A 285,628-nucleotide genomic window follows, 5' to 3' on the forward strand; every position below is an offset into this window, starting at 1 on the left:
ACCGAGGCACCATCTATATACTCGTGGTAAGCTGAAATGGCTGCCAATGTAAACATTAGAGTGGCTGGTGTCACTCCATCCGAAAAATGGTCCTGAAGGAACTCCAGTACTGAAGCCACTGGACAGTAAACTGGATCCATATTACGAATTTCACACCAGGTCGTAAACAGTCCCCACTTGAAAGCATATAAGCATCTCGTAGAAGCTGCTCTAGAATTCAGTATAGTCTCGGTAGTTTCAACAGAAAGACCGGGACATACTAACTCACTCCGCTCAGAGGCCACGCCCACAGTTTCCATAGATCTGGCCTCGGGTGCCAAATCAGTCCCTGTGCTTGTGATAATAAATCCTGTCTGAGGGGAATCTCCCATGGAGAGCCCGCTAACAGACTGATCAGGTCCGCAAACCACGGCTGTGTGTACCACCGCGGAGCCACCAGCAGCAGCTGTTCCATTCTGTCCAGCCGTATTCTGGGTAACACCGCTGGGATCAAACGAATTGGGGGAAAAGCATACAAACTGGTCCTGGGCCAACTGTGAGCTAACGCATCCAAGCCCAAGGCGATGGGGGGCATAGGGAGAACCATAGCGGGCAATGCGTAGTCATATTCGACGCGAATAAATCCACTCTCGCCTCTCCGAAAATCTGCCATAAGAGATTCACCGTTTGGGGGTGTAATCTCCATTCCCCTACTGGAGTGCCAGAAAAACCGCCAGTAATTCCAACCTGTTTATGTGCCAACTGCGTTGCGCCGCTGTCCACACTCCGTGGGCTGGGCGCCCTAGACAAACAGCTCCCCAACCGGTCAAAGACGCATCCGTCGTGACGGTCTCTCGGAAAGCACAAATCCCCAGCCGAACCCCGGTTAGGAGAAATTCGGTTGACATCCATAGTTTTAACGACATCACACACCTCCATGTCACCGAAATCGTCCGATGCTGAAGACAACGGGGTGAAATATTTCGTCTTTTCGTCCACCACTGAAAAGGGCGCATGTGAAGTAATCCCAGACGAATTACGGGGAATGCCGTTGCCATTAGACCTAAAAGTCTGAGGCACAATCTCACTTTCACTGTGTGATCCGCTTTGAAGCGCCGCACGCATGACGCAATCGACTGTGCGCGCAGGAGAGAAAGCTTTGCTGTCATTGCGCGAGAGTCCAAGTCTATTCCCAGAAGGTTATCCGTTGAGAGGGGATTAAAACACTTTTCTGGAAATTCGTGCGTAAGCCCAGGCTGTTTAAATGATTCAGCACAAGATCCCGATGAGAGTGTGCTTGAGTCTGCGATTGCGCTAAAACCAGCCAATCGTCTAAGTAGTTCAAAACACGAACGCCCTGGAGCCGCAACTGGGCCAGAGCTGCGTCCATGCATTTTGAGAAAGTACGGAGAGCCAGAGCTAAGCCAAAGGGAAGAACGCGGTATTGATACGCTTTGCCCTCTAAAGTGAATCTGAGGAACTTCCTGTGTCTCTTGATGATCTGAATATGAAAGTATGCATCCTTCAGATCGATCGTGACAAACCAGTCATTTGGTTGAATCTGAGACAAAATAGACTTTACCGTCAACATCTTGAATTTGCTCGGCCTGAGTGCAAGATTCAGACGGCGTAAATCCAGAATGGGTCGCAATCCGCTGCTTTTTTTTTTTTTTTTTTTTGGTACCACAAAATAACGGCTGTAAAACCCTGACTCCATCTGAGAGGGGTGTACTTCTTCTATAGCCCCTTTGCTCAGCAGAGCTGACATCTCCTGTCGCAGCACCGCTATTTCCATCCATTTCACCACCGTGGAAAGAATTCTGCGGAAAGGAGGCGGGCCTCTTCGAAACTGAATGGTGTATCCGTGACAAATTGCGCGTAACACCCATTGAGAAATATCGGGCAAGCGTTCCCACGCGGTCCGAAACAATACTAGCAGTCTCATATTTTCCGCTTCCTGCAACGCTATCATACACGTTAAAATGTCCGGGCACGAAAAGCTCGTGGCGAATTAGGCCAACAGATTGAACATCGGGCTCTGCCGCTAGCGAAAAAGCGGCGACTGTGCGAGCCGTCATAAACGGGTCGTCTGTGCAAGACCCTTGAATCGCCCCTCGAATTCTGAAAGCTGGATTGCGCAGAGTGTCTGAAAGAACGTTTGGCATTACAGCTCGATCCAATGCTGCTCAAAGCACTGTTTGCTGCGAGACAGTCAATGTTAGAGCGTGGGGACTGCAGTGAGAGGGTTGGATGTGCATTAGCAGTCCAACAGCACTCTCTAGTGGAGGGCACAGTCCCTGACGAACAGGAAGGAAGCGCATGCGTCAAAGTCGCTGCGTTTCGTTGTGTATAATCCTGAAGCCTATCCACGGCAGGATTTAATCCAACAAGATAAACATTGGGCCACGCCGCTAGCGAGAACGCGGCTGTGTGAGCCGTATAAACTGGCCGTCTTTGTCAGCCTCTTGTGCCGTCCCTCAAACTCTGAAGGCTGGATTGTGCAGAGTGTCTGAGGGGTCGCTCAAATGATAGCTCAATCTAATGATGCTCGAGGTGCCTTTGCTGCGAGACAGTCAATGTTAGAGTGTGGGGACTGCAGTGAGAGGGTTGGATGTGCATTAGCAGTCCAACAGCACTCTCTAGTGGAGGGCACAGTCCCTGGTTCAAACAGGAAGGGAAGCGCATGCGTCAAACTCGCTGCGTTTTGTTGTGTATAATCCTGAAGCGTATCCACGGCAGGATTTAATCCAACAAGATAAATATCGGACCACGCCGCTAGCGAGAACGCGGCAGCTGTGTGAGCCATCATAAACTGGCCGTCTTTGCCAGCCTCTTGTGCCGTCCCTCAAACTCTGAAGGCTGGATTGTGCAGAGTGTCTGAGGGGGCGCTCAAATAATAGCTCAATCCAATGATGCTCGAGGTGCCTTTGCTGCGAGACAGTCAATGTTAGAGCGTGGGGGTTGAGGACGAGAGGCTCCAGTGCATCACTGTATTCATAGTCAAGCCGCACATATCGCCCCTAACCAACACCTCGTGCGGGCCTCGGCGACCGCAGAAGCAAAACGGTGGGGGTTAGATGCGAGGCGACTTATAGAAATACACTCCAGAGCGCGGATTCCTTTTTTTTTTTTTTACTGTAGCCGTAGGCTATCACGGAGAGAACATGTGGAGAGGCTTCAAACAAACCTCTCATGAGTGCCTCCCAGTGATAAACCCATATACGGCTCTTACCTTTCGTTGACTCATCGCGTCCGTGAAGAGGAGTTAACACTGCTCGTAGAAACCGCTGGAGAACGCGAGATGAATCCTAGGGCACAGATGATTCGCTTTCCTGAAGGAATGAAATCTGAGCGAAATGGCGCGCGGCACCCAGGTATACGATGCGTACGCATGCGTAGGGCGGTGACAAGCGCTATTTGGCCAATAGGATTGGCGGGATGGTATAGGGCTTCAGACATTCGTCACACCGAGGGGTGTTCCCATAGCAGGTGACGTCACCGCAGCATCGAAGTGACCTATGAAAGGGAACTGCTTGAACAGCCCCTGAACAACGTTGGCTCAATCAGTGGTGAGTGTATTTTTCTGCAAGCGACTTTTATTACCCAGACTTCTGTGTTAAAGTAAAATATTATATTTGCTGCCAAAAAAAAAAAATATTTCTGTACCTTTAAAACCAAAAGCTAGTTGTTTATTCTAGCCTTGTTTCATTATGAAATTGAGACTTGAATTAATCACTTGGATTTGTGCGTGTGGAACCAGTATTGAGGTTTGATTCATGAAAAAAAAAGAAAAAAAAGACTTGTTTGAACCTTTTAAATTAATCTTGATGGTATATCTTTCAAATGAAGAAGAGCATTTGAAGTACAATTTTTGGCGGGAACATAATTAAACCCAATTTAAATTATAAGTATAAGCTATTACAATACATAAAGCAGTAGCGTATTTAAAAAAAAAATATTTTACTACAAAAAACTAACATTTATATAAGAACTATTTTGAGTGATGACTCGTTTGATTGATGAATCATTCTGTCAACCGCTGCATTAAAATTAACTGTTCGAACGAACTGATTCGCTTCCATGACTCGAACGTCTATTTGTGATTTGAAATACTCTTTCTGAACCACTAGATGGCAGCATTCAAAGCTTTTATCTTTTACACATTTCAGCAGTTTTCTGCTTTGTCTAAACAAGCCAACCTTTTAGCCAATATGGCTCTGTCATTTACACAGAAATACCCTTCTCTCACACTCCAGGCTGTTACTTGCTCGTGTCCAGCTCTCCCTTTCCTCTGCTCTGACCATCACTAGACAGTATTAGCAGAACAAACAGCCCACATCCAGCTCAAACTGCAGATCACAGACCAAACCCTCAATCAATCTGTGTCAGGCCTGTGGTTTCTCTTTGGAAGTAAATAAATAAGATGTAATATCTTAGGATATAGCCACTGTCTGCAGAGACGCATCTTGTTAGAAGCCTACAGAGAAAGAGAAGACCGTCAGAGAGTTCGGCTGAAAATGACCAGACCGTGAAAAAGAAAATCCAATTACACAGAGACAGCCGAGCCCACCCGAGAGCAAATTTGAAAAACACTCCACCGTGATTGCTATGCAGTTGCTATGCAGTTACTTCGGGAAGTCGTGGCCTAATGGTTAGAGAGTTGGACTCCCAATCGAAAAGTTGTGAGTTCGAGTCCCAGGCCGGCAGGAATTGTGGGTGGGGGGAGTGCATGTACAGTTCTCTCTCCACCTTCAATACCACGACTTAGGTGCCCTTGAGCAAGGCATCGAACCCCCAACTGCTCCCCGGGCGCTGCAGCATAAATGGCTGCCCACTGCTCCGGGTGTGTGCTCACAGTGTGTGTGTGTGTTCACTGCTCTGTGTGTGTGCATTTCGGATGGGTTAAATGCAGAGCACAAATTCTGAGTATGGGTCACCATACTTGGCTGAATGTCACTTCACTTCACTTCACTTCACTTCACTGCAAAGGTGTTCTGGATTTAACCCTGTATGGTATTATGTTCAGTTTCTTTGGTACAATCTTTATGTTCTGAGTCTAATTGAGTCTATTTGGATTCAACACAATTCACCAAAAGTCTTCAAAGAATAAATAAATAAAATAAACTTTTAACATTAATACCTCTCACACATTAGAAAAGAGCAGAATAAGGACATATAAAAAAATATTGTAAATAGTATTTTAAAATATATGTTCATATATATTTTTGTTTTTGATTGTTGTTGTTTTTTTTCAAAAACCCACACACACACATATATATATAAACTGTGAAAATGTTAAATATATTTTTCACCTTCATGTACCAAAATATACTATAAAATATATTTATATATAGGCAAGAAAATACATTTACAATCTTATGGATTTATAATGACTTCATAATGTTCAACTTTTTTAATAAATTGTAATATTGTTATATTTGGGAATGTTCTGAAGTTTTTTTTTACATAAAAACAATCATAACTATTATTATTATTATTCAGATTTTACATGATATTAATTACTATCATACTATTTTCCTACTACTAATAGTAAGTATTTCTAATTTCATTATTTGTAATAATTTTGTACTTATATAATTTATGTAATTTTGTAATATATGTGTACATTAGAATTTCAGATGACTCATAAAACTCTGAATGGGTGCTTAGCTGTTCAGATTGATTTTTGAGGAACTGATTTAAAGCTGACGCACACAGAAAGGTCAGCGCTGACGCTCCCGTCAGGCTTTTGTCAAGGCTTCAGCACCTGTCACTCAAACCTCAGGTGTGTAATTAAAGCTTTCATCTAATTAAATCCAAGCAACAAAATACAGCAATGACATGCAGCGTGAAATCCCTGAACTCCACAGCTGTCTTCTGGTGATTTCATGATGACGCAGGAGATGAAGAAGACAACAAACACGCTGGAGGCATGTCTCTTCAGAAAGGCAGGAAGAGATCCGCGACCCTCTGAATGCAGTGAAGGGCTCGGGATCAGGGATGTTCAGCGATTACAGGACTGGGATGATCCTCAAAGACCTGCTGAGCACAGCTGAGAGTGGGAGCTCTTCAGTTCTTAATGAATTCATAAAAGCACATCTACACATCTACACATCTACACACCAAATCTTCAGATTAGTTTTTTGAGAAGGACTGACAGACAGTACAGCCACAGAGAGCGAGACAAAACGGTTTTATGTTAAGATTATTACATATAATAATACTATATAATAATTACTACATAATAATAATTATGTTCAACTTTTATAATAACAATAATTTATATAAAGATTTCAGATTGAATATAATAAAAATATCAATAAACATAATAACTACTATTATTATTATTATGGCACAAAACAAAAACAACAACTTTAAAAATGTATTATCTGCCACTTTTATAATAATTGTAATACAATAGAAATATAAATTTGTGATATAATTATCATTGTTATTCTTATTATTATGTGCATTATAATATTAATTAATAATGATTGTTATTCTATTTTTAATAATGATAATGATAATAATAAAATGTTGACAATAATTTTGATGATTTGTAATAATTAGAATTTACTTTATTTATTATTATTTTTATGGCACATAAAAACAAAAACAACAACCATGATAATAACTTTTATTATTATTATTATTTAAATTTGTAAAATAATAGCAACAATAATAGTAACAATAACGATAGTACTTTGTAATTATATATATATATATATATATTTTTTTTTTTTTTTTTTTTTTTCTTTTTTTTTTTGCCACTTTTATAACAATAAAAATTATTTTTATTACGTGCCACTTTTAGAATAATTGTAATATAAATTTCTATAATACTTATAATAATTCTAATATTACACTAATGTATATTTTCATTACATCTGAATTTGATTATAATATAATGTTTATAAACATTTTTTCATTATAATTTGTATTTTTTATAATCATTGTTAGCATGTGCCACCTTTATAACAATAAATATATTAACTGTTATTATTATTTCTGGATGATGAAGTTTACAATTGTACAAGATTAATACTAAAGTTGTTGCATCTTACCTCATAATGCTATTTCTAATTAATATAAAATAATTATTGGGCAGTAGATGTGGGCTTGCTGGGCAGACATTAGTAGCATTTTTTTTACATTCAAGCCCATATTTTATAAGACACAGTGTTTCTAGGAAAGAAATAAAAACACGTCGACCTGGATAAAGTGAGGAGACAGCAACTTAAACTAGGACAAATAGTGTGAAGCAGAAGATGAGAGAAGCGTAATGAAAGGAGAAACAGAGGCGTAACACAAGCAGAGGTGAGATTATTCTGTATCTGGGCTTTCAGACGCTTGGCAAATGCATAAATGTAAATTTACATATTTACCCTGACTGTTGCGCTCTCATACACAATAAAGAAAAATCACTATTTAGTATGCAAAGAAATGTTAAACAGAAGACCAATCAAAACTTAAGTATGTAAATATCACAGTGATGTCATCATTGTCAATTAGGTTTTAGATAACGAACATTTAAACCAATGAATGTCAATGGGGTATTTTGATACACCGTCATAGTATCTGCCTTGTGCTCCTTTTAGTAATAAACATGAACTTCATGACTATATTACATTGAGATTCATGAGAATGAGAGAAAAAGTAAACAAAAATAAAACATGCAGACACATTCTAGGTTATTATTAAAAACTGGAACCATAAAAAGCTTTTATAACTTGAAATAAAATAAACTTTAGCTAAAAAAAATAAAAATAAAAAAATCTTAAAAACCTGAAACTTAAGCTAATTGTGTAGGCAACATGTCTCTTCCGTTTAGTTTAATTTGATGTTTAATGATTAAGACATAATAAATTAAGAAAATATATATATATAAAATAATAGAAAACTAAAACATGACTAATCTGATAAAAATGACAAAAACATAAAATAACCAAAACTTTAACAACAATTAACAAAAAAAGAAAATATAAAAAATTAAATAATTACTTAAATGTTAAAAACAATTAATAAGAAAATAGAAAATCTAAAAAAAATTAAAAGTTTTAATTTCGTGTAACAACATATAGGCTATTTCCATAAACATATATTTTATATTTTGTAATGCCACCTATGGAAAATCTATTATTATTATTATTATTATTAAATCTGCACTAATTAACAATATTTCTTTATGCTTCTGAAATAAAATATAAAAATAAGTATAAAAAAGTTGTCAAGGCAGTATTTCTCATTTTCATTCAGCTTAACTACCAAAATAAACAAAATTAGCAAAACTATAGACAAAAAACAAAACAAAACGAAAATCTAATAAAAATGACAAAAACACAACAAAATTACTAAAACATTAACAAAAATGTATATAAAAAAGTAAATATAAAAATTTAAATAATTACTTTAGTTAACAAAAATTAACAAGAAAACAGAAAATAAAAAATCTAGTTTACATTTTGTGTAACAACAACTATTTCCATCAACATTTATTAATATTTTTTAATGCCACTTATAGAAAACATTAAATCTGCAATAATTTACAATATTTCTTCATGTAAAAAAAACAACCTATAAAAAAAAAAATTGTCAAAAAAAAATGTGCTCCAGTGTCACAATGCAAATCAGATCTAAAAATAAGTTTGATGTTGTGTATTAAATCGGGGGTGACAATAAAGCCTGAATGACGGGACACTGCTGGCTCGAGGGGCTCTGTGATCATGTGGCCACTGGATGAGCGCATCTGACATCCCTAAAGGGACCCTGGATACAGCGAGACACAGACAGCATCTGAGAGCGGAAACGCAATGAAGTAGGTCATTCACGCATAGATACACACGCTTGCACCCCCTCCCCTCCATCTCACACACACACACACACACACACACCAGCTCCTCGTGCTCCAGCGGCTTCCTTCAGGAGCACACAAAGAGAGCTGAACACACTCAGCTGGATGGATGCCAGGAACGGACTGTGCTTTTTTTCACACGAGTGCAGAATGTAGAGCTGGAGTGCTGAGGAAACTCATTTTTTGGTAAAAGAGCATCATGGTTTTTTGGCTGAATTTCTAGCCGGGGTGAGATCAGGACGCGGTGTTTGGATGCAGGAACATGAGGGAGAGAGACAGCAGGGCACGGGCAGGTGAGTTCAGCTCATCACTGATGGGTCGGTTGATTTCTTTTGTTTGGAGACGCTTGGCTCGGACCTGCTGCACATCGTGTGTTCATGCGTTTCTGTTGTTGTTGTTGTTGATGTGTTCAGGGTCAGATGCTGTAGGTGTGATTGTTATAATAACACCAAAACATCTGAAGTAAAAAAACACACAGTAAATAAGGTGAAGAAGAGAAAGGAAGGCAAAAGAGAGTAATACAAAAAGGTAAAATATTGAAATGAATTAAAATAAAATAAATAATAAAAATGGAATGAGAATTAATTTAAAAATGTAATTTTTTCAAAATTTATTTTTATTGTGCAATGCTGATGCACTTAGCATTTAGATATTTGCTGTTTGATTGTAAACATGAGTTTGCATGATTGTACATTGTGTCTGAAATTAATGTGATTTGTTAGTGAGGTCAGGTCAAAGGTCACCTTCAGGTGTTGACCTTAGGGTCGGTGAGAAACAGTGTCAGTGTTTCATTTATTAAGGGAGACAATTACGTTTAGTATAGTAGATTGCTTTCAAGATGCATCAATATAGAGAAAGCGAATTATAGATTTTACACTCGGTCTGAGATTTAAATTCAGTCTGACTAAATGTATATTTTACATTTGTATTTATTCATGTAGCAAATTATTTTATGGCTCATTCCCTGGGGACTGACTTTGGTGTTGCTAGTGTCAGTGAACGGAATATGCAATTGCAATTTAATTTATACATTTAAATTTGATTTTTAAATATACATTTTCATATAACTGGTGTCACGATCATTAGATGGAGTGCCCATGAGCTTCAGTAGAGGGCACTCCAGTCAGGACCATTCCACCCATTCACCACCAGTTGTCACTTGGACACTAGCACCTCTCAAACTGTTGCACCACACCCGAACTACATTACCCATGAGTCACTGCATCACAATCACCCTGCCACACCTGCACCTCATTCATCAGCCAATTTCCTTGCCACACCTGCACCTCATTTACACACACACATAAAAGCAGCACACTCACTCTCACTCACTGCGAAGTCTTGTTTAGCCAGTCTGACATTTCCGAGCGTTTTCCCAGTGTTTGTTATTCCTGTGTTTTGACCTTTGGACTGTTTATTCCGACTCTGATTCTCCGCTGCCTGTCCCGATCTCTGCTTGTTTCTGGTTACGATTCTGGTTATCCCTGACACACCTGACGCCACTTCTGATCTCTGCCTGTATTACCTTTCTGTTGAATAAATGCTGCATATGGATCCGAACGCCCCCGACTCCTTGTTACAACTGGCATCAAATTCACAGAAATGCCAAGAAACTGTTTTATGTGTAGTTTTAAATAATAAATTATATTTTTTAAAGTTTGAATTATCCATTAGCATATTATCATACAGACAACATTAGACAATTTCCATAACATGCCACCTATAGAAAAATATTTTTAATATTAAATTTTTTAAATTAAATGTTTTCACTAAAATTGTGGAAAATATATATAGAAAATATATAGAAAATATTAATATATGTATATATTTATATATATATATATATATATATATATATATATTACAGACATTTATTAAACATATTAATGACCTTCATTTTTATTGTTTATAAAGAAACAAATTAATCTTTATAATGGAGCTAATTAACATAAAGACATTTTATAAGTTTACATTGTTGTTTTGCTGGATTCATGTGAGTTTCTTTGAATTGCAATTAAATTTCCAGAATGCTGCAGCCTAATCAATTCAAATTTCAAATGAATTGAAACTGAGACCATTTCTTTGCTCTAGCGGTTGAGCTGAACGAAGGGCCAGAGAGACCGGCTGGCTGGTGGTTTAATGCAGTAGAAATCAAAGGCTGGCAATGACCTCTAGAGAAAATGAGAATGTTCCTGAATCAATTTCTCATTTGTTTCTCAGTCAGGGGTTAAAGTGGGCAGGATAGCAGGGGTTGGGCTCATCAGAACTTCTGGCAGGTCATCTTAAGGTCGTCTGGGATCGTCATCTGTTGTTGTTGTGGTTGTGCAGCGCTGATGCTCAGCCGAGGGTCTGTCACTATGCATGATGCTGATATCGTGAAGCCTCATTCGAGGTCACTGCTTTATTCCTGTGAGGACAGTGATTCAGCTAGTGCCCTTTGCTGTTGCTGAAATATTCACTAAATTTGACAGAGCATCAAGCCAGGTACACGGCTTGGGAAATAGAGTATAGGTAGAGTGCTGACAAGCGAAAAGAAAAGAGGACACAGGCGCTAGAGAGAGAGAGAGAGAAGAATAAACAAAGAAAGACAAATGATGCCAACAAGGAGCTCAATAATACAAGGAGAGAATTCCTCATACAGGATGCAATTCCTCTTGAAATAAGTTTGTGTTCAAACGTTAGTGTGTGTGTGTGTGTGTGTGTGTTTCTCAGTGCCCAGGTGGGGGTTCTCCCAGCGGGACGGGGCAGTGGGACAGGTGGCGCTCCGGTCGAGGACATGCAGGCGCTGTCAATCTCGTCTCTCTCCACCTCGGAGCTGGAACAGCAGTATGAGCTGATCGCTCCTTTAGGGAAGGGCACCTACGGCAAAGTCGACTTGGTGGTGCATCGGACACAGGGTGAGTCTGTGTAAAAAAGGTAGTGGCTTTTCAATTTTCTTTTTTTATGAATGTCCTGCATAGGTGCTCCTCTCCATGCAACAGAAGTGAATGTTAAAAGATGTCAAGCACTAAAAATTACACCATGAAACCAGCATGCATATGTCAATTTAATATTATAGTATATAATCATGTGACAAGCCAAAATTAAGATTACTATTCACTGAAATCTAAGATGTAGCAATTTAATCTCGTTTACCTTTGTGCAGATTTATTATCATTAATTTAATTCAAAACTACATGCATTAAAAATATTTTTGTTATTTAAAATAAACCTTCATCTATTTAATTTAACTTAACTTGCTAGCTATAAAAAAGACAAAAAATAAAAAATACTAAAACTTTAAAAAGTAAACAGAAAAATATAAAAAAATGAAAAACAAATTCAAAATATCAATAAATATTTTGAGCTTTACTTGATAAACAAATAAAATACAATAAAATATAAAAATAAACATTTAATTTCAGCTAAAATAATTAAAACTGATAAAAAAATATAAAAATCACATAGACATTTAAAAAACTAATAAAAATAATAAAACAAAAATAGAACTTAAAATGTAAATAAAAATATATTAAAAAAAATTTTAATTATTAATTAACCAGTAAATCAACGATACTAAAAACAATACTGCCCTTCACTCTAAAAACTAAAGGTTATTGGCATCAGTGATTCCATGAAGAACACTTAACACCCACTTCCACAAAATGTTCTTTATTGTCTATTTAGACTATTAAAATGTTCTTAAAAACAGTGTATGAATTTTTTTTGGGGAACCTAAAGTGTTTCTTCTGTAGCATTACTGCAAAAAACACTTTTGGAACCTTTATTTTTAAGATGCTTCACATTTCATTCACCATTATTTTGCAGGTACTAAACTGGCTCTGAAGTATGTGAGTAAGAACAAGACGAAGTTGCGCAGTTTTCTGCGTGAGTACAGCCTGACGGCCGCGCTGGGCTGCAGCCCGTTTATCATCAAAGTTCTGAACGTGCTGTTTGAGACGGAGGACAGCTATGTGTTCGGACAGGAGTACGCGCCTGCGGGGGATCTGTTCGACATCATCCCACCTCAGGTACCAGAGCACCTCGTTATGAACACCACCATCTCTACAACACAAATCACACATTTAATCATGCATTTATAGGTTTAACAGCTGTAGCACTATCAAGAATTCATCTGCGTCATTTTTTTAAAACTACAAAATCAACAGACAAATAAAAAATGCTTAGTACTAGGTACTAAGTATTTTGGGAGTGAGAGTGAACTTATATGTAAAATATAATTAATCTATAAATAAAATAGAATCATCTTAAGTTTAGTTCTATTTTAGTTTTGTTTGTTTTTTATTCTGGGGTAAAATATGACCTGGACATATTCTTTGTTAAATTCAACTGAACATTTTGCATAATATAGAAAACCAGCTGTCTAAATGTACATTTTAACCAGACTCACAAAGAATCTGTGGATATTTTCTCCCACATTTTTGAGGATTTTTTCAGAATTAAAAAAAAAAAAACAAGTGATAAAAACCCCAGGGAATTTGCATAGCTATGAATGCTGGGTATGTGAGTTATGAAGACATCTGTGGAGTTCAACAGGCACATGCATATGATCCAGTTTTAGATTATGGAAAACTAGTTGGATCAAGGTCAACTGCTTGCCTTACAGATTAAGAGTCTGTGCTGTATTTCTCTCTGTATCTCTTCTGCTCTAAACTGTGCCTTTGTGTTTCTGTCTCTGTCCAGGCCGGTTTGCCGGAGGAGATGGTCAAGCGCTGCGTTCAGCAGCTGGGTTTGGCTCTGGACTTCATGCACAGCAAGAGTCTCGTCCATCGAGACGTGAAGCCAGAAAACGTTCTGCTTTTTGACCGCGAGTGTCGACGCGTGAAATTGGCAGATTTAGGAATGACACGCCGGGCAGGCAGCCGTATCAAGAGGATCAGCGGCACCATCCCATACACCGCAGCCGAGGTGTGCCAGGCCTCAGTATCGGAGGGAATCATCGTGGCGACGACCCAGGACGTGTGGGCTTTTGGAGTTCTGCTGTTCTGCATGCTGACGGGAAACTTTCCATGGGAAGCAGCATTGCCTAGTGATGCATTCTTTTCGGAATTTCAGCGATGGCAGCTGGGGGCGTTTCCTCCCGGCGTTGTTCCTTCCCAATGGCGGCGGTTTTCAGACGAAGCGTTGCGCATGTTCGGTCGGCTGTTAGCGCTGGAACCGGAGCGGCGCTGTGGGGTTAAAGAGGTCTTCTACTTCCTCAAATACGACCTGCTCAAAACATGTCATCACCGCCGCAGAGCTTCCTGTAGGGCGTCTAGGGGCGGTTCCACACATTGCTCCGCCCACAGACACGCAGAGCCCTCTCCACCTTCAGGAACTTCCTGTCTACGTCCCACCCCCCTCAAACGTAGCATCCTGTCCGAACCACATTCTTCTAGGGAGGAGTCCTCCAAAAGCCAGTCGCCCAACCCTCAAGACAAGAGCAAAGTGATGATGACCACTCCTATTGAGATTTGCGTATGAAGCCCAAAACTAGATATAGCCACAAAAAAAGGTAGCAATAGTACTTCAGAACTACTATTGGAAAAATGTTTGCACAGGAATGACTACGTATTTTTTGATGGAAGTTCATAGAATGGCCATGATTGTCGAAATAGCAAACTATTACAAGGTGACTTTTAAACCTCGCTAATCTAAACTAAAAGACGTAGCTTTGGTAGGTCACTTTAGCACTGGAAATGAATCAGTTTCACTAGGAAACCATGGTGAATTCATTCAAACTGCTTTCATTATAAAGGAATAGTTCACTCCAAAAAGAAATGGAAATTCTGTCATCATTTACCTCATGTCGCTCTAAATCCATATGATTTGTATCTCAATGTGTTGTATTTGAATTGAATGACCTCTGAGAGACACTGCATGAGGGACACATTTTCAAACATTTCATGTTTCTCACTCGAAGCGGATCATTGTGTGGGTTTGCAAGACTTATTTATATATTATATATTTTATAGTTGTATAGAATAGTTTTATTGAGCTTTCTGTTTTTCAGATTTTCTGAATTTGATTTTAATTTCTGTTAATGCATACATATTTCGTGTTAAAGTGTTTAAGTTTTAGTTTATTTAATTTGAGTTATTTTTAAACTTCAACCTAAAGTAAAGGAAAATGAGAACTTGATTGGCAACTTTTTTATATTCAGTCAATGGATTCTTTTATAGTTTTAGACTTAAATGACATGACATGAAGTAAATGATGTTGGGTGAACTAATCCTTTAATTATATATAGTGGCTTCTAGGGCTGCTGTGGTTTAAATAAAATCAAATAGAATGAAAAAAAATACTAATTTTTAAATAAACTTTCATTTTACAGTAAAATAACATTAATATTAGTACATTTTCTTATTTATTTATTTTTTATTATAAATAACACAATGTTGGGACAAATTTTGCAGCCCAATCACAATTTAATCCAAATCGCACAGCCCTAGTGGCTACCATATTTTCATAAGCACTTAACTTTCTTATAGTGCACCGAGTAGCTCACTTAAGATATGAAGATACTAAACGCAATCTTTTCTTGGTGGATCATCATGTGAATTTCAAACCAGCCTTTGACAGAATCATACATGTGCAACAATAGAAGAAGATATATTTTATACTTGATTTTTTAAGTTTTACGAGACAACCGGATGCCACGATCGCCTGGAGACTCCCTGGAGGAACTTCCCACGAGACTGAGGACATTTTAATCAGTCTTCAGAGCCTCCTCTCCTGAGTTTTATAAGAGTAACAGTCTCCATAGATCAAGTCTCTTTGTATTTGATGTGTGCATTCAAACAACTTTCTATGAGATCTTTGAAGAAATGCACCAGGAGCTGCTCGTTTTCCTGGGAGCTTTTACATAAACAGTCGTGATCTTAACAGCTCAGCTGAGACCAGTCTTCTGTGTTCTCATATAATGGGTCAATTAGGTAAGCGAAGCCTCAAGGGATCGTTCGAGAACACGAGAGCATCTGCTCCCTAGAACATTGTGAATGTGTTTCGCCAGGTAGTGCTCATTTGTAGCTTTTTTTTCTATCAGAGAACAAACAATCAATTAACTCACTTCTACAGAGACTCTTTTTAGTCTTAAATTAAAGTGTATGTTTACATAGGATGCATTAGATATTGATTCAGGTGGTATAGAGCAGTTTAAGTCTTAACGTTTGAGCTATACTTGTGTTGCAAATGAGCACAAGCAATTAAAAGACAAACTCAAGGACAGATGAAAAGAAAAATAAAGCATAATCTGAAGGAGATATTTTATGTAAGTACAAATGAGACAATAACAATCATACAACAGTTTAATGATGGTGATTTTTGCTCCTTTTTTTATAGGACTGTTTCATGGTAATTTATGGTTGTTCAGCCAACCCTGGAATATCTACCTACAATAGTTGGTGTTTTCTATTCAAAATAGAAAAAGAGTAAATATATATAAAACTAGATGTTATTTAGCTGCTGTAAGAATTGTCATACAGTGTAGATTGTTCTGAATGATTAACAGCTACTTAAACAGATTAAATGCATTTCATCTTTCATCTGTTTCTTATTTGTCATGTGACCATTTGCAATTTAAAACTACAATTCAGGGGACCTATTGCCACAATTTAAATAAATCCATGGCTGCAAGCTAAATATTTTGTGATTTAATTAATCCTTTTAGGTTGCAAACAATATTTTGATGAGTTCTGTTGACATAATAATGTTGATCATCACATCAAGATTGTGTGTAATTTAAATTCAATTTCTGCATTCATTGATTTTTGTAACTTGCTGAAATCATCTTGACAGCTTTGAAAATTAGGCAGTGGATTTCTAATTCCCAGCATGCTTTGCAAGGGCTGAATAAGGAGAGTAAAAGTTGAAATTAAGAGCTATACGGGCATAGACACAGTAAATTTCTAAATGAATTACAAAGAAACAGTAAGTAACAAACTGAATTAAAGAGAAATTGTGAAGTAGAAAGAAAATCTAAAACAATTCAATTATCTTATTGACAACTTTTTACATTATAGGGGAAAACCCTGTTAGTGTTTAATGCTGTTTGGAACAATTAGATTTTTTTAGAATACTCAATTTGCAATTTTGTGTTTTCATGCTACAAAACATGGGGTTTGTTGGTTCATTAGAGTTTGTCATAAGTCAAAATGATTGATGCAAACTCTTAATTTTCCAATGCATTTTAGAGTATGTCCATCTCTAAACAACATGCATGCACTGAAACTATTATGGCTTTGCAAATGAAAACAGTTCTAGCTCATCAGTTCTAGCTCATCATCTGCAGTAGGCCGAGCTCCCATGGTCCGGTTTAACAGCCATGTGCATTACACCTCCAACCATTTATCCACTTCAGATAGCATGCCAACACAATGTTAACTGTTTAAATATAACTGCTTCATTGGGTTTTGTACATGACTGGTTTCATAGTGGAAATTCTTTATGGTATGTGATTTCCCCCCTTCATTGTCCATTATCTTTAATCTGTATCCTTTATTCTGAATGACTTGATAAGAAGTAAACACAGAGGATTACATACGTGTAGCAAATGGTCACAATTAGCTATATTTTGAGGCTTTCCATTATGCATTATTACAGAGAACGTAGTATATTTATAGTGTATAGCACTCATGAGATTACGGAAATATTCACAACATTACAGTTTAGAATGTGAATTTAGATACTGTTAAAATGTACCACTTTACAGAGAGGTAATGTAAAATGTAAAGCTTAACAGTCTTACAGTGCAAAGTAATGCAAACATTTACAGTGTTACAGTGAGGTAATATAAATCTGTACAGTTAAAATAAGATAATGTACATCTTTACATTGTAATAGTGAGGTAATGCAAATATTTACAGTGTAACAATGAAGTAATGTAAATTTATAAAGTGTTTAAAGTGAGATAATGTAAATATTTACAGTGTTACATTGAGGTAATGTAAATATTTAAAGTGTTATAGTGAGATAATGTAAATATTTATAGTACTTCAGTACTTCATGGCTTTGTTCCATTCCTGTCTGTGAGCCAATGGCAGGGCTCAAAGCCAAAACTAATGAAGACTGGTTCACTGGATACTGTAGACACAAATAGAGAGTTTAAACTGGATCAATGACATCATTCACCCATCCCTTATCAACATTCCCTGACATTTCACTCAGTCTGTCACTTTATTGCATATGTCTTGATATCTGTGTGTGTCTTTATCACTACAGAAATGCAGTCTTTCATGCATAGGGATCTTTTAAAGTTGGTTTGTGTGTAGTTTTAATCATCTGACAAGAGTCATGCATCATTAAAGACGTGAGATCTGCGGATAACTGACTCTTTTGCTCTCTCGCTGGCCTTTTCTCCCCGTTACTTAATTCATCTCTTTATCCTACTTTGCTTCGCATCATCTTTTGCAGCTTATCTAAAGGTCATTAAAATTAGGTCTCTCTCTCTCTCCCTCTCTCTCTCTGATATAAAACACTAATGAGTTGTTTCAGAGAGTAAAAGAATAAATGCACAATTAGACTGCGGGGATCTAGAAAACTAAGTAGAAATGTTAGTAGCCTGAAAAAGTGAGTGTGTGTGTGTGATGGTGGTAATGCTTGGGAGCTCATTAAGTTGTGGTGATAAGGGCTGTTCAGATTCAGTCACAAGGGAGTTCAAGAGAAAAAGAGTGAAGCGAATAAAAAGAGGACAAAATGCAGATAAGAGCAGAGGACCTCGTTTCCAATCCTTCAGAAATCCCTCAGTAATGAAACGCATGCAAATGTGGAATAAAACAGCATGGAGTTTTTCATCTCTCTGGGGAGGCGGGAGGCCGGTGGGAACAATTTACAATGTGTGTTTTATCAGTTCAAACTATTTTGTCCTAAAGATGTCCGTTGTAATCTGAAATGTCTTTCTTTGCCCTCTCATTTTGCCTTTATCTACAAAGTACATGATAGCACAAACTGCAAACTCAAACATCACCATAAAATCAAATATAAGCAAATATAATTGCATAAAGACTAGCCTATACAGTTTTCTGAATTAAGAATATTTTCTCCGACACATTCTCAAAGTAAAAATATACAATGACAACAATGATTCTTCAGCATAAATGAATGGAAATTGCAAATGGCTTATGTAAATGGTGTTCAATTAAAATAATAATAATAATAAATATTTAAAAAGTCCTGAAACAGGTTTCAAGTACTGCATAAAAAATAATGAAGAATAAAATGTTTTTCTAAATAAGTATAAATAAAAAATGTATATATAGGAGATGCATTGTTTTAAAAATCTATTATTCTTAGTATTAAATACTAGATTTTAATATATATATTTTTGTTAAAACGTACTGTATGAAAATAAATTATTGTATGATTTCAGTGTAAATTAATGTAAGCAAATTGGATTACAGTAATTTAAATTAAATAAATTTGAGTTCATAATGAGAATAATGAGTTCAAATAAAAAAAATACAATTAATAAATTATTTCAAAAGTCCTAAATGGGTTTTATTTTTAAACAGGTTTAACAAGTACTGCATAAAATATAGAATAAAAATATAGAGATGTGTTTTCAAATAAAATAAATAAGAGATACACTGTGATATAATGCTTAGTATTAAATACATACATTTAAAAAAAATAATAATAAAAATATATATATATATATATTTATAAATATATATATATACATACACACACACACACACACACACACACACTCACCCGGTTCACTTGAGAAAACATTATTGACTGGTTGCAAATGATCTTTTAGTTCTTACACATAAACATAAACAGACGGACAACCTTTCTGTGACCTTTCAAAAGTTTTTCTTTGACTTCTTTTGGTCTTCATCACTCAAAGCTATCTGTGTGGATAATTAACTTTTCAACTCAAAACAGACATACACAAAGATTCATTATGCAGCTTAATCAAAGTAATTAACTCTGCTGATGATTTCTGCTCAAGTTGGATCCGCTAGAGACCTAAGCCAAAACACCAATGTATGCAAACGCAATCATCATGAGTCTGATAATGGAAAAGTTGTTTGTTTATCTCACTTTCATGTCTTTAACAAGAAAGTAATATGTAATGTGACATTCCACCTTACCACGAGGCTATTAAACGACACGTCTGAATCAAACTCAAAGCAAAATACACACAGCTCAGATCCTGCAGCGTTAATGCTCTCAAGTTTCTATTTCACACACAAATGAGTCACACACATTACAGTAGTCATATAGAAATAATGTTCATGAGAGATTTTTTTAATGGTTTTGAAATATCGTGTGTTCATGAAGACTGTATTTATTTGATCAAAAATACAGTAAAAACATGATGATATTGTGAAATATTACTATGATTTAGCTATTTTCCAAAGAAATAGATTTTAAAATGTACTTTATTCCTGTGATCAAAGCTGAATGTCCGGCATCATTACACCAGTCTTAAGTTTCACATGATCTTCAGAAATCAGATTAATATGCTGATTTGCTGTGCAAGAAACATGCTATAAATGTATTTACTATGTATATATACATATATCAAAGTACCATCTGATACCATAGTACATTGTACAGCAGTACCACAATAAGCATTTGTAAATATGCTTGACTGTAAACTGTTAGTTTAATGCAATAAAGTCGCATTTAATATTTCCTAGTTTATTATGTGCGCACAGACAGGTGACCACACACACACACACACACACACAAAGCAGGGAGTGAGTCTAAGACATTTCCATGGCAACCACTGCAGACAACTTCCAGTTTTGGTTCACAGATGTATTTAATAATACATTTAATAATAATTTAATAATACACACTTTCCCATCTCCATTCCTTCTCATTCTCTTGCAGATTTTCTCTCGTGGCGCTCTGAGCAATCCTGTTACTGTCACATTGAACCATAATGAACCTTTACACAACGTCACGGATCAAAACACCCGGACACATTTAACTGAGAAATATTTCAGTTTTGTAGGTATTTTGAAAGCATAGCTATTTTATTTCATTATCAAATTTATAATTGTAATCTGACAAGAAATAAAAACAAAATACAAATGACATAGACCTTTTGAGCAATTGAAGCTTGTGTAAGCGTTTGTGATAAAGTCAGCCAGAGCTCCTCCGTCACAGAGAGCTGAGCGATTCTGCTTCTCTTTTCCCATTTCCTCTTATCTCTCCTTCACTTAGCTGCAGCTTTGTTATTTTGCATCCTTTAAGAAACCGAGGCATGGCTATAGAGTTAGTGAGACCTCAGGGGATGAGAGAGAGAGAGAGAGAGAGAGAGAGAGAGAGAGAGAGAGACGGTGAGCACATTTGCCTCCTCACACATTCCAAGTCGTCTTTCAAAATTCCATTTTGCGTAGAGTCATCAAAGACCGTTTACTTTATCAGGAAAAGAACGTTTCAGAGATTTTAAATGGCTCCGTATCTGTGTTTCCTAATAACCAGGTGGGGGAAAAGAGAGGAAATAACTGTGTTTCTCAAGGCAGAAGCTTACCACGGTATTTCAATTTGGGGGTTGAAAAATTTAAAACAAATAAATGTTAAGTGTCTAAAATTATATGACATTTCAGATAATATTTGTTTATTCTGAATATAAGAAATTAATAATTTTGTTCAGCAAGGATACATTGAATTGATTAAAAGTGACGCAAAACAAAATAAATAGAAACATTTCAAATAAATACTGTTCTTTTGGACATTCTGTTTATCAAAGAATCCTAAAAAACAAGTATAATGGTTTCCACAACAATATGAAGCAGCACAACTGTTTTCAACATTGATAATAATCGGAAATGTTTCTTGAGCAGCAATTTATCATATTAGAATGATTTCTGAAGGATCATGTGACACTGAAGATTGGAGTAATGATGCTGAAAATTCAGTTTTGATCACAGAAATAAGTTACGCTTTACAATGTACTCATATAGAAAACAGCTACATTTCACAATTTTACTGTTTTTACTGTATTTTAGCCAGAAAAAAAAAAAAAAAACAGCCTGGGTGAGCAGGAGAATCTTCAACAAAATAAAACATTTCAAAAACAGTTTAAAAGTGTTTGCTCTTGCTTGCATTAAGCTCAAATGATGGAGAACATGTTCATCAGGTTTGGTTCATGCAGCTCCAGAGCAGTACATATCACAACAAACACTCTAAATACTAAAACAGTAATGTTAATGTTTAACTCGACTCAAGGTGTTAGGCTTATAACCAAAACCCACTTATATATATATATATACACAAGCTCATTTTGCACACATTTTTCCCCAAAGTGGGTTACCCCAGATATTCAGGCTGTTTTTAGATTCCCCAACCCAACAGATGTTCTTCTTCTGAGCATATGCTGAAGGTGTGGACGTCACTTTATAGTCAGCACTGACGTTAATGTGCAATCTCTACCTTTTATTGGCAAAAATATGTTCCTGTGCTCCCAGGAAATATTCATTTTCTATAAATAAAATGCAACCATGTATAGCACATCAACCTAATATCACCCTGCAGGTCTATACTTAGCATTTAATACTTGTTTTCAAGCATGTTTGCTGTTCAGTCACTAGAGTTTTTGTAAGAAATACTGTATGTGTAGTGCAATCGATATTTTTGCTCTCAAGAAGTGACAAATCATTGGCTACGATGGTTTCCACTTTATTTTCCACCTCAAAAGAGTGCATCGGTTCAAAATTGATTCTTTTCATAGACTGATACTCTAGAAAATGTTTACTTCAAAGAATAGTTCACACAAAAGTAGCAATTCTGTCATTATTTAGTCATCACCATGTCCTTCCAGACCTGTGTAACTTTCTTTCTTCAGTGGCACATTCACGCTGGTGCACAGGAGTCTGACAGCAACCGTGGGAATCCAGTGACATAAATCCAGTATGTTTATGGAGATTTTTTTGGAGCAGAAGAAGATGAACAACTCTTTGTGTATTCCTTAAATTAATAAAAAGGATTTAATATTACAACATTTTAAGTTAGCATTTTCTATTAATAATATAATATTTTTAATATAGAGAACACATATATTTTAAAATAATATATTAAACATTATTATTTAATTTTATGCTAGGTTTAGCTTTTTATGATCTATAAGTTAGACTTTGTATTTAATGTTATGTATATATTCTAGGTTAGGTTTTTTTATGATGATATATTTTAGCCTTTTCCTAACAATTAAAATAATTTTAAATACTGAAATTATATCTTCAAAATGTATTATTTATGATTAATATAATAATGATAGTGTTTTTTAACCTATAAGTTAGTGTTATATTTTAATATTTATAATTTTTGAAGCTTTAAGTTTAAGTTAGCTTTTTCCATTTAATATACATTTTTTACAGTAAAATTACATATTACTATGAAATAATATATTGCAAATGTATTATTTAAATGTTTTATTTGTGTGTGTATTTTATATTTAGCTTTTTATGATCTGTAAGTTCTGTTAGAGTTGGATAGATTTCCAAGGAGCATCTTAGATTTCAACATACTGTAAAACATATTTTTCCAAACAGAACAGATATACAGAGGATGTAAATCTCCCTTTCAGAGACTGTGAATTACCAATTTGCATTTGTCTAAACAGAACTTTTGTGCAGGTCTGCAAATTTCATCAACACTGTTGAGTTAGAATTGCTTCTGAAATGATAAAGTTGAAAACCAGTAATAGACCCACACCTGACATAGCCTTATTTCCTCTGCTCTACTTTTTTATGTCTCTCCCTCTGAAATAAAATAGAAAGAGAAAAGTCTTCCCATGAGCCTGCTGGGCCAGACAGGAGATTTATTACCCGAGCTGGTATCTGAATGATGGATAGAGCAGTAAAGCCTGGTTATTTTAGATGCCCAGAAGAGGAAGAGGAGTGCAGGTAAAGAGGAGAAGAGGTGTTTCAGCGCTCCAGCTGTGTCCTGATAAATCTGCACTAGCTGCAGAAGATAAAAATCAACTCATACAGATTTATTAATAGTCATAACAAAAAGTCCCCTATGTGTTTATGATCCCGAAGCATCATAGTGCCGAGACTGCAGTCATGTTTGACTCCTGGTTTCCACGGTAACGAGAGCCCATGATGCACCTGACCTACATATGTTGTGTATGAACGCAAACACCCAAAAACCATCAGCTCAAATCACACCCCATAAACACAATGTCACACACGCACACACACACATATGTACATATGTATACAATACAGTCTCATACTCTCACTTCTGACTAAAAATAGACACGACAAACAGATTAAATGTAGCTGTCTACTCAGACGTGCCAATACTTCATGTGTTTTACACAAAAAGTACAACTGTTCGGGTTTATTACCTTCCAAACACAATGAAAAACATCTCGGTTACGTATGTAACCTTGGTTCCCTGAATAGGGAACGAGATGCTGCGGTGACGTCACCACGTATGGGAACACCTTCGGTGTGACGAATGTCTGAAGCCCTATACCATCCCGCCAATCCTATTGGCCAAATAGCGCGTGGCACCGCCCAGCATGCGTAGGCATATATATACCTGGTGCCGCGCGCCATTTACCTCAGATTTCATGACGAGAAGAGAAGAAAGCTATCAAGGTACGGCACGGCCAGAACCGCAGCATCTCGTTCCCTATTCAGGGAACCAAGGTTACATACGTAACCGAGATGTTCCCTTTCATAGGTCACTTCGATGCTGCGGTGACGTCACCACGTATGGGAACGCTATACCATCACGCCTGACGTACCTGATAGCTTGGATCCAAGGAAGCATCTGCTCAAGCGGAGAGAACCCGGGAGCCAGGAGCCATCCTCACATCCAGACTGTAAGACCTGATAAAAGTGCTCGGTGAGGACCAGCCTGCCGCAGCACAGATATCATCCATAGAAGATCCACTGAGAAAGGCTTGAGAAGAAGCCACTGCTCTCGTGGAATGACCTTTTACTCCTAAGGGCGAAGCGAGCCCGCGCGCCTCATAGGCCAAGGAAATAGCCTCCACCAGCCAATGGGACATGCGCTGTTTCGTAACTGCATGGCCCTTATTCTTATGTCCAAAACAGACAAACAGCTGGTCAGACTCACGCCATGGGGCAGTGCGATCCACATAAGTCTTCAACGCCCTCACAGGGCAAAGACTTAGATCTCCAGACTCTGTCGCAGCAGGAGAAAAGGCCTCCAGGACCACCTGCTGAAAATGAAAAGGATTAGACGCGACCTTAGGAACATAATTAGGCCTAGGTCGCAACAACACTTTCACAGAGCCTGGTGCAAACTCCATGCATGAGGGTGAGACAGAGAGAGCCTGTAAATCCCCAACTCTTTTAAGGGAGGATAAAGCCATGAGAAGAAGTGTCTTCAGAGACAGGAGCTTATCCGATACAGTTTCCAGGGGCTCAAACGGATGCCCTGACAAACCCAGTAACACAATGGATAAATCCCATGAAGGAACTCGCACAGGGCGGAAAGGCCTCAACCGTCGCGCACCCTGTATAAAGCGAGAAACCAGTGGATGACGACCCACTGAAACACCACCTATATGCTCATGGTGAGCTGAGATAGCTGCCACATAAACCTTCAGGGTGGCTGGTGTCAATCCCTCCGAAAAACGGTCTTGAAGAAACTCCAGTACTGAAGCCACAGGGCAGTAAACTGGATCCACATCATGAGTTTCACACCATGTCATAAACAGTTTCCACTTGAAAGCATATAAGCGTCTCGTAGAAACTGCTCTAGAGTTCAGTATAGTCTCGGTAGTTTCAGCAGAAAGACCGGGACATATCAACTCACTCCGCTCAGAGGCCACGCCCACAGGTTCCACAGATCTGGCCTGGGATGCCAGATCCGTCCCTGTGCTTGCGATAATAAATCCCGTCTGAGGGGAATCTCCACCGGAGAGCCCGCTAACAGATTGATGAGATCCGCAAACCACGGCTGTGTGTGCCATCGCGGAGCCACCAGCAACAGCTGTCCCACTCTGTCCCGCCGTATTCTGCATAATACCGCTGGGACCAGCCGAATCGGAGGAAACGCATACAAGCTGGTCCTGGGCCAGCTGTGAGCTAGCGCATCCAGACCCAGGGGTGATGGAGGGCTTAGGGAGAACCATAGCGGGCAATGCGTAGTCGTGCTCGACGCGAATAAATCCACTTCCGCTTCCCCGAAAATATGCCATAGGTGATTCACCGTTTGGGGGTGTAATCTCCATTCCCCTTGTTCCAGAGTCTGCCTGGATAATAAATCCGCTCCGAAGTTCAGTCGTCCGGGGATGTGAACAGCCCGGATCGACAGAAATTTGTCGTGAGACCAAAGAAGAATCCGCCTCGCCAGTCTGCACAGAGGGCGAGAACGTAATCCTCCCTGATGGTTCAGATAAGCCACGACCGCAGTGTTGTCCGTTCTGAGAAGCACATGACGGCCGGTCAGTAGACTCGAAAAATACTGGAGAGCCAGAAAAACCGCCAGTAATTCCAATTTGTTTATGTGCCAGCTGCGTTGTGCCGCTGTCCACACTCCGTGGGCTGGGCGCCCCTGACAAACAGCTCCCCACCCGGTCAAAGACGCGTCTGTCGTGACAGTCTCTCGGGAAGCACAAATTCCCAGCCGAACCCCGGTGAGGAGAAATTCGGCTGATGTCCATTGTTTTAACGACATCACACACCTCCGCGTCACCGAGATCGTTCGATGCGGAGAACAACGGGGTGAAATATTCTGTCGTTTCGTCCACCACTGAAACGGGCGCATGTAAAGCAAACCCAGATGAATCACGGGAAGCGCCGCCGCCATTAGACCTAGTAGTCTGAGGCACAGTCTCACTGTCACTGTGTGACCCGCCCTGAAGTGCTGAACGCATGACGTAATCGACTGAGCGCGCGGGACAGAAAGCTTTGCTGTCATCGCGCGAGAGTCCAAATCTACTCCCAGAAAGGTAATCCGTTGAGAGGGGATTAATACACTTTTCTGGAAGTTTGTGCGTAAACCCAGGCTGTGTAAATGATTTAGCACAATATCTCGATGAGAGTGTGCTTGAGTCTGAGATTGCGCTAACACCAGCCAGTCGTCCAGATAGTTTAACACACGGACGCCCCGGAGCCGCAACGGGGCCAGAGCTGCGTCCATGCATTTTGAGAATGTACGGGGAGCTAGCGCTAAGCCAAAGGGAAGAACGCGGTACTGATACGCTTTGCCCTCCAAAGCGAATCTGAGGAACTTCCGGTGTCTCTCGATGATCTGAATATGAAAATAAGCATCCTTCAGATCGATCGTGACAAACCAGTCGTTTGGTTGAATCTGAGACAAAATAGATTTTACCGTCAACATCTTGAATTTGCTCGACCTGAGTGCAAGATTTAGACGGCGTAAATCCAGAATGGGTCGTAATCCGCCGTCCTTTTTTGGTACCACAAAATAACGGCTGTAAAACCCTGACTCCATCTGAGAGGGGTGTACTTCTTCTATAGCCCCTTTGCTCAGTAGAGCTAACATTTCCTGTCTCAGCACCGCCATGTCCATCGGTTTCATCACCGTGGAGAGAATTCCGCGGAAAGGGGGCGGGCCTTTCCGAAACTGAATGGTGTATCCGTGACAAATTGTGCGTAACACCCATTGAGAAATGCCGGGCAAGCGTTCCCACGCGGCCCGAAACAATATTAGCGGTTTCAACATGTTCGTTTCCTGCAACGCTGTTGCACACATAGAAATGTCCGGGCACGAAAGACTCACGGTGTTCGTGCACAGGGGAAGTATATGCAGAGCAGGCGTTGTATCTCGTTGTACGTAATCCTGAAACGTGTCCACGGCAGGAATTAGGCCAACAGATTGAGCATCGGGCTCTGCCGCTAGCGAAACAGCGGCGGCTGAGCGAGCCGTCATGACGGGCCGTTCGATGAAGACCCTTTGAAGCGCTCCTCGAGCTCTGAAAACTGGATCGTGCATAGTGTCTGAGGAAGCGATTGGTGTTACAGTTCGCTCCAATGCTGTTCGAGGCGCTGTTTGCGGCGAAACAGTCAGGGTTTGAGCGTGGGGACTGCAATGAGAGTGTTGGATGCGCGAAAGCGGTCCAACAGCGCTCTCTAGCGGAGGGCACAGTCCCTGGCAGGCAGCAAAAAAATCAGGAGCTGCTGTTATGTGCCCGAGAACGAGAGGCCTTGGCCGTCGAACTCAGGTTCAACCTTTTTCGCTGGCGTTGTTGAGCCGGTGGAACAACCCTAGGGCCCCAGTCCTTGCGAGGGGGCGCCATAGCTGAAGGCTCTTCCCGAGAGGGCACTCGCTGGCGGTGAGAGGAGGTTGAGCGAGAACGCGCGGGCGCCTGACGGCGTTCAACCTCTCTGGGTCTGCGGGGAATCAGCTGGCGGAAAGCGGCTGATTGTTGTTTCGCTGCTGTGAACTTCTCCACCACTGAAGTGACCGCCTCTCCAAATAAACCGTCCTTAGACACAGGGGCATCCATGAGGAAAGATTTATCCTTTTCCTTTATATCGGTGAGATTAAGCCAGAGGTGGCGCTCAACCGTAATTAATCCAGCCATGGAACGGCCCACTGCTCGAGCAGTATGTTTGGTAGCACGAAGCGCCAAATCAGTTGCTCGCCGTAGTTCCTTGACCGCCTCAGGTGTAATGCCGTCCCCCTCGTCCAATCCTTTTAACAGCTCCGCTTGGTAGGCCTGAAGGACTGCCATGGAATGAAGCGAAGCAGCCGCTTGACCAGCGGCCATATAGGATTTTCCCACTAAACTAGACGTGACTCGACACGCCTTCGAGGGGAGGAGGGGGCGGGACTTCCACGCCGCGGCCGAATTAGGCGCAAGATGTTCGGCGAGAGTCTCCTCCATCGGCAGTATCGCTGTATAGCCGTGACTCGCCATGCCCGAAATGGTGGCGAAATCCGCGGCCGCAGCGTTCGTGATGCGCGCCGCAAACGGCTGTTTCCAGGACCTCGAAACCTCCTGGTGGAGGTCCGGGAAAAAGGGTAAAGGCCTCCGGGGCTGCGCAGGTGTCCGACTAGTTAGAAAACGGTCGTCCAGCTTCGAAGAAGGTTGGGCCTCGGCCTTCTCAACCTCCCATTCCAGCCCCAATGTACCCACTGCACGGGAAACCACATCCAACAGCTCACTGTAGGAGGGGGAAACACGCCTCTCCTGTCCACTAGGAGGGAGAGGGCTCGTGTCGGCCGCGAAGTCCTCGGACCCCGAGGCCGCAGTGGAAAGAACGTCGTCATCATGGCGGTCACAACCGAAGGAGATGGCACTACATGCCCCCGGTGTGGGCCGTAAATCCTCACAGGAAAAGACGACAGGTTCAAAAGTTTTCCTGTGTATTAGGGTAGGGGAGAGCGAGCGATGTGGAGAGTAATTTTCCATCGCTGAACTGTCCTCGAGCTCCATGTCACACGTGTCACCCCAAGCTATCACCTCGTGCGGTGCCTCGGCAGTCGCAGAAGTGGTGTGGCGGGGGTTAGACACGGCGACATCGGAGAACACATCTACCCTCGAGCGAAGGACCCTGAGTCGCAGGCCATCGCAATGGGGGCATGAAGAAAGGCCGCTAAGCGCCTCCTGTGCGTAGTGTAAGCCTAGGCAGACTACGCACCTGTCATGAGTGTCCCCCTGAACGATGTACCTGGTACACGGGTCCTTGCACTTCTTGAAACTCATCGCGTCCGCGGAGAGGAGTATACTGCTCGTGACGATCGCTGAGAACGCGAGACAATAGGGCACAGAAGATTCGCTTCGTACTGAAGGAATGAAATCTGAGGTAAATGGCGCGCGGCACCAGGTATATATATGCCTACGCATGCTGGGCGGTGCCACGCGCTATTTGGCCAATAGGATTGGCGGGATGGTATAGGGCTTCAGACATTCGTCACACCGAAGGTGTTCCCATACGTGGTGACGTCACCGCAGCATCGAAGTGACCTATGAAAGGGAACTATCTACATTTTTTTTAACAAAATCTTTTAGTCTTTTATACATGTTGGCTTTTGTAAATATATTTAATAAAGTCCTATCAATATAAAGCAAGCATATTCAAGTTTTTATTTAATATGAATATATTCTAGGTTAGTTTTTTATAATAATGTATTTTGGGTTAGTGTTTTCTATTTAATATTAAAATGTTTTGAATATTGAAATAAGATTTAGATTTAGATCTATAATTTAGTATTTATGTAATATTTATATATATATATTTTTAAGTTGGCTTATTAATATATTCTACATTACCTTTAATATTTAGTTTAAATAAATATTACTGTAATAAATATACTATGGAATATATTATTGTTTACTTTAATATTAATATATTTTTGTTTAGTATATATATATATATATATATATATGTGTGTGTGTGTGTGTGTGTGTGTGTGTGTTTACGCTACATTTTATTCATTTTATAAAAGTATTTATTATAAGTTAAATAAGTTTCTTAATAACTGTACATTTTCCTAAAGTTTTTTATTTATTTGTTAAGTTTTTACATTTTAATTTAATAATAGAAATACTATGGAATTCTATATATTACAAATATATTATATGATCTATATATAATTTTTTAGTTTAATATTAAAATATTTTTGTTTAGCATATATATATGTGTGTGTGTGTGTGTGTGTGTGTGTGTGTGTGTGTGTGTGTGTGTGTGTGTGTGTGTGTGTGTGTGTGTGTGCTATAGCTTTTAAGTTATATAAGTTTTTAAATATTTTTTACATTTTTATATTTTAAATATTCTTAAATTTTAAGTTCTCACATTCTTCTTTTCTTATAGAATTAATTGTATGTTTGAATGTATTTCACTTTTTTTTATTCTGCGAAGCTGCATTTTATGCACAAAAGGTCCTACACATATTATATAACAAGATCATGCAGCAGTCAATGACAGATTGGTTAATAACTCTATTTAGCTGTAAAATATCAACTATAGTTTGAAGTTTAATACTTATTTTGAAGTGACATGTATAATCACCGGCCAAAATACTTTCAAAATAAGGTTTTTCTATTTTGTTTTTCTTTACTCTTTTCCATGATTGAACATTTTTATTTTTAAAAAAGCAGATATCAATCATTTCACATGCATGTTGTGCTTGCATGTATCACTTCAGCAGTCTGTTATGTGTTACAAGTCGATGATTCAAACATCTCATTCACAAATAAATGAACAGATGCTTGCATACGCACGCTGAGGATTGAGCCAAACATATCCTGAAATACCCTCCGCTGATGCCTCAAAGCCTCTCCATTTAACATGACAACATGACAACACTTTCTTATAATCAGCCTGTCAAACACTCCCCAGGTGATCCGAGTTTACCTGCAGACACCATATGGAGAAACAGTTCTGAGGATTGAGGGAGAGAGCCCATAAGAGTTCAGATGCCCCGCCATCAGCTCTCAAACTGCCATCAAAACCTGTGTTAGAGAATCAAGAAAAGTTAAATGGAGCTCAAACCCATTCTGATACGATCTGTAATCCGACAAGGATGACTGGACAACAAGATGATTTAACACCGCCAGATGAATGAAGCAGAAAAACTGGGCCATCTTTATTCTCTTTAAACCACCTTATACTTTCTCTACATGACTTCTCAAAGCATCTCATTACCGTGAGCCATGATGCATTCTCTTGTCCTTATCATGCAGATGTTTTATTATATTTTTACATGGCATTTTATATTACTTTAGCTTTTTATATTACTATATTTTAAGTTTAAAGATTTTTCTGTTAAATTTAAGAATATTTTTAAGAATGAACTTACATATTATGAAATAGTATATGTATTAAAATATATTATTTAATATTAATACTTGATGTAATTTTAGATTTCATATTTTATCAAATTAAATAGAAACGCTAACCTATTCAATATTAATATAGTAGTATGCCAGGGTTGGTTGTTAATAATCTATATGTTAGCTTGATATTTAATATCAGTAATCAAATATAGTTGGCGTTATCATCACTTATAACAATGTTATAGTTCTTTACATTTTAAAAGTGTAAAATGCAAATGCAACAGAAATGCAACTGTGAAGAACAACACATTAAAACACAAATTTAGCTGACACTAATATGCATCTAAAGCAAATAAAGACTAAATTTAATGATGGATTTGTTTCTTATAAACAAGCAACTTTTCACTTCACGAGACATTAATTGATGGGCCGGAGTGGTGTGGATTAATTATGGATTAATCTTTTGTTTTTATCATTCTGACGGCACCCATTCACTGCAGAGCATCCATTGATGAGCCAGTGATTAAATGCTACATTTCTTCAAATCTGATGAAGAAACAAACTCATCTACGTCTTGGACATTCTGATGGCAAATTTTCCTTTTGTTGTGAAGTATTCCTTTAATTTGGTCAACAAGATAAAAACAGATTCAACAGCTCTACTCCACTTTACAATAACAGTTCCAGAAAAGGTGATAATTACAGCTCACACGTCATGCAAGACCTTAAAAAACCTCAGCGTAATTCACTGTACCACCAAAAACATGTGCTGTGTATTTACTTGTGGCTGTGTGTAGGCTGGTTTGGGTGTGATGTGTCTGCCAAAAACAGCTTTTGGCAGATTCTGTAGAACATGAGGAACCGGCAGAGTGCAGGAATTATACACAGAACAAGGAAATGATGCAGATCAAATACTGTCCAGAGAGATCCAGACAAAACGGAAGCAGATTTAGGAGGTGTCTCTTATCTAGCACACCTGATTCATCTCATCAGCTCATTAGCAGACACTTACATTTTCTGAAACGTGTAAAAAGGGTTTCTGCAATGTTTTGTCAAAAACCCTCCTGTTTTAAATCTCCATTGTGATGAATGAACATGAAGTAATATCCAGATATGATTTTTATACACAATTATACATACAAAATAACACAACTGAGTTATTTGACAACAATTGATCATATACTGTTTGCATGTTTGGTGTACTGCATACTGTTACATATTCTATTTTATAAATAGTAGGCAGCATAGCATATGTACTGGTATAGTATTCACTTCGCAGTATAACATACATAGCATGGAATGTTAAAAATCACACTAGAAATAGAAAGTCATGCACATTGCATTGTGTTGTACAGTATTCTACTTAGTGTACAACACATCATGTCAAATTTAGTAGATCATCTGGGTATTCCATGCATAGAAAATTCCCAAACTGTGAACAATATACATACTACATACTTCTGAGATAATAAGTGTAGTATAGTAGTATGCTACTATAGTAGTATCTCAACATAATCCAATACAACACCTAATAGTGTGAAGACAGTGACCCCTATCGTTGCAAGTGAGAATTAATGGGTGCAGATTTGACTGTTTGAATCGGGTTAACCCTTTTTTTTTTTTTTAATTATTTATTATTATTTTAATATTCTACTTTGAACTGCAGAATGAATGTTGGTACAGTTGTGTAAGGTGAACGGGGATTTAAAGCCTGCTATTCTGTGTTAATACAGCGGAATGAAGAATCATAATTCCAAACAGCACACACAAGTTCCCTTTCATAGGTCACTTCGATGCTGCGGTGACGTCACCACGTATGGGAACACCTTCGGTGTGACGAATGTCTGAAGCCCTATACCATCCCGCCAATCTTATTGGCCAAATAGCGCGTGGCACCGCCCAGCATGCGTAAGCATATATATACCTGGTGCCACGCGCCATTTACCTCAGATTTCATTCCTTCAGTACGAAGCGAATCTTCTGTGCCCTATTATCTCGCGTTCTCAGCGATCATCTACGAGCAGTATACTCCTCTCCGCGGACGTGATGAGTCAACAAAGGTAGGAGCCGTATGATGGGTTATCATGAGGAGGCACTTATTAGAGGTTCGTTGCAGCCTCTCTACAGGTTCTCTCCTTGATAGCCTATGGCTACAGTAAAATATGCATACACTTCCCCTGTGCACTACGCCATTAGGAAGTATCCGCGCTCTGGGGTGTATTTCTTAAGTCGCCTCGCGTCTAACCCCCACCGTTTCGCTTCTGCGGTCGCCGAGGCCCCGCACGAGGTGTTGGTTAGGGGCGATATGTGCGGCTTGAATATGAATACAGTGATGCACTGGAGTTCCATGTGCTCGCTCTCCCCCACTCGAGCGCGTTAATCAACAGTTTTGCTCTTCAAATGGTGGATTACGGCTCACACAGCCGCCGCGTTTTCGCTAGCGGCGTGGCCCGATGTTTATCTTGTTGGATTAAATCCTGCCGTGGATACGCTTCAGGATTATACACAACGAAACGCAGCGAATGTGACGCATGCGTTTTTCCTTCATGTTTGCTTAGGACTGTGCCCGCCTCCAGAGAGCGCTGTTGGACTGCTAATGCACATCTAAGCCTCTCACTGCAGTTTCCACACTCTAACATTTGACTGTCTCGCAGCAAAGGCTCCTCGAGCGTCATTTAACTGAGCTATCATTCGCGCGCCCCCTCAGACACTCTGCACAATCCAGTCTTCAGAGTTTGAGGGACGGCGCGGAGGCTGGCAAAGATGGCCAGCGTATGACGGTTCACACAGCCGCCGCGTTCTCGCTAGCGGCGTGGCCCGATGTTTATCTTGTTGGATTAAATCCTGCCGTGGATACGCTTCAGGATTATACACAACGAAACGCAGCGAATGTGACCCATGCGTTTTTCCTTCATGTTTGCTTAGGACTGTGCCCGCCTCCAGAGAGCGCTGTTGGACTGCTAATGCACATCTAAGCCTCTCACTGCAGTTTCCACACTCTAACATTTGACTGTCTCGCAGCAAAGGCTCCTCGAGCGTCATTTAACTGAGCTATCATTCGCGCGCCCCCTCAGACACTCTGCACAATCCAGTCTTCAGAGTTTGAGGGACGGCGCGGAGGCTGGCAAAGATGGCCAGCGTATGACGGTTCACACAGCCGCCGCGTTCTCGCTAGCGGCGTGGCCCGATGTTCATCTTGTTGGATTAAATCCTGCCGTGGATACGCTTCAGGATTATACACAACGAAACGCAGCGAGTTTGATGCATGCGTTTCCTTCATGTTCTCTAACATTGACTGTCTCGCAGCAAAGGCACCTCGAGCGTCATTGAACGGAGCTATCATTCGCGCGCCCCCTCAGACACTCTGCACAATCCAGCCTTCAGAGTTTGAGGGACGGCGCGGAGGCTGGCAAAGATGGCCAGTGTATGATGGCTCGCACAGCTGCCGCGTTCTCGCTAGCAGCGTGGCCCAATGTTTATCTTGTTGGATTAAATCCTGCCGTGGATACGCTTCAGGATTATACACAACGAAACGCAGCGAGTTTGATGCATGCGTTTTCCTTCATGTTCTCTAACATTGACTGTCTCGCAGCAAAGGCACCTCGAGCGTCATTGAACTGAGCTCTCATTCGCGCGCCCCCTCAGACACTGCACAATCCAGCCTTCAGAGTTTGAGGGACGGCGCGGAGGCTGGCAAAGATGGCCAGTGTATGACGGCTCACACAGCTGCCGCGTTCTCGCTAGCAGCGTGGCCCAATGTTTATCTTGTTGGATTAAATCCTGCCGTGGATATGCTTCAGGATTATACACAACGAAACGCAGCGAGTTTGACGCATGCGTTTTCCTTAATGCTTGCCAGGGACTGTGCCCTCCACCAGAGAGTGCTGTTGGATTGCTATGCACATCTAACCCTCTCACTGCAGTCCCCACATTCTACATTGTTTGCCTCGCAGCAAACGGTGCTTCGAGCAGCATTGGATTGAGCTGTAATGCCAAACGTTCCCTCAGACACTCTGCGAAATCCAGCTTTCAGAATTCGAGGGGCGATTCAAGGGTCCTGCACAGACGACCCATTTATGACGGCTCGCACAGCCGCCGTTTTTCGCTAGCGGCAAAGCCCGATGTTCAATCTGTTGGCCTAATTCCTGCCGTGGACACGTTTCAGGATTATACACAACGAGACGCAACGGCTCTTATACATACACTTCCCCTGTGCACGAACGCCACGAGCTTTTCGTGCCCGGATATTTTAACATGTATGACAGCGTTGCAGGAAGCGGAAATCTTGAGACCGCTAGTATGGTCTCGGCCGTGTGTGAACGCTTGCCCGACATTTCTCTATGGGTGTTACGCACGATTTGTCATGGATACACCATTCAGTTTCAATAAGGCCCGCCTCCTTTCCGCAGAATTCTTTCCACGGTGGCGAAGCCGATGGAAATAGCGGTGCTGCGACAGGAGATGTCAACTCTGCTGAGCAAAGGGGCTATAGAGGAAGTACACCCCTCTCAGATGGAGGCGGGGTTTTATACAGCCGTCATTTTGTGGTAAAAAAAAAAAAAAAAAAAAAAAAACCACTGACGGATTACGCCCATTCTGGGTTTACACCATCTGAATCTTGCACTCAGGAAGTTCCTCAGATTCGCTTTAGAGAGCAAAGCGTATCAGTATTTCTCAAAATGCATGGATGGATCTCTGGCCCCGTTGCGACACCAGGGCGTTCGTGTTTGAACTATTTTAGGCGATTAGCTGGTGTTTAGCGCAATCGCAGACTCAAGCACACTCTCATGGGGATCTTGTGCTGAATCATTTAACAGCCTGGGCTTACGTATGGAATGTTTCACCCCGTTGTCTCCGCATCGGACGATTCCGGTGACACGGCGATGTGTGATGTCGCTTAAAAATATGTATGTCAACCGAATTCTCCTGACTGAATTCTCCTGACCGGAGTCCGGCTGGGGATTTGCGCTTCCCGAGAGACTGTCACGACGGATGCGTCTTTGTGTTACTCGGTTACGTATGTAACCTTGGTTCCCTGAATAGGGAACGAGATGCTGAGGTTCTGGCCGTGCCGTACCTTGATAGCTTTCTTCTTCGTCATGAAATCTGAGGTAAATGGCGCGCGGCACCAGGTATATATATGCTTACGCATGCTGGGCGGTGCCACGCGCTATTTGGCCAATAAGATTGGCGGGATGGTATAGGGCTTCAGACATTCGTCACCGCATTCGTTCCCATACGTGGTGACGTCACCGCAGCATCTCGTTCCCTATTCAGGGAACCAAGGTTACGTACGTAACCGAGATGTTATAGTTTGAAGTGATACACTTATTAATGGGTCAGAAAATGTCAACACTTACCATGTAACGTTACTTTATGCACAGATAATGGACCTCCTTTTCATGTGACGGGTAAAAAATGCCACAAAGGAATTCTGGAGAGAAAAAATTAATGATTTAATCAGGTATTTGCAGTGTTCGAATTGAGGGGGGGGGGGGGGGGGGGGCTGGGGGGGAGCTTTAATTATAATCTTGGTCTGTCAATAGTTGTTTTTTTATCTTATGATGCTAGCTCACTATCGTATTGTTAGTTGTAAATTAGTCACCTAACGTAATTCTGAGGGGGAAAAGCTAGCATTGCACCCATTCTGAATTAAACAAATATTTTTAAATCTAGTAACTTTAAGGCCGCGTCTCCACCAAAGCGTTTTTCCCCGCAGCTTCTCAGTTGTTGTCAATGGGAGCGCCGCGTTTTTTTAAAACGCAATGAGCGTGCCAAGCACTGAGCGTCTTATTCGCGCTGAGCAATGGACTTTTTTTTCTCGCGCCAAGAGTTGAAGAATGTTCAGCTTTAGATAAAACGCTGCGCTCATCACTGTCACTTTCTAGTCAGCCGACCAATCAGAGTGCAGGAGGGGCGGGCCAAATTACACACCAATCTATCAATCAACTGTTATTTGTTACAATGACGTGTCAACAAGCGCAACAACGAGAAAAATGGAATATAAATTAATATTGCTGGTTTCTGAGCATCCAAAGTGTGATGTATTTTGGTTAATTCAATATTACCGGTTGCCACTGGAGGGCGCTCCAGGTTTGTTGTTGTTGAGCTGATGCTGACAAGCAATAAATGAAGAACAAGTTGTTTTCCTCTACTCTCCGTATGTCACGTTTGTTCCCGAAAGAAGTAAATATACTTAGTGTTATACTAGCATATTGATGCAGACATAACATAAATTGGCGACGAGCACAAAGTTCCCACTGCCATTATCAAGCTGGCGATCAAGTGTACAGCATGGCTGCAATCATCGGACATGTTGAAGCATTCGATGAAGCGAGGGAACAATGGTCCACGTATGTAGAAAGATTTGGGCATTTTGTGGAGGCGAATGACATCAGTAATGAGAAAAAAGTATCAGTGTTTCTCAGTGTCATGGGGGCACCAACATACGGACTGTTATGCAGTCTCATCGCACCAGCTAAACCTGGGGCTATGGATTACAATGACATTGTGAGCACATTGCAAGCACATTTTACCCCCAAGCCCATTGTAATTGCGGAGAGATTTCGATTTCACAAACGAAATCAAGCAGAGGGTGAGAGTATCGCTCAATACGTGGCTGTGTTGAAGAGATTAGCGGAGAACTGTGAGTTTGGCGATAATCTGAATGACGCGCTGCGGGACAGACTGGTGTGCGGGTTGAGTAGCGAGTCAATACAAAGGAAGTTGTTGACAGAAATGACTCTCACGTACCAAAAGGCTGTGGACATAGCGATGTCAATGGAAGCTGTGTCTAGGGAATCACAGCACTTGAGTAACGCATTGAAAGTTAATGCAATGTCCCTATCATCAGCGTCGTCCAGAGAGAAATGTTACCGGTGTGGGAAGTCCAATCACATGGAAAGTGAATGTTTCTATAAGGAACAACAGTGTCACAATTGTGCCAGGAGAGGTCACATTTCACGGATGTGTAAAAGTAAGAAAATGGGTGACAAAGGACCTAAAACTGCAGTCAAGGGGAAATTCATGAAAAATAAGGATCAGATGAAGAAAAGACGAATTCATAAGATGGATGTTAATGTGGAAAGTGACGATGACACAACCTCAGATACTGATGCTGAGTTGACACTGCACAAAGTGACAGCAGTACTTGATGATACTTCACGAGTGAATAAAATGCAAAACTCAATGAGTTTAATGTCATCAGTGATGAAAGTGAAACCTAAAATTGAAGGGCTGCCGATAGACATGGAAGTGGATACGGGAGCAGCGGTTTCTCTCATTTCAAGTGAACTGTACAGAGCTAAGCTGAGCCATATTCGATTGCGCCACACAAGTATTGTACTTAAGACTTACACGGGTGAAGTAATTTCGCCAGAGGGTGTCATCAAGGTGCGCGTGAAGTTGAACAAACAAAGTGCTCGACTACCCCTGTATGTAGTAAAAGGTGATACGGCGCCACTTTTTGGGCGAGAATGGCTCCGTAGAATTCGTCTTAACTGGCGTGAAATTAAAACGGTGAGAGCAGTACACCAGACAAATGAAAAGACTCTGGATTCTCTCCTAAAAAAATATGCAAAAGTGTTCAGTGATGACTTGGGAACATTCAATGGATTTGAAGCGACCTTAAATCTGAAACCAGGACATCAGCCAAAATTCTTCCAAGCACGTGTGGTGCCATATGCAATCAGACCTAAGGTGGAAGCAGAGTTAGACCGCCTAGTGAAGCAAGGAATTATTTCACCTGTTCGGTTCAGTGAATGGGCAACCCCCATCGTGCCAGTAGTCAAGAAGGGTGGCAACGTGAGAATTTGCGGAGACTTCAAAATAACCGTAAACCCAGCACTTTGTGTGGAACATTATCCGTTACCACGGATTGAGGATTTATTCGCATCATTGGCCGGAGGGCAGCGATTTAGCAAGCTAGATCTATCGCACGCTTACCTGCAAGTGCCAGTTAATGTGAACTCCCGCAAATACCTCACGATAACTACTCACAAGGGCATGTTTTCGTATAATAGATTACCTTTTGGAATAACATCGGCACCTTCCATATTCCAAAGGGGGATGGAGCAAGTACTTCAGGGGCTACCATACGTGCATTGTTTCCTGGACGATATCCTGGTCACAGGAAAAGATGATGTTCATCACCTGGCAAACCTTGAAGCAGTACTGAGTCGGCTGGAGAAGTTTGGCCTTCGTGTGAAACCAGAGAAAAGCGAGTTTTTCAAGAGTTCGCTGGAGTATCTGGGACATGTGATTGACGCAGCAGGACTCCACAAGTCTCCAGACAAGCTGCGTGCTATTGCAGAGGCACCAGTTCCAGTTAATGTTAGCCAGCTTCGATCTTTTCTGGGACTGATAAATTATTATGCAAGATTTGTTCCGAATCTAGCCACAATTCTTCATCCATTAAATGCAATGCTGCATAAGGACATTAAATGGAACTGGGCTCCGGAGTGTGAGAAATCTTTCCAGGGGGCCAAAGCTAAATTGTTGACTCCGAGTGTGCTCACCCACTATGATCAAAGACTCCCAGTTCGTTTGGCTTGTGATGCTTCACCCTACGGGGTAGGAGCTGTGCTCTCCCATGTGATGCCTGACGGTCAGGAGAGACCGATAGCGTTTGCGTCTCGAACTTTGAGCAAGTCGGAGCAGAACTATGCACAGCTAGAACGTGAAGCACTAGGAATCATTTTTGGAGTCAGAAAATTCCATACTTACCTTTACGGACGCCATTTTACCTTATTGACTGACCACCGTCCACTTACTACCATCCTCAGCCCTAGTAAAGCCACTCCATCCATGGCTGCTGCGAGACTCCAGAGGTGGGCTCTTTTACTTGCAGCCCACAATTACACAATCCAGTATAAAAGTGCCAGCGACCATGGAAACGCTGATGGATTATCCCGTTTGCCATTGCCTGTGTTGCACAAGGACAAAAAGGATTCAGTGGATACTTACCTCATTAACCACGTGGAAGCTCTACCGGTGTGTAGTGCAGACATTCGCAAAGGAACCAGAGCAGACCCTGTTCTTTCTCGTGTGGTGGAGATGGTGTCCTCGGGGCAGTTTCCATCCACCAAGGACTCTGATAATGCATTGACACCATTCATCATCAGAAAAGGGGAGCTATCTTTAATGCAGGACTGTTTAATGTGGGGACAGAGAGTTATTGTTCCACCCAACCTTAGACAAAGAGTCTTGGAGGATTTGCATGTGGGACACCCAGGTGTAGTGAAAATGAAAGCGCTAGCACGAAGCTACATCTGGTGGCCCAGTATTGACTCACAAATTGAAGAGAAATCCAAAACCTGCTTGTCATGCCAGAAAAACCAGAAATCTCCCTGCCTCTCACCTTTACATCCTTGGCCATGGCCAGGAGCTCCTTGGCAGCGTATTCACATCGACTTTGCTGGTCCATTTGAGGGGCGGATGTTCCTGGTGGTTGTCGATGCTCACTCAAAATGGCCAGAAGTTCACGTGATGGATTCCACAACATCATCTAAGACCATTCAAGTATTGAGAGGCTTATTCAGTCGTTATGGCATACCTGAAACTCTGGTAAGCGACAATGGCCCACAACTGACATCAGATGAGTTTGGCTCTTTTCTAAAAGCGAATGGCGTGAAACATGTGCGCTCTGCCCCATTCCACCCCGCCACAAATGGGCTAGCGGAGCGTTTTGTGCAGACATTTAAACGTTCTCTGAAAGCTTACAAAGAGCCAATATCATTGCAGCAGAGACTGGATGCCTTCTTGCTACAGTACAGAAATACCCCACACAGCACAACCAGAGAAACTCCTGCTATGTTGTTCTTACATCGCAGATTGCGAACACGCCTGGATTTACTGAAACCTAGTGTGGCTAATGTCGTTGATCAGGCACAGAAGACCCAGTGTTCTTACCGGTCTGTTCACTCCAAACACAGAGAGTTTGATGTCGGTGACTCAGTGCTGGTTCGGGATTATCGGCGCGGAGAGGAAAAGTGGAAAACTGGTACTGTTTCCTCTCAGACAGGACCAGTGTCCTATACTGTGGAGGTGGGAAATTCGCAAATCTGGAAAAGACATACTGATCAGATGTTAGACTGTCATCCGGAAATTTCCGAGGCCACAGAATTACCTCAATCAGTGGACATTCCGCCGCAGATACCAGACAATGCTGGACAGCAATTGTCTTCGCCGGTCAGTGAAACAAATATGGGTGCTTCAGACCAAGGTGAAACAAAGCTCTCGGAATTATCCAATATTTCTTCTCAAGGTGTTAGGAGGTTTCCTGTTCGGGTCCGCAAACCACCTAACAGACTCAATTTGTAAAGTGTTCTTGAGTAGAGACATTTAAGGTTTGGGCAATTCAAAAGGAAAATATATATATATAAGACTATGTTAGATCTGTGTTGTATACCTCATAACTGAGTTTGCATTCATCTGAAGTGACACCAACTAACAGTGTTCAGTTACATAAGTGTTAACGTTACTGTCATACGTTATGTTGAATTCCTGTGTTTTGATAATTTGGGAGATATGGGAATTTGATTAAGAGGGGAGAAATTGTGATGTATTTTGGTTAATTCAATATTACCGGTTGCCACTGGAGGGCGCTCCAGGTTTGTTGTTGTTGAGCTGATGCTGACAAGCAATAAATGAAGAACAAGTTGTTTTCCTCTACTCTCCGTATGTCACGTTTGTTCCCGAAAGAAGTAAATATACTTAGTGTTATACTAGCATATTGATGCAGACATAACACAAAGTATGTAAGTCAGGGAAAAAAATGATTTACCAAATCAGATACAAGTAACAGTTTAGCGTTTTTTCTGTATCATAGCAACCAAAGCGTATCAACCACTGATTTAAATAAATACAAATATATATTATTAGTTTTTTGTTGTTGTTGTTGTTTTTTGTTTTTTTTTGGGTGGGGGGGGGGCACACCCCAAGAGCTTTGACACAATTCGAACACTGGGTATTTGTATGATAAGGACAACAGCAATGCTGATAAGCTATTATGTCCAGACCATAAAAAATTTAATTAACGTTAAGTTACCCAAGAACCATGAAGCCGGGTTGCATGTAGTGTTCCCATAAAAGACCTCACCTTTGGTTGAACCGCTTTAGCGAGAATACACCGCTGACACTCCCGACACCACTGTTCCACATCTCTCACCATCCCTGGCCAATAACAACGACGCTTCACTAATTCTACCGTTCGGTCCTTTCCTTGATGCCCATGACTGCCATGCAAACTACAAAACACCTCTCTTTGAAGTTTCCGAGGTAACAATAACTGATATATCTCTCGATGACCATCATGTGTGTATGCTAAGCGATAGAGGCACCCATCCTTCTCACACGAACGGTCCCACTGCCTAGCCAGCTCCTTTACAGCTCGGTCTCTACCGGTCAACTCTGAAGAACGCAACACACTACCTGCCTCCCAGGCCTTGGCAATAGGTCCAATGACTGGGTCGGTCTTCTGCAAATGAGAAGGATCTACCTGTGAACATCCAGGCAATGCAGCAACTTCACTGGCACTCACCACTACCCGATCTGTAGATCTTCCCTTCACCTGCTGCTGTAACACTTGGGGAAGTTCTGTTCCTGGAAACACATTATTCATGGCCTGCCGAGACAGTGCATCAGCATTTCGATTCACCCTTCCTGGGCGGTACTTAATCACGAAATTGAAAGAAGCCAACTGTGATAACCATCGCTGTTCCAGAGCACCTAACTTTGAGGTCTGCAGGTGACAGAGAGGATTATTGTCAGTATAAATAACAAAGTCATTCCCCAACAAATACTCTCTAAATTTATCACATACAGCCCATTTTAGGGCCAGACACTCCAGTTTCATGGAGCTATAGTTCTCCATATTCCGCTCGGTCCTCCGCAGACCTCTACTGGCATAAGCAATGGGACGAAGTTTACCACCCTGCTCCTGGGATAAAACTGCCCCCAAACCTTGATGGCTTGCATCTATCTCCAGAACAAATGGCTTCAGGAAGTCTGCATAAGCGAGCACAGGTGCCGTAACCAGCTTTGTCTTTAATGTTTGGAAACGGCTCTCACACTCTGCATCCCACACAGAAGCTAACGGCAGCCTTGGGGTCTTACCCTTTCTTGCAGAACCACTCAATCTTGTTACCATGAAGAGGCCTGGCCAGCTTAGCAAATCCATCAATAAACCGGCGATAATAGCTGGCAAAACCTAAAAATGAACGAAGCTCTGCCAAGTGTGTTGGACGACTCCATACTTTAACTGCTGCCACTTTGTCAGGGTCTGTAGAAACCCCCTGCTCAGACTCTAGGTGCCCCAAATACTTCACCTGCTTTTGAAAAAAAACTGTACTTGCTCAATTTAATCTTTAGACCTTCCTGCTGCAATCGCTTAAACACCTCCTCCAGCCGTGACAAATGCTCCTTGCATTTATTTCACTCGTTGTTTAGCCTTTAAAACGTAATTTTTAATAATTCATAAAAAAATAGTATAATATACAAATATTCATATTCCCAGATCAAGAGTCTGGGACAATTAAAACATTAAAGTCATCTGATATATATAGCAAAAATAATGTTTTAAACAGTTGTTTTAGTGTGAACTTTATATAATAAATGGAAACACTTTCACACTGTTGTACTTTTTTTTTTTTTGCAAAGATTTTTGATATTTTCTATCTTAATAATATTTACTTTTTAAGTGTGACTTAAATGTCTGATTTCCACAGACACGCAGAATGTGCAGTATTCATATATTGTCTTTTAATATTCACAGACACTAGTCTATATCATCCTTTGATTATTGTATGGTATAGTATTAAATAATGTTTATTCATGCAAATTGATCAACTGATTTGATTGTTAGTATACTGTAGATGTCATTCAGTTTATTTGAAAAATTTAAAATTATTTTTCTGCCAAATAATAAATTGAATTTATATAAATATAGTTTTATTTATCCAAATTAATTAATTGAATTTAAATTGGTACACAGTTTTATTTACACCAGTTAATATCAGTATACGGTTTAAAAGTAATTCAACTTAATTTATTTTTTAAATATTCATTATTTTTTTATTTATGCAAATTAATAAATATATTTAATATCAAAATAGTTTGAAAAAAGAAAATTGCGATCTTTTGTTACTTTTAAGACATAGTATAGTTATAGTCTTTTAGATGATAAAGCAGTATAGCCTCACTTTTCTTTAAGTACGATGGAGTACCATGGTAAATATTATGGTACCATGAATATTATCATCATTCTGTACAGTGGTATATATCAAAGTACCATCTCCTATGGTGTGGTATTGTCTTATTTCTAAGACTTCAGTTGTCTTTGTTGTGGGATCTGACTATTTGTAGGATGAATGTGTCCTTGTGTGCATTTTTAGCTGAGCCAACAGGCCAAGACACACTGCTCGATCTCGAGTGTGTTTGCATGAGCGTGCGTGTGAGTGTGGATGAATTATCCACTATTTGTGGATGATTTGTGGATGAGTGTGGATGAATTTATGCAGGATCATAAGTGTTTGAGCAAATTTTTTTTTTTTTTTTTAAGATGAATGTGTTTATACTATAGATGAATGCAGGCTCACAGTTTTATCAGAACCACTTTGATCATGCAATGTTGATATTCCAGAGATTCTATGAAGACATCAGGATGTTTGATTTCTTTGGTGTTTTATCAAATGTTCCAAAAGGGCATTCTTTTATTGTATTTTTGTTTCATAATGTGACTTTGAATTGAATTGTCATTAGTCAGTACAGTAAAGACTGTAAAAAAACACAATAATAGTTATTACAAAGTAGAAATCAGCAAAAAAATCGTAATTTTCAAAATCAAAACAAGATCATTCCACCATAAAAATCATGTTAGCAGTTTTAAATCTTAGCATATTGATGCATAGCTTTATTAGCATTTGACATGGTGCTTCTTCAGAATTGATCTTCTGATTGCCATATTTGCTGTACAGAATCTTTCTGCAGGTGTTGTTTGTTTTATGGGTTTACAGATTTTCTTTTATGCATCTGCACAGCATTATCAGTTGTTCTCTGGGTCATCAGAGCAGTGTTTGTGACCACAGAAGCATCTCTGTGTGTAGAACTAATGTGCCATTATGGTAAGACAGAGCAAACAACATTACTTGAAGTACACTGTTCGCTCAATTCATTTCCATTCTCGGTTGTTAACTGATCTTGAGATATTAGAGTGTTCTGTCACTTAATTGTAATTCTAGGACTGACAGCGCTCATGACACTGAATCAGACAGTCAGCTCGGCTTTCTTAAGACATAGAGCAGAAAAACCCCACACAGGAAATAAAAGGTCGAGAAGGCAATGTATAATGCTGATCACTCTTTTTGTCAGAGAGTTGTAGAATTGAAATGTGTTCTATTATGTCCATTTTGAAAGGCAAAACTTAAATACAATTTGCAAATGTTGCATTCTCACTGGTTCCTTTTAGGATTATTATTGTTATTGATTATTGATTGTCTTCATCTTTGATTTTGATTACCAGTCTTATGTACAATTATTGGAAGAGGAAATTTTCTAAACTAATACAACCACTATAAATCTTTTTAATTAATTTAATTGTATATTATTTATTTATAATATATAGATATATAAACATTTGGGGTTGAGATGTTTTTTTGTTTTTGTTTGTAAAAGTCTCTTTTGCTCACCAAGGATGCATTTATTATATAAAAATTCAGTAAAAACTGCAATAATATTAAATATTATTACAATTTAAAATACGTTTTCAATTAGACTCTATTTTAATAAAATGTAATTTATTTCTGTGATGCAAAGTTACATTTTCAGTATCATTACGCCAGTCTTCAGAATCACACGGTCCTTTAGAAATCATTCTAATATGCTTGTTCTTATTATTATCAGTGTTAAAAACACTTGTGCTGCTTCATATTTTTGTGGAAACAATGAAACGAATCCAGGATTATTCTAGTAACATTATAAATGTCTTTAATGTCACTTTTGTTCAATTTAATGCATCCCTGACCCCAAACTGACCCCCATATACTTATCAATTATTTTTAGTGGTCTAAAACTTTGTCTTATTTCTCAATCTGATCTTAGTCTGTCTTTTCTCTTCCTGTTCTTTAATCAGCATTTCCTGTCCTGTCAGTGTCAAATGCATCTTCTTAAGACATTCACACATTTATTGACCTGCATTATTTTTTTCTGTATTGCATATGCATTTTTGGCACACATGCATGACCTTAGGCTGTCTGTGTTATTAATTTCACACGGCTGTAGTCATATGTCAAAATATGTGTTTTTGTGTTGAGTATTTTTACAGTCTGGTGCTTATATAAAACGAGCGCGTGGAAGCATGTGCATGTATGCATGTATGTGGTTTTGTGCTCATAATGACAGCATGTCAGACGATGCTCTGCGTCAAAAGTGCATCTGTGGCCTGCTGCACAGGAAGAGAAGGAGGTGCGACAGGAAGGATAGAAGAAAAGGAAAGAAAAACACAGATGTGCGTGACAGAGACATTCAAACAGAGTAAGTGTCGAATGGAGGATGAAGATGAGGTCCTTGAGAATTAGGGTAGAGACGAGCGGAGGTTAGCAGATGTCAGCGAGACTTCTTGTGCTCAGAAACACGCCTGATGCTCCTGCGCTTGAGTTTGTGTGTTTGGAGCCTCCAGATCAACTCCACTCAATCAACAGTGAGTGTAAGCTTTCTTCATCAAGCGGATTAGCTATATTTTATATCATGTATTTGTGTATATATGGTGTTTGTCCTTAAAAATTAGCCGTTTGCAGTGAATTGCTGGAGAATTTTTATTTTTGAACACACAATCTTCAAAACACTGTACATTTTTAAATGCAGTTACAGTAATATTGCTGTTGTAAAATCATTATTTCATTTTTGCTTTGTTTTTGTTTTCTGGTGGTTACTAGAGTATTTAGGATGGTTGCTATGGGTATTCTGAGTGGTTACTAGGAGAATTATGGTGGTTTTTATGGTATTCTGGTTGTCAATTATGTTTTCGAAGACGCTCTGGATATTTGTAAGGATTCAGTCAGTCACTATTTTATATAGAGATCTAGTGTATGGTAACTGCTTTAAACCCAACCATGGGGGAAAAAAAAACATTTTTGTTGTATTTGTTATTAAAATACCACAAAGGAAGTGACCTAAGATTGTTTGAACATGTTTAGTCTGATTTAAACATGAAACACTGACACTGCTGTTACTGAACATATAGTATGTGAACATTTACATCTTCTTAAATTGATTTTGAATGTTCAAAAGTTTTAGGTCAGTAGAATTTATTTAAAAAACCAGACACAACTGTTTTCAACAGGGATAATTATCAGACATGTTTCTTAATTAAACAGCAAATCATCATATTAGAATGATTTCTGAAGGATCATGTGAACTGAAGACATTATATATATGTGTGTGTGTGTGTGTGTGTCTGTGTGTGTATATATATATATATATATACATATACATATATACATATATATATATATATATATATATATATATATATATATATATATATATATATATATGTATATATATAAACCTGTAGTCTCATTTTTCAATTTAACTGAGGCTATATTTGATCAGTGATTGCTTATAAATATATCAATTTAATTACGCTGCTAACTCTTTTATGTCTATAGGCTACTTTGGTTCAAGCAGGAGGTTTTCAGGGCTCTCTGCATAACCTCAACATCTGCAGAATCAAATGCTTAAAAACTTTCTGCTGATTGTGCTGTTTCTTGTTTCTGGATTACACATATTCCAAAAATATAGTACTTGTAATTAGAATATATTACATTTTAAAATGCTTGTTATCAGATTATAGTTACTTCTTTTATGGATTACATGATTATATATTATTCACATAGTGGCAGTAAATTATTCATAATAATAATTCATATTGATTCAATATTGATAACAATTCATATTGATCCTGAAAGTCTGAATAAAAATATTTTGTACCTGGGCGACTTGCGTGCCGCTGTTTTTGTGTTTATTACTGTGTGTTTAATGCATGGATTCCCAAACATTTTTTTTCACCCTTAAAATACAATATTTGTTTAAATATTTCAGAAGTAGTTAATATTTCCATAATTTACAAAACATTTGAATGTTCACAGTTCTCTGATGTTAGTTAATGGTCACACTGACATGCAGGTAAACAAATACAATATTTTTATTTTTAGTGTTCAAGTGTTTAAATTGCTTTTATTTGACATTTTTATGATTTAATTCATTATTAGGTTATCAACTTACTATTCACTATTCGCTCTCTATTAATTCACTATTGTAATTTATGATATTGACATCAAAACATGGAATATTATTCCTTTATTTTACATTTTTATGATTTAATTCATTGTTAGGATATCAACTTACTATTCACTATACGCTCTCTATCAATTCACTAATGTAATTTATGATATTGACATCAAAACGTGGAATATATTTTCTTTCTCTTTGCTTTTTTTATATGGATATGGTACGTTTAAAGCAAGTTTGATAAAAAAAAGTAATTAAAATTAATCTAAAAAAGTAGTCAGATTACATTACTAAAAAACGTGCAACCTAGATTGCATTACTAACTACAGTTTTCATCACTTAATCTGTAATCCGTAATTGATTATAATTTGTAAGTAATCTACCCAGCTCTGTCTGTCATATTGGACTCATAATGTGTTTGAGGGGAAGGCCAATGCTGCAGTTTCTACTTCCCCTGAGCTTTTAATATCTTAGCTGGTATGCAGGTTGTTTTGTTAGAAACAAGGCTTATTGTGGCATAATTGTTGTCTTGCTGCTACAGGCTTGTAAACTGTACCTTGCATCTGTTTGGGACAGCTGTCATGCTGTTACCATGGTTGCACAGTGTTTGGTGAAGCATGTGGGTAATGAGGTTCAGTCTTGGTTTCCAGAAAACTGACATGTCCTCGTCAGGACCTTTCTCTGCATGTTTTATTCAAGAAGTTTTTTTTAAAACTCTGAACACAGTTAGATAGCGTGTCAATGCAATTCCACATTTCATAAATTACTAAATATACATCTGGAGGAAAGTGAGCAGTTTTTATCTGTGCAAAACTCTGACTCTGTCCATTTGATTGATGTGTGCGCCTGAAGATGCATTGTCGATCTGTGTTACAGGAAAATGGATGCTAGTGAATGACACTGAGGGTCTGACACACACACAGAGCTGGACACTGTTTCCTAGCTCTCTGGGATGGATAGAAATTCCCATATCCCATGGCAGGAGTACTGCTACCTGGATCTGAAGTCCAATGCTCAGAAACAAGACACTAGCAAAAGGATGGAAGGTATATACCTCACAAACCCATCACATTTTATGTATTTTTAATTGTTTACATCTTTCTTTCTTTTTTTACTATTTAGATTACCATCATTTAGCACTAGTTTTACTAGGATAGTAATAGATTAAAGTAATTTTATGTTTAAGTTTTTTATTTAATTTTATATATTTTTGTTTGTGTGTGTGTGTGTTTGTATGTTTTTAGTGTTGTAATATTTTCATATATTTGTATTTAAAATGATTTAATATTTATTAATTTATTAAATTAGTATTATAGATTTATAACACAATATTAAATATTGAAATGTGTAAATATAAAAAATATATATTTATCATTTTAAATTACAGTATTATACAATATTAAAGATAAATATAAAAAAATATATATCAGTGCTGGCCAAATATTTTGTATTTGTGCATCCACATTTTTTACATTTTATGCATTTATTACACTAAATTATATGTTTGTGTACCTATGTGTGTGTTTCTCAGATCCTGGGTGGTTACACAGACACCAGACATTGTTGCAACGGTTCTTTTCCAGCTCCATTTTAGTAAAAGTGGTCCATCACATGAGAAAGGCAGACCTACTTAGTGCACAGGAGGCGGGGCTTATACAGGAAATGGGGTCGTTGAAGGATAAAGTGCATTTATTGGTTGAGTTCCTGTCTGTCACTGATCCACATGGCGCCGCCCTTCAGGCTTATCTTCAAAGTTCACACCTGACCGAGTACAACCTTATAACTGTACATGGTTAGTATATGTAATAAACATATCTGTTGTTCTTTAAAAAAAAATGTTTTCTAATGTATGTCTCTTTCTCTCTGTAGAATCTATGGTTCGACGGTATAAAGATGCTCTCATTCAGCGACTCAAAGAAGATGAAAATTCATTGGCGCAAGTCCCCGGCAACTCAAATTCCACATTACTCCTCATAGAGTGCGTATCTGACCTTCAGCAGCGAGAACACGACCTTGTACAGGTGTCAGTCAACAGAGGGGCGGGGCCTCTTCACGGTCGAGCGCTGGGATTGGACAAGTTGATCGCACCTTTAACGAGAGGTAGCACCGCCCCTCGTGTGACATTGACGATTGGTGTAGCTGGCAGCGGGAAGAGCCTAATGGTCCGCCGTTTCATTCAACTATGGAGCACCAGTCAGATCTATCCAGAGCTCAGTCTCGCAATCCCCATTGCATGCTGGGAATTGAGCAGTTTCGATCGGCTATCGGTCGAGCGCTTGCTGCGACTGTTCGTTCCGTATGATAACATGGACGTAATTTTATTTAACGAATCCTGCAAAGTGTTGCTCATTTTGGATGGATTGGAAGAATTTCGCCAGTCACTGGATTTCGCAGATGCCCCGCCCACTAGCGACCCTCGACGTGAAATTCCCGTGTCGGATCTCATTGCGAATATTGTACGAGGTAACCTGTTGCCAGGGACAACACTCTGGCTTTTGTCAAGGCCTGGCACTGGTGCGAAAGTTCCAGCAGGATTGGTCGACCGTGTGACAGAAGCCCCACCTCTTTCCCGAACCCAAATAAAGGATTATATTAATCACTGTATTACGAACACGCTAGATGCATATTCGATATCACAAGACAGCTCACCGTCTCAAACAAGCACACCTGTGGATGTTTCCTCCAAAGTGTGGACTTACCTGAATACCCAGAAACCATTGCTCATTTTGTCTTCCGTGCCTGCAATTTGCCACATTATCGTAACTACGCTATCGCGCCTTCTAAAGTTGGACTCAGATGCCACACCCCTTCCTCGAACGTTAACAGAAGTCTACGCCCACTACTGTTGGCCACACCTCTCAGGATCAGAAGCACCCAGTGGTGGCATCAGAAAGCCACTTGGCACTCTGGGTCGCCTTGCTTTTTATAGCCTCTTACGACGACGGTATACGTTCAGCGAGACAGAATTGCGAACTTACAGTGTCGATGTACCAACTCAGGGCAGCATGCGTGGCTGCCGCATCCTCCAGCGCAGGCAAAGCTGGTTGTCCGATAGCGTGGCGTGGCAGTTCACACACACGTCTGTGCAGGAGTTTCTGGGGGCACTCTTTTACTACATTTCATCAAGGCGCGGGATGTTCGATCTGTTTTCCGAAAGCAGCGTTTCCTGGCCCCGCATCGGCTTCCACAGCCACTACCGTGCTGCGCTGCAGAAAACGAACCAATCAGACGCCGCGCCGCAAGGCAACCTCGATCTCTTCATGCGCTTCCTGTCAGGGCTGATGTCTCCGGCAGCTGGCAGTTTGCTAGGCGGTTCGCTGGGCGTTGGGCACGAAGAGCAGGTGACCCAGCGCACAACAGCATCAACTTTGCTTCAAAACGCAGTGACCGGGACAGGAGGTGACGCCGTTAGCATGCGCAACGTCACGATGGTAACGTGTCTAGCGGAGCTGCAGCAGGTGGAGTTGCTACGATCCGTAGAGGACGATCTCATTAATTGCAGCCTGCGGGGAAAGCTAAAGGGCGGAGTTTGTGCTGTTCTCGCCTACTTGTTGCAAGTATCAGACGCATGCACTGAAGAGACACAACTGTCCAACTGTCTAGACTCCTCCTCCTTGAAGAGGCTCCTCCCACAGCTGCTCTACTGCAGTAAGCTGAGGTAAAACATGCATGTTTATGCTAAAAACACAAAACTCTATGGCAAAAAGTTAGTCTATACAGTTACTATAGTCCAGCCACGTTACAGATTTGTGTGAGAAACGCACCTAAGTTTTAATTCTTCTTCTTGTTGAATCTCTTATGTACTCTGTTAACTCTGAATTTGTGTGCTGTGCAGAATGGAAAACAATGAATTTAAGGAAGGCACCATGGAGCTGTTGGGAAGTCTGCTGAGTGCCAAAGAGTGCCATATTCTGATGCTCAGGTATGGACACAGATATAAACTACTGGTCAAAATTTTGGGGACAGTAAGTTTTATTATTTTACAAAAAATTAAGACTTTTATTCAGCAAGGATGCATTACAGAAAAATGATAAAAAATTACATTTACATTGTTACAAACATTTCTGCCAAATAAACATTGTTTTTCTGAATTTTCTATTCATTAAATAATTATGTAAAACAATTATAACGTTTAAAAAAAATATGAGGAAGCACAACATTGATAAACATAAATGTTTCTCAAGAAGCAAATATTAGAATGATTTCTGAAGGATCATGTGACACTGAATACTGGAGTAATGATGCTGAAAATGCAGCTTTGCATCACAGAAATAAATTATATTTTACAATATATTCAAAAAGAAAATGGTTATTTTAAATTGTAATAATATTTTCTGTAATTTGTGAAATAATTGCAGGCTTGATGAGCAGAAGAGTCTTTTGAATGGTAGTATGTTTTATTAAAGCTTATAACTTGTTTAACACTCTTTCTGTCTATTTTACACTCTATTCTGTCTAGTCTGGCTGATGACTCCATAAGCAGCAAAGGCATTAAACCGCTCAGTCGGGCTCTACTTGTCAACCGAACCCTCACAACCCTGGAGTCAGTGACTTTTTTTTTTATATAATAAAAATTTAGCATTTTCACCAGCAGTGAATAATATCAAGGAAACTAATGCGATGCGTCTTTTCCTGTGTCCTTAATACTTATAATCCGAATCAACAAGACAAAAAACTAAATTGATTGTTATATAAAACTGATTCATTTTGTTTTAGTCTTCATGGCAATAATATTGGTGCCAAGGGAGCAAAAACATTGTGCGACGCCCTAAAAATGAACCAGGTCCTCGTCTCAGTCAAGTAAGTTCTGATTAATCATTTATGGAATTGTTACTGCTGTATTTTTTCATGTTGTAATATGTATCCTAAATAAAATACATTTATTTATTAATATTATTTAAATAATATATTTTTATATTTTATGTTATTATTCAGTTCTGTCAAACATAGAATTGTTACAGCTTTTTATTTTTTTTATGTTATAATATTTATAAAAAATATTTTGTTTAATAATATTTGTTTTCTAATTACGATAATTATCTAATAATCTAATTAAAATTGTATTTGTAATTTAATAAATTTAATAAAAGAACTAATGAGGTCCTTAGGTCCTTAAGTTAAGTGAATTCTACATATATAAAAAATATAAATAAAGTATAACAAATACTTATAATAAATAAATTTAATGTATTTATTTATAAAATAAAATACATTATTTCTGAAAAAATATATTTCAAATTTAATACATTATTAAATAAATCTTTAATCAATTATTTGATTTCTTTTGTAAATGCTTGTGAGCACATATGAGCAGACTGTGTGTGTTTTTGTTTGACTGGATGTGTGTGCGTGTTGATTCATGCAGTCTGCAGAATAACCACATAGAGGATGAAGGAGCGCGTGCGCTGGCGGAGGTTCTTCAATCGAACCGAAAGCTCACCACACTCAAGTGAGTCTGTGTTTTAGTGTGCATGTGTGTGTGTGTATGCACTTCAGCAGAGCACCATAAATACACATCTTCATGTATTGCAGTGTTCAGAAGAACAGCATCGGGCCGGAAGGAGTGAAAAAAATCGGAGAAGCCCTTAAAAAGAATCAAACTCTACAAGATCTCAAGTAAGAGGCTGAAGTGTCAGCTCAAAATCTGATCAGATTAAACTCTCTGCTAAGTATAATTCTGTCTGTATGAATGTCATTGCAGCATCTCGAGCAATCATTTGGGTGATTTGGGAACTGTAGCTCTGGCTCAGGCTCTCATGGTCAATCATGTACTCCACACACTCAGGTAAAATACATTATATGGGCCAGTTCCTTACAAATGATCCAATCACTTCTGATGTGTCTCTCTCACGTTTTCAGTCTTCAGAGTAACTCAGTGAGTGACAGAGGCATTAAAGCTCTCTCACACGCTCTTCAGTCGAACCGAGGACTCAGCTGTCTCAAGTATGTCAATGTCAAACGCCACAGTATTCATCTATTTAAACATGTATGTTTTAGTTGAGAAATAATGCTGATTTTTGGTGTCTATTTGATGGCAGTCTAAGGGAGAATTCAATAGGAGTTGCTGGAGCCAAAGACATTGCCAAGGCGTTAAAAGTCAACACTTGTCTTAGAGAACTCGAGTAAGTACACACAAGAAACATGTTTAATGTCAAAATGAACACATGCCTTTGTCTTTTACCAATTTATATAAAGCTAATTAAGATTTTAAAAAATGTTTATGTATTATTTCATATATCTATATTAAAAATACTAATAAAATGTTTTCAAATTGTAAATGAGTAAATAAAATGTTTAATCTTTAGTAATTATTAGCTATATATATATATATATATAAACATTAAATAGTATGTAATAAATAATTAAATTAATCGTATTTATTTAAAATTAATACATTTAATAATATATAAAAAGCTAATTGTAATAGATTAGAAATATTAAATTGTTCATGCAATATTTGTTTTACATTTCAGAATGTAGTTTAAATAAATATTAAATTGTATTTAATACATAAATATTATATATATTTATTAATTAATTAAATGTTTTAGCCTTTAGTAATTATTATTAGCTTATATATAATTCTGTATATATTCGTTGAAGTGATATAAGCATTTTTATTAATCTATCAAATAATCACATTAACTTTCTTGGCACAAAACTCAAGCATTTTGTTTCTCAAAGTCATTAAAAAATGAAATACTCTTTGTGTCACCATGTATTGAGCTTGTGTTATACTCACGACCTGAATGGATTACAAACGATTCATCAGTGTGTGTGTGTGTGTGTGTGTGTGTTTCAGTTTGACTGCTAATCTTCTTCACGATGAGGGAGTGACAGCCATCGCTGAAGCCATGAGGGTCAACAGAGCCATCACCTCCTTACAGTGAGATATATTCATACACTTAGAAATTAACCTACAAATGCATTAAGACAAAAGAGATGAGCTAATAAAGATGACTCTTGGTCATGTAAAGAAATAATCAAGGTCAGGATGTGATATCATGCTATCTATCACACTGACTTAATGTGAAGGTGTTGCTTTTAGAGACCAGTTTCATGTGTAAATTACTAATATATTCCTATGTGTGTGTGTGTGTGTTTCAGTCTCCAGTGGAACTTCATAAAGGCTGGCGCTGCTAAAGCTTTAGCGCAGTCTCTCATGAGCAACACCTGCATTCAGCTGCTGGAGTAAGAACGTCTACATCTCTATCAGTCCTTTCCTGTGCAAAATCATTGATATTTTGTTGTTTTCTCATTGACACTACATTTTTCAAAATAAAAGGTTCTTCAATGTTGCTTTGAAGCATTTTAGGATCGTAAGAGCTTACACTCTTAAAAATAAAGCTTTCAAAAGGGGTTTTTACAGTGATGCCATAGGAGAACTATTTTGGGTTCCTTTTTTTAAATAAAGTTTTAAAAGTCTATAAAAAAGGAAAGTTTCTATAGATGTTAAAAGTTCTTCATGGAACCAATTATTCCAACAAAGAACCTTTATTTTTAAGAGTGTTCTTTATTTGGCATTTAACATCTAGGAAAACTGTTCTTTTAAATGTTTTTAACACAAAACATGTAATTGCTCCAATAAGAATTGTTCACTAAAAATGGTTAATTACTGTGAAACCACCCTTTTGGATCCTTTATTTTCGGTTTACTAAGGAACTACGGAATGAAACACTCTCTAATGCATTAGTCTGAAAACTATTTTTATTAGAAATGAATGTTTATTTCTTAAAAAGTGCATGTCTCATTGTTAACTTTATATATTGTCATGTAGTGATATCTAGCTGATGAATGATGAGCTGTTGTGTGTTTCTGTCAGTCTGCAGGAGAACGCCCTGGGTGATAACGGGGTCATTGCTCTGGCCTTTGCTCTGAGGTCTAACTCTTCTCTCATTGTGCTCTAGTGAGTCTCACTTCCATTTTCTTCATTATTTCATGACTGTTTGCTAAAGCTGAATGTGTCTGACCTTGCATGTGTGTGTTGTGAAGTCTTCAGGGTGTATCGGCGGGGAAATCAGGGGCCGTTGCTCTAGCGGATGCTCTGGTGGTCAATGAAAGCCTTCATACACTAGAGTAAGTCTCTTCTGCTTACCTAGCCTGCATTTATTTAGACAAAAAAAAAAAGTAATTTATTCCTGTGATGCGCAGCTGAATTTTCAGCATCATTACTCCAGTCTTCAGTGTCACATGATCCTTCAGAAATCATTTTAATATGCTGATTTGCTGTTCAAGAAATATTTATTATTATTGTCAATATTAAAAACGGTTGTGGTGTTTCATATGTTCATGGAAACCATGATGCATCCATTTTCCATCATTTTGTTATTTGATGAATATTTCATTTATTTGAAATAGAAATCTCTTGTAACATTATAGATATCACTTTGGATCAATTTAATGCATCGTCTCTAAATAAAATCATCGATTGCTTAAAAAAAGAAACAAATAATTGGCACAGTGTATGCTAAACTCTCTTTAAAAACTCATATATAACTCAATATTTATAATTATTGTTTAGTCTGCGTGGAAACTCCATTGGGATGGAAGGAGCGAAGGCATTTTCCAGCGCTCTGAAGAAAAACAGGAGCTTGAGAAGTCTGAAGTATGTCTACAGAACACATTATTCTCCTATAGAATCATATACATCAAAACATAATTGAGAAATATTATTACAACTTTTTCATCACAAAATGGATGTAAGCTTTACAGAAATGTGGCTGGAATTTGAACATTTGCAAAATATATTTATGAACAATAAAAAAATACAAAAACTTTTTTCTTTGTGAATATGTTTTAAATTGTAATTTATTCCTGTGATCAAAGCTGAATTTTCAGCATCATACCTTCCGTCTTCAGTGTCACATGATCATCACAAATCATTCTAATATGATGATTCGCTGCTCAAACAACAATTTTGATTATTATCAGTGTTGAAAACAGCTGTGCTGTTATCGTTTATTTTTTTTCTGGATTCAGTTACTAAAATAATTTTCATGCTCAAAACAGACCATGAATGTTAAAACTATGTATTTGTGTGTGTTTGTAGTCTACAGGAGAACTCTCTGGGGATGGATGGAGCGATCTTCATCGCTACTGCGCTAAGAGGAAACCATCAGCTCAACTACATCAAGTCAGTGTGTGTGTGTGTGTGTGTGTGCGCGCGTGTGTGGGTCTATGTGTGAACCGCCGTCTGTGTGTGAGAGGTTCAACCACAGCGTGTCTGGAGTGCATGGCACACTGGCTGTGGGTGTGATTCTGAACACTGATCATCTGAATTTTGCTGTGAATGGCACATTTCACCTCAGCTTGATTGATCCGGAGTAAGATTCTGTGATGTGTATCGTGATTTTTTATTTCCGCTTCAGTCTCCAGGGTAACGGCATCGGGGAGTCAGGGGCAAAGGTCGTCTCAGACGCCATCAAAGCTGGTGCACCAGATTGTGTGGTGGATATCTAGCACACGCACAAACTCTCCACAACACCTTTATTTACAGCCTTATTCATGTAAATATTCCCAAAGTTTATGTATTAAAGTTGTGTAATAGTAAATGTTTATTTTATAAAACAGAACTGACAAAGATGTTGCCTTAATAAAACACATCATACAACAATTTTGCTGAACTTTCATTCAGATGAATTCAAATAACTACTTGAATACAACACTTGAATACAGATGAGAAGGTATATTCATACATACTGGAAATTACATTTTGTTATTTACAGATATTCATCTTGTTTCCGTGTCATGAAAAAACTTTAATGTGAATTGTTACATTCAGGTCGATTCAGCCCTTTACATAAGCATTGAAGTCTATTAAAACATTTTTTGGAAGCAAATGCATGATTATTTAAAGGAATAGTTCACCCAAAATTGAAACTTTTTGAAAATTTACTCGCTCTTAGGCCATCCAAGATATTGAAGAGTTTGTTCGGAACAGATTTGGAGAGATTTCATTTGCTCACCAATGGATCCTCTGCAGTGAATGGGTGCCATCAGAGTACAACGAGTGTTGTGGATTATTGTGATGTTTTTATATCAGCTGTCTGGACTCTTATTCTGACGGCACCCATTCACTGCAGAGAATCAATTGGTGAGCAAGTGACGGAAGCTAAATTTCTCCACATCTCTTCCCATGAAGAAACAAACTCAACAACATCTTGAATGCCCTGAGGGTGAATAAATGATCAGCAACTTTTCATTTTTGGGTGAACTATTCCTTTAATGCATGCTGGTTGCACATTAAAAGTCATTATCGCTCTCCTCAAGGATTTGTGTGTGCAGCAATCGGTTTGAGCGTCCAGGTTTGGTGGAGGAGCCCTCCAGACTGTCATTGTCTTCATCCAGATCCTCGTTTTCCTCTTCCTCCTCATCTTCGTCTTCCTCACCATCTTCATCATCATTGTCTACGTCGATCTCACTGTCCTCTGACTGCAAAGCAAAGCAGATTGTGAATCATAGCAGAAGACACACACAGCACTCAGTGGAGCGGAACGGAAACAGGGCTCAATAAAAATTTCCCTAATTACGAATATCATTAAATTAATTTTTGCAGAACCACCAGGTGTTCACATTTAGACGCACACACGTCAGTGTTATTGTTAATTAAAGCTAAACTATTCTAATTGTTTTTCACACTTGGAGAAAAAAACTAAACATTGGAATTAGAAAAGGGGCCTTGGCAACTAATTGAAATAAAATAAGTTGAAATACTAAAATGAATGAAACTAAAATAAAAATAAAGCTAAACAGAAATATTTCAACAACAACAACAAAAAAACACTACAATAACACTGACACACAGAACACCTTTCTTCTCTTTTTCTTCCGGCCGCTGCCGGATAGATGGACTCGTTCCTTTACTCTGGGCTTGAAGAACGAGTGCAGAGAAAGAGAAAGAGAGATGGAGTGAAAACGGAGTGAATGAAATGAGAGCTGGTGGCATATATATAGTGAGGAAAGAAAATGAAAGCACAGTGACTGTAGACAAGTTATATAAGATCATGGAGGAAACGCATGAAAACGTGAAGAAAGCGAGCCTAGGAAATCATGACTGGCTGAATAATCGGAACACTGAAGAATATAACGGAAGAAATTGTGTTGATATGTTGGTTCAGTCTTGTTATTGTTAACTAAAACTATTAAAAATATTTGGGGAAAAAAAGAGAAAGCTGCCTTGGCAAATAACTGAAATAAGTTAACTGAAGTACTAAAATTACTAAAAACAAGAGTGAAAAATAAATTAAAACTATCTATCCATATATATATACACACACACAGTGGTGGCCAAAATTATTGGAACACTAGTATTTTTACCTGCTAAAAAAACGATCATTAAAAAATCTTTTAATGTAGTGTGTCAGTAGGAAATATCAGTTTACATTTCCAAACATTTTTCTTGCCATTAATTGAGATTTTTGTCTGACAGCAGCCAGTGCCCTAAAATAATGTTTGGAAATGTAAACTGATATTTCCTTCTGACGCACTACAGCAAAAGATGTAACTGACTTTAAAACCTTTTTTAGCAGGTGAAAATACTAGTGTTCTATAATTTAGGCCACCACTGCATGTATATATGCATGTATCATAGCAACAAAAACAACATTTCTAAAAAAATGATTTAAAAAATAAATTAAAATATATAAAAATAAAAGCTATTTCAAAATATTATAGTGCATTGTTTTAGTTGGTAATCTAGAGAGTGGAAATGTGTTTTCACCTCTTCACTGTCTCCTCCCCTCATACTGCCAATGAATCGAGCGCCACCTCGACCTGCAGACGAGACAAATCAAGGACAATCAGACGCTCGCATGTGTCACGCGTGTGAGCGAGGCTGCAGATCGTGAGAGGCTACATGCTGATCACCTGATATCTGTCGTGGTCGGGGCTGCTGTCTGTCCTCTATGTCACTGTCAGAGCCTTCATCCTCTGGTATGTCCACATCGGAGTCTTCATCTCTTGCTACAGAGGAGCAGAACTCATGAGATCTTTGATAAACGTGTTCAGATGTGTGTGTTTGAGTGTGTGTGACCAACCTCCACTCCTCATGAGCCTCTTCTCCTCCTCTTTTAATTTGTTTTGTCTCATTTTCATTGCCATCTCTGCTTCCTGGAAGAAAAGGGCAAAGGGAAGCATCAGGATAGGCTTTATAAAGTTAATCTGGGTGAAACTGATAGGTTGCCTTTTTTATTTTAGCTGGATAAATGAATGATGTGGTTTATATACATGAGCGGCAGAGAGAAGCTGAGATGCATCTGCACTGAATGTACCTCGAAGCGTTCTTGTTCAGCTCTGTGATAGTCATCTAGCTGCCGCTCCAGGAAGCTCAAGTTACGAAATTTCTCCACGTAGGTCTGGTACTGCTTCTGCAGGTCCTCCTCGATCTTCTCATATTCATCCATAAAGGCTGGACTACATAATGAAACCTAAATATTAAATTCAATATTTGAACTAAATCTATAATAATGTTTCAATAATATGAGCTCACCGCACGCTCTGTAGAGTTTGTAAGCGTTTCTGGTTTCTCTCCAGATCCTGTTTCTTCTTCTCGATTTTAGCCTCCAGACTGGCCTCATCTGACGATACGTTATTGAGCAGATCTTTTGTCTTTTGGATGCTCTCCTGAACACAGACGAGCAAACACATTCAGATGCCATTCAGAGCCCGAAATAACATCACAATTCCCTAAAGACATTCCTCCATCTCCCGTTCTTTTGCTTGGTAAATATTTCAAGCACATTGCTCGCTGAATGCTCGCTTTTCAAGAACTGACCTGAAACAGAATGCTACTTTAAGTTCTTGTAGCCCTCTAGAGACTTTCATAACAAACCTTCAAGAACATTCAGGGATGAATTTCCTCTCAGTACAGGCAGTTCTTTCAGTTTTATTATTCTGAAGCAGTGGTTCTCAACCAGAGAGCCTCAAGGTGAATTATGATTAAGACAAAACAAGCATTAAAATCAGCTTAAAGATAAAAATCAAGAAATATACTTAATGAATTAATTTGTTACTTAATGAATTCAAAATTGTTCAAGTTATGTACTAAAATAGTTTATAGGGTATACATTTTTATATGTAAGTATACATATACACATATTATTTTTCTAATAAAAAAAAAGAAGAATATTCTATCCAACTACAAGCAACAGCACAAATAAATATAATAGAGTAAAGATACAAACAATAAACAGTGATTTTCTTTTTTTTTTCCTTTTTTTAGGCAGGTCTAGCATAAGTTTTTAGGTACAGAAATTGAATAAAGTAATCAAATGTAAAAAAGCATTGCATATTGGACTGTATAAATTAAATATTATTCTTTATTAAAGTTATAAAAGTGAAGTGAAGTGACATTCAGCCAAGTATGGTGAACCATACTCAGAATTCGTGCTCTGCATTTAACCCATCCAAAGTGCACATACACAGAGCAGTGAACACACACACACACTGTGAACACACACCCGGAGCAGTGGGCAGCCATTTATGCTGCAGCGCCCGGGGAGCAGTTGGGGGTTCAATGTCTTGCTCAAGGGCACCTAAGTCGTGGTATTGAGGGTGGAGAGAGAACTGTACATGCACTCCCCCCACCCACAATTCCTGCCGGCCCGGGACTCGAACTCACAACCTTTCGATTGAGAGCTCGATAAAAACATTGCCAACCAATCAGAATCAATCCTCCTGTAACGAGCTCGAGAATTTAAAGTAGCAGACGCTCATTCGCTTAGAATACACAAACAATATTGTTTGCTGGTGTGGACGCTAATATCGTTATCTTTATAGATATCTTTATATTTATCGTTCTTGGTGTGAACAGGCTAGTGGTGGAAATTATGATTCTTTCTAGAGATTTGGTTCATTTTCAGTTCGTTCACCAAAATGATTCGTTCAGTGATCATTTCTTCGTATTACACAAAATATGCCAGCAGGTGGCAAAAAAAAGAGTGTATTATGTGTTATGTCTGTAGTCAACGAACGTATTCACTTGTTACAAAAACTGATCTGACTTTAATAAAATGTGTGTATAATCGCATTCAATATATAAAGTCTAATTAAGTCGTTTAGATGAACAAAGCACAAGGTTTTCTTTCCTAATTAGCATTTTAATTGTTTGGTCAGACAGTTTGTATATTATATATTCACATTCATAAATCAGGAATTAAACGTGGAGTTGCTAAATATCAAAACAAGCGTATGTGCACAGTACCTATAACTGCACTTTGCATTTTCCGAGATTGACATGCTAAATGGCAGACTAACCCGGTTTACTCTGATTAATTTCGTTCACGAACAAGATAAGCGATGTACCAGTTCATTTCATTCACAAACGACATGTATCCGTTCATTCAGCTCGTTCACGAATGACATGTGTATCAGTTCAGTCATTTCATTCACGAACGAGATGTACTAAATCATTCAACTTGTGCACGAACAACATGGGTACCAGTTCAGTCATTTCGTTCATGAACGATAAGATCTCTAGATCTAGTTCAGACTCATATGAAACTCGTTCATTGAAGGGCATATTCGTTCACTACATTCAACAAATCACATACTCTGTCACATCTCATACTCGAAGACTATTGGCTCGAGGTTGAGTAATTCTTTGACAGGATGAAATGGTTGTTACCCGGTTCATTGAGCTGTGCATGCGCTGCTTATAGTGCCGCGCTGCTGTGAAGGGAGGAACTTCAGTGAACGAGAAATATGAATCAGTGGATTACGTGAACGAGAACGATTCGTTCACCTAAAAGATTCGTTCAAAAAGAACGATTCATTCACGAACGACACATCACTAGAACGGGCCTTTAGTATGATGTTATATTAGATTAACTATATTAAATGAAATAAACCGACCAGTGGCAGCTCGTGGATTTTAAAATAGAGGAGGCAAACTAATTGTATTGGACTGGGGATCCCTGCCGATTGTTATTATTATTATTTGCTTAAAGTGACGTGACATTCAGCGACGTAACATTCAGCCAAGTATGGTGAACCATACTCAGAATTCGTGCTCTGCATTTAACCCATCCGAAGTGCACACACACAGAGCAGTGAACACACACACACACTGTGAGCACACACCCGGAGCAGTGGGCAGCCATTTATGCTGCAGCGCCCGGGGAGCAGTTGGGGGTTCAATGTCTTGCTCAAGGGCACCTAAGTCGTGGTATTGAGGGTGGAGAGAAAACTGTACATGCACTCCCCCCACCCACAATTCCTGCAGACCCGAGACTCGAACTCACAACCCTTCGATTGAGAGTCCGACTCTCTAACCATTAGGCCACGACTTCCCCCACGACTTAACCACTTTAAATGGCTTTTTGGGGCTTGTAGTCAGAAACCGTAAAGAAAATATATTCATTATCGCTACTCATTATAAATACTTGGTAAATTATCAGCCCAGCCGCTCCGGGAGACGTTCAAACCATGGACTGTATAAAAACAGTTTCCAACTAGCACCTAATTTATGTCTCTATGATGGTTGGTTGATATTCCAAAAGGGAGGCTAGCCTCCTCTATGATGTTACTTTTCACAGCACTTCTCTGTGCTGAAAGTGAACACTCGATGCTGATTGGTTCCCCTGGCCTCCTCCTCCCCTTCTCTTTCACTTAGCGGTTGTAATTACATCAGCAGATTCGGCACATTCGCGATAGAAAAGCGGAACTTTCATGTAATGGTATTAGTATTACAACTGTGAAATTACAAACTAAAATATATACATTCTGAGACATGAACTGAAATGAACAGTGAATTTTATTAACATTAAATCTTCCTCATTTCCACCTCAAAATTTGGGGGAAACTGTGCCTCCCCTGCCTCACTGACGAGCCGCCACTGAGACCGACTTAATCATAGTGAACGCTGGAAAATCTAATGTACAAGACTGGTATATTAAACAAGCTAGGTAAACGCCTGTTATAATCGCTAACAGCGCAGACTACATCGGTGACAAAAGTAAATTGATACACAATAATATTTTTTGGACACGATTTATTAATTACTCAACATTCAATCATCAGATTTGGAAGTCTCGTTCGCGGTTGTGGCTTCAGTCGAATTCAGTGAGGCGCGGTGGTTTATGGGATGAGTAGTTCCTGCGCTCGGAATGAAAATATGTACACAGTCTTGTACCTTTGACTTTTTTTGGATTTTCTCTTAATTTTTTCACTCGAAATGATATGTAATATGCTTATAGTTCAGCCATAGCTGGTTATCCTCACACATGCTCTAAAACTCTTTAGATACGGATTCTTCCGAAAGTCAATGGGAGAAATTAATGGGAAATTTACTTCCGGCACCAAAGCTCTCTCGGGCTGTGGGCGGGACTGTGATGCTCTATGCGAGGCAAATCAGGGGGAACTCGAGATGTTTAAAACTTTTTTTGTTGTTGCTCCGTTTGCATTTGTATTGTTTTACTACTTACACAATTAGTTTAACTATATATCATTATATTATTTACAATACATATATTTCAATTATATTTTAGGGGGGGACAACCCTCAGATAGGGGGGGGTCCGGATTTCCGCCTATGCGTGTTAACCATATTACAGATGCTTTATCAGATTTAAGTTGAACCGCGGTCCCAGCACGTGCCGAACCGTGTGGGGTGAACCGAACGGTTTGGATTATTTTCAGCAAACCGTGCCACCCCTAATATGTATATGTATGTGTATATATATATATATATATATTAAAATCACTGTAATCACAAATGACCCTGAAAACATAAAAAAAAGTTACTGAAATAAACATTAACTGAAATAAAACATGAAAAACCCTGACATTAATATTTAATTTCAGAAAGGTGCTGATTTTTTTATTTATTTAAAATTTAAGACTTAAAAGAAATAAACCTAAACTAATAAATTAAAATGAATAAAACTCTGTTCTTTTAACAAAATAATAAAAATGACAAAACACAACATAATTATTAACGCTTTAACTACAATTTAAATGAAATAAATCTATTTTAATAAAATTAATTTAAAATACCAAAATAACATGATCCTGAAGAATGTTCAGTTACTGATACGTCTTGAACTTAATTCTTTGAATTATTAATAATTATTTTACTGAATAATTTTAATACATTGCTACTCCGACATTGTTTCTGACAATGGAAAGGTTAAAAAACATCATTTCAATCCGGAGCTTCTGAACCTGTGCTTGCTGGTTGTTTTACCGTGACATCTTTGACAGCCGCTCTCAGAGCTCTCTCTGTCTCGGTGATCTCCAGCGGTCGGGCTATCGCAGCCGTCCTGCTCTCTCTCAGGTCCTCTTCGAGCCCCAGCAGGTCAAACAGAGCTGCTCCCTTTGCAGTAATTTCAGATCCCAGCTGACGTGCCACCTTTAAATCAGCTATCTGCCACAAAACATCCAAACATGATTCATTATGATGATAATAACTCATAAAAAGTCTGCTCACGATAAAAGTGTAACACTAACCTTTGACCCCAGATCAAACTTGAACTTGCTGTTTTCGTCATTGTTCTGTTCCTCATCGGTGTTCTCTTTGGTTTTCATGGCATTGTAGAGGATGCTGGTGATTTTCAGCATCTCTTTCACAGCGTAACCATCTGCCTGATACAAACGCTTGAGATTCAGCTTCACATGAGCTTTAGTTGCCTAGAGAAACACAGAGAACATGCAGCGATCTTGATATATACTTTGTTCACGTTGACATTAATAATAATATAGCTTACCATGAATTGAGCCACGGCTTTGATGAAGAACACTCTGTCTGACTCAGTGTCAACATCACTGGGAATTTCCATCTGAGGTTCATATCTAGGGTGAAGAGTCATATAATATTGCATAATAGATAATATATACATATATACACATACACATATGCATATGCATACATACATATGTATATATATATATATATATATATATATATAAATATATGAATTCAAACATAATTTAAAGTGCTAAGCATCCATATCAGATATAGAAACATGGTATTTCTCTGCCAACCTTGCTCTGTTTTAAAACACACATAATATAATATATTAGTATATCTTACCTCTTAACAAGCCAGATGAGGATTTCGGCTACTAACGGAAAATTTGGAGATCTGAAGTTCTCCATGGAGATGAGACGAGGGTAGCCTAGTGCTCGCATCATCTCCGTAAAATCTACATATCCAAATCAGAACATACTGTAAGTGTTCTACTAACCTTCACTCACTCATATGCATGCATAAGCTTACTTTTCTACTGAAATAGTATCTGGATACACAACAGCTGCTCATTTATATGATGCTTTATGACCACATACTGAAACGTTTTATATATATATATATATGTGTGTGTGTGTGTGTGTGTGTGTGTGTGTGTGTATGTATATATGTATGTATGTATGTATATATCAATTTTTAGTTCACTTACTTCTCAGATCTCTAAAAGACATGATTGCTCTTTTATTCAGTAAACAACTTTCACCTGTTAGACGAAGAAAAAGGACACATTCCACTAAAAGCAATACAATACAATTGTTAACGCGCTTAATAAGACCTCAAATCTAATCTAAAGCGAATATCTTTTTAAAAATGTGTCATTAATATATGAATAACTTCAAGTTTAATGAAAAACAAACTGATTACAACAACAAGCCACATCAGATAATAGCAGTTAAGCTCGTTTGATGAATAATGATCATCGTTCGCTCTAAAATTAATATAAAACGATGTTAATCGAGAATTATAACAAACTGGTACTGTTTTATTCGTAAATCTGGTCACATATGAGCGAGAATTAGCATAAAATAGCGGAAATCTTGCCTTTCGTAAGCGTCTGTTGCTGCGTTCGTCACTATGGCAGCCATATGGAGCTACGGGAGCACAAGAAGAACAAACAACATTGCAATGTGGAAACGCGTTTTCAGAGGACGTTCATTTGAAGATTATTTCTTGCGAAATTACAGTACAACCATTTTTACAGTACAGACATTTTTACGCGTTGTACCCACGATATAATAAAAGAGGCATATATTTTTTTTTCAAAAAGGTGATTAGTGTTGATTTTTTTTAGATATGATATATAAAATACAAACAACGTCTAGAATGTTCAATAAAAAGTTAAAACACAAAAAATACATATGAAACAACAACGAAATTCTCTTTGCATTATTATTTCCTGGATTTTCTCAAAAGCTGTCGTACATTTTGCGAGAATGAATGAATTGTACACAGACAATTTCAAACATCACCTCTCCATTTCTGCATATGTACAGGACATTTCCACACAATGAGTAAAACATGCATATAAATAAAATAAAATTATATTTCTCTGCATTGTCTGTTTTGGGCGTGATGACGTACGGCTTACGTCATGCCGTTCGAACGCGTTGCGGCGGTCTCTGCAGCGCGAGCAGAAGAACGATTCATCAACAGGCAACGGCACAACAAACTCACAGACCTTCAAAACCCCTATAACTGCGACCAAAACCGAAAATTAAAGTCTGTACCACGATGAAATGAGGTGCTGTGATTGATAATATCTTTCTGGACTCGTAGGAGACCGAAGTCAGTTAATTCCTGGTAGTTTGTGAGCTAACGTACAGTCCGTTAGCTGTCAACAGGTGAATCAGACCCGTGAAGTAAACAATTATGTCATCCAGAGGTAAGATTACATTACCTATTAAACACTTCACTATATGAGTAATAAGCATCTGAAATGGACCTGGACTGAATTAATTTCTTCGTTGAAAGATGGAATATACACTACAGACCAATATGTACAATATACATCGCAGCAGAACACACTGTCCAAATCAGTATAACGTTAATTTGAAATATTAAGGGCAGTACAGTACAGATTTTATACCCTGCAAAAGAGGTTTTTAACCTTGCAGATGTCAAAGACCCCATAAAATTAAGTGCAATTTTCGTGTATTAAGATTTAATTTAGTTTGTGAAAAATGAACATTATAAATATGTGTAAAATATTATTTCGAGAATGTTTCTTTTCTATTATCTTACGTTTGTAGCTACTATTATTTTATTTTATTTCATTTGTATTTTAATTTATTATTCATATAATTTTGTTCCTACTCACCCCTGAAATGTTCTGGGTTGGTACTATTCATTTATTTAAATATCTATTTATTTTATTTCAATCAATTCATTTATATTAATCTATTTTATAGTTTAATCTTATTTGTATTATTTAGTTATTATACTTTTATATTTTACTTTTATATTTTTATATTATATTTTTTTTTACAGATTTATCTAAACCTTCTCTCACAGTGCTGTTAAAGGGTTAGTTCACCCAAAAATTATGTCATTAATGACTCACCCGCATGTCGTTTCAAACCCGTAAGACCTCCGTTCATCTTCAGAAAAAACAGTTTAAGATTTATATTTTAGATTTGTCCGAGAGCTTTCTGACCCTCCATTGAAAAATGTATGTATGGTATACTGCTCACAACAGACCCGGAAGAGAAGACAATGCTGAATAAATTTGTAATTTCTTTTATTTTTGGACCAAAATATATTTTCGATGCTTCAACAAATTCTAACTGACCCTCTGATGTCACATGGACTACTTTGAAGATGTTTTTCTTACCTTTCTGGACATGGACACTATACCGTACATACACTTTCAATAGAGGGACAGAAAGCTCTCGGACTAAATCTAAAATATCTTAAACTGTGTTCCGAAGATGAACGGAGGTCTCACTGGTTTGGAACGACATGAGGGTGAGTCATTAATGACATAATTTTCATTTTTGGGTAAACTAACCCTTTTACTATGCACAGCACACATGCAGAGGGGGGTGTATCTAAAATAAACATACAGCAGTGATTGATGTGCCTCTGTCTCTCTATCAGCTCTGTGGCAGCAGCCGTATGTGAATATCTTCAAACACATGAAGATAGAAGAATGGAAGAAAGTCAGCAAAGAGGGAGACATCACCACATACATGGTAGGAGGTTGTTCCTTTCTTATGAGACTATAATATGATGTTGTTGCTGCAGAGGATTCTCATTAGCATTCAGTTTTTGTATTCACATATTTATCATATTGTACTGTATTGTTTATCGGTAGGATAAGAGCCTGAAGTGTTCTGTGTTCCGGATCCGTGGCTCCATACCGGCCAGTAACTACATCCTTCTGCCCAAAACCAGCAGCCAGTCTCTGTGTCTCACCGGACGATACCTTTACCTGCTTATCAAACCCAGTCCAAACAAACACTTCATAGTGCACCTAGACATTGCTGTTGAGGTGAAAAGTGTAGTTTTATGTGAATAATTATGCAATGATGCTATGTTTACAAATAAGGCCTTTGATAGTATTTCTATTATAATGATTAAATGCATATATTTGGAGAATTTTTCTTTTGATTCATCACTCTTTGTTGCTTTGTTTATCATTCCGAAATAATATTTAATATTTTCAGGTTTAATTTTTTTTGTAATTTGACTTTTTTTTTAATATATTTTATATATTTCTACGTAATTTTAATTAATTTATTATTAAGGTTTTAGTTTTAGTCATTTTAGTAATCAGTCGCCAAAGCAAAATCTCTCATTTTTAAATTGTTCATCTAATATTTTTTTTTCAATGACCGAAAATGATTTTTAGTTTCTTTAGTTTTAACTAACAATATAAACATTGTTCCATGTACTTGGTTGATGTAATTATACTGATCCACACGTGTGTATGATGATTTTTCTTTTGATTTATCGCTCTTTGTTGTCTTGTTCATCATTCAGGAGGGTCAGGTCATCCGTGTTTCGTTTTCTAACATGTTCAAAGAGTTCAAGTCCACGGCGACATGGCTACAGTTCCCTTTTCTGTGTGGAGCTGCACATGGTTCAGTGTATGAGAATACGGCCTGTACTGCTAAACAGGGTATCTCACACTTTTAGTTTTTTATTATGATGTTTTCTACATGCAGCAACCATTTTTTGAAGTCACTGATTGATAACTTGTGCATTTCAGGTTTAGTGGGCCGTGCGCCGACGAGCACGAGGTGGACGTGCTTGACAATGGATCTACATGTTGTGCTCTCGGTTTACCTCAACAGAACCCACAGTCACCTAAAGAGCATCAAACTCTGTGCCAATATGTCTGTTAAAAATATCATCACCAGCGACCTGCTGTTTGACCCCGGTACATTTTTATCTTGATTGTGCATGTGTGGATGTGTCTGTTATAGAGCTGGCTTAATTTATATAATCTTACGCGGGCTCGGGCCGGGTTCGGGCTTGCGCTCCGGTTTGTGAGGTAAACGAGCGGTCATGTGATGTGTTTCGATTAGCGCGAGAAAGATGCGAAAATGAATGATGAGTAGGTGTAACGGAGACTTGCCTCTGGCGATTACGTTTTGGTTGCACCAGCAACTAAAGCAAAGTCTGGGGTGTGGAAAAGTTTTGACCATGTTTCTAAAGAGAATAATGAGTGAATAATGACGCACCATCAGTGAGCGCAGGAACACACTGAAGACATCTACTGTGGATTCAATCATTTTCCTCTACAAAAACATGTAGACCTAGCCTAATCTCTGTGAGTAAAGGTTTTTCGAATGATAACTAAATATTCATTGAGTCTTAAATGCATAATGTGGACAGAGTATATACGCTAATGTTGGCATTATTCTTTTATTAAATGTCATCTGCTAGTGTCGAAGCAAATCCGGCGGAGCCTTTATCTTAATTTCGTTATTGCCAAATACCCATCTTAATTTAAAAGTTATCTTAATTTAATTTGTTAAAAATGACTCGTTTTTATTGGTGCGTTGGTCTATTTATAGGTTAAATGAGCCTATGTCTAGAATGCTGAGATGTTACGATGTAACAGAGGACTTATTTTATTTCTTTATTCCAACTTCCAAGTGGTCTAGTCTACAATAGTTATGAATAAATTATGTTAAAACATGTATAAGTGACTCATTATTGACAAAAGACAAAAGAGTTGTGTGTGTGTGTGCACATTTAAATAATGTCGGGCTGTAAACGGGTTCGGGCTTTTAAAAAAGCTGTCAATCAAAATGTACTTGTCGGGCTCGGGCCCTATTGGGCCTAACTTTTAAGGCCCGATTGGAGCTCTAGTCTGTTATGGTTGCTTATTGTATACTGTCTTCGCACTCTGGAAAGGTGCTATATAAATTACATGTATTATTATTATTATGCAATAATCTTCTTTTTTGTAGGTCTGTCATTCTTTGAGTTCAGGCAATCTGGTGTGATGTTGCCAGATTGCACTGCACCGATGCCCAGAGAAATGTGTTTCCCTGTACCAAAAGGCCAGAGATGGCACGACTTGTATGATTACATTAGGTGAGTGTAACCTGTTGTGGAGAATTAGGAATACACATTTCTGTTAAACAAACACCTTGCTTAAAGGAATAGTTTCCGATGTTTTTTTTTGGTGAGCTGTTTATATAATAAACCAATTTGGAGTTAATAGGTTGTCCGTATATGTTTAAGCTGCTCATGTTGGCTTGATATTCAACAATAGCCACATTTCCACTGTCGGGCCAGTGCGAGCCAGGGCTTAATTAATTAATATTTTTAACGCTTATGAAAATAGCCTGCTTATTCAGTCGAGTCTGTTTCTGTTTATTTGTAGCCACAGTAGCCATCACATTTAGAATGAATGATAATATCTCTATTTTTATAAAAGCTCCCGAACAAAAACATTATTATATTTTTTTATGATAGGCAACGTGAGCTAATCTCTCGAGACGAGGCTTGTGACAGACAATATAAGTTACTAAATAAATACACGGTTGTGATAGAGAATAAGAACCTGACGTCTGATTTCTTCAAGTGGTCATATTTACCATGTTTACTATGGTAATGTTAATGCCCAGCGTGCATAGTCTTTTTCATCGCTTATAAATATTTCTGCCTTGTATGGTGTTTATAATCCACAATCGGATCAAGTTATTTCAAACACTTGCTGCTAACTAAGAGTGAGTTTTGAGCTCAACTTATTTTAAAAAGTCTTTAATACCGGTGTAAAAGGGGTTATCTCTCTGAAATGATCCGCAGTGCAGAGCTCTCCAGACGCGGAGAAACTCCGCCTTTGTTCATAACCCCTCCTCTAGCCCCAGCTGGCCCGCTTTGGCCCAAGGTTTTCGTCGGGCCAAAAAACCCTGGCCATTGGCCCCAAGGAAGCCCCAGCGAGGCACGATCAAGCCCCGGAAGTGACAGTGGAAACGCGACTAGCCCTGGCACGCACTAGCACACCCGGTTTAAGCTCGATAGTGGAAACGCGGCTAATAACTATGTTTAAATGCATATCTCATTCCATTTAAGGTCTATTGACTATTAACTTTCTTGAGAGAATCAAGATGCTGTCGTTACACAGTATACTCAGTTATAATTTTTTTTTTTTACTGCCATTGCACAATTTAATTAGCACTTTTTACAAATGCTTTTCAATTAAAAAAAAAATCCTGACAACACTACACAGGACTGAGGTCCTTTTTTGTGGATTTTGTGCATAAGGTAATTACATGCAACAAATTTTAGATTAAAAGAAGCATATTCTAGAATTTGTGGAATACTGAAAACTAAATAGAATATCTGAATACTAAATAGAATATTGTTAAATTATTGATGTGCATTTAAATAAATACCAGTGTTATTTCATTGTTTCAGAATGTTTATTGCAAACATAGAACCTCTTGTGTGTAACTGACAGGTTTCCCTCAGATGGAACAAAGTTACCATTTGATTCCATACAAAAAGGATCCAACAGTGAAACTAAAAGTGAGTCTTCTTGAGCTTGCAAATGCACACAATCGCAGACAACACTGTGCATTCTATCTGATGAAACCATATGCTCACTCCACAGTCTCAGCCGAAAAAAGTCCTCAAAGAGAAGAGCATCATGCTGTAAAGATCAGTAAACCTGTACAAGACAGAGTCTCCCTCATCCAACAGATCACCACCCCCAAACCTGCGAGAGTGAGTGTTTGTGTGAACTTCCTTTCACCTTCACTCCAGTGCAACGAATGTTGACATTTACAACCCCCTAATGCTTTTCTCTCTCTTTCTCTTCTTTCTCTCTGTGTAGCACACTAAGCAGCGTTCAACAAACCAGACAAAGCTTGTGCCTGAGCTGAATTATGCACACTCTGGAGGCTCAGGGAGCCCGGGGTCACCGGGTCAAAGGTCACAGGCGGACGAACAGGTCACAGTCGTGCATTCTGATGATGCTGGAGTACATGTCTACGCTCATTGCGAGGATGACGTCTATACTCAAACGACAGACAGTGAGGAGGAAATCACAGTAAGTAAAGTAGATACAACATTAGTTTCCTCAGTTGAAATCCTAGCAAGACAAGAATTTGGAAGAAACAATCTAAATCTTTCTTCTTAGGTGATCAATGCAGCATCTCCTCGGCCTGTCTCTCTGTCTTCTGACCAACCAGTGACGAAACCTCAGGTTAACCACACATAAACACAGACTAACAGAGCATAAATGCACATCAAAGCAAGGCTTACATGATAAAGCTGTGTGTATATCTACAACTAGGCTCTTTTTGTGTTATGTGGTAATTTGGAGGGTCTCTGTTTATATTTCAGAAGTTGTATCCTGACCCCATTCTGAAGCTGAACAGAATTATTGGCTTCGGGGGAGCTACAGTGAGATGTGTGAGTGACACACACACACAAACACAAAACAAAAGGGGCACAAAAATGCACCATCTGCAAATCAATATTTAATGCATTGATTATAGCATGTAATAAATGATTTTAATTGCTTTACCTGATGTTGTGTTGTGTCTCAGGCTGTGTGGACGTCTGATGGAGAGGAAGTGGTGTATCCTTGTCACGCCGTTATCGTCAGCATAACAGTTTCTTCCGGACAACAGAGATTCTTCATTGGACACACAGATAAGGTCTTTTAAAAAAAAACATTTTATAAACAAACACGCACTTAAATAATAGTTTTACAAAATTACAGTACCGTAATTTTATCAAGTTTTAGTGGTGGTTTGCATGATGTAAAGTGGAATAAACCATAGTACAGTCACTGTAACCGGCAGCTTTTAGAGTGGCTTGCATTGTTTTTAAAAAACTGTTACAATAGTAACATGATTAAATACATTGTTTGATTTATATTATTATATATATATATAAAATTACACAAATATGTATTTGTGATATTAATTGTAGTATTTAGTACATATTTATTGACTATTCTTTAAATAATTTATTGTTATTTTAAATATTATGTCAAACAATATAGCAGCTTGTCACATTAGTATAGAGTTTAATTAGTGTGGGGTTTGTATCCAGGCTAGTGGATAACATAGTTCATCCAATAAATATGGTTTATAAATATGGTGGTTACCTTATCATACACACCATTTTAAGTTACAGTTAGTCTAGCTGACACTGATTTCATGCTGATGTGTTCTTATTGTTTGTTAGGTCTCAGCTCTGGCGTTAAATAGCAGCTCTGCATTGTTGGCATCCGCTCAGATGGGCGCAAACAGTCTGATTCGTCTCTGGAGCTACAGCAGAGGAGTGTGTCAGACCATCATTCCCACACACACACCTGCTCTGAATCTGCTCAGGTACAACAAACACACATATACAGCAGATCTGTCATGGTATGCAATGCCAGCTGGATTTCTCAAGCTCAGGTGATGTTTTTGTTGTTTCAGTTTCTCTCAGAGTGGAGGAGTGCTGTGTGGCATAGGGAAAGACAGCCACAACAAAACTGTAGGTGTTTTGCATATAAGGAACTGTACTTAAAAAAAAAAAATATTGTATATTTTTGTGTTTTTTTTTTTTATTTGCTGGTTTAGACGGTGGTCCTTTGGAACACTCGGCATGTGGCAGAAGGAAGTGTGGTTCCTGTCTTGGCTAAAGCACACACAGATGTGGACATCCAGACAATGAGAATAGCATTCTTTGATGAAACACGGTGTGCATATATATTTATATTGTTACAGCCATTCAGAACATATTTGAGATTTAATGTGGAGTGGGATTTTGTTGAGATGCAAATGCATGTACAGTATGATCGATATCATTAACAGGGTTGTGAATATGTGTTTGTGTGTGCAGTATGGTGTCATGTGGTTTAGGTAACATACGTCTGTGGCGTGTGCGTGGCGGTTCTTTACGCTCGTGTCCGGTGAATCTGGGACAGTATCACAATTTAGAGTTTACTGACCTCGCCTTCGAGCAAGGACACACTCAGGATCGTCCAGTGGATGAGCGCACACTGTGAGTACATTTAACTCTACACTGTCCTCATATATGACTATAGTTTACAGACCTGCTCACATCAATGATGTGATTTAATCTTAATCTCATCCTGAGGTGATTTGTGATTGGAGCAGGTTTGTCAGCAGTAGGAGTGGTCACATCCTAGAGATCGATTATGTCGCTGTGGCAATAAAAAACATCAGGAGGCTCCTCCCAGCTCAGGAGACCCACGCCCACCAAAGGGAGAAACAGACCTTTAGCACAGGTGAGAATTTGTATTTTGTGAGCAGCAATAATAACAATAATTCTTTTCTGTCTAGGGTCTTTAGACAATTCTTTATTTGATTTAAATTTTAATTAATTAATTATTAAGATTTAATTTCAGTCCAAATCCGAATCTTTCATTCCTCTCAGTTTTTCTGCAAAAGTAAAAAAAATTTTTTTAAAGTAAACAGTTAAATTAAATAAAAAATAAAAATGAAATGTGCATGGTGGAATTTATAATTTTCATTAGTTTTTAAAAATTATTTCTTTATTAATTACAAAAAATATCATTGCAATTTGAAAAAAGAAATTCCAATGGAAATATATATTTTTTTTCATTAGTTTTTTGTCTTTATTATTATTTCATCTCTAAAATCACTTTTTAATCATAATTGAGAACTATAGTAAAAAAAAAAAAACGTAGTATTTATTTATTATTGACTGTATTATACATGCATTTCCAGGTGCTGGTATTGCAGTGAATAGCATCAGTGTGTGTGATGAATTCTGTGTTACTGGTTCAGAGGACGGATTCATGCGTCTGTGGCCTCTTGACTTCTCATCTGTTTTCTTAGAGGCGGGTTAGTGCTCTACTGTCAGTCACTCTCACAATAAATTGTCTCGGTTGCTTAAAACTAACTTTATGAATCACTGAGGTTTTGGTGTGTTTGCAGAGCACGAGGGGCCTGTCAGTTTGGTGTGTGTGTCCTCGGATGGCTCGAGAGTTCTAGCCGCCACAGCCACAGGGAATCTTGGGTATCTGGATGTCGGTAGCCGCGGTTATCGTACACTGATGAGGTCGCACACAGCAAGTGTTTTGGGCTTTAGTGTGGACTGCGTTAGACGGCGGATCACCACAGTGTCCAGAGACAGCACTGTACGGGTGTGGGACATGGACACCATGCAACAGGTCAGTTTTGGGAATATTTGTATTGAAACATGCATGCGCACACACACATATGTATGCTTTCACGTTCTGGTGGCTGCACAGACGCCAGAAATGGACTGGTATTTCATTAAAGCAATCTCTTATTTGTCTTGTAGCTCTATGATTTTGTTTCTGATGATGGTGAAAGTCCCTGTTCAGTTGCGTTCCATCCCAGCATGCCTCTCTTCGCCTGTGGATCGAGCTCTGGAAATGTCAGGGTGTTTGATATCCAAACATCAAGCCTAATGGCCCAGCACAGGTACGTACACACTTTGTTCTGACAAATCAACACATTTTAGCACTCTGTAATGTTTACTAATTATGTAATGACCAGCACATACACTACCGTTCAGAAGTTTGGGGTCAGTACGGTTTTTTTTTTAATAGAAATGAATACTTTTATTAAGAAATAATGAAACTAAACTATAAATGTCTTTACTGTCACTATTGATCAATGTAACAAAAGATTTCTGTTTTCAATAAATGCTGTTCTTCTTTCTTTACATCAGAGAATCCTAAAAAAACAGTTTTCCACAAAAATATGAAGCAGCACACTATTTATAGGAATATAAGAACTTTTTGTTACTTAAATTTATAAGAACTTTTATAAGAAACAAAAAGAAATGTTTCTTGAGCATCAAATCCTCATATCAGAATGATTTCTGAAGATCATGTGACACTGAAGACTGAAGGAATGATGCTAAAAATACAGCTGCACATCACAGCAATAAATTATATTTGAAAATATATTTAAATAGAAACAGTTATTTTAAATTGAAATAATATTTCACAATGTTTCTGTTTTTATTGTGTATTTGATCAAATAAATGCAGCCTCAGTGAATATAAGAGACTTCTTTCAAAAACATGAAAACATATTACCAATGCCAGACTTTTGAAAGGTTGTGTATTTTTTAGTTACATTATTATTTTAACTGCATAAAATACACGTTCATTGTTTATATGATTGATATAATGGTTTAATGTGTGCATGTGTGCGTGTGTGTTTGCAGGCAGCACTGTGGATCAGTTGAGTGTGTGATTTATTCTCCTGATGGTCAGGGTCTGTTTAGTGCTGGTGCTCTTGGATACTTGGTACTTTATAACTCTTCTCAACATGACCATCATGTGGTCCGTGTTCTGAGTGAGTAAACGGTCACTCTTACAGCATGATATACTGTAAATTACATGTTTGATGTCAGTTCCTCCTCACAGCACATTCAGATGAACACATTTGTAGAGAAGCTTTTCAGGAGAACTGAAATATCTGTGTAGATCCAGCATTCTGAATTATTGTTATTATTTCGAAGGTAATGCGGTTGCATGGAGTGTGAATCGTGGCCCGGATACTTTGGCCGTGAGCTCTGACAGCCGCTGTCTGGCACTAGTTGGTCCGACTGAATACATTGTCACGATCATGGAAGCTCAGTCACTTAATGAGGTACATCAGAACCATGATGTTTTGTCAGAGCATTTTGTGACAGCATCTGGATCAGATGACCAGATCCCATTGTCTTTCTCACTGTTTCTTTCCTATCTACTTACCACTTTCCTATAAAAAATTAAAGCCAAATGAATTTGGGACATTTAACTTTTTTTTCCTTTTCCATTTTAGTTAATTTTGAATTTAAGCTCAATTTATTTTTCACATTTATTATTGAAAATGTTTTATTAAGTTGTACTGATTTCAAGTTCAGTTTATTGTTTTAAACAGCGATTTACAACCATTGTTATTTCTATACTATTATATTATTTATTATTATTATTTTTTTTTTTTTCAGGTTTCATTTTAATTTTAGTTTTAAGTTTTATTAATTTAGCTTTTATTATTTTTATTTAGCTTTATTTTTTCTTTTTAGTAATCTATTACTTAAAAACTTATTTCTGTTACTTGCAAAGGCAACATGTCTAAATTAAATTTTCTCTTTAGTTAAATTTTTTTATCATTTTGCTGTTTACTTTTGTCATTATTAGTTTTTGTTTTTAAAACATATGTCTATTGGTATATTAAAGGTGTATATTGTCCTATATAAATATACATTTAAATGTATCAGTAGCTTTAGTTTATTTTTATTTCACTTTTAGTTTTAGCATTTTTTTAAATTTAGCATTCCATTAATTACCAAGTTTTTCATGTAATATTAATATTTTATTATTTGTATTTTATTTCAGCTTTATTCAGATTTTTTAAATTATTTGTAATAGTTTGTTTTAGTTAACAATAACAAAACAATTTCTGACATACTGTATATGCTGAGTAGTGTTTATTTGTGTTTGTCACAGTTACTCCGGGTTGATGTGAGTATCCTGGATGTTGAGAGCACAACGCTGGACTCTGCTCTGAATGTGTGTTTCTCACCCACGTCACTGTCACACCTGCTCATCACCACATCCGCCAATAAGATCCTCTGGATTGACACACATACAGGACAACTGCTCAGACAGGTGAAAAACTGAAGGGCGAGCTCTTTCTGAAGACATTTAAATATCAGATTTCAGAATCAATATTCATGTTCTAACAGGTATCTGAGGTGCATAAGCATCCGTGTGTGTCTCTGGCGGTCAGTGAAGATGGCCGTTATTTGCTAACGGCCGGTCAGAACTCTCTGAAGGTGTGGGACTATGACATGCACCTGGACGTCGATTCACAGGTATGTTTGCTTGAATGCTGGATTTGATGATGTTCAGATGATGAATGAGATCAGGAATGTGTCCGTTTCTCCTCCAGGTGTTTATTGGTCACTCAGAGCCCATTAGGCAGGTGAGGTTCACACATGATCAGAAGGGTGTGATCACTGTAGGCGACGCCCTCTTCTTCTGGGACTTCCTGGCACCTCCACAGGAAGCTGCGAACTGCAAGTAAGACCTCTATTATGTTTTCCATTATACTGTACATGGTACTAATCAAAGTATTGTTTTGAACTCATCTCTAGTTATTTGTTATAAGTAACTAGTATTTGTTAAACTCTTTCTTTACTAGGTCTCCAGATATAAAAGTCTTCCCTCGTAAATCAGGTATGTAAAGCTAAATATTAATTTTGTCTCTTGTTAAAGGAAGCTTGTGAATGCTTAGGTCAATCTCACAAATCATGCAAAATCAAATGAATAATTTTTTTTTAATTATTATTATTTTATTTTTAGGGTTGGTTCAAATGTATGACTGCTCTTAATTAGTTCCCTTTGTTCAGATCACAGTTGGGCAGAGCTAAATGGAGCTGAGCTGTCCAATGAGAGTCCTCGAAAGGCATTGTTTCAGCCCTCCTCACCGCCTGTCATGAATTTTCTTTCCAGTGCTCTGAAGGACAGCGAAGGTATGTGTTCATCAGCATTTTTCCTCTTTAATGAGTCACTATTACACCTCAAATGCTTTACTTTTATAGGTGTCCTATGCGATTCTACTACTGAACTAGAGCTAAGTCACACCACAGGCCACGCCCACTCCCCTCCTCCCAAACACGCCTCCTTCCTCAGAGTGACAGAGTGGGTGAAGGACGAGGACACGCCCACACTCTCAGCTAACCAATCAAAGATTGAGAAAATACAAGACAATCACACAGCAGTCCGTCCAGACTGTTATAAACACTTCACTTCACGTTTTAAGACTTCTGTGTTAGACCGGGTATCTATTTTTAATCCATTATTCATTAATATGTTAATCTCAAAGTGAATTGTGTTTTATGAATATTTAAGTATTTAAAATACTTTTGTATAATGTGTCTTTTTTGGAACACTTCTTTCCTCAACAATTATTTTGTCTTTAGAACACAGTAGCTCCGCCCTCAGGACAGGCGGGGCTAAGCCTCAAGGCTGTGATTGGCTATAATGGCAATGGGCGTAACAATATGGTCTGGAATCCAGACACAGGTAAATACTAACCAAGTATAAACTCTTTTATGATGTCCGTCTCATAAAATATCCCTCTTGTTGGCTATTAAAAAAATCTTTGATGCAAATTGAGCAGATCAAATTTAATGCTACTCTTAATTTACTTTAAGAGTAGCATTAAATTGCATTAAGTAAAAGCATTAAGTTGGGGAAGTCGTGGCCTAATGGTTAGAGAGTCGGACTCCCAATCGAAAGGTTGTGAGTTCGAGTCCCGGGCCGGCAGGAATTGTGGGTGGGGGGAGTGCATGTACAGTTCTCTCTCCACCTTCAATACCACGACTTAGGTGCCCTTGAGCAAGGCATCGAACCCCCAACTGCTCCCTGGACGCCGCAGCATAAATGGCTGCCCACTGCTCCGGGTGTGTGCTCACAGTGTGTGTGTGTGTTCACTGCTCTGTGTGTGTGCACTTCGGATGGGTTAAATGCAGAGCACAAATTCTGAGTATGGGTCACCATACTTGGCTGAATGTCACTTCACTTCACTTCACTTTCACTTTTTTTTTTTTTTTTCACTTTTTTTTCACTTCACTTCACTTTTTTTTTTTTTTTTTTTTTTTCACTTTTTCACTCACTTTTTTTAACTGCCTTTTTTGGAGATTTAAATGCCATTTTTACCTCAAGCCACTGTTATTTTCTGACCCAAAAAACAAAAAATCTACAAAAAATCTACATCTTGTGTGTGTTTGTGTGCAGGTTTATTTGTGTACACATGTGGGTGTGTTGTCGTCGTTGAGGATCTTCACACAGGCTCACAGAAACAGTGGTTCGGCCACACAGAGGAGATCTCAACGCTCGCCATCACCCATGATGCACAGGTGCCGCCCACATGCATGATTTAGTATATACTGCAAATACTTTATATAAATCACACAATCTTCATGTGCTTGGACTATTTAGTAATACTTTACCAATGATTGTTAGCAAAAATTAGGTGCATCCTTTGAATGAATCCTCTGATTCGTCTGATTTACCCTGCAGATGGTTGCATCTGCATCAGGGGGCGGAGCTTCTCACAGCAGCCTCATCTGCATATGGAACGCTTCAGATGGCTCCTGTAGAAACCGCCTCTCCTACCACAAGGAAGCAGTGCAGAGCCTGACTTTTTCCAGGGATGACATGTATCTGCTCTCCGTGGGTCAGTGTTTCATGCTTTGCATTATGGGGTCCTGTTAATGAAATATTCTTAGTTAAATACAAGTTTGACAAACAAATATTTGGGCTGTTTTACACAGAAATTGGAAGTCATAGTTATAGTTAACTAAAACTAAAAACATAAAATAAATGTTAACTGAATTATGAAAAAATAGTATTTTATTATATAAAATAGTAATTTCTCATTAAACTTTACACAATAGTGTTATTTTAGACCTATATTTCTGTTCACGGGTGCTACTGTCTATTACTGACTGTTTCAATTTGTTATATTGTATTCATCGATGATTGTAATTTGTGCAAATAAATAATAATTCATAAAAACTGTATAGACGTATTAAAAAATAGAAAACACAACAAAATTACTAAACCTAACTTAAATTAAAGTGAAAACAAATATAAAAATGCAATCTAATTCGGAATATTAACAAGTATATTAAACATACTAAAATAACACGTCATATGCTGGGACGAAAATAATCCTGGTTACTGTAGTAGGCTTTTTTTATGATAACCATGTCAAAAAAATTTTAAATAAACAATTTAGAGCTGTATTTTTTCAATTAAATAATATTAAATATATATTATTATAAATATTACTATGCTATTCCTTTCAAGGCATTCCATGAAAATCCCCTCAAGTAATGACTTTCTTTAATACAGATGATACATTTAGTGTCTTTTATAATGAATAACTTGTAATGGTGCAGTATATTATGCTCCTAGGTTATTTTTCGGAGCCGGTGGTGGCGCTGTGGAGCACACGATCGTTTGAGCTGCTCTGTACCGTTCAGATATCCGTCCCGCTGCATGATGCCTCTTTCTGTCCATTCACTGCCGATGAGCTGACACTCGTCGGCAGCAGTGCTGTTGTGTTTACTCGAATACAAACACAGGATAACAGCACTGAACTTCAGGTCCATACAGACACTGTATGAAAGAAACTCAAGTATGCATACACTGCTGCACAGAAGCCAAAGTAAGCTTTCCTCCTCCTGCAGGTGCAGAAAGTAAGTTTACCTGATGCAGTCGGGGAGGCAGAGATGACATCAGTGTGCTATAGCACTCGCCGGATCCTGTACACGGGCACAAACAGCGGTCACGTGTGTGTGTGGGACTGTAACACACAGCGCTGCTTTGTGACCTGGGAAGCAGATGCAGGGGAGATCGGTGTGTTTGGGGTTTTGCTTTTTTGATCACATTTATGATCTTGGTTGCAGGGAAGCAGAATAACAACTGTTTTTATATGCATTTGTGTAGGTGTGTTAGTTTGCCGTGAGAATAAGCTGGTCACAGGCAGTAACACCAAAAAATTGAGACTGTGGTCTGTAGCTTCGGTCCAGAGTCTCAGTAATGCAAATAACAACAGCAGCAGAACACAGGTTGATGGGTAAGCATGCTTATGTTCACTCTTTCTTCTAGAATGTTTAAAAGTCCAAAAAACGATGTGTATACATTTTTATATAATACTTTTCAAAAGCTAGAAGTCGGTAAGTTTTTGAAAGAAGTCTAATTTGCTCACCAAGACATTTGTTTAAAAATTTAACTTATTGCTATGATCACTGCAGAATTTTCAGCGTCATTCCTCCAGTCTTCAGTGTCACATGATCCTTCAGAAATCATTCTAATAAGCTGATTTGTTGTTCAAGAAACATTTCTGATTATTAGCCATGTAGAAAACAGTTGTGCTGTTTCATATTTTTGTGGAAACTGTGATACATGTTTTAGGATTTTTTGTTGAATAGAATGTAGAATATTTTGTAACATTGAAAATGACTTTACTGTCACTTTCAATTTAAAGCATCTAAATAAACATAAAAAAGAGCTCAAACGATTGTTTTAAGACATATGAACCCATTTCCACCGCAAGAGTAAAACATTTTAAAAAGTCATCAAAATAATAGATGTAAATTGAGATTGTGGAAAATAAATAAAACATTTATATTACGCAATTTTCATATTGTGAAATATAAAGTTGCAATTAAGGGAAATACAAAGTTACTTTTTCAACGAGGTGGAAACATGGTGTCCATATTTCCCTAATAAATTTCCTTATCGTTAATTTTTGGCAAAAACAATTAAAAAAGCATCACTTGTTTTGACTCCGGAAGAGCTCAGGTGCAGCTGGAACAAGAACTGCTGTTGGATGGGACAGTGGTGAGTGCAGCGTTTGATGATGTCATGGACATGGGGATTGTGGGTACGACTGCAGGAACCCTGTGGTACATCAACTGGGCTGACAGCACCAGTATACGGCTGATCAGCGGCCATAAGAGCAAGGTACGACACAGCTGTGGAATTTATCCATACCGAACACTGAGCAACAGTAAGCAACAGTAAGTTTGTGTTCTCATTGTAGGTGAACGGTGTGGTTTGCAGTCCAGATGAGCAGCATTTTGCCACCTGTGGGCAGGACGGCAGTGTGAGAGTTTGGGCGCTGCAGAGCCACGAGCTGCTGGTGCAGTTTCAAGTGCTGAACCAGGTGAGCATAAACACACAGATGTACAGAAGTGGACGCGCTAGCCACTGGGGCTTTTTTATTAAATGGATTCAATTACAAAATTCACTGACAAATTAACTGTTTGCCCAATCAATGACTGCGTGTCAATAGGAGGTCATAGTAGCCAACCATCTGAGCACAAAATTTGTTCACACGACTTTTTTAATGGGTAAAAGTGTTTTCATCCTTGTTCATGTATGTGAATTCCTGCGAATTTTACTTCACCAATATATTTATTAGTTATTATAATTTTTGACATTTTATTCACTTTTTTTCCAGAGTTGTTTTAATGCGATAGAGCCATCAAACATTTTCATACAAACTTTGGAGTTTTATTTATTTAAAAAAAAAATTTTTATGAAAATAATACTTTTATTCAGCAAGTATTCATTAAACTGATCAAAAGTGACTGTAAAGTCATTTATAATGTTATAAAAGATATCCATCAGTGCTGTTCTTTTGAACTTTCTGTTCATTAAAGTCCTGAAAATAAATCTATCACGGTTTCCACAAAAATAATTAAACAAACAAATAAAATGAAATAAAAAGAACTGTTTTCAGCATTGATAATGATCAGAAATGTTTCTTGAGCAGCAAATCAGCATATTAGAATGATTTCTGAAGATCATGCGACTGAAGACTCGAGTAATGATGCTGAAAATTCAACTTTGATCACTAGAATAAATTATATTTTACAATATATATAAATAGAAAACAGTTATTTGAAATGATAATAATATCACACATTATTACAGTTTTTACTGTGTTTTTGATCAAATAAATGCAGCCTTGGTGAACATAAGACTTCATTAAAAACATTTTAAAAATTTTACTGACCTTTAGCTTTTAAATGGTGGTGTAACTTGTCTAATGGAATCATTGCTAATCTTTCTCTGGTCACCAGTCAAACTCTTGAGTATCAAATAATTTTCCATTGCAGTTAATTGATTCATTGTGTCTCTGTATGTCTCTCTGTGTGGCAGAGCTGTGAGTGTGTGTGTTGGTCTCCTCCGAGGGGTGTGTATGAGCCCACCGGGCGTGTGTGTGTTGCGGGCGGTTACAGTGACGGGACTGTGAGGATCTTCAGTCTGGAGTCGGCCGAGATGGAGCTGAAACTACAACCTCAGCCTGTGTCTGTGTGTGCGCTGCAGTACTCTCACTACGGTGAGTGTGTGTGTGTGTGTGTGTGTGCTTTGTGTCTTTGTGAGCGTTTGTGTGTTTGTGTTCACTATATGCATGTGTGTGTATGTGTAGGTCATGTGCTGTTGTCTGGTGGTCGTGATGGTCTCATTACTGTCAGCAGTCCCGTCACTGGAGTCACTGTACGCACCATCCGGGACCACAAGGGGGCGCCCATAACTACAGTGCAGTGCACCAGCAAACAGGTTTGTGCTTGTGTGTTTGATTTTGTGGTTTTCAGTTTTGCAAGGCAAATGACTCGACAATGTGTATGATGTGGAATTGTGGGCCATACTTAGAAAATATGAAGTCGTGCTTAAAAATATATGAAATTGATATATTATGAAGACGAAAAGTTACATTTAGTGAAGGAAAATGATTCTGCAGTGTTTGAGATACAAAGATACAGATACTCAATGACATTGTCATATTTTAAAGTGTGACTTAAGTGTCCAAATACTTACAGGGTCGTTGTAACTCAACTGAAATAAAGATCATACCAAGATCATAATATAGCTTACTGCTGTTATCTTAAAGGCTGTGATTTAATTAAATATATGTGCTGTGTGTTTCAAAGTGAAGCTTTTACATGTAAGATGCTCAAAATGGTTAAGCTTTTGAACATGAAGAATTTAGCACAGCCGTACATATAAGTATTGTGCAGCAGATGTACTGTAAAATATATTTTTTTGTCAAATACTCCATTGTTTTATTTTACAGTGAAATATTACAGTAGTAACATTTCTAATTTTAATATTTTTATTCAGTAATCGTAATCATAATTATAATGAATAATAAATTGTTATTATTATTAACAGTAATAATATTAATAATTATAGTAATATTGATATATACATTTTTCTTAAATAGAAATTTTTGTATTTTACTGTGAAATATTACAATAGTAAAACTTCTTATTTTCTTATTATTTTATATTTTTATTATTTCTATTTTTGTTAGTTTGTAATAATATCAATAACAATAATTTATTCTTGTTATTAATTATAGTGATTTTAATATACAATAACTTTTTTGTTGGCCACTATTTAGTAATGATGCTATATAAATAAAATTTGTTATTATTTTTAATAATAATAATAATTATTATTAATATAGTTAGTTTGATAAATAATCATTTTTGACCAGATTGTGCAGCCATATAAAAAAGCCCAGCAAACCTGGAGCATATTTTTAATGCATTTTAAATCACATTTGAATCAGAAAACTCCCAATTCGATCCCAACCCCAAAACCGTGTAGCACTGCTGCTGAGTGATTTCATGTGTGCTCATATAAATGTCTACTAGTATAAGGAGTTTGGCCTGGAGGGAAATGAGCTCTGGTTGGCTGTAAGCGCAGACAGGCGTGTCAGCATCTGGGCTGCTGATTGGATGAAGGATAAATGCGAGCTGCTTGATTGGCTGACATTTCCAGCGCCCAACTCACCAAAGGTGATTACTATTCATGAGCATTAGGCCAATAAATATATTTAGAACTTGTTTGTATATTATTTCCACTTATCGCGTTGCTCTGGTTATTCATGTGTTTATTGTAGTTGAAAAGACTAAGAAGTAACTTGTTTCGTCTTTTTAATCAGGATGCTCTGGCTTTACCACCCAGTTTGGCTGCGTTCAGCCCCAGCGAGAGAGGAACAGTGGTTTATACCGGCTACGCTGTGGAAAAAGAGATCATCTTTTACTGCCTTTACAAGAAACAGGTACTGAAACACTTGCTATCGGCCTTTCTGCCCATGACTGTGTACTCTCCACACACTTTTATTGGCCAAGTCATGTCATTGGTTCTGTGTGTGTTTTTGTGTTCCAGGTTTTGAGGACGATCTCTCTTGCTGATTGGGCGCTCTGTCTCGGTCTCTGTTCAACTGGAAGACTGATCGCTGTTGGATCAAACCGTTAGTTTGCTGTTTTACTTTAAAGCATAAGAAGGAAAGTGTTTTGAGTTATATAGTTATATTCCGGTGATGCTTTGTGTTTCAGAGCGCGTCCTGAAGCTGATTCATTCGTCCAGCGGGCGTTTTCAGGATTTCACGTGTCACAGTGACTCGGTTCACATGTGCAGCTTCAGCTGGTCTGGATCTCAGCTCTTCACCGCTGCTCATAATGAGCTCTTCCTGTGGACTGTACACGGATTATAAAGCTGACACAACACTAATGCTAGAGGTTCATAGGTTGAGCCCTAAGTCAGAGTTAGTTTTTCTGTTTAGTAGAAATGTTGCATTGATGTAGCAGAGCAGTTTTGGCATGTTTTACATCCAGTTAGCATGACTTTAAGTTTAAATCTCATGAGTTTTTATTTGTTTTTAATGTTATTGATACACTTGGATAACGTTGGTTGTCAGGTTTTATACTTTTACACGGTCTAAAATTATTTTGCTAGTAAGAAAGTCTCTGAAATTGTTATGCACTTTGAGCCTCAGAAATAAAATTCATAAAAACTTAAGTACTCACGTTGCATTAAATAAGGCCATTTCTATCTATCTATCTATCTATCTATCTATCTATCTATCTATCTATCTATCTATCTATCTATCTATCTATCCTATGTCTGTCTGTCTTTCTATCCATCCATTCATTCATCTATCCATCCTTCCATCCATCTATCTATCTGTCTATCTGTCCACCCATCTATCCTTCCATCCATCCTTCTATCCTTCCATCCATCCTTCTATCCTTCCATCCATCTATCCTTCCATCCATCCATCAATCTATCCTTCCATCCATCTATCTATCTGTTTATATACATATAGATATTTATATTTGATATTTTTATATTTTACTATATGAATTGTTGTATTTAAATGCTTTTAGTGGAATTACAATGTATTTTCCACAAATTTCTTAAAAATACTGAGCAATATATCCAAGGTAATCATTATTTAACCCCCCTTTTTGTAAGAGTCAACAGTCAAAAAACCTTTATTAGCATAACTGTTTATTATTTATTTTTAGAAATATATTTATTTTAATATTTACAGTTTAATGTGTATAATGCATTTATAATGGGAAAGTAGACCATAAATAAATAAAAACAAAGAAAAAGCGAAGGAAATTAACGGTAGAGGGCGCTCCATTTGGGCTCCAACCGGAAGTCTGTAGCGGTGACAGTTTCTTTGGATGTAATGGGGCTAGCCAGAAACTAGTAGCACCGAGCTTTGAATTGAATTTGAAGTTTACCGAGAGTTCAATAGAGAGCGGGTTGAAATGAAACGCGATGTCCGGATTCTGATGTTGGGGGAACGTAAGATATTGCTTCTCTTAAATATCAAGGGAATTAAATGTGAGAGTTTAATGAAAGTTAGCATGATTAGAGAGCGCTAAACCTCACCTTGAACTGCTGTAGAAATGATTTGAAGTAAACGCGCTGAACTCTAGAATTATCGACTCATTTAGTGCTCTATTTATGAGTTTTGTATGTTAAATCAGAACACACGAAAATGTACTTTATTATATATTGAGCATGTTGTTTAAACAGGCCAATGACAGTTCAGAAATGTAATTAGACAGTAAATATCGGTTAATTAAACACCTGCTTTATTACATATTCAGATAAATGCATATTAAAACTCATTACACACTTTCATGTGCACTGTATTCAGTAGACGGTAGTATATTTATTCGCCACTTTGTTATTTGTTTTGCATGAAGGTTTTGAGAGTAATTTTGCTTAGATTTATTTCTTGTAGATATATATATATATATATATATATATATATATATATATATATATATATATAGTGTGTGTGTGTATATATATATATATATATATATATTTGTGTGTGTGTGTTTGTATGTGAATGGCGAAATCTGTTCATTGATTGTTCGGCCAGTGATTAATAATGAAGGTGTTGGCATGGTAACTATCAAGGTGTGGAGTTTGTGCCTAGTCAAACATCAAAAGAAGCTGAAGAGTAAACAGATCCTGCAGCACCTGTGACACAATGCACGTATTCACAGAGAAAATCTGATAACAATACTGTGGATGGAAATATCCTTCAGAAACTGATATGCTGATTTGCTGCTCAAGAAACATTTAATAATATTATCAATGTTGAAAACTACGATGGTGTTTTAGTGCCACATTGAAGAAAAAAAAATTCTGAGATTAAAGTCGAAATACTTAGAGAATAAAGTTGTAATGTTTTGAGAATAAAGTCGTAATAGGCCTACTACGAGAATAAAGTCGAAATGTTTCGAGAATAAAGTCGAAATGTTTCGAGAATAAAGTCGAAATGTTTCGAGAATAAAGTCAAAATACTACGAGAATAAAGTCATATTACATTAAATTATGTGTCTTACAATAATGTGTTTTTAAAGTTCTTTAATGATCAGATCGATGTATTTATGTGAAACAATTCATTAAATTAAACAGTTTTCTTTGTGAAAATTCCAAATATCTGAAAATTAACTCAGGAAAAATTTTGACTTTATTCTCAAAACATTTCAACTTTAGTCTTGTAATATTTCGGCATTATTCTCGTAGTATTTCGACTTTTTTCTCAAAACATTTAGACTTTATTCTCGTAATATTTCGGCTTTATTCACGAAATATTTTGACTTTATTCTTGTATTATTTCGACTTTATTCTCGTAGTATTTCGACATTATTCTCGAAACATTTCGACTTTATTCTCGTAGTAGGCCTATTACGACTTTATTCTCAAAACATTTCGACTTTATTCTCGTAATATTTCAGCTTTATTCTTAAAATATTACGACTTTAATCTCGTAATCTTAGAAAAAAAAAAATTTCAACATGATACTAAAGCGCCATTGTAGAAAACAGCTGTGCCGCTACATATGTTTGTGCAAACCATGATACATTTATAACAACAATTATAGAAGTTACAGAAGTAGAGTTTTACCCCGATACATCACATATGAAGGATTGGAAACACTTGAATAAAACCAGAAATCACAGCAGTGGCGGGAGTCAGATAAACTGTGGGAACGTTTTTATTGAGATTTCATATTTTCCCATCCTTTGTTTCCCTGTAGCCAAAGTGGGAAAGACCTCTCTCATCATGTCTCTGGTTGGAGAGGAGTTTCCTGAGAAGGTGAGTTTACCCATGAGCCTCTCTGGTGTGTGTTTCTCTGATGCAGTAAGATGACGCTCGTGATGTGTTTGTGTCGTCAGGTTCCTCTCCGAGCAGAAGAGATCACCATACCAGCCGACGTCACGCCTGAGAAAGTGCCCACACATATAGTCGACTATTCAGGTGTGTGTGTGTGTGTGTTGAATGATATAATATGTGCCCTGTAGTATTTTATTAACACTTATTATCTCTCTACAGAAAGTGAACAGTCTGATGAAGTTTTGCGGGAGGAAATCGTGAAGGTGAGGAGCCTCCTGTTCTTGTTTGTATATAACAAGCCATAAATCACGTCTCTTTCATGATATTCATAGTTTTTGTCCTAACCAGCTGTAACCACAACTGCATTAATTTGACAAAAATACAATAAGAACACTAAAATATTATCCAAATGTAAAACAACTGTATTATATATGAATATATTTTGAAATGTCATTTATTGTTGTGATCGAAGCTGTATTTTCAGCATTATTACTCCAGTCTTCATATGATCTTCAGAAATTATTCTAACATGATGATTTGCTGCTCAAGATACATTTCTGATCATTATCAGTGTTGAGAACATTGTTGTGCTGCTTCATATTTTTATGGAAACAGTGATGCGTTGTTTTTTCAGGATTCTATGACGAATAGAAAGTTCGAAAGAACAGCATTTATTTGAAATAGAAACGTCTCGTAACATGATAAATGTTGTTACTGTCACTTTTCATCACTTTAATGCATCGCTGCTGAGTAAAATGTTTTATTTAGTTAAATAATGATTATTTTTATTATTATGTTTTAATGGTTGTGTATGACTGTCTCCACGAATATTATTAAACAAAAACATTTATAGTAATTTTCAACATTTATAGTAAAAATAAAGAATTATTTCTTGAGCATCGAATCAGTAATATTTCACTATGTATTAAATATAAACATGTATTTTTGATTAAATAAATGCGTGTGTGTGTAATTATTACATGAATTTTAAATGATTGTTTTCTCATTTGTAGGCCAATGTTGTGTGTGTGGTTTATGATGTCACACAAGAGGAAACCATTGACAAGGTTATCAACTGAACATTATCTGTATTATTTAGTCTCTTTATTTATTTTCCCTGAACTGATTTGATCCTGTTTGTTCTCTCAGATCAGGACTAAGTGGATTCCGCTGGTGAACGGTGGTGCTGAGAAAGGAAACAAGTATGTTTTTGATTTCTGTTCTTACGTGAGTGCATCTGCATTTTTTTAGGCGTTCCATAAAAAATGTCTCTTTTTGTTGCCGTAGGATTCCCATCATCCTCGTGGGCAACAAGTCCGACCTGCGCTCCGGCAGCTCCATGGAAACCATCCTGCCAATCATGAACCAGTTTTCAGAGATTGAGACCTGTGTAGAGGTTCGAACCGCTCACCGCACAAACTCAAATGACACATTTCACACATATATTTCAGATATGAATGTGTGTAAGAGGTCATTTATCCCACTTTTTAAATTGAATTGTCTCTTGAAGTCATCTAAAAAAAATTAGACAAGATTCCTCGCTATAGAAAATGAAATATAGACATTTTTCATGACCATTTTTCAGCCGCTCTCTGACCTGACACTGTTTTTACACCTGTACCTTTAAGAATTCTATTTATAAATGGAGAATATAAATATTCTATATTATGTTATATCAAGTTAATTTAGCAAACTGGAGAGGATGGTTTGCTTTGTGAATGTTGCGGTTTGTCTATATTGAAACTCCAATTGTGTTTTTGGTTACTGATGCTGTATTCAATATTAAAAATATAATGTTTTTTTTCTTAAAACCTAGTCTGCTTTCTACCTAGATGGCATCTTTGGCCAAAAATACTGTTTATGAATGTATGATATAATATATATGATGATGTATTTGTGTGTGCAGTGCTCAGCTAAGAATCTGAAGAATATTTCTGAGCTCTTTTATTACGCCCAGAAGGCCGTTCTGCACCCGACTGCTCCGCTCTACGACCCTGAAGACAAACAGGTACACACACACACACTGCTACATGTCTGCCAGGCTTCATCTTATGAGTTTATAGAAGATGTCTGAATGTTGGTGTGTGTGTGTTGTGCAGCTGAAGCCGCAGTGCGTTCGAGCTCTGAGTCGGATCTTCAGTATCTCTGATCAGGATAATGATCACATCCTCAGTGACGCTGAACTCAACTGCTTTCAGGTGAGCAAACAAGAGAATCAGTAACTTCAGAACAAAGTTATCCACAAACAAATATAATCAGGCGTACCAATCGGTTTTTTCACTTTAGACAAAAAAAACTAAATCAAAGAGTATTCGTCCCTTCAGATTGCGCATTAAACCCCATCTGGAAAATATAAAAGTTGATTTTAATGTACTAAGTCAAACACACTTTTGTTGTATTCCTTGCTGGAGTATTAAAAAAGCATTCATAATCATGGATCTAATGAGAAACAAAAAATCTCAAACTCATCCAAATGATTACCCCAAACAACTTTGAAGTATTAGAGAAAGTTATCCATCATAAATCCCAATATATGCAGATGTCAGAGACTGAAGATCTTGTTTCAACTGGCTTTGTGGTGAACCATCAGAAAAGCGCAGCAAAGATTCCTCATTATAGTTCAGTTTTCACTGCAGAAGCCAATGCTTGGATTTTGGCATTGCAGCATCTTTAAATTTCTCAGCAGCGAAATTTCCTATTAAAGACAGACTCAAAATCTTGTCTTCAGACAAATATGAACATCCAGCAATGGTGGAAATTTGAATAGTTTACAGTCCTATCCAAGATCAAATTAGAAAACTTTAACTTAACTAACTCTCTCCTTGAATACAGCCGAGGTCGCTCACATACTGTTAAATCATAAACAAACTACTGAGGCCTTTATTAAGAGTTTATTAAATCAAAGAATTTAGTTTTGTGGTGTTTTGTTGTCTTTAAGTGATATTTTTGTTTTATTTATGTACTATTTAAATTAGTTTTTATTTTTAGATTTTCAGTTTTCATTTATAGTCATTTATTATTTTCAAATATACAGTAGTTTACAATTTTTAATTTTCTTTCAATTGTATTGCTTTTTGTAATATTTCTATTTAGATTTGAGTTTTTTTTTTTTTTTAATCTAAACTTTTGTTTGTTAATTGCAAAGGGAACGTTTGTCATTTTCTGATTTAAAAAAAAATACATTCTGAATTTGTACTTTTAAACATTTTGGAACTTTTGAACATGACTTTTTTATTTAAATGAAAAAAGTTTTATTTTAGTTAACATTTCTGAATGTCATTTTTTTAATGAAAAAAATATCAGTGTGTCAGTATATAGTTTTAAAATTTTAACTTTTTTTTTTTTTTTTTTTTTTACTTTTTTTTTTTTAAAGAGTTTTTAACACTGTTTCAGTAGGTTTGTTTTATATCTGTTTCTCTCTCTCTCTCTCTCTCTCTCTCTCTCTCATATATATATATATATATATATATATATATAATACCATAAAAAAAAAAAATTCCCTCATAGTTATCAAATTGATACATTATAGTTACGGTACTTAATTTCATTCATTCTCCAAACCGATTGTCATGTGAAGAGTTGTGTTATGTTATGTAATGTTAATTGCTTATAATTAAACACTAAGTAAACATATTCAAATAATATGCATAAATATACTATTGATTTGTATGAAAATGTTTGTGTGTGTAGAAATTATGTTTCGGGAACCCACTGGCTCCTCAGGCTCTAGAGGACGTGAAGACAGTCGTGTGGAAGAACACCAGTGATGGAGTCCAGGACAACGGACTCACTCTCAACGGTAACACACTTTACACATATGTCCATAATTAATGATGCCCACTCACTCTCACACATGTGTTTGTGTGTTTTCCATAGGTTTCTTGTTCTTGAACACTCTCTTTATCCAGAGGGGACGTCATGAAACCACCTGGACCATCCTGCGTAAATTTGGCTACGATGACACGCTCGAGTTGACTGATGACTACCTCTATCCACCGTACGTCTGTGCATGTGAGAGCATGTGAGTGCATGAACAAAATCCAGTATTGAAGTGACCAGTATGTGTGTGTTTCAGGTTACGAGTATCGGTGGGTTGCACAACGGAGCTGAATCATCTGGGTCATCAGTTCCTCCAGAAGCTGTTTGATAAGTATGACGAGGTGAGCTCTCACATCTGATCCTCTAATCAACTTTGCATGATTAGAGGTTCGTCGGGCTGATGATTGTGACTCTCCTCCTGCAGGATAAGGATTCAGCGCTCTCTCCCGCTGAGCTGAAGAATCTGTTTAGTGTTTTACCCTACATGCCCTGGGGCCCGGAAGTGTACAGTAACGTCTCCTTATCAGACGAAAACTACATCTCACAGCACGGGTACTTCTGCCAGTGGATGTGAGTCAAAATAGATCATTTTTCTCATTAAGGCATCAAAAACAATCAGTTTGGTTTCTGATAATGATATTCTGGTAATATACATTTCTCATATTGATTCAACTCTGATTTGATTAGTTTAATATATTTCATCACTGGAAGTACTGCTCTTGTTGATTTCTTTCAGTGAATCACCAGATTGAATCATGCAGCAACTCTTTTTAGAATGATTCATTAAAATGACTCGATCGAATGAGTCATTTGTTTGTGAATCAGAGACTGGTTGCTCTGTGTGTTTGTGATGCACTCAAAAAAATAAAAAAAAGTTGGTCATTTGTTTGCGATTCGGGCTACAGTGGCTTCATAGGAGTCATTTTATTGTGAATCAGACTACAGTGTTTAATTCATGATTGTATTAAAACCTGTTAATAAGATTAAGAGTAATGTGAATTACTCTGTATGCTTAAAAGAATCAATTCATAAGAGTTATTTGTTTGTTAATCAGAGTACACTGCTTGAGCTGAATGTTTTATCATTTCCTAAAAAAAGAGCCAGTTCATAAGATTCATTTGTTTGTGATTCAGACTACAGTGTTTCCACACTATGTTAATGATTCACTAAAAAGTACTGGCTCATATGAGTCATTTTTCATGATTCAGACTACACTGGTTGTGCCATATGTTTACAATGTATAAAAAACAAAATCAAGTCATTTGATTGTGAATCAGGCTGCATTGATTGCACTATATGTTTATGATTCACTTAAAAGAACCAGTTCATAACAATAATTTACTTGTGAATCAGACAACACTGGTAGCACTGCAGTGTTTGTTTATGATTCACTAGAAAGTACTGCTTCGTGCGAGTCATTTTTCATGAATTAGACTTCACTTGTTGTGTCATATGTTTACGATTCACAAAAAAAACTGTTCATAAGTGTTATTTGTATTTGAATCATACTACATAGGGCTACTTGATTATGACAAAAATCATAATCGTCAATTATTCCCTTGAAATTGTAATCGCGATTAGGGATGGGACGGTATGAAAATTTAATATCACGATTATAGTGACTAAAATTATCACAATTATCAATATTATCACGGTTTTGTTGAAACGAGATGAAAGTGTTCAAAAATAGTTGATGCTCACACTGAAAACATTTCAGCAAGTTTTATATTTAATAATCAACAAACAACTAATAAAACAAGCAACTCTATGCACTTAATTTAAAGAAAGATTAAATTCTGTGGCATTTCCTTCCTTACAATGAAAAGTGTAGAAGCATAGAAAAGCATAGAAAAGTCACTGACTTTCGCCATTCCTTCTCGAAAAAAAACAAAAAAAACATTGTGCGCTGCGCTTGCGTCAGACTGTTGCTGGCTGGACATGATTTAATAGTGAGTTATTAAAACCGCGATAATCAAACATGGTTTTAATGATAATTCATTTTTAAACGATATTACTAACCTTCAGCACATTTTATCACGGTTATCAATAAAACCGGTTATCGTCCCATCCCTAATCGCGATTATTAATTACGATTATCACAATTTACATTGAATGATGTTTAAACCATTGTTTGATGCAACTGCATGCAGTATTTTTATATGAAAATAAACAAGCTGAAAACACTCTTAACTGAAAAACCTTTAGTGTTTCTCTGTAGTATTAAGCCTCAAATGTCAAATATACATGGGATTGGTTTCTACAAATTATAAATTGCCGCTTTGAAAGATTATGTAATTGTGGCATCCATAATTGTAATTGCGATTAAAATTTTGATTAATTGTGCAGCCCAAATACTACATATGTTGTGCTGTATAATTATGATTCACTAAAAAGAATCGGTACGAGTCATTTGTTTGTGAATCATGCTGCATGGGTTGTTCTGTATAATTATGATTCACTTCTTGAGTCATGTTTTTGTCACATGTTGCGCTGTATGTGTATGATTCACTTAAATTAATTGGAATATCATTATTACACTCACCCAGTTTGGTAGTAATGATTTTATATTTGATGTGTTCTTGAATAAACCGCAGGTTATCCGCTTATTTGGATGTCCACCGGTGTTTGGAGCATCTCGGTCACCTTGGGTATCCCATTCTAATGGAGCGAGAGTCCCAGACCTCGGCCATCACAGGTAATGAGATCCTCTCACAGTCCTGCTTTAAACCCCACATGTGTTTGATCACAAGGATTCTGAAGAGTCTTTCTGTCTTTTTCTCTGTGCATGTTAGTAACACGAGAAAAGGCATTAGACCTGGAGAAGAAACAAACCCAGCGCACCGTGTTCCTCTGCAAAGTGATCGGTCCACGCGGAACAGGAAAGACCGACTTCCTCCAAGCTTTTCTGCAGCGAAGCACTGAGGTGAGAGAATGATTTGAAAGAAAAACCCCTGTTTGTAATTTAACTTTCCAGAATACGACATAAAGCCAATCAGAACAAACTGCCTTCAAATCAGAGCCAATCAGAAATATATATAGTATTTCATATATTTATATATTTTTTGGGATTTATATGAACACTATAAAAAAAATGCAGTCTAATTAGAGACAATCCGAACATATTTAATGCTTAATATATTTTTTATTTCTATATATATTTTTTTATATACCAGTTAGATTTTTATGAACTCTGTAAATAAAATACAATTAAAATTAAAATACAATTAAAAACTAATTAAACTAACTAAAAAAAAAAAAAAAAAAATATATATATATATATATATATTTATATTAGGGGTGTAACGATACGCGTATTCGTATTGAATCGTTCGGTACGAGGCTTTCGGTTCGGTATGCGGTACGCATTATGGACCGAACGGTTCGTTGGACTAATTAATTATATTTGGAAAATAAAAAAAATTGTGAAATATGATGATATGCGTTCAACAAGGTAGCCCAATAACCCAAACGACGTAACGGGCAACGCCCCTGACACCCCCGAAGAAGAAAAAAACACCAACTTATATGTTTATGTTAGGCTACTCAGTCAGGCGCTCGCTCATTCAGTAACGTTACGCGCTGAAGGCTCGTTGCAAAATGGCCAATGCGTTTAACAGATCAGAAATAGAAGATCCTCCAATAACCAACAGGTCTGGTGTTTGGGTGCACTTTGGATTCCCTGTAAGCTATAATGGTGATGGCAAGAGAGTGGTGGATAAAAAAAACAACGATATGTCGCATCTAGGCTACACCAGCGGGAATACAAAAAAAATAAAACACCAGCGGGAATACTTGAAACATGTCAACTCATTTACGCCGACATCACCTTAGTGTGTCAGTATCTGGGAAAAGACGAAAAAAAGGAGAAACATACACGCAACAAACTATCCCCGCAGCATTTAGACAGACTTTCCAACGGATTCAAACAGGGCAAAAGACATCACCATGGCGATTGGTAGGCTACATTTACGTTATAGCCGCGGATATGAGACCTTACTATTTACCATTCATTCTATCATCACCATTATAGCTTACAGGGAATCCAAAGTGCACCCAAACACCAGACCTGTTGGTTATTGGAGGATCTTCTATTTCTGGTCTGTTAAACGCATTAGCCATTTTGCAACGAGCCTTCAGCGCGTACTGAGTGAGCGAGCGCCTAGGTTTTAAGAACATGCTTAATGTAATTGAGACCCGTTACAATATTCCTTCACGAGCCCATTTCAGACAGACCTTTTTTAAAAATCAAGGAAATTTATCTGCCAATTTTTTCTTTTTGCTGTATCTAAAACGTACCGAACCGTACCGAACCGTGACACCAGTGTATTGTAGCGAACCGAACCGTGAATTTTGTGAACCGTTACACCCCTAATATATATATATATTTTTTTTTTATGAATGCAATGAAAAAAGTACATCTTTATCATAATCAGAATTTTTTTTTTTATTGTACAATGAAACATAAAAAACAGGGTTTTTACAATAAAAAAATAGCAGTAATATTAATATGGTTACAAAATAGTGCTTGTGTTTTAATCTAGAAAGAGGTTTTCATGCTTTACCTCTGGTATCTAACCACAGTTTATATTCTGTCCACGTCATATTTATGTACTTTGCAACTCCCAATAGTCTTGGTTAGATCTACCAAATATGATCTATTTTGTGTATTTTCAGAGAAGCGAGCGTGACCCCGGTCCCCCCACCATATACGCCATCAACACAGTCTCAATAGCCAATCAGGACAAGTACCTCATCGTAAGTGCCATCTCAAGCTTTACACAAACCCTAGTTTATTGGCTCCCGGCTGACATGCGTGTTACTCCTCGCAGCTGGAGGAGGTGGACGTGGAAACAGAGTTTCTAAAAGCAGCCGATGCAGCGTGTGATGTGGCGTGTCTCATGTATGATGTCAGCGTCCCGGACTCCTTCAACTACTGCGCTAGTATTTATAAGGTACGAAACCTCCACACATGCACAAGATGTTTTAGTTCTGGAGTAATGTGTGACAAACTCTGACACACGCCTCACTCATTAACCACATTAAGATTGGATCATCCCTCTGATTTAATAAACCATAATGACCTCGCACAACCTGATATCTGTCAGTGAATAGTATATGATGCGAGTTATTTATTTCTCATGAAATTCATGCACTTTTAGTTGGGCTTTAGTTAACTCATGGAAAACAGTGCAGCTTATTTCTGTGATGCAATTTTAAATATATAAAAATATATTCAAATAGAAAACAGTTGTTTTGTATTCTAATAATTTCACAATATTACTGTTTTTACTGCATTTAATTTTTTTTACTTTGAACAAATGCAGAAATTTCAGTAGTTCGTTTACAAGCGTAAACTATCTGTTTCGATGACTTTCAGTGAAGTTTATTTGTGTTTTGTTGCTCTGTAGCAGCACTACATGGACAGTGGGATCCCATGTGTGGTTGTGGGCTCCAAAGCTGATCTGATAGAAGTCAAACAGCATCATGGGATGAGCCCGTCTGAGTTTTGTTACAAACATCGGCTGCCTTCACCTCTCCGATTCTCCACGCTGCTCACACACACTCACACACACATTTACAGCAAGCTCACCTGGGCTGCCATGTACCCGTAAGTACATATATTTTACAGTAAAAAAAATATAACTAAATGTATACATGTTTCATTTATAATTTAAATTTTATATATCTTTATAAATTAATTCTTAGCGATTTATTTTTACGCTGCTATGTTAGTTTTTTAATCAAAATTAAACCTAACCATTTAAATTATTTTGTAGGCTGCTACTACATTTTAAAGAATGAATATAAAAACTAATGAATCCCTCCGACTTTGGAACTGCTTTTGTTTTTCGGCTTGATGTTGCCAAGTCGTCTTATTGTTACAACCACTTTTTTTACAATACAATTAATTCCTGTTTACCAAAAAATTACTTACTTTTTTAATTGAATATCACATGCCACTAGTCAATATTTCTGTTGAATAAAATGGGTTACAAACGTTGCCTGTTGACTTCAAAAATTTGCAGATGCCAGACTAAAATGAGCCTGCTTGGCTGGATGTGTGTCACCAAGGTCATCAGCAATACTGAGTGTATTTAAATCTCTCTTCTTGTCTGCAGGCACCTGAACGGATCAGACATGAGCAGCATGTCTTTCTGGCTGCGTGTGACTCTGGGAACCACAATAGCTGCCATGCTGGGCTTCGCTCTGTACAGAGCCTTTAGCCGACACAAATGATGCAGAAACTCGCGTTCTCTCACAATACATGCAGATAAACACACACTCACTCGTTTCCTGCGCTCTGTCTTGGCCTTACTGAGTCACTGTGGCTTAACAAGGGCATGAAGCTCTACTAGTTACAGTGACAACAACACAATTAAGCAGATGTTTGTTTGTTTCTTCTCAGCTGGACTAAAATATTGCACATGCTTTGCTTACTGTTTTACTGACATTGGGCGACACAAGAGACATTTTTTTCATCATGTTTTGAGGGGAACAATATTAAGAAATTAATTAAAAGGTTACGTTTTGGATTGTATGGAATAGCTTGGGAAGTCAGTGTGGATCATAAATATATTCCATGTGAATTCATATTCTGTTTCTGAAGTGTGTGTTCAAAGGCATCTCAACGTCGAGGTCGGTTTTTGAGTTTTACGTCAAAAACCCAGTACAGGAAATGCACTTAAATGTAATTTATCATTCCCCCTCTCAAAATGTTCTGGGTAAAATAGAAATTAAAGGAGTAGTTCATTACCTGACAACTGACTCAGGCCGTCCCAAGATGACGGCCCAAGCCGTCAGAATGAGAGTCCAAACAGCTGATAAAAACATCAGGATAATCCACACCGATCCAGTACATCAATTAACATCTTGTGAAACAAAAAGCTGTATGTTTGTAATAAATCTGGGAACCATTATTTCTGGCCGAAATATGAGTCCATAATCTATTATAACGCTTCCTCCAGTGAAGAAGTCTATTCTCTGTTTTCCTCTCATCAATATCCACCCACATATTTCATTAGACCTCTTTTGGACTGTAAACATTGTTTAAACTATACATATTTCTCTCCTGATTCAGACGAGATTTGTTTTTCACAAGATAAAGCAAAAATATATAAATATTAACGATATACAAGCATGCATTATTTGTGGATTATTGTGATGTTTTTATCAGCTGTTTGGACTCTTATTCTGATGGCACCCATTCACTACAGAGGATCCATTGGTGAGCAAGTAATGCAATGCTACGTTTCTTCAAATCTGTACTGATAAAGAACTGCGGATAAGTACATTTTCAGCAGATTTTTCATTTGAGTGAACCGTTCCCTTCAATTTTAGTTGAATGCTACAGATTTCAGCAGAAAATATTTAAGTGCATCTTCTAAATTGGCTGAAAGAAAGCAAAATAAGCATCGGTCCCCATTCATTTCCATTTCATATTCCTCAGATGGACATTTATATGTTTGGACCATGACTGACAAATAAATGTATGTGTTACTTTTTTAAGACAGCCAAGGCAAAACCCATTGATGATTTTGAGAATAGTTCAACTGGACCGAAACTTGCAGAATCTTGCTTTTCTGTTCGCCTATATTGATTGTAGAGATGAATGATTTCTGATTGTTTAAAATTGCAGTAGGGATGGATGGTGTTAAAAAGTGTATTTTAAATAATATTTTAGTAAGATTAATTGCTCTGATGCTATTTAGAGCCCTCCTGTATAGTTACAAAAACCAGATAACCAGTTTGAATACAGTTACTTCAACCATTATAATGGACTGAAATGGTCAGGATGGACAGTTAAGGATGGCCTGGATTACTGTTTTTATAATATTGTTCGAATTTGATTTATCTTGAAGACATTGTGAGCATGTTAACATTTATTTCAGCCTAAAAGCAAACCCTAAAGCCAGTTTTAGGGCTGAGGTCTTTCTTGCTCATTCACGTTGAATTTGCATGTGAAGATACTCCTTCAAAAAGAAAGAAGTGACTGTGGCGGTCCTAATTTCCTGGTTTAATTTTCACAATTCCTATATTTTGTTCAGTATTAATGGCCAGTATTAACTTGCCCTAAAAATCCCCCAGGCCCATGTCTCATCAGCCTCAGTCTTCCAGTTTCAACATCAAATGAGATGCTTGGATTGAAGCCTGTATGTTCTAATAGAAATATTTTGTAATAAACTAGCTTTTTTTTCTGGTAACTTTTGTTTACTGTGCTCTATACATCAGCATGCTGATAATGTAAAGTAATTCGCTTGATCACATGATTAAACCTAAGCAGCTGATTATCTGTTGGATCAATCATACAGTACACATTGTGTTATTCTGATAGGTTAGGTTATCCCATTATTTAGCCAATTCATATACTTCTGTAACATAAGTTGAGTTTTAATGCATGAATGTATCAGGTCCTGGAGGTTTGGAGCAGGCCCTCTTGTGTTGGTGAACCTGTATCTCATTACGGTTCAGACTGGAAACCGTGTCACGTTTCAGGAGCATTATGCAATATGTATAGAGAAGAGATGCTTGAAGTGAGTTTTGGAAAGTTGACAAATAATGAAGGTAGCCTACTTGTTTTAACATAAAGGATTAAATGTGTGTACTGTAATGGGGTCAAAAAGTCTGAGACTGCGCGTGAAAATGCTTGCATTCTTTTTCGTTTAATATATATTTACAATCATCAGCATAACCAGTTGAATTACGATCATTATTGGAAAAGTTCTCCAGCATAATTATTTTTTGTTTTGTTTGTTTTACAGAGCATCTAAAGCTACAAGTCTGACTTTGTAGAGTAATCTATTCGCATTTGATTGGAGACGGAAGTCTGAAATATTTAATGATAATAAAATGTTTGTGTCAAATTATTTCCAGAGTCAGTCTTAAAAAATCTCAGGTTTTTAATGAAATATCAGACTATTGTGTGTGCATAAGCAAAGTGTATATTTTTTATGCTAAAATGTTCGTTCTTTTTTTTTTTTTTTTTGGGGAGTTCCCTTTTTTCATAGTTCACACTGTTATAAGTTAATGTTTTATGAAACTTTTATATTTAAAATACTTTTACTATCAGGGTTATAGCTTATCTTTTTATTCGTTTTTATGGCCCTCAATTTGGCCTTTTTCCAGTGTTTTGTCTTTTGGTAGCCTACAATTAATATTAGTTTTAGTTTAAGTGCCTACATTATTAAGACAGATCATTTCCAAACTCCTTGTGTGTTATCTATATTTAATGAAATTTTTAAAGACTTCATATTTAAATTGAAATTAATGAGTTTTTATTTTATGATTTTTAAGTATTTTTCTGTTTGAAACTGGTTTTACTTCGATATTTTTCGACGTCACACCACTTGACACGTCATCTCAACGAAGCATTTGCATTTGCCCCATCATGAGACTAACAGCTGCAGTTCTCCAATCAAACACCGCGGAGCAGCAGAGAGTCAAAACGCCCCACAAAACCAAAGATGCGCTTCACCCTTTGCTCTCCTCTGCTGGAAAGTGCGCTCCCCGAAGACCACTGCCATGGTACTCGTTTAAACTCACATTAACTGTATGTGCTCTCCATGGTGCTGCAGTAAAACACTAGACAAAGTACTGCTTGCAATGAGAAAAGTTTATTGATGCACAGTAATGCGAATAACGCGCAATAACAGTATTATATGGACAGCAATGGAACTAGACTACAACAGTCCACGTCACAAGTTAATTCTGTATAGGGCACTGTTCTTCATACAATGACATTTTTTATTATTGTTCTTTACAGTCCTCGAATGACCTAACGTTACAGTAGGAATATATCTTCTAGCGACAAATCTAATTGGCAAAATATTTATGTCTGAATAATAATAGTGTGCAAAAAAGTTCAGCTTTATAAAGAAAAAAAAATGTCCAGAAAGAAATCTTTAAAATAAATAACAGTTAAGCCGTTTCGTTGTCTGGGATCTTCTTAATAGAATCACAAATGCGCACAAAAAAGTTTCTGGAAAGATAACGCTGTAAAAATGTGGGGTTGAAGTCCGCGCACATCAAAGACCTTACAAAAATAACAATATACCAAAAACATTTGCTTCAAAAAGTGTATTTACACTGAATCAGTTCGATCGATTTGAAATTACTTCTTTTTGCCCGTCCTCCTGGCCGCTGTTTTGGGTTTGGGTTTGGGTTTCGCCGTTTTCACCTTCTTGGCTTTGCTCGCCTTGGCAGGTTTGGCCACCTTCGCCTTCTTCACAACTTTCTTGGCTTTGACAGGCGATTTCTTCTTCTCCACTGCCTTCTTCACTTTCTTCTCGGCGGCTTTCTTGGTTTTCTTGGGGGATTTCGCCACTTTCTTGGGCTTGGGGGCTTTCTTGGGCTTGGCTGCGGCTTTGGCTGGCTTCTTGGCTTTCACGGGTGCTGGTTTGGGTTTCTCTGGCTTCTTGGCGTCCTCGGCTTTGGCCAGTTTGAAGGAGCCCGAGGCACCAATGCCCTTGGTGTGACGCAGAAGCCCGTTGGCCACCAGGCGCTTCAGGGCGAGTTTGATCTGGGAGTCGGCGTTGTCTCCCACCTTGTAGTGGTTCTTCACGTACTTTTGGATGGACTGACGCGACGCGCCGCCGCGGCTCCGATCGGCTACGATGGCCGCTTTGATCATCTCGGAGTATTTGGGATGCGACGTCGCTTTCTTGGAGCTTTTCGTCTTCTTGGGCCTGGATGCGGGAGCAGCTGCAGTCTCAGCCATGGTCGGTCCTGAAGGAATTCGAACAAAAACAGAACCCAACTGTCAAAAAACTCCCTCACGAAAAAAGTGCTGGAGTTGCTTTTTATATGTATAAAAATATTTTTATAACAGCTTAGTAAATATGTAATATCAAATTAAATTAAATTACCACTGCGTCTCACCTTCGTCTTTGTTCAGGTCCCTCTTAAAATATGTATTTAAATAACCCACACTGAGTGCCGCTGAAAGTGTGTATATTATTCGTGCGCCTGTACACTATATGAAGCCTCCACGCGGACGTGATTGAGAACACCAACTGCCAGCAGCTGATCAAGCGGGCTTCCATGAAATCTGCGCGGGCTGGTTTGTGTTTCTTCCTCCTCGAACTGAGGCCGAATTTAGCCAGACTCGTTCGGTAGCGATCCTCCCAACGCCACGGTCCGAGAGGGGAGGCTTTGGGCTTGGCGTGCGTGTGTCGTTTTATCCCGAATTCATTGCGCCATGAACTTTTTTTCCCCGAAAATCAGCCCAAACCGACGAGCGCGGTGATGTATTTAGCAGAATTCGCGCAAAATTTGCCCAAAACAACGATATCGAGCTGGAAACCACCGAATGTTTATGAAAGCCACATCAACACACTCAAGAACAGGACGGGTTTGATTCATTTAAAACGTCGTTTTCGTTTTTAATGAGATGAAGTAGCTGACGAACTAACACAGTCCGGCCACCGAGTCCGCGTGACGTTTCTCCGATTATTTATTGTTAAACCTTCTATAAATCAAATGTGCGCCAAATAAAGTGGCTCTCATATTGCGGCTCTTATTCACACATTTCAAGAGGTGTCGGTGCAATGCATGAGCTATAGATCTAAACGAGTAAAACGTTGCAGTAAATAAACCAGTAGCTCCAATGCTGATAGATCTGAGAGAAGAGCTCGGCTGTTAGGAAAGTTGCCAACGACCCAAAACCCAGCTTTACCGATCAGAACCCATCGGTACCGTGGCCAGGTTCATTATATCGATCAGTGCATGCATTCCTGGTGGTTTGTGCGTTATGGATCCGATTGAGATATTAGGACTGATCAAACTGATGCTTTTAACGCTCGCGCATTCTTTTGTTATCTCTCGCTTGGCAGTGACACGCGTATCCCGTCGGGTTACTTTCCCTCATTTTCAAACTGTTCACTTATAAAGTCATCTATTTAGTGCATGCTGCTATTGCACAGGTTTATTTCTATCTCTCCTGCTTGTTCTGTTATTCACATTTTCAGGCTTGATGGTGTTTCAGTCAGAACGCCATCTTGAATCTCTTCACTTTAAGGGTTTTCTGTTCACATCTACTGTCTGCAAGCCCCTTTTACAGAACTTTTAATTAGCCTACTGGATATATGTAATTAAACTCAAGTTGATAAAGCAGATTATTAACCTTTTCTGTTTTTATTATTTTAGTTATAGCGCTCAAGTTGGCGATTGAAAGCTTGACATTAACTCCTGCGCGCTGGAATAAGACTAAAGCGGGACACTGTTCTATTCTTGTTAATGTAATAACTTTAATTAATAATTTCCGCTTAACAGTTGTGGGCTCTTGTAGATTGGTGTTATGGCGTCTTTTGTTACAGATTTGAACAGAATGTCAGAATATAGAAGGTATAGCGCACAAAGCACATCTCACACTCTCTGTGATGACAGCTTCACACGTGTGTGTGTGTGTGTGTGTGTGTGTGTACACGCATTTATGTGATCGACTAGTACATCTCTTTGTGACATAGGGTAAGGTGTCTACATGTGTCTATGCTCAAAACAACACCAGTCCGTGGTAATAAGATACATAGCTATATTGCAATTCCAATCAGGCATCAAGCACTCTTAACAAAAAAGGTACAAAAGCTGTCACTGTGGCAATACTCTTTTAAAATGAACTAACATGCACCATCTATGCAATATGTACACTTTAGCTATTAGCATGTATCTTCAAGGTACTAAAATGCACATTTAGAGGTAGATAGGGTTAAAATAAAAAGAAAAACACCACCTCAGGGACTGCTTTTGTACCTTGAGTTCTGTTCTGAAATATTTCTAAACACTATAGAAATTAGTTTGTGGCCCACAATGCAATGCATTAATTCCATGCATTAATTTCACAAATATAGAGATCAAGAAAGTTGCATATGTATGAAATTTAGTTTTATGTATCTTTAACTAAAATTAACTGATATATATATATATAATTTTTTTTCCTGCTGAGATGTGAAAAACAAAATTACAGATTGATTGTCCTGGACGGTGTGAGTAGCATCTATATTGCACATATCTTATTTTGTCATAATTACATAGGACTAAAAATAACAATGTTACTCAAGGAAATAATTACATGCATATTTTTCATTAGTATGTCTACTAATTAGTCATGTATTTATCCAGCGTACTTAGCACTAAATACTATAGTTCCCACCACATAATGTCAGAATTATTGTATTTTGCTGTTTAATATGCATTAACTTTTTTTCTGTCTACAGTACTTATATCACAGCTATGCATGATATCAGACTGTAAGGTGAATGAATCCTTCTTACGTGAGCTGCCTGTTAAATACGGTATGTTATGCATACAGTATCAAAACTTTAGTTATAAAATGTTTTCTATGAATACATGTGATTTTGTGGTTTGTCATTTGCATTATATGCTATTCAAATTGCACATGTTGTATTAAGCATATCATTACACGTTTGTTGAAGAAATAGTTCACCCAAAAGGAAAATGTGCTAAAAAAAATTAATCTCCGGAGAAATTTAGCATTACTTGTTCACCAATGCATGCACTGCAGTGAATGGGTGCCGTCAGAATGAGAGTCCAAATAGCTGATAAAAAAATATATATAATCCACAAGTATTCCATTTCTGTCTATCAATTGATGTTTTGTGGAGCCTAAAGCTGTGTGTTTGTGAGAGCTATCACTTAAACCATCACTTTAAATAAACTGATTTACATCTCACATGGTCTGAGGTTGAGTACATTTACAGAAAATTTTCATTTTTGGGTGCACTGTTCCTTTAAGGCTAATATTAGAAGAAGTTTCATTTGATCAACATAATATTTGTATATCTTTACAATGTCAAATGAGAGAAATGTGTGCATGCAGATAATAGATAAAAAATGTCTTTGTGTCTGTAAAGAGAATGCTGCACATATGTTTCTCCAGTAGAGAGCAGCACTGCTCTGCTCTATTGTGTTTAAATGAGCATAGTCTTTTTAAAGGACATTTAAAAAAAAAAAAAATTCTAAACCAAATTTTTTAATTAGTTTACTTTCAAACCAACTATTAATAAATATGCACATGAATGCATTATAAATGTGACACCTGGCTATTTTGCTGATGTACTGAGATTCCACACCTAATTGCACATCTCATAGTCATAACAGTATAATGATATTGATTGATGCTTACTGGGAAAAACTGATTTTGTGGGGTTTTCTGCTCATTGATCAATGCCAGTCTGTCTTCTATTATGCTTACCAGAGTAGAAAGGTCACGGAGTTCATAAGCAGGAGGCCAGTGATGGATTGATAGCACACAAGTATCAGTAAGAATGAATATCATGAGTTACAAATATCTATTTAAGGACTCACACTTTAGTTGATTGAGTCCTGATGGAGACGCTGTAGATGAAACACTCCGGTGTCACTGTAAATCTCTGCATCATGCAGGTGGACAGCACAGCAGATGCATTCATAGAAATGATCGTGGCCCGAGTATAATGGAAATTCTGGTTTATGTTGATCTTGAGAAGAGAATTAAAAATGGTGAACCCACATGATTGAGTTTTATGTCCATGAAAACTGTAAAATATTAATTAGAGCGTGTTAACATAAACATTTGTGTCTAAGAAGAAAATCTGCACAATCCGTTTAGCTCCAGGCTAAAATCTGTCATTGTTAGTGGTGTTTGTGAAGGCTTGCGTCACAGCATTGCTCGTAATTAGGGTTAGAGATGTGAACAAACCCCAACTCGAGCAATAAGCGTACCCACTCCGTTTGTGCTACAGAGACACATATGGCAAAAAAAAAAATGTTTTTGTATATAAACAAACAAAAAAAAAATATATATATATATATTATTGGAATGAATGATATCTCAAATTAAAGTCAACAACAAGAGCATATTGTCCTACAGTCATGTGTGTGAGAAAATCTTCACAGCCTGTTTAGCCTCGGGTGAAAATCTGTTGAGATTCTTAGTTTCGCTTTTATTTTTTACAGTATGCATACAGACATAGTCTTAATATAAAAGGAAAAATAATACTTTATTTCACCAGTCTAGCTGCTTTCTAGTCCAAGTTGAGTCAATCCAATACAAAATGTGCTAAGATTATGACCCAGATATCTAAAAAGAAGAGCAGCATATTTGCACAAGCGGTCAGTACCTCCTTACCACCCCATATGCCATCCTAGTTATTAAAAAAAATCACACTTTTATGATAAATATTGCTTCCATTAGCATCAAATATATCACTTTATTTATTCATATCTTGAATAAATAACTACTTCGAAGATTCATCTTCACAATTACAATTAAACAGTCTTCAGAGACAGTAACCAAGCCAAATGACGTCTTTAATTAATAAGTTCCGCAATATACATGATCATTGGCATATTCCAAGCACAACCAGTGATTAAAAGACCCTGAGAATGTGTTTTAGCTTCTGTAGTATCTGCTGCGTGTGATTAATGTCTGATTTAGGAAACCCGAGTGCGCCTACATGCTGTGTGTGTGTGTGTGTGTGTGTGTGTGTGTATGTGTGTGTGTGCACTGCAGTGAGTGTGTGTTTGTGTGTTTAGTCTCTCTTTAAGACTCCTGCAGGGTAGATGGAGAGCTGCAGCTCTTTGGACACGCCCCCCTCGCCTCTGATTGGCTGCAGACCACCGCCTCCTTCCCCTCCTTCATTGGTATTCAGGTAGTACTGTCTTTGTGGAGGACAGAGGAGAGAGAGAGGGAGAGATTTACAGGGGTAAAGGCGACTTGAGCACAACAAGACAGGCGAGCGGAGAGGGACAGACGGGTTTAGGAAGGAAAGTGAGAGAAAACTGGACTGGCTGCAAACTAGGGGTGATTTTGAGGTGGACGGAAGAGGCTGTGAAAGTGCCACAAGGGTCTTTTGGGTCTGGTTGGTGAGTTAGACCCTGGATTTGAACCCAGCTGGACTCATCCGAACCCTGGACTGACGGCTCTGCTGTCTTCCCTCATCAGAGGACGTCCTGCACTCCACTGGCCTTTACTGTGTGCGCGTGCGAGGGGTCTCTCTCCCCGCTGGGGAGGCGTGCCGTGCAGACGGACCGCTGGCGTGTGTGTGTGTACGTGTCCCTGCGTGCCATTTCCCCCTATGTCCTTCTTTTTGTGGCTGTGTGCGCACCAGGGCCCAGTATATGGATAGAAGCTCTCTGTTCCAGCTCATACAAGAGCAGGTAAGCAGCAGCAGGTTGCTATGGTTACTGCATCCTCCTGTGCATCGACGTGCATGTGTGAGTGTGTCTAAGCTGATACAGAGCAAGATGGACAGTCGGAATGAATGAGTACTGAAGTGTGTGTGTGTGTGTGTGTGTGTGTGTGTGTGTGTGTTTGAGAGGTCCTCATGTTCAGTCAGTGGCTGTTAGTGTAGTAGTAGTACACTAGACATCAGCACTAGTGCACAACACATGCTTGTTGTATATGCTAATGTATTGAAATATGTGGATATATACACTTACAACATGCATGCATATATTTTTACCCTATATCATAATTAAACACACTACTGTTGACAGATTCAGAGTTGGTAAGATTTTTTGTAAGGATGCCTTTATTTTAATAAATATGCAGTTATATTGTGTAATATTATTTCAATTTTAAATAACTGTTTTCTATGTGAATAGGTTTTAAAATGTAATTTATTCCTGTGATCAGATCTGAATCATTCCTCCAGTCTTCAGTGTCACATGATCTTCAGAAATCATTCTAAGATTCTGATTTGCTGCTCAATAAATATTTCAGATTATTATCAATGTTGAAGACAGTTGTGCTGCTTCATGTTTTTGTGAAAATTCAGTTTTTCGGGGTACTTTGGTGAATAGAAGGTTCAAAAGAACTGGATTTGTTTGAATGGAAGTCTTTTGTAACATGAATATAATTACTGTCACCTTTGATCAATTTATGGCATCCTTGCTAAATAAAAGTATTAATATCTTGATAACAAAAAAAAATCTGTTGTTTATATTTCAGTATCATCTATTTATCTATTTTAACAGCAGCTGGCAAATGTAAAGGAAAGCGATGCTGCTGTTTGGGTGTTTATGACTTCAACTTAATTTCAGATCAGGTTCATTCAATTCAGTTTACTTAAGTCAGGTTGATGCTTTACCAGTATAGATTGTTCAGTTCAGTTCAGTTCAGATCAAATCGATTCTATTTAGATCAGTTCCATTAAACATCATTATTGCTGTTAACAGTAAAGAATGTTACTTTCAGCTCATTTCACTTCCACTTAGATCAATTCAGCTGCTTTATTAGTTTTGACTAAATAAATGGTTAAATTCAGCTAATTTCAGTTCAGCTTCACTGGTCATTTTAATATAGCTAGATATTTCAGTTCAGCTTCATTTGAACTTTTTCTGAGATGCTTCATTTGTAAGCCTCCAATCGAACCACTGGACGATAAAAACAGGAAAAACTCTGAAAAGAACAAAACCTTGGTAACCGAGTGTCAAAAAGAACACCCGAAAACACTCGAAAGAGCACTTCAAGAGATGTGTGTAAGCAACAGACACAAAGAAATACCAAAATATGTTGTTTAGTCATGAAATGACACATTATGTTATTAACACATTATTATTATTTTTTTCTTTTACAGCTGTTTTGTGTGCAAACACTGCTAAAAAATATTTATTATACCTTCAGTCTGACCTGCCAGTTTGCAGAATGCATAACTCTCTACATACAGAAGTAGAAATAGAAGGAGGTCAGTGAGAACTCTTCTGTAAGAGTTTTGCTGTTTAAACAGCTACTTTACAAGGATGTGTTAACATTGAGATGCTCTGGATGGTCTGCTACTTCTTACTGAGTTTCCTTGGCAAAACCAAAAACTCTTTCCAAGTCCTGGCAGCTCACATCATAAGAGTTCAAAAATTCATCAGGATTCAAACAACAGCTTGGATTGAATACATATGCATGAGAATATGCTAGTTAGTTTCATTCTTGAAGCAAATGCAGCTCCTCAGATATAAAATGTGCTTATGTTCAAACATAAAAATATAGTTTTTAACATTCTTTTTCTTCCTATCCATCCATTCTCCAAACTATAATTATAATACTAATTAAGTCACCTTTATTTATATAGCCCTTTTAACAATGCAGATAGTCAAAGCAGCTTTAAACAGGAAAATAGTGTGTCAATAATGCAGTACACATTCAATTTTCAGTTAAAGGCAGTTCATCATTGAATTCAGTGATGTCATCATCTGTTCATTTCAGTTTAAATAGGATCTGTGCAATCAAGTTGACGATATCACTGCAAAACAAGTGATCAGAATCAGAATATATATTTTTCTTCTGAGTAGCATAATTCATTAGTTTGTAACAACTTTAACAACTCAAAGTTAACTTGACCATGTCTAAAAAAATACTCTAAACATCATAGCGACCACATAGTAACACCCTTGCAACCATATATTGTAATTTTTTTTTTCATGATTACCCATAATAGATGCATTTTCTCCTAAACTTCCAAGAGCATGTGAATAGTAAATGCATGATGTATTTTTTTAAGCTGTGATTTAATAAGGATGCTGGAAGTCATATTAGGAAATATCCCTGTGTGTGTGTGTGTGTGTGTGTGTGTGTGTTTGATTTTGCTGTCTAATCTATGCTGATGCTGAGAGATTAGGTTGATTGATGGAGATGAAAGGCAATCATTCAGTCGGAGGGGCAGAATTGATCTTTGGGACACAAACACACACACACACACACACATCTGAGAGTCATCAGTGGAGTCTGTGTGTGTGTGTGTTTGTGTTAGTATTTTATGGGTGTGTTTCATATGTTTTCACATGCACTGTGCTTCTCATTTTGCTTGTACAGTAAGTGTATGCCTGGCAGTTTACTTGTGTCGTGTGTGTGTGTTAGTGTATGTATGGTGTGAATGTGCTACTGCTACTGTGTGTGTGTGTGTGTGTGTGTGTGTGTGTGTGTGTGTGTGTGTAAAGGCAAGATGCTTAACCTTTCAGTTTATTATGATTTTTTTTTCTGCTGTAGGAAGCAGTGCTGAGCTCAGACTATATCTGGCTCTAATGCACACGCACACAGTTCACACATGCAAACACACACACACACACACACACACACACACACACACACACACGCTCATTGTGTGATAAACAGAATTAATGGAAGTCAGTCCTAATTTACAGAATTACCCAGTGTCTCTTCTCACAGACTGGAGTTTAGTTAGTGGAGCTTGTGAAGTACAGATTGCTGTTGCTTATGCTCAGTGTTAAAGCTTTGTTCATATCAGGGTTATTATAGTTAAACAAAAAAAAAGCTTGAAATTTGCCATTGCTTGAAATAAAATAAAACAAAATAAAAAAAGTAAACTTTTTTTATTTCATCTAGTTGCCAGCATTACTAATTTTTGTTTAGTTGAACTTGAAATACTAAAATAACTAAAACTAGAAAAATAAATAACAAAAACTATATAGATATATTTAAAAAAAAAAAGCCCAATAAAAATGACAAATAACACCAAATAAATTTAAACTGAAAATATAAAGATAAAAATTAGATGTAAAATATTAACACAAAATATACAATTATATCTGTGATACTAAAAAAACACTGGTTCAAATTGCAAATTTTAAGTATTAAACTTAGACTTGCATTGAACTTTGGACTTATATATATATATATATATATATATATATATATATATATATATATATATATATATATATATATATAAATATCATATCAATGTCTTTCATTTCTGATGATTACCTAAACAATTAAGGCATTATATATGCAAAAGCTACCATTTTTTAAACATTTAATAGGACTTAACTGCAGTTTATCAGACTTATATTTGATGTTTATTATTAATTGAAAACAATTACAGTTTAAATATGAACAAACATGAATCATCATTATAATTCACTCATTATAATATTTAGCTACAGAATATCATCAGATGATGTTTCTTTGGGATGGCTTCCGTTATTTCTTTGCACATTTGCATAGAAAATAGTTTCTGTACTACATAGTATTGTAAACTTTTTCACATTAATTTCCATGCTACATAAATAATAAAATAGGTGAAAAACACAGATCAATATTTTAAGCACCAATCTGGCAACTTTTACACAGGTACCACTCACATTTTGATCAGAAAATGTAAAAATCTTGTTTTATATATATACAGTGTGTGTGTGTGTGTAAGCAGTATTTGCTTTGACACCAGCTGTTCGGAGAGAAAGAGGGCAGTTGATAGTTGGATCGTCGCACCATATTTAGCATTATATTTGCATAAAATAGCAGCAGTTGGTCCTCCGAGACTCTCCGTCAGTGACCAGCTGCAGTGATATGATGTTTCTACTGAGAACAAGACCCCAGTAATGCGTCTCCTCTAGAGTTTCAATGCAGTAGTTCTATTCATAAAGAATTTCTTATAAAGCAAGAATCCATTAAAATGATCAAAAAGTGACAGTAAAGACAATTGTTACACAAGATTTCTATTTAAACTGAATGCTGTTCTTTTCAACTTACTGATCATCAGTGAATCCTTTAAAAAAATCAAATATATCAAGGTTTCCTCAAAATTATCAAACTGTTTTCAACATTGATAATAAAATGAAATGTTCCTTAAGCAGCAAATCAGCATTATAGAATGATTTCAGAAGTATCTTGTTGAGTTTTGATGCTGAAAACGCAGCTTTGCATCACAGAAATGAATAACATTTTTAAATATATTCGCATAGAAAACAGTTATTTTAAATTATGCAATATTTTACTGTATTGTTAATAAAAACAATGCAGTCTTCGTGAGCATAAGGCACTTAAAAACAACCCTAAACTTTTAAAGTTGTGTGTGTGTATCTTTGGATGCTATTTAAATACATTCATATTATTCAAAGTATTTTATTATTTCAGCTGAAGCCATCATTGTACCATGGTAATGGGCCAGTACTGCTTTGTAAGGTTTACAGTGTAAGGCTAAGATCATTAGTGATGAGAAAGCTGACATATTTTACTACTAACACCATATCATTGCTCAGATGTTTCTGGGCTCAGCCATATGGTGTGTATTTTCAGAAACCATGGCAACAGTAAGGCTCTTTTTAGCAGACTTTAGCAGCGGAGGACAGGCTTTGTTCAGGCTCATGTAATCAATGAAGAGCCCATCAGCTGCATTCAGACCGCCACACACTCTCAGTCTACACTGATGCTTCAGCACAGGTTCCCTGATAACACTCTGCTATTTACATGCTGGATCTGTGGCGTGTTTTGGTGATTTGTGGCGTGAGGTGACAGAAGTAGATCAGTCGCTGGCGGTGTTCTCACACACACACACACACACACACACACACACACACACACACACACACACAGTGTCAGTCTTTCTCGGGGTGACACGTTGGTAATTTGTTACCATGGTGACATGGCAGCGGCTCTCCTCTGTGCTGAATCGCCTCACTAACTGATTCTTTCACTTCCATCCTTCTCTCCACATGTGTCTGCTGCTCTCATCCCTCCATCCTTCATCCTCCGCTCATTACACAGAGCCCTCGCATTCACCCGCTCGCCTTCCTCCTCCTCCTCCTCCTTTCTTTTTCTACATCATTACAGGCTAGCACATCATTTATTAGTTTAGATGCTTCTTTCTTTCTTTTTCTTTCTTTCTTTTTTCTTGCAGTCCATTCATTCGCTTTTTCTAACATACCTTTGCTTCCCTTCTGTTTCCTTTCCTGTCCTTCATTCCTCCCATTTCCTGTAATTTCCCTTAATTAATTAATTAACTCATTCATTCCATCTTTCCTTTCTTCCTACTTTCGGTCATTTTCTTCCTTCCCTTTCCTCTAATTCCCTTTCCTTCCTTCCTTTTTTCTTTTTCTTCATTCCTCCTATTTCCTGTAATGTTCCTTCCATCCTTCTTTCCTTCCTTCATATATCATTCCATTTTTCATTCATTCATTCCATTTTTCCTTTCTTCTTTTTTTCTGTCACTTCCTTCCTTCTTTCCTTTCTTTTTCTTCATTCCTCCTGTTTCCTGTAATTTGCCTTCATTTTCTTTCTTGCTTTTTCCTTTCCTTTCCTTCATTCCTCCCATTTCCTGTAAATTCCTTTAATTCATTCATTCATTCATTTATTCCTTCCTTCATTCATTCATTACATTTTTCCTTTCTTCCTTCTTTCTGTCATTTTCTTCCTTCCCTTTCCTTTCCTCTAATTTTCCTTCCTTCTAATTTTCTATCATTTATTCCTTCTTTCCTTTCCTTTCCTTTTCCTACCTTCCTTCCTTCCTTATTTTAATTCCTTCTTTCTGTCTGTCCTTTCATCCTTTTTCTTTTCTTTTCCTGTCCTGTCCTTTGTTTTTCTCTAATTGGTTTCCCATTTTTATTTTCTTTCCTTCATCTCTTCACCTCACATCTTTTTACTCTGTTCTTCCTTCTCTGACCTTTAAGCTGTTCATTTTCCTTTTTCTTTCATTATTTCCTTCATTATTTCTATAATTTCTGTTCATTTTACTTTCTTTATTTCTTTTTTCTTCTTTCAGTCCACCTATCCTTCCACGCTTTCCTCTCCTCTAATTTTCATTCTTTCCTTCTTTCCTTTTCATCCTTCCCTTTCTTTTAATTTCCTAATTTATTTTTCTCTCTCTTTCTTTCTTCCCTCCTTCCATCCTTCCATCCTTCCTTCCTACTTGTTCCCTTTCTTCCTTTCCTCTTCCTCTTTTCCTCATGTACCCTCTTAAAGTTAAATATGGCATTGAGGAGTAATTCAGAGTAAACACAGACAGCAGAAGTAGCCACGTGTGTTCTCCTGCGTTGTCTTTGCCGTTTGGTTCAGTTAGGAAAGTGCTTCAGGCTCATAGTTACACACAAACACACACAGTAATGTGAAATACTTTGAGTGTGTGTGTGGCAGAGAGGATGACCATGTTTGAGTCACAATTGTGTTGCAGAAACTAACCGCATATGTGTCCGTGTTAAAGGGGCCCAGGATTTTTCTTGCTCAAACAGCTTGATGTACTATAAAGGCAAGTTGCTGTTCAGTTGCAGAACATTCTGTAGACTTATCAATCACGGATTCATCAATGTACAGCAAAGAGATTTCACTGCTCACACACTGCGAGTCATTCCAGTTTACGTTGAATGATATTGTTAAATTTGAAATGCATTATATATACAAATATACAAGCAAATGTGCAGCATATGTAGCATGTTACATGTATTTTGTGTGTTGTGTGTGTAATAAACACGTTAGTCTTGAATGTGTCCTGTATGTGAATGCATATAAACTCGATCTCTCTTTATGTTGGTGTTCAGCTGGACCCAGAGCAGACTGGTTTTATAGCAGTGGAAAATTTCACCAGTCTAGCTGAGCACCATGAGTTACAGCTGGACCCCAGTAAACTGGAGATGCTGCTGGCGCTGGTACAGAGCAATGAACACGGACACGTCTGCTACCAGGAGCTCATAGAACTGGTGAGCAGCATGCATACGACCTCCAGCATTTTATTTATATGAACACTGAGAAACTCACTGTGTTTACCATGCTGAGAAAATGAGCACTTTTGATGATGATTGCACCAACTAGTCCGTTAGATCTACTTCTAATGAATGCATTTAGTATGTGCAAACTAGTCATAGGTTACATGACTCACCTCAATATTTGCTTAAACTGCATCCCAGAGTGACATCTCTAATGACCAAATATATTTGAAATAATATGAATGTGACATCTGAGATTGGAGACATGTAATAGTCAAAATATGCTATATATATTCCGTTGTAACTATATGTTTTGTTTCTTGAGCTACGCTTATGTTCAAAACTGTAGGGTCAGTAAGATTTTTTCTTATGCTCGCATTTATTTAAGAAAAAATACAGTAAAAACTGTAGTCCCAAAGACTTCAAATTTTATTTTATTGTTTAATCTTATTTTGTGTGTTTGTGTTTATGTGTGTTAATGCAACTGTATGGATCTCTTGATGCACAAATACTGAGTGTGACATCTGATTGTCATGTTATTTCTATGAGACCCAGAGCAGATGAATGCTGTTTGTGTGTGTGTGTGTGTGTGTGTGTGTGTGTGTGGGCGTGTTTTTGTGACATATCAGGATATAATGACATGGGTATGACCCAGGTATTACAAGGAGAGGGTGACTTATGAGGACATAACCCATGACCCCATTTTTCAAAACGCTTATAAATCATACAGAATGAGATTTTTTGAGAAAGTAAAAATGCACAAAGTTTCCTGTGAGGGTTAGGGTTAGGTGTAGGGTTGGTGTAGGGCCATAGAATCTACAACATAAAAACCATTACACCTATGGGATGTACACACTTTTCACAAAAACAAATGTGTGTGTGTTTGTGTGTTCATGAATGAAAGCTCTTCCCACAGTCAGTAATAGACTGCAGGTCTCAGCTCTGTAATTTCTGAACCTCCACGTGCTTCCTTTACAAATCCAGCCATGTTCCTCTCAGGACCTTCTTCACTCTCTCACACTTGAGACGAGGGGTAGTAAGTGTTTTCACTCTGGCACAGACAGTTGAATCAATTTTGCCGCAGGCTCTTTTAATATACACACACACACACACACACACACACATGACTGCGGCGCTCTGTGTTGACAGTTCTGGTTCTCTAGCTTGACTCATTTAGAGATGTGATACAAACCCTCACGTAATCACAGCCTGATACACGCGTGTGCACAGATGCTTTACCTTTTCTGTGGCTTGGATTCAAGACGTTCCATGATTTAAAACCATGTTCTACAGGAAGAGAGACTGAGGCAGAGAGAAAGCTATGAATTTAAAAGGATTTGGGTGAAGTGTAAATCTGGGGCATGTGGGAGATGGAGGAAACAGGGAAAAGAAAGAAGAGAGTGTGAGAAATCCTGCATACATTGGTGTAATCTGTAAGAAAGTCACAGTATTAAACTGTTCCGTGTCTCTGTTTGTGTGTGTGTGACTATTATGATAGTGATACTTTTGTCAGGATGTTTTGATGAATAAAAGGTTAAAAAATAAAAAAAAATGTAATTTAATTAAATGTATGCATTTAGCAGACTTTTTTATCCAAAGCGACTTACAGTGCATTCAGGCTATCAATTTTTACTTATCATGTGTTCCCGGGGAATCGAACCCACAACCTTGTGCTTCATAGCGTAATGCTCTACCACTTGAGCTGCAGGAACACTGAAAAGAAGTAACAAGAACAGCATTTATTTCAAAATGAAAACCTTTTGTAACAATAGAAATCTTTACTATCACTTTGTATCAATTTAGCACATCTTTGTACTTGGCACAGTATAAATTTCTATTACAAAAAGAAAGAAACAAATGTACTGACCCCAAAGCTTTGAACAGAAGGGTATATTTTATATATAGAGATATTTTTATTTTTAAATTTTAAATAAATGCTGGTCTTTTTAAGTTTGTATGCATCAAAAAATCCTGACTAAAGTGTCACAGGTTCCATAAAAATATTAAGCAGCACATCTGCTTCCATCATTGATTATGAATTGGCGTTATAGAATGATTTCTATCATGTGACACTGCAGATGGGCGTACTAATGCTGAAAATTCAGCTTTACATCACAGGAACAAATTATATGTTAAAGTATATTAAGATAGAAAACCGTTTTTTAAAATTGCAATAATATTTCACAATATTACTGTTTTTCTGTATTTTTGATCAAATAAATGCAGCCTTGATGAGCAGAAGAAACTTTTTTTAAAAACCAATCCCAAACTTTTGAGCGGCAGTGTATGTTGAATTACACTACTTTCTTCCCCCCCCCCCCCTCTCTCTCTCTCTCTTTCTCTCTCTCTCTCAGCTGAACAGTAAACGTTCCAGTAGTTTTCGCCGAGCCATTGCAAATGGGCGTCGCACCCTGCAGCGTGAGATCCTATTGGATGAGACGGGGTTGGGCGTGTACAAGCGCTTCGTGCGCTACGTGGCCTATGAGATCCTGCCATGCGAGACGGACCGCCGATGGTACTTCCATCAGAGCAGACTCTGCCCTCCTCCTGTGTTCATGGCCATCATTACCATTGTACAGGTACAGCTCACTGAGCTCGTGTGCCTCTTTCTTCTTTAGGTTGCATTATGGGTTTTTGGTTATGGTTGGAAGAACCTTTATTTTTAACTCTATATAAAGTATAACATTTGATACACATATTTCCTCTAAATGAACATAATAATCAATACTTTGCTAAAAAAAACAAAAAAAAAAAACTAATCTACTACATGCCCTCTGGCATCAGATTAATAGTTTATACTTAGTATAATAGTTTAAACATCTACCTTCAGGTTCATGTGTCTTTTTGCTGTGATATCTGTACTGATTTTTCACAGAAGTAAACACTTATAACTTTTATATTGTTTGTAATATTTCAGGTTGAGCTCCTTCTGGATTAAAGCAATTTAGGCTTATTTAATTATCCATACATCATTTAAGAAAAATAATGTTTAGATGTACAGTAAGTATCAAATATGATCATCAGGCTTTTGAGGATTGTTTATCTGTTCATCTCTTTATCATCGTTGTATTGCATTGTATTGTATGTTTTAAATGAAAACAACAGAGCTTTGGTCAGAAAACTAAGTGTTGAAGTACATTTTTAGGACGTTATTACAAGAAATCAAAAAATGCATTTAATGTAAGTAGTCTGCTATATTATTAGAATGATTTCATTGATTTACATTACAAGCTATAAGAATATTGTCTTTTTTGTCAACAAATTGTATATTTTTGCTCAGTTTGGTCATCTTAAATTGAGTTTGCACTCAATATCAGTTATATCAGATATGTGAGCCTTTAAAGCCTGATGTAGTAAATATGACCATGGACCACAAAACCAGTCATAAGGGTCATTTTTCAATATTGAGATTTATGCATAATCTGAACGCTAAATAAATAAGCTTTTAATTGATACATGGTTTGATAGAATAGAACAATATTACAACCGAGATACAACTGTTTGAAAATCTGGAATCTGAGGGTGCAAAAAAATCTAATTCACCTTTAAAGTTGTCCGAATGAAGTTTTTAGCAATGCATATTATTAATCAAAACTTAAGTTTTGATATATTTACAGTAGGAAATTGACAAAATATCTTCATGGAACATGATCTTTACTTAATATCCTAATGATTTTTGTGATAAAAGAAAAATCATTTTGACCCACACAGTGTATTTTTGGCCATTTATTGCTACAAATATACCCAGAGACTTCAGATGGTGCTCCAGGGTCACAAATATGATACTCAACAAAAACCACACATGCAAACTTTTATAGATTTTTTTTTCTTGTGTTTTGTATAAAGGTTCACTAAACTGTTTCGTTTCCAAACATGAGATTTTTCGGACTTTAATTTGACATATTGAGGCTCTACAGTTTAAACACTGCTGAGTGTGTCTGTGTTTGTTCCAGATCATAGTGTTTATGTGTTACGGCGTGATGCTCAATAAATGGGTGTTGCAAACCTACCAGCCGGATTTCATGAAGAGTCCGCTGGTGTATCATCCCGGACACCGCGCACAAATCTGGAGGTTCTTCAGCTACATGTTCATGCATGTTGGGTAAGAACTTGCGCAGTGTTTGACAGGGCCAGATGAACTCTTGTTTAGATCTCCATTTATAAATAAATGAGCATCAGCTGTAGTGCACTTGGTTAATTATGCAACTAGCAACTGTTCTTCAAATAAACAGTGTACGCTTTACAAGCTTTAAAGTCAAATGCGAACATATTTCTTCATGCATCTTCCTGGTTTTATTGTGCATGATTTGTTTATTTTAAAGAAAACTGTTTGTCTTTGTCATCTTTTATCAAAATGCAATAAAATACTCTACCTCTGAAATGACTTTGCTTATCAAATGATTTCAGCAAAACCATTTTTCAGCCCAATCATCTGTCATGTAGAGATGCTTTTCAATCTGCAGTCAATTCCTAATGGAGAAAATTAAGTGCTGCCCACATTTTTCTGAGAAATACATCACATTACTAAACTACAATGGACTGTGATTGAACAACCATTTCACATTGATGTCGACTTTAAATGCACATGAATGGAGGCAACATATTATAGAGCATTTAAAGCAAAGAGATTTCATGACAAATCGCACTTTTGTTGTAACAGATGGATAATAGATTGCTCAAAAGGTTTAATCTGTCTGGTATCCATAAGGCCTTTATGTGTTTTGTAAGCGTTTGAGCAAGAGACAAAAGTTTGACTTTGACTTCTAAGGCTGACGAGAATTTCTTAGTATTCCTTTGTCTAAATTTAGTTGTACAGACCTGTAGCTGCAGCTGATGTTTTACATTCTGGATATGTGTGTGTGTGTGTGTGCAGATTAGAGCAGTTGGGTTTCAATGCTCTTCTCCAGCTGATGATAGGAGTTCCTCTGGAGATGGTTCATGGGATCCTGAGGATCAGTTTGCTGTATATGGCTGGAGTCGTCGCTGGTGAGTTAGTGTGTGTGTGTGTCCGCATACGTCTTGCTGTCCTTGCACTCTGACAATTCACCAGAAGAATGTGCTCATATTTATGATGGACATGTCACCAGTGGGCAATGACCTAATCAATAATCTCTGAATTATTCACACACACACACACACACACACACACACAGACACACCATCTCTCTCTTGTGACATACACACCAAAGCCGCAAATATACCACACCTCTGGAGACTGTGTGTAGTGTAATAGAATACATTTACATTTTAATGCTAGCTATGTTTTTCTTATTATAAAACAGAGATATATATATATATATTGTCCTCTATCAGGGCTATTCCATTCCTAGAGGGCCACGTCCTTAAGAGCTTCACGCCAACCCTAATTAAACACAGCCGAAACAGCTAATCAAGGTCTGCAGGGCAAGTGTATTTAAATATTTATATATATATATATATATATATATATATATATATATATATTTATTTTGGAAATATTTGGGAAATTAAATAAAAAAATGAATAAACCCATTTAATCATCCTTCTTGATCAATATGTAAATTCTTCAATAATTTTTTTTTTCATAGTAGTATTTGAACATTTTTTTTAATGTTTAAATTAAAATTCTTTTTAATTTTGTTTGTTATTTTGATATGTGTGTGTGTGTGTGTGTGTGTGTGTGTGTGTTATAAGAGGCATGATTCTGTATAAATTCAGAATCAACATTTTTATTTATTTATTTATTGTTAAATTGTGATTCTGAAACAATAACATGTAATTTACTAGAGGTTCTGACAAAATGTTCATTGATCATTATTTAATTAAATCAAAACAAAAGTATTACATTTAATAAAATTACACGTATTAATTTAAATAAAGATAAAATAATACATTTAAAATTTCAAATTTAATTTGAAAAAAAATTTACTAATTAAAAAAAAAATCATTTTGTATGGAGCCAATGTCTCATTCATAAAGACTTGTTTTGTTTTGTGTATGTTTGTGTGAAATAGAAGAGACATAGATGATATACAGTGGTTTTAAATTTAAACAACATTCTGCTGAATTCAAAGCCTAATCAAACACATTCGTCTGTAATTTATTAAATAATCCTGAGGACCTTGATTAGCTGGCTCAGGTCTCTTTAATTAAAGTTCCTGTAAAACCCTGCAGGATGTTGCCCTTCAGTCCAGGAACAGAATCAAATGATGTAACACAATACAACTTAACTACTGCAAATGACATGGACAGCATCATGCTGAAATTAAATGAGCACTTATGTTTTATCATATATACTCAAAATATACCGGATACTGCAACTAGTCAGCATTTCGACATCTATAAAGAAAAGTGTCCATGCTGAGGACACACAACATGAGATGGAAATTAAAAGAAGGAGAAAATAGAGAAGAGAAAAATCATAGAGACTATAAGTGAGAAAGAGATGAAAAGACAAGGAAAAAGTGAGAAATGGAGTGAGAGAAATGTGGAGTATTGAGAAAATGTAACATAAAAAGAGCAGAATGATGAAGACGGTGGTGGAGTAAGAGTGCTGAACGCAGCACTTTAAAGACTATCTGTCACACACACACAGAGGATATGCCAATATTCAATTATCTCACCTCCTTCTGCTGTATTTTGCATGCATGTTCACTTTCCTGTGAGAATTTAGAGTACGGAATTAGCTTAACTCAGTGTGTTTTGTGCTGCTGTGAGTTTGAATGTTCTGTATTAAATTAAAGTCCACTTGGGAGTGGCTACCTAAAGAGCGCTTTATTATATTAATTAAATGGGTCGACAATAGTGACGGCTGTAATGCAGAAATACAGGTCAGGAGGGGTTTATATATATATATATATATATATATATATATATATATATATATTACACATCATTTTAATGTGTTAATCTTTAGTATTATATAAAACATAACACAATAAACACTAAATCATGCCTCATGAGCTGGATGTAAATTCTGTAATTTTTAATTTAAATATTAAATTAAATACATTTGATGACATATCTTCATGATTTATTAATAAACCACCTACAGGGGAAAAATAATAATTCGATTATATTAAACATGACTACATTCAATAAAGTTAATTAAAGTTGTATATAGTTAATATTAATTTTTTTAAATACACAGTTAAATAAAAAAAAAACATAAAATGAATAAAGTCAGTAATATTTAATTTTACATTTATTAAATTAAAAGAATCAATTCAGTAAATTATATAAAATTACATAAATTATTAAATTATTTTTAAGGCATGTAAGACACTCTCTATTAAACTTCAAATAATCCGAACAAAAAAACATGCAGCAGTGGTGTACAGGTCCCTGTGCGGGGTCCCTTATGTCATTATGAGGCAATTATATTATGATTCAATTTGCCTATCAATTTTCTCTATTGGGCAATTTTACTCAATCGAGGCTGTCTGAAATCAGCAAATGTACAGTGTGTACACAAGTGTTTTAATGTTGCACACAAACTGAGAGTCACAGGAAACATTGTATCACATGCTAGAATTTTCAAATGTATCAGTTCATATGATTCCAAATGGAGTCACTACTTGTGGGCGGGGCTTTGTCATATGATTCCTTTTCAGGATTTGCAGGACAGAATCTATCAAATAATGCGACTCTTTTTCATTGGTGTAGACTAACCATGTGTCTCCTCAGGTTCTCTAACGGTGTCCATCACAGATATGCGCGCTCCGGTGGTGGGGGGGTCCGGCGGGGTCTATGCACTCTGCTCAGCACATCTCGCCAACGTTGTCATGGTAACCGAAACTAACTGCTGCCATGGCGACTTGTGTCAGAATGAATGAAAAGGGCAAATCAGGCAGAGGAGAGTAGAGAAACGAGTAAGGATAAATCTCTTTATATTGCGGCTTCCCTAAAGATCAAAGAGTCTCTAATCGACCACACACACACAGACACAAACAGAGTCTGCTGTGTGCTGAGGGATGCGTCTCAACTCTTCCTCTTCCCTGTTCAAGTGCCTTTTAGTGTGTGTGTGTGGATTTGAGCTCTATGATGTCATCAGTGACACGCTGTCAGTCACCACAGGAAATCATTTTCATTTGTTCCTCAAGCAAAAATCCAAGTCCCACCACTAAAAACAGCTCAAATAACTCTGCGCTTTTTTATACATAAGAATTCATATAAGCACGAAGTCAACATTTTTATGACTGGATATTAAGTTTTACCCAAAAATATATATTATGAAAGCAAAATAGGTTGCAAATGGCAGTTTTAGTAATTTTATTATGTGCCTTTTCATAGTTTTTATTACAATTTCTATTCATCTTTAATTTATTTTTGTTTAAATTTTAGAAAATTCAGCACTTCAGCCTAAACTAACTTTTAGATCTAAGTGTACATTTCATTTAATTGTTTATTTTTTATTTTATATTGGTTATCTTTTTAGATTTAGTTAAAAATAACAACACTGATGGCATTTCACATTAGCTTTACATTTGAGCTTTTTAATCAGAAGTCCAGCATAAATCTCTAAAGATTTATTTTAATTTTCCAGAATCTCCCGATTTGTTTAATTTTTACTTTGTATTAATCATTTCAAAACAAAACACATGCATGGATGAATACAGTAAGAGCAATACGATTTATTTGTAATATAGATTGAGTGAATTTTCATTATGTTGACTTTGTAAAAGTCTTCGTTATGCCTTTTAACATGCGTATGTTTGTGTTTCAGAACTGGGCTGGTATGAAGTGTCCATACAAATTGCTACGGATGATTCTTGCACTTGTTTGCAGTAAGTAACTGGAGTTATTGCAGTTCTCATATTTTAGTAAATAGGCTGTGGCTGAATTCACAATAGCATACTAGCACGTTACTGTGTACTATTGTGTTTTATCATTTGTTATATTCACAATGCAAGACAACAATATAATAGACTGAGTATATACTAGATACTGCATACTTTAAAAATATAGTATTATATGTGCAGTATGCAATGATTTCAAATAATTGTATGCTACATTATTACTCGACCTCATCAATTTTTAATTCAAAGTGTTTGTCTCCAATTATCTGAAAAATAAACATTTTAATAAAAAACAATTGTCGATATATTAAAAACGGAACACACTGTATCTTTTGCAATGCAATTTTTATCTGGAATTCCATGCATACAAAAAAAAAGACATATTCCAGAAGTAGTGTAAGTAGTAGAGTAGTATGCTATTCCAGACATCTGCCGGTCTCTTTCTCCATCTTTGGCAGTGAGTTCAGAGGTGGGCCGTGCCGTATGGCTGCGTTTCTCCCCGCCCCTCCCCTCCTCCGGACCGCAGCCCAGTTTCATGGCTCATCTGTCGGGCGCAGTGGTGGGCATCAGCATGGGGCTTCTGATCCTGCGGAGCTATGAGGAGTCTCTGCATAAACAGTGCTCCTGGTGGGTCCTCATCTTCTCCTTCATCACCTTCCTCCTCTTCGCCATCTTCTGGAACATTTTCGCTTACGAGCTGCTCGGGGTACAGATCCCGCCCCCTCCCTGATGACACGCCCCCCTCTGGTGGCCCCCAAAAGCCACGCCCCCCTGTCCGACACAGGTCCGACCTCAATCTACTCCGCTCGACCAGCAGTGGAGACACAGACGTAAAAACCGGAAGGTGTGAAAGGAAAACACATACTCACATTCCATACAGCAGCAGCGAACACAAACGGCATGGTATTATTAATGAACACTCGGAGGGAGCATCAGTACGTCATACACTCAAAACATGCACACACACACACACACACATTAAATTTGTTGTGTATTTCAGCCCGAGGCTCGTTCATGATGCCTTTCTGTATAGTTTAGATTTGACTCAGCCTGTTATGCATTACAGATGCCCTCCGTAGTAGATGAAATGCCAGGAATCTCACTGACTTAACACAAAGCCTTACACGTGAAGACACAGCGAGGTAGTCCTCAGTGAGGTCGGGGGTTGATGTTGAGGTCATCTGATGCTGTTTGTTTTTGGATAATTCCGGATCGGGTTCGTTAAAATTATGTTTCTGAAGCTGTTTCATGCTTTACTTTGTTCCTCAGCAGTAAACAGACAGAAACAGAAACATTCACTCTGTTCCAAATCATAGTGGGCTTTCTATGTGGGCAGCATGTAATAAGTGTTGCCTTTTTCCAAATATGAACACAGAATTTTCAAAAAAGCAATTCCAGAATGTTATTCAACAAGCTCCAAAAATTCTAAAAATGTTAATAAATATGTACTACCATTAAAAAATATGCTTAAAAATTCTTATCCTCATCAAGGCTGCATTTATTGGATAAAAAAATACAGTAAAAATATTATTACAGTTTATAAAAAAAATATATTTGAATATATTTTAAAATGTAATTTATTTCTGAGATGCAAACCTGTATTTTCAGCATCATTACTCCAGTCTTCAGAGTCACATCACAATGAGCTTTTTTATTTTATTTTATTTTATTTTATTGATTTTTTGATGAATAGAAAGTAAAAAAAACTGCATTTTTTAAACTTTTTAAAAGTTTTTACTGTCATTTTTCATCAACCGAATGCATCCTTGCAGAATAAAATACATTTTTGACCCCTTTAGAACTACTTAAAAATGTACAACCTAATATTTTTATGCATATTAGAGTATTGTTTTATAAGTCGAATACGTTTTTGTAGAGCATTTCTAATCAGGTTCTGTTATGATGTGGCTTTAGAAGGGAGCTCACTTGGTTTGGAACAGACTGAATATCTGACCCTTCATCTTGACCTTCGAGAAATGTTCCAGTGAACACACAAACACAAGCCAGTGAGAGACTCAGGAGTTTTACAAGCAACTCACTAATAATTACTTCAGTATTGCAGTTGTTATGGTAACTGCCATAACATGATTAAAGATGCTTTTGATATAGAAACGAGTGTCACCACCACATATACAGAATGTGTTGCAACTCCAGCCACGGTAAAGTTTCATCTGCCTACATTTTCAACAAATGATTATGACTGGATTTATATGAATAATACAACTCAAGATCCACGAGACAAGATTGCAAAAGATGAGCATTTCATGACCCTTAACACTAAGACACGGTAAATATTACAAAATTCAGTAGTGCCAAGTTATCATTCGCTAAGCTGCTAAAAGATAATTAACGGGAATTAATTGAATTGCTAAAGGAAAGATGTGTATAAGATTGCTGTTCTGAGTTGATTTCTTTTCATTTTCGAAAAGCTTGACCGTGTGTCAGTTTAATGTTGTGGATTTTTATGCCATAGTCCTACATTTATATTTATTCAGAGTGGCTAACAGTGTTGGATTGTGGCGTCTGTAAAGATTGTCTTTAACTGAATGATGATGATGATGATGCAAAAACCTAAATGAAATGTATTTACACCCACAGAAACGGAAAGTGCTGGAAGCAAAGCAGAGAATATTAACAACACAAATGTTTAAATAATAAATTCAGCTGTGCCCAAAGGTCATGCTTATGTAACAAAACACATTAATGCTTTCCAGGGAACATGTAAGTTATTTGAATATTTTAAGGTCAGCATGAAATGGCACTCGCAACCCATAAAAAAAAAAAAAAAAAAAAAAAAAGGATATTTGAGGACAATTGGCAAAAAACAAAGGCGTAGTGAATACATTTCAGTAGTAATAAAGTAAATCATGTCAATTTTGGTTTCATGTTGACTTGAAATGTTCTGATCTAGCATCCAAAAAAACTTTATAGACTTTATAGGGTTCCTTTAATATTAAGCTGGCTGGCACTTTTAGACAGGTGAAAAATGAAACGCTGATGAATATTTATCAGACACACATATAAACTGAGAAAGAGAAGAGAGAAATGTTATAAAAAGCTAAAAACCATATCGGGATATGTGATAGAAGAAAATGAGGCGAGAAAGATGGGACAAATAGCTGATAAAATGAAGGAAAATGGAGAGAGAGCAGTGAATGATGGATGTATTATTTTTTTGAACACTCATCACATGGATGCTGGAAGTGTGTGTGTGTGTGTGTGTGTGTGTGTGTGTGTGTGTGTGTGTGTGTGTGTGTGTGAAACATGCTTTAATGTGTTGTATGACCATTGCTGGTTTTTAGACTGTTATAAGCACACATACTGTAGTCTGTATGTGAGTGTGGGAAACACTGAACCTCGGTCTTAAAATGTTGGGTTGTGTTCGGAGTGGAATACTAGCGTATTTACTGCATACTTTGCCGTTTGTACTGTATACTGCCTAATTTTTTTTTTATATATATATAATGTGAAATAGTATACATTTTGCAATTCTAAACGTTTCTAACAGTAGTATACAAGATGATCATGTGACATCGCTGATTAAATCAGCAAATGGCATATATTTATCATGTTTGAAAAACAAATGTGAGAAAATAATGTAGTAAAATTAACTCTTGTAGCATTCAAATAAGACAAACTAAATATTAAAAGTTGATTATGTGGTTAATTTATTTTCAGAACTGTTATTTGAGTTTATTATTTTTTTTTAGTTTTGCAATTGTCATTTTAATACTTCAATGTATGTTATATATTAGCTGCCGAGGCAAAATTTTTATTTTTAAAGTTTTTTTGTTATTTTTAAGTTTGTCTTTTTTATATAAATATTTGAATATATTTATTCAGTTTTATTTCAGTCATTTTAGCACTTGCTCAAGCAATTTTAAGTTTTTCATATATTATGTAAATTTTTATATCAACTTTATTTCAATTTACAAAAACAATTTTTAATAGTTTTTAGTTAAAAATAACAACTCTGTTTCAGAATGCAAGGTCGAGTGCATTGCATCGTGAGATATGTTTTTTAAATACTTTACTCTGTTGTATGCTGCACATTTTGGCGAATGTTACCAATAAATCATCCACGTATGCCATTTATACTAAGCATTTGCATAATATACCAGTATGCATACTGCAAAAGTAGTATGGTAAGTATGCCACTCCAAACACACCCGGGGTGAAGAAGTGTCAATCCACTTAAAGGGTTAGTTCACCCAGATAGCAAATTTATGTAATTAATAACTTACCCTGATGTTGTTTCAAACCTGTAAGACCTCCGTTTATCTTTGGAACACAGTTTAAGATATTTTAGATTTAGTCCGAGAGCTTTCAGTCCCTCCATTGAAGCTGTGTGTACGGTCTACTGTCCATGTCCAGAAAGGTAAGAAAAACATCATCAAAGTAGTCCATGTGACATCAGAGGGTCAGTTAGAATTTTTTGAAGCATCGAAAATACATTTTGGTCCAAAAATAGCAAAAACGACGACTTTATTCAGCATTGTCTTCTCTTCCGTGTCTGTTGTGAGAGAGAGTTCAAAACAAAGCAGTCTGGATATCCGGTTCGCAAACGAATCATTCAGTTCACCAAATCGAACTGAATCGTTTTAAACGGTTCGCATCTCTAATACGCATTAATCCACAAATGACTTAAGCTGTTAACTTTTTGAATGTGGCTGACACTCCCTCTGAGTTCAAACAAACCAATATCCCGGAGTAATTCATTTACTCAAACAGTACACTGACTGAACTGCTGTGAAGAGAGAACTGAAGATGAACACCGAGCCGAGCCAGATAGCGAACAATAGACTGACTCGTTTACGAGTGAAGAACTGGTTGCATCGGTTTTCGGATCACCAGTAGTTCTTTCGGACAGTTCGATTCAATAAACCAGTTGAAGAAAACGGTTCACCGGTTCTTTTGCGCTCAACGTAATGGCATCATTTGCGATGATTGCCCTTGATTCAAGCCTTCTGTTTACCCTCGCTCATAACACTAGCACAGAATCAGTTCAGAATCAATCACCAAAAGAATCAGTTGTGTTCAGACGCTCTGTGTGTCGGTCTGCTTCACGTTGAATCACACATGCGCAGTATCATCAGCTCCTCGGTTCACGAATCGGACGCGTCTGACAGAAACGGTTCTTGACTCGTGAACGAGTCAATGTTTTGTTCGTTTTCTGGCTCGGCTCAGTGTTCATCTTCAGTTCTCTCTTCACATCAGTTCAGTCAGTGTACTGTTTGACTACATGAATTACTCCAGGATATTGGTTTGTTTGAACTCAGAGGGAGTGTCAGCCACATTCAAAAAGTTAACAGCTTAAGTCATTTGTGGATTAATGCGTATTGGAGACGCGAACCGTTTAAAACGATTCAGTTCGATTTGGTGAACTGAATGATTCGTTTGCGAACCGGATATCCAGACTGCTTTGATTTGAACTCTCTCTCACAACAGACACGGAAGAGAAGACAATGCTGAATAAAGTCGTCGTTTTTGCTATTTTTGGACCAAAATGTATTTTCGATGCTTCAAAAAATTCTAACTGACCCTCTGATGTCACATGGACTACTTTGATGATGTTTTTCTTACCTTTCTGGACATGGACAGTATACCGTACACACAGCTTCAATGGAGGGACTGAGAGCTCTCGGACTAAATCTAAAATATCTTAAACTGTGTTCCAAAGATAAACGGAGGTCTTACGGGTTTGAAACAACATGAGGGTAAGTTATTATTTACATAATTTTCCTATCTGGGTGAACTAACCCTTTAAAACTGGGAACAAATCCATTTACCAAGGACCTCCCCCTTAATCCCACCCACATTATGTCCCAGCCAATAGCTGCTCTCGAATCTCATGCTTAACATCAGTAGTTGGCCAATCAGCACATATTGTGGTGTCGTGCGTTTATTTTCTCCATGTTGTTGTAGGGTGTAGTTCGCAAGAGTGTTGCTTTGAGCTCATCGCTGTGCTCCAGTGAGATCCTCTGTGTCATGCCACAATTGTAGTCCTACTGAGAATCGTAGTTCATTTACTGATTTAAAAATGGTGCCAAAAGACGAGATGACGACTCGTTGCAGTAAAAGATTCTGTTTACAAAAAAGCAAAAGAAGCTAAAGCTGAAAATATAATGCTAATAGTTTTTTCTTGATCAGATGATGATAAAAAAAGAGATGTAAATATTGATAGTTTCTATCAATTTCTTTATCATTTCATGATGTGTTGTAGCCTACTTCTGAAATATTGGGACCCGAGGCAATTATGTTAATGTAGTTTTAGTTTGTATGGTTTTGTGTTTGCTTTCATTTCTCAGCTGTATGAAATAAAGACCATACTGTGAGGAGATGTGTGAGTGTGTGTCAGTGCTCACAGTAACACTTTCCACCGATGGGCTACAAAGTATGAAACTCCTCTCGAACAAAACTTCCTTCTGTTTCAACAAATTATCAGGAGGTGCTTTTTTGTTTGGTCACCTTAGGCTAATATTATGTACATGGATTTATTTTCATTATTTCTTGCTTTATGTGGGGTTTGCCATTTTTATTTATTTTTTGTACAAATTGGCCATGCAGTAGCAGCAGTCTAAAAATTTAATTTAATCATTAAATCAGATTTATAGAAATTTTGTATACATCAGCATTGAAAATAGTTGTGCTACTTAACATTTTTGTGGAAACTATTTTTTTCCCCAAATTCTTTGAAGAATAGAAAGTTCAAAGAACAGCATTTATTTGAAATAGAATTTTTTAGTAACATTATAAATGTCTTTACTGTCACTTTTTCAATTTAACGCATCCTTGCTGAATAAAATAAAAAAAATATATATAAATATATTTTTTTGAAATTTAAATTTCTTAACCCAAACTTTTAAATGGTAGTTTATCATAGTTTTCACAAACATATGAAGCAGCACAAACATTGATAATAATCAGAAATGTTTGAGCATATTTTATATATATATATATATATATATATATATATATATATATATATATATATATATATATATATATATATATATATATATATATATATATATATATATATATATAGGTGCATCTCCAAAAATTTGAATATCAAATTGAAGAGTTATTTTTTGTAACTTATTTAAAAAAAGTGATACTTTCATATATTCTAGATTCATGACATGTAAAGTAAAACATTTCACAAGTTTTTTTGTTTTAATTTTGATGATTAGCGCTTACAGCGCATGAAAGTATGCAGTATCTCAAAATATTAGTATATTTCTTTAGATAAATCAAAAAAAGGATTTGAAAAAACAGAAAAGCCCAAGTTCTTTAAAGTATGTTAATTTATGCACTCAATACTTGGATTCATATATATATATACACATACATATATATACATACAGTATATGTAATTTCTAATTATTCAAAACATTAGAAAAAACACTTAAATGGTTGTAATTTTTACAAAGGTTTTATTGCTTTATTAAAACATTTATACGTAAACAATTACAAATTGAGAAAAGCAATTGTGAAGTGTATTTCGTGATCTTTTTTTATAATATCTCAAAAAGACATACTTTTGCAAAGGAAAAGTGCTGAATATAATATTATTCAGATAAGAAGACAGAAGTGCAGCTCTTCAGGATCTCTCCGTCTTCTGTCTCTTCGAGGGCTCTTCATCAGCTGTCTTCCTCTTCTCTGGCTTCTGATTGGATAGAGAAAAGTGTGTTGCATCCATCAGACGAAACTCCTGTAGTAACGAGGGCTGAATCTGATTGGCCACGGCCCAGGCCCATAAACACTGCTCCACCCTGTGAGGAGTCCAGTCCCGCTGACTGTCCGCTGAGACCACAAACATCAGGGTCAGATCCCCATGAAGAACACTTGAAGACGAACATGCATCTTAAATCTCTTACCTTTATTAAGCTGGGATGTTTTGTTCAGTATTTTCTGGAGGAAAAGTGCATAGTGTTTGGCCGTGTACTCGACCGGCCTGAGTTCAGCGATGCTCTCCACTGCTTCATCAGCCATGAAGGCAACTTCACCCGGAGCTTCGGCCACCAACACGGCTGATAAAGACAGATTAGATGCATATTAATACAGTTAATGCATGCATGCGTGATCTGGTGGGTGTGTGTGTGTACCTGATGCCGTCGCTGGCCCGACACCTTTGAGTTTGCACAGCTCTGTAATCGCTGCTTGGACATCAGGTAACAAAACGAAAGCTTTGCTGGTCAAGCTTTGAACCGCCTCCTCGCTGTTTGAGCCAATCAGCTGCTGCAAACGAGGCCTGAACTTCCCTTTCTGTTAGAGAGCATCCATCATGCAACCACTGAGTCACTCGCCTATTTCTGGCATCATGGTTCTTGTTAATTACGTAGGGTGTGAATCTATTTCTGTTGTGCTTACAGTCAGTTTCCACTCCATGATCTTGACGAGCTCAGCGTGTGTGAGGGAACGCTTGGATCGGGCTGAGATCGCTGCCGGCAGCTCCTCCTGAAACCTGACAGAAGATTTACTACATCTACAGTTGTATTCTATTCTGATGCATGTCTATTCTGATTCATGTGATTAAAAAAAAAAAAAAAAAAAAAAAAAAAAAAATTATATATATATATATATATATATATATATATATATATATATATATATATATATATATATAAAATGCATGATTTAATAATATTTTAATTTCTATAGTTTATTATGTTTTTAAATTTGAGTCATTTACATTGACTGTATAAAGGTCATTTATAATTATTAATATATAAATTAATATTCAATTCTATTCTGCTACACAAATACAGTAATGATCATAAAAACACATTTTGGGTGTTTAAATGTGGCTCATATCAAATAAAGGAAATGCTAGTGAGGCTGCATTTACGGTTTTGTAAATTTGCAAGTTTATGGTTAATTATGATGTGTAGGTCGAAAATATAAATTAAAAGGATGCAATCAATACATTCATTTTAAATGTAAATAATTTAACAATATTTAAATGTATCATTTATTTTATAAATACATTTTAGTATTTATATTTGTAATTTATGATTATTTATATATAATCACATATCAAATAAACACTGCTACTAAAGCTGCATGGATATGACTAATTTTGATAATTAGGTAAAAATTTACATTATTGCAATACATTTTTTTCATTTTTTTTATAATATAATAAAACAACATATAAAATGCTATTTTAAATGTACTGTATACTTTTTTTTTTAGCAATATTGTAAATCATGTAATTATTATTAATATACAAATGCTGCAATGAACCTAAAAATACATTTTAAGTGTTTGCTTGTAAGAACTCAAACCATCTGTCCAGTTGCAAGAGCTTTCCTGATGTCTTCCCCTTCACAGCTGCCTTGGCTTCTACTACAGTCCAGTATTTTTCATGAACTGCTCTCCACACAGCTGGAGCATCACAGTTATACAGGCTTTCATTCACAGACATGACTGACAGAGAGAGAGAGAGAGAGAGAGATAATGTAAACAGCGAGTTCATAACATTAACAAACAAATGTTAGCAAGCGACATCACAGCATATTATCATACCGGGATGTGTTCTGACAAATATTCTTTTGTGTAAAATTTTAAAGGCGTTGTGAACAGATTATGCAGCTCGAAGCAGCGCGCCATGCGACCGGAGGTGACGTCAGCCGCTAACGTAAACAATGCTTCTACATCCGCTTCTCATGAACGGACACATTTGTTTTTAAAAGGGTAAGTTGTTCGCGGTTATTTCAGCGGTATCTAAACTCATATCACAGTTGAACATTAATATTCGAAGGCTGTATTACTGCCTCGTACTGCATGAATTATAACCGCTGTACTGAGCTGTTTTTAAAGCAGCGTAGCACTTTTATTAAGGCGCGTGACTGCTGCAAACACAAACTAACGTTACATCTAATACTGCATGCTTAATAAGATACAGCTATAATATCATTTTGTTATAATACTAAATGTATTATATTTTTATAATCTCGATTCTCGAAGCCCAGTATGCTTGAGGTGAATATGATGAACTGTGCAAACCCTTATATAAAATAATTAAATTTTTAATCGGTATTTCTGTGCATTATAATAACAAAGCACTGCGTTTGTTTTCCTAATGTTAATGAGAAAATAGTATTTATAAATTGTGAAATTATTGGCTGAACGCAGTCAGCAGCAGATAAAATATTTACACAACATGCACTCTACCAATAAATCAAATTTGTTGTGTCTATTTGTCTCTATCGCTATATATAACTTTTACAATTTATTTTTTATTCTATTTATTATTATGTATTTATTTATGTTTTCTGATATCACTTTTACACTTCATTTATTTAAAGTCTTTGTTGCTGATATGTTTTTCTGCTGTTCTGCAGGTCGGTGTGTAATTCCGTGTAAAGATGTTATCCGCGATCGCGTGAAGGTGTGCGTGACGTCACGCACCGACTGTCACGCGAGATGTGTAATTTTTAGCTCGAGCTGTGAGCGAGAAACACAGACGGTGAGATGAAAGAAAAAAACACTTGAATTGTGTTTAGTGTTAAATTAAACAGTAGCATTAAAATTCACTTATATGTGTGTGCTTTTAACACAATAAATGTATGTTTGCATATATTTAAATGTGTCTGTGCGTGTGTGTGTGTGTGTATATATATATATATATATATATATATATATATGTATATGTATATATTTAGTAATTTTTATCAAATTTACTTTAAATTTTTTTTTTTTTTTGGTGAAATATTAAAACACAATGAAACATGATTTCTGTTTCTGAATTCATTTTCTCATAGGTTTTGAGTCAATGAATGAGCAAGAGAAAGGTTATTTTAAAATAATAAACTCAACAGAACGGGCTTTGGACACAGCGTAAGTGTGAACCTCTCACTTTATTACTGTATATTTTGACTTTATAAATGCACCTCATGGCTCGTATCCCTCGCCACCTGGAGATGTTCATTGCTCCACCTGCTGGCCAGAGAAGGAACTGTTCTAGCTACATCTCTTCTCTTTCTTTGTTTTCACCTCTGTTTGCTCTCTTTCTCTTGATTGTGCAGATTGAGATGGAGAAGATGACCAGGGTCACCAGCACTATCAGTGGCTGTACCATGTTTTGTCACCTGGATGCACCTGCTAACGCCATCAGCGTGTGTCGGGATGCTACGCAGGTGAACAAATGAGATGAAAATTATATTCACAACACAAGCCAAAGAGACCAATTCAATGGTTGATGGTTCACACGACCAAAATGATCAATATAGAATTATTACAATAACTTTGACATTTATATAATTTATAATAAATCAGTATTTAAATGTATATAATTTAGTAATTATTAAATGATTTACATGTAGTATTATTATAAATTTATTATTATTTAATATATTAAATGTATATTTTCTATTTATTTACATTTACATGTACAAGTTTATATTTACATGTAATTTATATTATATTAATATGTAAATTAAGTTAGTATTTAATCTGTTAATGACTAATATCAGTTATTAACAATTTAATTGTCAATAATTAATATTCACTTTCCTAATACTATTTTTGGATACTATTTTTATAAGATGTAGTTAGCCCTTGACTGATCAGAACATATTTCAGGTGATGTTTGATTGGCAAAATATTTTAATGTCTAAAATTTATGATTATTTTTTATTTATTTGTTTATAATGTGTATAATTTAATTGTATATGTAATAATTTTTCACAACATGTTTCAGGTGGTGGTAGCCATGCCAAATATAATAAATATTTTAATTTCAACAATTTGTCATTAAGTTCATTAAGTTTTCAAAGATCTATTATTGTTCATATTTATTACTATAAATAAATACATATATAAATATATATATTTTAGTGATTTATTTGTAATTTAAACTATTATTAATATGTAAATAAATATTCAATTTGGCAATGACTAATATTAATAATTAATTAATTGTCAATAATAAATATTCACATTCAAAATTCTAGTTATAACATACAGTTAATTTGTGATTGATCACAAGGGTGATCTGGTGGTGTTTGCTGGGGGAAAAAATCTGAATATTCACAAAATATTTATATACATATACAGTATATTGTTTTGCTAATCTAATTAAATTGAATCAATTTATTATTATTATTATTTATTAGTGCTGTCAAATGATTAATCGCATCCAAAATAAACGTTTTTGTGTGTATACTGTGTATATTTATTATGTATATATAAATACACACACATAAAATATAATATATTTAGAAAATATTTACATTCATATAATTTATATCATAAATAAATAGATTTAATATATATAATATTTTTCTGAAATATATACATGCATGTGTGTATATTTATATAGGCATAATAAATATACACAGCACACACATATATTATGCAAACAAAACTTTCATTTTGGATGCGATTAATCGCTTGACAGCACTATTATTTATATTTATTAATTTAGTTATTGTTTCAGTATGTATATATTTGTCATTTAAATGATTAGTAGTATGTAAATTAATATTCAGTCTGTTATTGATCACCGCATGTTTCAGGTGGTGGTTGCCGGGCGGAATATTTTCAAGATTTACGGTCTGGAGGAGGACGCTTTCGTGGAGCGGCTGAACCTGCGTGTGGGACGCAAACCCTCACTGAACTTCAGCTGTGCGGACGTCATGTGGCATCAGATGGAGGAGAACCTGCTGGCCACCGCCGCCACTAACGGAGCCGTGGTGACGTGGAATCTGGCCCGGTCCTGCCGTAACAAACAGGAGCAGCTGTTCACCGAACACAAGCGCACGGTCAATAAAGTCTGTTTTCACCCCACTGAGGTCAACATGCTGCTGTCCGGCTCTCAGGACGGATTCATGAAGTGTTTTGACCTGCGCAAGAAGGAGAGCGTCAGCACCTTTTCTGGTAGATGAGCGTCTCTGGCTTTACTACAGCATCTGCACATGTGACCCGTGCTGGCAGAGTGAGTGTGAATGCACGCGGTCTAACTTTGAGCTACAGCCAAAAGAAGAGAAAAAAGGTCATATTTAAGGTTTTCACAAAAATGAGTTCATTAAGTCCTCTTCTAGTGATCTCAATGCTCCAAAAAGTAATTCAACATCTAAAATGATCTTTAGTTGTACGCTTTCTTCTGGACGACCGCTGCTGCTTCTCACCATAAGTTGTAGGGCTGTTGTTGCAAAGTACAGCATTACAGCTTTGTGAATATTTATATTGAATTGTCAACGACATGAGTTCAAACCATGCTAATGTTTGCAAAGCATGTGCATAATCTCCCTAAAAAGTACATTATTGCAAAATATGTCTAGACGAGAGTCACACAAACATAATCTGTTATGTCTTATCTGATGTGTAACATTATATTAGATCCATGCATTACAGTAGGTCCCAATGTTAATTACACGAACATTAAAAGAATACAGGCTCTTGATTAAACTACTGTTTTTTGCATCTTTGTTTCATATTTTTAATAACGAAGATAAAAAATAATAACAATATTGTGATTAATAATATAGTAATTATTAAGAATAGAAATGGAAGAAAATATGCAATGTTGCTTGGGAAAACTTTCACTCGATTTTTCTCAAAAAAAATTCATCTCTGCTGACTCGTGTCGCCTTCGAACGGCTGTAACTCAAGTCACAAGTCATACCTCATTATCAATAAAAATAACTCATTTTTGACAATTTGCTCATTACGACTCATTTTGCCAGCAGGGGTCACATGTCAAAAATCAAATTCTGTCATGATTTACACATACTATACATCTACAAAACATCATCCAAGCACCTATTTTCAATGAGAAGCACATCTGGAGCATTTTAAACACTAAATCTGACACTACACAGAGACTGTACACAACGTGAACACCAGTCTGTTTCGCAGGTCAGTCTGAGAGCGTGAGAGATGTGCAGTTCAGTATTAAGGATTATTTCACATTCGCGGCCTCGTTTGAGAATGGAAACGTGCAGCTGTGGGACATTCGCAGACCCGACCGATACGAGAGGATGTTCACCGCGCACACCGGACCCGTCTTCTGCTGTGACTGGCACCCTGAGGACAGGTCCATGCACAAACATTTAGGCTACAACGGCCGAACAAATCATGGAACGTAAAAGAAGATAACTCGAGAAACATCTCAGTATTGGTTGTTAGTACAAAGAAAGTCGCTGGTAACCAAAATAGCTTTGTTACCAACAAAATACCTTCTTCAAAATATGTACTGCAGTATAAAGGTTTGAAATGACATGAGGGTGAGCAAATAATGACAGAATTTAAGGAAGGTATTTTGAAGACTGTTGGTAATAAAGCTGTTTTGGTTATGTAAGATTACATACAGGACTGAAGGCTGGGCCAGTGCATTAATTTTGTTAAAAAAAATTAATTGCGTTATTTTTTATAATTAATTAATCAAGTTAACGCATTATACTGACAGCCATAAATATGATATAATATAATAGCTCAGAATATAACAATTAGTATACAATTATTATTGTTTATAATAATAATTATTATTATTACTACTATTATTATTGTTGTTTTTGTTGTTATTATAGTGAAATTCAATTTAAAATGTCAAACTTACTCTTGATGTAAACAAAATGAGGGAAATATAATAATAAAATTGTTTTATTACAAATACAAATTAAAAAAATTGTATATTATTGTTATAGTAAAATTAAATTTAAATTTTTTTACTTTTAAAGTAAATATTAAATTGAAAATAAAATGAGGGAAATAATAAAATAGTTTTATTATTACAAATACAAATTTTAAAATGATTATTATATTTATAATAAATTATTATTATAAAAAAATTTAACTAATGACTTATGAAACATACAAAAAGAGCCTTTTTTTAAAAGAAGATAAAATGAGATAAAAATAGTAACAACAATAACAGTTGTAAAAATCTTAATAATAACTAAAGAAACTTTAAAAAAGAAGGAAGATTAAAAAACTAAATAGTCAAATTCTAAATAATTTCTTCAATTTCTACTTAATAAATACTCAAAAGTATTAATTTTAGTTGGTAAATATTACACATTTTTCTCTCTGGCGGTGTTTTGTATATGTAATGCTTGTCTCTGTCTTGTAGGGGTTGGCTCGCCACAGGCGGACGTGACAAGATGGTGAAAGTCTGGGACATGTCGACCAACCGCGTGAAGGAGATCTACTGCGTTCAGACCATAGCGTCGGTGGCCAGGGTCAAGTGGCGTCCGGAGCGAAGATATCACCTGGCCACCTGCTCCATGATGGTGGACCACAACATCTACGTCTGGGACGTCCGCCGGCCGTTCATCCCCTTCGCGACCTTTGAGGAGCACAAAGACGTGACCACGGGAATCGTGTGGCGGCACCAGCACGACCCCTACTTCCTGCTGTCAGGGTCCAAGGACAGTACGCTGTACCAGCACATGTTTAAAGACGCCAGCAGACCCGTCGACCGCGCCAATCCTGAAGGACTCTGCTTTGGGCTGTTTGGAGACCTGGTGTTTGCTGCTAAAGAGAGTCTGATGAGCGGTGAGTGACCCGCCCGGGTGAACTGCTGCAAACCCTCCTGTGGTGCTGAAAAACTGGGTACTATTTGTGTGTTGTGTGTTAAATTGAACATCACTGATTTCAATGCAGTTCACAATATTCAACACTATGAAAAACACTTAAGATGCATGTAAAAACAGAAAAACTATGCAAGCACAGACGTTTTTTTTCTTCACAATAGTGACTTTTTTTTTCTTGCAAATGTGACTTTTTTTTGTTATTTCTCAGAATTATGAGTTTATCACACAGTACTGACTTTGTAACACTCAACTGCGAGTTTATAGCATGCAATTTTATAAAAAAAAGTCAAAATTGTTAGATAAAAAGTTACCTTTTAAAATGTTTTATTCAGTGGCTGTAAAGGGCTTGCATCGAAAACTTCTAGTTTTTTAGAGACTAAAAAATATCAAATGTGAGATTTAATAATTTCCATCTATTTTATTGTGTTATTTCTATTAGGGTGCGATTTGACCAAAAATATTTTTGCATTCAAAATTAGCTGCACAGATACAAGATATGTTTTGTTATTTATTTATTTATTGTACTTGCCTTGACTTTTTTTCAAAGCCTTCTCATGCTTTTAATGGTGTTAATTTTTTATAGCTCCCCAATCTGTAGGGGACGTGGGGCGTAAAACCTACCCAGGGGGTGACCGGCGGTACCCCATCTTCTTCTTCAAGAAGCCCGATGTGAGGGAGCAGTTTGCGCAGGTGTCGAGCGCGCTCAGTGTGTTTGAGAGTGAAGCGGGCAGCGGTGTCGGGATGGACTGGTTCATTAACACTGCGCAGAGTTACCTGCTGAGCGGGAAACCCTTCGCCGAACTCTGTGAGCATAACGCTCAAGTCGCCAAGAGACTCAACAGACCGCAGGTACGGATGGATTTTAATGGGGTTTGGTTGTATTTTAACCTTTTTTGTCAGCTGAACTCCTTTAAACCTACAATATTTTTTTTGAAGTGCCCCCAGAGATTTTAAGTTAACATCTCAATGATTTTAGACAACATTTGCATGTTCATGGTTCTCTGTTGTCTTTTATTAAAAAAACTTATCATATGCTCAAAAATAAAATATATATATATAATATATATATGCAAGTTAACTAAATAAAATAAATATTTTAAATATTAAAAGAACATTTTGCAATTGTATAGTGCATAAGGCCAGTATAAAATTATCTAATATAGGCTTCCATGTTTAATTTTTTAATTGATTGCATATTTTTATGATTAATACTGAAAGATTAGCTTATCATTCATTCACAAATCCCCTGCAGTTTCCTTACAAAGCCTGTTTTACAGAAGTTTTTATGTTATGTGTTTGTACTTTACAGGAATCGACCACATGGACCATGCTGCGAATCATGTTTTCAGAGCCGGCTAATCCGTCCTTGTCATCAAATCACAATCTGAACAAATTAGGAAACCTGCCACTCGTCAACAGGTACTGACATTACCACATGTGATGTTTCATTTCTGAATCCTAACTCTAATATCATTCATCACTGTGCATCTTTTACCTGCGTCCTGCAGCTTCAGTATGAAGGAGATAAGCGCTGCTCTCAATGAGAGAATCAAAGAAAACAGACAAGACAACCTCCACAGTCTGGAGACCAACCTCAACAACAATGACAGTGAGACACAGACATATAAACACGCAGCACATCCTGATGAGAGACCAATAACAGAGGAATGCAAGATACAATCAGCCAGATTGTGTTTACAGAGCAAACTTTGTGCTTGCTCTCTCAAAACGGCTGCATTCCCCAAAGACATGTTGCCTTCAATCACAAAACATTTATGTTTCCTGAGAGATTTTGCATTTACGCATAAAACAAATGGTCTTTACCAGAGAAACTTTGCTTTCATTCATAAAACTTTTGCTTTTTCCCAATAAATTAAATAAGATATATGAGAAACATAACTTTTGCTCACAAAATGTTTGTGTCCGCAATATTGTATTAAATTGCAACTTTACGTCAAAGAAACTTTACATTAGCTTTAACTAATGTATAGTTAAAGCTTTATATGTGTTTCCACAATAAACTTTGTATTTGCTTGTTAAACCTTAGTTTTTTCCTCAGAAGCTTTGTGTTTGCTTGCAACTTTTGTATTTTTCCCGAGAAACCTTGCATACGCTCACAAAACTTTTGTTTCTCAAAAAAACTTTGCGTTTGTTCGCAAAACCTTTTAATTTTCCAGGGAAACTTTGCTTTTCCTCGCAAACCTTTGTTTCCCGAATATACTTTGTGTTTGTTTGCAAAACTTTTGATTTCCTAGAGAAACGTTGCATTTCTTTGCAAACCTTTGTGTTTTCATTTGCTCACAAAACCATTCTGTTTGCCCATTAAACTTTGCTCGCAAATAACTTTTTTGCTAGCAAATGCAAAGTTTATCAGGAAAACACAAAACATTTGTAGGAGACCAGAAAGGTCACCCAAAAATAATGATTCTTTCATCATTAAGCCTCATATAGTTTCAAACCTATATGATCGACATAACAGATTCAGTTTAAGTCTGTTCCTTAAGAGAAACCAATCATTTTGTGGTGCATTTTCAACTTGGAGCAATTTGGACATTCTGCTAAACATCTCCTTTTATGTCCCACAGAAGACATAAAGGCCTGGTTTCACAGACAGTGCTAAGACTAAGCAAGGATTAGGCCAAGGCCACAGTTCAATAAGGCCATTAAAGTCATTTTTATAAATGTGTCTTAGAAAAAAACATGATTGGTGTCCCTCTTGTTCTTCTTTCAGTTTAAACAGCTCAGACTTACATTTTAGTCTTGAGCCTTGTCTGTGAAAGCAGCGGATGATCACACATATAGGGAACGACCTGTAAATGATGAGAGAATTGTCATTTTTTCAGTGAACTAACCGTTTAAAACTTTAGGGTTAATGAGCTGGTTAAAGATGGTTTGATTTGTGAATGCAGAAATGACTCCGTAAGTTTCTCCGTGGCCTTCCGTGTCAGTCCAGATGTTTACCTGCCAGGAAATCCTTACAAACAGTGTATAAAGATGTGTTTCTGTGTGCAGAGAATGAGGAGACGGAGGGCAGCGAGTGTCAGGCCGAGTATCTGTTTGGAGACGCTGAACTGGACGACGATGATCTCTACAGCATGGAGCACGAGAACCAGGCAGGTTGGTCAAGAAGCAGCAAAATGTTAATATTGCCTGTGAGAAGTCAACAAAACCAAGCATATTTCACAGGTGTATCGTTGTAAAAAGTGAAATGAAAAGACTGTTCTCTCTCCAGCAGAGGAGCCCGACTACCTGCTCCCTCAGGAGGCTTTCCCGTTACGCCACGAGATCATGGACCATCCCTCGGCCCCGGAGCCAGTGCAGGAGAAGCCAGAGTCGCCCCACGTCAGCGGGAGCGAAGCCGAGAGCACGTGTCTGACTCCCATGGAGTCCTTCAGTCTCATTTCCGTCTCGCAGCTGCTGTTCTCACCTCACTTGCCGCCCAAGTTCTTCTGCCCCATCGTAAAGGAGATGCTGTGCTACTACGCCGAGCAGGGCAACGTGCAGATGGCCATATCCTTGCTGATCGTACTGGGCGACCGCATCCGTAAGGAGATCGACGAGCTCACACAGGTGAGGAAAACCACCTGCCTTTTACAGGAAGTGTAGCTTTCTTCATGTGGGCTGTATCCAAAATCACCCACTATACCCTCAAATAGGGAACAGTCATTTTTAGTGTTGTCCGAAACCTTAGTGGATATTTTCCAGAGCAAAAATGAGTGTACAACCGATGTACACTAAGCAGCTAGAGAAAACTCATAATTCACTGATGATAATAAGAGCATAATAAGAGTTCCTGCGTCTTGCCAAAAGATGGCGCTCACAGCTGAATCATCCATTAAAGGAACACTCCACTTAAAAAAAAAAATAATAAGCTCATTTTCACACTCCCCTAGAGCATACTTGCCAACCTTGAGACCTCAGAATTAGGGAGATATTAAAAAGGACCGGGGGGGTGGGGGGGGGTTGTGTGTCGTCATATATATCACATACACAAACGATGTGTCGTCATATATAATATCACATACACAAACGCAAAGAAAAATGTAATTCATTTATTTGACAAATTCAATTCCATAAGGCCTCTCCTCAGGAGGTTAGACCCTAATTTGTTAGCTACTGTAGATGAAGAGATATGAAATAGCTAGATCTTAGCAATAAACATTTATTAGTTCATAGCCTAATGCAACAATTACATAAGTAAACTCTCAAAACATTATAATTATGACATTTCATTTTTAAATTTTCATGTAACAGTCTAAAGCTAAATAAATAGCTGTTCTTGCCTTTCATTTCAGATGTCTGCTTCTAGGGGCCGTTCACATATTGCATCTTTTTCGCGCTCAAGGTCGTTTTTTCAACCGTAGATGCGCGGCCGCGGTGAGCACGCTCATAATGGAAGCAACGTGGTGCGCTACTTTTTCCAGGCGGGTTTTTCCTTCTCATCTCCAGAAATATATCTAGTAGTAAAGCTAATGCGAGCCGAGGTGAGGCTAGAAATCAATTAATCCTTTGCTGATACTTCTTCGTCGTCATCATGGAGAGCGCAGTTTGGTTGCATAGCAACGACAGACGCCATGGGAGCGCAAGCGTTTGGTCTAAAACGGCGCCCAGTGACGGATGGTGTAGCAATATTGTTGTCCGGGTGGAAATCGGGAGAAATTCGGGAGAAAGGTCGGTCCGGGAGATTTTCGGGAGGGGCTTTGAAATTCGGGAGTCTCCCGGAAAATTAGGGAGGGTTGGCATGTATGCCCTAGAGTTAAATAGTTGAGTTTTACCGTTTTCGAATCCATTCAGCCGATCTTTGGGTCTGGTGGTAGCACTTTAAGCTTAGCTTAGCATAGATCATTGAATCGGATTAGACCGTTAGCATCTCGCTCAAAAATGACCAAACAGTTTCTGATTTTGCAACTTTTAATTTTCAGTCGGTCTTAGTACACGATGCAACTACAGAAGAGTCAAGTTTTAATTAGGAAAACTATGGAAACTCTTTGGTCATTTTTGAGCGAGATGCTAACGGTCTAATCAGATTCATTGATCTATGCTAAGCTAAGCTAAAAGTGCTACCGCCAGACCCGGAGATCTGCTGAATGGATTGGAAAACGGTAAACCTCAACTGTTTAACTCTAGGGAAGTTGGAAAATGATCCTATTTTCAAAAAAAGTTAAGTGTTCCTTTAATTGATGTTAAAAGCACCCCTCCATGCCATAATACAACACATGTACAAATTCATTGTAAATGGACTATTAAATTGTTTAACTAGGCTTTATACCTAATTTCAATGACCGAGTTCAATATAAATCCTTTAATTTTACTACTGGAGCTGCCCATTTCAAATGATTATTAAACAGCAGGTAAACTATGCAAAAGCGGCAGTCCTTCCATTGCCCTCACTCACTTGTTTTCATTCACTCCTTCAAGTGAACTGTATGAGTGGACTGATGTAGGGGAATAGTGAGTGATGGTACAGCCGTGATGTTTTAATCTGTGTGTGTTTGTGTTTCAGGAGCACTGGTACATGTCCTACATCGACCTGCTGCAGCGATTCGAGCTGTGGAACGTCAGTAACGAGGTGATCAAACTGAGCACGTGTGGCCCCATCATGTGTCTGAATCAAGCCTCCACCACCTTACACATCAACTGCAGCAACTGCAAGCGACCAATGAGCAACAGGGGCTGGATCTGTGACAGGTACGACTTCCAATCCCTGACTTTTATCGTTTTTTTTTGCCTTTGTCAAGTCAAAAATCTACTAAGTTGTGAGTTTCAGTCCTTTGTCTAATGTTATATATATATACACACAATATTATTTTATTTAATTTTCAATTCTAATTATAAATAAATATATTGTTATTAAATTGTATAATAGATGTATCATTTATTATAATTTCTGTACAATTATATCACGTTAATGACTTATTTAATTTATTATATATTATCAAATTATCATTTGAAAAAATTGCTAAAATTTTAGAGAATTTTACACTATTTGGGTTAATTTTAGAAGTAAATAAAATATTTTGTATTTATAATTGATTTATTTTTTATTATTTACATACATTTCTATAAATAATAATTATTTGTTATAAATTACTTTATATCACTTATTAATTCACTTGATTTAATTTATTTAAATATCATCAAGATTTTAGAGAATTTTGCACACTTTAGGCCCACTTTATAAATAAAGAAAATTAATATATTTAATTTTAAATTATAATGATAAATAATTTTGTGTAAAATTTAAAATAAAAAAGTACAATAATAATAGTACAAAGTACAAAAATAATAATATATTTTTTTTATAATTTACTTAATATTATATCACTTATCAAGTAATAATAATATATATATATATATATTATATATATGAAAATTAAAATCTTGTCATTTTAAAAAATGTGAAATATATTGATTGGATATTGTATGTATGTGTTGGAACTCTTCCTAGGTGCCACCAGTGTGCGAGTGTGTGTGCAGTGTGTCATCACGTGGTCAAAGGCTTGTTTGTGTGGTGTCAGGGCTGCAGTCATGGAGGACACCTGGAGCATATGATGGAGTGGCTGAAACGGTCCAAACACTGTCCGGCCGGCTGCGGACACCTGTGTGAATACACCTGACACACACACACACACACACACACACACACACACACACACACACACACACACACACAGGACTCTCTCTAGCAGAGGAGCGATCAGGCTGCTACTTATGAGGAAAAATATGTAGAACTAATGATTTTATGATAATCAAACACAAAGGGAATCTGAACACAATCATATGTGTTCTTTTTTTAGTTTTTGAAGAATTTGTTTTATAAATAGTCTAATGTACATAAGAGATGTACCTGCTTTGGGAATGTGCTTCATGCATCTTGAAAATTGTGTAAATGCAGAACACATTGCATTGAAATCAGATTTATTTAGAAAGAAACGGTGTTGTTTAACAATAAAGCCAGTCTTTACTAATCATCTCTGTGGGTTTTTATTTATGAAGCCACAGAAACATATTAAAAGTTACTTTTTGGGGGGCAGAATTTGATCTAAATGTAAGCCGATTATGTAAAACAATAATTTTTTTTTTTTTAAGTAAGTAACTGTGGGGGGCTCCAAAGTTGCAAAAATACACAAAACTACATACATTTGCTTTAAATGCTTTATTTCCAGACTGGATTCTTGTACCTTTTATGTTACACAATTACAATAAAGACTTTGTTTTCATAATTGATAGATAAGCTGATTAGCATAAAAAAATATTTTAAAATTGATAGTGTAAAAACAACAACAACGGAACATTTAAAAATAATTAATTGACAGTAGCTCCAATAATATAACCATAAACCTGGACATGAAACACCAGCAGAATTAATTTCTATGTGTGTGTGTTTTTTTAAAAATCGGATTGAACTAAATATTATGTTAAAAAAAGTTCAAATTTTTTACTGGATATCTTGAATTGTCTTGTAGAAGTAGCAAGAACAATAATAATAATAACATACTATTGTTTTTGTTGCATATATGCTCAGCTTTGGCCATACTTTTTTACTTATGGTCATACTGATAAAGCTATTTGAATGAACTGAACTGAATATGGCAGTTTGCATTTATAACATACACAGTATTTAAGAAAATAGACTAACAATTGTGAGTAAAGATCTTCTGAGGTTTGATTTTATGCAAGAAACTGCTTAATTATTCAGGCTTTAAATAGGCTTATTTGAAATCTAATCTAATAAGAGGTTTGATTCGTTGTACAACAATAAACAGTATTTGTGCTTGCAGTATCCACACACTTCTGTGTGCACTGAATTCCTGACAGGAAGTTCAAATCCTCTGGCTCCGCCCTGTCTGACACAGCTCTGTCTGTGATTGGTCAGTTCTCTTAATGAATGTACCATGTAACTGGAGCACAGGCGAGAGATGCTCTTCGCCCGCTTGTCATTTTTGGCCGCCTGCCGTCGTCTCAGTCCTCGTTCGGTCCATCATCTCCATCTGAACTCATATTACCGGAGTGTGCGACTCCTGCGGCCTTCTGTGTTCAGGGTGGTCTTTCACCCTCCGTCGGTAAAAGCAAGTGTCCTACAAGCAGAACCACATGAGTTAGACAATCATTCAAACAGAAATCTTGAAAATTCAAGTTTCAAACATTTTTTTTGGAACGCACACTACTTTTCAAACATTTGGGGTTGCAAGATTTTTTTATGTTTTTAAAGAAGTTCGTTCCGTTCACCAAGACTGCCTTTATTTGATCAAAAATGCACTAAAAATAGTAATATTGTGAAATATTTTTTTAAAATGTTAAATCATTTTTCTATTGTTATATATTTTAAAATGTAATTTATTTCTGTGATGCACAGCTGAATTTTCAGCATCATTCCTCCGGTCTTCAGTGTCACACGATCTTCAGAAATCATTCTAATATGCTGCTCAAGAAACATTTCTGATGATTATCAATGTTGAAAACAATGTTGAAAAATGATGAAAAAGATGTTCAACCAACACATTCACAGCCATTAGGATTCTTCCCAGTTTTGTGAGCGCTTCTCTGAAGTGCTGAGATGCTGGAGACTGTGAAGGATTTCCTTCAGACCGTCAGCTGGACAGAGAAACACGATATGAAGTCACACGTCCACGTGAAGGAAACATTATACATGCACAGAAACAGAAGTCTTACTGAGCTCTGCCATAGGAGAGTCCATCTCAGACAGCAGCTGAGAGCACATCAAGCCATCACCTACCACAGACAGACATCAGAGCGCGCATCAATACAGGGCATTCAAATGATTTATAGTGTTAATGACATACTTCTTTCAAGATGGTCCAAACAGAAGATGCATATAGCAAGTGATAATATTGTGCTTTTGTGGTTTGCTGTTAACACAACCTGACAGTAGGAGTGTTTTCTTAAAAGACACTTTTAATGATTCTGGTTGCACTGCATTATTTGCATTGCATTCTGTGAATTATAAAAGCATTGGCAGGTTCAGCACACCTCGAGCATCCTCCTGCGTGAGAGTGCTGCGTAGAGCGTGTAGTTTCCCGCTCAGCGTCTGAATGCGTTTGCTGTTCTCCTGCAGCTCCGCTTGAACTCTCTTCCAAGCCATCTTCTCCTCCATCAGACATCCCTCCATCACTGCACGCAGCTCCTTCTCCTGGGTCACCTGACCCTGCAGAGACTGCACCTCCACACAACGCTACACACACAAAGAAAGTCTTAAAGGTGCACAATGTAATATTGACAGCTAGTGGTAGAGATGGGTACCGCAGTCCGAATTCGAATATCAACCCCTCCTCCTCAGACTCAGAGCTCACACAGGTTGCCAGATTTAACACACAGAACAGTAACGAGTTAAATTCACAATGGAAGGCAAAAAGCCTTACACTGTAAGTATCTGCATTTTAATAAGTCTCTGGTCATAGAGCTTTTTATATGGATGCCATGGTTTTTTTTTTTAGGTTGGGTAGAATGTGCAACCTCTAATCCAGTTCGTTTCCTGGCTTTAATGGCTGGGGTACAGTGTTTTCAACCAAATGGCAACCCGGGCTGTTGAAATCCTATTGGTTAAATTGGCCAAAACAAAAACAGACAACGCATATTTTGAAGTAGAACAACCGGTTGTAGCTTGAATGGTTTTGGGAGAAACAAGTATGCAAATGAAGCATGCTTTTCCTAAATATCTCCAAAGGTATTATCTGTTTATGCTTTATTACAGACAAAACATTACATGCAACTCCTTTAAGAGAACCACACATTAACTACAGCAAACTTGCAGTTATTATGTGGTGAATTTATGACTGTTTTGTTGCCAGAACAGTACTGTTTTTATAACATCAGTTTTATTCATGGCAACCCTTGAGCTCAACTTATTTTGATGGACTGATTTTACAGCATGTTGTTCATTTTATTGCGACCTATTACACAACCAAATTGACTTTATACATTTACAAAAAGGTAAAACCTGGTTATATAGTAAAAACTCTACCTGTTTTAAAAGATATGTCTTGTCTCTGCATGCATTTTAGATTCGGTGTTGATGTCACAGTTCACACTTAATTACAAACTAGGTGCCAGTTACATGGCAGTTCTCTTCCCTGACTTTAGCTACAGTCATACAATCCTCCTCACATGCAAATGAGCTTTATGAGGTGAATGGAAGTCATGCATTCAGCACCTTATGAAGCTGAATGGCCATTTCCTGCATCTCGGCCTCCAGTTGGTCTGCATACGCTTGCTCTAACGCATCACTGGGTGGCCGTGCATTACTGTGCCAACGGGCTATTGCTGATGTCATCTTCCTCTTAGGACCAAACAGACTATAGAGTGAAAAACACAAAGAGTAAAAATAAATAAAACTATTCAAATAAAGTGATCAAATAAAATAAAAGGAAAACTACATATATAAAAAAAATAGTAATAAATATATAAAACCATTTAAAGTAATGCAATTGTAAAAATAAAAAATAAATAAACATTGTATAATACATAAAATAGTTAATGGGATTAAAAATATAAATACATTTTAATAAACCAAAATGCACAATTTAAAGTGATAAAATAAAAAACACTGTATAAACAAAATGCAATAAATAATCAAATAAAAAATATATTTACAAAAAATGTAAATAACTGAACAGTGATAACCATATGGTAAAAAGATTTATAAAAAAATGTAATATTAATGAACTGACAAAAATTAGTGATACAATTTAAAAAAAATAATAATTTTAATAAAATAAATGCTTAATTTATTAAAAATATTTTAAGAAATCACTTTAATGAATTTTAAATTTGATTAAAACACAAAATAATAAATAACTTTTTAATAAAGTGATCCATTTCAAATAAATAAATGAAATAAAATAGCAAAAAGACTCACGTGATCCCAACTTCCTTGAGGTCGTTCTCAGTAAGCGTGAGGAAGATCCTCAGGTCGATGTCTTGTGCCTCCAGCAGGGGAAAGTACTTACTGAACCCGATCTGCTCAAGGAACCCTGCGAGATCCTGCAACACGTTTAAATACTCTTTATTTGTGCATGTTAACTCACACACATGTGCACACACACATGCACTGAAGTGACTAGATGAACACACACTTTTGGTCCAGTGTATGAAGGAGGAGGTCTAGAGGAAGATGGAGCCTCACGGTAACCGCTGCTGCTGTTACCAGGACTCCTGCCTTTGGAGTGCTGGAGTTTGCTGGATCGACGTGGACAGCTCCTCTTTGCTTGATCAGAGTCCTGCAAACATGATGAGATGTTGAGAGAATAGTTTGCTGTGAGCTGCAGTGATGCATGATGGTTCGGACCTCGTTGCTCTCCAGCGACGCCTCCCTGCTGAGTCCGAGGAGATGAGACAGACCCTCGCTGCTGCTGGAGCTGCTCCTCATGGTGGGCATGTCGTTATCAAAGAACAGCTCATCTGCGTGCAGAATCACATTGAATCGCATGTTGTTAGCAGATGCATTGCTAAGAATGATGGACATCCTGCTGAACTTCTCACCTCTACTGCTGTTGCTCTGGCCGTCGAGCTCATTGATGGGGGAAGTGACATCACGATTGCAGATTCCTTCGCTCTGATCGCCAACGTCCCGAAACGTCACATATCCAGGTGGAGTCTCAGGAGCCTCTGCAATGAAAAAACACATTATACAGATTCATATATATATATATATATATATATATATATATATATATATATATTTAAAATAAATGTGAATTTATATATTTACAATTTATATATATTTATATATATTTACAATTTAATAAAATAACTATTTTATTAACTATTTTGATTTTATTGAATTAAAATGTACTTTTTTGAATATTTAACATTAAATAATTGTAAAAATATTTATTTAATAAAATAACATTTCATTAAATATTTTTAATGCAGTGAAAAAACTTTTTTTGTCTGTATATAAATTCAACATCCATTTCAACCATTTTATATTTTTATATAGATCTATTCAACTTAAAATAAATGTGAATATGCTAATAAAATAATTTCAAAATATTTACAATTTAATAAAATATCAATAAAAATATCAAATACGTACACTTTTCTTTGTCTGTATATAGATTCAACATCCCTTTCCACTATTTTAATTAAAACTTACTTTGTTTTTTAAAGAGTTAACTTCAAATAAATTTATAAAATACAAAAAATATATTTATAATTAAACAACTATTTCATTAAATGTTTAATGCAATGAAAGAACAATTATTTGTCTATAAATATATATAAAATTTTAAATAAAAGGTTTTCACAAAAATATGAAGCAGCACAGCTGTTTTCAACATTAATAACAATCAGAAATGTTTCTAGAGCAGCAAAACAGCATATTAGAATGATTTCTGAAGATCATGTGACACTGAAAACTGGGGTAATGATGCTGAAAATTCAGATTTGATCATGAGAATAAATTCCATTTCAAAATATATACTGAAATAGAAAAAAGTAATCATATATATATATATCATATATAGTGTGAGGACCGTGTTTGGAGCCAACTCTGAAGCGTGCGATGGCTTGAGGGCCGTCATGAATGCTGGGTCCTCTGGTTCTGCTGCGAGCTGATCGGACTCTAGGAGTCGCACTCTCTTCTTCAGATGAGCTCAGCTCATCATAGATAGCTACAGACACAGATCAGCTGGGGTTATTTTCTGCATTCATAACAAAGAAGGTTAATTACTAAAGCTAAGGTGCATGACTGACATGATTTGGTTCTCATGATGTGCATGTCGATGAGGCTGGCGATTTTAGTGTGTCCGTACATCATAGCCAGAGCTCTCGCCGTTTCTCCCTGCATGTTCCTCTCCTCCGTCCGGACGCCCTGAATCACACAGAACCACAAATACTGAAAACACACGACACAAGCCTTTTTTAACATTAGGAGTGTAAATAGTTGCTCTGACTACAATTCAGTTATGATTATGTAGTAAATGACACTAGGTTGAACTTTAGCCACTATAGCTATATTTAAATATAGCTGTTTACTTTTATTTTTAAGTAAGTTTAACTAGAGAGAAAGTTTATACCAAGAATATTGTTAATTTATTATAAGTTTTCATTATGGATGCATTGAGTTGTCATTGTCAGATTGATGTAAATCCATAATTATTCTACATATAATCAGATTTTTTAATGTAATGTAAGTCACATTTCAGAGTACGGTCACACTTGCATGGTTGAGCAGGTATTGAACGATGATCTCGTGGCCGGACGCAGCAGCTTCCATGAGCGGGGTGAATCCTGACAGCGGCTCTCTGTGAGGGCAAAGGTCAAAGATGTAACATGTTTACTAGATGTTTAATCAAGATTATGCCCAGAATGAAATGCTAGCATTTACTGCATGCCAAGTAGTAAATACAGACAGTTAATGTATAAACTGTGATGTTGCTGTCACACAAGTGACGGAGAGTTATCATCTTGAAAATAAAAAGATACAAATTCATAATTTTGAATGCAGTTCTGTGTGAGAGTGCATAAAAGCTATCAGCAAATTTATGATCAAAATATACATCAAGAATCTCATCTAATTTTTTCACCATATCGTATTTATGTAATCTGTTCCTGTAATTGAAATAATGGCTGGTGAAAATCCAGCTTTGCATCGCTGGAATAAATTATATTTTAAAATATATTCAAATAGGTCTGTTGAACTGAAATAATATTTCACAATATCACTGCGATTTCTGTACTTTTAAAACATAAACATAACATTAATCCAGCCAGGGTGAACATAAAAACTTACCTAATCATTCAAAACAGTTCACTGCTAAAGTACAGAGTCTGTTTGTGTAAGGGAGGCTGCGAGTTCAAGAACATAGATTTTGTATAAATTAATGCACGTTACTTACTTGATATTTGCATTGGCGTGATGCTCTAATAAGAATTTGACCATCTGCTGGTGTCCAGTAGCTGTGCAGTGCAGCAGAGCCGTCCACCCGCGCACATCCTTACATTCAAGCTGCGCTCCTTGCTAGTGTATAGAGAGAGCTTTGATTCAGTATTGTATAGCAAGCGCTGGCTTTTTTGCAATCTTGTAATAGTCACACAAATAGACAGTATAATGTAACTTACAACGGGTTGATAAGAGCGGTTCATGTAACCCTGACCTGCAGGAGGAAGTAGGCGATGCTCTCGTTCCCACAGCTGGCGGCGAGCATCAGAGGTGTGAGTCCTTTAGACGTGGTGGCGTTGACACAGATGCCCGTCTCCAGCAGCAGGTTAACGATGTTATCATGACCAATATATGCAGCGTACATCAGAGGACTCCAGCCGCCGACGTTCTTCCCATCCAGATCCACATCTCCCCTGAATAACCATTGATCAGAATTAGACACAAGTCTGTGTGTTGCTGTTATTGCTTATGGTTGATAAATGAAAAAGATAGATGTCTGTCTCTCTGTCTATCTCTCCATTTATCAATCATCTATCTATCTATCTATCTATCTATCTATCTATCTATCTATTATCCATCCATTCATCTCTCTCTCTATATAAATAATCTCTAGTTTAGACAGATTTCTTTAAACGTCCAAGCACACTGAACGAAACATGTCAAAAGCTGTTAGATGGAGACATGCACAGAATGAACAGCAGATTCTTCCTCCTGACCTGCGGATGCACTCGGACACCACATCATACTGTCCGATGGAGCAGGCGGTGTGGAGGTCCAGCGGCACGTTCAGCTCCTCCGGGCCGATCAGAGCGTCTCCTCCTCCGGCCTGCCACACGGACAGACTCGCGCCCAACAGATCCGACTCACTGCTCGCCTCGTCGCTCAGCTCAGACATCCTCCTCTGGAAATGAGGTGGGATATTTAATATTTACAATTATGTGCAATAATAGTAGCTAAAAACGTATGTATATCAAAATAAAACAATGTATTTGATTCGTCTCAAAATAACCTTTTTTTTTCAGTGAAATGTTCCGTTATCTGGTTACGGAACTAGTATCCGTCAGGCAGTTCAACTCGGATAAATGTTATCTCAAACTCTTATTCATATGTTTATAGCATAGTTGTGATGCTAAAAAGGTTTAGTTACAAAAGTTATAACCAAACTCTTAACATGGAAATGACAGTCTTTTACAACAACCGTTCATGCCACAAACGCATAACTCAGCAACCTAATAAAGCACCCGACAAATAAAAGCGAACAAACCTTGAAATAATTACAACTTTCCAAACTGGTAAATCAATGTTTTGTTCAGAAATTGCAACAGCAGCGGCAACTCAAAGGAAGTTTCGTGTTCCAGCCGGGGCGTGTTGTTAAATGTGTCATAGGGGGTTGTAGTCTTTTGCCTGTTTCTACTAATATAGTTTAAACGGCCAGTGCACAATATAAGACTACATATCCCACTAGGCTCTGCGTCAGCACTCATATCTTACACGCCTGACGACATCAAAATGTAACACGTTTTTCGATAAACTGCAAAAGAATGATACACATAATAAAATATCTAAAAATAAAATGCTCGTTTTCACTGAGAGCATTGGTTTGATATGAAATAATCCGATCGAATAGTTAGAGAAATAAGATGCCATATTTCTAATATAAGCCTTTAAAATACGTTGCCATAGCAACTCTTACAATACATCAGTCACACGCTACATATACAACATTTACATTTATATTTTAATCATCAGTATTAGACAATTAAAAAATAAAAATAAAACCCAGTAAAATAAAATTTTAAATAAATAATATAATAAGAATTGAAACAGCAAGGTTTTGGGCATAATTAATTTATTTGGATTTTGTACTTAAGTGTTCTCTATGAACATTACATTACAAAAAAATAAAATAAAAAAATGTATGCTTAATAAAATACATAGAGAACATATCGCAAAATTATGCAACAATGAAACATAATATCTGACCATGCATCTACTTAAGGCACAAATCCCGCTGGAGGAGGTTACAGTGTCAGATCATACGTTGAAGTTAAAGCAAAACTCTTCATGTGTTTTAGTGAAAACAAAAGGTTTTGTGTCTCCAGCAGGCTTTGTGTGTTCATTGGTCTCCTGGGGCTCTTGCAGTGTGTGTGTCTCCGGAGATTCGTCTCTTTGGTTTGTGGGGTGTGTGTGTCTCTCAGCTCGCCGGTGAAACACTGGTTTGCACTCAGAGACACTGATGACCCGGGCAGAGGTCACTGCTGTGGAAAGAGACAGCAATTTTTGTTTAAAAAATTTAAGGCTGTTTTTTTTTTTTTTGGATGGGGACTTTTTAAAACTGCCAAAATAAATAATTTAAAATACATTTTTAATTACCTAAATTAATAAATACACATATATAGATTAATTCTAAAAATATGTATTTAAATTTATTAAAGCAATAATAATTTGATTTAAAATAAATGTATAATACATTTATTTTAATATAAATGGTTTTAAATATGAATAATGTAACATTAGAAACTAATTAGTTAACAAATATTATATATATATTGTAGCTTCCCTTTAATTAACCTGTTAACTGTCACTCACAATTTTGAACATAGACTTGAAAATGCATGATCAAAACCTACATTTTTATAATTCATGACTGAAAACATTTTGTAACATGATTTTGATGTATCATTTTCATGGTAATTTAATGTTTGAATTTAAAATGAATTTTGAGATTTTAAGTTTTCAAGTGATATATAATTTCTGATGATTTCTAAAGTGTGATAGAGAAAAAGGCAACAAAGAAAACTTTTTTTTTGACAAAGGTCAGAACTCCTGTTATGATGTAGGTTTTTGAGGTGAACTCTTGCCACAAATTAATCTATTACTTTTCCTACATCATTCTTAACAAAAAAAATGTAAAATGTATATTTAGGAGTCTTAGACCTTTCCAACGATATATAGTTTGTCATGATTAGATTAGGATTTAATTGTAATATAGTGAAGTAAACATAGGTGTCCCACCGAGGGGACGGGTGACAGTTAACAGGTGAAAATATATAAATTTTTTTAGACATGAATGTACATTTCTGCCACTGCCTTACCTGACTGTATGAGTTTGAACTGCTTGGCTCTTTCCTCTTCCATCTTCTTCCTGTAGTCTCCAGAGACCGATCGCATTACCTGCCTCTTCTTCACCAAGGGAGCTTTGGAGCTGTGTAACGTCTTCAGAGCGCGGCTTGCTTCTTCCCCTAAATAGAGACATACGTGTAAACAAAACAGAAGGTGAGGGTCTCTTCTCAACAAATGTATAATTTGGGAAAAACCCCTTGAGATGCATCATCTCATTTTCAAGGGGGTCTTATTACACAAAAAAATTGGAAAACATAACACAAAACAAACAATAACAAACACAAAAAAACACTTTCTTTTGCCCTGGGTTTGTGTAATATATATATAGATATTATATTTGTTGTATGGTCTCACTCACGTTGTTTGCTGGAGGTTTTTTGAGTTCTCAAGCCGAGCTCGAGCTGTTCAATGCACCAATCCAACTCCCGCCTCAGCTGCTCATCAGGAGTCTAACACACAAACACACATACATACACACACATATATATATATATATATATATATATATATATATATATTAATTTAAATTATTTTATATATATATATATATATATATATATATATATATATGTATGTATGTATGTATGTATGTAGGCTTACCAGTTCTGTGGTCTCTTGTTTGGGTGTTTCCTCATTGCTTTTTACCCCTTTCTGTGGATTATCTTTTCCATCACCTGTTTTCTTTTTCTTCTTCTTGTGTTTTTTAGCATTGGTAGGAGTGTCAGTATTCTGGACTGTTGTTTTGGGGTCCTCTTCGCTCTGGCCGTCCGGGTTTTTCTCGTTTTCCAGTATTCTGGTTATTTCTGGAAAGCATGGACAAATTTAGAGCATTTTCAAAGCATTTAACTGCACCTTTATTGTATGCTATTAAGTCATACAGTGCAAGTCAATACAAAAGTCTGCAAAATCATACGTTAATTCAATATATTCAGCTAATATGGTCTGTAGTGAAATCTTACCTGTTTCAGTTGATTCATTTGCCATAATTGAGGTTTTAATCTTCTGATAACACAAATGCACCAGTTGTCTGTTCTTTCAAATGAAAAAAAAATATATCACCTATCGAGTGTGCAGTGCTTAAGGAAAAGATAAATGTGACAGATTCAATTAACTACTTTTGCTGGAAGTGTTGGATTTTCAAATATAGTTACAGAATTAAGCTATGCGTGTGTGACAAATCCCACATGTGTGCACCAAACAAGAGGCTCCGCCGATAACACATATACTAACTAAAGGTTCCCACTGCAGAGCAATACAATTTGCCCTCTTTTTTAGGCAATGGTTACACAAAGACCGCACCAAAACGTACATACTGGATTCGATTTTTCGTTATTGTTTGCGAAGCAACGATTTTCGCAATAATTTACCAATAATGTTTTGTATTCGCTATTAAAGGGAACCGTACGGCACGGTTGTTTTTACTTGGTTATGTAATCCGCACCAAACTGATTCAGGGCTAGAAAAGGAAGGGTTTTGAAAGCATAACACAGACGTTTCATGGAGATCATTGATTAAACGTTCATACAACGCCATTTGAAATTTAAAAACTGTTTCAGTTTGCAGAAATAGAACGAAAATCCGTTTACAATTACATCAAAAAATGCGCTAAAACAATTATAAATAAATACTAAAGAAGAGTACATCGGCCACTCTCTTCTCCAGCCAATGAGAGTCCGCATGGGCGTGTCTTAACCCGCGAAAAGACTATAAATACAAGGCAGCTCGCGCAGCCCGTGACAGACGTTCCTTGTTTTGGCGTTGACGGATAGATCGATACAAAAAAATCGTAAGTATCGTTAACGGTCGATGTGTAACCATCAGAAACTATCTTATAGTGTGTTTAGTGTTTAAGTATCATGGTTTCAGACATTCTATAACATTGAAAATCTCTTTAGTCCGCGTTTTGTGTTAACTTCGGTTCATATACGGCGGATTTAGATTATTTTTGTCGCGGTAGCAACAAGCTAAGCTAATGGGGCGAGCTCATATTTACTTCTGCTTTACCTCAGAAGTTCGTTAGCTTTTTTTAACTTTCAAATTCAGTTTTTAATACGTAGTCTTTCGCGATTCGCGTTGTTTTCTGTGTATGTGCTTGTAGTCGACAGTCGCTGAATTGTTGGTGTAGACAAAGAAAAGGCTGTAATTGGTTTCTTGGGCGCCATGTTACACATAAAGGCAGAAACGTGTCTGTGTCTCGTCATGAGATGGTGGACTTCACTACAGCATTAATAAAAGCTTAATCAGCTCAATTTACCGGTGTTTTCTCATCTCTTCCACCGTCATTGAAGACAAAGTGGCGTGAATGTTGTTCTAGTAGCTGAATGGTTGAATGAAAAGTCGCTGGCGTTTAATATTTTTGCCTTCAGGCAGTGTGTGTATTGAATGGGACTCAGTTATGTGTGTGCGTGTGACGTAGTGTCCTGCTGAGTTCATGTTATCGGTTCTCCAAAGCATTACGCGTTTTCTACTTGCTTTATATGCATATGCGACTTTAACTAATAAAAGTCAAGCGTTTACATATATATATTTTTGCCAGCTCATTTACCTTGAAGTATCCAAATTTCCTAAATGGCGCCCCCGAGTTGTAAAGCGGTTAATTAGGGTATTGTTGTCATGGTGTCCTTTTCCTAAACACTAAATGTTACTGCATGACTTTATTAGTGGGCGGGACCCAGTTGTGGATGATGTCACGGCGCGCGGAGTTCCCCGCGGCAGTTGTTGTTTCTCATCGGGTTTTGTCTTTCTCTCTTCAGGTCGCTTTATTAGAGTGCCATGGCACGTACTAAACAGACGGCTCGTAAATCCACCGGCGGTAAAGCCCCCAGGAAGCAGCTGGCCACCAAAGCGGCCAGGAAGAGTGCGCCCTCCACCGGTGGAGTCAAGAAGCCCCACAGATACCGGTGAGAAACACTGAACACGTGTAGTAGAACTGTACAGATGGAGAATTGTTTGTATATTACACTTATGTCCTGTGTACACTGGAGGTTTTATATATATCGAGTACATGCTCAATTTTATACACCACATTCCGTATATACACTATGTAAATAGTTTTATAGATTGCATTTATACAAGGTTTTTATATTCTGTTTTCTAGTGTTTAAATTATAAGTGTACATTACAGTACATTAACATTTTATGTATAGAGATGGATAGATATAAAATGTGTATAAGCTGAATATCTATATTTTAGCAAACTCTGTTAACACTTTTGAAGTGTTTTTTTATTTTATCTTTTTATTTGAGCCAGTTTGTGGTGTTAAGATTTTTTTGTGATACATTTAAACTATATTATAAATTGTTGTAATGAAAATAGGCAAAGATGTCATGGCTTTAAATAAACTATAAATATGCTATAGAAACACAATATACTTGTATTCAGCTTATACGTTGTAATGTTTACAAAGTTAATTAATGTATCAAATTGTCTAAGTTATAGATATGAAACCTCTATCTGTCTATATACACACACACTTGCGTGTACTCTACATATATTCAGTAGACAAACAATATAATGAGAGCGTTTATAAACAATATAAAATCCATAATTAATAGTGTACATTCTGTTGTACATATTATATAGATGTATATGCATAGTTCATATACTGAAACTTGCAAAAATATATGCATAATAATGTATATACATGATTGATAGATAAACGATGTATTTTTTGCTTTCTCAGTGCATTTCACTTATTATCCTAATAACGAATCAGTAACTTATGGTTTTCTGCTTGTTTCCCCCTCAGTCCTGGAACCGTGGCTCTTCGTGAGATCCGTCGGTATCAGAAGTCCACAGAGTTGCTGATCCGCAAGCTTCCGTTCCAGCGTCTGGTTCGTGAGATCGCTCAGGATTTCAAGACCGACTTGCGTTTCCAGAGTGCTGCCATCGGCGCCTTGCAGGTGCGTGTTCTGGGTTGTGTATGATCTACCTCATGCTTTCATATTGTTTGGTCACTCCTGATGGTGTTTTCTCACTGTGGTTTGTAGGAGGCAAGCGAAGCATACCTGGTGGGTCTGTTTGAGGACACCAACTTGTGCGCAATCCATGCCAAACGTGTCACCATCATGCCCAAAGACATCCAGTTGGCCCGTCGAATTCGTGGAGAGCGTGCTTAAACGCTTTATGTACTCAACTTTTTGTGTGTGTGTGTGTGTGTGTGGAGGAATATATGGGGACGGGGTTTGATGTGTGGGAGGGTTGGGTGGGAGGGACATCAGGGTTCTTACTCTTGACATAAATGCCTGTGTAGTTTTAAGTTTATTTTTTATTTTTTTTTTGGTAGTTGCGGTAGGGGAGGGGTATCTTGTGGTTCAAGTTGATAGAAGGGGGGCAGCGTCAGAACATTCCGGGAGCTCCTCAGGGTTTTAAAGTTCGTATTTTAGACTTTCATATACCTCTGCCTAGTCTGCATGCTTCATGATGAATTGGTGTCCTTTTATTTCTATTGTTATTATATTGGGTTTCTCTTCTATTGTGGCCATTTGGTTGTAAATAAACTTTCCACTACCTCAGTGTTTGCCATTCATTATTTTGGCTTTAGCAGGTTTTAAGGTGCAGTGTTTATTAGACATACATGCTTTTGCTTTTACCATTTTAGGTCCTATAAGTGTTGCTTTAGTGAACAAGGCTGGTAGCATGTTAACTTAAACATTTATCTCTGTATGAAGAACATAGAAAAGCAAGCCTTTTTGAAACCCTATAAAATTTCTGTTTTTGGAGTGACTTGTTTACTAGTAATTGTCACGAAGTAGTTTTTGCATTCCCACTTTGATTATATGATGCTGAAATTTTCTTAGCAGCTGAAGAATGTTTTGTTGAATTTGCATGTGTATTCAATAATGGTTCCCTGCTTACATTCGAACTAGCAGACACACCACAAATACAAATTATACTTTTCTCCTTTTATGGATTCAATATAATGCCGCTGGCTTTACAGTCTTCAATATAAATCCAGCTGCAGATGATACAGCCACTTTCAAGAGCACAGAATGTGGACGGTTGATTTGATCGCTCTCAGTTTGAAAAAAAAAAAACACTGAACAAACGTTCCAAATCGAAAATGTCAATTTTAAGCCACTACGAGGGTTTGTTTTTGATGACTTCCTCCTGTTCTTCATCGGACAGCAGTCCTGGTAAATGTTCATACAGGTTTTTCTCCAGAGACTCGTCGATCTCGGTCTCTCTCCTGAAAAAGCACCAGACGATGAAGCCGACTCCGACAAGGCTGATGGGCAGAACCCTCCACCAGGGCCGCTGGTATGTGCTGCCCATCGAACGGTCCACTCTCCAGGTCCGGTGACTGGCTCTGCTGGTTGAGAACTGGATGGGCTTGGATGCTTTATCATCTGGAAGTTCTCTGGACTTTGCACAAAGCTTTGACGTGAAGCACAGCATCCTTGTGGCGCATGGTCTACAGAGATAAAGATTTAATGAAACATTAATTTTAAAATGACAGAAATAGCATTGCATTTATTTCTAATATCCAGTGGTGCTTGTATTTGCTAAAAACAATTAAAATATCCTTAACACAGAGATCCTTTTAGCCAAGGTCAGCTTACAATTCATTAAAGAGTGTTTAAAGAAAAATCGGTCAGGATTCTGTTTAAAAGCAATTTTAATACGTTTAAATTAAATAACGGCTTGTTTTAATTAATGCACCATTCAAAGAAAATTGTTTGCATGAATTCCAATGAGGTAAATAAGAATTATTTAATAATCTATGCCAGAAAAATGATTCACTTACCTTAAATTCGCATGTGTTCTGCTGGGAAAAACATCGTGACCCAAAGAAAACCTTGATAAATGCAGGCAGACTTTTGACATCTTCAGGGTTTCTTCATAAATGCGTGAATCTCTCAGGTCATATAACAAGCGCTCCTTTAAATTCTGCCCGGAAGGAAAACTACAATGCACTGAAATATAGTTCCGCTTTGATATTTAGGGTTTTTTAAAGAATATAGTTTATCTGGTATATATATATATATATAATGTTTTAAAAATGTCATCGCATGAAGCGAGAATCTTATTTTAAGATAACGTGACAATACATTTAAGAACTACATTTCCCACAATTCTAATTACAAACCAATCAGGGATGCAGATTTTACACGTCATCAAACCTGGTCGCTATTTCATTTCCATGGCGCTGCTCGTCCACACGTGATTGTAAGGAAATATTGGAAGATCTTTGTTCTCCTTGCAAGTCACTTTTATATTTCTTTAGGTAAGTCATCTTTATACGTTACATCCATAAATACGATAATGACTCTTCTTAACTAGTAATATTAATTTATGTGTGCTGGCGAAGTGATTACATCTAACATCTCTTTATTTAAATAAATTGCATTGTTTAATGTTTTTAAAAGAAGTCTGTTATGTTCACGTGATCCTTCAGAAATCAGTCTTATATGCTGAATTGCTTTTCATTGTTATTAATGTTAAGTTGAAATCAATAGAAAGCTCAAAAGAGCATTTATTTTGTAGAACCGAAAAGAAAACGTTTGTGACATGAATGTCTTTACTGTCACTTTTGATAAATTGAATGGGTCCTCGCTGAATAAAAATATGAATTACTTTCAATTGGTTTTTTTTTCTTCTAGAATTGCTGTGAACGTGAAGAAACTTGGTCGCAATTTGAAGGAAAAAGAACTCAAACACAGTCTGGATGATATGACACATGTACAAGATGAGAGAATAAAGCCAAAGAAAGGCAAAAAGAGAAAGGCTAATGATGAGGTGTGTGATGTCCGGCACACATGCATTTATTTTAATAACACATGCATAATGTTTTCAATAACATGTAACTTTTGAAAGAATTGTCTTCCTGCTGAAAGAAAAATATAAATCAGTATTTCACTAACGATATAGTATTATGTCACATATATAATAATTGTTCTAAGGCAGTTGCTCCCAAACCAGAATTATTTCTTAATATTTTCTTGGAAACCATTTTTTTTAAAGTTCAAAATAACAGCATTTATTTGAAATTGAAATCTTCTGCAACATTCTAAATGTCTGTACTGTCAGTTTTGTTTTGATGAATCTAATGCATCCTTGCTGAATAGAAGTATTAAAATATTCTTTCTTTCAGTAGATAAAACCAAGGACTTAAATTATGCTCACAGTCTTAAAGCTGTTGTGTTTTGATGTTGTCGTCAAGTAGAATGCAGAGAGAGTGATTTTTTTTTTAATTCCTTTTTTTGAATTTGCAGGACTCTAAAGCAGTTGTTCCTGAATCAGATCTGGTGACGCCACAGAACGATGAAACAAACACACTCGCTGCTACAGGGAAAGCAAAAAAGAAAGCAATGATGAAAAAGAAAAGTAAAGCTAAGGTGAGTCAAAATAATACGCTTTTTTTCCTTTACAGTAAAACTGTAATATTGCGAAATATGATCACAATTTAAAACAACTGAATTCTATTTGAATATGTATTACAATATAATTTATTCCAATGATCAAAGCTGTATTTTCAGCATCATTACTCCAGTCTTCAGTGTCACATGATCTTCAGAAACCATTCTAATAAGCTGATTTGCTGCGATTATTATCAGTGTTAAAAATGGTGTCTTTTCAGAATCCGTGATCAATCAATAAATAGAAGCTTCATTTTAAAGGGGTCATATGATGCTCCTAAAAAGAACATTATTTTGTGTATTTGGTCTAATGAAATGTGTTTTTGTGGTTTAAGGTTAAAAAAAACAAATAATTTTCCATGTATTGTATATTATTGTTTCTGCTCTATGCCCCGCCTTCTGAAACATGTCGATTTATACAAAGCTTATCAGTCTGAAAAGCGAGGTGTGCTGTGATTGGCCAGCTATCCAGTGCATTGTGATTGGCCGAATACTGTGTGAATCTTCCCACATTGTGACGTAGAGATGTGGGGGCATGTTAGAAAGAGCCATTTTAGGAGGGCGCGGATGAGTCTTAACTTTGATAAAGAATATCTCTTTGGATTTCAGACTTTGTAACTTTACAGATCTTCTTCATGCACCAAGAGCTTGTAACACTTCAAAGAGAAAGGAAAAATTGAAATCGCATCATATGACTACTTTAAATTATCTTTACTGTCACTTTTGATAAATTTAATGCATCCTTATGGGAACAAAAAGTGTTAATTTCTTTAAAAAACAAAAACAAAGAACTTGTTCTGTGTCAATACAACATGACCATGTTTATCCCACTCTGTCACACACACACTCTTGACCCTCCTCGCCGCTTCGAAGGTCATGTTCTTCTTCTTCCTTATTCTCGTGCGAGCATGAATGGTGCGCATTTGTGCATGTTACACATGGACAGGGAGGTGTTGCTCTTGTGTTATGCTTATGCAGACATGGCACGTGGTGCGCGACAAACACCTGCAGTTTCCGTCTAAAGGTGTTTCCCAGCAGGCTGTAGACGAGTGGGTTCAGGCAGCTGTTGGCGCAGGCCGCTAAGGTCACAATGTGTCCGGTAAGTGGATAGCGCTGCCACAGATTATGGTTTCCACGTCGCCGTGAGGCATCTGTGTCCCCGTTTAAAAGATGCACGCTAATAAAGACATTCTCTGGCAGCCAGCACACAAAAAACACGCTCACGGCTGCAACGATCATGCGCAGGGCTTTGGTTCGCTGTGGCCGTTCAGAGCGCAAAAGCACACGTGCGATTAAAGTGTAGCAGAGGCCCATCACGCAAAACGGCAAAGCGAATCCCAGCGTCACTTCCAGCCATTGCACCTCAGCCACGCCTGCAAAACAGAATCCACGCCCCCATCCGTGATGCACATGCACAGTAGCGAATGGAATCAGAGTGCACAAGGTGGCTGCTGCCCATATGGTCACACAAGCCCTGCGTGCAACGCGCGAACAATGCGAAATGGAGGCATTTTCAGGTAGTGCTCGCGTTCTTAGGCCGGTCAGCACAAGGCAGCGGTCCAAACTCATCCATGTGAGGGAAAACACACTGCTGTACATGTTGACCTGGAGGAAGATCGCCATGCATGAGCACAAGACCGCATCGTCGTAATAGTGCGTGCTCAGGTTGAACACTTCAATAAGTGAGTCCAGAACCAACACTAGGTCGGCCAGGGCCAAATTAGTAAAGTACAGGTCCGGCGTGCTCATCCGCTGCCGGGGGTCAAAGTTCACCAGCAGGATCAGGATGTTACCCATGAGGCCGAGTGGGAAGAGCAGGATGGTGTAGATGCAGGAGAGGAGAAGGCTTATGACGTAAACGTCCGAGGAGGTAGAGTTCGTTTCGTTGATGTTAATAATGGTCCAGTGCAAGCTGGAGGAATTCAGCCAGAAAGTCGGCGGATCTTCCATCATCTTCCTCTCGATTACTTCTGTTGGCACATTGCTTGGAAATATGCCGTTTTCTGCCGTTTTGTTGTCCTTTCGAAAGTACTAAAAAAACACAAAGATGCATGTTTATGTGAGAATCTCAACACTTGCTCTAAAATCATTGTAATTTTACTGGTGAAACACTGTAAAGATGCTACAGTAAACACCTGTTACCTGGTGGTTAAGTTCCCTTGGGGTGTCCAATTCAATTCCTGGAGGGCCACTGCTCTAATCCTAGTTAAACACACCTGAACCAGCTAATCAAGGTCTTCAGGATTACTAGAAACTTCCCGGCAGGTGTTTTGAAGCTGGCTGGAGCGAATCTCTGCAGAACGCCAGTCCTACAGGACCTATCTAGGACATTTCATGTAGGTTTACAATAAAATACTGTCATCTTAAAATTTACAGGGAAAAAATTTAAATTTACATTCCCAGAACTCCCTGTTTGGTTCTTCACGTTTGATGGATTTTCATTAAAAAAAAAAAAAAAGGTTACCACCGTATCAATTAATCCTTTTTTTTTGACTGTTAACCTATATTTCAATCCATGAGGTTAAATCTTTAACAGTATTTTTTTTACTATTAATTCTTGCAGAATTTATTTTACAATGGGATTTTCTGATGGTTTGCAATGAAGCATTCAAAATCAAGATCTTACCTTGCTTATTGTATTGTCCAAGTTGACCTGTGTGTACCTTAAAGGTCATTAAGAAATAAATGTAGAAGTCTTTGATTTGTAGATATTCTTTTCTTTCTCCTTTCGGACATATTGCAGAAGGAGACGTCTCTTCTCCTGAAGTCTCGCTGACTCGTGTATAAATACGTAAATACAGGAGGACCAGGTTGTGCCAAATAGACACCTAGAATGGCCGCCTCTGTTTACCCCAAACAATATGATGGAGAAATGCTCCATTACTTCCTCTGCTGGCTGGAAAATTAGACAAATGGAAGATATAGTGTTTCATAGTAAAAGAGAATGTATGTATTTGTGTGTGTGATGGTCAGAAGGGCACATTAAATCGATCAAAAGGGACAGCAAAAACATTTAAAATGTTGCAAAAATTTGTATTTCTAATAAAAAGTTAATTAGGACTTTTTATTCATTAAATCCTGAATGCAAATATTAAGCAACGTATGATTTTCTGTCTCAGAGTACTGGAGATACGGACACCTCACAGCAGCAGAAACCATCTGAAGCAGAGGATGAAAACTGCTCCGATGATGAGAAAGATCTGAGTCCTGAGGAAAAACGAGTCCTGGAGAGAAAGATGAAGAAGATTCTGAAAAAGGAGGAGAAGAAGAAACTGAAGGAAGAAGGCAAAAGCGTAGAAAAAAACAAAGTCCAGTCAAATCTTGCAGAGAAGGTGGCGCTAGAATACCTCACATGGTGAGACAGATATAGTTATTTTTATGCATGTATGTATTTCCCAATTCTACCAGAGGTTGTCAAACAGAGTTTTAATGGGTTTACTTCATGTTTGTGTGCTTGTTTAGCTGGTTTGAGAGACGGGACGAGTGGAAGTTTCACAAAGGCAGGCAAATATGGTTACTGCAGCACATGTATGACACCACGAAGGTACAAGAAACTTCACAATCAACATTGATCTCTACAGCTTTCCACTCATCACAATAATAAAACATGGGCTGTTTTGCTGATTTTGTTTTAAATCATGCATATGGTTTCTTTTCTTTTTTTTGAACCAAAAAAGTACTTTTTTCATGATCAATTTTAACTGATTTTACTGCATAAGCATGCATTTCTCTCTATTTCAGGTGACTGACGATCATTTCAAAGTGTTGCTAGCGTATCTTGAAGGTATGCGCGGAGCATCGCGAGACATCACATTGCAGAAAGCTGAAGCCATTTTGCGCTTGGAAGGACAAGGAGAAGAGGAAGATACAGCAGACGCTGAAAAGAAAAAACAGAGAGCCAAACAGGTCGTCCAGTTGCTGTGATAGATCAGAATATTGTACAAATCATCAGAATGAACCGTTTTTGGTGCTTGTATGAATTTGTCATTGTACGTTTTCATTCATTAAATGATTGCTGTGGTTTTTATCTACCAATAGGCTATGCTTGTTTTTTTTTATCACGTTTAAAATTATAGCAAAATAGGTTTGGCTATCATTTAGTATTACACTGACAGTGTTACTTTTAAAAGTAATGCATTAGAATATTGCATTATTTCCTAAAGAAACTAACACATTATCTTGTATGGAAAGCAATGCATTACATTATTTTTGCATTACTTTTTAAATAAGAAAGTTAAAAAAATTTTTAACACTGGTCAAAAAAAAAGAAAAAAGAAAAATGAAACAAATGTAATAAAAAAGAAACATGTCTAAATTCATTTTTGCTCATTAGTATGGTTGAATTGGATCATAGAAGGACAGCAGCAAAGACACTGGTTAATAAAATGGGATTAAAACATAAAGGGCATTTGTTATTTAATGTATTATTGCAGGTTTGCGTCATAGTCTGAGTTTGCATTTCAGTTTTTACAGATTTTTAGAAATACTGAATTTGTTTTTGTGCAAGTAAGATGAGGAAATGCATGTTCACATTTAGTCTAAAACTACAGTAAGCACCATGTTTACATACGTCTCTGTACTTATCTTAACAGTTTTTATCATAACGTTCAAATAGAAAAAAGCTGACTACATTTCCCATAATTCCATACGTGGGCACGTTCGTTTGACGTCACACGCATCTCGCCAGGCAGGTACAGAAGTCCATCGTGCAGAATGAAAACAACTGTTGCGTAAACTTCATTAATTACACGGAAGCAGGTCGCATGTTTAAACGGATTCACATTTTGGGTAACGTAACGTGACTTTATTCCATGCTTTGTTTTGGTTTTCTCTCGCTGTCGCATTGCAAAAACGACGTAAAGCGAGAGGTTGCAAAATCTCTTTTAGTAGACTTTTAGTAGATGTAAATTTTTAATCATCTGCTAATGCAATGTAGGCAAAAGATGAGTTTTAACATGAAAATTACCTTTTCGTGGTTTTTAATGTGCATTTTAGAAGGATCATGGCAGAGAAACCTCAGCTGGTCAATACTTCACCAGAGGACGTTGAGTCTGATGAGTGCATGAGCACATACACACACGTCTACAGCCCTGAGCTTCTCATGTAAGCACAATAAACACTGAAAGTGTCTTTTTTTTGCATTTTATATCTATGCATTGTTAAATATGCACATATACATGCATAGAGACATGCATTTTTTTTGTGTTTGCAGTGATCAGGTGGCCTTTATAACCGGTGGAGGGTCAGGTATTGGGTTTCGAATAGCAGAAGTTCTTATGAGGTGAGGGGGTCAGTGATTTTTTTTTTTTTTTTTACACATTGTCCATGACTGAAACTCTCAGTTTGACTTTTTCAGCCACAAATTGCGTACACATTGATCTTTAACGTTGGTGAACTTTGGTTACGTAGTCTTCTCAAACCTGCATCTTCAGATTCATTTCAATACGTTTGTTTATAATCTTGCAAAAATCTTTTTGAAGCTTTTTTTTTTTTTTTTGTCCAGGCATGGTTGTGACACGGTCATTGCCAGCAGAAATCTGGAGAAACTCACTGAGGTACTGTTCCTACAAACCAGAATTACTTTGATGAAGAGTCATTCTTCTCATTGTGTGTGTGTGTGTGTGTGTGTGTGTTTTAGGCTGCAAAAAAGTTAACCAGCACTACAGGCAGACGGTGTTTGCCAATTGCCATGGATGTGCGTCATCCAGAGACAATTTCTACTGCTATGGATGAAGCCTTGAAGACATTTGGACGTGTTGACATACTCATTAACAGTAAGGCTTGAGTCGGTCAAAGACTTAAGAAAGCCTAATACAGTGCCTTAACCTGTAATAAAATCATATCTTCTCCAAAACATGCAGTGTATTACCAAAGAGATCTTGATTCTGTAGATATAATGATGTCAAAGATCAACTAAAACCTTCTTATCATGTTTCTTTTGTTCATTCTGTAATGTGTAATTAATTATACACTATGCAAGCACATGTACTTATGCAAAAAGTTAGACAGTTTTGTGGTTTATGATTTTTATTTCACAGATGCTGCAGGTAATTTCTTGTGTCCAGCTACATCATTATCATTTAACGCTTTCAAGACCGTAATGGAGATTGACACTATGGGAACTTTCAACACCAGTAAAGTTTTCTATGACAAATGGTTCAAGGTAAAAATATAAATTTCAAGAGTTTTATTAACTAAATATCTCAGTTCTTGGCTTTTCTGTCACATGTTGAGGTCTCTATGTGCAGTAATTTATTGTCAGTGTCTTAAATTAAGTGGCTGTTTTCTCTTCATCTCAGGATCATGGCGGCTCCATTGTTAACATTTCCGCCACACTGGGATACAGAGGTCAGGCTCTCCAGGTGCATGCTGGGTCAGCGAAGGCGGCAAATGGTTAGTGTCTTTTTGGTTGACGTTCTGACATAATTTTCTGTTTGTCCTGCTTTCCAAAGTTTTATGATTGTTTTTATAAACGTAAGAATATATAATAAGTATTTAATACGAGTAACTGTTAGAATGGCAGATGGAAAAAAACATACACAAGACAACAATAGTGTGCAGATTAATAAATGTAATTAGTATGAAGATTAATATGTTCCTCATTTGTAAATCAGACCAAAACGTGTAATGAAACGTATTGGATTTGTGGTTTAAAGATGGCATGAAATCAGTATTTCCTCCTTTTATTTATTTATTTTTAATTCATATTGCTGGTCCTATTGTGAACAATTTATACATGCATATAAATCTTTAACTCATTTTTGACCCCGTAATGTTGGAGAAAATAAAATTTTCAAGTCGACTTTGAGCATAACAGATGTTCAGTTGAGTGAAAAGACCAATTTGGCACAATGATAAAAGTTAGTCAACTTTCATTTATTTTAATTTGACAGTACAATTACGGAGCCCTGCACATGGCATGCATGAAAAAATAGTAGGCTAAATCATGTGCACGATTTACTAATTTGTTCCCTCAATGTATTAAAACGTGCACACGACTACTATTGCATTCCCTCGAATTACTATTTCGTTCTCTCGAGTTATAAATTGTGTGCACGATTTAGCAAATTGAGGGAATGCAATAGTAATCGTGTGCACGTTTTAGTACATTGAGGGAACAAATTAGTAAATCGTGTGCACAATTAATAAATTTTTCCTTGCATGTAATGTGGGGGACTCCGTATATAAAATAACTAAAACTTAATAAACTAAAAATAATAAACAAAAACTAAATAAACAAATAATAATAAAAAAATGACAAAAACAACAAAATTACAAAAAAAATTGAGAACAAAATAGATATTAAAAATCTAAATAAATAAAAAAATATATATAAATTATACTAAAATGATTCTGCGATTAAAATAAGGAATAATTATCTGCATATGTATATGTATTTATAGATGCCATGACGAGGCACTTGGCAGTCGAGTGGGGCCCCAGTGGTGTGAGGGTGAACACAGTGGCTCCGGGGCCCATCTCTGGCACAGAGGGATACCGTAGACTGGGTAAGACAGTTGTGTGTGTGTGTGTAGCCTCATTTGTAGTGTCAATATACTTTTCTTTTTCAATATCACTGTGGTTTTTCAGGTGGCTCACATTCCGAGTCAGCGGGGGTTTTCCGCAGCATCCCGCTGCAAAGAGCCGGCAATAAGACGGAGATCGCACATGCAGTTGTTTTCTTGGCCAGTCGCGCAGCTTCATACGTCACCGGCGCTATACTGGTCGCAGACGGAGGGGCGTGGCTTACCTCAGCCAATGATGTGGAGCGGCTGCTGGGTATTATGTCATCTCGCTCTGCTAAACTATGAACAGACAGCACTGCACACAGGTGTGTGTGCCTGTGCTAGAAGACAGTGTTTGCTAGTTATATAGGACTGAACTGATGAACATAAATTAATAATTTTAATAATTATTCAAAACACGCTTGTGAGAAGTCTTTTTTTTTTTTATTCTGTGATCTTATGAGCTAAACAGTAATTTTTTTCGATTAATTTTTGTACTACTGTATGATTGACCTGTAAATATTTGGAAAATGTATTTGTATGTAAAATCTCATTCAAACTTTGTTTCTCTTATGTTTCTAGGTTTTTGGTCTGCAGAGAAAAGAAAGGATAAATAGCACGAATGTAGAGGATGAAATCAACAGCAATGAACCAGTTGATCGTGCCAACATCTGTATGATAATTGTTGAATTTTACAAAAATATCCATATTGTTTTTCAACATTAAATTAACGAAAAAATAAAGAAATTATATTCTGTGTTAAAAAAAAATTAAACCTAATTTTAGGACTTTTATAAATAAACCTATTACTCCCAAATTCAAATTTTCATAATGATGTTGTAAATTTTTTTAGTAGTAGATTCTCATTCGTTTCATTGGATTTTCAGCATAAATTATCATCAGTACAAAGAACAAATTCCAATTTTAATCAAATTCACGTTTTCCTACTTTATGATGATGAGTTTCTTTTATCTCATTACAGAAATGACTACATTTTTATGCAAATATATTTTCTAATTTCTTCCCTTAATTTTGAGGTGAAATATGACAAACATGTTTTAGAATTTTATGAGATATTTGTAGACACCCTTAAACTGTGTCTTCTCATTACATGACAGTTATTGACATTTCAAGCATGTTTAACCACAGAGTATTAGTAATTATAATGTATTTACTTCTGGTATCATAAATGACCACTTTAGCACTACATTGATGGCGTTTTTTAATTTTCAGTTTCAGTACATGTATAACATTTTAAACAAAAATGATTGTGTTCTTATGTACGTAACTGTTGTCATAATAAATCTTTTTATAATTATCTTTCTCTAATTATATTTTCTGGGAGTATGTTGTTAGCTGTAATATCTTTGATCGTTCACACGGGGGCGCAAGAAAATCTCAGGAAATAACTGAAAACAACACCGTTTGGTTAACAAATCAGCTTTTATTCTAAGTAAACGTTATCTACTGTAATCCTGGCAAACTGTCTCGATTTTGTTAACCCTTATTTTCACCTCTAGCAGTTTTCAGTAGCAAACGATGGCATCATAGCCGTCGGTTAACTGATTCGCGGGAATGTGACATAAAAAAACCCCCGTTATAAATCTGCATTCCATCATTACCATCGCAACCAAATGCACAGATAACCTCGCGATGAATGATTATTGACGCCTGTGGTTTAAAGCTGCAGACTGCGGCGCCGGCGCTGCGCATGCGTGTTGCTGACGTGTGCGTGCGTGCGTGTGTGTGTGTGTGTGTGTGAGAGAGAGAGAGAGAGAGAGAGAGAGCAGGGGTTGTGTATTGCTGCTGATGAGAGAGAGAGAGAGAGAGAGAGAGCTAAAGCATAATCCGTCGACTAAATAACAGGACCTCTCATTTTAACTTTTGGATTTCTGGTTAACGGATAAATCGCCGCCGAGGGATTAAAATAAAAGGATTCGCGCTTTATGGTACGATTATCGGTGGTCTCGAGCTGATTTGATCCCGCTAACAGGCTAATAACAAGCGCAGGTGGATGACTCGCGAGACTCGACCTGGATGTTGTCCTGTTTTCGAGAAAGATGTCTGAGGAATCAAACCGAATTAAGGATTTAAATCATCTCTGACGGGAATCAGAAACACATCACGGGTCTTCTTTATTTCGAAATGGAAAATCAAGCGGGGGTCGTGTGGGCCAGCTAACGTTAGTCGGCTATTTGGTTTACCTCAGATGTGGAGGATGCTGATGCAAAACGCACTAGAACAGTCTATCATTTAAGGGGTTTCGTTTTTGTTTTTAGTCTTATAACAAACTGACAGCTGTTTAGAACATAGTCTGTTGTGCTTAACATATAAAATAAGTAAAGCTTTATTCAATCAGACTGCGAGACAATCACGGTGTAATGATTGAATACACTGCCTCGTGTTTATATATCATAACGACTTTAAAAAGGACTATTTAAACCAGGGAAGTGTCAAGCCTGTTATAAGTGTGCACTTATAATGATTTGCTAATGAGGTAGGCACAGTTTTTTAACAGTAGGAAGTTAGGGGTTATGAATTAACTCAAATGGAATTTGGATGTAGAGTCTGATATTTGCAATGATGTAGCTTTCTATTTTATGTATTCTCTTATACATGTATAGTTTTTAAAAATGTATTTTTATGAGTAGCAATCTTAAGCAGTGAAGTATTCTTATTATTATGTGTTGATTAGGATGTGGATCAGCATGTTTTGAGAAGTCTTATGTTAAATGGATTAGACGTGACTTGGAATGAGGAACAGGGCCAACTATTTTTTTTTTTTCATGGAGAGATTTGCATATCGGAAAAAAATATGAGCTGTATTACAGCAGTGAAACATTATCCCTGTGTCTGCAAAAGTAAACAGTAGTTGATCATTTACAGGGAGGTGGACGCTTACGCATGGGTCTTGACAAGGATATTTCTTTTGGTGCGTATTCTGGAAGAGGCCACCAACTGCTTTTGAATTCCGAACATTATTACTTTGTGGGATCATAACAAAGGATTCGAATTTCTGGGATATTTCCATTTGTCAGAGGAGAGAACTCTTCTATTCAATGGAGCAAGTTCTCTCCAGCCCTCAGGGGTGTTCTGAGTGGGAGGTGAGCGGGAAAGCTGAGTGGGAATCTGAGCAGAATCCCCTCGGATTTCTCCTTATGGATAAAGACAACATTTCTGTTGGTGATTCTACTAATGAAATATTTCAGGAAAAAACCATAAACCTAGATGACCTGTTTTGGTCCTCTCAGTATTCCGGGCAGACATATTCCTGGGAAAATGGTTTGGAATGCGTCTATCCCGAATGGACGACTCTGCCTCATCCTTCCCAAGGTCTCAAAGGAGAGGGTTCGCCTGGAGGTTCTGAAATTGCTGATGGAGATCTCATCTGTTTTAATTCTAGATCTACTAGTCCTACACTCTCGAACATACCCGTGGAGAACCAAAACAACTTTTCTGACCTTTCTGAACAGGTGCCTGATTTCCTGCAACCTGTGGAGGTTACTGCCACTTCAAATTCTCTAGATGTGTACACAGGTGAGATGGGTATTATTGACCCCACAATTCAGTCTGACAAAACAATACTACAAGAAACTCACCTCCTTGATGACACACTTTTAACAAACTGTGAATTCAGCAATAATTCCTTAGAGGAAAGAACATTTGTGAACATTGACAGTCAGTGCTTGCTTTCACTTGGGACTCATCTCACTCTGGAATCTGATGGTTTGTTGCCCGTTTCTCCTGTGGCGTTGTCATGTACAGATACAAACTCAAATCCCAAACCTTCAATTATTTGTCAGACACCTTTATCTACACCAGAACACATCTACCTCCCATCCTCAACCCTTTCCTGTGAGGCCATCCCTCCGACGACCTGTACAGAACCAACTGTCCTGTCATTTCACGAAGGTAGTACTCTTCTTTCACTGAATGAGATGGAGATGTTGTTACCTGGGCTGCTGGTTGGAGGTCTATACTCTGAACAGGAGAGTAGTAAGCCCTCAGGTAGTAACGAGATCCATGACAATGATCTTCAGAGCCAAGACACAACAGACGCTAACATAGAAACAACACAACTATCTTCTGAAGCAGATACTGTATGTAGTACTCCATTAGGTGAGTCTTGCAAATCACCTGAACATTGTGAAGAAGTGTTGTGTGATTTATCCACAGAATGGACATTTGATGCACAGACGGTTGGAGAAAAGATAGAGGAGGAGGTTGCATCCAATGCTACAACTGAAAATGTTTTTTCTGAAGCAAAAACAGAACTCACACCAATTGCTTTTGGTGATATACAAGCAGAAGATCCTTCATCTGAAAGCCTGCTTGACAAAGATAAACATAAAGAGTCTACATCAGCCTTGTCAGTCTACACATTTGAGAATAATGCATTAATTGACCTCTCGTCTGAAGATGACATCTTATTTGAGGATCACAGCCAGCCCAAACATTCAGCTGAGGCTGAAGCCTTATCTGAGGTGTCTCATGACGGAGATATTCCTGATTCCATGTTTGAGATCTTAACAGACAGCATCTCTTGCAAATCTGTGCCATCTTTAGACTCTGTAATTCCACCTGTGACAGATGCTACTGAGATAACAGAACAGGACAAATGTGATGCAAACTTACCTGATCTTGAATCTAATGCACTCATCCTTGAATTTCAGAATAATGTAACAAATGTAGAAACAGACAACGTAAAAGGTGACCCTGAGGCTATGGAGACACAGCGAGCCGATGTTAGACCCACAATAGGTAACACAGAAGACTTCGACACACTCAAAGTTTTAGAGAGCTCAGATCTGCATCAAAATCAAAAGGCAACCAATTCTCAGAGTAAGTCGGACAGTTTGCAAATTGTTAATTTACACCTAGACGACAGTGAAGCTGACAACAATCAAGAACTGAATGGAATGAGTGAAACCTGTCAGGAGCAAGTCAGTGCTCAACAAAAAGAGAGCACGCTTGTGGAAAATCTCACACCTTTGGACCAACTGAATGACTCTTTGACTGCAAACTTAAGTGCAATTGTAATAGATACACCTGAAGAAAATGTAACAGCTCACAATGACGGTCTTAACACACCGCCGAATGTTGAGGAGAAACTTCACAGTTTGTCTTTACAGGGTGGGGAGAGATCAGATTGCAGTTTGTCTACTCAGAATCAAGTCATACCTCATTGTGCAAGTAATCCTGAGTCCACTCCCTTCACCTGTGCAGGTGATCAGCTGACCATGACGGGTGGACTTGTGGGGCCGGATCTTACAGAGACCACAGAGACTCCCAGCCAATTGCGTGAAGCTACTGGTGAGGGAGAGGCGGAGTTTCCTTCTCAGCTTACACATCAGGAGGATTTCCATCAGCTGACACTATCACAGATATACCTGGCACAAGAGCAACAAGTGAGCTCAGTCGCCCCCAGCTCTCCTCCCTCACACAGAAATGTCTTTCCCTGTGGAGCCAGCCTGGATAGGGAGGCCTACCTGACCTTGATGGAGAATAATCCTGATGCACCCAACATTACCAAACATGCAGAAATGACTCTGGATCTGTGCAAGGCCTCAGATGCTCTGCCGACCAAATCGCTCCATGACCAGAGGGTCCCCGTGGATTTGATAAACGTGCCTATAGTTTCCGCAACAGCCCATAAAAGCGAGGAGCAGTCACCTCTCCGAGCAGTTTTCCAGGCTCTGGATCAGGACGGGGATGGATTTGTCCATATTGAGGAGTTCATCGAGTTTGCAAAAGCATATGGAGCCGAACAGGTCAGTTTTTGGCTTTCCTTGTCTATTTGTGTGAGTTTGTGGTGGCTTAATTTTGGGCGGGGGGGTAAATGTTATAAAAATGCTTTATGATTACAGGACAGTGTGTGTCTTCATTTGGTTCCCAAAGCTCAAAGTGAAACTTGATCATGGTGACACCCAAGAACTGCTCTTTTATTATTCAAACCCTCAAAGACTCAGAATACCACTCTTGTCCTCTCACTCTGTCTTTCATGTCGTCTTTCCTTTTTAACTATCATTTGTTTTGCATCAGTTTTAACAAACTATGCAAGTAGTATTTAATTACATGGTAACTTGTCATAATTTCTGTATCTTAACTTGAACATCAACAGTTTAAAGGAATATTACCGGTTCAATACAATTCAGGATATTTTTTGACTTATCCTAAAAACAGTTGGGGATGCAGTGAGACGTTTACAATGAAAATGAACGTGGCCAATTTAAAAACAAAAAAAAACCCTACTTGCATAAGGTCTTCTTTTAGAAGTTTTGTTTGATTTGAGCTTCCAAGCCTTTTCAATCAACCTTTTTATAGCTGTTTTAGGGCATTGCATTGTCATGGCAACAAAGTTGTAAAATAACTTCGCATAGGAATTTTTACACTTAAATCATGTTGAAATGAATTTTTTTGTGGCTATACTATTGAAACAGGCAACAAATTTTTTGCTTATTTTAAAGAAAAAGAGGGACAAGTAGCAATTAATTTAGTTGTTATCAATATTGTCACATGTTCTGTTAATTTGAGCTTAATTTGTAGAACAGGAATATTATAGGTAGTTAACCCATTTAAGCCCACTGGCAACTACAGTTACCACAATTTATAGATATCATTTAGTTCTTAATTTTTCTAGATGTTATTGATGTTTTATTTTTCAATGGCATGCAAGTAAACAACCAAATAAAGGATTTCAACGAAGAAAAAAATGTCAACTGTCAACTTCCTACCCCTACTTCCAGGAAGCATGGTGAAGGCAAACCCTTCAAAAGAAATGCAATTTTCATATTACTAATACGTATTTTTTGTTGACGTATATATATCTATGTAATCATGAAGGTCTCTAGAATCATCAAAACAAAACAAACCTTATAGTTTTTTGTGGACTGAGTCAAAAGTCCAAGCAGCAACTATAGTTGCCGGTGGGCAAATGACTTGTAAGTACCTATCATGTGGAAATTGGGTATGCTGTAGGTTAATAAATCAATGTTAATGGTGGTGTTTTCTGCTTTTTGCTTTCATAATATCCCAGCTAAAACATAACTTAACTCTTTAACTGACATCTCTACTGTACAGTAGACCTTAATTTGATAGGGTATAAATCTGTCAAAAGGAGGAGATGACAGAGCAATCTTTCCACAGCTCTACTGCCTCTCCTTTATGTTTGCTTTTGCCATGAGGGGAGGGAATTTCTATTTTTACAAGTGACAACATCAGTATACACACTTCAGTCACACAAAAGGAAGAATGGAAAGATAATTAATTGCTGTAGATTATCTTTTTTTCCCTTTTATGACATTATGTCTTGTAAGGAGGCCACACTTTGGATTTGTTTCATTCTAATTGGTCAAGGACCCTAATTCTTTTTATGACTAGTAGTTTATGATTCCATTATGATGTTGAAATTCATTCATTTACATTATTATAATATTGAGATCTCATACTACAGTCAGCCATTAAATACTATGGGCCTTAAAATGCTTAACTTTATTTCAGGTATACCTTTTTTTAATATATAGATGCAATATTTTTATTTATTTATTTTCATTGAACTTTTTGATATAGAGTACCCTGTTGGGGCAACTTAATGGCTGCATTTTCTTCTGCATTATGTTTCACCATATTAATAAAAATGGATTTGTTGTGTTTTCATATTCAAGAGATTATAAGATAGATGCCGCCTTTTTGGGTTTGCATCGAATGTTCTTCAACTTTAATGCATAATAAATTTGTTTATGAATAAAGATTGAGCTGTTGAAAGCAGTTATTTTGAGTTAGCTGCCAAAAGCTCTCTTCCTATTCAAATTTGACATTGAAGGGTTGAATATAACATATTTGCCCAACGGCAACTATAGTTGCCACATATACAAATACAATTTTCAAGGAAAAAAAAAAATAGGGAAAATGAATGCAGAACATGTTCACATAGGACACTCTTAACATGACTATATGCATAAAACCATTCAGAAAAATTTAGGCACAAATGGGTTAACATAAGTAAAAAAAAAAAAAAACAGTTCTAGTAAGAATGAATGTGAGTTCATTTAACAAAATATGAACCTCTGTATTGCTTGATGAGCTTTGATGATGTTTAACTAGTGTGTATTTTGTCAGGTCAGTACACAAGTGATGCTAGATATTGTAAAGGAGGATGTATCTATTAATCCAGTTATCTTTTGATACATAATTGAGTACTGGATGTGACGTTTTCAAAATCCCTCTGTGTTTACTTTGCCATTCAGATGAGAATATAGATTTGAGTTCTTGTTAACTCCTGATTCCCCAGACTCTCGCCGTTGTGTGTTTAAGAGAGGATAGATTTGATGCCAAAAGGCTGGCTCTTTTGTGACAGTTAACGACAGATAAACGATGGAGAGGGGTGCATGGACAAATGAACTCTTGTATTTGTCTTTTCATAATTGCTAGTCATCTTTTCTCAAATGCACTTGAAGTGAATGAACATATGACTTCTTTTTGCATTTGTCTTTGAGTTTCTTGATTTTACAGTGAGCTTGTGACGGGTTTAAACTTTAACCGCCCTGTTGTGATGAAAGCATCACATATTTGCAACACTAAGCAAGTTTGTGTTCTTTATAAGTTAGTTTATGGTTTCAGGGGTGAAATTGCAAACCATACACCATCTCAGCCTCGAGGGTCATTCCTCTGTCTGCGTGACTGTGATTAGACTCGGTATATAAGTGTACAGTATAAGTGTAATATAAGTGAATGTATAGTTTATGATTAAAAAGGTGGAGAGAAATACACTTGATGAAGAATCAAAGAGACAGAAAGTGATATGATGTAAAAAGAAATGCTGAGTTTGTGTGTGGATATTTGTATATCACACATTGGAGAGATATTGTGTCTGTGCATTTGTTTTTCATTATGATGTCGTTTCCATGTCTTTTATCTGTATGATATGGTTGCTATGGGATCGTGTGACGTTAAATGCAAATTTTTACCCAGAAGTAGCGTTTTCCAGGAAGGAACTGGTAATTAGCATCAGGCAAAAGAGCAAACCGTCCTTGTGTGTGACTGAGAAGGCTGCTACTGTGAATGTAAGAATGTAAGAAATGTAGAAAGTAAAAAGAGTAAATAGGAATAAAGAATAATTTCTCTGTATGGAGTTAATTAGCTCTCGGAGACCTAAAAACAGTGTTTTTAACAAGATCAATGGCCTGAGGTTATTTCTGCTTTAATCGGCAGATGTTATTTATGTGATTCAGTCGGTCACAGTTTTTTTTTGATGTGTGAAATCAAAGTGACACCACTCATGTGACTGATTCGTGATTCGCCAGTTTTCACACTTTGACTTGTGATGCTTTTATATACAGGGCTGAAACAGCTCTGTGCCTGACCTACATTACATAAAGCAGTCATTTGATTAAACAGTAAAATACCAGGAATAATTACCTTTAAATGATTGCTTTTCATGGCAGAAATATTTTGATAACTTGTGTACAGTTATTTTAGTATTTTATGTTCTATTAAATTGTTTATTTATATTTTTAATTGACTTTTTTATATATATGTTTTCAGTTTTCATTGTAATTTAAGTTTTGGTAAACTTTTTATTTATTTATTTTATTTATTTATTTATTTTTAAATATCAGTATCAGTACTTGATTTCTATTTCAGTTTAAATTTCAGTTTGAATTTTATTTATTTATTTATTGTATTATATTTCAACTTCATTTAAAAAACAAACAAACAACGTTTTAGTAGTTTTATTTTTGTATTAGTAAACAAAAATAACCCTGTTTCCTACAGTATTTTATTTTTAATTTTAAATTACCTGTCATTTTTACTCACCATCATGACATTCCAAACCTGTATGAGTTCCTTTCTTTTGTTTAGCACAAATAAAGATATTTTGAAGAATGTTGGTAATGAAACAATCGACGGTAGATTTTTCTATGTGTAAATGAATGCCTTTAAGGACACACACAAACAGAGTTTAATGTTTAGGCAACAGTTTAATGTTTTGATCCCTCGGTTGGAGGTATTTGAGGATGTTTGGTGTTTTTCTTTGAGAACTCTGATTCTGGAACTCACAACTGCCATCCTGGATATCAGTTCTGCTGTTGCCTGGTTACCAGCTGTGTGGAATTGTGTCTGTTCACTGGAGTGTAACATTAATCTGTGTGTGTGTGAGAGAGAATGAGAGAATGTGTGTTTTACCAGCATATATCTGAGATAGACAGACTTTTGTCTGTGTTTTGACCTTTCTTGAATAAAGAATAAGTTTATATGTACATTTATCAGACACTTTTATCTAAAGCGACTTACAGTGAATTCAGGATATACATTTTTTTTCTTTTTTACCAGTATGTGTGTTGCCTGGGAATTGAACCCACAACGTTTGACACTGCTAATGCAATGCTCTACCACTGAGCCACAGGAACTACAAAATGCAATTTAATAGGTTGGAAAAGTACTAAAATGAGCCCAGCCATTTTTGAGTCTCTTAACTCTCAATTTTTTGATCATGTAATTTGTCCAGGAAAATGTAACATCCTTTAAATATGTGTAAATAATATCACATTTCTTTCCTCCTCCTCTTTTAATTTTTTGCTTTTTGTGGAAGAATCAGTTAATGTTTGTGTGTTTTGGTGTCTAATCAAATCTATGATAATGTAGTCCGTGATGTGTAAGTTTGAGTAAAATGAATAGTTTTTTTTTTTTTTTTTTTCGTGTTTGTTGAGTGCCATGTGTTTGTGGTTTCAGGTGAAGGATCTGACACGGTTCTTGGATCCCAGCGGTCTGGGTGTGATCAGTTTTGAGGATTTCCACAGAGGCATCAGCGCAATCAGCAATGAAGGTACAGCAGCAGCACAGACAAACACTCAAAGCATGCTTTAAATCATGTGGGGAGATTCCCTTTACATATGTTGCTCTTTATTAGAGATTAATTATGTTACAGACTATCCCAAACCCTAAAATATAACTTTTGTCGATTTCAGAGAATATATACATTCATTTGTTGTTGTTTTAAGGACATCTTCAGTAGGAGTTTTTTCTGGTTTGCCTGCGAAATTCATCATCAGTTTTGTCCTCAAAATAACAGCCAAGTCAGAAACACAAACTTTTCAAGATCAGGATTTCCCTGATGGATAGTTCACATGATCTGAAATACTGTGTAGAAAAACAAAGTGCAAAATAATGAGTCAGAGCATCTGTGAATTACATTATCGAAATAGTGAAGTCATACCTTGACAGAATCTGGTCATAGCTGCAAAGATTATGTGACAAGGGTGACACATGATCATCCTCCTGCTAGAGACAGATGCTTTACATATTTCAATCTGTACTCTAAACCTTCAGCGTAGTTATTCTGGTTTCAGTTGTCATGGGCTGTGTTTCAAAACTTGGAAAACTCTCTTCCTAGGAAAGGAATAGTTTACCCCAAAATTGAAATGTGCTAAAATGTACTTGTCCACAGGCCATACATGATGAAGATTTTCTCATTTTCTTTACTCATTTTCAAGAAACAGCTAAAGACTCATCTTTTTCGCCTGCACTTAACCCACTAACACTAGCACTTTTCCTTTTCTTGTCTTTTTATTAAAAAAAAAAAAAAAAAACCTACCTATGCGTTCTATACTAGACTAACTGAGACTTGTCATGGCACTTGTACACTGTTGTTGTTCTCTTGTTGACCTGACTGCTTCTATTGTTCTCATTTGTAAGTCGCTTTGGATAAAAGCGTCTGCTAAATGATTAAATGTAAATGTAAATGTAAGATGAGTTTGTTTCTTCATCAGAGCACATTTGGAGAATTGTATCATCACTTGTTCGCCAATGGATCCTCTGCAGTGAATGGGTGCCGTCAGACCGAGAATCCAAACAGCTGTTAACATCACAATAATCCACACGACTCCAGACAGTTAACATCTTGTGAAACAAAAAAACTGTGTGTTTGAATGTAAAAAACAAATTAAGATATTTTTAACTTAAAACCATTGCTTCTGGCTAAAATATGATTCAATAATCCATAATAACGCTTTCTGCAGAAAAACGTGGTCTAGTCTTAATTAGAAGAGAATTGTGCACAGATCAAACATTGGTGACAAGTGAAAAAAGTCCAAAACATGTATATGGGTGTATTTTTTATGTGGGATGTGACAGGGGCTGGACTTTTTCACAGGATGAAGCATCATAGTTGTATTTCGGCCAGACTACTTATAGTTAAAACACATTAATGATGGATTTGTTTCTTACAAACATGTACCTTTTGGCTTCACAAAACATTAACTGATGAACTGGAGTGGTGTGGATTATACAGCTGTTTGGACTCTCATTCTAACGGCACCCATTCACTACAGAGCATCCATTGGTGAGCAAGCAATGAATGTTACATTTCTCTAAATCTGTTCTGATGAAGAAACAAACTCATCTATATCTTGGTTGCCAAATGTTTACATGTATTTATTTAGTTGAAAATGTAGTCTTTGTTGAGTGCTCAATCACTATTTTTCAAAGCAAAGCCATACACTACTCTTCTCATACACTCCTCCTCTATCTTTAAACCTGTTATGATGATGCTGGGATAGCTTAAAGCACTTTGCTTGGGTTTTCTACTGATAATACTTCAGTAATGTTCAGATCATGTTTCTAATGGCCTGCTGGGTGTCCAGTGTTTCACGAGTCAGATTTCTCTCTTCATTAATGGATGAGTAACTGGAGCATCTACGTCTCCCTGTCTGTATATTTGTACTCCATAGCATTTACCAGATTCAAGAACCATTTTTCAGGAGGAAAATATTCCATCTAGCTGAAACAGACTATTACATAAATATAGTTTCCTGGACTCCAAACAGCACGGTTGCTCAGTGCAATGTATTCCATGGTGACTGTTTACAAATGGAAAACAAAAAGAGAATGTGAATGACATAAACCGCTGTGTCTCCAAAACACTCAATAACCATGTCCTAGTGATGTTGATCAACCCAATATATAGAGATAGATAAACGGATATAAATCTTGAACATTTCAAATATATTCTCTTTTAAATCCTTTATCAGGATCTGATCCAGACCTCTACAAGACTCATCTCAGTGCAGTGGAAGTCAGTGGACCTCCAGAGGAATACGACGAGGTATTACACACCAACGCTGGGGTTATCGGGTCCATTTCTCCTCCCTGTCTTGTCACGACAAACATAATAAATCAGCATTTCAGGACCCCATTATTGTGGAATCCAGACCAGCACATTCCACAAATTCCCCAAAAGATTGAAAGACCACAGACGAGCTCAGAACATGAGAAACAGAGCATGTTCTTTTCTCTGCCACAGCGCCTCCTGCTGGTTCATGTGTGTTCAGTTCAGTCATTATTTAATCTGTAAAATACATAATACCAGTTTACATTTGCAAACATTCTTTCTGGCATAGATTGTAATAATCCAGTGAGGTTTTTGTGTGCATAATGAGTCAGACAACAGCCAGTGCTCCACACAGAGATCTGATAATCATCCAGTCTGTCTGGAATAACAATAAGAATCAGAACAAACTGAGACAGACTCAATCCACTGTGGAGAACAACTTCTCCAAGATACTTGAAGAAACCTACCTGCAAAACTACAGTACTGTGAAAAGTTTTAGGCACTTGTGTAAAAATGCTGTAGAGTGAGGGTGCTTTCAAAAATAATGTCCAAAAGGGATTTTATTTATCAGCTAACTTCTATTAACTAAATCAAATTAACATTTGGTGTGACCATCCTTTGCATTTATACTTGCACATAGTTTTGCAGGTAGGTTTCATGAAGCATCTTGGAGACGTTGCTACAGTTCTTCTGTTCTTCAGTTTTCTCAGTTTGTTCTGTTTCTTCATGTTATTCCAGACAGACTGATGATGATCAGATCAGATCTCTGTGTGGAGCACTGATTCTTGTCAGACAAAAATCTCAATGTTTTATTACAATTAATAGCACAATAAATGATTGTAAATGTAAACTGATTTCTCCTACTGACGCCACAGCAAAAGATTAAAATAACTAAATCAAAATAAATAACCATTTTTATACAGAGTCTATATACAGTACAGACCAAAAGTTTGGAAACAATGCTATTTATAATGTTTTTGAAAGAAGTTTCTTCTGCTCATCAAGCCTGCATTTATTTGATCAAAAATACAGAAAAAACAGTAATATTGTGAAATATTATTACAACTTAAAGTAATAGTTTTCTATTTGAATATAGTTTAAAAAACAAATTATTTCTGTGATGCAAAGCTGAATTTTCAGCATCATTACTCCAGCCTTCAGTGTGACATGTAACATCAGTCTATCACATGATCCTTTAGAAATCATTCTAATATTCTGATTTATTATGAGTGTTGGAAACAGTTCTGCTGTCTCATACATTTGATGAATAAAAGGTTAAAAAGAACTGCATTTATAAAAAAAAAAAAAATTCTAATAATATATATTCTTTACTATCACTTTTTATCAATTTAACACATCCTTGCTGAATAAAATTATTGATTTTATTAAAAAAAAAAAAGAAAAAAAAATTACTGACCCCAAATTACTGACCAGTAGTGTATATTATTACAAAATATTTATATTTTAAAAACATAGCATTTTTTTTTTTTTTTTACTTTTTTATTCATCAAAGTATCCTAAAAAAGTATCACATGTTATGAAAAAATATTAAGCAGCAGAACTGTTTCCAACTTTGATAATGAATCATCATATTACAGTAGAATGATTTCTATAGGATCATGTGATAATGATCCTAAAAATTCAGCTTTGCATCACAGAAATAAATGATAATTTAAAGTATAATAAATTTAAAAACAATTATTTTAAATTGTAATAATATATCACAATATAATTTTTTCTGTATTTTTGATCAAATAAATGCAGGCTTGATGAGCAGAAGAAACTTCTTTCAAAAACATTAAAAATAGTAATGTTTCCAAACTTTTGGTCTGTACTGTATATATATATATACAGTACAGACCAAAAGTTTGGACACACCTTCTCATTCAAAGAGTTTTCTTTATTTTCATGACTATGAAAATTGTAGATTCACATTGAAGGCATCAAAACTATGAATGAACACATGTGGAATTATATACATAACAAAAAAGTGTGAAACAACTGAAAATGTCATATTCTCAGTTCTTCAAAGTAGCCACCTTTTGCTTTGATTACTGCTTTGCACACTCTTGGCATTCTCTTGATGAGCTTCAAGAGGTAGTCACCTGAAATGGTCTTCCAACAGTCTTGAAGGAGTTCCCCGAGAGATGCTTAGCACTTGTTGGCCCTTTTGCCTTCTGTCTGCGGTCCAGCTCACCCCTAAACCATCTCGATTGGATTCAGGTCCGGTGACTGTGGAGGCCAGGTCATCTGGCGCAGCACCCCATCACTCTCCTTCTTGCTCAAATAGCCCTTACACAGCCTGGAGGTGTGTTTGGGGTCAATGTCCTGTTGAAAAATAAATGAAGGTCCAACTAAACGCAAACCGGATGGAATAGCATGCCGCTGCAAGATGCTGTGGTAGCCATGCTGGTTCAGTATGCCTTCAATTTTGAATAAATCCCCAACAGTGTCACCAGCAAAGCACCCCCACACCCCCACACCTCCTCCTCCATGCTTTTCGGTGGGAACCAGGCATGTAGAGTTCATCCGTTCACCTTTTCTGCGTCGCACAAAGACACAGTGGTTGGAACCAAAGATCTCAAATTTGGACTCATCAGACCAAAGCACAGATTTCCACTGCTCTAATGTCCATTCCTTGTGTTCTTTAGCCCAAACAAGTCTCTTCTGCTTGTTTCCTTTCTTTAGCAGTGGTTTCCTAGCAGATATTCTACCATGAAGGCCTGATTCACACGGTCTCCTCTTAACAGTTGCTCTAGAGATGTGTCTGCTGCTGGAACTCCGTGTGCCATTGACCTGGTCTCTAATCTGAGCTGCTGTTAACCTGTGATTTCTGAGGCTGGTGACTCGGATGAACTTATCCTCCGCAGCAGAGGTGACTCTTGGTCTTCCTTTCCTGGGGCGGTCCGCATGTGAGCCAGTTTCTTTGTAGCGCTTGATAGTTTTTGTGACTGCACTTGGGGACACTTTCAAAGTTTTCCCAATTTTTTGGACTGACTGACCTTCATTTCTTAAAGTAATGATGGCCACTCGTTTTCCTGTACTTGGCTGCTTTTTTCTTGCCATAATACAAATTCTAACAGTCTATTCAGTAGGACTATCAGCTGTGTATCCACCTGACTTCTGCACAACACAACTGATGGTCCCAACCCCATTTATAAGGCAAGAAATCACACTTATTAAACCTGACAGGGCACACCTGTGAAGTGAAAACCATTTCAGGTGACTACCTCTTGAAGCTCATCAAGAGAATGCCAAGAGTGTGCAAAGCAGTAATCAAAGCAAAAGGTGGCTACTTTGAAGAACCTACAATATGACATATTTTCAGTTATTTCACACTTTTTTGTTATGTATATAATTCCACATGTGTTCATTCATAGTTTTGATGCCTTCAGTGTGAATCTACAATTTTCAGTCATGAAAATAAAAAAACTCTTTGAATGAGAAGGTGTGTCAAAACTGTTGGTCTATATATATATATATATTTACACACACACACACACACACACACACACACACACACACACACACACACACACACACACACACACACACACACTCACTCACTCACTCACTCACTCACTCACTCACTCACTCACTCACTCACTCACTCACTCACTCACTCACACACTCACTTAGGGTATATTCTAGTCTTTTTTTTATTTTTTCTAGTTTTATTTTAGTCCTTCAGTGTGCTTAACTACTTTTTTTGTAACTTACAGCATAGCTGACTTTTTTAAATTTTCTGATTATATTAAATTCGGTTTGGATTAAAGGGTTAGTTCACCCAAAAATGAAAATGAGTCCATAAATTACTCACCCTGAAGTCATCCTAGGAGTATATGACTTCTGGATTCGTCTAAAAGAAATAAGTCATACACACTTAGGATGAATTGAGGTTGAGTAATTTATGGACTAATTTTCATTTTGGAGTGAATTAACCCTTTAATCTGTACGCCTCAGTTTCTTTGTGGTTATGGTCCAGTCTATCCAAAGCTTTTATTATAATGAGGAGTAACATGAATCTTTATAGTTATCTGCATTCATATATTGTGGCACTAAATTCATAAATTGCGATTTACAAAAACATAAACTCTTTTCCGAACTGCAAATGTGGTTTATTATTCCCAGCAGTCTTTAAAATATTACTTTTGTAAATACAGAAATGTGCTGCTTTGGGTTCTTGTTTTTGCGATCTGATTTTCCCTTTCCTCATTTCTGTCTTCCCGTCACTTCTAATGAAACCCACACCTGTGTGTTTTACTGTGGCTCATGAATTGCCTGGGCTGTTTCCATGTTTGCTTTAAAAACACACTGGGCGAGGTGGTTTGTGTAGCACCTCGTCTAGAGGAACGAACACACTTAAACACACACATATTGTTGACAATATACAGGATGGTGATAGATTTTTTTGTAACACACACACACACCTGTCGTTCATCAGAACATATGATTGAGACATATGATATGTTTTGTGCGCGTTGGGTTTGAAGTGTTAATGACATGAGAACAGATCAAAATGAATAGCATCAATAGTCTGTTTTAAAACCTAGTGAGCCACCTACCTAGAAAGCATTTTTGGCAATGATGAAAATAATGTCTAAGTAGGCAGTGCACTAGACTTCGAGTCACAGACACATACTATATGCACAAATTGTGTTTGGTGTGTTGAGAAGTTCTGTTGGCACGTGAGTGTAATGTTAATTAAAGGGGAGTGGTCAGGAACACAGACTCCGCCCATTCCTGGTCCTCATGCCCTTCAGACTTTGGTCCTCATTTTCCAAGGCAGCAGACTAGCAGTAATTTCTCTCTCTGGTTGACTCTGTGTGGAGACTGAGAGAGAGACGGCAAACAGTTGTTGTTAGTTTTGAGGTTAGTTAGTGAACCTGTTTTTCCCGTGTGACGGTACTCAAGTAGGAAGAATGGTTCTGGGAATGTCCTCTCTTGTTTTAAGAGCTCCTCACGGACTCACACAGGTATGTTGGGCTCTGAGATGCAGGTTTCCTAAAGGAGTTTGATGTTTTGGTTAGAGCTTAATGACCGACTGAAGGTTTGAGATTCAGACTTGAACTTTTGTCAATAATTTGTGATGGTCATCATAGTATGTAAAATGTTAATCCAGTGTGTTTTTTACGAAATTGACTTTTAAGAAATTGAACAAAGAGTCTAGTAACTTTAGTTGTTGAAAAAAAAAGGTTTATTTAGTTAAAAGGATATAGGAAAAAAAACAGTGGAACAAGGTTTATACATTTTATGTCATTACTTGTAACTTTATTGATTATTTTTTTAAGAAAATGTATTACATAGGAGGCAAAGAAGAAAATAAACAGTATAAAAAGGGGCAAAAATCCTGTGTTTGTCTAACCTTTTTTTATATGAAAATGTTTTGCATAATTAAAAAAATGACAGAAAAGGGAAAAATAAAAAGTAGAAAAAGGAGTATATATTTTTATTATTTAATTAGTATTTTTTGTAAGAAAACATTTTATGTAGTATTAAAAATGAGAAAAACGGGGAGAAAATAAACAGTAGAACAACAGGTATACATTCTGTGTATTATTTGTAACTTTTTGATTAAAGTATATATATATATATATATATATATATATATATATATATATATATTATACATAGCATAATGTAAATGGAAATAGCCATATTAGACAAGATGCATCTTCAGTACATTTAAACTTGCCAATAGATAACAACAACGCAACTGTTTCTCTTGTGAGAGGGTCTTAAGCCCTTGTTTTTGTGCAGTGGATGATTGACAGGTGAGTAGGCTGTTATCTGGAAATGATTATCATTTACACTACAAATGAAATGTAGTCACTTGTGAATGCATCAGATCATATTGTTCTGTAAACATTCACCACAAGCCTAAATAACTTCCTGACCGTCTGTGATTGCATGTGAAATTGACAAAAAACGCCTTCCAAAATCTGCATTGAAATATATGAAAATTTCTCAACAAATTCTTCCAAAACCAAATGATCTGAGCTGTTATACACATTCATTTTATAACTCTATATTCTTACTGCATGTCAATTATTGATTCAGTTGTTTTAGGAGAAACCTCTGAGATAAAGTTTATACTTGCAAAGTAATCTAGAACACCTTTATGTCTCCAAAAGCAATAAAAGTTTTCTAATCAGTGTGTGTGTGTTTGCAGCAGGCGGAGGTCTCGGACAGTGCCTATCTCGGATCGGAGAGTGCCTATAGTGAGTGTGAAACCTTCACGGATGAGGACACAACGGCTCTGGTCCATCCAGAACTTCATGAGGATGTGGAGACCGACAGCGGCATTGAAAACACACTCACAGATGGAGACGATCGCAACAGGTAACACACCAGTGCACAGGTGTCAGATAACATACCCAAAGAGACTGGGGTCATAAATCACCCAGATTCATGCCATAAATGCAGTGTTGTTATTAAAGCAACAGCAAACCCAGAAATTAAAATCTGAAATATGCTCATTCTCAGGCCATTCAGAATATAGATGAGTTTATTTATTCATTGTAACAGATTTGGAGAAATGAATAATTTCATCACTTCCTCACCAATGGATGCTCTGCAGTGAATGGGTGCCGTCAGAATGAGAGTACAAACAGCCAAAAACATCACAATAATCCACAAGGCTCCAGTCCATCAATTAATGTCTTGTGCAACAAAAAGCAAACCATTGCTTTTGGCCATTCCATAATAGATTAAAGTCGTCTTGTCTGAAATATGCACAGATCAAGAACGTTTACAACTGAAAACAGTCCAAAGCAGTTCAAAACAAATAAATTAGTTGATTGTGATGCACTTTTTTTTTTTTTTTACTAGAGGAAGCATTATTAAGGGTAATGGACTTTTGGCCAGAAGCAACAGTTAAAGCGACTTAATGATGATTTGTTTCTTACAAATACACAGTTTTTTGATTGTCAAGATATTAATTGACGGACTGGCGTGGTGTGAACTACTTGTGGATATTCCTGAAACCTACTTGTGGTTATTGTGATGTTCTTATCAGCTGTTTGAACTCTCATTCTGACGGCACCCATTCACTGGTGAGCAAGTGCTACATGGAATGCTACATTTCTCCAAATCTGTTCAGAAACAAACTCATCTAAATCTTGTATGGCCTGAGGGTGAGTTTTCAGCAAATGTATGATTTTGGGTGTACTATATTCCGTTAACTAACACTATTAAAAATCATTGCACTTATTTAAATAAAGCTGAAACTTAAAAAGCTTAAATGAAAAGTTATAATGTTTAAGAAATATGCTTAAGTTAAAGAAGTACTAAATCTTTTTTAAAACTACAACTAAAAGTTAAATAGGAAAGAAAATCATATTACAAACAAATACCAAAATGAAATTACACACAACAAAATTTAAATAAAAGCTAAAAAACTAAGCTAATTTAAAATAATAAAAAAGACTATATTAGTATATACAAAAAAAAATACTAAAATAGCACCGCAGAAATGTGATGATGTCTAATGGTGACAATGGACCTTGTAAACCATGTTGTTTCAGTAGCCTTGGATGTATCAGCCATAATCTCAAAATAAAACAATTTACTGATACAATGTATCACGGTAGGACTCAGTGTTCGCTGGAAAAAAACTTCCCAACTTCCACAAAAGTGGTTTTTTAATACATTTTTGATTGCATTTGTCCTAAATTTTGTGCAGTAAGTGTCCAGTGTTGTTGTACTTAAGAAAGTAAGTCTATTTGTGCTTATTCAAGAATCTGCTGACTAGAGTTTCTCATTTCCCGAGAGCCACTAACATCAGCTCAGCTGACCGAGGTGTTCCTGTTTCTCGTGTTATCGGTGTCAGTCTTTATTTTCCTGATGTCCAGTTGCAGGAAGTGTGGAGTTTGCTCTTTCTGCCTTCCTAGAGTTTATCCATCTTTCACTCTTTTGGGTCCGTTTCTCTCTCGCTCTTACTCGCCTTCTGTCATTGTAAACTGGCTCTCAGGCCTCTCATGTGTTTCTCTTGATTTAGCATTCCTGCTGTGTCAGGGTCACGCCGTCTCGCCAACGCTGACCTTCCCGAAACTCACATGCTGAGTTACGGAAAATGCATCTAATAGTTTTACGATAACTTGCAGATTTTTCTCTGGATCTTTTGATTTCCAGCCTCAGTTATCAGTATTTGGCATTTAGGGTTTGTTTATTAATGCAACGTGTTTCTGTGTTCAATATGTTTTTTGAGTGTCAGTTGGACAACATTAGGTTCATGCATATGGAGATTAAACTGATTATAGAGCATGCTAGCACACACACTGGGTCACCGTTACTGAGCTCTAAATCAGATTAATACGCACACACATCTCCACCCAGCCGTATGGTTTAAGCATATGTAACTTTGCTTGCACAGGAGATTGATTCAGATTTACCGAGTCACAAACGTGTGGCAGGAATGTCCAGCAGATTAAACCCTACATGTAACTGCATGTAAAGCTAGTTTAGGCTAGATTGTTCGGAGTAAGCAGTGTTTATTATCGGTCGTGGGAGTTTGGTTTGCATTGACACGCTGTGTGCCCAATTGCTTCGGATCGTCAAAGAAAGGCCGAATCGCTTTAAGATGCGGTCACCGCCTTCACGCGTGCTCTGTGTGACCAACTGCGATGTTATAATGAAACGAGGGTGAGTATTTGAGGGGTTTTGTTATGTCGAATATAAAGCTACAAAATAGATATCAGTTTAATCAGTAACAGATAAAAAAAAACAGTCTGTTTTTTTTGTATTGTGTGTATGTAAATACTTAGGTCTTGGTTTGTCCTTCTTTTACAATCTCACCAATCTAACTATTTGATAGAAACACAGTAAAATACAGCAATAGTTTGAAATAAATTGTTTCGTATTTTTGTGGAAATTGTGATATTTTTTTTATGATTTTCTGATGTGTAAAAAAACAGCATTTAGTTGAAATAGGAATCTTTTGTAAAAAAAAAATGGTACTTTAAAAGTTCACAGAGTTCACCAATCAAGCGCATGCCCTGACCTGTCTGTCAGGAAACCAATGATCCAATCAGCTGTTAATAAACTGGAACTTTTGTGATGTTTTTCATCATTAATGTTAAGTTTTCACGTGACCTGCTCATGATCACTGTCCTACTTGACTCTGTTCACCTTCATGAGCCCTTCTGAAAACACTGGCATTGTGCTGTTTTTGTGCGGATTGTCTAGGTTTTGTGCTGTTCTTTGTTTATTCTAACTGGAATTCTTCAGACGTTTTTCAGAGCTGCTGAGAGATTAAAGTGAATTATCAGATTATCATCCTCAAGACAAACTGTTCAAGTTCTTCCTCACACAAAAACACATAACAATGTTTTTCAAGGAAGTTGTTCTGTATTTTTATTGTAAGAATAAAAAAGAGCAGACTCAAACAATCGATCAGTTGAAATTGTATTTCAATTTCAAGCTATTAGAAAGACTATAAATATGATAAATATTGTAAAACAAAATGAGACAAATAATACTTTGATTCAGCAAGGATACATTAAATTAATAAAAAGTGGCAGTAAAGTCATTTGTAATGTTACAAACAATTTCTATTTAAAATAAATGCTGTTCTTTTGAACTTTATAAAAACAAAAAAATTAAACCAGTTTCCACAAAAATATTAAACAGTTTTCAATGCTAAAAATAATAGTAAATGTTCCCTGAGCTGCATTTTAAAATTATTTCTGAAGGATCGTGTGACAAGACTGGAGTTATAATGCTTGAATAAATTCAGCTTTGATCAAAGGAATAAATTATATTTTAAAATACATTAAAATTGAAAATAGTTATTTTAAATAGTAATAATATTCTACAATATTATTATTTTTACTGTATTTTTCTTATCAAATAAATGCAGCCTTGGTGGCCTTTTAAATATATTTTAAAATCCTACAGACCCCAAACTTTTGAGATTCTTTGTTAGAATTATAGCCACAAAACTAAAAATTGTATTTTAATGTATTAATTAATGTAACAAACTTTCATCATTGTTTAAATTATAGGAACAATAATAAAGAGAAAATTTTATATTACCTTGGTATTTTCAACAGCATTTAATGAACCCAATCAGTGGCTGGATAACCCATTATATTCCATGTGTTTCTGTTTTAGGTTCACATTGGGCTCTGATTTGAATGGCCACACCCTCGTGGCCGTGATTGGAGGAGAGGAGGAGCACTTTGAGGATTTCGGTGAGAGTAACAACACTTCAGACCTGCTGCTGGCCAATCAGGAGGATAGAGGGGCGGGGCCAGAGGAGGAGGGAACTACAGAGCCACACCCAGAAAGCCCACTCCCCCGCCCCCTGATGCTGCTCTCGCCTAGGTAACACAAACATATTCCACGAATAGCGGATAGAAAAACATTCTCATACTGATTAAGTATTGTATACCTTACACACTCCATATATAGAAAACAGTGTGCCATTATTCTTTATCCCGAGCTAAACTTGGAAAGTATAAACATAGGCACTGTAAATGTTTATCTGGGCTAGCTTGACACAAATAGACATACACTATTTCTAGAATCCACACAGTGATGAAGAGAATGTGAGTGAAGGTCATGTGCATAATGAGACCCTATAGAGCGACTTCCTGACCACAGACAGGTGTGTGTGTGATAGACAAAACAGAACGTGTGTGTAAACCGCAATGATGTCCTGATGACTGCTCTATTATTTCTCTTGTGAGGAGTTATGATCAGCGTGTAAAGGTCGAGTTGTTGTGGTTATTGTTTAACTGCAATGCTGGTGATGTCAGGCGTATGTGATCCAGCACACTCCTAGACACTAGAGAAGAGAGCATGGAAACACAACACACTCTCAAACCTGTTGAAATAAACACACACACACTTCTCCTGCTGCGTTAATCCTGCACTGTAGTGCTCTCCTCTGTGTAGATCCTCCTCCGTCCTTCTCTTTCTCGTTCTCTCCCTAATTGTTTCTTGTCTTCTACTAATGTCTCCTCTTGCATTTTCTCCCGTCTCCTCATTTCTTCCATCATATCCTCTCTGCTCATTTCTCCTAATTTCTCCTCTCGCTTCCTGATTTCTCTTGTTGTATCTTTTCTTCTTTTCTCATTTCTCCCTTCCTTCACCAATTTCTCATGATTTCTCCTCTACCAATTTTCCTCTGTCATCTATTTTTCCTTTCTTCTGCTCATGAACCCTTCCCTCTGCTTATTTCTCATCTGCTCTATTCTTTTCCCCTCATTTTCTCCATCGTATCCTCTCCTCTCCTCTTGTTTCTCAGCCCCAGCTCTTTTCCTGCTAGTTTCCAGAGTTTCCTTCAGTCGGAGGCACTGGAGTTTTTCTGCACTCACTGTCATAAGCAGTTCAGTCGTCTGGAGGATCTGTCCACGCGACTGCAGTTGCTAGAGATGAATAGGTAACAGGCCTGCAGCATGTGCACGCCTCCCATGTGTTTGTGTTGTGTTTGACCACTACACTTCTTGCTTCATGTACAGTGTTGCATGACTCGTGTGAAGGCTCTGTGTTTGTACATTCTGTAGGTGAAGTTTGTGGTGAACATAGATGCTCTGCTGTTGTTGCTGTGGTGTGGTGTGTGTTGTGTGTGTATTTGATGCATGCACAATAGTCTTTAAGTGCTTTTGAGATTTATTTTACCAATATAATACAGGCTACATGATATAAATTCAAAACTATGTTGAAAGCTTAGAGCTCTTAAGTTCCTTAAAGAGACAGTTCACTCAAAAACATCAATGCTGTCTTCATTTGCTTACCTATATTACTTTCTTCTTCTGTACAACACCAAAAAACATATATTTCATGTTCAGGGAGCTCTCTTCCATAGAACGACAGCATTCATTGACCAACAGATGTTTAGATTTCACGATTGAGATTTAAGAGCTATGGGGAATGGGGCTATTTTTCAGTACAAATTTGGTCTGTTTTATTACTTTAGAAGGCTTGGAATATAGCGTCAAAGTCATAAAGTCTAGTAGCTTAAAAGTCATAAAGCTAAAATCTGTGGTTTTGGAATGACTTGAGTTTTCATTGTACTGTACCTTTAAGAACTGTATAACATTGTGTTAACATTCTACCCAAGTTTGCATAAAATATGAAATGTTTTGTTGCATTTGGTCAGTTTTTCCAAAATCAAGAAAGAAAAAGAGCCTTTTCCTAAATTTGGAAACACAATTTTAACATATTAAACATTAAAATATGGTATTTTGTTAAAAAGATCATGGAAAATCCTGGCTTGTCTCAAGCAGCGCTAGGGAACTTTGATGAGGGTCTGTTTTTTTGATTCTGAATAGAATAGACAAAGCCATTTCTCTGGGTTCAGACTTGCGCAAGATCTGAATCTGTTTTCACACATCCACATTACACCTCCATAAATACAGTGTTTATTTCCGTGTGCTGTGAGGTCATTACTATTAAAGAGAGAGCATTGATTCAGCCTTCGAGTGTTTTTTGACCTGCGGTTCACAGGTCACGAATGGAAAAAGACTTTTTCCTCTCTTCCCGCTCTCTTTTCCTAACTCGCTTCCTGTTTTTTCTCTTTTTTTATAGTTCCAGCAAGAGGCTGTCCACTAAGAAAGCAGCAAGGTGAGATCCTCCCTCTTAATGCACCAAAACGTTTTAAGGGCAATCTTAAAAAAAAAATCTTTTGTGATGTGTTTCGTGTCATTTTGGATGCTTTTTCTGCTCAAGTTTTGATTTAATTTTTCAAAAACAAGACTTACATCTTAAGTAATTTTGCTTGCAAAATTAGTAAGACTTAATATCTTAAGTAGTAAATGTATATTCAGTTAAGAATGTTTAGAAAACAAGAGAAAATACATCATTTTTTTTGCAGTGTTCTTTGACCGACTATGTCTAAGTTTGCTGCTCCACCAGCAAGAATAAAAACCATCATGGAAATTCCTGCTGGTTTATGGTTCAGCAGGGAACATGTTGAAATGTTTGTGTGTTTTTCAGACACTTGCAGCAGTCTGGCACTCTGGATGTCATGGGAGATCTGTCTCAAGACATTTTGGACCTTGCAGATCGTGACATCACAGACAAGGTTCAGAAACGAATATGGACAATTTGTCAAACTGGTTCAAATGATGCATTTAATGTGGATTAGGTTGCTAGTTTTGTCATCAAATGGCAAAAAGTAATTAAAAAGGTTAATATTACCATGCTACAATATTTTTTTCAACTTTATTTATACATCTCTTTATACAGAACAGATTGTTTCAAAGCAGTTTCACAGTAATAAATAGGAAAATAACAGAATCAATGATGCTACAAGTTCAGTAATGTCAGCAGAATTTGAATTGAAGTCAGTTCAATGTTGATTTAATTCAGTTCAATAACTGTTAAGTTCATTTATCATGAAAAGTTCAGTTTAGCTATAAGCAGCTCAATTGTGTTATTATTCACCTAAAATCAGTTTAATGTTGATTAAGTTGCAAAATAAATCCATTACATTTTTTCTGCTACATTCTCAGTTTCTGTGCATCAAAATGATACTTTATTTTTGGAACATAATTATTGGATTAAAATAAAACTAGGTTTTTAGTATGCAGTAACAGCTGGATATTATGACAGTTTAAATTCATAAAAGACATTTTGGTTGGAATATGTTACTGGTGTAATTTAGATCTATTTCAACGGATGATTCCAAGACTATCTTATGAAGCTAGATAATGTTACGTTTGACAAAATTTGCAACAGCTATATTCAGTTTAAAACAAAAATATATTACGCTATTCACTCATAAAGCAACTCAGTTCGGTTAAAGTTTTGTTCTCATCCGACTGTAACAGTGCAGTCAAAAATGCTAAATTACTAACATGTTGAAAAACATGTTTTGTGAATGCAAGAGTGATTTGCATGAGGAACGAAGGCTGTGTCTGTCCTGCAGGTGTTGCTGTTGGAGAAGCGCGTGTGTGAGCTGGAGAAGGACTCGTCAGAGAGCGAAGAGCTGCATGCACGTCTGCGGCAGGAGAACCTCACTCTCGTCCACCGCGCAAACGCTCTGGAGGAACAGCTGAAGGAGCAGGAGCTGCGCGCAGAGGACAACTTACTCATGCACACACGTAAACACAGAGATACTCTGAACAAACTCCAGCGAGAGAGAGACCTGGAGATCGAAAACCTCCAGGCCAGGTGAGGCCAGACACAACACAGCTTTAATGATTCATCTGAAATAGGATTTTGAGCAAATCTCCTGTGAGCGACCAACAACATGTCTTATGCATTATTTGGACAAAATTGCAACAGACGTATCAGGGTATTGATATTGAGTCCGAGTGGACCATGTTCTCCACCTCCATTGTCGAAGCGGCCGCTCGGAGCTGTGGCCGTAAGGTTTCCGGTGCCTGTCGAGGCGGCAATCCCCGAACCCGGTGGTGGACACCGGAAGTAAGGGATGCCGTCAAGCTGAAGGAGTCCTATCGGGCCTGGTTGGCTTGTGGGACTCCAGAGGCAGCTGACAGGTACCGGCAGGCCAAGCGGACTACAGCCCGGGTGGTTGTGGAGGCAAAAACTCGGGCCTGGGAGGAGTTCGGTGAGGCCATGGAGAAGGACTATCGGTCAGCCTCGAAGAGATTCTGGCAAACCGTCCGGCGCCTCAGGAGAGGGAAGCAGTGCCCTACCAACGCTGTTTACAGTAGAGGTGGGGAGCTGTTGACCTCAACTGGGGATGTCGTTGGACGGTGGAAGGAATACTTCGAGGATCTCCTCAATCCCGCTGTCACGTCTTCCATTGAGGAAGCAGAGGCTGAGGGCTCAGATGTGGACTCGTCCATCACCCAAGCTGAAGTCACCGAGGTAGTCAAGAAACTCCTCGGTGGCAAGGCACCGGGGGTGGATGAGATCCGCCCTGAGTACCTCAAGTCTCTGGATGTTGTGGGGCTGTCTTGGCTGACACGCCTCTGCAGCATCGCGTGGCAGTCGGAGCAGGAGCTTGGTTCGTATTGCCAGCCGTAAGTCAGACTTGTTCCCGGTGCATGTTGGACTCCGGCAGGGCTGCCCTTTTTCGCCGGTTCTGTTCATGATTTTTATGGACAGAATTTCTAGGCGCAGCCAGGGGCCGGAGGGGGTCAGGTTTGGTGACAACACGATTTCGTCTCTGCTCTTTGCGGATGATGTTGTCGTGTTGGCCTCATCAAGCCAGGACCTTCAGCATGCACTGGGACGGTTTGCAGCCGAGTGTGAAGCGGCTGGGATGAGAATCAGCACCTCCAAATCCGAGGCCTTTTCCTCAGTCGGAAAAGGGTGGCTTGCCCACTTCAGGTTGGTGGAGAGTTCCTGCCTCAAGTGGAGGAGTTTAAGTATCTTGGGGTCTTGTTCACGAGTGAGGGAAGGATGGAACGGGAGATTGACAGACGGATCGGTGCAGCTTCTGCAGTAATGCGGTCGATGTACCGGTCTGTCGTGGTGAAGAAAGAGCTGAGCCGCAAGGCGAAGCTCTCGATTTACCGGTCAATCTACGTTCCTACTCTCACCTATGGTCATGAGCTTTGGGTCATGACCGAAAGGACAAGATCCCGGATACAGGCGGCCGAAATGTGCTTTCTCCGCAGGGTGGCTGGGCGATCCCTTAGAGATAGGGTGAGAAGCTCAGTCACCCAGGAGGAGCTCAGAGTAGAGCCGCTGCTCCTCCACATCGAGAGGGGTCAGCTGAGGTGGCTCGGGCATCTGTTCCGGATGCCTCCTGGACGCCTTCCCGGGAAGGTGTTCCGGGCGCGTCCCACTGGGAGGAGACCCCGGGGAAGACCTAGGACACGCTGGAGAGACTATGTCTACCGGCTGGCCTGGGAACGCCTCGGTGTCCCCCCAGAAGAGCTGGAGGAAGTGTCTAGGGAGAGGGAAGTCTGGGTTTCTCTGCTTAGACTGCTGCCCCCGCGACCCGGCCCCGGATAAGCGGAAGAAGATGGATGGATGGATGGATGGACGTATCAGGGTTCAACAGCAAAAAAAAAAAAATTCTGTTAGATTCAAACTTTCCCTGCCACAAAAATGTAAAATTATTTATAATTTAAATAATTATAAATAAATAAAATTACATTTTTATATGTCCTTGAAAAATATTTATTAGATTCAAATTTCTAAGTTTTTAATATGCAATACCAGCTTTATATTAGGACTAATGTTACTGGTTGACGGTGTTGGGTAAGTTACTCTAAAAAAAAATAATACTTACTAGTTACTAATTACATCTTCAACAGTGTAATTAGATTACTGTACAAATTACTCTCACCAAAAAGTATTTAATTACTTATTACTTTCTAAATCCTATATCAGTCTCGACAAGTTAATGATGCAAGGATAGACATGAAACTTTCCTTTAATTATTTCAAATAAATAACTGATAACTACATATTCATTATTATATAATATAATCATAATTCCTATTCATATAATTGTATACATTATTCTAGTCACTCATAGGGTCAAATGCTTACTATTAACTAACTAATAATTATGACTTTTGTCTCAATCACTGCTTATTAATACTTAATTAGTTGTTAAGTTTATGAAGGAAATGGGTAGGATTAAGGATTTCGAATAAGGTCTTGCAGAATAAGACATTAATATGTGCTTTTAACGTAATAATAAAAAGCCAATATCCTAGTTATATTCAGGTTAATAGCCAACTAGTTAATAGTGAGGATTAGACACTAAAGTGTTACCAATATTCTTATTAACTCACCAAAGTATTTAAAGTGAGAAGGGTACATTAAAAGCATGCATTTTAAGGTTAGACTTTAAATTTTGATGTTAAAGTCCACTGTTGTGTTGTGTATAAATGTTTTACAGACTATACACAGTTCAATCACATAAGAAGTAACTAATTAAATTGCAGAAAAAAATACGAGTAATCCCTTGCTTTACTTTTTCAAGGGAAAGGTAATTCATTTACAGTAACTCATTACTTAGTAATTAGTAACACCCAACACTGCTGGTGGGTTGGGGATTTTGACCCATTTTAACTGAATAAATCTTAAATTTTGATAAATCTTCATTTATATTATCCAGGTAAATCATGTTACTTTTTGCACAATTTGAAACAACATTCAGTTTTATTGCAAAAAAATAAAAATAAAAATTTAAATTGTGAAACATTTACAAGGTCAAATGAGTTCAGAGACTTGTGTGTTTCTTAAGTCTTGCAGCACATACTGTTAAGCACATTTGGGGAGGTGTAATGATACTAACAGTCCTCCTGAGAAAGTCATTAGTCCAGGTAATGTCTCTTCAGGGTCTTATAATAGTAGAGAAATATGAAGACGTGCATCACATGCATCAAACACGGTTTCTCACTCTTCATATATTCCAGGATGATTATAGTGTTGTTATTGTTAACTAACACTAATACAATTTAAAATAATAATAATAAATAACGTTTTGAATTTACACAAAACTGAAATATATATCTATTTTTAACTTTTAACATTTTGAAATGTAGCAGTTAAGTGAATAAAAGTAAGTTTAGTTCATGTAATAAAATTACTAAAACTTAAGTTGAAATAAAAATAAATTAAAGCTGCATAGAAAAAAAAATATTAAAAACATTAATAAAACAAACTGGAAATATAAAAAGAAAAGCCAGTTTAAAATGTTTAAACAGTATATAAATAATACTTAAAATAACCCTACATCTAAACAAATTCAAGAACGCTTTAATGGTTTCGGTGTTATTTTGTCCAACTCTTCTGTGTGAAGATAAAATGTTTGCCATCTGCCATCTAGTGGAGAACAACATAAATTAAATTTGATTGGTTTGGTTTGAAGTAGCTCTGAGATTTACTTGGCTTGACGTTTAATATAATCCGGCTGTGTTAACATGACTTTTGTTTTCTCTCACCCAGTATTGTGTCTGAATGTTTTCATTGTGCACTCTGCCCCAAAAGAAAATAATATGGTGCATTTTTGTCTGTGTGCCCGCATGTGTTCAGGTTGAATCAGTTGGATGAGGAGAACAGTGAGCTGAGGTCATGTGTTCCCTGTCTGAGAGCCAACATTGAGAGACTTGAGGAGGTACCAACACACGAGTCTCATACATGTCTGTAGATCACATACAGAGTCCAGCATGACCTGTTTGTCACATCTGCCAATGCTGAATGAATTAAGAAGAGTTAATGACCATCAAACCTATTTTAAAATTATTTTTATTCATTGTTTTAGACAATGCGATGTCTAAGGTGGAGTCGTTTTTTTTCAGGAAAAGAGGAAACTTCAGGATGAGGTCGACGACATCACAGATCGACTGACTGAAGAAATCGAATCTCGCAGGAAAATGACCGACAAACTGAGCCATGAACGTCACACAAACCAGAAAGAGAAGGAGTGCACTCAGGGGGTGAGATGTCTACAGTTTGTCTTTGTAGGTGCGGTCACATGGTTGTTCAATACAGCCCTGATTGTTAATGGCTTCTCTGTGTGTGTAGTTGATAGAGGACTTAAGAAAGCAGCTGGAACACCTGCAGCTGTTTAAGTTGGAGACTGAAGCGAGAAGAGGCCGATCGGCCAGCTCCGGCCTGCAGGAATACAACAGTCACATGAAAGAGAACGAACTGGAGCAGGAGATACGCAGACTCAAACAGGTACAAACATACTCAACTGTAAAACTAGTGTTTTAGAATTAAAAAATTATGCAGTGGTATGTATAATGACTAAAATAGTTTATAGATCTCTTTTTTTTCGGCTATTTTTCCTTTATTTAAATCTAATTTTTCATGGTATCTTCTTCAGATTTGAAATATAAATTCATGAGATGCCACGAATACGTGTGGTACACTTTTTATCTTTTTGAGCATTATTAACTCTGGAGGATGGATAGTAAAGACCAAAGGGTCTTCTTTCTTCTGGTAAACTCAGACTAGTAAACACAAATAGGAAGTCTTGGCTAATTGGTCAACACATACTAAAAAACAGGTAAAGACTGACACAGGACTCAAACTGCTGAAAGTGAAAGTGTCCCATACTCAGAATTCGTGCTCTGCATTTAACCCATCCAAAGTGCACACACACAGCAGTGAACACACACACACACCGTGAACACACACCCGGAGCAGTGGGCAGGGGTGGACTGGCCATCTAGAGCACTGGGATTTTTCCTGGTGGGCTACTGGCCAATGTGGGCCGGCCCACCTTGTACACAAATTGTTTTAATGACGGAAATCATAGTATTACATCTCTTTTCTATGCAAATGGATGAGTGAGTCGATCCAAAGGAGTGTGTTTTGTTTACATGTGAGTGTTTTGCCCTCCCTCCCTGTTTAGTTTGGTCTATTCCATTGCGTATCTTGAAACACGCCCCCTTTCACGTCGTCTAATTTACAGAGAGAGAGAGAGAGACATGTTTATCCGGTACAGCGAATTTCTCTGAGCAGCAGGCCACTGTATACGTTCACTTAAAACATAATCGACTGTGTTTACCAGAATACTTGCAGAGACAATTATTTTGTGTGTATGAGTACATTCAGAAGTTACAATACGCGAAAGATGAATTAATTAGGTGTACACGCATTGTCTGAAACGCTGCTCTCAGCGCGTGCTTTGAACGAGTGCGTGCAAGCTCTGAACGTGCGCAAATTGTTTAAAACGCTTGAAACGGCAAGATTTAGAAACAAGTGCAAACGATCAACTACGATCTGTTTCACCCCTTCAAGCCAGTGAACAAGATTTTAAAAACGGCCCGAGACTCAAACCCACAACCTTAGGGTTAGGAGTCGAACTCTCTAAACGCTAAGTCATGACTTCCCCACAACAGGTAAACACAAACCCTGAAGACTTAAACAGGTAAACAGAATAAAGTTAGTCAAGATTGATTGAATAACAGGTGAAGACTGACCCAGGAATTAAACTGGTACTTAACACAGACTCAAACAGGTAAACACAAACTAAAATAACTAAAACAGGTAAACAGATTCAAATTAGTTATCCCTCAGATTACACACCCAAGACTGGTAAACTCAGACTAGTAAAAACAGGCCCAAATTGGTAAACACAAACCCAGAAGTCTCAAAAGGGTAAACAGACACTAAGTATTCCACATTGACTCAACAGATAACAACAGGGCCAAGACTCAAACTTGTAAAACAGGTCAAATATCTATGTTGTGGTTCTCTCTCTGTGTGCAGGATAACCGAAGTCTGAAGGAGCAGAACGACGAGCTGAACGGTCAGATCATAAATCTGAGCATCCAGGGAGCAAAGAGTCTGTTTTCAGAGTCACTCTCAGAGTCACTCGCTGCCGAGATCAACAACGTCTCCCGCGCTGAGGTCTGTATCACAATGTTATGCTTACTGTGCGTTCACACCAGACGCGAATAAATCGCGCTATTTGCACATATTTGGATGCTTGAACATTTTGAGTTTATTCGCTTCATTCGTGCATGAAATTCACTTCACAACGGACTTGAACTCGCGTCATGGGAGGGGCTTCTGCCAGTTGAGTTCACGCAGCATTGTGATTTCAACCACCATTTATTTGGATAATTTTCAAAATATTACTGTTATCTTCTCATGAAATGTAGTTTTAGAAGTATTTCAGGCGAGAATGTAGTTGTTTTAAACTCAAATATGCGGTTTATTTTTAAAGACAGTGCCTATTTAAAAATGTGTTCTGCCGATTTCAGTTCTCATGTTAACGACGAGAGCACTCTCAACTCGGCTAGTCTTTCGGACATTCATTGTAATGCGGGTTATATAAGCCTACACATTTTCCTGAACTACATTAATGTGGCTATTTAATATGTTTAAATGAAAACTAAAGGAGGCAGTGGTGGCTTTTGTTCAAGTTTAGATTGTTATAGTTTGCAAATGATAAAAGGAGCCATTGTTTCTATAAAAGTACGAAGATGTATTGTACAGCTCTGAGTATCCACATACAGTGACAATGATTTTGTCCTCCATAGTTGTTTCGGATTTCTGCCTCTGCTCGCTACGTCGTAATCACGTCACTACCAGAGCAAGCTCCTGATTGGTTAACGCGGTGCAAGGTTTCGCCAAAGTTCAGATATTTCAACTCGTCAAAACACCCGAAACGCTCAATTTGCGCCGCGTCATTCGCGTGCAACGCGTCTTTGACGCCGCCTCATTCGCATCTTTCACGCCGCAGACTGTCTTTGCATTGACTTAACATGTACATCACTCGCGCTTAACACTTCATTTGCCTTTGGTGTGAACGCACCATTATGTATGCTATTGATATGAACACTTTGTGATATTTAACATGTTTGTGTACAGCTGATGGAGGCCATCCACAAACAGGAGGAGATCAACTTCCGCCTGCAGGACTACATCGACCGCATCATCGTCGCCATCATGGAGTGTAACCCCTCCATCCTGGAGGTCAAATAATCATTATGGCAATGACCCTGATTTATGAACTGAAACGGGAGGCGAGAGGCTTAAAGAACAGACTTGCAGATGATGTGAAGATTCCAATCATTATTTTGATCAAATAATTTAATAATTCAGAGCACTGTTAGTTGAATGTGTATGTGTGTGTGTGTGTGAACAGCCCTGTCCTTCGGTTCCTGTGACTTCCCTCTGTTTTGGGATTGAGGTGCCCATTCCCTCTTTGTATGTGTTCACAATTCATAGACTGGATTCCAGTGTAAGAAAATAGTTTAAGTTACCAGTGTAAGTCTGGTTTAAGCAGTCACAACGTTGGCCCATGTGAGGGACATTTGCTGACCTGAGGGTTGAGCGTGTGCGTACGATTAAAGCTCCTAATTGAGTTTTTGCAAAATGTTAGTGCTGTTTTCAGTTGCGTTTTTTTTTCCTTAAAATTCTTATTTATTACAATGATGCAGAAGGCAAAGGATCAAGAGAGGTCGACGCCCACCAAGGGAGCTCGCAATGTTGCATTGTGGGTAAGGTAATCGGTCCTTTGCTTTTTTTTTTGCGGAGGATATTCGTCAGCTGCCTCCTGTCATGGATTCTTTCCAAAAGACTTTGATTTTCTGTACAGAAGACTCTTTAAAACTCACTGGAAATGTTCATTGCACTCTGGTTAATTTTATTTTTTGAGATAATATTGTTTGCTATTTAAATTGTTTGAAAGAAAATGAAGTGAAGTTGTTCCATCGACGTTGGCGGGAAAAAGAAGCGGACACTTGAAGCACTGAAGGGAAATCGAACCGTTGACTGACACGCGGGAAAAAATTACTTGCTTCTTTCTGCTTTTCAAAATTCTCTCTCTGGTGAAATCTGGTGTAAATATTGATCTAGAAAGTTTGTATTTTTCGTTCTTGGAATCGTATTTGTATGGACAAATGGAATTAAGATTCCGTTTAATTTTGTCTTCCACTTGATTTCATCTGTTCCAGCGCGCCATTATGGAAGTACATCCCGCTCATCTGGAACAAGCATGTTTGATTTTTTTTTTTTTTTCTGGAAAATCCAGTGGAGAGTTTAAATTAAAGATTTTTGGATTGTGGAAAAGCACGCTGCAGTTCACATTTTCCTTCCCCCAACTCTTTTAAGAGCCATCCTATCAGTTTTTTCTTACAAGACGATGAACATTCGAAGACGCTGCTGTCACGTGACGTCTGTATGGCTGTTTAAAAGCTACTGTAATGACTGATATAACTTAAAGCGCGGGAAACTTTGCTTCTGTATACTTTTGAATACGTGCGTTTCCCGCCGTCTGTCTCTTTCCTTAATTTCCTTACAGAGACAATTAGGAAAGAGCTGAATCTACTGCTCTTGACCTGTCTGGTGTTGAACAGCTGTTGTATATGATTTAAGATATGTTAATACGCATTTTCAGTGTCCAAAGACAACATTTCACCGCTTAGAAGGAGTTCTGCTTGCCACTTAGACTGTAATAAAAGACTAATGATAGTTATAAATACATGTTAATAAAACAACCAAAAAAACGACTCCTCGTAATGAAGGATACAATTGTAAAAAAAAAAAGAAATGTTTACTCGTTAAGGTTATTGTATAAATGAAAGATATCAGTATTGTCTTCTGTTGAATGTTTTGCTTTCTTTTGAAGATTCCCCCCCACCATAAGATGTATCTTTTATTGTTCGGGGTCTTATAGATTTTCAAATAATTGTATGAAGGTTAAAATACAAGTGAAAATAAAATTAGTCACCAATAAATTAAGTGCAAATAAGTTATTTATGGATGTTTCTTTTTTATGCATCATTGAGCCTACTTCACACAAACACCAAAATAGAAAAGAATAGAAATACAAGTGAAAATGCAAGTTCTTATGCTTAACATTGATCAGAGAGACATATTTTTGGGCCTATTTTACAACTTAACACCATGTACTTTTTTTGAGCTTGTACAGCAAACTGTGCACATAAATGAAAACAAATAAAATGGAAAGACCTTTTTAAAAGCAGATGCAATTATTGAAATCCCTCGGCCTATGTTATTTATCCGTCTTATATTGCAAAATAAAGTGTCATAAACGGTAAAACTATTTGCGATACAAATCAGTGTGTTTATAATAAATTAAAACAATATTTAAAATATATATAATTTGAATTATAATTTATTAATAATTATAATTTTGCAATATCAAGCAGCATGACGGGTTGTTTTTATACAAGTAAAAAAACTGGAAGCGGATGGCACTGGAAGTCACGCCCATTCAAGTAACAAACAATACTGAACAGTTGCTTATTTTCATTAGTCACATGGGTTCTGTTTCATTCAGTCCAATATCAACTAAATGCTGTTACCCATCATATAATACATATGCATACATAATATATACATAGTGCATATATTTATTAGTAAATAGTTTAAATGTAGGTGATTAATTTATTATATTAATAATATAATCATTTCAATATTTATGCTGTTTGTTCACATATGGGGGAAAACTACTTATTTTTAAATACTATTCAGTTTTGGGGAAGTACAAATGGCTTTGTTAGGATTGATTTACTTATTCTTTATTTACCTGATTATAAATTAATTAACAAAAAGTAATTAACTAAAATACAATAAGCCTTGGAGGGTTTGTTTACGTGTCCTGTAGCGCCATCTAGTGAACTGTTATGGAACTGAGTTACTATAGGAACGTTTGTTCTGACGCTCTGCTTCTACACGGACATCTACTAGAGCGCAATCACGTGGAGTTATGTCAACACGACTGACGCTGCCAGATATTTCATGATTTAATATAACGGAATGACTAAAACTATAACCAAGTTAACTCGGCAAGTATGTTTGCTATATAGCTATAAACATATTAACATTGTGCTATTCATATAGAGTGTATATAGTTATCCCATGAGGTGTTGCAGTTCTGCAGCTCGTTACTGTTAGTCAACGACTGCATCTTGTGTTTTCATTTAAAATATTATATGTGACCCTGGACAACAAACCCAGTCATGAGTAGCACGGGTGTATTTATAGTTGTAGCAATAGCCAACAATATACCGTATATTACTTTTTTGCCAAAAATCATTTGAATATTAAGGAAAGATCGTGTTACATGAACATATTTTGTAAGTTTCCTACCATAAACATAGCAAAACTACATTTTTGATAAGTAATATGCATTGCTTAGAACTTCATCTGGATAACTTTAAAGGCGATTTTCTCAGTATTTAGATTTTTGCACACTCACATTCTAGATTTTACAAATTGCTTTATCTCAGAAGTATTTTGTATTATCCTAACAACCCATATATCAATGGAAGGCTTATTTATTCAGCTTTACGATTTAAAAAAAATACCATTATGACTGGTTTTGTGGTCCAGGGTTAAATATGACATGCAGGTTCATATGATCCTGATATGAACAGTCTTCGTCCAGCTGCTCAATGTAGGCACTAATATTGTATTTATTCAGTTGCAAAAGTGATGCTGCATTGAACTGAATCTTCAGCCAAGCATCGGTTCCGTGACGTCATGGGCTCCGCTGGTACTGAGGTGGGCTCGTGCTTGAGGACTCTCTCCACCTCACGAGACTCCGCGGAGATCGTCCACGCGCTGCGCACACTCGCGCGCTACCTAGAGGACAGCGAGTTCAGGCGCCATCACTTCACTCACGCGATCCAGGTGCTGGTGAGCGCGCACTGGTTCAGCAGATGGTGTGGAGATAAGGAGATCAAGAAGCTCTGGGATGAGATGTTCCTCAAGGGTCCACCGGACCAAACACTGCTGCTTCTCCTGGACACCATCAGCTCCACAGGGTATGACATCACGATCTATCTATCATCTGTCTATCTGTACTAATGATGTGTTGTCTCTTTTCCACACACAGAGAGAGTGTGGGTCTGGAGCAGTGTGCGTCTGTACTGGAGAAGTTCCTCTCTGCTGGTCGTCTCCAGGTGTTGTTGTGGTCCAGATGTGAGGTGGGCGGAGCCTATTCAGACAATGCCCAGCTAAGAGAGACCATCATCATCAGCAACCTTGCAGCTTTGCCCTCTATTACCTGCAACCATCTGCATGCAAACACACCTGACGCCTTCCTTCCACAGCAGTACTACCTGCTGCTGGCCACCAGCATACTGGACACACTGGAGAAGACATGCCATGCTCTCAGAGGTATCACACACATTCAGGGTGGAAATACTTGTAAATAAAGGAATAAATAAAGTATCATTGCATCTGCTTCAAATTTTAATGCATAATTGCAACCTCCACATTTGTAAAGCATCACTGCATATTTTAAAGCGTCATTGCAGAAATTGCATCATTTCCAGAACCATTTTAACCAATATTTTTTTATGCATCAAGCTAACACTACTCACATTTTAATGCATCATTGTAATCACTGCATATTATGCATTATATATGAATGTATCATTGCAGCCACAGAAAATGTTCATACATTGTTGCAACCGTATTCTATTTTAATGCATAATTACAGCCACTGCATATTTTAATGCACGTTTGCAACCACTGCATATTGTAATGAATCCTTAAAACCACTGCAGATTTGAATGCATCATTACAACAATTGCATATTTTAATATATGATGGCAAAGACTACATATTTTAATGTATCGATGCATGCAACCATTGCATATTTTAACGCATTGTTACAACAACATCAAATTTTAATGCATCATTATAACCACTGGATATTTTCATGCTTCATAATCACTGCATATTTTAATGCATTATTGCAACCACTGTGAATTTTAATGCACTGGTGCATCTACCGCATAATTTAATGCATATTTGATGTCCATCTATTTTTTTTGTATCTCTCATGTGTATCTCTCTGGTATAGCGGGACATGACTGCTCTCTTGGGTTTGTGGCTCAAGTGTTGGGAAAAGTGTGTATTCAAGGATACAGCGGTAAGCTTTATTTTTAAGTTACTAATGCATTTTTTCCACTGATTGCAACCTGTCTGCTGCATTAGGGTCTGCGTGTGTGTATGTATGTGTGTGTGTAGCTCAGATTTTTGAGACTCTGGTCCCCCGGCTCTCATCCCTGACCCGTGTGGACCCGCTGTGGCAGCGTGTGACGCAGAGACTGCTGGAGAAGGTTCCAGAAAGGTGCACAGAGTGTGTCATCACGGGACTCATACGCAGCCTAAGCGGGTAAAAGAGGAGGTCCATTAACGGTAATGAATGAGTTGTTAGTCGACTCTAACATGAGTGTATGTTTCAGGGCGGCTGCTGTGTCCAGGCTGATGGGAAACCTGGTGGTGACCAATAAGAAAGCTCAGTTTGTTCTCACTCATAAACTGTTACTGCAGCAGTACCAGCATCCAGTGAGTGGAGAAATAAAAGAAGAATGTTAATTTTCAATTCTTTGTTAAAACACAATATTTTCATGATGATTGTAATACCAGAACCCCCCCCCCCCCCCCCCCCCCCCCCGTTTCTCCTTAAATTCAGACTCGGTTGTTAAAGTCTGTTCTTGGTTATTTGGCTCTGGATTCAGAGCGCAGGACGCTGCTTAAACAGGTAAGATGATGGTCTGTTGCGTCACTAGTGGTCCTGTATTAATTCTAAGAAGTCTTTTTTTTGTATGTAATGCAAAAGACGTTGTTTAAGAGGAGTTCTAACTGGTGTGTGTAGGTCCTTCGGAGTGTGTGTCAGGTGTGGTGTAACAGCAGTGCCGTGAAACACACATCTGTTGAACAGCAGCTGTACGTCAGTAAAGTTCTACTGCTGTGTGTGTCTTTCCTCGACCATGCTGAAATACAAGAACTACGGCAAGGTAATGCACACGCACACATTCAAAAGCATGCACAGCTGCAGTTTTCTGGTCTAATGTGAGGTTTTGTGTCCAACAGAGATGCTGCAATGCATGCTGGGAGGTGTCCAGTGTCGCCTGGACAGCAATATTGAGCGTATTCGTCGGATGGGAATGGTTGTGGGCGAGTGTCTCAGTCACAAATTAGACACGCCAGGATCACAATTAAAATTCCAGGTGAGCCTTTTGGATCTTTAAACATTTACATTGACTACAGTTGTGAACTTGAGAGATTTGTTTCATTCCTTGACTCTTTCAATGCTAATGCTGCTGTTTTATGTGTCAGTATGAGCCGGATGAGGAGATCAGAGAGCTGAAGTCATTAGTGGACTCTCCATCTGTTGAGGATGATGAGCAACACCAGCCTGATAACTCCACCAGGTAAAAAAACACACTTCACATCAGTATCTTGTGTTTTCTAGTACATTTTTTTAAATCATCTTAAACATGCTGTGGCTTATATTCCAAAGCCACTTATACAATGCAGTTAATGTCAAGCAAGGAAAACACCTGGATTCATTCAGCATTGAAGTTTATTTGTATGGCACATTTCCCACAATCACTTGAAATACATTTGTTTAGTCTTGGGATTTATAATAAATGTCATTTATATGGAAAGCCACTATAATTTGTTTGTTTTCACTACTATTTTTAATTCCTGTTCTGTACACCTTAACATTTAAAGGATTTTTTTGTGAAGTTAAACTGCATATTTATTGCGTTTGTAATGTTTGCAAACGTTTGGTTATTTTTACTGGTATTTTGCAATAAAAAAAATATGTCATTTAGACCGAACTTTTTTTTTTCTTACAATGCAATTTTGAACCAGCAATTACCATGTGATTTTGAACTTATTTTGGAATGAAAATGAGCTCCATGTGACAGCTTATTTTTGTTTCAGTCTTCCACCAGAGTCTGAAGTTGAGGGTTCAGCAGGTCAGTCAGCGGAGCCGGAGGCTGATTCTGAACTGGACAGGTACATCTACACTGTCATAAACACACATGAGAAGTTCAAGTTCAAGTTTGTTTATTTCTAGAGCACATTTACTTCCGGTTTTTAGCCGACCAAAGTGCTGTACAGTAATCACGACAAAATACATACTAACCAGCTACGTCACTATCAGCAATCAAATATAGTGCATTAAAAGTTAGTTCAAGTAAATACACATTAAAAGTAATCACGATAAAATACGTAATGTACCAACAACGTCACTATCAACAATCAATTAAAGTGCATAAAAAGATAAGTTCAAGTAAATTACACATTGAAAGCCACTCCAAACAAATATGTTTTTAGAGCTGTTTTAAACTCTGATAAAGTGGAAGCCATTTTAAGATGAATAGGAAGATTATTCCATAAAGTGGGGCCCACCACTTCAAAAGCTCTATTTCCCCTCTTTTTCAAGCGGGTTCTAGGAATACGAAGGAGGGATTTGTTTCCTGATCTCAGTTCTCGCTTTGAAGTATATGGGTGTAGTAAATCCGATAAATACGATGGTGCAAGATTATTTAAGGATTTATAGACTAATAATAAAATGATTAACTGTAAGAACTGTAAGTTCAGTGGTGTTGCTCGCTAATAACATTTCTCTTGAAATGTCATCTCTATGGTTTAAGTGATGATGATCTGACTCCATATGACATGTCAGCTGATCAGGAGAAGAAGAAATCAGCACCACCCCGTTACATCAGAGACTGTCTGGAAGGTGATCTACACTCTTTAGCATTATTTACCTACTATTATTGTTATTTTATATATATATATATATTTTTTTTTTTTTTTTTTTTTTTTTAATTTTTTTTTATTATTATTATTATTTTTGTGGTAGCTTTTATTTTTAAATATTTTAAGTTTTAACTTTTTTTTTTTTTAGTTTTCTTTAACACAAGTTATATTTCATTTTCATTTTATATGTTGTTTGTTTACTTTTAATTTTTATTTATTTTATTTTATAGTTTCCAGCAATTAATTTTTAAAAAATCTAATAATATACTAATATATGTATGTGTTTATATATATGTATGTGTGTGTGTGTGTGTATAATTTTAGTAATTTTTGTGTTTTAAATTACTGAAAATGTTTAAATGTTATAAACTAACTGAAATATAATATTCATGTATTTTTGCAGCTTTATTTCAATTTACAAAATGTTTTTAATAGTTTTAGTTTGAGTTAAGGATAATAGCCCTGAGAGCGAAGATCTGAAAGTGTCTAGTTGCAGTTCAGTTTCATCTGAGATCATTTCTCAGGTTATTGAATTGACCAGATCCTCCCTGTTTGCAGCATTAATGTCGTCTGATGATGCTGAAAGGGTTGAACTGAGTCTGAAAGCTGCGGAAGCTCTTCTTAGGAAGAACGTGAAGGCCACACAAGAGGTCAGAGGTCATCGCAGCAGACCTTTAATGGTTAAAACTCTTACAAATGTCATAATGACTCATTAGCTTGTGTGTGGTACACAGGTGAGTGTTCAGTTTGGTAAAGTGTTGCTCCACCTGGAGGACAGATACAGCACAGCGCACTTCCACACGCTCCGGCAGAACGCCATGGTGGCCCTCACTGTTACAGACGTCAAACCGGTGAGACATCAGACGATGACATCAGACGATTACTCAGCTCTACATAGAAGCACATGGAAGTGACTGCTTTTTTTCTTCTGTAGGTTGTAGAGTATTGGACGACAGAGTTCTACTCTCTCAACTACAGCCTGAGACAGAGATTGGACATTCTGGAGGTCAGACCGATTCAAAGAATCCTAAAATAATGTCATGTTTTCCACAAAATTATTAAGCGGCACATTGATGATAATCTGACATTTTCTTAAGCAGCATATAAACATCATTTCTGAAGGATCAATAATCTATCACTTCTACTATTCCAGGTCCTTGCTCTCTCTGCCCAGGAACTGTCTGAGCCAATCACAGATAGGCACACTGGAGCTCAGCCAATCAGTGCAGTGACACCTCGGGAGCAGTGTGATGACATCACACACTGGCGGCAGATCGTAGAAAAACGAATCCAGAGCAAAACCAGGCGAATTAGCAAAGTGAGACGCCCTTACAAAAGTGCGTTTAACTTGTTAACAATGAAAAGATGTCTAATATTGATGTCGTTCAGGGTGGGACTCAATCTGTTAGAGCCGTTCCCAACCGCTACGCTCTGGTCGCTGGATACTTCTTCTTCCCGCTGCTCAGGAAATATGACAGGTCTGTTTGCGTGCATACAATTTCTTTAGCTTGTATTACATTATTGCACTGATTTCATGGTTTGTTATAGGCCGCAGGTGACCTTTGACCTTCTGGGGGGTGATCATCTGGTGCTAGGAAGGCTGCTGCACACACTTGGGCTGCTCATGCACCTGGCCGTCAATGCACCGGTACAATCATACACGAACACAATATGCATTACATAATCTGTGCAGAATTAAACTTTCTGCAGTAAGTTACACATAAGCATTCAGTTATCATTATGAAAATAAATGCAGTAATTTAGCTTTTTTATTAATGCAAATAAAATTGTTGTATAATAAAATCTATTTGTTATAGCACTTGTATGTCATTGCTCTTTTGTTAATTTTGATTGCTTCCACTGTCCTCATTTGGATAAAAGCGTCTGCTAAATGTAAATAAAAGAGCAAGTTTCAAAACTGATATATTAAATATCAGTATTGTAGTTTTAATTTTATAATGTAAAACAAATGTATTGTTATATTATTATTAAATGCTATTTATTTTACAGTGGAATATTAAAAAAGTAATATTTATCATTTTGTTTTTATTCAGAATACTTAATAAAAATATTAAATTGTAATAATTATTATTTTTCTTCTATTTCTTATTTTATAGCCATATTGATATACAATCACAAAATTAAAAATAAAAAACAATTTGATTTATTCCCCGAATGGTGCAGTCCTGTTAGTGATGCGTACTTCATATAATCACTGTTGTTTTTGCTCAGGTTGCGTCTCAGATGGGCCGAGCTCTGCTGGATTTTGTTTGGGTCGTGCGCTTCCACACTGACCAGTAAGTTTGTGTTCTAGGATGCATTATATAACATGCCTACATGATCTAATGCTCTCTCTCTGGCTTAAACTGTAGGATGGTGCGGAGGGGTGTCATGTTTGCAGTTTGTGCTGTGTTTCTAAGCATGCCAGCTGAAAACTTACTCACTGAACTCGGTGATGACCTGATGGAGACCAGAGCCTGGCTAGCAGGTAAGACAGTGCTTGTTTGACTCTGTATGTGTTTTGAGTATGTATATGTTATTCATAAATCTCTTATTGTGTGCAGATGTGGCAGAGAATGATTGTGACGCAGACTGCAGGAGTTTGGCGGTACAGAGTTTAATGCTGCTGGACAAAAACCTCAAAACACAGCTGCAGATCCCAGATATGGAGACCTGAGGAGGGATTTAATGATCAAGACATGCATCCCTAATTACTATGGCATTGTTCCTTGGATTTCATGTAGTTTCATGAAATGTTTAGTGACTAAAATAAAGAGCTTTGAGACATTGAAGACTTCTGTTTGCAAAACAACGTCGTTGGTTTTATCATATTATGCTGTGGAAAACTAAATTTCATGCATCATTTGATGTCGAAGAAAGCATTTTAGTCTGATGTGAACAGCTGCAGATAAACAGCAGGGTCACCAAATCCAACAAGGAATAAATAAAGGTTACAAAAATCTGTTATTCCCTTCTATTCAAATTCAAACTCTTTTCAAATTACAAATAAAAGTTAAAATGGGTTGGTTGTTCATGAAAAACTCCTTTTGTCGAGCTGCAGTTAACCTAATGCCACACATGTGTTCCTGTAGCTCAATTGGTAGAGCACTGCGTTATCAAGCGCAATAGGTAAAAATTGATAGCCTGAATGCACTGTAAGTCGCTTTGGATAAAAGCGTCTGCTAAATGCATAAATGTAATTTTAATTTACATGTGCTCAATCCATAATAACAAAACACACCTCATTAGACATTCCACTCGCTTCACCTCATTGGTTGAGATGCAGTGCCCACGTTTTAGCTCCGCCCCTTCACACTTCTTCTTGGGGTTGTCTATACGTCTATATATGTATAGTTTCTCAGCAGTTTCATGTGTTCCAATGGTGTTTGTGTGTGTGTGTGTGTGTGTGTGTGTGTGTATAGGTTGTGGCATGTAGAGTTGGATGATCTGGGCTTTGAGAAAGGAGAACTGCTCTACTGTGTTTCCTTTTGCACTTCTAAACATAAGATTTTCAAACATAAGTCATAAGTCTGTGCAATTCTGAACAATGTACACACTTACACAAATACTGCCTGAGTTTCTGTATTGTTTTTTGTTTGAAACAACACTACCATTTGGAATCACTACGATTTTTGGTCTTTGAAAGAAGTCTTTTATGCTTACCAAGACTATATTCATTTGAATATATTTTAAAACAGTTATTCCTGCATTCTGAAATACTGATTTGCTGCTTAAAAAACATTTCTGATTATTCTCAAAGTTGTATTGCTTATTGTTTTGTATGTTTTTGTGGAAACTATGATGCATTTTATGATCTTTCTTTAAAAACAAAACAAAAAAACAGCATTTATCTAACAGTTTTGTCTTTCCCGTCTCTCATTTAGCAAATTCTTATATATATATATACAGTCGTGGCCAGTTTTGAGAATTACATAAATATTGGAAATTGGAAAAGTTGCTGCTTAAGTTTTTATAATAGCAATTTGCATATACTCCAGAATGTTATGAAGAGTGATCAGATGAATTGCATAGTCCTTCTTTGCCAGGAAAATTAACTAAATCCCAAAAAAACCTTTCCACTGCATTTCATTGCTGTCATTAAAGGACCTGCTGAGATCATTTCAGTAATCGTCTTGTTAACTCAGGTGAGAATGTTGACGAGCACAAGGCTGGAGATCATTATGTCAGGCTGATTGGGTTAGAATGGCAGACTTGACATGTTAAAAGGAGGGTGATGCTTGAAATCATTGTTCTTCCATTGTTAACCATGGTGACCTGCAAAGAAACGCGTGCAGCCATCATTGCGTTGCATAAAAAATGGCTTCACAGGCAAGGATATTGTGGCTACTAAGATTGCACCTAAATCAACAATTTATAGGATCATCAAGAACTTCAAGGAAAGAGGTTCAATTCTTGTAAAGAAGGCTTCAGGGCGTCCAAGAAAGTCCAGCAAGCGCCAGGATCGTCTCCTAAAGAGGATTCAGCTGTGGGATCGGAGTGCCACCAGTGCAGAGCTTGCTCAGGAATGGCAGCAGGCAGGTGTGAGCGCATCTGCACGCACAGTGAGGACAAGACTTCTGGAAGATGGCCTGGTGTCAAGAAGGGCAGCAAAGAAGCCACTTCTCTCCAAAAAAACATCAGGGACAGATTGATCTTCTGCAGAAAGCATAGTGAATGGACTGCTGAGGACTGGGGAAAAGTCCTATTCTCCGATGAAGCCCCTTTCCGATTGTTTGGGGCATCTGGAAAAAGGCTTGTCCGGAGAAGAAAAGGTGAGCGCTACCATCAGTCCTGTGTCATGCCAACAGTAAAGCATCCTGACACCATTCATGTGTGGGGTTGCTTCTCATCCAAGGGAGTGGGCTCACTCACAATTCTGCCCAAAAACACAGCCATGAATAAAGAATGGTACCAAAACACCCTCCAACAGCAACTTCTTCCAACAATCCAACAACAGTTTGGTGAAGAACAATGCATTTTCCAGCACGATGAAGCACTGTGTCATAAGGCAAAAGTGATACCTATGTGGCTCGGGACCAGAATGTTGAAATTTTGGGTCCATGGCCTGGAAACTCCCCAGATCTTAATCCCATTGAGAACTTGTGGTCAATCCTCAAGAGGCGGTGGACAAACAAAAACCCACTAATTCTGACAAACTCCAAGAAGTGATTATGAAAGAATGGGTTGCTATCAGTCAGGATTTGGCCCAGAAGTTGATTGAGAGCATGCCCAGTCGAATTGCAGAGGTCCTGAAAAAGAAGGGCCAACACTGCAAATACTGACTCTTTGCATAAATGTCATGTAATTGTCGATAAAAGCCTTTGAAACGTATGAAGTGCTTGTAATTATATTTCAGTACATCGCTTATACATGTGTGTGTGTGTATATATATAAGCTAATAGATTTGATTCCCAGAGCAATGCACTTATTGATGAAATGTCTATGTTGAATACAGTTCATGAAGGCATGTGCTAAAAAACACAAATGTAGGTGGTTTTACAAGTGTGATTTTGTTCAGAAGTAATCTGGATCTTTGTGTTTTCATCTGCAGAAGTTCTTGAGGTCGTGTGACATGGTGACTGTGAGTGATCAGAAAGGAGACACGAAAATACTGGAAACTAAACAGCAGCAGAGGTGAAGTGAGCAGTGGCTTTAGATATTTAGGGATATTTATAACATTAGGACATGTGATAGGTTACTACAGACAGTAATTGTGATTCTTGCTTCAGTCTGTCTCCCGTGTGTGTGGGGGAGAACCGGGGCGAAAGTAACGCGGGACGAAAGTAACAAAGCGATTTTCTCAGAGCCTATTACTGCATTTGCATTCCCAGCTATGACGGTATATTCAGCATTCAATCCTTGATGGATCTGAGAAATATCACATGATTTCCTCATCATTTCCCGCAGTTAGGTCGGTAAAACTGTTTTCGAGTACAAAAAGTAAATTATTGAAGCTGTAATTTTTTTTTAATTAGTTGTGTTGTTTTTTTTGTTTCATGTGTCACAGTAATGATCAATCTACAGGTTATTTAGTGCTTTAACACATCCTAAAGTTTGCATTATCAAAGTTTTTTTAGTATAAAAGTAAATCAGGTTTAAATGCCAGGAGTTCCTGTCGGGACGAAAGTAACAGTTGTTGTTAGTTATATTTAGGTTTTAGCCATACCTTAGCTTTTACACCTTCAGCTATGAATTTGCAGTGTTTCCAGATGTTTTAATGCACATTTTGAATTTATGCATAAAAGCAACTGGATGGAAACATGAATAGGCCTACTGTTACATTGTTTAGAATGTATATTATGCCAATGTAATTTAATTATTATATTGTTCATTCTGTTTAAAAAATGTTTTATAAAAATACACTGAAATAAAAAAATAAAAAAATAAAGTTTGTACAGTCGGGTTTTGAGACATTTGATGAAACTTAAATTTAAAATAAAAACATAAATATGTAATTTTTTTTTTTTTTGCAAAAATAAAAGACAGAATATGTTTGCAGTTACATATTAACAAGGTCATAGTCAGGTATACTTAATAAAAATAAGAGTAACAGAAAATAAATCTAGCTTATATTGTTGTGTTACTTTCGTCCCAACCGATGGGGTCAAAAGTAACAATGTGCAACCTATGTTCAAATTGAAATTATACTGAAGCCTTTCACCATTTCTACAAAATACCACCTGGTATTGATAGACCACACTTCTGAGTTACTGGCCACAGCAGAAATATATCTCTGTCTACAACATTATCTTTTAAAATGATGTTTTTCTGAAAAATGGTACTTTCGCCCCTGCTCTCCCCTATCTGTGTGTCTGCAGTGGGGTTGGAGCTCTCATCTTTTGGCCGTCTGCAGCAGAAGCTGTGTGGTGTAGAGCTGAAGATCTTTGCCCGAACCCGATGGGACCCGACGGGTTCGGTCTTAATTTATATCATCTTACGCGGGCTCGGGCCGGGTTCGGGCTTGCGCTCCGGTTTGTGAGGTAAACGAGCGGTCATGTGACGTGTTTCGATTAGCGCGAGAAAGATGCGAAAATAGATGCTGAGTAGGTGTAACGGAGACTTGCCTCTGGCGATTACGTTTTGGTTGCACCAGCAACTAAAGCAAAGTCTGGGGTGTGGAAAAGTTTTGACCATGTTTCTAATGAGAATAATGAGTGAATAATGACGCACCATCAGTGAGCGCAGGAACACACTGAAGACATCTACTGTGGATTCAATCATTTTCCTCCACAAAAACATGTAGACCTAGCCTAATCTCTGTGAGTAAAGGTTTTTCGAATGATAACTAAATATTCATTGAGTCTTAAATGCATAATGTGGACAGAGTATATACGCTAATGTTGGCATTATTCTTTTATTAAATGTCAGCTGCTAGTGTCGAAGCAAATCCGGCGGAGCCTTTATCTTAATTTCGTTATTGCCAAATACCTATCTTAATTTAAAATGTATTTTAATTTAATTTAGTCTACGTTAGTTATGAATAAATTATGTTAAAACGTATAAATGACTAATTCTTGACAAAAGGCAAAAGAGCTGTGTGTGAGCGCACATTTGAATAATGTCGGGCTGTAAACGGGTTCGGGCTTTTAAAAAGCTGTCAATCAAAATGTACTTGTCGGGCTCGGGTCATTTCGGGCCTAACTTTTAAGGCCTGATTACAGCTCTAGTGTGGTGATTCTGTCAGAGCATGTGATGTGTTCTCATTACAGCCAGCAGATGGCAGCAGTGCAGCTCACACCAACACAGCTCAGCCTGGCCAACTTCAGCACTTACACACACATCAGAGCTGTGCAAGTCACCAAGGGAAGATACATTTAACGCTAATTCATTTTTTTCTCTAAAATTTTAAAAGATTAAATACATGTTTTTTTAATTTGGCAAAATTAAAATTATTTGAATATTTATTATGTAATTATAATATATATATATATTAAAATAAGCAAAAAAATGAAGGAAATTGAATAAAAAATTCTTCTATGTTATTTTCATATTTGTTTGAACAGGATATTGTGACGGTGTGGAATGGTAAATATATCAATGTGTATGTACGAGCCATCAGGACAAGTTTGTTTTTAATATGTTCATATATTTTTATTTCATAAATCATATTTAAGTTATTATAAATTAGGTATGATTCAAAAGCTTGCCTTAAACACTCATAATCCATCACCCATGTTTTTTTAGTGCCTAAATAAATCTCATAGGAACCTCATTTTTTTATGATGTCAACTTCATATTTGGAGCAGTTGATTCAAACTTGATTCAGCTTATAGCTGTATTTTTATATGCATTTTTTTTTGGTTCGTATTAGTTATGACTTATGTAAATTATTTTGCATAAAATAAGTTTAGCAGTGTAAACTTAAGCTTCTCTAACTTTAGTTTTTAAAAAAAAAAATTTTTTAGTGTATTTTTATACTAAAATCTATGCTTTAAAAAAAAATTTGTATGTATCTCTTCCAGGTCAAAATAGACCCTCTATACAGTAATTGATTTAAAGTGTATATAAAAGGTTTTGTCTTTCTGGCAGGAGGACGTGTTGGTGGTGACGTTCTATGTGACACAGGAACACGGTGTCCTCCTGCAGGACTCAGAGCCTAAAACGGCTACGCTGCTCTCTCTACTGGCTTTAGATACACCGTATTACTATTATATTTACAAGGTACATACAAACAAGATGCAGATCCCCTTTCTGTCATTCTGTATGCATCTCTATTTCTAACCCTTTTACTTAATTTTTCTGAATGCATTGTTTTATTTTTTCTCATTCTTATTGTATTCTGATTGTTCTGCCACTGCTAAGCTCTTATTTCGGAGGGTAGGACTCGTTCTCCCTCATGTGAGAACCCTCACAATTACCCAGCACTCATATTTCTGAATTTGTTTCAATAATCTACAAAGAGTCTGTGCGTTTTGATAAAGGTGTATCTTAAAAAAAATGTGTCTCTCTGTCCTCTCCTATTCGACTTATATTATTTCAGTTAGTTACCAGGCAACATTTCTTATCTTATTTTATTTTTTATATATAATATTTATATTTTATTTATATATTTGTATATATTTTACTCGTTTTAGTTAACAATAACAGCACTGTACTGATCTTCTCAAAATGATCTTCTCGAAATACTGGTCAATTAATGCCTAATGAATTTATTGGTCCATCACAACTAAAAGTGCTACCTAGTTAGGCAGCTCCCTGGGATTTAAAACACAGACATTCATTCCCCTTGTGTTCGACTGAGTCGCTTTGAGTGAGTGAAACACTCTTTGTGTTCTGTGGAGGACGTGCAAGATGGCATGATTACCATTTACCATCCATTCCAGCGAAAAGGGAGATGCTATGTAAAAACATATCCGTCATAAAAGTGATTTCCCACTGATAAACGTAATGGAGATTGTGCCGGATGTTTCTATTGTATGAGTGCTGTCATTGATTTCAGACACAAAATGCATTCCCTGTCATATTTCCAGAGAGGATGTTGTGATCTAAACAGACACACACACACTGCCGTCTCCCTGTTTGAATGAAATATACAGAAGTGGCTTTTGGGAAGGGTGTGTGTGCGTTTCATGTTTATAATGGGAATTGTAATTGTACTTCGCGTGCTTGTAAGGTTACTGATGTTTATATGTAGGTGTGTGTAGCGGCTTCCCAAAAGACGTTGGAGTGTATGAGACTTCTAGCGTAGAAGACACAGATTTCCATGACTGTACGGGGTGTGTGTTCTGTACATTCCTGCTGTATTGTTTCAGTTCATTTTAGCAACAGATGAAACGGCGAGAAGAGGAAAAGAGCTTGAGTTGAGTGATCTATTGATGCCTATCTTTAACAATCAGATTTTCTCAAGAACTGTGACTGATCCCTGTAGGGTTTGTCTGTGTCACGGACTCTCGGATGTGTTTATATGACTTTTAACCTTTTCACCTTTTAAAGTTTAGTTCACCCGAAAGAGTTCCTTTCATTAGAAATCTGTGTAACTTAAAATAACTGTTTAAATATTTTTTCAAAATGTAATTTCCTGTGATCAAATCTATCATTCCTCCAGTCTTCAGTGTCACATGATCTTCAGAAATCAGTCTGATATGATGATTTGCTGCTCAGGAAACATTTCTTAGAATAATCATGTTAAAAACAAGTTCATATACTTGCAGAATACTTTGTTTCATGATTCTTTGACTCTTCTCGGATGAGCTATCCATTATTCAAACCAGTAGTTTCTGTGCATGTAATGAAATGAATTACTCTCATGTTATCGTTGTTCAAGTGTCAGTCTGGAATCAGGGGTCACAGTGGAGTGTAATGTGTGTCTCTGTCCATTTCCTCTCATTCAGACTGTCCTTGACTCTTTTCTGTGCTCACTGATCTCTCTCTCTCTTTCTCACACACACACAAAGTCAAACCCAGAAAATCCCCTTTAAGTGTTGAATGGCTTAATGTTTATTTCTTTAATAATATTATACCAGTCCCACTCAGGGTGAAATGTGAAATTTTAATAATATACTTAATATAGCTCTATATTATACTCATATATGGGTACCACAGGCACAGGTTAATGTCAAATATTAATGTCTATTGTTTACTGAACTGATGTAGTTCCAGTCCATCATTTTCAGAAGGTGACTATACAGAGTTTCCTCATTGGTATCTTGTAGATTATGTAATATCAGATGTCAGTTGTCAGATGAATGCACATGTAGAAGTCAATAAAATCATTTTGGTACCAAATGACCAGACCTGCATAGAATCTGCACCTCCAGGTTTCCATCTCGTCTCCTTCACGTATTCATAAATTGAATATTTTGGAATCATTTGATAACACTCTCACTCTTTATAACACATTTGGCCATATATGGATCTCATATATATAAAAAATAAACAATAATAAAAAAATATATATGTTTTGCATAAACAAAATGAAGCAATTAAGCAAATTTCCATGGTTATTAATGAAGCAAAATGTCCCTGCTGTTCTCATTACTGAAAAAAATAAATCTCCACGATTTCCGTCTCATTCCCTCTTAAATTGGTAGATTAAATAAATTGGAGTAATTTATTACATTTATTACATTTGTTGTTCTGCTTTAATTTGTGGTTATTGTCATAATAAAATAAAAATGCTCAAATGTAAAGCCTTTAGACGTGTTTTTTTGTAATAAATATGTCATAATGCAAAATATTGCAATGTTTCTAAAAATAGATTTAGTTTTAGATTTAAAACTAAATAGATTTATTTATGCAAAACTAGATAGATTTATTCAAAACACACACACACACACACACACACACAAATGATTGGACATAGTTATATAAAAATCTTCAATTAGCAGAGAACATGTACTCAAGTGCAGATTCCATGCTGGTCTGTAAAGGACTGTATTCAGTTGACCTGGGAGCAATATTCAAATATAAAATCTGAAACTCCATGTTTCATAGAACTACAACAGATATTTGTGCATGCAAATGTGTTTCTACTTTCTCCTTATGAACATAAACGTGTCAAGATCCAGCTTGATCTTTATCTGTCTGTTGGATTCATGGCAATCCTCAGTGCTGCTTCTGTGTTTAAATGCATTTCAGAAGTCTTCCATTTAGTCCGAATCCACTTTTTGCAGTCACATGATCACTGCCCTCATCATTCCAGGAGATCAGTTTCACTTAAAATGATAGAACTCCTCTCCAGGTGTATTTGTGTCCGTCCGTCTGTGTTTTGTCTCAGGTGAGATGTGTCTGTGTGTGTCAGCATGGTGACTCTACGTAGTCATTGTCTAGACGTGGCCTGAAGGGTGTGGTCAGAGATCGGCTGATGACGATGACCGACGGAGACATGGAGTCATCACGCCGATGCAGAATATTCCAGATTAGCATGGCGGCCGCTAGTGTGGCAAACAAGCAGGCAGCGATGTTAATGTAGCAGTCGTAGGACAGGTAAGTATTGGGGCCAATCCTGTAGAATGTCACCAGACCGATCACCAGCACAAAACCTGCAGAGAGAGAGAGAAACAGGACTTAGTTTAAGAAGATGGTTTAAAACCAGCCAAAGCGTCAATCTTTAATCCTTGTGCTGTGCTAATATTCTTGGTGTGTTGGTTATAAATCTCTCATTATGCGATATTATCACTATATCTTGGATTCTGTCTTTTCTGGCTTTTATTTTCGACAGAGAACTAAACAAGTGTAACAAGCGGTGGAAAAAAAGTACATTAAAAAAAAAATATATATATTAATTGATTCAATCAGTTACAGGAACTTTCCACTTATTTTTTTTTAATAAAAATACACTTTTAAAAAAAAAAAGAAATCATACATTTAGGGATACATGCATTTAGAAAATAAAGTAAATATTAATTTCATGCTGTCTTTAATCAAAATATTTTAGATTTCCCTTTTTTAATGTGTGATGCTTTTTAAAACCTTTAAAATAGAGCATTAGTTTTATTATTATTATTATTTTTAATTCAGTAAAATATCCGTCAATTTAATGTCCCATCTATCAGCATTGCATTTCAATGGGTTATGAAGAATAAAACAAATCCAATTTTTGGATTTCTTAAGAAAGTTTGGTTGTGTTGAACATATATGATATGTTGATATGACATGAGAGCACAGCATTTAAAAAAAAAATTTACACATCATTAGCTGCACATTTTGCTCTTGAAACATCATTCATTCATCATTTTTTTTTTTTACAAACCAAATGATTTTTTTTGGTTTTTGAAAGCATGTGACATGCTGACCCCTGAGCCTGAAACATTCCTTTAATTCATAGCTCAAGCTTCTTCCTTTTGACTGACACGAGTTGGTTTTGGCTGGTTTTGGCTAATAGGAGTAGTAAGTCTCCCACTTCCTGTAAAGACTCCGAGCACATGTGTTATTAATAACTGCGGCCTGAAAACACAACAGCAGATTCCCAGAAATACAGAACGTAGAGGATGTGAGATGAATTCAGGGCAGGAGAGCAACGAAATGGAAAAAGTTACAGTATTCAGATCGCGTTACACGTGCGTGTTTTATTTAGGCAGAAACAAAAGCGAGCGAGGTGTTCATTTGTTCTGTTTTTATTCTGAATGCAGCTTTTTTTGGCTCAGTGTCATCCCTTTTCCTTCCTTTTCTCCTCCATCCTTCCATTCTTCCTTCCTTCCCTCTGTTTCATTCAGTTTCATCTGACGATTCTTACTCACACTTGTACAATTGAACTGGAACATGATGTACAATAACAGGCTAGCAGTCTTGCAGTTGCAAGTCTGTGTGTATATCGCCCTTTTACAACAGCTTTTCAAGTGGCTTAATCTGATTTTTGATCCAAAACTATTTATTGTATTATTAAAAAGATACTTCACCCAGAAATGCCATTTGACTTCCATAGTATGGAAAAATACTATGTCAGTGGCTACCAGCAACTGTTAGGTTACCAACATTCTTTAAAATATGATGAAAATGAAATGAAACTCATACAGGTTTAGATCATGAGGGTGAGAAAATGATGACAGAGTAAAACTGAAATGAAATGGCCCACAAAATAGCTTTGAGCCATCATCACTGTGGCCTCGAGTGTTTGAGGTGATTAAGGTATCCCAGGGAAAGTCCCTGTTTAATGGCACCGTTGTGTTTGTGTCGAGTCAGTGCACTTACACTGTGTAGAATATGGTATGGATGTTTATAATGAGTTGATGGTTTGCTTGCATCTGATTGGTTTACTCAATGGAAGCTTGTTTATAATTTATAATGCAGTATGAGGAGAACTGTTTTCATTTTGTCATTTAGTCTTTCCCTAGAGATCATGTAAACTGATGCAGTATTGCAGGGACAGTTAATCAGGACACTTGTTTTCTCCACCCATCACACACACACATACACACACACACACACACACATTGTGAGAGATTGTAGATCCGTCCTGACTAAACATGCTCTTCCGTGGCGTCGCATATATCCACATCTCTTTCTTCCCTATTGCTTTGCGCTTCTTAAAATATAATAAATTCCCGTTGAAGTCCGTGTCTAATAACTCTGACACTCATTGGTCCCCTCCATACTGTCACACTCCCCCTCCCCGTCTTTCCTCTGCGGCTCTGGGTTTGCATAACAGGTAGTTACAGACACTTCCTCGTCCTGAGCAGGGATATCCTGGCGCCTGACTGTCGCTCTCTGGAGCTGCCGCTGGTGCTCTGGACCCCCGTCAGCTAAATATAACCATTGTCACTTAAAACGACACACACATTGTGCACTATTAGCTGGACTGATATACTTCACTAGTAACAGACCACCCTCGTAGCACAATCACAGCCATGGACGGCTTTGCTGAAACTGAAAATAATTTTTCTAAAACAAGACTATGTAGAGCTCATTATCTGACAGAGGAAATGATCAGAGTGTCTATAAAAAAATGACCCGAGGTTAAGAAAACAACCTCTGTGATCAAAGTGAATGAATACATGAGTGCGTCCATAACGCTGGGGTGTTGGTAGGACATAGCTAAGGTGTTCTTGATAGTTGGTACTCGGGGTGGGAGATATGACCAAAATCTTATATCACATGAGTCATTTTATATCACGATAACGATGTACGTCACAATATAGTTCGTTTGCTGTTTTTGAAACTGTCGAATTTTCCGTAACACTTTAGAATAGGTAACACTTGTTAACTATTAACTACAACATTTATCTCGATACATTCTTAATTTGCTGCTTATTAATAGTTATTAAGGTACTTGTTATGTTTAGGTATTGGGTAAGATTAGGGATGTAGAATAAGGTCAAGTAGAATAAGGCATTAATATGTTCTTAATTAGCACTAATACATGGCTAATATTCTAGTAATATGCATGCTAATAAGCAACTAATAGGTCTTACCTATTCTAAAGTGTTACCGAATTTTCATAATTCCAGTCACCGCTGTCAAAATCACAAAAAAAAAAAAAACTAAAAAAACTAATACATGCCTGAAAAAATAGAATAAGTCAAGCTCCCTGAAGAAAAGTAAAAATAAAATAAATGCACGTTGATAGGCTTGTGGGAAGCTTGCCAACATTTAGCACCATTGTGATTAAGGGCGTCCCGAGTTCGAAACCCAACTCGAGGACCTTTCCTGAACCCGCCCCCTTATCTCTCTCCCACTTCACTTCTTATCAGCTCTGATCTGTCCTATCCTAATAAAGGTAAAAGTCCCCCAAAAAGACACTACATAGTTTTCACTGTTTAAATTAAATTTCTCATTATTAAAGTTACAGAAGTGATTTAGATTTTCTCTCGCTGTTGTTAGATTAACATGAATGGTAGACAGCTGGAATATTAGCCTGCTGTCACTTTAAGAACTGCCCGGATCAATATCATAGACTGTAAAAAACATCTCGGTTACGTATGTAACCTTGGTTCCCTGAATAGGGAACGAGATGCTGCGGTGACGTCACCACGTATGGGAACACCTTCGGTGTGACGAATGTCTGAAGCCCTATACCATCCCGCCAATCCTATTGGCCAAATAGCGCGTGGCACCGCCCAGCATGCGTAGGCATATATATACCTGGTGCCGCGCGCCATTTACCTCAGATCTCATGACGAAGAAGAGAAGAAAGCTATCAAGGTATGGCACGGCCAGAACCGCAGCATCTCGTTCCCTATTCAGGGAACCAAGGTTACATACGTAACCGAGATGTTCCCTTTCATAGGTCACTTCGATGCTGCGGTGACGTCACCACGTATGGGAACGCTATACCATCACGCCTGACGTACCTGATAGCTTGGATCCAAGGAAGCATCTGCTCAAGCGGAGAGAACCCGGGAGCCAGGAGCCATCCTCACATCCAGACTGTAAGACCTGATAAAAGTGCTCGGTGAGGACCAGCCTGCCGCAGCACAGATATCATTCAAAGAAGATCCACTGAGAAAGGCTTGAGAAGAAGCCACTGCTCTTGTGGAATGACCTTTTACTCCTAAGGGCGAAGCGAGCCCGCGCGCCTCATAGGCCAAGGAAATAGCCTCCACCAGCCAATGGGACATGTACTGTTTCGTAACTGCATGGCCCTTATTCTTATGTCCAAAACAGACAAACAGCTGGTCAGACTCACGACATGGGGCAGTGCGATCCACATAAGTCTTCAACGCCCTCACAGGGCAAAGACTTAGATCTCCAGACTCTGTCGCAGCAGGAGAAAAAGCCTCCAGGACCACCTGCTGAAAATGAAAAGGATTAGACGCGACCTTAGGAACATAATTAGGTCGCAACAACACTTTCACAGAGCCTGGTGCAAACTCCATGCACGAGGGTGAGACAGAGAGAGCCTGTAAATCCCCAACTCTCTTGAGGGAGGATAAAGCCATGAGAAGAAGTGTCTTTAGAGTCAGGAGCTTATCCGATACAGTTTCCAGGGGCTCGAACGGATGCCCTGACAAACCCAGTAACACAATGGATAAATCCCATGAAGGAACTCGCACAGGGCGGAAAGGTCTCAACCGTCGCGCACCCTGTATAAAGCGAGAAACCAGTGGATGACGACCCACTGAAACACCACCTATATGCTCATGGTGAGCTGAGATAGCTGCCACATAAACCTTCAGGGTGGCTGGTGTCAATCCCTCCGAAAAACGGTCTTGAAGAAACTCCAGTACTGAAGCCACAGGGCAGTAAACTGGATCCACATTATGAGTTTCACACCATGTCATAAACAGTTTCCACTTGAAAGCATATAAGCGTCTCGTAGAAACTGCTCTAGAGTTCAGTATAGTCTCGGTAGTTTCAGCAGAAAGACCGGGACATATCAACTCACTCCGCTCAGAGGCCACGCCCACAGGTTCCACAGATCTGGCCTCGGATGCCAGATCCGTCCCTGTGCTTGCGATAATAAATCCCGTCTGAGGGGAATCTCCACCGGAGAGCCCGCTAACAGATTGATGAGATCCGCAAACCACGGCTGTGTGTGCCATCGCGGAGCCACCAGCAACAGCTGTCCCACTCTGTCCCGCCGTATTCTGCATAATACCGCTGGGACCAGCCGAATCGGAGGAAACGCATACAAACTGGTCCTGGGCCAGCTGTGAGCTAGCGCATCCAGACCCAGGGGTGATGGAGGGCATAGGGAGAACCATAGCGGGCAATGCGTAGTCGTGCTCGACGCGAATAAATCCACTTTTGCTTCCCCGAAAATATGCCATAGGTGATTCACCGTTTGGGGGTGTAATCTCCATTCCCCTTGTTCCAGAGCCTGCCTGGATAGTAAATCCGCTCCGAAGTTCAGTCATCCGGGGATGTGAACAGCCCGGATCGACAGAAATCTGTCGTGAGACCAAAGAAGAATACGCCTCGCCAGTCTGCACAGAGGGCGAGAACGTAATCCTCCCCGATGGTTCAGATAAGCCACGACCGCAGTGTTGTCCGTTCTGAGAAGCACATGACGGCCGGTCAGTAGACTCGAAAAATACTGGAGAGCCAGAAAAACCGCCAGTAATTCCAATTTGTTTATGTGCCAGCTGCGTTGTGCCGCTGTCCACACTCCGTGGGCTGGGCGCCCCTGACAAACAGCTCCCCACCCGGTCAAAGACGCATCTGTCGTGACAGTCTCTCGGGAAGCACAAATTCCCAGCCGAACCCCGGTGAGGAGAAATTCGGCTGATGTCCATTGTTTTAACGACATCACACACCTCCGCGTCACCGAGATCGTTCGATGCGGAGAACAACGGGGTGAAATATTCTGTCATTTCGTCCACCACTGAAACGGGCATATGTAAAGCAAACCCAGATGAATCACGGGAAGCGCCGCCGCCATTAGACCTAGTAGTCTGAGGCACAGTCTCACTGTCACTGTGTGACCCGCCCTGAAGTGCTGAACGCATGACGTAATCGACTGAGCGCGCGGGACAGAAAGCTTTGCTGTCATCGCGCGAGAGTCCAATTCTATTCCCAGAAAAGTAATCCATTGAGAGGGGATTAATACGCTTTTCTGGAAGTTTGTGCGTAAACCCAGCCTGTGTAAATGATTCAGCACAATATCTCGATGAGAGTGTGCTTGAGTCTGAGATTGCGCTAACACCAGCCAGTCGTCCAGATAGTTTAACACACGGACGCCCCGGAGCCGCAACGGGGCCAGAGCTGCGTCCATGCATTTTGAGAATGTACGGGGAGCTAGCGCTAAGCCAAAGGGAAGAACGCGGTACTGATACGCTTTGCCCTCCAAAGCGAATCTGAGGAACTTCCGGTGTCTCTCGATGATCTGAATATGAAAATAAGCATCCTTCAGATCGATCGTGACAAACCAGTCGTTTGGTTGAATCTGAGACAAAATAGATTTTACCGTCAACATCTTGAATTTGCTCGACCTGAGTGCCAGATTTAGACGGCGTAAATCCAGAATGGGTCGTAATCCGCCGTCCTTTTTTGGTACCACAAAATAACGGCTGTAAAACCCTGACTCCATCTGAGAGGGGTGTACTTCTTCTATAGCCCCTTTGCTCAGTAGAGCTAACATTTCCTGTCTCAGCACCGCCATGTCCATCGGTTTCATCACCGTGGAGAGAATTCCGCGGAAAGGGGGCGGGCCTTTCCGAAACTGAATGGTGTATCCGTGACAAATTGTGCGTAACACCCATTGAGAAATGCCGGGCAAGCGTTCCCACGCGGCCCGAAACAATATTAGCGGTTTCAACATGTTCGTTTCCTGCAACGCTGTTGCACACATAGAAATGTTCGGGCACGAAAGACTCACGGTGTTCGTGCACAGGGGAAGTATATGCATAGCAGGCGTTGCATCTCGTTATACATAATCCTGAAACGTGTCCACGGCAGGAATTAGGCCAACAGGCCTCTGCCGCTAGCGAAACAGCGGCGGCTGTGCGAGCCGTCATGACGGGCCGTTCGATGACGACCCTTTGAAGCGCTCCTCGAGCTCTGAAAACTGGATCGTGCATAGTGTCTGAGGAAGCGATTGGTGTTACAGTTCGCTCCAATGCTGTTCGAGGCGCTGTTTGCGGCGAAACAGTCAGGGTTTGAGCGTGGGGACTGCAATGAGAGTGTTGGATGCGCGAAAGCGGTCCAACAGCGCTCTCTAGCGGAGGGCACAGTCCCTGGCAGGCAGCGAAAAAATCAGGAGCTGCTGTTAGGTGCCCGAGAACGAGAGGCATTGGCCGTCGAACTCAGGTTCAACCTTTTCCGCTGGCGTTGTTGAGCCGGTGGAACAACCCTAGGGCCCCAGTCCTTGTGAGGGGGCGCCATAGGTGAAGGCTCTTCCCGAGAGGGCACTCGCTGGCGGTAAGAGGAGGTTGAGCGAGAACGCGCGGGCGCCTGACGGCGTTTAACCTCTCTGGGTCTGCGGGGAATCAGCTGGCGGAAAGCGGCTGATTGCTGTTTCGCTGCTCTGAACTTCTCCACCACTGAAGTGACCGCCTCTCCAAATAAACCGTCCTTAGACACAGGGGCATCCATGAGGAAAGATTTATCCTTTTCCTTTATATCGGTGAGATTAAGCCAGAGGTGGCGCTCAACCGTAATTAATCCAGCCATGGAACGGCCCACTGCTCGAGCAGTATGTTTGGTAGCACGAAGCGCCAAATCAGTTGCTCGCCGTAGTTCCTTGACCGCCTCAGGTGTAATGCCGTCCCCCTTGTCCAATCCTTTTAACAGCTCCGCTTGGTAGGCCTGAAGGACCGCCATAGAATGAAGCGAAGCAGCCGCTTGGCCAGCGGCCATATAGGATTTTCCCACTAAACTAGACGTGACTCGACACGCCTTCGAGGGGAGGGGGGGCGGGACTTCCACACCGCGGCCGAATTAGGCGCAAGATGTTCGGCGAGAGTCTCTTCCACCGGCGGTATCGCTGTATAGCCATGACTCGCCATGCCCGAAATGGTGGCGAAATCCGCGGCCGGAGCGTTCGTGATGCGCGCCGCAAACGGCTGTTTCCAGGACCTCGAAACCTCCTGGTGGAGGTCCGGGAAAAAGGGTAAAGGCCTCCAGGGCTGCGCAGGTGTCCGACTAGTTAGGAAACGGTCGTCCAGCTTCGAAGAAGGTTGGGCCTCGGCCTTTTCAACCTCCCATTCCAGCCCCAATGTACCCACTGCACGGGAAACCACATCCAACAGCTCACTGTAGGAGGGGGAAACACGCCTCTCCTGTCCACTAGGAGGGAGAGGGCTCGTGTCGGTCGCGAAGTCCTCGGACCCCGAGGCCGCAGTGGAAAGAACGTCGTCATCATGGCGGTCACAACCGAAGGAGATGGCACTACATGCCCCCGGTGTGGGCCGTAAATCCTCACAGGAAAAGACGACAGGTTCAAAAGTTTTCCTGTGTATTAGGGTAGGGGAGAGCGAGCGATGTGGAGAGTAATTTTCCATCGCTGAACTGTCCTCGAACTCCATGTCACACGTGTCACCCCAAGCTATCACCTCGTGCGGTGCCTCGGCAGTCGCAGAAGTGGTGTGGCGGGGGTAAGACACGGCAACATCGGAGAACACATCTACCCTAGAGCGAAGCACCCTGAGTCGCAGGCCATCGCAATGGGGGCATGAAGAAAGGCCGCTAAGCGCCTCCTGTGCGTGGTGTAAGCCTAGGCAAACTACGCACCTGTCATGAGTGTCCCCCTGAACGATGTACCTGGTACACGGGTCCTTGCACTTCTTGAAACTCATCGCGTCCGCGGAGAGGAGTATACTGCTCGTAGATGATCGCTGAGAACGCGAGACAATAGGGCACAGAAGATTCGCTTCGTACTGAAGGAATGAAATCTGAGGTAAATGGCGCGCGGCACCAGGTATATATATGCCTACGCATGCTGGGCGGTGCCACGCGCTATTTGGCCAATAGGATTGGCGGGATGGTATAGGGCTTCAGACATTCGTCACACCGAAGGTGTTCCCATACGTGGTGACGTCACCGCAGCATCGAAGTGACCTATGAAAGGGAAATATGGACGTAGTGTCCGTGACGTCACCCATAGACTCCTCAATAGCGGTTTTGAAGCCTAAAGTGTGCAGAGAGGGCCGTCGCCATCTTGGCAGCGCGGGAGTGGCAGGGCGGGAGCTGATTACTGAAGCCACGCCCACCTAGCGCAACGGCATTGTCAGCAGCGGCAATCCACCTGTCACTCAAGTGGCCACGCCCTTAATTATGCAGAACTTTAAGGCTTAATATAATTTAAATGGATGAGTTATAAAAAAAAATTCACCCCCCTCACAGTTATCATGAAGGGCAAAATTAGCAATATAGACCAAAATAATTTTTTGAACCAGGCTGTAAACATGTTTTTTTCTGCTGTAAAGTTGGGCATTTTAACATGGGGGAGTCTATGGGACTGACTCTCTTCTGCAGCCAGCCTCAAGCGGCCAGTCGATGAACTGCAGTTTTAGTCACTTCCTTATTGGCTTCACGAGAGAGAGCGCGAGGTTGCCGCTCGATCAGTAAACTGTTTCTTTCTCAGACCTAAATGACTGTTTATAAGAATACTTGCAAAGACGGGCACTTTCACACATATAAGTATGTGTATTTAACCGTTCAAGGACAATAAAGCAACAAAAATAGGATTCTAGGATGTTCTAGGTGTTTCTATCATAACTACCACACCAACTGTTCATTTACTGATAGTCCATAAACCAGCATATATTTAAGTGAGTATGCAAGTTAGCATTTAAACATCTATGCAGATAGTATACTTATGCAACAAGCACTCACAATAAAATAAGATAACATCAGAGCTAGCACCCTTTCATGGGACGTCAACAGCAAGTTTTGAAGAGACAGGCCTGAGTATGTTCCTAATGGTAGTGGATTTAATTTGTGAGCGGGCCTCTGGCCAGGACTCTGTTGTTTCCTGTTGAATTGTGTGTAGCTCCGGGCCGCTGAGCTTTGTTGATGTTTGTTCTGTTACAGATCCTCAAAGCTCCATCTTTCCTTTCCCAAAAAGCAGAACAAACAAACACGGGACAATAGAGGCCGTATCTCTGAGGACAGACGGTTTGATATTGAAAATTAATGTGTTGGTTGAAGGTGGGTGTGTGGTGTTTGTGTCAGGTTACTTGATGCTCCTCAAAAGGACTGTTAGTGTTTGTTAGCGACTGTAGAAGCGGGTTTAAACACTCACTGGCTAACTGGAACAAGGCAGCGATGGCTTCCTCCCACCACTGAGAATCCTGGGTAATGTTGGTTATCTCCAGTAACCCAAACAGGAAGATTAGCTGACCCACTGTCAGAGCCACCGTAGCCATCAGGTTACATGCCCGCATCATGTCAAACTGAACTGCAATCAGAAAAAAAGAAATATGAATGCTCAAATGATTCGTAAAATATTCAGTTGACTTATTTGATTCACATATACGTGTATGAGCAGAGGAGTGAGTGCGTGTGTGTGTGTTTGTGTGTAGGTAGAGGATCTAAATCATTGTAAGGAAGATCCAGCTGCAGATGTCTATAAGACACAACTGTGCCAATGTGGGTGTCACTTCCTGAAAGACAGTCTTTCACTGTGTCCATCCGTTTCCTTTTTCTAAATCAGGGTAGATGGACAGACGTGCCAGGCTGCATGATACAGGTCAGCAAATCTCTGCTTGCTTGTTCTTTGTGTGATAGTTGCCATGGTTTAATACAAGCCAGACATCAAGTAAAAATGAGCTCTAGACATCTAGAACTCAGATTAAAAAAAAAAACAAAAAAAAAAAACACTTGATATAAGATTTTAAGGCTGCCAATTCATATGAAAGCAGCTCATTGAAATCTGTAAAAACTGACACTTTTTGACAAATTGTCTTGTTAATGTTTTTAATTTTATATTTTTAATTAAGCAAAATTGTCGAGAAAGAGAAATTGCAATAAAAAAACTATTTCTAAATTAAGAATAGTAAGATTAAATAATGCACAATATTAAATTGCAATGTATGTGTATATATATATATATATATATATATATATATATATATATATATACACTGTACTGTATATAAATAGACATTTACATTTATGCATTTAGCAGATGCTTTTATCCAAAGCGACTTACAGTGCATTCAGGCTATACTTTTTTTTGTTTTTTTTTACCAGTATGCGTGTTCCCTGGGAATTGAACCAATGACCTTTTGCGATGCAAAAGCAATCCTCTACCACTGAGCCACAGGAACTTGTGTATAAATAATATATTCCTTTTTTATTACACTTCATTTTTATTATTATGTGTGTGTGTATATAAATATCAAAATATATAACAAATATATTAATCAAAGTTGTATGACATTTCTAAGTATTTCAGTGTACTTTTTCTAAACATGATTGTTAGTCACATTTTCAGTGCTTTTCCACAACACAATAACTCATGCAACAAAATCATGCTTAGCTCTGAAATTATTTATTTGTATATGTTTAGCAATATTTTTGTATGACTGTACATTATCCTAATGATCTGTTAAAAATATCTGTTCATAAAAGTGTTTCTTTCACTGTTAAATAAAGTGCATTAAAATGTGCTGAAATGAGTTTACTGCAGAGGCTGTTTTAGCATGTATTCACCGGAGACTCACGTTTGACGGTGCTGCGTGACTCCTGAGACCCCGCGAGCTCCGATCCCCAGCTGAGTCTCTGGCAGGCTGTGTGTTCATGAGCGTGTGTGTCCTCATGTGCACACGCTCTCCAGAGCCCCACGCTCCGCCGCCGTCCGTTCTCTAGCTCCTGCAGCACCCAGCTGGAGTTGAACGTCGCCACGTTGTTGAGCACCAGAGAAAGCAGGGCCACTGCCGCCGCCACCACCACCAGCCTGCGCACGGCCATACACCCTCCCGAGCGCCCGAATTCCTGAAACGTACACGGGTACGCTATGCAGAAACGCAGAGCGGCATGAATGCTGTGAGAGGTTAGCTAGAGGACATCACCACTCATTCTGGAGTCTTGACATGAGTCTCTAACCCTCTTCCTCAGATTCGGGGGTCACTGCTGCTCGTAAAGCTGGACGCTCGACCTCCAAGGCCATCACATAAACACGCACGCTTTCTTAAAATCACTCTGTTCTTCTGCTGCTCTCTGCCCGTCCGTTCCTCCCCCTTTCTCCTCCAGATGTGCGCTGGCTGGTTTTTTTTCTCCTCGTCTCCCTGCTGAGGAATGTCTGCGTGATGCGGTCTCTGTTCCTCGTTTTTTCCCACACTCTTTCCTCACTCGTTTTATCTCAGATTACTCGTCCTAACCAGTTTCCCATGTTCACGTGCGAGCATGTGTGTGCTTTATCCCTGAAAAGCTCAGAAGGACTGGGATGAGAGGGTAGGGGTGCTTGGGAATAAGTTCTCTCTCTCTTGGTCGGTGACAAACACGTAACTCCAGCTACAGGATGTGTTTCCTGGAAGGAAAGTAGACAGAACAGAATGCAACCCCTGTCCTCTTTCTCTCTTTGACTTGGTGAGCTGGTTATAATTGGAGCGGGAGATGAAATATCATCGATATCTTTGGGCTAGTTACACTTAAATATTAAAGTTCAAAATAAAGGTGCTTGATTAGCATTGATGGTTCTGTAAAGAACCTTTAACATCCATTGAATCTTTCCATTCTACACATTCTTAAAAAGGTTCACTCTTAAAAATCCCAAAAGGCCGTTTTGACAAAGTTGCCATAGAAGAACCATTTGGGTTCCCCAAAGAACCTTTCAGTGAACATTTCTTAAAAGAACCATTTTTTTCTTAATTTTTTTCAGTTTTAATTTTTTCAACATTTTAATGATTTGAAGAACATCTTTCCACTATATAAAAAAAACCTTTTATTGAATGCTTAAAGGTTCTTCATGGAAACATCAGTTCCAAAAAAGAACCTTTATTTTCAAGCATGTTCATAAATCATAATTCTCTTTTTAATTTTCTGTTGTTTCTTTCCAGTTCTGGGCCCCCAAAGATTCAGGGAATTTCCTGTTGCTTAGCTCTAATAAACGACCCACATCTGCATCTAATAAAAGTCGAACGGAGCGAAAAAATGAGAGAACGGGGGGATTTAGGATAAATAAAACCAGATGGGAGTTGATAAAAAGCAGGGAGGGCATGAAGGGCCAAGCGAGTGGGAGAGAGGGGATGTGGGCCAGAGAGTGTTGATGGGTCATTCCATGCATAGCTGGGACGGTTCGCTCATGAGGCGGAGCAAAGGGAGAAACAGCAGAAACACTCAAAGAGCAGCTGCTAAGAGTTCCCACAAATATCATCTTTAAAACATCCTCTGACCTTTAAACACAGATTTATTGCTTCATGTTATGTTTTAGTGCTCTTTTCCACACTTTTTTCAGTTTAAAGACAAGAAAACGGTTTTTGTAATGATAAAAAAAATATAGAGAATTTAAACCAATTTACATTTATATTTTTTTTCTTAAGCAGATGCATCTGAATCTCATTAAATAATGACAAAATATTAGAAAAGTGTGGTAACAGTTGTTTAGAAAAGCTTCTATATACTTTAGCTTAAAAACAACAGCAGTCTGTTGATTTAAAGAACCTGAAACATCAAAGACCTTACCAAAGAACCATATCAACTCAAATGAGCCACTGTGGAACCTGCTTTTTTTTTTTACTTTCTTCTGTCTTATGGCCTTCTTTGAGACATCTCTGGCTTTTGAAGTGAGCTGAATGTTTTGTGTGTTGCGTGTATGTGTATCAGCAGTGAGGCGGTGTGTGAAGAGTCGCCGTCTGGACGTGGCGTGCATGTGTCTGGGGATCATGGGAAATGCGCGGGCCGCTCGAGCTCTCAGCTGGGCATGCTGGTAAGAAGACACATCAACACTTTCCAAAGATGACCTCTTATGTCATATATATGTCTCACTCTGAAGTGCGTCACATTATGCAAGCCTTATACATTGTGAATGACGTTTCATGTCGTGTTTAAAGCACACAAACACAGCATTGTCTAAATAAACCTAGAACACTTGGAGCCTCTCTGTCTCATTCAGTACAATAACAAGAACTAAACATTTGGATTTAAACGTTTGGGTTTATCACAGCATCTTGCTGTTTTTTTGCAAGAGGATGCAGAGCGTTTGTATAAGTCATGCAGGAGGTTTGATTTATTGAATACGTTTTGTCAGGCGACTGGTCAGTGGCAGCAGGCGTTGAAGAGGGTTAGAAACACAGGACCGCATTCACCTCGAACCACTTATTACAGCTACGCCAAACACCTGGAGTCCATGAGAGACAAGAACCTAGCGCTAGTATAGTGAGTGTCACAGCCATGATACACCTCCAAGATCCAACAAATATCAAAACCATGCCATCATTTATTTTGACATACAAGCATATTTCACTGTGTCATTTTTGTTATAGTATAAACGCTGTTGTCACATTGTTGAAAGAATTTATTTGGTCAGAAATACAGTAAAAATAGTAATATTGTGAAATATTTTTACTTTTTAAAATTACTGTTTTTTTGTTGTAATATAAATTAAAATATAATTTATTTATTTGATCAGAAGATGAATTTTCGGCATTATTGCTCCAGTCTTGTGTCACATGATCCTTCAGTCATCATTCTAATATTCTGATTTGCTGGTCAAGAAACATTTCTGATTATAATCAATCTGATTATATTTTTTGAAAACCCTTTTTTCAGGATTTGCTGGTGAATAAAAAGTTCGAATGAAAAGCATTTATTAGAAAAAAATTTTTTTGTAACATAAATGTCTTTCATATTTGATCAATTTAATACATCACTGTCGAATAAAGGTATCAGTATTTAAGAAAAAAAAATCTGCTCCCTAAATTTTCACTCCCAATCAAATATTTGGAATAATTAAGTAACAGCTGCATAAAAATTCAGTTTTGCATCACATGAATAAATTGCATTTAAAAATATATTAAATTGCAAAGCAGTTATTTTAAATTGTAATAATATTTCACAATATTTTTACTTTTAAACAATCCTTTTTTTAAATATAAAGAATATATTAAAATTGTTGTAATCTCTTTTGTATCTCTGATTGAATAATATTAATAAAAAGTAATAAATACAATAAAAAAAAACTCTAAATGTAAGTCTTTAATATATTTTTTACTTGTAGTTAGTTTGTTTGTATATATGCATGTGTCCATGAATGTATTGTATACATTTCCTGTATTCTGTCCCATTCTATAGTTTTGAGAAGTCAGACACACATCGGTTTGAAGTGCCGAGAATGCTGAGAGAGGACAATCTTTCACTGGAGATCTACAACAATCAAATGAAGGACAAGTGAGTTTAATTCATTGATTCATGATTGTGGTCCCTGCAGCTCATGAATTTGGCACTGCTTAGCAGTCCAGAGGACATGATGGACACAGCAATGTATTATGAAGAGAAAGGAACTCATGTGGGCCGAGCTGTTATGCTTTATCATGAGGTACTGTATAAGCACCGTCCAACTTTACCACTAGGTGGCGTTGATCGCTTATAAAAGACTGCTCCATACCTCTTTTCCAGGCAGCTCATGAGTCTAAGGCTTTGAAGCTAACTTTTGCCAGCTTGGAGCTCTGCAGCTGACCTGAATGAAAACAGTGACCCTGCCCTACTAGCACAGAAAGCTGTGAAATTGTTGGTGGCTGCCAAAAAGGTAATGCACACCATGCTCTGTCATACAATCAATCATTTCATATTCATATCATTTATGCATGCAAACTGAACAAAAAGGCAGTTTACAACAAGAACAATATTCGTAACTCACAATTACTTTGTTTATTTTAAGTGCAAGCTGCAGTTTTGTCAAATGATCAATCTCTTGAAGCAACATGTATTCTGATTGGCTGTCACTGTTTTTATCATTCATCAGCTGGACAGTTTGTTCCAACCATATCATTCCTCTTGCCATTATTATCATAGTTGTGTTCTAATTCTGTTTTCATGGAATTTGAATGATTGTTAGAAGTTTATAGTAATAGTAGTAATAGTAGAATTATATAGAAATCACAACAGTGTTTCGTAACTGTATGCATATGGATTTGTGTGTGTGGTATTATGAGGTGCTCCAGTTGTGTTTGGACCAGAGTTTGACCATCACAGAAGATCTGGCCGAGAGTCTGACGGTGCCAAAAGACTCATCCCATCTGTCTGAGGCCGAGAGAAAGGAGCTGCTGGAGTAAATTGCGAATGAGATATACACACAAGCTGAAAACAAGATCAAGGTTTGACTTGTGCATTTAATAATCAATGACAGCACTCATTTTGCCCTTACAGAAAGATTTCACGGAATCTTATGACATGGTTCTTGTGAATACTTGATTCTGATTCACTGCATTTGCAGTCAGATATTTATATATAATGAACGATAGAATTGATGGTTATCCCATCCATTTTCTACACTGAGCTAGTTTCTCATGTTACGTTCTTCTCACTTAAAATATTTTCAACTCAAATGAACCCTATAAAGCTTGCTGTGTATCGATGAATGAATTTCTAAAGGTCTTTAAATTATAAATATGGTCAAAACTTGTTTTTTTCACAGTTATTTCACATTTATTTGTTCATTTCTCAATCGTAATTGTATTGCATTGCATTATATGATTCACTGTATGACATAAAACTAAGCATCTCACTTCAGACGTTAATGGGAGCTTTAGAGTTAAAACTAACATTTTTGTGTGTTAATATGTATTTTAGTAGTCTGATATACTCTTATAAGGTCTTATTGATTTTACATTACAAGCTAACATAATTTAATCTTACTTTATAGCCATATAAATATAGCATCACCCTCAACAAATTGCATATTTATTTTTATTTGGGGCCCTGAAAAAAATGCATGGGTTTTCACTAGCTATTTTTTTCCTCTTTTATATTTATTTGTTGCCTATTTATATATGCACTTATACTGAAATTTCACCAGGCAGGGTCCGAATGACAGCTTTTATATCACCAGTTTCTCATGTGAACTATTCCAACAAAACTCCCAGTGTGAAAGCCCCCTTAGTATTTAAGAGAAAACATAGCCATGCTTTACTCTGGAGGAATGGTTTTCACCATTATTTACTTGCTTTTTAAAAAATTTACTATTTTTTTGTATGGAACATAAAAGGGGTTTGAAGACACTTTATGCAGGTCTGAAAACCTAAATTTAATTCTCTTCCCAACACAAATGTTTTGTATGGACCCAAAAGTATCCGAATAAGGTTAAAAAGTTTTACAGGATAACAAATCAGGTCACTATAATCTCTTGTTTGGAATGACATGAGGGTCAGTAATGAAATCTGTTTCTAGTTATGTTTCATTAAAATAGTTTTTGTATGTGTATTAGGCTTGGAGTAAAATAGAGGAATTGAGATCAACACGAGCTTGTACGTGAGTCAAACCAGTCTGGAGGCTCTACAGAGAGACTCACACCTGTTCTGCCGAGTATGATGAAGAGCTGGAGGAAGAAGAGAATGTCAATCATTGAGAGAACGACTTGCTAAGGAAGTCCTTCAATTGCATGCAGTTCTCAATGCACACAACTAGCTTAAAGAAGCCTGTCTGCCGGAGTCAAACCTTCCTGAGATTAGCTCACCCTATTCAAAAAAAAAAAAAAAAGTGTCAGTCTAGTAAATGGGCCGTCTTCGATAGGTGTGTGATTTTTTTTAAAGACACTTTGCAGGTCCTTAAGTAGAATAGCTTGTGTGTGAATGCCCAGAATGCACTATGTACATGATGTGTGTGGCCATTTGAACAAGAATGCCATGGGACCATTATATTTAAGTCATTTTGTACAACTTACAAATTATTTAATGACCTTATTCTGCTATCTTTGTATCATATATCTTGTATACATTTTAATACATTTTTTAATGTTTACTTAAATTGAGTGAATTACATTACCTCTCAAAGTTAAATGTTCAAGTGGTTTGTGTATTTTGTGGAAGATACAATGTGTTTTAATTACCGGTATTCATAATGTGTTTGATTTGTCCCTGATCTTGGCTGATTTTTATTGATAATGGCTTTAATTATAATTTCAGTTCAGTTTGTTGCATCCATGTTTCATTTCATTACATTATACTCATTTAAAACATGTCTTACATTGCCAGACTGGCATGTATTTTCACTTTAGTTTTCGAAGTTTAAGAATTGTATTAATTTGAACTGGTTTTTAACCATAAAAGTGGACAAGTGCTGGGGTTCAGTTTACCAAAGTTGACTCTTTTTAATGAATCTGTTCACTGATTCAGCTAGTCAATACGCAAAAGTAATGCCATAATTCACTCGTTTTCATGTATTAATAAGGTAAATATGCAGAATAAAGTTTTTTATTTCTTTTATAGTTTATCCTGCATCAGACAAATGAATCACGATTCAGCTGAACAATAGGCCTGCATATTAACTGTAAAACTAAACAAGAAATGCTCTGGATTTACAACCTGTTTCTATTGTAAAGGACAATAGGCTTTTAGACTTTAACAAGAGCTCTTGATATTTACCAAACAGAAGGAACAATTCAGCAAAACTGTTTCCACAACAAAACAATCTGAGTACTGCTTCTGATTTGTCTTCTATTGTGCTGAGACTTGAGGTGGTTGGTAATGGTTCATTTGTTTAGAAAACATTTGTTGAGCAGATGCAGCACAAATATGTCTCTATATATTTATTCCGTGTGTTCAGTATTTAACGTGTTCATGACATAACCTGTCTAATCAACGTGATCTGAATAATTCAAATGAATCATCAGAAAGAATCGTTTACTTTGATTCACATGTCAAATGGAGCTCTCTTCCACAGTTTGCTGTTTTTCAAGGTGAGGATCATTATGAACGCCCATGGAGACTCGTGTTTATAGAAACCAGACATAACACACCTCTGACAGCTGCAGAACATGGACTCGACCAATAAACAGAGCTCAACTAACCAACTTCAGGAGCAAATTCACTCTCTGACAGAAGAAAATGTAAGATCTTTTCTTGTCATCTGAAAGGAATTAATTAACTCTTTAAGAAGTTTCATTAAAAAAAATATATATATTATCATAGTCCATTACTTAAGCCAAACAGTTTATATAAATTCACATTTGGACTTTTATCTTTTATGCATTATAAATAATTGGGTTGTAAAAACCCATGGTATTAAATCAAGGTAAGTGAGAAATATATACTATTGGCCTACCACTCAAAAGTTTGGGGTAAGAGTGATTGATTTATTGATTTATTTAAGAAATGATTACCTTTATTCAGCATTGACAGTGCCGTTCTTTTGAACTTTCTCAATGAATCTTGAAAAATAAAAACGATCATAGTTTCCACATAAATTAAATGGCAAACTATTTTCAACACAATTATTTTTTTTTTGAGCAGCAAAACAACATATACTGATTTCTGAAGGATCATGTGATACATCAAATGTAATTTGATCACAGGAATAAATTACTTGTATTTTTAAATTGTATTTTAATTTAATGTATTTTTAAAATAATTGTAGCCTTGGTGAGCAAAAGAGACTTTTACCAACCACAAACTTTTGAACAGTAGTGTAAAAAACATTTCATTTTATGCATGTTCATAATTTTCCTCACTAATTAATTACAGTAAGTGTTACTGTTTTTACTGATTATTATAAATAAAATCTTGATTATACTTCTATACGTATACTGGGGGTCATTTAACATGTTTTGATTGATGTACAGGTACAGATGTGGGAACGAAATGAAGCGCTGTTTAGTAAGCTTGACTCGGTCCAGAACAAACTGGGCCAGCAGGCTGCGTCAAAAAGCGAGCTGTCAGTCAAACTGGTCCAGTGTGAGGAAGACAAACTGAAGGTAGGATCTAAAATGCACCTGGAAATATGGGATCTGTATGATGTCTGATGCATCGGTTCATATTTCATGTGTATGTGTTTCAGATATCAAAAGACCTTGTTGATGTGCAGATTGACGCTAATAAAATGAGAGAGCGGTATGAAGCGGAGATCTTTGAACTGAAAAACATTGTAAGTGCGTGCAATACACGCTTGACAGGGGCATAGTTTGTCCATTACCAAAACTAGCAAGTACAACAATATATATATATATATATATCCTATGTAATCAAGTAATTGTTATCTATGATGTTATTTTATTGCAGTTGTTATCAACAAACTTTGCATAGGTGATAGCACAAAATACCATTTTACAAAAATAAATATATAAGCAAACAAACAAATTAAAAAACCTTATGAGGTAGCATGACCTGGGACTCACACTTAGGCTCCCCCAGTTCTAAACCAAAACTTCACCCTTGCACACTGATGATCAAAATAAGGATTAACACATTTATTTAATGCTTTCCTCCCCAGGTTCTGTCTCAGGAGGGCACCGCCTCGTCTCTTCAGACAGAGTGTGACCGGCTCAGACAGGAAGTGTCAGCAGCATCGGCACACTTAGAAGTCATCGAGCGAAGTGAGCGTGACCTGGCCGAAGAGTACGCCGTGCTAAAGAGCAACTTCCTGTCGCTGAGCAGCGCTTATGAAAGAGAACACACACACTCAGAGGAGCTCAGCGCCGAGCTGCTCGCCCTCGCGCACACACACGACACGCTCCTGCAAGAGAGAGAGCGCACACACAGACACACGCTGGAGGTGGAGAGGGTTCGAGCGCTGCTCAGCAGGACGTCCCAGAACAGAGTCAGGGTGAGACGCACATAAACACGCTCATCCTCATCAGATACGTCCTCGAGCAGTGTGTGTTGCTCTAGAAAGGACTGAATTCAATTGAATTCTGAATCTGAACACACTCCGAATGAATGAACAATCACACAGCCTTGCATCTTGGAAAAAAAGGTCTAATATTACTTCATTTGATGATGCTGAGTTTCCATCACGTAAAACTTCTCACAAAGTGAGATTGAAGATTTTTGGAATTCTCAGTATGAATCCGCTTGAATGCAATTATCAAAATAGCAAAAGCAGTCAAATGCCAATAAATATGTATTTAAGATGTGTCATTTAACTCACAATAGGCAAAGGAGCAGAAAAGGTGGAAATCAGGATTAGGCGTAAAATAATGTCTTCAGAATCATTCACACACTCTTAAAAAGGAAAGTGCTTTAAAAGGTTCTTCACAGCGATGCCATAGAGGAACCATTTCTGGTTCCGCAAAGAACCATTCAGTCAAAGCTTCTTTAAAGAACCATCTTTTACCTTTTTGTAATCTGAAGAACCACCTTTTGTGAAACAGAAAGGTTCTTCAGATGTTAAAGGTACTTTATGGAACCGTTTAGAAAAAAGGGTTCTTCTATGGCATCGTGAAGCAACTTTATTTTTAAGAGTGCATGTGAAAATGGGCTGAGGATTGAACAAATAGTTGTAATCTGGCTCAGAGGAAGACAGGAATAATGTCTTTATTGGAGATTTTCTGCTGATTAAGGGATAACAAAAGACTTATTCACCTTACAAATAGTTATCGAAAGCAGAAATGCTATGAAATGCACATATTTTGTGAAAAAATGTGACGTGCTTTGAAATCAACACCCCAGAATTAGTATGAAACAAGTACTGGATTTCAGTAAGCAAATATGATGCAGGGTGGTGTGATAATAATAATGATTGCCTTTACAAATCCTGCGTATACATGAAAGGGAAACAGCAATATTTCTTAATGAACTTAATGAAGTGAATGCATACTCTGTTTTTGATGTTTTAACAGCCAGATGAGTTTGAACAGAGCAAAAGCCAACTGGAAAAAAACGTAAGAATTCCAGCAATATATTATTACGTATTCCCTAGTTTTTCAAGTCAAGACAATTTCTTAATTGTTAATTTGTATATTGCTTTTCACAATACACACAGTTTCAAAGCATTTTTAACTGAAAATCATGTTTTAATATCTTAAGATCTTCATGCATTATAGCATTTAGCAGATTAAATCTGGGCAATAATATAGTGACATTTTGCGACAATATGAGACAGTTGAGATATGCTACATAGCATACAGTGAATACAGTATGAATGCCAATAATGTAAGGTGTAGTTATATATCTGATTTATATATATAGATCCGGGCGATAATATAAAAATGTTTTTTGCAATAATATAAATAGTCAAACTAATGAGATTTGCTATATTGGATATATTGCAAGCTGTACTGTATTTATGTGGATAAAGCTGAATGCACTTATTTTTTCCAACTTTTAATAAATAACCATGCAATAATATAGTTTATAGATATAATAATATAGTTTATAGATAAATAATCAAGCAGAGATATGATATATATCTATCAAGTATCAAATTTCTTGTTGTTGTCATGTGCTTATCTAAAATTTTTCTGTAATATGGTGTTTTTTTCAATGTTTTTCAATGCAGGGAGTGCAGAGTAACTTGAGAGATGAGTTCGAGAAACTGAGGAAAAGCTACGAGGTGCACCAACGACGGCTAGAGGAGAAAGTGTGAGACACACCATGACGTCTGCTCTGGGTTTGACCCATCTCGGGTTACTAAACACTAGTGGGAGGCACTAAATACACAATACATAGGGCCCAAAATGTTTTGTGTTCACTGAAACCACATTTGTACATGTGTACATGACCACAATTACAAAAGAGCAACTGCTTACCTGTCAATCACACACTGCGCTAGAGTTTTGAAATGTTGCCAGATTTGTGGATTCAAGGATTCAAAAGATTTCAAGGAACATCTTCAGTATGTGAAGCACACACACCTGAATTGAGTAAACAACAGGTGCTCAGTTAAAAGAAGAATGTAAATTAGAAACATCTGTTGTCTTTTTAGTGTTTTATAAACATGTTGATATAACAAGTGATGTTTGTACCCATGGTGTTATTGTTAACTAAGACTAAATCTAAAACTATTAAAATGTTTTTTGTTTGTTATTAATTTTATAAATTGGTTAATTGAAATCAAATATAAATACTAGATGGAAACATTTAAATGAATGCCATAAAAAATGATTAAAATAATGCAAGCCTAATAGAAATATTGAAAATAAACACTAATAAAAATAGCAAGCACATAACAATTAATAGAAAAGGAAATTAAAATAAAGACTGAATTACTGTATAACAAAAGCTATATAATTCTAAGTTGGTGAAACCAAACTCTGTGCACCTGTGGAGCGTTTATCTTCATGAGTGGGGAGGCTTTGATACATGTGTGCACTCGTTTAGTCGTGAGACGAGGGCGCTGAAGGTCAGCTGATGTGTGTATATGTGTGTGTTATCTTCCTCTCACAGTGTGGCCATGGGGAGGAAACAGCAGGAGAATAAGAGAGCCATTCAAAGCACCCAACATGAGCTGTCCCAGCAGTCTGCAGTCAGTATATTATCACTCATTCACACAGAAGATGCTGTATATGTGTTTCTGGCTGCTGATTTGTTCCCTCTACACGCAGACGCTGATTATTTCTCAACATCAGCTGAAAGAGGCTGAGGCTGAGGTCTCTAAACTACAAAATCATCTGAAGGAGCTCAACAGAGAGTACAGGGCACGACTCACACGCTACATTCAGGACGTTACAGTACGTGTACAAGCCAACAGATATATGGTTAACACATACTTTTTCTAGTGGCTTCTTGAGTTGATTTGTTTTCAGACAAACTGATGTTAGAAGAGACTTGTAATGTGCTGTAGGAGTGTCTAACCGCAGCTGGGGAGGGGGATTTGGGACAGAAGTTGAAGGGGTTTGTTGAGTCCATGCTGGAGGAGGTGAAAACATCCTATCGCTCCAGAGAGGAACAGCTCACCAAAGCCGTCAGAATGTACCGCAAACGCATGCAGGGTCTGAGCAACACGTATCAACAACTACTCATTGCTTACAGGTGCTTGAACATCCACTGGTTTGCACCTGTTGCTCGTAATGAAAACTATTAACTATTTATGATTACATGTGTTGATTTAGCACAAGGATTCACAAGCCTTTGACCTTTAAAATATTCACTTAAAGTCTGCCTGAGATATTACATGAATATTTTAATAATTTAACCACACATTTGCATGTTCACCGTTCTGTGGTGTTAGTTAATGGTCCTATGACATGCAGGAACACATAAAAAATATAATATTATATATAGTATTTTAGTAAGTGTTTTATTTTGAGGAGAAAAACTCACAGTCCGTCTACATTTTCCTCATAACTCCTATTTAGGGAACGCCTGATTTAACAAGTGCTTTTAGTGTAGTATTATTTTAGTATCATTGAGATGCTATTTTAGTTGCTATTAATATTTGAATCTTTTTTTATTTTTCATTAGAGTTTACTAAATTTGTTTTAATTTTAGTAGTTAGCTATATATATGTTTTAATTTCATATGCATATATTTTTAATCAAATATAAATGCTTCCAACATATATTTATGTTTATTTTATTTTAAATTATGATTTTTTTTTTAAGGTTTAAATTTAGTTTTAGTTAATACCCAAGACTTCAACACTGAAATTAACCTAAAATTTTTATCAAAAACTAATTAGCTTTTTTTTTCTTTAATTAAGCATGCTCCGTAAAAGCTAAATCTTTTTGGATGTGAATTTAGATCATTTTGCCCCTTTCTTCTGTATGGTCGTTTTAAGACATTTCAGCCCCCTGTTAAAGCGAAACCTGCCCCCACACACACTAGATCTGATTTGGTCTGATAAGTAGCGTCTCTGTATCCCAGACTGCAACGTGAGCAGATCCTGGCACTCCCTGAACACACTTTAGAGGCCGGACCCCCTGAGGCCCACTTCAGTCCCGCGGGGGCCGAACTGAGAGGAGAGACCGAGAGAGAACTACACAGACTGAGAGAGGACAAAGCCCGCCTGGAGAGCCAACTGAAACTGGCTCGAGAACAGGTGTGTGTGTGTGTGTGTGCGTGCGTGTGCGTGTTATTTAATGGATTAGTTCTGTGACTTGATCATGTGCTTGGTATTTCAGATGGCTGTATTAACAGAATCTTCTCAGAGGTGAGTATCATTCAGAGTTATATGTAAAAATACTTTTTACTATCTTACTTTATGTTTTGTTTTTAGCAGGGTTGGACTAACTCAAGACGCCTGGAATGATGTTCAGAAGCAGATAAGAGAAATAACCAGCTCCACACAGGTAACCAATAGCAAGTTAGTCCTGGAACCATACATAAATGATTGGTTCAAGCAAAAAAACTTTGATGGGCTCTGATTGGGTTATAAAAAATGATCATGTTCAAGCAAAATCAAATCTGATTGGTTTATAATGATGCTGATCCAGGATAGTAGTAGTAGACGCCATGGTAGGCTAAATACATGCTGCAAGAAACCATTAAACTTAATTAACCATAACTGATAACTATTGCAGTATATTGTATAAACATACACAATTATCCCCACATGTAACCATTAAAACAGCTTTACTATCATCCCCCTGGTAAACACAGTAAATCTCCAACAGGAAGCTCAAGAGAGGGAGCGCGCCCAACTGATCACAAGGGCGACGGTTGCAGAGGAGCAGGTGTCTGAGCTGAAGGAGTATGTGGACAATCACCTGGGCAGGTATTGTATTTGAACATCCACCTGTGATATTAATGAAATGACTTTCTAGGTGGTATGTGATGCTCAGGTGTGGTGTCTTTGTGCAGGTATAAACTGGAGATAATGCGGCTGCGCAGGCTGCTGGGATCACAGGAGGGAAGATCAAATAGTGCAAGAACCTATAAGCCCCGCCCACTTCACAAACCACTCAAAAGCAGCAGTTATGAAATATAATGCAGCAGTGCATAAGCCCTGCCCACTCCATAAATGAATCAACGTCAGCAGTTTTTAAATATAGTGCAGGTCTTCATAAGCTATGCTTGCTTCAAAAGTCACTCTAAAAAAGCAGTTATCAAATGATGTGCTGCTATCTATAAGCCCCGCCCACTTTACATGTCACTCACAAACAGCAGTTGTTAAAATATAGGACTTAAACCCCGCCCACTTCTGATGTCACTCAAGAGCATCAGTTCAGAAATATAGTTGGCAGCAGTGCATAAGCCCCGCCCACTCCACAAATCAATCAAAAACAGCAGTTTTTTAAATACAGTGTAGGACTTAATAAGCCTTCCTCACCCTGTAAATCAGTCAGCAACAACATTTATGAGATATAGTGCAGTACATAAGCTGTGTTCCTGTAGCTCAATTGGTAGAGCATTGCGCAAGGTTGGGGGTTCGATTCCCCGGGAACACATGATAGGTAAAAATTGATAGCCTGAATGTACTGTAAGTTGCCTTGGATAAAAGTGTCAGCTAAATGGATAAATTAAATTTTTAATTTAAATTTACATAAGCTCCACCCACCCTGTAAATCCATCAACAACAGCAGAAACGAGATAAACCACTGAAATATTACTAGTGCTGTCAGACATTTTTGCAGCCTGCAAAAAAACATGATTTGATTAGTAATTTCAGCTCATAATATGAAACTAATTCAATTCAATTCAATTCAATTCAAGTTTATTTGTATAGCGCTTTTTACAATACAAATCGTTACAAAGCAACTTTACAGAAAATTATGTTTCTACAATATTTAGTAGTAGCTAGTAGTTTGTGCACGTTTGACAGGATTTTAGAAAAAAAATAAATAAATAATAATAATACAAGACGTAGTCAGCTAGACGATGAACTATCAATATTATTAATTAATAGTTATCATATGATGCAGTCACACATGTAGCAATAATTATTTAGTTCTGTTGTTGATTCAAGGTTAGGATCATCTGAGGTCCTCTGAGGGTCAGCATCATCTCTTCTCAGGTGTTCTGGATCCAGACTGGAGCTTGTGTAAATCCTAGTTACCACGGGATGTAAATCCCATGGCAAAACATAGAAACAAAATAGAGACATCATTAGCATAGCTGATGTTCCAACAAAGTAAAATTAGTTTAACACAAGCTAAAGGATAAAAATGCACATTTGATCAGATGCAATTCACAATTTAAAAGATACATTTTTCATATGCTTGGCGAAAGAGATGTGTTTTTAATCTAGATTTAAACAGTGTGTCTGAACCCCGAACATTATCAGGAAGGCTATTCCAGAGTTTGGGAGCCAAATGTGAGAAAGCTCTACCTCCTTTAGTGGACTTTGCTATCCTAGGAACTACCAAAAGTCCAGCGTTTTGTGACCTTAGGGTGCGTGATGGGTTGTAGCGTGGTATAAGGCTAGTTAGGTACGCAGGAGCTAGACCATTTTGGGCCTTATAGGTAAGTAATGATAATTTGTAACTGATTCGGAACTTAATAGGTAGCCAGTGCAGAGACTGTAAAATTGGGGTAATATGATCATATTTTCTTGACCTCGTAAGGACTCTAGCTGCTGCATTTTGGACTACCTGTAGCTTGTTTATTGAAGAAGCAGGACAACCACCTAGAAGTGCATTACAATAGTCCAGTCTAGAGGTCATGAATGCATGAACTAGCTTTTCTGCATCAGAAACAGATAACATGTTTCGTAGCTTGGCAATGTTTCTAAGATGGAAGAATGCAGTTTTTGTAACATTGCAAATATGATTTTCAAAAGACAAATTGCTGTCTAATATAACACCCAGATTTCTGACTGTAGAGGAAGTAACAGTACATCCGTCTAGTTGCAGATTGTAATCTACAAGATTCTGTGTAGTGTTTTTTGGTCCAATAATTAATATCTCGGTCTTATCCGAATTTAATTGGAGAAAATTATTTGTCATCCAATCTTTTACATTTTTAACACACTCTGTTAGCTTAGATAATTAGGAAGTTTCATCTGGTCTCGTTGAGATATATAGCTTAGTATCATCAGCATAACAGTGGAAGCTAATTCCGTATTTTCTAATAATATTACCAAGGGGCAACATGTATATTGAAAATAGAAGGGGACCTAAGACGGATCCTTGTGGCACTCCATATTTTACTGATGATAAATGAGATTACTCCCTATTTAAATAAACAAAATGGTAGCGATCGGACAGGTAGGATCTAAACCATCTTAGAGCCTGCCCTTGAATACCTGTATAGTTTTGTAATCGATCTATGAGTATGTCATGATCTATGGTGTCGAACGCAGCACTAAGATCAAGTAAGACTAGAAATGAGATGCAGCCTTGATCTGACACAAGAAGCAGGTCATTTGTAATTTTAACAAGTGCAGTTTCTGTGTTATTGTGGGGCCTAAAACCCGACTGAAATTCTTCATACAGATCATTTTTATGCAGGAAGGTGCTCAATTGAGCAGACACAACTTTTTCTACAATTTTAGACATAAATGGAAGATTTGAAATAGGCCTATAATTTGCCAGTACACTAGGATCTAGTTTTGGTTTCTTAATAAGAGGCTTGATAACCGCCAGCTTGAATGGTTTTGGGACGTGACCTAAAGATAACGACGAGTTAATGATATTGAGAAGCGGTTCTTCGGCTACAGGTAACAGCTCTTTTAGTAATTTAGTGGGTACATAATCTAATAAACATGTTGTTGGTTTAGATACAGTGATAAGTTTATTTAGCTCTTCCTGTCCTATATTTGTAAAGCACTGCAGTTTATCTTTGGGTGCGATGGATGAAACTGAAGTGTTAGACGCTGTAGAATCTACATTCGCTATTGTATTTCTAATGTTATCTATTTTATCAGTGAAGAAATTCATAAAGTCATTACTATTTAACTTTGGTGGAATATTTGAATCAGGTGGCGTCTGGTAATTTGTTAATTTAGCCACTGTGCTAAATAAAAACCTTGGATTGTTTTGGTTATTTTCTATGAGTTTGTGTATATGCTCTGCCCTAGCAGTTTTTAGAGCCTGTCTATAGCTGGACGTACTGTTTTTCCATGCAATTCTAAAAACTTCCAAGTTAGTTTTTCTCCATTTGCGTTCAAGACTACGAGTTACTTTCTTGAGAGAGTGAGTATTACTGTTACACCATGGCACGGTACGTTTTTCTCTAACCTTTTTCAATTTGATGGGGGCAACAGCTTCTAATGTATTAGAGAAAATAGTGCCCATGTTGTCAGTAATTTCGTCTAATTCATGTGCATTTTTGGGTACAAATAGCAGTTGAGATAGATCAGGCAGGTTATTTGCGAATCTGTCTTTGGTGGCTGGAACAATAGTTCTGCCCAGACGGTATCGCTGAGACATATAGTTAATATCAGTTATACGCAGCATGCACGATACAAGGATATGGTCTGTAACATCATCGCTTTGAGGTACAATATCTATAGCAGTAAGATCGATTCCATGCGATATAATTAAATCTAGTGTATGATTAAAACGATGAGTGGGCCCGGTGACATTTTGCTTGACTCCAAAGGAGTTTATTAGGTCAGTAAACACAAGTCCTAATGTATCATTTGCATTATCAACGTGAATATTAAAATCTCCCATGATTAGCGCCTTATCAACTGTAACTAGAAGGTCTGAGAGCAAATTCTTTTAGGAATTCTGTATACGGCCCTGGTGGTCTATACACAGTAGCCAGAGCAAGAGATACATTAGATTTCTTTTGCATGTCTGACAGTGTAACATTTAGCAGAAGTATTTCAAAAGAGTTAAACCTGTATCCTGTTTTCTGGGTAACATTGAGAATATCACTATATATTGTTGCAACACCTCCGCCACGACCAGTCTGACGGGGCTCATGCTTGTAACAGTAGTTTGGTGGAGTAGACTCATTTAGACCAAAATAATCATTCGGTTTTAGCCAGGTTTCAGTCAAGCAGAGTACATCAAAACTATTATCTGTGATCATTTCATTTACAATAACTGCTTTGGGTGTGAGTGATCTAATATTTATGAGCCCAAACTTTAAAAATTGTTTTTGTTCATTTACTTTACATTTTTCTGGTTTAATTACGATAAGATTTTTTCTAGTAACTAATGGTGTGATAAGCTTTCTTAGGCCTAATTAAAATAATCATAAACCCGCATTAGCCAATCACGAAGTGTGTTTACATGCACATCTTACGCCAGAAGACATGAAATGTCATTTAAATTTTTGCATGGAAACACCTTTATTATGTCAAGATTATTTATTGTTTTTTTATGATAGGGGTTTATTGATTTGCATGCAAACCCTAAAAACAGGGTTATAAAATAGATAATTTTTTATCTTTATAAGGGTTTTGTTGTACATGTAAACACGCGTTAACGCCATCATTTGTATTTCAAGTGCATTTTTACTCATGTTTAATGCTGAACTCACAAATGTCTCATTTCAAGAAGTTTGTATTTTGCACCTACTGATTCCAATTAAATAGTTTATTGTAATTATTAATAATTTGTTATTGATTTCTAGTTAAATCATCAAAATGAAACAACACAGCAATATGACTTTTACTGCGTGTTTCAATCCTTAAGAAACGTGTGTGTTTGTGTGTGTGTGTAACTGAATTTGCTCTTCCTTCCTGAGAAACTATGTGTGGAATGTTTGTAAAGCTTATGTCAATTTAACGGGCTGCGAGAATGAAAGGCTGCTGACAATTAATTGTCTGATGGGGTAAGATAATTTCATTACAGAGCTTGTAGTTCACACACATGCTGATCTCTGAGAAACATACGACACTAAATGTGACAGACATGTTATTTGTACACGTAATAAATCAATTGCTTTCTGTCGTATCAGTGTTTTACACATTATGTTTTCAAGCTTTTAGGCATTTAATGCATTTAATGTTTTAGTTTAGTGTTCTTAGAATCAAAAATTCTTGTTTTTTAATATAATTTATTATAAAAAAAGTGTTTAAAAAAAAAAAAAAAAAATTATATATATATATATATATATATATATATATATATATAAAATAAAAATCAGTCTAATTTTCATCTACTATAAAACTTCTTTCCAAAAAGATTTACTTAAAAATTTTAAAATGTCAAAAAAAAAAAAGTAGAACTTTTAAAAAAACCTTTAAAACTGCCCTGTACTTTCATTCTAAAAGAGAAAGTTAAATGTGAATGAGAATCGAATTCATCCTAGGAATTTAAAATACTGCAGGGCAAACATGAAAGCATATTACTGGAAAGAAAAAAAATGGCACGAATTATCTGCAAAAAGAGAGCGTGGAAAAGACAGAAAGAGAGCGGGCGAGACAGAAAGAGGCTGTGGGCTTGGCAGATAAAGGGAGAGTGTTTGGGAAATGGGCTGCAGACTGAGGGGCTTCGAGCGCCTCTTTATGAGCTGGGGAGAAAATGTAAGATTATGCGTATGGGAAACGGGGTGCAGTGAGTACAGTGGCCCCTGAACCCCTGGGAAAGGAGCCGGGCCGGGGAGGGGCTTATGGGTAGTGAGGGTGATTGCTGGGGGGTTCGGGGGTGAGCCGGTCGGCCGACTGTGTGCCAGCTCACACTGGGTGGCATCCGCACAGACACCCTGACATCATGAGAACATAACAGCAAAGACAACTCTTTACCTCACAGATTTAGGCAGATTTTAATTGAAATAATAATGATTCATATTTATTATTGTATATATGATTTACATTAAAAATGATATTTAATTTATATAAATGCTTAAAACAATATTAAACAGAATATATTTTGTGTATGTACATTTATACAAATATATATACAATACATTTCTTATTATACCGAATTGTATGAATAGTATATTAATGGGAAAAAAAAAAAATATATATATATATATACTCATTAAACTATATAAAATAATATATAGCATTATAAGAAATAATTTTCCAAGACATTTTATATTATATTTTTGTTTAAATATATTGTAAATATATATATTTTATATTATATCAATATTCACATTATATAAATTATTATTTTAATTCTGTATTAATTATCATTATTGTTTGTAAAATGGGATGAACTGAGGTATCACATAAATTCAATATTTGAATATACAGTACAGACCAAAAGTTTGGACACACCTTCTCATTCAAAGAGTTTTCTTTATTTTCATGACTATGAAAATTGTAGATTCACATTGAAGGCATCAAAACTATGAATGAACACATGTGGAATTATATATGGAATTATATACATAACAAAAAAGTGTGAAACAACTGAAAATGTCATATTCTCAGTTCTTCAAAGTAGCCACCTTTTGCTTTGATTACTGCTTTGCACACTCTTGGCATTCTCTTGATGAGCTTCAAGAGGTAGTCACCTGAAATGGTCTTCCAACAGTTTTGAAGGAGTTCCCCGAGAGATGCTTAGCACTTGTTGGCCCTTTTGCCTTCTGTCTGCGGTCCAGCTCACCCCTAAACCATCTGGATTGGGTTCAGGTCCGGTGACTGTGGAGGCCAGGTCATCTGGCGCAGCACCCCATCACTCTCCTTCTTGCTCAAATAGCCCTTGATGCCTTCAGTGTGACTCTACAATTTTCATAGTCATGAAAATAAAGAAAACTCTTTGAATGAGAAGGTGTGTCCAAACTTTTGGTCTGTACTGTATAACATAGAGTATCATATATATATACACATACACACACACACACACATTTAATTATTTTATTGATTTTCTATTAAGATATTTGCAAATTATATATTATTTATTATTAATGTTTATAATATTACTTTACATTTTGTATCAAAACATTTCCATTAATTTTTTTATTATTTTATTATATTATTAATGGCATTATTGATTTTATGCATAAACAGTCAAACATCAGTGTAGTGTAATATAGTTGTTTACAAATGTTTTCATGAATCTGTCTGAGACTGTTTGAGCCCATCGTGACGCTGAGATCTACTCGGGAATGTGTGTCTGATACTTCGAGCAGTGGGAAAATTCTGAATGCCAAATAATATTCCAGCTGGGCATCAGGGTCCGTCTTCAGCAGCTAGTTCTTAACATTATAAACCTGCTGCAGTCTGAATATGAGAAGCGCTGCTTCAGCCGTTTGTTTGGCCTTCACTGCTCATGCGATATGTGCCTAATAAACTCTGGCAGGCCGTGCTAGAGCATGTGTGTGTGTGTGTGTGTGTGTGTGTGTGAGTGGATGGGACAAGCCTTCTGAACAGCAGTAATTCATGAGAACAGGCTGGGGTTGGGGTGGGGGGGGGGGGTGAGACAGAGAAAGAAAAAAAGTGACAAAAGCGAAAGAATGTGGGACGCGTGAGAGTGGAATTTGAGCAGAACTCGACTATCAAATTAATGAGTGTGTGAATTCAGACGGAGAGACTGAGAGCCAGCGAACATGAATGAACTTTTACCTTTCCAGAGTGCATATACTTTATATTTAACTAGTCTTTTTTTTTATTTAAATTTAAATAAATATTATTCGTGCTTGAGCTTGAGCATAGTTCACATGGTCATAGATAACCTGGAAATTGGGGATTTCACCACTTGAAATGAATAAAATCTTAAAAGTCCTTGCAAATATATATATATATTTTCTAGTTACGCTCAGTCAGTAATTGCTCTTTTGTTTAAAATGTTTATTCGGCAGTCATTTGTAATCTTAACGTCCATTTCTCTCCCTCTCTGTCAGAAGCAGCTGCTGGCTGATCTCAAGCGTTCGGAGAGAGTTCCAGCTCTTCAACGCGTCTGGAGAAGTGAGAGAGAGAGAGAGAGGCAGCAGTTGAGTGGAAAAAGAGCCTGCGGAGAGGAGAGAAAAAAGCACAAGAGTTTGAGAGAAACATCAAGAGATTGAGCCGAGAGATAGAGAGAAACGACACGCTGAGCAGTTGAAGGCAAGTTTGAGAGAGGGAGAGGAGGGGTCCCGAGAGTTTTTCCCACACTCTGTTCTGTGCTTTAATCCGTGTCATGATTGGGACAAAATTCAGATGCCCTCCTGTAGCCACTCCACACAAAGAACAGGCATTTTTCTCTCTCACATGAGCGAGCCATCCCGTATCTGGACCGTTCCTCATGTTTTGGCCCCGTTCCTGGTCTCACAGTCCGTTCGCATGTGTTCACACATTCTGCCCATTATCACAGGAGTTCAGCAGTGCCTCTGATCGTACCTCAGGGAAACACTCAGATCTGTCTCGCTCTGTCACTGATGGCTTTCAGGTGCCGCTGCATGAATCTGGGATCGTAGGATTTGTTTTCTGTTACTGGAACAAACACTTTTCTGTCTCTCTGACCTGAGAGCAGGTCACATTTCCTATCTGTGTCCATGTTTCAGAGCGATCACAGTTATTAGTACATCATTTGGTTATTTTATACATCGTAAAATGACCATAAAATGAGGTTTAAACTGCATTTATTTTGTGCACCAAACAAATTAGCATAAATAATGACTGTTTTCCGACAGATCTCTAAACTCGTCCCCCTTTAGTTAAGCCATTTTGAGAGCTCAAGGTTTGGCTGGTTAGCAGTGTTACTACACAATCTGTATTTTATTTTATTTTATTTTATTTTATTTTATTTTATTTTATTTTATTTTATTTTATTTTATTTTATTTTATTTTATTTTATTTTATTTTATTTTATTTTATTTTATTTTATTTTATTTTATTTTATTTTATTTTATTTTATTTTATTTTATTTTATTTTATTTTATTTTATTTTATTTTATTTTATTTTATTTAAATATTTCATTATTTTATAGTATTTTTTTTTTTACCAAAACACAATAATTTCATCTCTGTGAATATTATATTATATTATATTATATTATATTATATTATATTATATTATATTATATTATATTATATTATATTATCTGTCACAATTTGTTTATTTATTTAGTTACTTAATTGTTATTCATTAGTTAGTTTAATCAAAAATTATTTATTATATCATAGTTATTTATTAACCAAAACATAGCCTCATCTATGTGCTACAAAATTGCATACTGATATCAGTATTTCCTTTAATTGCAAATACTTACCCTAATTCTAAATTTTTTACCCAAACGAAATATTTTCTCATTTCTCATAACACAATAATAAAAATATTTTTCCATTAGATTTGTATATTTTGTGCATGTGTATTAATGATTTTATCATAGTATTTTTTTTTACCAAAACTCAATTTTCTGATCTCTGTGCTTAGAAATAACACACTAATATCACTATGTATTTATTTATTTAGTCATTTATTCATTAAATCTATAATATTAGTAGATTTTTAACCAAGACATAATCTCATATATCTTTGATTAAGATGAATTGCTCATTGTATTGTACATTTGTAAGTCACTTTGGATAAAAGCGTTTGCTAAATGAATAAATTTAAATCAAGTTATGATTAGTAATGTGGCTGTGCATTTGGTAACTCTTAGTCGGATTTCATTTTCTGTCATATATGATTAAAATCGATGTTTCTTATTTATTGAAATATTGTAACATGGGTCAACTGTTTGTTTCTCAGAGAGGTTTCTCAAGACATTGACTGATATGTGTATGTTGTGCAAGTTGGAAGACATGTGACAGCATGTGTTGTTTTTAATATTAGAGGAGGGTAATTGGTTTTTGGAACGAATTTCATTTTTCTTAGTTTTAAACCTGAGTGAACACAATAGAAAAGGAGAGGGAATATGTTTATGATTTAAAAATGATTATGAAATTAAGGTGGAAAAGTGTAAAGCTAAAGGTTTAATGGTTGGTATACTGTAAGAAAACTCTCTATTCACACTGTTAATGTCGTGACTTTAGGATCATATGATCATGTTTTTGATGTCGCGTTTCTGTGTAACTCCAATTGTGTTTGTTTAAGGTGATAATTGATTTTTTTGGCGGGAAATAAGAAAGACACTGCCCACCCCGACCTGAGGAGCTCAGCTCTACACACTCAGTCGCTCACACACACACACACACACACACACACACACTTGGGCTTCCCTCCGCATTTTAATGGGATTACGGCCATCTGCAGACCCTTAAGGAACAAAAGTGTGTTCCTGGAGAAGTCGTGTTCTCCGGGGGTTGAAGTGTTATGTCAGCATGCTAACACACACACCGCAGGGATCTGGAGCCTTGCAAAGATAGTCATGCTGTAACCTAAAACTAAATCATGAACATGCTTTTTGGACAAACATAGTAATCTACGCAACTAGTAATACTATAGAGATTTTCTAATGTTTTTGAAAGATGTCTATTCTGCTAAAAAATGATGCATTTATTTGATCAAAAATACAGAAAAATAATTTAATATCGTGAAATATTATTACAAATTAAAATGTGTGTTTTCTAGTGGAATATATTATAAAATATAATTTATTTCTGTGATGCACAGCTGTATTTTCAGCATCATTCCTCCAGTCTTCAGTGTCACATGATCTTCAGAAATCATTCTGATATGAAGATTTGATGCTTAAGAAACATTTCTGATTATTATCAATGATGAAAACAGTTGGGCTGCTAAACATTGTTGTGTAAACCATGATACATGTTTCAGCATTTTTTAATAACTAAAAAGTAAACAGCATTTTATTGAAATAGAAATCTTTAGTAACATTATAAATGTCTTTACTGTCACTATTGAACAATTTAATGCATCCTTACTTAATACACGTGTTTACTTCTTTAAAAATTAAGATGTGTAAATAAAATAAAATAAAATAAAACAGAAATCTTACTGACCCCACACTTTTGAACAGTAGTGTGCAATATTTATATTTTAAAATATTTATATTAACATTTTAAATGTAAAATATATTTATTTTATTAACATACATTTATTCATTCATTCAATGAATGCCTGAATTAATCCTACAATGTATTATTAAATTACTATATAAAGTATTTAAGTAAAAATGTGTAGGATTTACTTTAAAATAATTTTTGCTCAGGAATTGCTGGTGAATTTCACAAAAGAAAGAAAGAAAGAAAGAAACAGCAGGGAACACATTAAATTAAATGAAAATTAAATTTTAAGCAAAGAGACTGAAATAGTATTGTATGGAGTAAGTTTTTATTCCGAAATATCTTTTTTTTTACAATCTCGAAAAATTATTTTTGCAATGTATTCTAAAGATCTATAATGACAGAATGTCAAACTTCTACAGTCTTTTCACTTTTTATATTAAAAGTGCTCTTTTGATTGCAGAGGAGTTTTGGCAACAGACACAGATTGAGCTGAATAGTGAGTTTTGTGGTTGAAGTGCAGTTTGTGATCTTCTGTGTGTGTGTGTGTGTGTGTGTGTAGATATAAATGGACACAGTCCAGGTCAAAGAGCTCCTGTCTGTGGGCTGGGTCTCGCTCATTTCCTGTTCTATCTCTGGAGCTCTTGAAAGGCCAAACATATACACACACTGTACACCTGAACACACACACACACACACTTACACACACCCTCGACAGCTCACCAACACCCTTCCTCATTTTCCTGTTATTCACCTTACAACTACAGTAGGTTATACATATGCTAATAATAATAATAAAGTAAAACATTGCCTATATGACAGCAGCACTTTTGGAATCAGAAAGAGTATCAAAAGTGACAGAAAAGACATTTATAAAAGAATCCTGAAAAATAAAATATATCTCAGTTATCGATAATAATCAGAAATGTTTCTTGTGCATAAAAGCAGCATATTAGAATGATTTCTGAAGATCATGTGACCCTGAAGACTGGAGGAATGATGCTGAAAATCCAGCTTTGATCACAGGAATAAATTACATTGTAACATATATTCACATAGAAAATGGTAATTTTAAATTGTAATAATATTTCACATTTTGGATCAAATAAATGCAGCCTTAGTGTGAAGAAGAGACTTCTTTCAGAAACATTAAAATCAAACTCCAATCTAGTGTATTGAAAAGTATTTACTTTGATTTTAATTGTTTTTTTTTTAATTGATTTTCTATTTCATTGTGGAAAATAAGCTATTTTGGATTTTTACTTTTTAGTTTTACTTTAATAAGTAATTAAGAAACCAGACAAACACAAATTCAATGATTTTTGTTCTTTATAAACAATAATTGTATATTTCTTAACCAATCTTTCATACAAACTCTACAGTGTTGACAGAATATTTCATCATCCAGTTTTAAAACTCTAAAACATCTTATATACACTGATATCCACACATTTTTTTACACCCAGCAGTCACATTGGTTTGTAAAAACATTAATAACAAACACTGGCAGCATAAAATACGGCAGCTTCGCATCTCAGCTCACTCTCTACGTTTGGTTGATCCGTTCATTTGTTTAGTGCACATACAACGCTGACAAAAATGGATATGAAGCACAAAATAAAGACAAAAGCAGTAGCAGATAACCAGAATTAGATGGAGGACCGTGTTTGCCTGAGACCAGAAGTCAATGCTTTGGTACACAAGTCCACAGTATGAGCGTGCTGACAAGCTTTACAGAGAGTCTGAGAGCAAGAGATGATATTTCAGACCATAAATTCTCTTTATAGTTTATATCGTAAGTACATACATCGAAACGACAAATAAAATCCAGATTTGCGAGGATACCCTGTTCATGTCCGTTCACACTGACAACAGTCTAACCGTCAGATTAAAGCAATTAAATATTCAGCATCACATGACTTTACATTCTTCACTCCCATTGGTCGTTGCACTGCTGCTCATTTGCATAAAGCTGAACTGCTCAACTTTGTCTAAATGCAAAAGTCTCAGATGTTAAATGAATGAAGAGAATGAATGTCGTTTGTTGTCAGTGTGAACGCAACATTGAAAATAAAACAATTTCTCATCAGAGTAAAAGTGCTCTGAACGTGACAGTAAGTTTATATCAGCTTAGCAACATCAAAGCAAACTAGTGGTGATGTTAACCGTGTTAACTAGTTAACCGTGAGGTAATCAGCACATGCTATCTATAGACACCAAATAATTAAATATACTATTGCTATTGTTTTCATTACTTGATGTTAGCTGCATGCTATCCTCAGCCTATAAGCATATAAACCATAGCTGATTTCATATTATAGAAATATATATTTATATAAAACATCTTTTACTATGCTACATATAGATCCGTTTTGGTTCTCAGTGCATGCAGCGTCCAGATATCGCCATCTTTTCCTTCTGTTCACCAGTGCAAATTTAGAAAATAGAGTTGACTTCTTTAATATATGTATGTATATATATATATAAACACTCTCAATTTAGAGTGTTTAAACATTTTTCTTTTCCTATAAAGGCTGGCAAATCAAAGTTTTTCTGTGGCATCAAATACTGCAAAAGACGACTGCACTACATGCATTGCGCACAGCTTATTTACCAACTTTGGATATTTCAGTGATATGATGTTTATATCAAAGCGTCCAAAGACAAGATTTCCTGAGTTTAAAAAAGAGGCCCGGTTAAGGACCCCAAATCTGGGTGGAATTAGACAGACATGGACACACAAATGTCCTCCGTCAGATATCCATCTCGATCCAGTGATCTCTGCTGAGATTTCCTCCTCCAGTGTCTCTGTTCTCCTTAACTTCTGTCTGTGTTTCTTTCATTTGCTCAGGAGTTTCTCAGATCATCTTCTGCGACAGAATCATGAGTTTCGCCCGCACATGATCCTGTTTCCCTGTCAGTCGTTGACCAGAGTGCAGGGGATCATTAGAGATTGTTTGGCCTGCTCGTACACCTTCAGGAAGTCTTTATAGCGTGGAGCGCAGCCGAGCCACGCCTCCCCAAAGTGCACACGGCCGGTAAACAGGAAGCTGCCAGCACCGGGACGAACGCCACACTGCAGAGGCGTCCGGATCTCACCTAACCGCATCAGACGCCCGGATTCAGGGAACAGCGCAAACTTCTGCCGATAAACCCTCGTCGCGCTCACTTTGATCACTGCTGCTTTCAGATTTGAGTCTGCATCCACTGAACGGATGTTTCCTCGAACCACTACAAACACAGAAAGCTCTGTTAGAACGATGGAAAATTAGTGTCAGACTTCAGCTTTTGCCACTTCGGTTGGTTTACGATTTCCTTCTCAACCAGAAAATACAATTGGAAGCCACTAAATTAAACAGCTGGACCGATGCCAATTGGGTTTTGGTAAAGTGAGTAAATTAGAAATGTACTTTTATCCAAAGCAGTTTACAGTAGAAGACTGCAAAGAGTAACCAAGTGAGAGGAAAACTCTAAAACTATAAAAATGTACTTGAAAAAAGTACTTCTAATTAATGTTTACTGAATAAAAATAAAACTGAGTAATAAAATAACTAACATTTATAATAATTAATAAAAATTAAAAGAAATAAATGTACTAAAATTACTAATATTAAAATTGTAATATATATATATATATATATATACATATACTACAAAAAAATTATAAAAAATAACAAAACTAAAAATTACTACAATTAAATGTTAAATATAAATGCAACATTTCTTTTAGCTTAACTTGATGTACTAAAGTAACTAAAACTGAAATAATAAATAAATAAAAAATATAAAATAATAATAAAAAACAACAACAAAAAAGTGCAACAAAATTAGCAATTTTTTTGATAAAATTAAAATGAAAAATATCTCTGTCTAAATATATAATTATATGTTCCTGTTGCTCAGTGGTAGAGCATTGTGTTAGCAGTGCAAAAGGTTGTGGGTTCGATTCCCAGAGAACACACATACTGTTAAAAAAAAGTGTATAGCTTGAATGCAATGCAATTCACTTTGGATAAAAGCGTCTGCTAAATGCATTAATGTAATGAACTAAAATAAATAATAAAAACATAATTGATACTAAATTAGGGCTGACCCCTGTACTTGAGTTTGAACCTTTGACCTCCAGATCTTTAACTAAGCCGCTAGAAAATCTGGCATATTGGTAGCTGAAGCTTGTAGGTGTGTGGTTCTTGCTATCCTAGAGACATTTACACAGTTTAGTGCAAAAGTTCTGCTGATTGCTTGGAATAAAAACACATTTGTCCTAAAAAGCCGAACAAAAAATAAAAAAATTCAAATACTCACCAAAGTCACTAGTGCACACAGCCATCAGGATCTCAGTGTTATTGCACGGCCTGCAGGCTCCTGTGAGAGAAAGAAGAGAAGAACATGAGACTCGCAGCTCCTCAGCGGAGGTGTGATGGAGATAAATGACCTGCTGATAGGTGTGAGCCACATCACCTGATCAAAGTGTCCCCTCAATCAAGACCCTAACACTTCACTCTTCCTCTCTAACGTTCATCTGGCTGATCTGGATGGGCTTGTGAAGTAAGAAAACTGAACAAAACCCACCCACACAGAAATCAAACCGATTCTCATTTTTCAAGTTTGTGTCGTTTTGAAGATTTTTATATCCATTTACAAAATTTTTCCATGCTAAGTATAGTTTTTTGTCAAAATGCCAGTCTTTAAGTTCAGGGTAAATGGCTATATTAATTAGAAACGAATGAAAAAGAGACTGTGATGAACAGACAATAGGCTGCGCTAATTAATACGTCTACGATTTTATTAAACGTTTAAATTGAAATGTAATTGTAAAATAATTTTAAATAAGATGTATAGTTTCTAAACAAATTGTGATTTTATTTTTTGTTCAATTACAGCAAATTAATGTTTTTGTGCATATTCTTGAAACAATACTAGTAATTATTGAGATACTATTTCATTTTTCAACTAGTTTTATATTAGGTAAAATGTTAATTCTGCTGCATTTTTTTTAAATATGTATCAATTTTTATTTCAGTTTTTTTTGTTATTTTAGTACATTAAGTTAAACTAGATATAAATGAGAAATAAAATAAAAAAAAATTATATTTCATTTTATTTGAGTTAATGTTTACTTTGTTTCAAGTAATGCAAATGTTTTATGGTTTTAACTTTAGCTGTTTTCACGTTTAGTGAATTGTGAGTTAATAAAATCTAAAAACAATAAATTTGTTTAATAAATGTACATTATATTCATTTGTATTGTTAAAAACATGCGTTACTATATATATATATATATATATATATATATAATTTTTTTTTAATTAATTGAACTTTCAAAATTATAAAATTCAACAGCACGCTCTCCAGGTATTTCCCATATTTACAAATTTTATAAGTACAAATTCAGACAATTTTAACAAAAAACCAACAAAACAAAACAAAACATGCATTATATTGGCCATCCTGCGCTCTAAACGTTGGCTACATTGGTTGAGCATTAGGTAAAGTTGAGCACTATTTAAAGTCATCATAACTGAAAGTTAACTGAATGCATGTTGGCCGGCAGCTACACGTGTGCGCAGCAACAGGTCTCTGTGTGGGTGCGAGAGAGAAAGTTGTTGGCCCTTTAAAACTTTTAAACGTCTTTCGCTGTCTCCTCTCTGCTCCCAAACTCCCAACAAAAGATCCGCTTTTCAGTTGCGTGGTTAACCCCCAACCCCCCCGTTACCACGGCGACTGTGCTCTCATGCAGGTCTCGGAAACGGCTTACTATGGAGACAAACCCCCGTCCCATTCGAAGCTTTTGTCTTTCTCTCCCTCCCCCCTCCGCTCCTCGAATCCGTGCGCTCCCTCCTCCGCTTCCCACAACTGGCTGGAAGGAGCTTCCCAGCTGAGATGACCTAACACTATCACTGAAACCTGTTACAGTTAAATATCTGCAGTGCTGCGATTACAGATTGAAATGGAAAGTGCATGTTTGTGCTCTTCAGATGGTGGTTCTAAGCTGAAATGCATTACTCTAAAGTTCAAGTCTGAATGAATGTTCTGTTCTTGGCTGGTTTTGTTTGTCTGATGTTCCTCGTTCTGCACCCCCATCCAGCCAGAGGTCACTCGACTTCTACTCAACTCATACTTTGCATACTTTCATAACGTTGCACTGAACTTTCATACAGAACCATCACAGATTTGCAGAAACATCATCTGCAGGTTACTTCTCAGAATAACCCATGTAGATGAGCCTAAAAGCTTGGAAAGTTGGTTGTAGTCATTTTTGGAAATTTGGGATTAATTTTGTGATAATATCAAAATTGTAAGTTTTAGTGGTCACTGTTTTAAGTTCCAAAATGTACAAATGCTCTGTGTTCGTTATTTCAAGCAGTTTTTAGTTAAATAAATGTACACAGTTTCATAAATTTGCATTGCCCTTTTTTTGCAGAACCTTCAACATTCAGGATTCACTGCAGGTTCATTCTCAAAAACGAATCTGATTAGATTGTACTAAAAGTGCATAAGCGATTTTAGATTATATTTGGGAAGATATTAAATTATTAATGTTAGTTCTCACTTTTTTAAATATTTTAAACACGTTTTTAGTAAAATAAGTGTTTTTGCATGATTTTGTAGCAATTGCACTGCACTTTTTTTTTTTTGCAAAACCATATGATAAATTTTAGATTATTTTTGGGCCAATGTTAAATTCAACAAACAATTTCTATGATTAATATTGGAAATAAATTTTACTAAAATAAATGTTTTGTTGTCGTTGCATGAAATTGCTTTTAATTTGCTTGCGACCATTGTATACTATGTATATATTGCATAAATCACTGCTGTATCTTGCAGAATATTCACCTTCGCTGCCGATTGGATCTGTGTTGACTGACGGCTGCGCTGTCCAATCGCCTCTCAGCTCGTAGCGAAATGCAGCGATGCGTCTGCTTATGTCTTGGTGAGGCGTCGCTTGCAGGAAGAGAGCCGGTCTTTCTCCAGGAATGGCACTGAAGCAGCGCACATGGGCCGGGCTGGATGGCTCGGAGGTCTCGTCTCCCACCAGAATCTCCAGGACTCCGTCCCGCTCCACGTAGAGCTGAGCCCCTCCCCAGTGCTGATCCGGCTTGATGCAGGCCGACACTAGGCTCCTGCTGGACTCGCCGGGACCCATGGAGCTCCACGGCAGTCGGGGCGAAAGAGTGAGACGCAGTGCTCCAGCGGGGTACAGCCACTCCACTGATCCCTCCACACACCTCAACCAAACCTGCTCCACGTTCTTCACTGCCTGAGAGAGACCACTGCACAGATGGAAACCAGCAGAGGTTAACCAGAGAAATCTGAACAGGCCAAACCTCTATGAGTCACCGAATCCACATTAAATCTGGAAATTTATGCAAAAGCATAAAACAGTCATTTCTCTTAGTCTGCTTTCTCAGAACTTGAGCCTTGAGTCATTTGATACGTGCATTAAATTGCAGGAAAAGTTTAACGCCCCCTACTGGTAACTGGTTCCTTTAACTTAAGCCATTTAAACTTTATGCACTAGTGGAAACATCCTTCAACATCCATTAGTATTGAAACCTTTATAGCACACCTTTTTATTACATTATATAATTATATTTTCTTTATACTTTACAAACGAAGTGCTTATTTTACCATTTTTTGCGCTATGACTATGAAACTATGTCAACATATTAAAGATAGATAGATATGCAATGCAACTCAAACACATATACGAGAGATGATTACTGCACATTATATTTATACAAAATATTTTACCTATGTTTACTGTAATTAATTGCATACATTTTGCACACTTTTAATTGCACAGAAATCATGTAAGATAGCAGGAAAAAGCAATGCATTCCAGGAAAACGTTAACATAATGCGCAATATATTAACCAACAAAATCAACCGATATAAAGCCTGTAACTCATCATTTTGTTAGTCTTTACCTTCCCCTCCAGCTGCACTGGTCTTCTGAGTAACTGGCCATCGTGAAACCGGTCAGGAATGAAATCCAAAGCGCAAAATTCCTAAAGTCCGAGAGCTGCATCATCGCGCTAAGAGAGACACTGCGGTTCTCCAGTGAGATGCGTGCGTAAAGTCCTTCTCTTCGCTGCTTTTCCAAATCTATAACTAAAACAAACGAAACCCTACTGATTCCATACTGTTGGCTGATCTAAAAGAGTGTTCTGTCTTAACTAAACTTTCCCTCTCTTTCTGTAGATCAGTCCGTGCGCGAGAGCAGAGAACCGCTGACTGACCGGAGCTCCAGCGCAAGAGTTTCAGAACTCGACTAAACTTTAAACCCCGCCCACAGCAGGAGGCGTGTCTTCACCACAGTTAAAGTCCAATGAATGACATCTCCTTTATTCACACTCGGTAAATGAAAACGACAGAAGAATGTTTAATCAGCCTGAATGTATGTGAAGGATTTTGAAACATAACACGTTGTTGGCAATAACGTCTGAATCATTTTAGCGAATCATATAATTCACGCGGCTCGTTCAGTGAACCGATTAAATGATTCACCGGATTCTGGCATTTAGCGTTACATTTTTGTAGCCAAAATCGCTGTTTGTTTTTGTTTTCATTATTCATTAGTATTCATTAGGTTATATGAAATGCGTTGAATTTGTGTTGTTTATTATTTAAAAATAAGAAGCAACACACATGAACTGTAATGTTTTCCAAAAATTCTTAATCCAGAAAGTGAATGGTTAAGTTACTACTGACAACAGTGTTCCTCACAGTATTGTTTACTGCTATGAATAAATAAATAACATTAATGCACTGATTTACAAAGGAATGTCAACCGATTCTAAAAGAATCATTTCATAGAGTCGGTTCAAAAGAACGTTCGAATTCGTTGTTGAATCAATTAATTTGAGGCGCTCCAGTTTACAGAGAAAAAGTCGAGAATATTATATTTTTTAAACATGTTTCAGTTAGCTTAATTAACATGGTTAAAGGATTTTAAATCACCATGTAGTCAAAAGTTACATTTTAATTCAATCAATCTTAACTATACATTGTAATCCAATTAAGATGGTTAATGATTAATTTATGCTTGTGTCTAAAAATATGGGACAAATTGCTTGAAAACTGAATAGAAGGCTGCAAAAAGTGGTCAAAGCTGAAGTTCAGATCAAGTTGAAGAAATATTATGAAGTCATATAAATGCATGATAAATCCACTCCAATGCTAGGCTTTTAAATTTATGGAGAGATGCAGAGAGCAGGGGGATGGGTGTTGTGGTTGGGATAAATGGAGCTCTCTGCAGGACGTCCTGCCCTCTGTTCGCCTCATGCTGAGGGACTCTTTCTTCTCACTGCATTATAAGCAAATCAGATATTCTTTTGTATCACCACTGCAATCTATCTTTATGGATGGTATGCATGTGTGTATATGTGAGCGTGTGCCTTTGATGTGGTTATGACAGGACCTTTGACATATTCAAAGCCTGATGTCCAGTAGCCCTGCTGAGGTGTGTGTGTATTGTGTTCCCTGCTGATCTGCTGTGTATAAAGTGAGGCTTTTGTTCTCTGGTGACCACTTCAAAGAATAGACACATGAAAGCAAACGTGAACGTGCATGCATGTGCGTGTGCATGTGCAGTGTTGCAGCAAGAGAGTTGTCTCTCTGAGTCTTGAATGGAGTCTTTTTCCAATATTTGCACCAAATCCATAAAACGTTTGTAAATTAAGAAATATGGTGAAGATAAATTTGGATTGTCAGTGTATTGTAGGGAAGTACAGATTTGATCAGATTTGACACAGCTCAGCGTCTTAAAATAAAAATGTCTGTTAATTTGCAAAAAATACTTCAGATTGCCTAATTTGATGATGCCGAGTTAAAAAACTGAAATAAAAACTTTCAATCGTGTATGTTTTTCACAAAATATGAATAAAGATTTTAAAAATTATATCAGCTTTAATGCACTCATCAAAATAACAAAATCAGCCAAATGCCAAATGTTTTAATAACAGAAAGAGGTATTCAAAATTAACATTTACATCTGAGTGGAAATTAGGATTAGGCACAATAATAATGTATTCAGAATCATTCATATATGTGACCCTGGAGCACAAAACCAGTCATAAGGGGCAATTTTTCAAAATTAAGATTCATACATCCTCTGAAAGCTGAATAAATAATCTTTCAATGGTTTGTTAGGAGGACTATAGTCTGGCGCCGATACAGGATGGCTGCCTCCGTGACGTGCTCTGCAGTTGTTTTTGTGTTTTTGTTAGTTTGCCCTGTCTTTAGTTATATTCCTGCAATCAGTTTCACCAGGGATGAACTGCTGAACATTCGGCAGAACGCACCACAAGATATTTTTCCGGATTTCAATTATTCAGACATTTTACTGAACGTTGTTATCGGAGGAGCAGCGGCGCTGATCAAACGCTTCAGGACGCGCAGACAGGGGAAGCGAGCGGGAGCGCTCGTCAGACTCAGGAAGCGCGGATTTCGAACGCCGTTGCCTAGCATCCATCTCGCAAATCTATGCTCTCTACCCAACAAAACGGAAGAACTCATTCTGCTCTCTCGGACAAATAAGGATTTCTCACACTCTGCTGCTCTGTGTTTCACGGAAACCTGGCTGGCTAAAGATGTGCTGTCCTGATCTAGAAATGCAGTTTGTCAACTGCAAGCCGTTCTATTCGCCGCGGGAGTTTCACTCGCTCATTCTGGTGAGTGTTTACATTCCTCCACAAGCGCAAGTAAGCCTGGCTTTACAGAAACTCGCTGATCAGATCACAGAGACAGAACAACAACACACGGACTCTGTTTTAATCATTCTCGGGGACTTTAATAAAGCCAATCTCTCCCGTGAACTGCCAAAACACAGACAAGCATGTTACTTGTCCCACAAGAGACAGTAATATATTGGATCACTGTTACACAACAATAAAGGATGCATATCACTCTGTTCCACGAGCAGCTTTGGGACGTTCTGATCACCTTCTGGTTCATCTTATACCGTCCTACGGGCAGAAACTAAAATCAGCTAAACCTGTATTAAGGACTGTAAAAAGATGGACTACTGAAGCAAAACAGGACTTACAGTCTTATTTTGACCTCACTGATTGGAGTGTTTTTTAAACTGCTGCCACCGATCTGGATGAACTCACAGAGACTGTAACATCTTATATCAGTTTCTGTGAGGATATGTGTATTCCTACCAAGACTCAACTAAATTACAACAATGACAAACCGTGGTTCACTGCAAAACTCAGACAGCTCCGTCAGGCCAAAGAAGATGCTTACAGGAAGGGGGACAATGTCTTGTATAAACAGGCTAAATACACACTGGAAAAGGAGATCAGAGTGGCAAAGTGGAATTATTCTGGAAAAATAAGGACTCAGTTCAAAGAAAGTCTGAAAGAGATTACCAACTACAAGACACCACCTGGGGGACAGGGCACTGTGTGGAGAATCAACGGCTGGCAGACGATCTGAATGAGTTTTACTGCAGGTTTGAAAGAACACCCATCACCTGCCCTGAACACCTCTCCAAACAACCGTTCACACCATTCACACCTCCTGCATCCCCCCTCTCCCCCACACCTGCAATACAGATCAGCGAGGATGCGGTGCGCCAGGTCTTCCGGAAGCAGAAAAGGAATAAAGCACCAGGTCCAGATTGTGTTACACCAGCCTGTCTGAAATCCTGTGCTGACCAGCTGGCCCCCATCTTCACACAAATCTTCAACAGATCGCTGGAGCTGTGTGAAGTCCCTTCATGCTTCAAACGCTCCACCATCATCCCCATCCCAAAGAATCCCAAAATTACAGGACTAAATGACTACAGGCCTGTGGCTTTAACATCCGTATCATGAAGTCATTTGAAAAACTGGTGCTGGCCCACCTGAAAGACATCACTGGACCCTTGCTGGATTCTCTTCAGTTTGCCTACAGAGCAAACAGGTCTGTGGACGATGCAGTAAACATTGGACTGCATTATGTTCTGCAACACCTAGACAGACCGGGGACTTATGTGAGGATCCTGTTTGTGGACTTCAGCTCGCCCTTTAACACGATCATCCCAAACCTCCTCCATACCAAACTAACTCAGCTCTCCGTGCCCACCTCCGTCTGTCAGTGGATCAACAGCTTCCTGACAGACATGCAGCAGCTAGTGAAACTGGGAAAATACACATCCAGCACCCGTACGATCAGCACCGGAGCTCCCCAGGGCTGCGTTCTCTCCCCACTGCTCTTCTCCCTGTACACTAATGACTGCACATCTACTGACCCCTCTGTCAAGCTCCTGAAGTTTGCAGATGACACCACACTCATCGGCCTCATTCAGAACGGTGACGAGTCTGCTTACAGAAAGGAGGTTAAAGAGCTGGCTGTCTGGTGCACTCTCAACAACCTGGAGCTTAACACGCTCAAAACAGTGGAGATGATCGTGGACTTCAGGAGAAACCCTCCTGCACTCCCCGCACTCACCATCATGAACAGCACTGTGACTGCAGTGGAGTCACTCAGGTTCCTGGGCACCACTATCTCTCAGGACCTGAAGTGGGACATTCACATTGACTCCATTGTGAAAAAGGCCCAGCAGAGGTTGTACTTCCTTTGCCAGCTGAGGAAGTGTAACCTGCCACAGGATCTGCTGAAACAGTTCTACTCCACCATCATTGAATCCATCCTCTGCACTTCAGTAACTGTCTGGTTCAGCTCAGCTTCCAAATCTGACCTCAGAAGGCTACAGAGGGTAGTCCGGACTGCTGAGCGAATCATTGGTACAACCCTACCTTCTATTCAAGAACTGTACCTATCCAGAGTGAGCACAAGGGCTGGGTTAATCACTCTGGACCCCTCACATCCAGCACACTCCCTTTTTGAACTGTTGCCATCTGGTCGACGCTACAGAGCACTGAGCACCAGAACGACCAGACACAGGAACAGTTTCTTCCCTCAGGCAATCCATCTAATGAACAATTGATAATAACTGTGGAACACACTACACTTTATATTTATATACACATACACTTATTTATCTAACACACATACTTAGTATACACTTAAATTTTGCACATAATATACCTGTACAAACATAACTGCATTTTTGTAATATACCTGCCTACAATTGTCAATTTGTATATTGTCATTCCTTATCTACTTATTTGTATTTTTTGTATTTTTTATTCTTTTATTATGTGTTTTATTTTCTGTCGCTGTCATTCTGTTGTACTGCGGAGCTTCTGTCACGAAAACAAATTCCTCGTATGTGTAAACATACCTGGCAATAAAAGCTCATTCTGATATTCGGCTAAGATACAACTATTTGAAAATCTGAGGGTGCAAAAAAAAAAAAAGAAAATCACCTTTAAAGTTGAAATGAATTTTTAGCAATGCATATTAGTAATCAAAAATTAAGCTTTAATATATTTAAAGTAGGGAATTTACAAAATATCTTCCATGGAACATGATTTATACTTAATATTCTAATGCTTTTTGGCATAAAAGAAAAATCTATAATTTTGACCCATACAATGTATTTTTGGCTATTGCTACAGATATACCCCAGAGACAACAATACAACAATAAATAAATAATTAATCACAGAGAAAGGAAAAAAGTCTGAATTGTGAAATTAAAAAGTATCAGTTAGCATTTTTTTGTTTGTTCCATGGCAGAAACAAAAAAGAAAATGGAATTGCAAGAAAAAAAGTGATTATTCTGAATTATATCTTGCAATTCTTTCTTTATCTCAGAATGTCAAGAAACCAAGTCTGAATTGTAAAATATAAACACAGAATTGCAAGCAAATTATGCCACTGTTGAAGTTTTTCTGAAGATTGAAAATTTCTTTACCTTAAAAATGGTTGTAGAAAGTAAAAAAAAAAAAATTCCTATGATATCCATCATATTATGTTTAAAAGTGACATGCTCAAGTTATATTTTGAATCAGCATAAGCAAGTATTGAATTTCATTCAGCAAATATGATGTAGGGCAGTGTTATATATTTCTATAACCATTTATTTAATCAGTCTCTACACAATCAACAGTTTAGCTTTGCTTCAACTTGATTTCAGCTTTGAATGCTTTAGCGGTTCTCCTGCGATCCATGAAGTGATTGGTCAGTGTTTGCCCCCTCATTCAAGCATGTTCCTCAAGTCCGATTATTGGTTTCTGTGTTCGTTTGGGGGTGGGATAGTGATGGCCTCTTTATATCTTGATCCAGCTGTGTTTGCTGTCTTTCCTCTCGACACACACACACACACACACACACACACACACACACACACATGAGAAAGAGCAATGAGAACAACAGTGTCATTTTTCACAGCTCTCTCATAGGGGTTTGCAGGCAGATACAGCATTGTGTGTGTTTCCTCAATGAAGGCACTACTTACGCTGTTATAATGGAAAGATTAAAGGATATATGGTGGGACAGTGAGATTAGAAGAAGGGTCACACAGTAGAAAGGGCAGAAAGATTGTGTCTATAGCTTCACTTCCTTTGTGTGTAAAGTTACAAAGGATTCAACTCAAGTTCGTCTAGTCGGTGTATATATATATTACATTTTTGAGTAATTTGTTGAAAACCATGAGGCTGTAACACTATAGGTATAACATTATGTGATGCATTTTGGCTTATGGTCTGAGAAGAAAGGACTGTATTATGGGTAAATGGTCTATAAGATTTTTTTAATGTTTTTGAAAGCAGAGGTATCAAGGCTGCATGTATTTTATCAAAAATACTGTAAAAACAGTGAAATATTATACAATTTACAATAACTGGTTTGTGTTGGAATATTTTTTTAATAGAATTTATTTCTGTGATCAAAGCTGTATTTTCAGCATCATCACTCACACAGTCTTCAGTGTCACATGATCTTCAGAAATCATTCTAATATTCTGATTTGTTGCTCAAGAAACATTTCTGATTATTATCATCGTCGTGCTGCTTGGTATATATATTTTTTCAGGATTTTTTGATGATTAGAAAGTAAGAACAGCATTTGTTTGAAATCAAAATGAACGTGTTTCACTTTACTGTCGATTTAATGAATTATTGCTAAATAAAGCATTAATTTATAAATAAATAAATAAATAATGATAATACTGACCTACAAAATTTTGCTTGGTATTTAAAGTCAAAATTAAACATTATATAAAAAAAGTTTACTTTAATGCACACATGAATGCTGTGCCACATTTAAAAATGAGAAAACCATTAAAACATTCATTCTAAACATTTTTGAAGAAAATATCTAAAACTTGCCTGTTCAAAGATTATGCTATTGGAGATTCTAAAGTGAGTTTTTTTTTGTGGTTGCTAGGGTAATCTGTGTGGTTGCTAGGTACTTGCTTCTCCTTCTGTGTGATACCCCCCCCCCAAACTATTTTATCATCTGCTAAGTATAAGTCTCATTCCTAGCATTTACATTTATGCATTTGCATTTGAAGTTCAATACTTGATTTCAGTACACTGAATCCCTAACCCTGTGAGCAATAGCAAAAGTGATGCAGAAGCACATTTCGAGAAGTTTGTTTAAGAACTCCTGTGATGTTTTGGGTGTGGAAACGAGAGCTCGGGAGAGTTACTAACGTGAAACCTCCGTACACACAACTGACGCTAAACACACACACTCTCGTACTAACACACATGTAATAGTGTACTTTCACAGACGCTCTACAGCTGTGGGCTTGTGTTTCTTTACTCTTTTTCCTCTTAAATGTCGTAGGAATATTTAACCTTGCTTTAGCGCATCACTGTCAATCATGAAGAAACGATTTCACAAGCAGCTGCAGTACATTAACCGATTTTAGATAACATTCAGTTTTACAATCTTTACAGTCTGCAAATCCAGTGTGCCTAACAGAATTTAAAAGAAAGAAAATTATTCTTTCTTTCTTTCTTTCTTTCTTTCTTTCTTTCTTTCTTTCTTTCTTTCTATTTATGAATTTTTGTACTAAATCCCCAAAACAGTTATAAAATATATATATATATTTAATATATTAACAGGAGTTTAAATAACAATGCAATAAAATGCATTTTGCATATTGACATTCAAAAGTTTGGGGTCAGTAGGATTTATTAATGTTTATGAAAAATCCTCTGCTCACCAAGGCTGCATATATTTGCTCAAAAATGCATTCAAAACAGTGAAATATTATTGCAATTTAAAATAACTGTTTTCTAGAGGAATATACTGTAAACTGTAATTTATTCCTGTGATCAAAGCTGTATTTTCAGCATCATTGCTCCAGTCTTCAGGGTCACATGATCCTACTGAAATCATTCTAAGATGAAACAGAACCGCATTTATTTAAAATAGCAGTCTTCTGTAACATTTTAAATGTCTTTATTGTCAATATAATGCATCCTTTTTATTCATCTTACAGTATTTTTTTTTCATGACAAACGCTTTGGAAAAACTCCTTGGGTTTTCCTTCAGTTTAATTGCGTGTCTCATCATTCTCTCCCTCCATCTCCCCCTCTCTCTCTTTCTCTAAAGCCGTATTTCTGCATCTCATCAGTTTAAGTGTGTCCTCTCTCGCTCCCCCTCCTGCATTCACTCATTTTCTTCTTCATTGACTCAGACGGATATCTCTCTGCGTCTCGACTCCTCTCTCTCTCTCTCTGTGTGTGTCGGTTCACATTAAGCGTGATTAGCTCACACCCTCTCACATACGCACACACACAGCCGTATTCACGGACAATGAGCACATGCCAGTGTAGTTTGACCCCTGAGAGCCTCCTCTCCTCCCCCTGTCATCAGCATCACAGTCTGAAATATCTTCAGTCCTTTCAGACCAGGCCGCATCCGCCTGATAGCACAAATGAGAGCAGTTCAATATCTCAGTTGTTTCTCCTAGACACATTTTTGCATAAGTGTCCTGCTTGTTCCTGCTGAGCGAAAGACTCATGCATCTCATTTAGAGTTTCAGAAGAGATTTCAATGATATGCTTAGATTTTCCAAGATAGCTAAAAGTCAGAGATCTCAATATCTCTACACTCTTAGTGTATGCTTGAATACTAACTTGGTTGTGTCTGTTTTCATGTCTCCTAAGGATTTTGGGGGAAACATCTGAGACTACTTCCTAACTTCAATGTACTACGATTCTACGCTTACTTCAATGTAATCGAGGATATCATGAGTCTCTTGAGCTATGGTAGTGCAACTTTCCCCTGGTAAAAACATACTATTATAAATTTTATAAATATTTTATATTTGTATTTTTTTCATTTTCAATTTTTTTTTTACACTTTCATTTATATTTTAATAATTTTGTTGTATTTTTGACATTTTTATAATATTTTATGTTTTTTATTTAAAAAATTTTTTTTTAAACTAAATGAAAATTCGAGATTTTTCTGTGGCGACTAGCTAAAATACAATTATTTAATAATTTTATTTCATATATATTTCATTTTATTTCTGGTAACATTTTATTTAACTTTTTTTGTCTAACTAGAATAACCCTAGTTGTAAATGCAGTAAATGTATTAAATTTAAGCTTTTTAACCCAGTAAACATTCTCATGCGTTTTGAAAGTGTAATATGATGCTTTAAAATATTTGTCTATTAATAATGCATCATGCATGTGAGAGTTTTATCAGCTATTATTAAGACCTGTCGTTGCAAGTGCTTCCTAAGTTGGTGGTCTTTTCACACATGCAAAGCAGGAATAGACCATAGGGTGTTGAATAAGCTATAAAGGACCTCTGTGAAAGCAGCTATCATGACTTTATTGAATAGGACACACTAATTAGTGGTTTTCACTAAGAAAAGCGTTAGTATTTGTCAAAGCTCTAGTATTCTAAAGTTGAGTGTGTGTCGTCTTCAGTGTTTGTGAATGATTCCTCAACTCATGTGTGTTTCTGAGGAATGATGTGCTATTATTTACTAAGAGATAAATGCAACATTTTCATCTGCTGAACCATAAAACAAGTGTGAAAAGCCCCCACAGATGCACATTGAAAGAGACCAGAGTATCACACAGAATTGATGTAGAATTAACTTTTAAAGTTTTTACTCCAAAATTGCTAGTAAATTTCATAAATAAAAGAATCTGTAAATAACATACTGAGTTAACATGAAATTTTGAAAAAGACTGAAATAGTATTTTCTTGAAAAAGGTACTCCATTATTTATTTATCACTTCGAATTGTTTTTTTTTTTTTTTTAAGTTCATCAGATACGATTTTATAAATGATGGTGAAATGCATAAAACAAGCATTTATTTGCTTTAGTTGTGCCTGATCCTGAGCCTCATAACTGCAGCTCTTGTGTTGGCATCTGTTCTCAGTTCAGCCAAAAAGTTTTCTACCAAATTTACCAACAAACTCTTACTAACAAACTCAGAACTGAAGCCTCGCTGGTGTGTGTGTGTGTGTGTGTGTGTGTGTGTGTGTCTGTGTCTGCATATGTATGTGTTTTCTAGTCGGCTGCCTTATTTTGTCCATGTGTTTGTGATGGAGGTCAGCAAGGTTCTGATGTTTGTGATGGTAATGTGAATTGCATACAAAGACGAGACACTGAAAGAGTCAGTCTGAGTCAGTACGAAGCCAAAAGATCATTTTACCGCCATTTCTGAGTTCCCGAGGAACCCAGGAATAGATCGACCGGGATTCCCTGGGGAATTGTGTGTGTGTGTGTGTGTTTGTGTTTGTTGATCAGTAAAAGCTAAAAAGAGCCGATCGGCCAAAATGCATGAGCTGAACAAAAAAAAAAAACATAACCTAGAGGATGCAATATGAAGTGCAGGAAGACAAACCATATCGATTAGTGAAAACAATTGCACAAAAATGATTTTTGCTTACAGATAATTTAAATGGTAGCATGTCACGATTTAATGATAGTGCTATTGAGTGGCTCTGAAAAGCTGCCCTTTGACCTCCTGCCTTGACCCCGACTGACCCCTGAGTCTGTGTTGTCAGAGATCATTAGTCAAACACACACACACACACTGGCCGACTTGCACAATGGTCACTTGTCAGTGCGTTTCATTTATCTAATTATCAGAAAACAGGCCGTGCCGCATTTTTTAAAGATGGAAAAGAGCCTCACACACATGCATCAGCACACCTACACACTCTCTGCTCGGTTTGTCTTGTGCTTTGTGCTCAGAAGATGAATATAAACAGTCAACAACACAATCAACTACATCCAAAGCTTAACACTTTTTTCCTTAACACTTATTTTCATTTTCCATATATTTAGGTTTTACGCTAAATCATCCTAAAATTAACAGTTTTTTTTTTCTGACGTTTTGAAGGTTGTTTCTATACAGTTCTTGATTCTTTATAAATCTAGACTCAAACGGATCAGTAGTTGTCTTACAGTAAAATAGAGCTATCAAATGAATATGCATAGAAGTTCAGATCAACTGATCTTGGGAAAATGTTATGAGAAACCTTTAAGTTCAATCTGATATTGATTCGAGATACCTTGGCACATTTTAAGACATTTTAGAGATTCGTTTTTTTATAACTTACGAGATAACTGCAATCTTCTTTTTCGTTTTTGTTTTGCATCTGAAAAGCATAAATGAAAGTAAATTTTTATTATTTAATTCATTTTTAAATTTTATTTGTTGTTTGTTTTGTTTATATGTCTATTTTTATGTTTGGTTTTGTTTAATTTTTTTTGTTATGTTTATTTTTTATTATTTTTTATTTTGTTTGCGTACTTTTTTTAGCATGTTTCTATTTTGATACTTGATTTATATATATATTTTTTTTTATTATATATAAATAGTTTTCTCTCATTTTAATGTTACTTTCCCATCTTTTGTACTACAGGGAAACCTGTTCTTAGAGAACAAACATCTCAAAAGGACTAGATGGGTTTGTTGCACAGACTTGAAGCTCTTCAAAGGATCTTCATCAATAGTGTAGAGTTACACACTGAGACTCGTATAATGTCGCAGCTCTAGTGGGAGACGGACAGGCGACTCTAACACACTGAATATCCTCATCTACACAAAGTGCTGTACTTTAAGAGACATTTTCAACAGCAAGTTGATTTTGAGATATAAAAGTAATTTGTTTTAAATGTCTGATGTTGTAAGCTGATATCAGTTTCATATTTAGGGCACTGATTAAAAGTGACATCTATGACAGTGGCATTTATTCCACAAAATAACAGGCAGCACATTTGTTTTCATCACTGATAATATTCTTGAGCAGCAGATCAGTAAATCAGAATGATTTCTGAAGATCAGGTGACTCTGAAGACTGGAGGAATGATGCTGAAAATACAGCTGCACACCACAGGAATAAATTACATCTTACAATATATTACAATAGAAATCAGTCATTTCAAATTTTAATAATATGTCAGTTTTTACTGCAGTTATTCCAAACTGACCAGAATTTGATCAGTATTTTTTTATTCCCAATCATTTAATGAAAATGCAAAGAAGAAGTGCAGTGCACCACATTACAACTGCTTTAATGATCCTGATGAATGTCCTGACAGCTGGAAAGCCTTCTGTGATAAAGTTTGACAGCGAGGTTTGTTCTGTGAGAACAACAGAGAATTTCAGATGTTCGGCTCTTTTGGGTCGTCGTTTTCTGCCTGTTATTCCTTCATGCGGCCTCTTGTGCGAGTGACTGACTCTATTGTCATCGATACATTGTAAATCAGTACATTTTGGAGGGAAACCGATAACACATCTGTGACACACACACACTGCGCCCTCAGGGTCAAACCCCTGTCTGACCAGACACAACAGTGTGTGTTTGAGGGTGTGTTTTGTGTCTCTGACTCGACAAGAAGTTCCCTCCAAAATTTCTATTCTCATTCATCGGGCCAGCCGCTTCCCTCGGGGGCTAAACACACACACACACACACACACACATTCACCGCCGTCTAAAGTGTGGGTTTAGCCCAGCCCCACAGGAGCTCACCGCTGCAGACACAGCGGGGGAGAGATGCCTCCTCCACTCGTCCTGAAAACACCA

General features: G+C 37.3%; 22 protein-coding genes across 34 annotated transcripts; 13 read left to right on the top strand and 9 right to left on the bottom strand.

Moving 5' to 3' along the window:
* Positions 1–8,992: 8,992 nt before the first annotated feature.
* sbk1 (SH3 domain binding kinase 1) lies at positions 8,993–14,315 on the top strand. Its single transcript, XM_059525132.1, has 4 exons — positions 8,993–9,123; positions 11,543–11,727; positions 12,638–12,840; positions 13,514–14,315. The coding sequence occupies exons 1-4, from the start codon at positions 9,083–9,085 to the stop codon at positions 14,291–14,293; spliced, it is 1,209 nt and encodes a 402-aa protein (XP_059381115.1). The 5' UTR covers positions 8,993–9,082; the 3' UTR covers positions 14,294–14,315.
* A 23,480-nt stretch (positions 14,316–37,795) lies between these two features.
* Positions 37,796–41,821, top strand: LOC132115806 (uncharacterized protein K02A2.6-like). Its single transcript, XM_059524206.1, has one exon. It carries the CDS (start codon positions 37,796–37,798, stop codon positions 41,819–41,821), a length of 4,026 nt encoding a protein of 1,341 aa, XP_059380189.1.
* Positions 41,822–46,968: 5,147 nt separating this feature from the next.
* nlrc3 (NLR family, CARD domain containing 3) lies at positions 46,969–58,400 on the top strand. The gene is made up of 19 exons (XM_059525131.1): positions 46,969–47,195; positions 49,664–49,833; positions 50,319–50,579; positions 50,657–52,445; positions 52,623–52,709; positions 53,247–53,330; positions 53,504–53,587; positions 54,153–54,236; positions 54,320–54,403; positions 54,489–54,572; positions 54,647–54,730; positions 54,826–54,909; positions 55,590–55,673; positions 55,895–55,978; positions 56,610–56,693; positions 56,780–56,863; positions 57,309–57,392; positions 57,837–57,920; positions 58,156–58,400. The coding sequence occupies exons 2-19, from the start codon at positions 49,740–49,742 to the stop codon at positions 58,244–58,246; spliced, it is 3,414 nt and encodes a 1,137-aa protein (XP_059381114.1). The 5' UTR covers positions 46,969–47,195; positions 49,664–49,739; the 3' UTR covers positions 58,247–58,400.
* cluap1 (clusterin associated protein 1) lies at positions 58,324–67,662 on the bottom strand. Its single transcript, XM_059525134.1, has 12 exons — positions 67,571–67,662; positions 67,179–67,232; positions 66,815–66,926; positions 66,489–66,573; positions 66,232–66,411; positions 65,969–66,148; positions 61,275–61,408; positions 61,057–61,198; positions 60,823–60,895; positions 60,653–60,748; positions 60,507–60,559; positions 58,324–59,218 (listed from the first exon to the last, which is right to left on the bottom strand). The coding sequence occupies exons 2-12, from the start codon at positions 67,198–67,200 to the stop codon at positions 59,030–59,032; spliced, it is 1,266 nt and encodes a 421-aa protein (XP_059381117.1). The 5' UTR covers positions 67,201–67,232; positions 67,571–67,662; the 3' UTR covers positions 58,324–59,029.
* A 436-nt stretch (positions 67,663–68,098) lies between these two features.
* On the top strand, positions 68,099–88,336 carry wdr90 (WD repeat domain 90). 2 transcript variants are annotated; one of them, XM_059525135.1, is made up of 42 exons: positions 68,099–68,411; positions 69,626–69,720; positions 69,843–70,019; positions 70,511–70,649; positions 70,740–70,910; positions 71,950–72,076; positions 73,449–73,516; positions 73,602–73,714; positions 73,824–74,039; positions 74,130–74,195; positions 74,336–74,404; positions 74,542–74,652; positions 75,188–75,333; positions 75,424–75,481; positions 75,568–75,686; positions 75,830–75,991; positions 76,108–76,238; positions 76,702–76,818; positions 76,912–77,147; positions 77,282–77,424; positions 78,178–78,308; positions 78,475–78,605; positions 79,448–79,609; positions 79,687–79,815; positions 79,893–80,023; positions 80,142–80,179; positions 80,353–80,475; positions 80,545–80,783; positions 80,926–81,028; positions 81,743–81,864; positions 82,028–82,184; positions 82,928–83,118; positions 83,203–83,371; positions 83,462–83,591; positions 84,313–84,481; positions 84,561–84,683; positions 85,685–85,865; positions 85,956–86,086; positions 87,187–87,330; positions 87,477–87,596; positions 87,704–87,788; positions 87,874–88,336. In XM_059525135.1, exons 1-42 carry the CDS (start codon positions 68,399–68,401, stop codon positions 88,029–88,031), a joined length of 5,544 nt encoding a protein of 1,847 aa, XP_059381118.1. In that variant the 5' UTR covers positions 68,099–68,398; the 3' UTR covers positions 88,032–88,336. The 2 variants fall into 2 exon arrangements, with proteins under 2 accessions (XP_059381118.1, XP_059381119.1); XM_059525136.1 differs by having other exon boundaries at positions 68,100–68,411; positions 80,145–80,179.
* A 638-nt stretch (positions 88,337–88,974) lies between these two features.
* On the top strand, positions 88,975–101,216 carry rhot2 (ras homolog family member T2). Its single transcript, XM_059525137.1, has 19 exons — positions 88,975–89,134; positions 90,891–90,949; positions 91,030–91,111; positions 91,187–91,230; positions 91,981–92,034; positions 92,117–92,169; positions 92,255–92,363; positions 92,874–92,975; positions 93,067–93,165; positions 94,658–94,766; positions 94,844–94,964; positions 95,043–95,127; positions 95,211–95,356; positions 97,381–97,481; positions 97,579–97,709; positions 99,461–99,541; positions 99,616–99,738; positions 100,195–100,394; positions 100,906–101,216. The coding sequence occupies exons 1-19, from the start codon at positions 89,098–89,100 to the stop codon at positions 101,021–101,023; spliced, it is 1,854 nt and encodes a 617-aa protein (XP_059381120.1). The 5' UTR covers positions 88,975–89,097; the 3' UTR covers positions 101,024–101,216.
* Positions 101,217–104,378: 3,162 nt separating this feature from the next.
* On the bottom strand, positions 104,379–105,818 carry LOC132116342 (histone H1.0-like). The gene is made up of 2 exons (XM_059525140.1): positions 105,662–105,818; positions 104,379–105,508 (listed from the first exon to the last, which is right to left on the bottom strand). The coding sequence occupies exon 2, from the start codon at positions 105,498–105,500 to the stop codon at positions 104,895–104,897; it is 606 nt and encodes a 201-aa protein (XP_059381123.1). The 5' UTR covers positions 105,501–105,508; positions 105,662–105,818; the 3' UTR covers positions 104,379–104,894.
* A 1,875-nt stretch (positions 105,819–107,693) lies between these two features.
* On the top strand, positions 107,694–127,909 carry LOC132116341 (rhomboid-related protein 1-like). 2 transcript variants are annotated; one of them, XM_059525139.1, is made up of 8 exons: positions 107,694–108,072; positions 118,043–118,201; positions 120,562–120,786; positions 122,161–122,309; positions 123,081–123,193; positions 125,873–125,973; positions 126,912–126,972; positions 127,443–127,909. In XM_059525139.1, the coding sequence occupies exons 1-8, from the start codon at positions 108,037–108,039 to the stop codon at positions 127,712–127,714; spliced, it is 1,116 nt and encodes a 371-aa protein (XP_059381122.1). In that variant the 5' UTR covers positions 107,694–108,036; the 3' UTR covers positions 127,715–127,909. The 2 variants fall into 2 exon arrangements, with proteins under 2 accessions (XP_059381122.1, XP_059381121.1); XM_059525138.1 differs by lacking the exon at positions 107,694–108,072 and adding an exon at positions 109,862–110,938.
* Positions 127,910–134,406: 6,497 nt separating this feature from the next.
* On the bottom strand, positions 134,407–136,567 carry LOC132116346 (uncharacterized). The gene is made up of 6 exons (XM_059525148.1): positions 136,516–136,567; positions 136,275–136,416; positions 135,358–135,451; positions 135,093–135,252; positions 134,865–135,017; positions 134,407–134,790 (listed from the first exon to the last, which is right to left on the bottom strand). Exons 2-6 carry the CDS (start codon positions 136,412–136,414, stop codon positions 134,588–134,590), a joined length of 750 nt encoding a protein of 249 aa, XP_059381131.1. The 5' UTR covers positions 136,415–136,416; positions 136,516–136,567; the 3' UTR covers positions 134,407–134,587.
* On the top strand, positions 136,568–149,516 carry wdr24 (WD repeat domain 24). Of its 5 annotated transcripts, XM_059525145.1 has the most exons (14): positions 136,568–136,683; positions 137,334–137,458; positions 137,754–137,829; positions 138,018–138,128; positions 139,509–139,869; positions 140,851–141,028; positions 142,064–142,488; positions 143,110–143,375; positions 143,836–143,945; positions 144,035–144,135; positions 145,539–145,643; positions 145,759–146,096; positions 148,030–148,214; positions 148,975–149,515. In XM_059525145.1, the coding sequence occupies exons 4-14, from the start codon at positions 138,024–138,026 to the stop codon at positions 149,141–149,143; spliced, it is 2,343 nt and encodes a 780-aa protein (XP_059381128.1). In that variant the 5' UTR covers positions 136,568–136,683; positions 137,334–137,458; positions 137,754–137,829; positions 138,018–138,023; the 3' UTR covers positions 149,144–149,515. The 5 variants fall into 5 exon arrangements, with proteins under 5 accessions (XP_059381128.1, XP_059381127.1, XP_059381125.1 ...); XM_059525144.1 differs by having other exon boundaries at positions 137,754–138,128; positions 148,975–149,516; XM_059525142.1 differs by lacking the exons at positions 136,568–136,683; positions 137,754–137,829 and having other exon boundaries at positions 137,301–137,458; positions 148,975–149,142; positions 149,187–149,516.
* Positions 149,517–149,922: 406 nt separating this feature from the next.
* Positions 149,923–157,825, bottom strand: anks3 (ankyrin repeat and sterile alpha motif domain containing 3). The gene is made up of 16 exons (XM_059525147.1): positions 157,694–157,825; positions 157,146–157,328; positions 156,644–156,842; positions 156,386–156,507; positions 155,710–155,791; positions 155,241–155,358; positions 155,021–155,158; positions 154,026–154,151; positions 153,832–153,944; positions 153,620–153,763; positions 153,403–153,527; positions 152,698–152,839; positions 151,518–151,719; positions 151,200–151,259; positions 151,026–151,121; positions 149,923–150,604 (listed from the first exon to the last, which is right to left on the bottom strand). Exons 2-15 carry the CDS (start codon positions 157,322–157,324, stop codon positions 151,039–151,041), a joined length of 1,833 nt encoding a protein of 610 aa, XP_059381130.1. The 5' UTR covers positions 157,325–157,328; positions 157,694–157,825; the 3' UTR covers positions 149,923–150,604; positions 151,026–151,038.
* A 436-nt stretch (positions 157,826–158,261) lies between these two features.
* On the bottom strand, positions 158,262–160,857 carry c35h8orf33 (chromosome 35 C8orf33 homolog). Its single transcript, XM_059525149.1, has 5 exons — positions 160,512–160,857; positions 160,153–160,355; positions 159,911–160,001; positions 159,525–159,671; positions 158,262–158,687 (listed from the first exon to the last, which is right to left on the bottom strand). The coding sequence occupies exons 1-5, from the start codon at positions 160,534–160,536 to the stop codon at positions 158,464–158,466; spliced, it is 690 nt and encodes a 229-aa protein (XP_059381132.1). The 5' UTR covers positions 160,537–160,857; the 3' UTR covers positions 158,262–158,463.
* Positions 160,858–161,194: 337 nt separating this feature from the next.
* On the top strand, positions 161,195–164,067 carry h3f3d (H3 histone, family 3D). The gene is made up of 4 exons (XM_059525150.1): positions 161,195–161,338; positions 162,306–162,452; positions 163,302–163,455; positions 163,543–164,067. Exons 2-4 carry the CDS (start codon positions 162,325–162,327, stop codon positions 163,669–163,671), a joined length of 411 nt encoding a protein of 136 aa, XP_059381133.1. The 5' UTR covers positions 161,195–161,338; positions 162,306–162,324; the 3' UTR covers positions 163,672–164,067.
* Positions 164,068–164,411: 344 nt separating this feature from the next.
* Positions 164,412–165,459, bottom strand: LOC132116351 (ubiquinol-cytochrome-c reductase complex assembly factor 4-like). The gene is made up of 2 exons (XM_059525154.1): positions 165,300–165,459; positions 164,412–164,951 (listed from the first exon to the last, which is right to left on the bottom strand). The coding sequence occupies exons 1-2, from the start codon at positions 165,377–165,379 to the stop codon at positions 164,633–164,635; spliced, it is 399 nt and encodes a 132-aa protein (XP_059381137.1). The 5' UTR covers positions 165,380–165,459; the 3' UTR covers positions 164,412–164,632.
* A 210-nt stretch (positions 165,460–165,669) lies between these two features.
* Positions 165,670–170,942, top strand: LOC132116350 (uncharacterized protein C7orf50 homolog). The gene is made up of 6 exons (XM_059525152.1): positions 165,670–165,779; positions 166,156–166,291; positions 166,768–166,890; positions 170,031–170,266; positions 170,374–170,455; positions 170,653–170,942. Exons 2-6 carry the CDS (start codon positions 166,226–166,228, stop codon positions 170,833–170,835), a joined length of 690 nt encoding a protein of 229 aa, XP_059381135.1. The 5' UTR covers positions 165,670–165,779; positions 166,156–166,225; the 3' UTR covers positions 170,836–170,942.
* On the bottom strand, positions 167,688–169,179 carry LOC132116349 (G-protein coupled estrogen receptor 1-like). The gene is made up of 2 exons (XM_059525151.1): positions 169,054–169,179; positions 167,688–168,942 (listed from the first exon to the last, which is right to left on the bottom strand). The coding sequence occupies exon 2, from the start codon at positions 168,862–168,864 to the stop codon at positions 167,734–167,736; it is 1,131 nt and encodes a 376-aa protein (XP_059381134.1). The 5' UTR covers positions 168,865–168,942; positions 169,054–169,179; the 3' UTR covers positions 167,688–167,733.
* Positions 170,943–171,558: 616 nt separating the features above from the next.
* Positions 171,559–175,726, top strand: decr2 (2,4-dienoyl CoA reductase 2, peroxisomal). 4 transcript variants are annotated; one of them, XM_059525160.1, is made up of 10 exons: positions 171,559–171,699; positions 171,907–172,014; positions 172,124–172,192; positions 172,415–172,466; positions 172,550–172,685; positions 172,950–173,074; positions 173,211–173,304; positions 174,315–174,419; positions 174,502–174,742; positions 174,999–175,726. In XM_059525160.1, the coding sequence occupies exons 2-9, from the start codon at positions 171,914–171,916 to the stop codon at positions 174,720–174,722; spliced, it is 903 nt and encodes a 300-aa protein (XP_059381143.1). In that variant the 5' UTR covers positions 171,559–171,699; positions 171,907–171,913; the 3' UTR covers positions 174,723–174,742; positions 174,999–175,726. The 4 variants fall into 4 exon arrangements, with proteins under 4 accessions (XP_059381143.1, XP_059381140.1, XP_059381141.1 ...); XM_059525157.1 differs by having other exon boundaries at positions 174,502–174,690; XM_059525158.1 differs by having other exon boundaries at positions 171,562–171,598; positions 174,502–174,690.
* A 465-nt stretch (positions 175,727–176,191) lies between these two features.
* rab11fip3 (RAB11 family interacting protein 3 (class II)) lies at positions 176,192–210,618 on the top strand. Of its 2 annotated transcripts, XM_059525155.1 has the most exons (14): positions 176,192–180,187; positions 185,148–185,241; positions 187,445–187,518; positions 193,697–193,866; positions 197,638–197,850; positions 198,776–198,910; positions 200,059–200,094; positions 200,467–200,554; positions 201,401–201,645; positions 205,440–205,521; positions 205,706–205,843; positions 205,932–206,087; positions 207,627–207,767; positions 208,734–210,618. In XM_059525155.1, the coding sequence occupies exons 1-14, from the start codon at positions 177,476–177,478 to the stop codon at positions 208,845–208,847; spliced, it is 4,398 nt and encodes a 1,465-aa protein (XP_059381138.1). In that variant the 5' UTR covers positions 176,192–177,475; the 3' UTR covers positions 208,848–210,618. The 2 variants fall into 2 exon arrangements, with proteins under 2 accessions (XP_059381138.1, XP_059381139.1); XM_059525156.1 differs by lacking the exon at positions 198,776–198,910 and having other exon boundaries at positions 176,194–180,187.
* Positions 210,619–211,564: 946 nt separating this feature from the next.
* Positions 211,565–219,199, top strand: telo2 (TEL2, telomere maintenance 2, homolog (S. cerevisiae)). 2 transcript variants are annotated; one of them, XM_059525161.1, is made up of 21 exons: positions 211,565–211,682; positions 212,317–212,659; positions 212,731–213,014; positions 213,706–213,774; positions 213,873–214,020; positions 214,091–214,193; positions 214,321–214,389; positions 214,504–214,645; positions 214,722–214,858; positions 214,968–215,062; positions 215,583–215,657; positions 216,299–216,387; positions 216,966–217,057; positions 217,142–217,258; positions 217,342–217,413; positions 217,561–217,725; positions 217,797–217,885; positions 217,956–218,055; positions 218,640–218,704; positions 218,780–218,895; positions 218,972–219,199. In XM_059525161.1, the coding sequence occupies exons 2-21, from the start codon at positions 212,376–212,378 to the stop codon at positions 219,082–219,084; spliced, it is 2,424 nt and encodes an 807-aa protein (XP_059381144.1). In that variant the 5' UTR covers positions 211,565–211,682; positions 212,317–212,375; the 3' UTR covers positions 219,085–219,199. The 2 variants fall into 2 exon arrangements, with proteins under 2 accessions (XP_059381144.1, XP_059381145.1); XM_059525162.1 differs by having other exon boundaries at positions 211,567–211,678.
* An 8,271-nt stretch (positions 219,200–227,470) lies between these two features.
* LOC132116357 (transmembrane protein 204-like) lies at positions 227,471–252,022 on the bottom strand. The gene is made up of 4 exons (XM_059525165.1): positions 251,891–252,022; positions 239,891–240,696; positions 238,468–238,623; positions 227,471–228,388 (listed from the first exon to the last, which is right to left on the bottom strand). Exons 2-4 carry the CDS (start codon positions 240,135–240,137, stop codon positions 228,144–228,146), a joined length of 648 nt encoding a protein of 215 aa, XP_059381148.1. The 5' UTR covers positions 240,138–240,696; positions 251,891–252,022; the 3' UTR covers positions 227,471–228,143.
* On the top strand, positions 243,603–254,353 carry ccdc78 (coiled-coil domain containing 78). Of its 2 annotated transcripts, none has more exons than XM_059525163.1 (15): positions 243,603–243,702; positions 243,783–243,912; positions 247,044–247,209; positions 247,942–248,073; positions 248,157–248,243; positions 248,589–248,921; positions 249,937–249,978; positions 250,596–250,678; positions 251,483–251,561; positions 251,641–251,766; positions 251,880–252,067; positions 252,902–253,096; positions 253,254–253,326; positions 253,651–253,751; positions 253,838–254,353. In XM_059525163.1, the coding sequence occupies exons 3-15, from the start codon at positions 247,138–247,140 to the stop codon at positions 253,962–253,964; spliced, it is 1,638 nt and encodes a 545-aa protein (XP_059381146.1). In that variant the 5' UTR covers positions 243,603–243,702; positions 243,783–243,912; positions 247,044–247,137; the 3' UTR covers positions 253,965–254,353. The 2 variants fall into 2 exon arrangements, with proteins under 2 accessions (XP_059381146.1, XP_059381147.1); XM_059525164.1 differs by having other exon boundaries at positions 253,257–253,326.
* An 11,665-nt stretch (positions 254,354–266,018) lies between these two features.
* Positions 266,019–272,962, bottom strand: metrn (meteorin, glial cell differentiation regulator). Its single transcript, XM_059525167.1, has 4 exons — positions 272,642–272,962; positions 271,548–271,984; positions 269,013–269,072; positions 266,019–267,938 (listed from the first exon to the last, which is right to left on the bottom strand). Exons 1-4 carry the CDS (start codon positions 272,743–272,745, stop codon positions 267,625–267,627), a joined length of 915 nt encoding a protein of 304 aa, XP_059381150.1. The 5' UTR covers positions 272,746–272,962; the 3' UTR covers positions 266,019–267,624.
* Positions 272,963–285,628: the final 12,666 nt, after the last annotated feature.

The sequence above is a fragment of the Carassius carassius genome, chromosome 35, assembly GCF_963082965.1.
Source record: "Carassius carassius chromosome 35, fCarCar2.1, whole genome shotgun sequence".
In the NCBI taxonomy this organism is placed as follows: domain Eukaryota; kingdom Metazoa; phylum Chordata; class Actinopteri; order Cypriniformes; family Cyprinidae; genus Carassius; species Carassius carassius.

What these genes read in the sequence shown, in the direction of transcription:
- LOC132116350 (XM_059525152.1), top strand. Translation starts at nt 166,226, where the DNA reads ATGACACATGTACAAGATGAGAGAATAAAGCCAAAGAAAGGCAAAAAG. An exon ending in GCGCTAGAATACCTCACATG is followed by an intron (nt 170,267 to 170,373) that starts GTGAGACAGATA and finishes GTGCTTGTTTAG; the next exon opens with CTGGTTTGAGAGACGGGACG. An exon ending in ACATGTATGACACCACGAAG is followed by an intron (nt 170,456 to 170,652) that starts GTACAAGAAACT and finishes TCTCTATTTCAG; the next exon opens with GTGACTGACGATCATTTCAA.
- anks3 (XM_059525147.1), bottom strand. Translation starts at nt 157,324, where the DNA reads ATGTCTGAGCTGAGCGACGAGGCGAGCAGTGAGTCGGATCTGTTGGGC. An exon ending in CACGCCAATGCAAATATCAA is followed by an intron (nt 155,792 to 156,385) that starts GTAAGTAACGTG and finishes TTGCCCTCACAG; the next exon opens with AGAGCCGCTGTCAGGATTCA. An exon ending in TGGCCATTCAGCTTCATAAG is followed by an intron (nt 151,720 to 152,697) that starts GTGCTGAATGCA and finishes TTGTGTGTGTAG; the next exon opens with CGTTGTGTGGAGGTGCAGTC.
- ccdc78 (XM_059525163.1), top strand. Translation starts at nt 247,138, where the DNA reads ATGGACTCGACCAATAAACAGAGCTCAACTAACCAACTTCAGGAGCAA. An exon ending in ACTCTCTGACAGAAGAAAAT is followed by an intron (nt 247,210 to 247,941) that starts GTAAGATCTTTT and finishes ATTGATGTACAG; the next exon opens with GTACAGATGTGGGAACGAAA. An exon ending in GTGAGGAAGACAAACTGAAG is followed by an intron (nt 248,074 to 248,156) that starts GTAGGATCTAAA and finishes TATGTGTTTCAG; the next exon opens with ATATCAAAAGACCTTGTTGA.
- metrn (XM_059525167.1), bottom strand. Translation starts at nt 272,745, where the DNA reads ATGATGCAGCTCTCGGACTTTAGGAATTTTGCGCTTTGGATTTCATTC. An exon ending in CAGTGCAGCTGGAGGGGAAG is followed by an intron (nt 271,985 to 272,641) that starts GTAAAGACTAAC and finishes CCATCTGTGCAG; the next exon opens with TGGTCTCTCTCAGGCAGTGA. An exon ending in TGTGTGCACTAGTGACTTTG is followed by an intron (nt 267,939 to 269,012) that starts GTGAGTATTTGA and finishes CTGTGTTTGTAG; the next exon opens with TGGTTCGAGGAAACATCCGT.
- rhot2 (XM_059525137.1), top strand. Translation starts at nt 89,098, where the DNA reads ATGAAACGCGATGTCCGGATTCTGATGTTGGGGGAAC. An exon ending in GATTCTGATGTTGGGGGAAC is followed by an intron (nt 89,135 to 90,890) that starts GTAAGATATTGC and finishes GTTTCCCTGTAG; the next exon opens with CCAAAGTGGGAAAGACCTCT. An exon ending in TTCTGCAGCGAAGCACTGAG is followed by an intron (nt 97,710 to 99,460) that starts GTGAGAGAATGA and finishes GTGTATTTTCAG; the next exon opens with AGAAGCGAGCGTGACCCCGG.
- LOC132116351 (XM_059525154.1), bottom strand. Translation starts at nt 165,379, where the DNA reads ATGTCAAAAGTCTGCCTGCATTTATCAAGGTTTTCTTTGGGTCACGAT. An exon ending in AGAACACATGCGAATTTAAG is followed by an intron (nt 164,952 to 165,299) that starts GTAAGTGAATCA and finishes ATGCGCCACAAG; the next exon opens with GATGCTGTGCTTCACGTCAA.
- cluap1 (XM_059525134.1), bottom strand. Translation starts at nt 67,200, where the DNA reads ATGTCTTTTAGAGATCTGAGAA. An exon ending in CTGAACAAGAACGCTTCGAG is followed by an intron (nt 60,896 to 61,056) that starts GTACATTCAGTG and finishes CTTTTCTTCCAG; the next exon opens with GAAGCAGAGATGGCAATGAA. An exon ending in GAGGCTCATGAGGAGTGGAG is followed by an intron (nt 60,749 to 60,822) that starts GTTGGTCACACA and finishes GCTCCTCTGTAG; the next exon opens with CAAGAGATGAAGACTCCGAT.
- LOC132116341 (XM_059525138.1), top strand. Translation starts at nt 110,900, where the DNA reads ATGGATAGAAGCTCTCTGTTCCAGCTCATACAAGAGCAG. An exon ending in TCCAGCTCATACAAGAGCAG is followed by an intron (nt 110,939 to 118,042) that starts GTAAGCAGCAGC and finishes GTTGGTGTTCAG; the next exon opens with CTGGACCCAGAGCAGACTGG. An exon ending in ATCTCGCCAACGTTGTCATG is followed by an intron (nt 125,974 to 126,911) that starts GTAACCGAAACT and finishes TTTGTGTTTCAG; the next exon opens with AACTGGGCTGGTATGAAGTG.
- LOC132115806 (XM_059524206.1), top strand. Translation starts at nt 37,796, where the DNA reads ATGGCTGCAATCATCGGACATGTTGAAGCATTCGATGAAGCGAGGGAA.
- h3f3d (XM_059525150.1), top strand. Translation starts at nt 162,325, where the DNA reads ATGGCACGTACTAAACAGACGGCTCGTAAATCCACCGGCGGTAAAGCC. An exon ending in AAGAAGCCCCACAGATACCG is followed by an intron (nt 162,453 to 163,301) that starts GTGAGAAACACT and finishes TTTCCCCCTCAG; the next exon opens with TCCTGGAACCGTGGCTCTTC. An exon ending in CTGCCATCGGCGCCTTGCAG is followed by an intron (nt 163,456 to 163,542) that starts GTGCGTGTTCTG and finishes TGTGGTTTGTAG; the next exon opens with GAGGCAAGCGAAGCATACCT.
- LOC132116357 (XM_059525165.1), bottom strand. Translation starts at nt 240,137, where the DNA reads ATGGCCGTGCGCAGGCTGGTGGTGGTGGCGGCGGCAGTGGCCCTGCTT. An exon ending in GTCACGCAGCACCGTCAAAC is followed by an intron (nt 238,624 to 239,890) that starts GTGAGTCTCCGG and finishes TTCTGATTGCAG; the next exon opens with TTCAGTTTGACATGATGCGG. An exon ending in TGCCTTGTTCCAGTTAGCCA is followed by an intron (nt 228,389 to 238,467) that starts GTGAGTGTTTAA and finishes CTCTCTCTGCAG; the next exon opens with GTTTTGTGCTGGTGATCGGT.
- LOC132116342 (XM_059525140.1), bottom strand. Translation starts at nt 105,500, where the DNA reads ATGGCTGAGACTGCAGCTGCTCCCGCATCCAGGCCCAAGAAGACGAAA.
- LOC132116346 (XM_059525148.1), bottom strand. Translation starts at nt 136,414, where the DNA reads ATGTCTGTGAATGAAAGCCTGTATAACTGTGATGCTCCAGCTGTGTGG. An exon ending in CTCTTGCAACTGGACAGATG is followed by an intron (nt 135,452 to 136,274) that starts GTTTGAGTTCTT and finishes ATCTTCTGTCAG; the next exon opens with GTTTCAGGAGGAGCTGCCGG. An exon ending in TCATGGAGTGGAAACTGACT is followed by an intron (nt 135,253 to 135,357) that starts GTAAGCACAACA and finishes GCTCTCTAACAG; the next exon opens with AAAGGGAAGTTCAGGCCTCG.
- LOC132116349 (XM_059525151.1), bottom strand. Translation starts at nt 168,864, where the DNA reads ATGATGGAAGATCCGCCGACTTTCTGGCTGAATTCCTCCAGCTTGCAC.
- decr2 (XM_059525157.1), top strand. Translation starts at nt 171,914, where the DNA reads ATGGCAGAGAAACCTCAGCTGGTCAATACTTCACCAGAGGACGTTGAG. An exon ending in ATAGCAGAAGTTCTTATGAG is followed by an intron (nt 172,193 to 172,414) that starts GTGAGGGGGTCA and finishes TTTTTTGTCCAG; the next exon opens with GCATGGTTGTGACACGGTCA. An exon ending in AGAGGGATACCGTAGACTGG is followed by an intron (nt 174,420 to 174,501) that starts GTAAGACAGTTG and finishes GTGGTTTTTCAG; the next exon opens with GTGGCTCACATTCCGAGTCA.
- sbk1 (XM_059525132.1), top strand. Translation starts at nt 9,083, where the DNA reads ATGCAGGAACATGAGGGAGAGAGACAGCAGGGCACGGGCAG. An exon ending in AGACAGCAGGGCACGGGCAG is followed by an intron (nt 9,124 to 11,542) that starts GTGAGTTCAGCT and finishes TGTGTTTCTCAG; the next exon opens with TGCCCAGGTGGGGGTTCTCC. An exon ending in GGTGGTGCATCGGACACAGG is followed by an intron (nt 11,728 to 12,637) that starts GTGAGTCTGTGT and finishes ATTATTTTGCAG; the next exon opens with GTACTAAACTGGCTCTGAAG.
- telo2 (XM_059525161.1), top strand. Translation starts at nt 212,376, where the DNA reads ATGGGCTCCGCTGGTACTGAGGTGGGCTCGTGCTTGAGGACTCTCTCC. An exon ending in AATACAAGAACTACGGCAAG is followed by an intron (nt 214,646 to 214,721) that starts GTAATGCACACG and finishes TGTGTCCAACAG; the next exon opens with AGATGCTGCAATGCATGCTG. An exon ending in GCTGATTCTGAACTGGACAG is followed by an intron (nt 215,658 to 216,298) that starts GTACATCTACAC and finishes CTATGGTTTAAG; the next exon opens with TGATGATGATCTGACTCCAT.
- rab11fip3 (XM_059525155.1), top strand. Translation starts at nt 177,476, where the DNA reads ATGGAGCAAGTTCTCTCCAGCCCTCAGGGGTGTTCTGAGTGGGAGGTG. An exon ending in CTCCAGAGGAATACGACGAG is followed by an intron (nt 187,519 to 193,696) that starts GTATTACACACC and finishes GTGTGTTTGCAG; the next exon opens with CAGGCGGAGGTCTCGGACAG. An exon ending in CAGTTGCTAGAGATGAATAG is followed by an intron (nt 198,911 to 200,058) that starts GTAACAGGCCTG and finishes CTTTTTTTATAG; the next exon opens with TTCCAGCAAGAGGCTGTCCA.
- c35h8orf33 (XM_059525149.1), bottom strand. Translation starts at nt 160,536, where the DNA reads ATGGCAAATGAATCAACTGAAACAG. An exon ending in AAAAACCTCCAGCAAACAAC is followed by an intron (nt 159,672 to 159,910) that starts GTGAGTGAGACC and finishes GTCTCTATTTAG; the next exon opens with GGGAAGAAGCAAGCCGCGCT. An exon ending in GTTCAAACTCATACAGTCAG is followed by an intron (nt 158,688 to 159,524) that starts GTAAGGCAGTGG and finishes CTCTTTCCACAG; the next exon opens with CAGTGACCTCTGCCCGGGTC.
- wdr90 (XM_059525135.1), top strand. An exon ending in GACTTGTATGATTACATTAG is followed by an intron (nt 72,077 to 73,448) that starts GTGAGTGTAACC and finishes TGTAACTGACAG; the next exon opens with GTTTCCCTCAGATGGAACAA. An exon ending in GCTGCAGTACTCTCACTACG is followed by an intron (nt 85,866 to 85,955) that starts GTGAGTGTGTGT and finishes GTGTATGTGTAG; the next exon opens with GTCATGTGCTGTTGTCTGGT.
- wdr24 (XM_059525141.1), top strand. Translation starts at nt 137,312, where the DNA reads ATGTTTTTCTGCTGTTCTGCAGGTCGGTGTGTAATTCCGTGTAAAGAT. An exon ending in GGAGCACGAGAACCAGGCAG is followed by an intron (nt 145,644 to 145,758) that starts GTTGGTCAAGAA and finishes TTCTCTCTCCAG; the next exon opens with CAGAGGAGCCCGACTACCTG. An exon ending in AGGGGCTGGATCTGTGACAG is followed by an intron (nt 148,215 to 148,974) that starts GTACGACTTCCA and finishes AACTCTTCCTAG; the next exon opens with GTGCCACCAGTGTGCGAGTG.
- nlrc3 (XM_059525131.1), top strand. Translation starts at nt 49,740, where the DNA reads ATGGATAGAAATTCCCATATCCCATGGCAGGAGTACTGCTACCTGGAT. An exon ending in CAGGTCCTCGTCTCAGTCAA is followed by an intron (nt 53,588 to 54,152) that starts GTAAGTTCTGAT and finishes TGATTCATGCAG; the next exon opens with TCTGCAGAATAACCACATAG. An exon ending in AGAGCCATCACCTCCTTACA is followed by an intron (nt 55,674 to 55,894) that starts GTGAGATATATT and finishes TGTGTGTTTCAG; the next exon opens with TCTCCAGTGGAACTTCATAA.